Source organism: Patagioenas fasciata, chromosome 2 (genome assembly GCF_037038585.1).
Source record: "Patagioenas fasciata isolate bPatFas1 chromosome 2, bPatFas1.hap1, whole genome shotgun sequence".
NCBI lineage: Eukaryota > Metazoa > Chordata > Aves > Columbiformes > Columbidae > Patagioenas > Patagioenas fasciata.
In genome coordinates this window covers 28,491,888-28,780,245 of record NC_092521.1, presented here as the reverse complement: position 1 = coordinate 28,780,245, position 288,358 = coordinate 28,491,888, and the positions used below count along the sequence as shown (strand labels likewise).

The 288,358-nt window shown below is 36.6% G+C and overlaps 1 protein-coding gene across 2 annotated transcripts; it reads right to left on the bottom strand.

Annotated features, from left to right (window-relative positions):
* Nucleotides 1–87,853: 87,853 nt before the first annotated feature.
* On the bottom strand, nucleotides 87,854–265,304 carry MMP16 (matrix metallopeptidase 16). Of its 2 annotated transcripts, XM_065830111.2 has the most exons (10): nucleotides 265,015–265,304; nucleotides 181,982–182,130; nucleotides 174,092–174,214; nucleotides 162,479–162,783; nucleotides 140,643–140,804; nucleotides 137,500–137,717; nucleotides 112,509–112,647; nucleotides 103,787–103,937; nucleotides 100,067–100,182; nucleotides 87,854–95,690 (listed from the first exon to the last, which is right to left on the bottom strand). In XM_065830111.2, exons 1-10 carry the CDS (start codon nucleotides 265,144–265,146, stop codon nucleotides 95,356–95,358), a joined length of 1,830 nt encoding a protein of 609 aa, XP_065686183.1. In that variant the 5' UTR covers nucleotides 265,147–265,304; the 3' UTR covers nucleotides 87,854–95,355. The 2 variants fall into 2 exon arrangements, with proteins under 2 accessions (XP_065686183.1, XP_065686186.1); XM_065830114.2 differs by lacking the exon at nucleotides 181,982–182,130 and having other exon boundaries at nucleotides 265,015–265,106.
* Nucleotides 265,305–288,358: the final 23,054 nt, after the last annotated feature.

Below are 288,358 nucleotides of genomic sequence, written 5' to 3'. Positions count from 1 at the left end.
ATGGTCATTAAGGCCAGCACAAAGGGCAGATGTTATTGGAGAGAAGGATACTTGCTTGCAGTGTTAAAATATGAAAAATATGAAGGTGAAGCAAGAAAATGGATGTGTGGTTTTTTTTTTTTTTGTTTTTTTTTTTTTTTTAGCAGAGAATACCAGGTTAAGAATAAGCAATAGGAGAGACATAAGGGGTAATAGTTGGATAGTACTTAGGACCTATTTGAACAGGAAAGGTTGTTGATGTTTAAAAATGAGCTTGCTAACCCAAAGGTCTTGCAAGATTTCAGATGTCAAATAGATGAAAATGTGTCTAAAATGTGTCTAAAATCACACCATGATGTAACATGTCTGGGTTTTTTATGTCTTAAATTTCTCTAAGTACTGTACATGCTATATTATGCAAATTGTCTCTTATTTGAATCTGATTAAATCTATTAATAAATCCTGGTTTTAATTAGACTACTTGAATCATTGGATTTCTCAGAGAACATTACAGAGACTGTTCCAAAGAGATGAAATAACTTTTAAGATTTAGGATGATATCACGAAGGGAAGTCTACATGGCATACTTGGTAGAAGGGATTCAGAAGTTGTGTCCTGAAAGGCAAGAAGTTCAAGTCAAATGACAAATGCTGTAGCAAGAGTTTCCTAATTTTATCAGGTTAAAAGGAAAAGTAAGTGGCTGTCAGATACTAGGGCTTTTCTCCTCTTCCCTGCCCTCCCTGTCCCTCCCCCCCTTTATCTACTTCAATAAGTACGGGAGGAAGGTGGTAAATGAACAAATGTGTAAAGTACGACCAAAAATGAAAGAATGAGGAAAGGCAAAGGAACATCAAAACAAAACAACAATGAAGAAAAAAAAGATATGGAGAGGAGGACAGGAAGCAAAACTGAAGATGAGGTAACTGAAACATGGAATGATATTACAACTATTTGAATGATAATACAGTTAATTATTCTATTAAAGTGGTCTTCCTTGCCTGCTTTTCTACAAGATACTCTGTATTAAAAAGTTTCTTGTTGAGACAATAGAATGTTCTGTTCCCTGAAAAAAGAATCCCTGGAGTACACGCAATCCAGATTCACTGGCAGTCAAGTCTGTGACAGTTCTACACTGATAAAAGATGGTGTTCTTCCCTTTCAGTGTTCATCTTAATGGTTCCCCTGCCTGCAGAGTTCGTTATGTGTACAGGGTTCAATTTTGGGTCAGTTCTGGAACAATTAGGACCAATTTCTCCATAGAAAGGCTTGACAAGCATTGAAATAGGGAAGTTGAGTCACAACCCCTGGAGGTATTTAAAAGACATGTAGATGCAGCACTTACTTAGTGACATGGTTTAGTGATGGACTTGGTAGTGTTAGGTAATGGTTGGACTCCATGATCTTAAAGCTCTTTTCCAACCTAAACAATTCTATAATGTGAAGTTCCTACTATTATAGTCTGTGTATGGCAGAATAGTACCTTTTCCATTCATGTCAAGGCAAAAAAGAACAAATCTTGTCAGGTCTCATGCATGACAGAGGTCCCTATGGTTAGCTAGAAACCTTCATTTCGATCGGATGTTATCAGATAGCTGTCTAGTTCTGGTCATTTCCATTATTGTTACTGATTGTCACGTTGCCACCTGAGGAAATATACCAAAGTGAGAATGAATTGCATCTGTTTCAGAGCCCCTGTTTCTCTCCTGAAGTGAAGGTTAACAAAGAAACACCCATTCTGTGGAAAGGAAGACAATCTCTATCTCACCAGTGCACAAGAAATTCTGTACCAGTATACCTATTTGTAATAAACACACGTGTTGCAAGTGTCGAGGACCCTGTTCACATCTCTACCTGGCATTCTTCACTCTCTTGATTGTCACTCAAATTAACAGGGGTGCTTTTCCAAGCTGCTGGAATAATTGATCAGAACCAACTACAATCTTCTCCAAAATTCTGGAATACTAAAAAAAATTAAATTCCCTGACCCCTCCACGGACTATTTTTAGACAGTTCAAGGGGGTTAGTATTTGCCTCTCTACAAGTGCTTTACGATTTAACTTATATGATCTTCACAGATATTCTAGTTACCTGTTTCTAAAATAGTTTTCCTTGTTGTTTTCCAGTTGCATTTCTGTTTCCTTTCTCTGTCCTTACTGTACTTCTAATACTCTTCCAGAACTTGAATGTCATCAACATGCCGTTTATTCCTGTTTTGCAGATCATTTAAAAAGACACTAAGAAAGGCTTAATCTAAGGTGAGGCATTGCTTCCTAAATCATAGAATAATAGAATGTCCTGAATTGGAAGGGACCCACAAGGATCATCGGGTCTAGTTCCTGTTCCTGCATAGAACAACCCCAAAATTCATATAACTATGTGTCTGAGGGTGTTGTCCCATTGCTTCTTGAATACCGTCACACTTGGGACTGTCACTACTTACCTAGGGAGCCTGTTTCAGTGCTCTGCCACCCTTTGGGTGTGCAACCTTTTCCTAATGTCCAACCTAAATCTCCCCTGGCATGTCTTCATGACATTCCCTCAACTTCTATCATTGGTCACCAGAGAAAAGAGATCAGCGCCTGCCCTTCCTCCTCCCACTGTGAGGAAGATATAGGCCACAATGAGGTCTCTCCTCAGTCTCCTGAGCAAACCAAGCAACGTTAACTGCTCCTCATACAGCTTCCCCTTCAAACCATTCACCGACTTCATGGCTCTCCTCCAGACACTCTCTAGTAGCTTTATATCCTTTTTATCTTGTGGCACCCAGAACTGCACACAGGGCTCCAGGTGAGGCTGCACCAGTGCAGAGCAGTGGGACAAGCAACCTCCCTGCCTGGCTGGCAATGCTGTGCTTGATACACCCAGGACACAGTTGGCCCTCTTGGCTGCCAGGGCACACCGTTGGTTCATGTTGAATCTGCTGTTGACCAGAACCCCCAGATTTCTCTCCACAGAACTGCTTTCCAGCATCTCTTCCCCCAGTCTGTATATACAGCCACGTTTGTCATGTCCCAGGTGCAAAATCCAGCACTTGCAGTGCACTTCGTTTATGATCTTCTATGCAGCTTTTAATCAATATAACAATGTTTTTATGCTTCAAAAGTGATTTGAATTAATTTTCCAGGCAAGATTTCATTATTCACTTCGTCAAGTGTTTTAGTAAAGTATTTCACATGTAGTGCTTTATTTCATATAGTGGTTTCATAATTGTATTTTAAAAAGCAATCAAGTTATAGGAGTAAAATATTATCTACTTCATTGGTAGATGTAAAATGCTTTTTAATATTGCAAAACCGCTTAACAGCAAGACTATCTGTGCTCATCTTCAGCAAGTTGTGAGGCTGGGTCATTGACAGAGAAAAAATAAAATTAAAAAACGGAAAGAAAAAAGAGACAGGGAAAAAGAAAACAGAAAAAAAAAAAAACAACACATACACACACACAAAAAAAACCAACACAAAACAAAACAAACAAACAAACAAAAACGTATATGCCAAAGCGAACTAGGAAAAAAAAAATACAAGGTCTATATTAATACCTACTTCTGACAGTAGCCAAAAATAGGAAAAACTTGAATCGTATTTACCAAAGTTATCCTCTTTCTTTTATCTTCTCTCTCTCTAACCTCATGCTTGAAGTAATATGTGGTTCAGTGAGTTCCCATATCAGAGACTGACAGATAATACATTTATGAATTTAACACACTTCTGCAGCATTACATTTCACAGTAAATCAGTTTGGTATTGTGCAAGTAACAGTACTAGATATTGTTTGTGACAGTACTTCTTCCAGAACTTGACCACTTCGTTTATGTTTCCACATTTTATATTCTAAGGGGCAGTGAACAGACTTTCACTGATGGCCTTCTCTATGCAATTAATTATTTATACCCATGCACCATATCTACCCTCAGTTGTTGTTTTTCTAGGACATAGTACTCATACTTTTTATCTCTTCTTGTAAGAAAGATATATCATACCTCTGATCACCTCCACCTCATCCAGTTCTTCTTTAGCTGGAATTTACAGCTACACATACAATTCAAGGCACAGGAGCACTAGGGGTTTAAATAGTTCCTGTAGATATTTTTCCTATTTAATTCTCTGTGTACTTCTTAACATTCATTTTGATTCTTTGACAGCTGTGAGCATTCAGCTCCTGTTTTTGTGGTCCGTGGACTAATAAATTTATCCACAAAATAATCCAAGACATCTTAGAATATCTCTTGAGTGATGATAGCTCACCTGAAAGTCCTAATTTTGTCACTCTATGGAAGGTTACTTTTCCACTTGTGGATCATTTACATATGTAGACAGTGAACTTCATCTTTCATTTTGGTTTGAGACGGATCTGTTACTTTCTTTACCATAAGAAAAAGACACTCCTTCAGCTCCTCAGCAGTGATGACTAGTTCAAAAAATTCATTTAAAAATTCATTTAATTTTTCTTCTACGACATTGACTTCTTTGGTCAGTGTAGAAGTATGGAATGTATACATGACCAACACAGAAAGAAAGTACAAAGGGAAAATAGTAAGGAAATAGGAAAGGGAAAGAGACAGGAAAAAAGAACTGAAGAAGACAGTAAATTGAGAAAGGAATTAAAAAATGAGGAAAAGGGAAATGTAAAATCTGAAATTACCCAGACTGCTTGAATGCAAAACACAAGCATTTCTATATCAAGTTGCAAAATCCATATATTCTGCAGTTAACTCAGGTCGTTTGCCCTAGATAACCATAGTGAAACTCTTGTATGCACATTTATTTGGATTTATGTTGAATGAATAAGGTATTTTGTTAGCAAATATCAGTTGTAAATATGTGTGGTTTATACCTTCTGATGATAGGAGCATCCTTATTTTCTATATAAAAATCCACTTTCTGAGGTGTGACCTTTTTTACCTGTTTCTATGGCAAGAGAATGCCTAGAGGTGGAGAGTTTCTCATGCAGATGGAGCTGAGTTCGCTGAGTCACTGTCCTTTTGTGTGTGACAGGCTTTCAGCAAAATGTTAGAGAAAGCTTTAGTCTCTCTTCTGCACCCAAAGTAAAGAATTAAAACATCTCTCCATCTTATTAAAGTGGTTCTGATATGATTTATGAATTTGAAATAAGTCTTTTAAATGAGCAGAATTTAGTTGGTTTTAAATACATCGTACATGTAATCAATTATGGTGCTAGGCCACTTTTTCCTTGTTTCACTAATGGCTAAACTGCTAAAGTTCAGTCTAAATATAACATAATTTTGTTCTGAATATGTCTTTTTAGAATGTTTACTTGGCATTTACCAGATGAACCATCTAAATAATCTAATTCTAGGAAAATCTTCATCTAAAGGTCATTTTCTAATGCTGAAAAAGTCACTGTGATTTTCTTTTGAAATTATCTCTTTTTTCTTTCTCACACTGCTGGTATAATACCCCAAATCTGCTTTATAACCCATGGGTCCTCTTCTCCTAGGGGTATTTGAATGCTAGAGGGGATGCTTTTCAGCAAACACAAATTGTGGAATGGTAGCAGAGAGGTGTCTCTTGTGACAACTAAGTTCAAATGACTGAGACAACTCCAGTGAGGCACAAAGTCACTTGCTCCTGAGGCATTACTGATGCGCAGGAATGGTTGCAGCCAGACCAGGGACTGAAAAATGTGCAGTCAGCAACCTGCAGCCATACATCTATTTCCTACCTACACAACTCTGACTTCTCTGAGTAACTGTAGCAGCAAGACTGTTTCCCAGTAGACATACAGCTAATCCTCTATACCATAATCAGATTGATTCCTTGTACGATATTCCTGATTTACTACTGTACTCTGCCCTCTGTCTTCCTTTCAGTGCTTCTTCCAGGGATTTCTCCTGGAGTACTTTATGCAAGGTCCTACTTTTTTGGTTTTTTACTTCATGTAAGCATTATCTCATTAAGGGTTACTTAATCATTAGTGGAGAATTTCAGCTGAGCCCTGTCTTCTTTCTAGGACCAAAATAAAATGGCAAGGAAGACTGTACAATTGAAGAATTAATTACACAGTGAGGACTCATAGCCAGATTTGTTACAGTAGCAATTCTTGTTTTGTTGTAAGGTTGTTGGTAGTGGTGGTGGTTTTGTTTGGGGTTTTTGTTTGTTTTTATTATTAAAGTATGATTTTTATGTATGACACAGGAGATCTAATTTACCTGAAATGTGTAAAGTTTTTGGTGGTGGTGATGATAAATATTATACAAAACCCTCAGACTGATGAAGTTCACAGGACATTAGAACCATACAACAGGACAGATCCCTCTTTCAAAATGCCTTTTGAATAAACAGTCAACTGACAGGCAGAGGGAAACACAAAAGAATGGAATTTATATTGCTAGAATATAATGTTTCATGCTTTTTCTCCATATTAACTAAATTATCCTAAATCCAAGTTAACCAGTGTTATTACTCTTCTTGATCTTCTACTGTCTTTATACATTCTCATCCTTCCACTTAACTATTTCCCTTTTTCGAAATCACTTAATGAAGAGGTATTGAAGTTACCCTTTGAAATTTGTATTATGTCGGTGCAAAAGGAATTGAGGTTTTTGTATTGTTGAAATGTGCCATTTGACATTGGAATACATTCTTAAATAAAAGTGGTTATGTTATACATAATTTAAATGTGTTTTTCTTACTTTTTCTTATTTTATGTTTTTTTTTGTTGTTGTTTGGTTTGGGTTTTTTTGGGGGTGGTGTTTTTGGGGTTTGTTCGTTTGGTTTTTTACTACTGACTTACTACTTGCTGTTTATTTTAGACTATGGAAAAAATATTAGACAAAAAACAAATTCAAGCTATTTTCTTATTTGAGTTCAAAATGGTGCAGGAACTGCTAATGAACGTACAGTGCAGTGGTGGTTCAAGAAGTTTCACAAAGGAGATGAGAGCCTTGAAGATGAGGAGCGTAGAGGATGACCATCAGAAGATGCCAACAACCAATTGAGAGCAATCATCAAAGCTGATCCTCTTACAACTACATGAGAAGCTGTCGAAGAACTCAACGTTGACCATTCTATGGTTGTCCAGCATTTGAAGCAAATTGGAAAGGTGAAAAAGTTTGATAACTGGGCACCTCATGAGCTGACTGAAAATAAAAAAGTGTCTTCTTTCCTTATTCTATGCAGCATCAAAGAACCATTTCTTAGTCGGATTGTGACATGCGATGAAAAGTGGATTTTATACAATTGGTGATGACCAGCTCAGTGGTTGGACCAAGAAAAACCTCCAAAACACTTCCCAAAGCCAAACTTGCATCAAAAAAACATCACGGTCACTGTTTGGTGGTCTGCTGCTGTTCTGATCCGCTACAGCTTCCTGAATCCTGTGAAACGATTACATCTGAGAAGTATGCTCAAGAAAATCAATGAGGTGGATCAAAAAGTGCAAAAAACCTGCAGCCAGCATTGGTCAACAGAAAGGGCCCAATTCTTCTCCACAGCAACGCCCAACCGCATGTCACACATCTGACACTTCAAAAGTTGAACAAATTGGGTACGAAGTTTTACCTCATCTGTCATATTCATCTGACCTCTCACCCACTGACTGCCTCTTCTTCAAGAATGTTGACAACTTTTTTGCTTGCAAAATGCTTCTACAACCAGCAGCATGCAAAAAATGCTTTCCAAGAGTTTGTTGAATCCCGAGGGACAGATTTTTATGCTACAGGAATAAACAAATTTCTCATTGGCAAAAAATGTGTTGATTGTAATGGTTTCTATTTTGATTGATAAAGTTGTGTTTGTGCCTGGTTATAATGATTTAAAATTCACAGTCCAAAACCTCAATTACCTTTGCACCAAACAGAAATGAAAATGTCATTATAAAGTTAACCCAATTTTATTTTTAAAAAACAAAACAAAACCAAACCTTCAGCCCAACAAACCTTTTTTTTTTTTTTAATTGGGCCTTCTCATGCTATAGATAGCTTCTGCAATGGTAATTTGAAATAAGCTTTTATTAGCTTGCATGCTGTGGTTTTTAGTACATGTTGATTTTCAAAGCTCGTAGATAGAGAATAATAAAAGATGCAACTGTCGAACTGTAGACAGTCTCATCTGAACATGGATTGATAATTTAGTGTATTTATGATGAATCCCTTACTTGGTTAAGTGATTTCTATCTTTCCTAATAGATATATGTTTTGTAAAAAATCTACTGCAAAATATGGGCTCTTAAGTCTCTCAGAAGCATTTTGGGAGATATATTTTTAATGTCCTTAGAAATTAATTCTGTTTTTCCTGAAGAATAATAGGTAAAGTCATTTTGGTTTCTTATTTATCCCTCCAGAGTATAAACATTGTGTCCATCTCCTCTGTGTCAGATCATATCCTCTTCATTCAGAATACATAACCTGTTTTGTTTGGCCCTTATTTCTAAAGTGAAAAGAAGACCTAGCCTAGCTTAATCTTATTTGAATTAACATCAGCAGTTCTCAATGCCTCGTTATTTTTCACATGGCTATGAAGACTTGCAATAGCAATGATCTCAACTTGAAAATCTCAGCTTTTTTTTTTTTTTTTTTCCCAAGATTGCAGTAATACACACAGTGGAAGAACATGGAACCAACTAAGATGAAGTACACAACATCATCACAGTGGCTTTGAATCATATCTACAAAATGCAGCTCAACTGGACTGACACTTCCAGTATTATTGCTGCATGAAAATGTACATCTGGTATATTATCTTTCCATCCGGCCTGTATTAATGTAAATACATTACATGAGTCCAAATTTCTTAATTCATTACAGGACACACAGTTTTTGCAAAACTTTGTTTTGCCAATTTACTGAGGAAAAAGTTTTGTATTTGCCAAAAAGACTAGGACAAGGATGTTTATGAATTAACTCCATTTGCACTACTTCAGCTAGAAGTAAAAGTTCAATAGAACATTTATGAAGGGGAAAAGAAACCACAAAGAACAGCAACAACAACAACAAAACCAACATAATTTGAAGTATTATTAGTGAAGTTTTGGCTTTGATGAACTCTGTTTCCAGCATGGATTAGTATTTCATTAACAACTTGTCCTCAAGGCAACAGTTAAGGCTGGCCACGTTAGCAGGAGCTACCCACATGCATCCGAGCTACCCACATGCATCCGAGCAATCAAACAACATGGATTTGCCAGGAATAAATTGTTTCAAAACAATTAAACATCCTTCTCTGTCAGGTGACAGATGTCATGAACTGAAGAGAAGTGGTAGATGCCATGCAGCTTGATTTAAGGAAAGCTTCAACTATGATGTTTATTGAATGAAATAAAGACTGTATATTAAATTACTATTTCTGGCTGAAAAGCCATTCTCAGAGTAGCTAATGATGGCTAACTGAAAAAATGGCAAAATTTGTTTACTGGGATTCTGGGGGGATCTAGCCAAGGTCTGGTGCTGTTAAAATTTCTGTTAGCAATCTGATTGATTGAACAAAGTATATTCTTATTGAATTTCCAGATGACAGGAAGAACTGCAAGTGTACTGGAGGACAGGGATGAGTTCAAAATGATTTTGACAAGCAAAAGTGTTATCTGGAAAGAAGGATACTGTTCAATAAAAGTAACAGCAGTAAGGCAGGAATCATCAAGACAATACAATGTCAAGAACAAAAAAGGAATAACAGGTGATCACAGTCTGAGATTTCGTATTTTATCACAGTCTGAATTTGAGCCAACAATGGCTTGATGTGGAAAAAGTAAGTACAATAAAATACGTAGTGTTACATAATATACGTTATGTGTCCCTGGAAAACATAAGGAGGAGTTCATGCTGCCAAACACATGGAGTAATATTTTTTTTCCCTGCTCAGCATTTTCAAACCATCAGATAGACTACTTCTTGAGTTCGAGGCACAACGTTGCAAATAGAAGACATATCTATAAGAAAGCAGCAGTAATGTTCTATGTCTGGAAAACACGAGGAAAACTTTTTGAAGATGTAAATGTTTAGCTTAGAGAGATGCTGAGAAGGACCATGATTCCTCTTCTCAAGGGCATGAAAAGGCTGCTGCAAAGAAAAGGAAATCTATTCTCCTTGTCTGTAGTATGTGATGAGTGAATACAATGAGATCTATATCAAAGACGACTCAGTTTATATGTTGCACAAAGCTTCAGAGTAAGTGTGGTAAGGCACTGAAAAAGGCTGCTTAGGGGAAATTGCAAACATTAATGGTGTAATTAAGATCAAGCTAGATAAACAGTTTTTATTTTGCTGGTATGGGGGTGGTCTGGAAGACTTCCCAGAATTTCCTCCCTCCCCAAGAATTTAAACTTATTCTTGTAAAAATACCCATCTCTATAGCTTTTGAATAATAGCAAGAAGGTTGTTTTCCTGATGGCATTTAGAACCAGGAGTATTTTTTTTTTTTTAATGTGTAATTTGTCTCTCATTTTGTTTACTTTTTTTTTTTTTTATTTGCCTGGTTCTTGCTTTCACTTTTTCTCTGCTATTCCCATTCATCTCATAATCTTTATTTTTATAAGTCTGATTTCTTATGAGGGGAAAAAAACTCTTGAAATTGACTACCTATTCCCAAAACTCACCCCAGAAGTGTATTCATTTATTATATGAAAAATCCTTGGATGAATACTAGACCATTGACATTACTGTGGCATAAAAAGCACACAAACCTTAACATCAGGTGTTTTCTAATGTTTGTATGTTTCACATAGCAAAAGTTATTATTAATAAATAAATAAAATATTTTTGAACCTTCATAAAATGCATGTCATCATATAATTAACCTTAGGTGTTCAAAATCTGTAAACACATTATGCCAATGGCTTTGAAATCATATTATTTAAAATATAATTAGAAATGTCTTTTATTTGCCTTCTAATTTTTTAATACATTAGCTGCACAAGATTCATAACTGGGAAATTAAGATACTTAAATCATTTCAGGAATTGGAATTTTAGAAATGTAAACTATATAGAGATCAGTTCTATCACAGAAACGTACTATTCAAGCACAGAATCATTTTGTCTGCTCTCAGCCACAATGAGTAATTTAAAACACATGTGTAGGACATTTTAGCTCCCCAGCTCATGCACCGAAACTCAAAATTTTGGGTTAACTTACAGTCTGGTAATTGTCCTTGGAATAGGTGGTGGGTTCTTAATGTTGAGATCCAATGAGCCAGGTTACAATAAATATATGTCATCTGAAACCTTTTGGAAGGTTATTGTTTTCTTTTAACTGTCACCTTAATTAGAGTTAAGAAAATATTCAAATGTGATTTATCACGGTCATCTCAGGGAGAGAGATCCTGAGAAAACTCCTGATTATAGTTATTGAAAACTGCAGAAGCAGAAGGCAGGTTACTATTCTCGTTGAGAGAAACAAGAACAATGACTTCTGGATGGTATTTTTGAGGTGATTATTATGGCAATTATTATTATTTTATACAATTAAGAGTTGTTATTGTGCTCAAAAGTTAAAACAGAAGTTGCCTGAAGCAGCTTTTCAAGTCCAGAGTTCGGCAATGTCCATACAAAGTACCACTGTCTCATGAGACACTCAGCGTGACAGTCAGAAGTCACAGTTCATCACAGGAACATATCACACTGATGTCATCTACTGGGCAGCAGGAGCCTATCCCAGCGTTAGGACTTCCTCAGGGACAGGAAAGGAGCCAACTACAACACTTTTGCTGACAGCAATCCAAGCATTATTTTACTCCTCCATCTGTTTCTCTTTCTAGTCTACTATTTCTGTACCATACAGAGAAAGTTCTTCCATTGTCTGCTATTTCATTATTAGCCCTGCATAGAAAGGCTGTCAAAAATGGCACTCTTCTGTATATTTTTCTTTAAATGTACAAGAAAATGGTGATTTGGAATGGACAAAAAAATTACACTTTTTATTAAGAACAGAAGAAAGTGTTCTCTTCCATTTTAAATAAAAGCATACAAATAACAAAGGTGAGTCCACTGATAAAACTTTTCAATCTGAATTTTTCTGAAATTCTTGGGGTAGAAAGCAAAAAGAACATTCATTCTCATTTATCTTTGGCTTGTATTTTCCAGCTCTTTGGCCTGCTAAATATGAGCCCCTTAGGACAAATTTGGGGCAAATTTACATACAATTCTCATCAAATTTGCATAATATATCTCTAAAAATAAATCATAGTGTTTTCAGTATCACAGTGCAGGATCTAGCCCCCATGATCCTGTGAAGGTCAATGAAAGTCGTTGACTTAGCTGGTGTAGGAGCAAGTCTTCACTGATCTCTCTATAAGCTTCCTGCAATAGAACTGACATTTTGAATAGCACTTTGTTCCTTCAAACAGATTTTTAAATATGGAGGATGTTGTGGGCTGACCTTGGTCAACGGCCAGACACCTACCCAATCGCTCACTCACTCTCTCTCCTCAGCAATGCAGGGGGAGAATAGAGAATGAAACAGCTCATGGATGGAGATACAGACAGGGAGATCATCTACTTCCCAACTAATTTACTACTGTCATAGGCAAAACAGCCTCCACTTGGGGAAGAATAGTTTAATTTGTTGTCACTTAAGATAGATTTAGATAGTGAGAAACAAAGATAAAAATTTATAACAACTTTTTCCTGGGCTCAACTTCACTCCAGACTCCACTACCCCCTCCCCCTGACTTGTACAAGGGAATGGGTTATGGGGGTTGTAGTCACTCCATAACAGTTCCTCTCTCCTGCTTCCTCCTCACACTTTTCCCCTGCTCCAGTGTGGGATCCTTCCCATGGGATGCAGTCCTTCACTAACCTTTCCAAAGTGGGTCATTCCTATATGCTGCGGTTCCTTTCAGGAACTGTCTACGTGCTCCACTGTGTCCTGTCTACAGGCTGCAGGGACTGCCCTAGTACCTGGTGCACCTCCTTCCCCTCCTTCTTCTCTGACCCTGGTGCTCACAGGGGTGTTTCTCATGTTTTTTTCCTCATTCTTCTACTTGTGTGGTAGTTTTGCCCTCTTTTAAACTGGCTGTCCCAGAGATGTCACACACTTGGTTGAGGGGCTCAGATGTGCCCTGTGGTGGGTCTGTTGGAGCAGCAGGAACCAGATGTGCCCTGCACAGGGCAGCCCTGGCCTCTCCTCTCTGAGGGCACCCTACAGACTCCCATAGCCAGCATGTGGGCGCTGAGACACAATTCACCTTAAGTAGTGGGAAAAGGAAAGAAAAATACAACCCTAGTTTCTCTCCTGATGCAACCATTGTCAGGATGATAATGGATAATAGTATGTTGCCTCTTTTTTGGTCAATAATCTCCATTTCTCATTTTACAGGATTTGTAGTGATTCTGGGGCAACAAATTAGCTTTTTCACTACTCTTTTACAGCTTACAGAGACTACAGGTAGGGATGATATTTGCTGGTGGAAGAAGCAGGAGAGTCAATTCTGATCCTGCTAGATAACACAGCATGCCTTTCATGGGCTTATTAGATGTTTCTCGTTTTTGTAAAGCCTATATGAGATCTTCTTTCTTCATTTCCAGGCTCTCACACATTTTCAGTAGCACATCCATTTTCTCTACAACAGCTACTGAACTAACTGACTGTTCCGAAAAATATGTGCTTGCCTGCTATTAACTTCATTGGCACAGTCTAGATTTGCTAGAAACATCATAAAACATAACCTCTTTGATAGACCCATTTCAATATATGTGATCAAATGGTGGGTAAAACGTATCCCTTAAAATCTCTTTTAACTGCATCCGACTAGTCCAAACTGACTGTATGCGTTAGTAATAGCAGCTCCTTACAGTTAAGTATTCAGGTGCTAAGAAACATTTCCCTTTGTTTTATTTGGTTCAACTAGCTTTCTCACATTTTCTTAGAAAATAGTTTATAGAATGATTAACAGTGATTCTCCAGGTATGTTATGATTGTGCTGCCTCTATGATGGGTCTTTCCAATGCTCTGGCAAAACTGTTTATTGGGCTTATCCCCTGGTTATCCTTCGACAATGTGGTTTAAGCGTATTACCAATAAAAGTGCCCCACTGTAAGCTAGAACTCTCTAACATAGGAGGTGAACAAGGAGCCCATAGAGTACAGCTAAGACATTACTGCCTTATACTACAATCCAGCTCTGAGTAGCTGAAGGAATTCTCTAGCCACATATTTGTGTGATAAACTGAAATCTTTATGTAATTTTTCTTGGAGCTAAAATGTGAGCCTGGCAGTTATCAACAACTATTAAATGCATTCCATACTTCCTTTGATGTAAACTAGGAGTAATAGGGGTAAAACCAGGTATAGATGAGAAGAAAACCAGCCAGAAATATTTAAAGTATCATTTCTGTATAAATGATTGCAAAAGGGAAAAAAGAGAAAGAGAAAGAGAAAGAGAAAGAGAAAGAGAAAGAGAAAGAGAAAGAGAAAGAGAAAGAGAAAGAGAAAGAGAAAGAGAAAGAGAAAGAGAAAGAGAAAGAGAAAGAGAAAGAGAAAAAGAAAGAGAAAGAGAAAGAAAGAGAAAGAGGAGGAGAAGAGAAAGAAGAGAGAGAAGAGAAGAGAAGAGAAGAGAAGAGAAGAGAAGAGAAGAGAAGAGAAGAGAAGAGAAGAGAAGAGAAGAGAAGAGAAGAGAAGAGAAGAGAAGAGAAGAGAGAGAAGAGGGATTGGTTTTGCCCCAAAACATCTATTAAATAACACACTTTACTGAAGTGTAGGTAATACAGTCTTGAAAGATCACATGTCTAAATTCGTGAACAACAGATTAGAAACTCATCTTCTATATTCCTCCCAATGGAAGCTTAATAACCTGCTTCTGCAAGAACATTATACAAAAAAAAACCAACTAAAATGTATTTGGAAGCAAACACAATGGAGGAAATGTCTCTCTTGTTGTTATGAGAAGCTATGAAAACCATACTGAAAAGCTATATAATATTGTATTCAAATCACAGGAGAAAAGAAAATGTCAAAACAAAGTAAATTAGAAAAGAAACTAAAACCAGGAACTCAGAAGTACTTTATAGAGTCTTCCAGAACAAAGTAGCCAGAAAATGCTCTAATTCACAATTACCGTTCAACACACAGAGAAAGAAACCCTTGCATTTTTATATCTAAAACAAAACGCTATTTTTAAATCAATGGTGAAGAATAAACGTGGAGAAGTGCTTGACTCATCAGACATCTTGAGCCTGGTTACTGTTGTGTGCCTTAAAATACCAGCAGTTCAACCATAATTACTAAATTTCAGGAAATAATGAAAGAATGCTGCAATTTCTGGAGAAACCTGATGCAGAGAAGTTCATGATGTCTGGGCTAAGTGTTTTAAGTTGTTGATTCTTCCAAAACTCAAGTTGTTTAAAACATCAGTGTGACCAGATGAGTTTAACCCATCCATTAAAAACACCAGATGGTGAAGGACTTGGGATATTGATGGAGTTATGTATACATATAAAAAACTTTACTTAATCTTTTCTTCAGAGCAAATTCAAAGGTGACTATTTAGTTACATTATGAATTTCCAGCTGTTATATTTTCTTCGCTGCAAGAGCAAAACGTATTTTTTTCTCTTTGTGACTTTTAAGTGAAGTAAATCTACAAGGAAAAATACAAATTTCTGTTTGATAGAGGGTGGAAAAAGAGAGACAGGAAAATCACCAGCACTCTAATTGCTTTCTTTAAAGGATTCTCAAACTGCCTTTACAACAGACAGTAGTGGGAGCAGAACAGGTTTCTTTATGTGAAAAGTACAGTCTATTTATCCCCAGAAAAGGGACAGGGGGAGGATACAGAATCATCCAAAAACAACAGATGGGAGATGTACTAAATTGCCCATTTCCTGTGCTGTTTCTTATCCACCCATAAATGATCATGTACCTTTTATATCACATCACGTCATTCCAACAGACCTTCCCCCAAGACAGTCTGCAGACCTCTCCCTGCTGTTCTTTATCACTTAATGAGTGACCCTGGACCTCCCTAGCGACACACTGATCTGCCTTGCAAAAAATATCACCTAGGACTATTAATGCGAAACTTTTGCTTTCCCATATTTAGGGGTCACTCCCTGCCTTCTGTGAGTTGCCAACACATTTCACCATTCACCTTATGAAGATGATACTACCAAGTGAATTATTGAAAGCTTTGTTAGCAATGTAAGATAATCCATATCCATGTTTCTGAAAGCTTGTAACACTACAAACTAGCTGCTCTTGTCATCACACTACCCATTGAGCTCACTTTAGGTCATTACATAGGTTCTGCTGTTACACTGTGATTGAAGCTCTGTTATCCTGATATTCCTGAATAGTCTTAAGTGCATAAATATAACTTCTAGCAGAAGTAATGCATTCTATTTCCAATTGTTGGTAATATTCTTAAAGTAACAGAAATGTGGTACAGTGTTAGTACGAATGACTGCCTTCAGGTGTACCTTCAGTCTGTGGGTAAAGACAGATGCTGCAAAAGCTGACTGAGACAGTAGCCACATATTATTTTAAATGGAAAAGGCTATTTTATGAGATAGGTGCAGATACTGTGGAGAAGCAGCTGTGGGAAACAGGGAAGGGTTTGCCTAGTGGCAGCCTGAACTGAACTCAGTGCTGCCTGCCAGGGTCTCCCCCGCCTTCCATCAGCCCTTCCTGGGCCAGCTCCAGCTGAGCTGATGCAGAATACTGAATCAGCACAAAAATACTTGCTTTTACTGTAACGTTTGTTTTGTGCTGACTTACTGTGCTGAACACAGGGCCCAGCAGGCTCCAGAACCAGCAAAAGGGAGAGACTGGAACACATAGCCAGGGACAGAAAGATGAAATTATGCTAGAGCAACCAGTAATTAGATTGACTTGCAAGCCACTAAAATTACAGCCTATACTGCATCTAAAGACAGTCAACAACTAAACTGTGTGTCCTACATGTCCAGTATATCATTGCACTGGCTGGTGTGAAATGTGAATGTGTGAGAAACAAAATATTGACTTAAAACAACCAGAAGTGGAAGAAAACCAGGGAAATAACCTCACCTGAAACAAAGCTCTTGGAAAACTGGTCTGACCAGAAAGACATATAAGGATATTTTAAGATAAAACTGTTCTTGTTTTTTCTGATCATGCTCAGGTAAACAGAACTGTTGTATGTTCTTTAACAACATAAACCAAGCCAAAAACATACTTTTATCTGGCACCAGTCTCATCCTCTTTTAGAAACAGTTTGGGAATATGCCAAGTATCAGCTATATGAAAAGGCTAAGGCTAATAAACCGTAATAGTATTTGAACAGTATTAATCAAAATATCTACTCAGTATGGCCATTTAACTATGTTGTTTTAATTTAAATTTATATTTCCAAGTCACTTAAAACATCCTTGTGCTGAGGGCAGGCATGGCTTCCTTGCAGCACATACATGACGTTGGACAGGACAATCCTTCCTTTCCTACATGCTGGAGAGAATCTGTCCCTCACCTCTCACATCTTCATTTCTGACTAAACAGTTTCTTTCTTCGTGAACATGAGTGGCTCACACACCTCCTCTAACCCCTGCAATGATAGTGCCACGATTGAATGCTCCCATTTCACACTACGTAAGCACAGCTCATGTTTGATGTCTCCATGTTTGGACTGCCTGTGGATTGCTGGTTATAATAAGGTTCTCTTAAACCATCATTCCCTGGTGGCATAGACATGACACATCCTCTCTTCAAAGAACAAGTTCTCTTACTGTAGCAGAACAGCTTCTCAGTGTCAGGATCACAGCTTTGCAGGGACTCCCAGTGATAACAAGAGAGAGACAAATTGAGAGAAGCAGATTAACTGTCACCAGATTATATACTATTACTCTATAGATATAGGACAATACATTTGTCTGTTTAATACACCTGTATTAATTTGAGTAGAGATTATGATGTTGCTTTTTCTTTTCCAGGCTGTAGTATAATTTTCTATAAGATGGAAAACAAAGAAAAACAAAACCCAAAACCTTGAGAAGCCAAGCTGTAGCTTTAAACCCTACTGCTCTAATGACCAAATAACTCTGTCTGCCTCAGAAACAAAATCAATATGCTTTAACTGAATACCAATATTTTTATTAGCAATATTTTTAAACAAAGCAAAATGCTGTGCAGTGTTGATCTAAGAATGGTTGAAAAGGGCAAATCAAGCAAACACATCAGAACAACAAAAGGTATTTGCTTTTTTGGAATGAAAGTCAAGAAAACCTTTTCTAAGTGTGTTTCAGATAATGTACTTCGAAGAGCCAATCTTACCCTTTCAGACTTTATCATTAATTATTCAACAGGGCAGTAGAGAAAGCTCCAGGCTTCAAGCAATATGATGATTTGTTATTTATGCAAAATTTGGACTCAGGATTTGGTTGCAATCCCTTTTAAAGCAGTACCAGTCTAATTGCCGGGATTCATTTCTAGAATCACACAACATTTAACAGAAGCTAGATAGCTGCTAAAGTAGTGAAGCAGAACTGATCAGGAACGATACCTGAATCTTTTCACAGGGAAGTTTTCCTGATAAATTTGTCAGTCCCTTCTTTTTATGAAATCAGCAGTCCTACTTTTCCAGAGCTGTAGATATTTCTTATGAGAAAGGTTTTGTCCATTGTTGATTTAGACAAACTTGGTCTTTAGGAGTCCAGTTTGCATTCTAACCTGGACACAGGTATGAATGCTGCACCTTCTGTGTAGGCATCTCACACAGCTCCCTAGAAAGGCAACTGTACAAGACGCCCTCCAAGCTCGGTCCACAGACACGTCATATGAGAGAATATTGCCTACCAGGACTGAATGTTTTCTGTCCTGAAATTACATAATCTTCAGCTGTTCTTAACACCACAGGCCTAATTTCGTCTGCTAGTTACTAATTTTGTTAGTTGTTGGTAGTTAGATTACACAAGTTTTTTTTTTCAGTTTACCAGCTACCCTGAAAGATGGCTGAGAGTAAATATTAATGTTCCACATAATCAAGAGTATACCTTTCTTCAGGATTAGTTCCTAGAATTTAAAAATTATTTTTACAGTATAGATTCATTCAAATGTTAAAATCTGCTGGATTGAAAGAGAAGATATCATTTCTAAATTTTAAAAAATTCCCTTTGGCAAAAAATCAACTAACGTTGAAAAAAGTAATTTATAGATGCGGAAGTTTATGCCATTGAAGAACACCATCTATATTTTTAATGATAAAAAGCACACTAGAAACTACAAGAATATCAAGAGTCTGGTGCTGATGACTGAACCTATCTTCTTTATTCATTATCATTCAATGGTTTCCTCTTATAGCATCAAACAAAGCAACTATGATGTTCTTTTTACATGCAGACAATTGCTATAAAATTTCTTCACATTTAATTGCCTTACAAAGACTTCAAGATAAAATGATTTCTGAATTTCTCTTTATAAAGTATTTCAAGACAAAATAATTCCTGAAATTCTCCTGCAGTAACAGCAATTGCATCCAGCAGGCACACCAAGTGATCAAGGAACTGCAAAATCCTACAAATGCTTTTAAGACAGGAGGATACAGTTTGCTTTTGATTTGTGCCCACTGAAGTCTTACTTTACTGTTTTACATCAGTAGGCAAACATAATTCAATGTTTCCATTTATTAATAAAAACTCTTCATGATTTAATTAACTAGATCTTCAGAAAGAAAACAAATTATTAAGTGAAATGTTTTCTGCCAACTAAGGTCAATAAAAACTCTCAGAATCAAGTGGGATGACTTTTACCATGGCAACTAAAGCTTGGACTTATCAAACACATCAAAGCTTGATAAACTGGATTGAAACCAGTCCCTGTTTTCCTGGAGGCAAACAAGGGAAGGAGTAAGATGGGAAAGGAAGATAATTAAACAGGTATATCCTCACAAATATTTGTGCCTGGTACACACTCTATGCTACGTAATATTTTGTGCAACAGCTGTCATTCTATAAAATCTCAACATCCAGATCATAGCCCTGCTAAAGGTGATATGTAAAAATAGGCTTGTGCTTAAAATTGGTGGCATTAAATCCTGAGTGTTTGTTTGTTTCCTGTGAATGTACTGGATAGATTTCACCTGCCTTATCTCTAAGAATGGTGTAGTTCTTAAAGAAAAGTAACTAAGTAACTACAAAATATTTCTAGGTCGATATTTCTAGGTATTGTGTATGCAACAGATTTTAGGGAATTTATGTCTTCGTTTGATTTGTAAAAGTTATGGATTTTGATTCTTGAACCATCTAGGTGTCAGTCTTCCTTTCCCTCTCTAGGCATAAATAGTAGTTACATTTGGAAAGTCAAGCTTTTTTCTGCCTGAATAACACACTTTTTGTTGGAGACATGTGATAGCTCTAGTAGCTCTAGTGTCTGCCCGTAGATCCTCAAAGAGGCCCTGGCTGAAGTGGTTTGCCACGGCAGAAGAAACTTTAGGATTGCGAGCAGTGTGCTTCCCTTGTTTCAGGGAATATGAAGAAGTTCAATATCTTCAAAGAAAGTTGACATCACAACCTGCAGGTCTTCCTTGAAGTTGCAGTGGAGGACTGTAGTGGTCTCTGGAGCAGAGCAGAACAAGGAGGGTGCAGCCACTTCTGATCACCTCTGCTGTGCCCTGCTGTGTCCAGTCATAAAACCTCAACCCAAACGAAAAAACAAAATCATGGACCTGCAAAACCCCCACAGGTTCTCTGAGGCACTTAAAGCTTGAGACCAGCTTCTTGATATCACTTGCTAGTTCTCTGCAGACAACCTGGACACAGTTGTGTCACTGAGGGTGGGAATCCTGAAATAAGAGGCTATGGTTTGCCACAGCTTGAAAACTAGCCTTGGCAAAGGGTCCCCACTGGCACCTTAGGCCATCTGAAGTGACCACGGGTCTGAGATGTCTCAGTGCTGCTACCTTGCCTGAGCCTGATATTACATGAGAAGGGCTGCAGGGATCAGTCCTAAATCTTCCAGCATTTAATGCAGATCTCAATATGACTCATTTCCTGCACCAAAGAAAGCCTGACTGAAAAAGAGACTTAGGGATTTAGGACAACAGGGATAAAAGCTCTTTGTCACAGCCTGTTTACATAGGACTTGTCAGGATAGTAAAATTAAGAGCAAAGAAAGGAAAGAAAACAGAAGAACTAGAGAGCAGCAGTCTGTCTCTTTACTTCACAGAATGCCAAAGCGAACTGGATCAAATCTTTGCTGTTTGTTATTGTTTCATCCCTTCCTTTGCCTCTCCAACCCTGGGAAAACTTTCACTGAAATTAATGACAGTATAGCTCTAGGTATCCTAAACCAGCAAGATTGCAAGATTTGACTTCTGCTTCTCATTCTTTACTTACACATGTGTTTTTAGGTAAAAGCTGAGCAAATCACATGGGAAATATTAGTGTTGAAACTGAAATTGGGTCACTTGTTATTAAATTGCATCTTGCCCTGAGTCCATCAGTACAAAAAAGATTCTTCCACCTTTTTGGAAATTGATAGTTTTCCTTTTTTTTAGTTCAGTCCTTCTAACTTCAAAGACTTCCTGTGATCTGAGTGTATTTTTGCTATTGTTTTGCTGCATTATCATTGCCATTACTCTCTTAGTGTGTTTTTTATCTATAAAATATTTCCAAAGTATTTTTAAGATTTTCTTTCTCTCAGTTCAGTCCTGTCTCAGCACACTTAGGAATTCACTTGCCATTGCCATCACTTGACTCAAACTATTCCACAGTTCCCGCAGTTCTAAGAAGCCTCCTTTATATGCTCCTGGGACTGCCATGCTAATGGTCTAAACTTCCTTAATTCAGATCCACATTTTGCACCAATTATTAGGTATGGCAAAATATTGATAGAACAAGATCATTTTTTGAGCTTTCTCAGTTCAGTGTGAGAAATTAGATATAATCTGAAAGATGGGTCAAAAAACTTCTCTGAATATACAAGTAAGATTTATGATAAAGAATGAACAATCTAATCTGTCTCTACTTTCCTTGAAAAACAAATAATACAGCTGCGTATGTTTAATTCCTGTATTTTTCTTTTTTGCAATCCCCATATATTCTCAGGGACTCTCTATTCACTTTTAACATTCTGAGCCCTGAACGTAGGTGTTCAGTGTGTGTGCTGTAAGCAGATGCACATTTGCTCTAGACAGACTTGGAGGCAATATGAGTTTACCTTCCCTAAACTTTGAGTTGGTACTAATTCTTTCTGTCCATACTTTAAGTCATAGAGGGAGACTGACTTAGAGCTATTGAGCACTGATCGAAGTTTACTCAGTGCCTACTTACTGCAGAAACATGGGGGTTAAAAACAGAATTACGGTTACCTGTAATGCGTGACATGCAGGACTAGGTGATCCAGAGAAGTATATGTACTGTGGTTTTCCTGAAACAGTAGCAACAGCAGCTCCTAATTCTGAGTCCCAGATGTTCTACACTTAGTCTCCAGTTGCACAAAGTCATCTTATTATTCACAAATCTTAGAGATATTTTTAAGTCACAGTACAAAACAGTTCTGAATCACTTCTACAAAGAAATATTGGCTGAACTAAACTCTTCCTGTAGGATCTTTTTAACCTTTCTCTGTGGTCTGATATTCCTCCACAACTCTGTAAATCACATATGCATCCATCTTGTCATCATGTTTTACAGCTTTCTTCTTCCTGAGAGAACATGAAAAAGATTAAATGTTTCCTGAAAAGAAGTACTGTCAAAGTTTTGTCTTTTGTGCTAGTGGTTAAGTATCCACAGAATATAGACTTTGAAAACTACATACTTCATGTGTGTAAAGACAACACAATGCAATGACTTAACTAAATTAGTTCATCTGACACCAAAATACCACTTGCCACCTTCTGAAAAAACACATCTGGGAAAATTTTCAATGAGCCACGGTCTGCCATAACCTTGCAAAAAATAGAGAAGTCTTGATGCATATTGCAGGTAGAAAAATGTCGGTTTCAAACAGATTGCCATAATCTCTTATTGTGTGAAAAACAGCACCCTTACTAGAAATGGTTAAAGCTAAGCCGCCAGAATAACAGAGCCTGTTTTTATCCCTTTACAGATGACAGTTTTCAAGAATCTTTGATCAGACTTTCCCAGTCCAGATAAATAACTCAAACTAGCAGAGGAATATGGAACAAGAGTCCCATTTATGTTCTGTTTATCTATGGGTTCATCTGGGGGAGAAAGGCAGACAAAGTAAAAAACTGAAAAGAACAAAAAAGCATCTAACAGAAGACCAAAGAAAAGAACAAAGATAAAGGAAATAGCCCTGTTAAAATATCTGCATGAGTATAAGAAAGGGCAAGGCAAACAGAAAAATCCTTTGTCAAATGGATTAAGCCAAGATTGAAGCAATTAAACCAAGAAGATTAAAGAACTGAAAGTAACAAAAGGGCTTGAAAAGATAAGAGCAGAAGGTACAAAATGGGGGGAAGCAAATGCAGCAGCTGCCTGCAAGAACCAGCAATGTTTAAACTGATGCTAGCAAGGGTCTAAGGAACCAGTATAGCCAAATTGTGTGATTTCTGGAAGCATAAGCATATAAACTTTAACAGTGTGTGGTGTTTAGGAGAATAACGGTATTGGTTTCAACAACTTGGTTTGGTAAGTTGCTGTGTTACCCAGTTAGAAAGGCTGCTTGCTACTGACTGAGGTAGAATGTCCTCTGTCTCTAGGAATCTCAATGGTATCCAAACCTATACTCTTCCTTCGAAGACTGAAATGTATTTGATATTTGGCATTCTGCAATTCAGAACAGATTCCATAAACATTTATAGAAGTTTTGCTCAGAAAATTCCCTAGTGACAGAGAAATGTGGTATCTTAACAAATTCCTGCAGATAATGCAAGCTATTGATTTACGTAGCAATATTATTCCTAAGGAGGACAAACTCAACTCCTGACTTGTCTTAGCCTATTGAAAGTTCCCACAGGATGTCTGTCTTCTGTTACTGTGAAACCTGCTGCCAAAAGCTAAAGACAACTTTTTTCCTCTTCCTTCCCAGCACAGTTAGTGAAAAAAGAAGAGAAACCAGTGCCCATACAGGCCTCTAGTTTTCTCAAGCTGAATAATCTAAGCATTCTCTCTAACATCATTAAATGCAGGTGTGAAGCCACTTTCAACCCCAAATTTAGACTGACTCTCTCATGCTCTTGAAGTGCACTGGAATGGAAGTTTAGCTGATAAATGTCTCTGTGTAAATCCAAACTGTACTGGTTTATAGGATATGAACAAGGTTAAGTTTACTTCTAGTTGCCAACAGATATCCTACTTAGACTAAACAAAACAGAAATTATCACTGAGCTGTAGCCAAAAAGTAGATGGAACATGTGGATGCATGGATTTGCATATATTTTTGTTTATTCTCTCAAGTGTGTTCCTTATCTTATTGGCTATGGATACACTAGGTAATTAAAAAAACAAAAAAAAGTGAAGGTACAGGAACAGGCATTGCCATACAACTTTAAAATTGTTAGTGTGGTCCCTGGCATAGTTTTGTCTCATGTCAATAAGTACTTTTGTACACATTATCCAAATACAGTTTGGAGGTTAGTATGGGCTAGAAACTACTCCTGATGGGCCACGTGAATGAAGCCTTTCTGGTTTGAGCAGTAGGAGAGTTTAACTGTGGGGACGTGAACTGTGCTGAAGCAGAGATGAGTCCCTGCCTTGTATTATTAATATTTACTGTTCTATAGAGGTAACCATAGCAGCTGTAGTGGTTTCAGGGTTATGCAGACTTCTCATATTAAAGAAAGGCTCTAGCTAAAACATTTTATTTGTGGCTAGATCTATTTGCAGTTATTCATCCATGGAAAGGCTCTTGTAAGCAGATTTTGTTTTTTCAGATAAACCTGGGATGAACAGAAAATCACATAAAATAGAGACAAAAATATTTCCTTTCAGCTGCCGTTAAAAATCTGGAAGACCTGGCCTTGCCTCTGCACTCTGCTGCAGATATTTTGTTCCAGGACTTTGCAAGTGCTAACAAGATATTTAAGGTCACATCTCCTAGCTCTGTCTAATATGACTGCTTTTCTTTCCTTGATTGCTGCAAATGACTGCTTTTGCTAAAAAATAATCTCCCTCTCACTGACAGCCATATTACAGAGAATCTTTTAAGTAGTAAGAGGCAAATCTCAGTAGTGAGTCAGCCAATCAGTCAATCAAGAAAATAGTGAAGATTGGCCACGCAGCAGCCTTATACATACATATTCTCCCTTGCATTGCCCATCAGTGTCAAATTCAAAACGCAGGTGCATAAATGCTCTTTGATGGCTACACAGACAGTCATCATTACATACTTCAACCAGTTGACAGGTATACTCAGTAATGTGAGTCACTATTCATATTTCCTTCTCAACAGGGAAAGTATTTTGTTTTCAGACTCTTTTTTTTTTCTTTCAAGAACAATGTTTTTGAAATAAAATTAGAAAGATGGATGAACAGCATGGGGATTCTGGCCTACTGGAATGACAAATCAGTTTAAATATCCTCTTTCTCATTTCCACTTCCTTCTTAGTAATTTGTCTCTTATGTCTTCTTCATGGACAGAGGCCTCAAGTATAACCCACTTTTAGTCAATGACAGATGACATTCCATGTAATCACACAAATGCTTACTGTCTCAAATTCTAAGCTCCTCACCTAGGTAGTTACATCAGGAGTCTTGACATTTTTGACTTCATGAGGAGATGGGTTTTTCCAAAAGGCAACTCAAGGCCTATGTATCTGTCTGCTATTCTGAACAGTTGTGTGGAAGTGCCTGTTTCCATAACCTGAAGAGACTGTTTTCATAATTTAGGTGTTTAATTTAGGTGTCTGAAAATAAACGTGGGAGTCTATCTTTTTTAGTATTCCAAAACTGTTAAAATCAATTTAAGCTGCTGTTGTGACACCACCTTACACCCTGAACATAGTCACTTGTACACTCTTTCCTGGTCTTCCCTGATACTGGAGCATGGTTGAAACTGGCAAACCTTCTCAAGGTGCTGATATAATGTAAAATTAGCTTTGTGAAAAACTGTCTGTTGTTTCAGTTCCATCAGTTGTCTCACTTCAGTTGTGAAACAATTGTCAATGCAGAGAGAAAGAATGGAATTAGAAGGAGTGTGAGACTCCAGTCTAAATCAGAACTGATTTAAATCGGTTGATAAATTGTTTTGAAACAGCACCATGAAGTCAAAATCCAGAAGAATATTATAACAGTCAAGCTCAAAGATGCAGCATAAATCCGCAATGCACTTGGTTTCCTGAATAGATGCACAATGCTGACTGAGGCAGCTATGCTTCCTGGCTAAAGATGCCAGTCCCCTACATAAGAGGTTGCAATGTCCTGTGGCAAATAATTCTTGGGCCCAGACTAAAAGAAAGGGTCCAGCAAGGAACTATATTCCTGAACATAACTCTATGCACATGAAGAAATAGGCTCAAGTTTCTCTGTATTAGTTACATAATGCTATTCTGACCCATAAGCCGCATAGAAGATTTGCTGTGGCACTTTGCCTGACCTGGTAAGCCTACAGTTTGTTAGTTTTGGCACAGTACCAGCTCAGTGTGGCTAGGCAGTTTCTAGTTCTGACCAGCTCAGAGTATGAGCAGAATAATAGTAGGTCTGTTTGAACATGTCTGCGTATGTTAGGTGGCATGGCATTTGATTAAAGTGGTGAAAGTTCTTCAATGCTGCTTTTTAGACTGTATTTAAGTACGAACATCAGACAGTTACAGACAGACAGTAAGGAAGGTAGGATCAAAATCCAGGAACTCCTCTTTCAGTTTGAAAACTTGACTTTCCCTTCTACTTGTCTTTAACAGTCTTAACCTAACTAGGTAGCCTAAGATGGAAACCAGATAAAAGAAGAGAATGGGGAACTGCTTCAGTCCTGTAAATAAAGCCACTATATAGCAGAAATGCAAGAGTTTTTGAGATTGAAGACCAGCCAAGGGAAGTTTCAGGGTACCAAGTGTCAGAGACAAAGAAATGGCTTTGCTCCTTTCCACTGTTGCTTGTTATTTTCCTGTCCCCATGAGACTCTTGAATTCCCATCTCAACAGAAAATCATCTTCCTTTTGCCAGTGGAACATGTAGTTTCCCAGGCCATAAGACTCAAGTGAAAATCTACATCAGCAAAGGCATAGGGTTCTTAAGACTAGGTCTCCTATTTCCTAGCTAAACATGGGGACTGCCCTTATATCAATATTATGCTTCCATATTAACTGTAGACCTCACTAATTCTAAATATTCCATGTCTTTAGGATTTAGATGGTTGTGAATCTGGAGCACAGAAGTGCTATAAGTAGAGATCAGTTCCAATTTCTGCAGAAAAGGTACTTCTGAATCTGGTTATGTATCTAAAATTAGGTTCTTTCAGAAGCTACAGGTTAAACAGTAAGGTAACCATTCACTGTAGGCACTGGGAGGGTTAGACAAAGTTTGAAATCTAGTGGACTCCTGTTGGGGATTTTAGGGGCTCTGAGACACTTAAATATCCAAGACAAGCAATGCAAACTTTAGCCTCACCATTAACTATGGAGAGAGATTTCCTTCATCATTTTTCCTTCATGCATTTTGCATCCCATGGGGTACACAGGTGTCTCTCCTTCAGAAGTGGGGAAGGGTTACACTTCCTTTCCAGCACATAGAAAAGTGCTCAGCCTGGTACTTGCACACTTTCTCCTTGAATGTGAAGGTTATAAGTTCATAGCACTTCCTTCTGACTTGTGATAAGGAGGAAGCTTTCCATTCTCAGAGTAGGTACCTACTGAATCAGGCTGGTTTTACACAGCCTCTATGCTTTGAATTGGACAAAATGCAATTTTAGACAGTCTCAAGAGGATGTTCAGTGAACAGAGGCACAGAACTGCCAAGGTTCTGTATCAAAAGCAACCAGAGGTGAGAGACAGTGATGGGGTGCCAATCCAGCTGTAGCACTCTTTGTCATGTGCAGAAATACAACTGTAGGCATTTGAAAGAATTCTTGCCAGGAAACATAAGCAGCTAGGGCTTTTAAGCAGGTTAGAAGTGGGGAGAGGGGGAGGTTTTGGAGAGTTCTTCTGATTCCAGGTTCTTATATTCAATTTAAGGTGTTTATGAAGTATTTTCATAGTCACCTTCAGGCCTTGTGAAAAATTTACTTGAACTTTTGGCTCCCTTGCTGAAAGTAAAAATGACTTTTCTGTCATCTTGGCATACCCCGATATTTTGCTTTTTGATGAGACACATACTTTGTCCTGGTAATGTTTTGGCTCATTTTCTATTGTGTCTTTTATAAAATACCATTATTAAATGTATTATCTTTATTTTAGAACTTTCATAATTGTAAAATTGTTATATATTGGTCCAATTTAAATCTTTTCCACTTTGACTATTATTCTATACTGTTTGCTGGTCCAAATGGTTTAGTGTTACTTGGAGACATGGAAATTAAAACAATGGAATTTTATCTTCCTCTATGTCATTTAGGTGCTTAAGGCTCAGTTCTTTCCCACTTATTAATATATTCCACTACCTGTGGAAAGATATTTAAAAAAAAAAAAAAGTATTTAACATTACTACCACGTTGTCGCCAATTTTTTCATTATCTTACTTCTATTGCAATATATATTTCAGTTTACCCTTCTAAATTTTAGTTAATTTATCTTTAACAACTCTCATCTGATCACTCAGTATGTTAGAGGATTAGTTTTTCTATGTGTTCATAGAATACATAGTTATTTTCTCTTATTTTCTCTTATTTTAGCCAATGTCTTAGCTGGGATACAGGCTGGGAAATATTAATTACATGGCATGATGAATACAGGTATTTTTTTCACAGGTTATGAAAATTATGTGACATTGCTCTTACAAAAAAAAAACCAAAAACTCTGATTGCACAGTTAAAGGCTGTAGATGGAATGGGAGAGTTATATACTCATCTTTAGCATTTCTAGACTTCGCCATTTGAAGGTCTGATTTGAAGGAAAGTGCGACAAGAATATTTCAGTTAAGCATTTACTTTGCTAAGCTTTTAGTATTCCATTCTTAGGAAAAAAATTACCTTTTCTAAGGATATTTATCAGCTGAACCTCAGAGAGACTTTCTGTTTCCTAGATGGAAATGTAATTAGCTTTCACTGCAACCATAGGTGGAGATATATTAAGTGAATACTTCCTTTGAAATGAGCAGTTGTATGTATACTGTGAAAGGTAACTCAGTGTTACATGTCACCAAATGTTATGGCCTGTGGCCCCGTTCCAGCACACGTGGAGTCCCATTACCTCCCAGCCCTGTTCTTTAACTTTTCCCCTTAAAGTCAAACAGTGTTCAAAATGAATAAAAACATCATAAACCAGCCTACATAGTTTCTAGTCCACTTCTTATAATCCACAGTTATTAATTAAAGAAAATTCCACTCCTCTTTCATCTGAAGCTATTACAAATGCTGTAGGATACATCTAATCAGAACACAGTTGCAAAACATAATTATTGTATTTCGTAGTCATGAGCTACTTTAGCTACTAAGAAACTTTAAAAGAGATTGCATGTTGTGATAAGTTAAATGTAGCCCAGCAACACGATTTGTCTGATATCAGATCTTGAACAGGAAAAGAAAATAAAATAGCTGACCTTAAAAGAAAGAAAAACAAAAAAAGGGTGGTTTAATTTGCTTTGGGATTTTATGAATTTGTTTTAAGAGTCTATGGACTTAGTAAAGATGAAACAATTGGGGATGAAATTTTCTTTGTTTCAGTTGTTCTGAACTCTAGACAATTTTTCACATCTGAAGAACTGGTGAAATAAAGATATTAGAAAGATCTGTGGTATGACATTTAGGTGGCTAAGAGATAAATTTGAACCACATCCTATAGTCCTGTGTCTCATTGTTAATTTTCTTTCAGATCTATATTGATGTATCTGTATTTTGTCAAAATAATGTCCTTCCATTAAATCCCAGTCTGCTCTGACAACATTCCTTGGAGAAATTCGACGACCACAGGAAAAAAAAAAAAAAAAGAATGGTAAAATATCATAGTCTGCATACTTCTACATCCCAAAATGAAATACTCTTCTTGACTTTTTCTACATCTATAGAAGGGGGCTAGGGGAGAGGTTTTTGGATACCAACATATATGTATCCATATAGAACTACATACACATCTAAAATAAAGAAATATTCACTCAGACACACAAAGTGGAGTCCACAAAGGCACAGAGCCTGCAAGAAAAAAAAGATATTATAAATCAACCACTTGCATTTTTCTTCTAGCAACCTGCTATATTTATTTGGTTAGAGTCTTCATAAATCACTGAAGCAACAGAAGATACATTCAGTTTTCAGCAGGCTTGTGGACTTCACATTATCTCACAGATTCATCTGGCAAAAGTTTACTGGTTATTCCAGGTTCTTATGATTATACTCTGAAAACAAACACTTTCTAGGAAAGTTGTTCCTTCTACATATCAGCAGGAAGAACAGTGATAAAATTGTCAGGAGGCCTTTTTTTAAGGAACAGGACTGCAGTTGTGGAAAAGGCTATGAGTATTTTCTTTTTAGAAGTTTGGGATTGTTTACTGAAAAGACCATATAAATCAAATTTATGTAGCATGTCTTTTTGCATGCCAAGGCCCCTGAGCCTACTGAAACTGAAATCCTTAACAAGTTCTCTGGAACTTGCTATTTCACCCAGACAGTAAATGTTGTTTTGTTTGGTGCTTAATCTAGTTAAATAATGAGGGATTTCACGCACTTAGCTACCACATCCAAAACCAACTTTCTCATGCAGTTGGAACACAAATATTGGCTTTCTTAGCTGTCCTGAACTTGGTATGTGTCATATGGAATGCAATCACACTTTGTGAGGACTGGCTTGAGAAATTTATCTTTTCCCATGTTAATCTTGCCAGTGATCTGATTATATTGTATAAAAAGGATATTAAACTGACAGACCCTACCACAAATCCCTAACTTGCTTGGAGCAGAATGAATGTATACTTTCTCTCTGGAAAGTTTTCTTGTGAACACTTATATCAGTAGTAATACAAGCACATGTAACAGTAGTATTATAGTAGCTTTGATTGTCAAAGAATAAAATGGAGGAAGTTTGTTGAGAGATTTTATATCTTTCACTAAAACATCGGATGTAGCTGAAAAGGAGAGAAGTTATTACGCTTCCAAAGCTTTCTACAATGACAATAACATAGATATAAGAAATCAGTCAGTATTAATATCATGATTGAAGTCTACATAGAATAGAAAAAGTCATTATTACCCTTGTGAAAATTTCAGGCATCCTGCATAAACAAAGCTTAATTCTATTTCAGAATATATTAATGTGATTTATTGATTCCATTCCCAAATTTACAAGGCTGATTGTGTAAGATGACACACAGACAGTACTGCCTATCAGCCTTCTCTTTCACCTCACCTCCCCATCCAACCCTTCTACAATTTCCCAGTTCCCTCAGTTCGAAGTCCATGACCTCGCCAGGTACAAGTGATGACGGAAGGCGGCTCTTGAAGTTCTGGCTGAGTAGTGTCAGCCTGTATCTTCTCTCTCCTTGTCTTAAGGTTACAAAGTGGTCCCAATTTGGGTGGCAGCGGATTCATTAGTCCTTTTATTTAAATGCTTGAAGGCCACAGCCCATTTAGCACTGAAAGTTTTTTTAAGTGGATACATCTTCTGATAACAACAGGAAATTCATCATAATCTGTGGTGACTTCGCACTGAAACAAGCAGTTTTAGGAGAAATGTGGTCTGGTGGTATGTGAATAATGTCGGCGTAATTTGATTGTATCAGACTGCCATAATGAAAGAGACAGTTGTAAAATGGCAGGTATTAGAAACATCTGGTTTTTCATGTGTAGGATAAATCAAACAGCAGAATAATTAGGACTAAGCATTCAGACCCAGTATGCAGTTAAGGTGACTGGTATCAGCATTCTCCTTTAAGAAAAGACCTGATAAAGAGCATTTCTTGTATGTCTGCCCTCTGAAATTTATTCTAAGCCAACCTCCATCAACTTTTGCTATAATTTTCCCCATTTATTCATCTACTGAAAGTAGAATGAGTTCACAATGGTGCACTGTCAGGTAAGCATCTATATGAACAAGCAAAAGAAGAGGTAAAGAGGTCCAAGTCTACTGAACAGATAATGCCTTTAAATTATCAGGCCAAGGTTTTCAAAAGTTACTAGTTGATTACACATGCATTTTTGCTTGGGACCTAATATCAAACTTTTTCTAATATCATAAGGTATAGAGCAAACAAACTCAAAATTGTTAATCTCCTCATGTTTCGCCTAAAACATCTCCGGTCTCCTAGCCACTTTTGAAAATTTTGACCATGATGCACTCCACTAAAAAGACATTTAATGCCAGTTTCTACATACAAGCTTATTCAGTGGCTTCACTCTCTTCCAGAAAGGCCTCCTGTGGGCCTCCCTGTGACTATTTACATTCATTGCCTTTAGGACAGATTCACATGCTCCAGGGTTTGCCCCTGTTTTAGAAACAGTGCTTAGATATTATTATACAAGTATAGCTTAAGCTTATAAATAGCTTTCCACATACAGTTTTTCCATGGATGTAACAGTTGTGGAAGTTACAGAATTTTATGTTATTGTGCATTGTGATATGTTACACTAAATAAAATTACTAAAATTCCAGCATGACTTGAAGAAAGATATTTTTTGCAATAAGGAGGTCTTTAATGATGATCACTGAAAATCAAAATTCTGTTCTAGCTTTCATCTTGGGTCATCTCTAGGAAAGGATATAAAGGAATGTCTAAAATGGACATGTCATCACTGAGCATCTTTTCACTCTATCTAAATCCCGATGAAGAGAGTCCTACATGCTGAGATACGAATTGTATTTTATACCTTTGAAAAGTTCTACGATACTGGAAGGAGAGATAAATGAGGAGTCCATGCTCTAGTAAGTATCAACTCCACTTGCTTCAAACAAGCATTTAGGTTCATATAATTGACATCTAATTTATGCTGAATTAATTTACTGGGAATGGTCATTCTCCAAGATTGTACTGATTGCAAGCTGAGCAGGGAATTGAAAACCTAAATAAAAATGTTCAATTAGATGGAATGTTACTGTTTTGTATAGGAATTACTTGAGAAATAACTGTATAAGTTTACAGCTAAGGAGGTTAATACTTTTATCTGATAGCAAACATAGGAGATTCCAATATTATCTTCCTCATTTGACATCTTTCATAAGAAACTAATATTTGGATAAGGCACTAGCGAAATGACATAAGGAGTATCTAGGTGTACCTATCACTAGTAGTTAGAATATATACATTCTTCCATCATTTGAGACAGTCTTAACTGTGTGACCACAGCTTCCCATTTTTGTAAGGAACTGTTCCCTCTTTGTTATATGCTGCTCTGGTTTCAGCTGGGATAGAGTTAATTTCCTTCCTAGTAGCTGGCATAGTGCTGTGTTTTGGATATAGAATGAGAATAAAGTTGATAACACTCTGATGTTTTAACTGTTGCTACTTAGTCAAGGACTTTTCAGCTTCTCATACTGGCCTCTCAATGAGAAGGCTGGGAGTGCACAAAAGGTTGGGAGGTGACACAGCCAGGACAGCTGAGCCCAACTGACCCCAGGAATATTCCCCACCACATGATGCTATATTCAGTATAAAAGCTGAGGGAAGAAGAAGGAAAGGGGGGTTGTTAGGAGTGATGGTGTTTGTCTTCCCGAGTAACCCTTACGCATGATGCAGCCCAGTTTTCCTGGAGATGGTTGAGGACTTGCCCCCCCATGGGAAGTGATGAATGAATTCCTTGTTTTACTTTGCTTGTGTGTGTCACTTTTGCTTTACCTATTTAATTGTCTTTGTCTCAACCCATGAGTTTTCTCACTTCTACTCTTCTGAGTCTCTACCCATTGCAACAGGGGGAGTGAATGAGGAGCTGCGGGGTGCTTAGTTGCCAGCTGGAGTTATACTACAACATATGCTTTAGATGTGTTTTGTTTCTACATTAAAAGATAATTCTTAGACCTAGAAAGATAATACACTTTCTTCTCTTTTCAGTTGTTTAGGATTAATCACAAAATGAATACATTTTTGAGAATGAAATTAGAGGAATAGGAGTTTGGGCAAGGTACTCTATGGAATAAGAAGTTGGGATCTTGTAACCCAGAATTTACAAGCAAAAGAGAGCAGATAAACAAATACAGACAAGGGAAAATGCAGTCTCATTGAAGATTTTCCTCACACTGTTCCTAAGGCTAGAATTATTTGTGTTCCACTCTAATAAACTGAAAACTTAACCAATGTGTTAATCTGACAGAAGACATACTTGTATTATCTGTCTGAAAGAGGACTTTGAAAGCACTAAAGAGATTTCTAGTATGGTATTTCTGAAAGACATGCTCCACATTGTAGCAGTAGGAATGAGGAAAAATGATCTTGAGGGTGAGCCAACACTATAATGAATGTGTATCTTGCATATTATCAAGCCAGCTGTTAAAATTACCAAAAAAAAAAAAAAAAAAAAACTAAGCGAATATTTGTCAGTTATCAATTTTATCATCTGACACAGATTAGGTCTTCACTGTGTATTCACTGTGAGATACAGTCTCAGACTCATGAAATTTTCTCTGTAAAAACACAGAGGGTAGAGAATGAAAAAGGTAATTTGGCTTGCCTGCAAATAAGTCAGCAGCAGAGAAGAGGGCAGAACCGGAATTTAAGTTGATAGTGAGTGAAATACAATTCTTCTTGTGCTGGTTTGAAAGTATAACTCTTCTTTAATCCCAATTCTGGTTTTGTTCTTTATTGACTGAGGTGACTATTTCTTTCCTGGGTGTAGAGCCTGATAATGTGTCAGCCCAGTTTTGTGGCGCTGCTATACATGGTTGTCATGTATACCTGTCAGGATTGATTATGTAAATATAAATGACACTTGCACAGGACATGGTTATACTTATTTGTAGAATATTGTTGTGCAATGATGCAAACATCAATGTCTGAGAAAGGAAACAGCAATCCTTGACAAGGAGAGGAACAAAACTCTTTCAAGGATGCCATATCAACGGTCCTCAGTCTAATTCAGGAAACAGAATTTTTTTTCCATGTTTTTATCGAAATGCATTCTCAGGTGAGAAAGTCAAAACTAACAAAATCTTCCAAACTATTTTGAAATATATGTAGCCCAAGTGGTGAGTCAGCCTTGTCTTAAACAGTACTATCTGTTAGGTATCAGCAGAAGTATTTCATCCAGACCTGTTGACTATGCGTGAGATAGGTGGTCCAGCAATTGTTAGAGAGTTAGGTTGAAGTTTCGATTTCATAAAACCTATGCATTCAGTAGAAGGCTCTTCTTCTCAGTTTCAACCTGTGCAGCCTAGAGGCAGAGCATTTATTATTTACATTTGATTTATGTTAACAGCCCGAAGCCTGACTGGAACTTGTTAGGTACTGTGTGTTGTTTTTTTCATTTACTTTTTTTTTTTTTTTTCTCATACACAATAGCCAAGAGACAAAATCAAACCTCAGTTTAAGTGGATTAATACCTCAAAATAACTGTTCTGTACAGAAATTAATTATATATATGAAATATATATATACATAGCTTCACCTGCATTTTGGAGTATAATAGGATAAATTACTGCAGACATGTAAAGGGATTAAAGATCCCTATGCAAGAGCCTGGAGTTTGTGGGACTGAGTGTCAGGGTAGTGAGTTTTATGTGAGTGAAAGCAGTGCTATGTACTGGTGTAGTACAAGGAACCTCAAACTACAGTGAAAAGTTCTAAGCATTTATTCCCAGCACTCAGGTTGTGATTTAGGTCTGTTGTAATTAACTGTTTCTTTAACAAGGAGAATTTCAAGACATACTTCCAAAAATAATGCAGTGACCTACAAGTGCATTCTCAATCTAGCTATGCAGTGGTAAGTACATCTTTGTAAGACACAAACTGTACAGTGTAAAAAAGGTTTAGCCTTTGAATGTGGGGTAATCCCCTCTGCATACCAGAAATCATTCTTCAGTCAAGAAAGAACGAACATGTAGGACTTGACCAAATAAAACTAGAAATCTTATCGACTTTTTGGTAGTACTTTTGGACTCCTTTTATTATGAAATTTGAAAATAAAAAAGAGCTGAAAGCTTCAAACTCCACACATTTATATTACACAAACTTCAGTGTTCTAAAACCTAAAATACTTTGGACTTGTTTTTGTTTTCTCTTCTTACCTTGATATAAATTGCAAGAAAATTCAGTGAAAGCCATTACTTCATTTTCATGTTAACAGTCAGCCTGGCTAATATGTTTTTGTCTCCATTGAATATGGTCATGAGACTCCCGCAGCAGTATCACAACAATATATTGATATGGAGTTTCATGGGAGAGTTAAATTATTTCATTTTTTCCCTTATAAATCATCCAAGAAACTCTGTTATAGAACAAACTGTGTAAATGAAAGTTTCTAGAGAAGCAGTAGATAAATATATTATTTTTCTTTAAAAAAAATAGCCCAGAACATAGAAAAAATGTTGAAGAAAAAAACTATTATTAATGTTATTTAAAACAGAATTGTTTAGTTTGAAAACTCTTGGTCTGCACTATGCCATAGTACAGTCTGAAAATGACTCAAATTCACTGTTTAAAAATATAATTAACAACCTTAAAGATATAATTGCTCTCCTGTCTGATGTCCCAAGGAGTCTAGGTAATAGTAACATTGGGTTTTGATTTTTTTTGTTTGTAATCTACATACTGGCACGGATGCACTCTCCAGACTATGTGGCTGGAAGAGCTTTTGTTCTGAATGGCAGCTAGAATTTTTTTATTGTTATTATTCCTGTCCTCCCCTCCCCCTTTCTTACAGTGTTTGGAGGATGTCCAGACAAAATGAATTGGACAGTTTTTTGCATCCAGTTCCTGTGGTAGCATTTCCCCAAGAGATCTTTCATTCCGAATATTCTAACTCAGCTATAGACTGATATAAGTTATGTGAAATTTTCAGTATGGTCTATGTTTGCAAGTAAGTGTAGGGCCACTTTATTGCTATCCAGCTTAGCTCTAATTTCCAAGTAATTAATTTAAGATGGTTGTGTTTTTTCTTGTAATAACCCCTGTATCTTATAAACAACTTTAATATTTCAGTTCACTTAATACAGAACCTCCACAAAAAGGAAGAAGTGTTAGGAACTTTGAAGTATCGAGGCTACATTCATTTACACCTGAAAATCACCAGAAATTAATTTTTAACCTTGAACTTGGAATTAGTCTGAACTAGGATTAAAAGGTACCCTTTGCCTCAGCAACATACACAGTGCATGCTCCCACACAGACCAAACAAATAAAAATGTTTTCAAAGAAGGAAACACAAGCAACAGTCTCTAAAAGGGCTGCACAGTAAATTATGTGGTAGAATTTACTTTAGTTAATTCGTTGAAGTTTTCAATTTTTTTTTACTATTGGCTATGTCTCCTGTGGTTTCTAGTTCCTCTGTTTCTCAGACCTGGTGTGTAATCATTTGCCAGCTACACAGACTATTATTCAAATGTACGACTAGTTCAAGATAAATAGTACAATTAAGATGCTCATATTGAAAATCTTTTTTGGAAAATTACTAGATACTGGAGATGTATCGTACTACAAAAGGAACAAAGTTGTTTTTAAGTGATCAGAATGTCTGTTGTTCTAAAAGTGTCAAAATGTCAGATACAGTAAAATCTTCTCTAAAAGTCCTCACTCTTAAAGGACATCGATCTAAAAACTATTCTTCCCAGCACTTCAGAGAATAAAGGTTTAGCACTTCTTTTTTTCTTTGATAGATTTTGTGCTTCTGGAATTTCTATTTCTGTGTAAAATTTTCCATTGCAGCATTTCAAGCATTGTGGGAAATTTACTGCAGCAAACAGAACTATTGGTTATGCAGACTGCTCTAATGAATGGTTAAGTTTCTAAATATTATGTAAATCTTACCTTGTGAACCTAAATCCTGTTGTAGATGTGGCCTCAGTATGACATAGTATATTTGTAGTACAGCGGAGAGCTGAAATCAGATTCTGAAAAGTGCACACTATAATTCTTAAACCATTGATCACCTCTTGAGAAACTTTCTTCTGACAGCATCAGTGGCAATCACTGGTTACAGTGTGAGGAGACATGTCAGAAGAGTTGGGGCTGTATGCTGGGTTTAGTCTCTAACCTCCAAAACAACAGCGGAAAATACTTTAAAAGACTTTAAACCAGATTTCTAGATAACTAGTGGAGAGAGAGAGAAAACAAATTCAAAACTGATTGCTGTAGAATCTAGAAAACACTGGAAAGCTTAAAGGAAAAATAATCTTTTCTTTGCCTAAAAGGATGGAAAGAGATGATGTGGTCATATAGGACGCTGCATTCCAGTCATGTACAATTACATGGTCACTCTTGTATCTTATGAATGACATTGTTTTAATTGCTTTTCCTTAACAATTAAAACAAATAATCCTGCCCCCTTGTTCAATGTCTTTCCTTAGTTGTTGTTTTTTTTTTTGTTGTTTTCCATAACATACAGTGCTATACCTTTTTTCTTTTTTTTTTTTTTTCTTGTTTTTTTTTAATTTGACTTGTTTGGAAAAACTGCAATTTTTACATTGAGATAAGAATGGGAAAAAAATGTCAAAACTTCAGTATATGGTGGAAGATGCTAGGTATGAGCACCCACTCAGATTTTCATGAACAAAACCAAGGATATGAAGTTATTTGTGGACTCCTTGACTGAAGTGAATACCACCATTACTAATGAACACAGAAATCAAAGGTTCTCTTTCTCAAAGTGATTACTGTATAGTAAAAAAACCACAAAAGTGATATGTTGTGAGCAGCAGAAGCAACCAAACTCACTTTCTTACTGATTTATATCTTGAATGTGAGCTCCAGTGTAACATTTCCCTAATACAGTTTGTCAGCTTTATCCAAGAATCTGGTTTGCTTATTCATGGAAACAAGATCTTCAACTCTTCCATTTAATACGATTAAAATTGGACAGAGCTAATAAGGGACTTCACTAAGTTATGGCTGAACTCCTTGTAAGTTGTTTGTGGTAGAAATTGAAGAATATCTTCAAGAAAAAGAAAAGAAAATCCCTCAAAAATCTTCCCAGGAATATTTTAGTGAAACTTTACCAAACTTGGTCTTAAATATTACCCCTTTAGAGAAGCCTGTTAAAAAGGAGATTGAACCTGGTCTGATGGCTAAATTACAGCAGTAGGGGAAAGAATTCTAGATTTCAATCACAGCTCCAGCATTTCACAGAAATTACATCAGAACTAGCTCTGTATTTTTACTTATCCAACTGATCTTCCTTCAATATTAAATATGTTTCTGCATTTTGTTTCAGAAAAAGGAGGAGATACTTTCCTCTTACAAGTGGTATATAATCAAAACCAATATGTGTGAATGAGTTTTGCTGTTAAATCATAATCATCTCACATAAAAAACTGCAGTTCCAGAAAGTATTTTAAACTGTTATCGATGGAGAAAATAATATGTTTCAGAGAAGACTGGAGCACAACTGATATTAAGGAGAAATCTTGAACAAGAAACAAAGGTTTTAGGGTGCATTGTGATTGACTCATGCTCATCAATATTGAATGGTGAGGATGACAAGAAAATAATATATAGCAGAAGAAGTTTTTCAGTACTTCGACGTAACAGGCAGAACAAGGAACTGTTCATAACAGAAAAAAACTTAATTTGAGGCAAATGCAGCTTATAATTTCCATGGTTAGATGCAGACCTCCAATTATGCTTCCTGAGAAACAGCAGAAAATCCACTGTACAACTTGGTGTTCAGACTCTTAGAACTGTGGATGATTATTCAATTCTGCCCTGAATTCACACTATTATGGAATTTCATGTATTGCAGTTATTTTTGCTCGGCACAGTAGGATGTCTTCAGTTCAATTCTTTAATCAATAACATTGGCCATGCACAGAGGGTCTAACAAAAACCTTCTGCACCATTGTTTGCCAGTAACAGTGATTCCAGGTTGCAGAATATTTTGGGAAAACTTTTTTGTCTGCAGAAGAATTTTACAGACTGATCTTTTTGAGCAGCAGTCAGTCCAGTGAGAAAGAGGAAGAACAGAGTAGGAACTACACCAGAGTGGGTCACTTGTGTGAAATAGAGCTGTAAACCACTGAGGAAAACACCTCCTTTTAACTTCTTTTTCCCTTCCCCAGTTTATGTGCCTTCTGTTTTTTGATGTAATTTCTTTAGGGAACATTGTCCCTTTTGTTGCAGATCTTGAGTATCTATTCTGATCCTACTTTCTGTGATCATTCTGGATGCTGGTGTTAAAGAAGGAAGGAAGGCACTAAAGAAGTGCAAAATATATTATATTAATTTAGTTTAAAAGTATTAATACAAATGGAGCTCAGAGTCCAACCAGCTACCCTAACAGTCAGATTCAGTTTAATTCAAATGAAAGTTTTACCTCACTCTTGGATCTTTTTGTCTCTTCCTGTACATTTCTATTACATTTTTGTGGAGAAAAACACCTCAATTTTCAAATTAAGCTTGCTCTATTATAATGACTTGAAGGTGGCCTAATTTTTTTCCTTGTTTCTAGTACTCTATTATTAATGAGAAATCCAGCCTAATTATGCTTCCGTGTGCGTTAAAATTAAAAATGACAGACCTCTGCAGAACATGGACATATTTTCCAGGTCAGGTATTAGCACTAGCATGCACACTGTTTATTTTTCTGAGCAAATGGCCTTTTCTCTTTAAACTCCAAAGTGATGTAAATTTAATAATAGAGGATAAAGTTCAGTGCTGCAAAAACCTTTCTCTCCCATCAGGGCTTATGCACATTTCTAAACCTGCTCATTCCTCTATCTTAAAACCCAGAAATCCCTTTGGTTACAACATTAAATTATTTCTGCATCCTCTGATAGTGGTATGTAAGGATTAACCTCTTGCATCATTTGTATTTGAAAGTGTTATAATTGGCATTCAGCAAAATCTGAGTTTAGAGTCCTTTTTTCTGTAGGATGACCTATGACAAGTTTCTGAATTTTGAAACTTTTTTATTAAAAAAATATTTGTTTCTAATTTTCTGCAACTCTTTTACATTATTAACTCGTATGTCTGTGTCTTATTTTCTAGAAAGAGAAAACTTGAAGAGCAGTAAACAAGTTAACCTTAAATCTAAACTAATTTGAAGAGCAGTAAACAAATCAAATCTTTAACCCAAAATTAATTAATTTAATGCATTAGGACTATCTTAAATACTTTACTTTCTTGGTGAATACTTTTGAATGTTTTGTAAATTCATATGCTCCAGACGAGCTTTAGTGAAAAAGTACCTTTGTTTCAGACCTCCTTACTCCAGTGAAGTACAAAGAAAATACTTTTATCACATATTCTGTCTTTCAGCAAAATGACATGAAACCAGATGTGATATTTCTAATGCTAACTTTTAAAATTGCTCATCTGAACATGCTTCCACTTTATCAAGAACCTCAACATAAGAAAGAAAAAAAAAAAAATAAAAAGGCTATCAGGCACATACCTATATAATGTGGAAATCACTTCAAAACATTTAGAGATTTCAATCAAACTGAATCATAAAAATACTAATTTGTATCACCCAGGAAAATGTCCACTGTATTGTTGCTTCTTTCTAGCTCAGACATTTTAAGCTGCTTGTTCTGATTCATGAATATGATGATTTGAGCAATGTTTGCTATTAAAGGACTTTGCTGTCAACACCATTCTTCCAAAGAAGTGAATCATTTCTGGCATATGACACTGGAAGTATGATCAGAAACAAAGATTTCTAAACTATTTTGCGAACAATTTTCCAAGTCTTCCTACATTATTCTGACACTTTGCATCTTTCTCTATGATGCAGACTCCATTCACCCAGCTCCTGAACTTAGCATAATTTTTCAGTTGGAAAGTGTTCTCACTTAATGAAATAAAACTTTTTTTTCTCTTTTTTTAACGTAAGAAGATTTACAGTCTTTATAGTTGATATAACAGCTGGTCAGTTTAGCTTCAAGCCAAGATTCTTACACATAACACAGTTTAGTTGTCTCATGGAATCTTTTGATTTGGACACAAAGATTAGCCAAAATATTTCCAAAGTAATATCAGACCAATAAATCTGAATCCTCCATCAACTGAATCAATGAAATAATTCCAATGAAATCTTGCTGGAATTCAGTGTGTCACAGCTTTGACCAGCTTGAGGTGCATCTGCTTTTTCAGTACACAATATAACCTTGTTATTACAATTTCTGAGGCTAAAGATGTTCTACCTGGAGTCAAGACATCTCAGAGAGCTGAAAACAAACTCTAAATAATATGAGAATAAGTCAACAGTTACTATGTCAAAAACATGTGTGGTAGGTAATACTGTATTTTCTACTTATTTAGTGCACAGTTTTTATGTCCTACTTATGTTCTGTTGAGTCATATATTCTCTAAAATTTCTTCTAGCAAAATGTAAAAGTGAAGTAATATAATTTAAAAATATTAAACTTTCAGGTTCATTAAGTTTGGATACTTTTAAGAAAAAGTAAGAAAGACATAATTAAAAATTCTAATATTTTTTTCATTTTCCCATTATTTCTGGAATGAGCAATAGACAGTTTCATTAAATAATCAGTTATTTTAAATTATATAATACAGTAAAAGAATTTATCTGTGCATATTCCTTCTTCCTTCTCCAGCAGGAAGACTGTTTGAAATATTTTATATATTCCAATCAACCATCTGTAGAATTACGTGTTCACTGAAAAGAAACATGAGCCAAATTTCAAAATTATGAACAGCCTGGAATGAACTTGTTTGTTTTCTGTCTCAAGTGTTTCCCTTATGTGACTTAAGGACATTAAATATATTGTTTATATATGTAGAATCTCCAACAGAAATAGCCAGATGCTAAGATCTTTCATGTTCTTTCAAAACATACTATATACACTTTCCGTGTACTTTGTGATTGGAATCTCAAAGCAGTTCAAAGAAAGCAACTGATCCTGGTAGTCTCCCTGCCAGCTTGGTAAGCATTAGCCTCATTTAATAGCTGGAACAACTGAAGTTGCAGTATCATTAAATGCTCACAATCCAGAAAATTAAAGTGTACTTCAGAAGCCCCTGTAAGAATCATGTGAAAGATTTTATATTTCAGTATGGATTCAAAAGTGAGTTCAGGTAACCAAAATATTTGCAACCCTTTAAAGAAAGTTTGGGAAACTGATATCTAGTTTTGACACAGAGTAAGTGAAATTCAGATATTAAAGTATATATTGTGCATGGAGGTTTTGGTTTAATCTGAATCCAGGACAAAACCTGGCTCATGGGATATAAATGCTATGTGAAGAACAGATTTAATGTTCTCTTGAAAATTAACATCTTCCCTCAAGTTTGAGTAGCCCTGATTCTGCCTCTCTCCCCCGGTGGACCCCACTTTGCTGTATTTTCCTTGCTGATTGCCTGTATGAAAAAAAGAACTAAAAGGAAGATTTAAAAACAAATACAATCCGTTCTCCAATTCTCTTGTAGTTATCACTTCTTCCCTGGAATATATAAGAATTCATGGTGAAGAGGATTGTGACAGTAGACTTTTTATATTAAATTCAAAGACAAATTATAAACCACATCTAAGAAAGGAAATTTACAGCTTTATAATGATACTGAAACACTGTTTACATGTCTGAGAGGTAAGACAGGAAGGCTACAAAAAAGTTGCAGTGGGAGTCATAAGTACAAAATAATTTGGGAAGGTCTTTTGTATGCAGTGCAACAGAAGACAGAGAGAATTGCAATAAATGACTTGGACACCTTTTCTCTGCTCTGAAGGAACAATTGACAGTGATGCTGTGATTACTGTTAAGAGCTCATCAGTGAGAGCTCAGCCAGCTGAATCAAACACCATATCCTCAAAGATTTGTGTTTCCAGAAGAACTTGTCTTGAAAGACAAAACTTTCCTCTGTGTTTCTTTGTGCACACAAGCTTTGGATTTCTACCTCTGAGATCGGTAACTTGGACACCAAGCTGTAGTATGGATTACTTTGAAACACCAAATGCATGGAGGTATTTTGTGGAAAACATGACAAGAAGATCCCCATGTCGAAGTACTTAGCTGCTTTTTCAAGCAAAACCTGTCCATCCATGTCACATAATTTTCCGAAGAGTCTTGTCATTTCAGTTTTCTAGGAAAAAAAAAAATGTAGATTCACAGAGTAGTTAAGGTTAACCCACAGAGATGTTATAGCGATGCAGAAATTATGTTGTCTTTTCTGAACAGATTTCTGTATTTAAATCTTAACTTCTAAATCTTAGACAAACATTTAACAGGTCAGATCTCCAGCTATTTTATAAATGGCTTCTTTTTTTTATGCAGATATCTGTTATTTTAGTGGGAAAATTTATATCTTGCATAATGTAATCACCTCCAATTTGTACAGAAGCTCCTAACATTTAGATCTTCCCCTTAGCAAGGCAACTCTGTTATATTAACTTGTTCTTAGTTTTAAAAGTTTTTGTTTCTAAGCCCTTGCTAATTTTGCATCCTGTTTGGCTTTAAGTTGCTCAGGGAAGGGTTTGGGGTTTTCTTAACTACCTACTTTAATTTCCAAGAATTACCTGATAAGTAATACACAATAAATGACCATAACACTGAATGGCCATCTGGGAATGGAAAGTGAGGTGAAAATTACATTTGGAAAAAAATGAGATCAAGTGAAAAGTCCAGAATAACTTAGGAAAATAGTTCAAAATCCTATGTATGATCTAAATATTCATCCAAATCTGAAGCCTGATGCTGAACACGATCTAGCCACAGGCTAGTAAATTCAGACCATGTTGATTGTGTGACTTATGTCATGACCTCTAGTGGAGCTGGGAAAATTAAAATACCCCTGGCAGAAGGCAGTGTCTTTCTACCAGGAAACAAGTACTGTTTAAGGGAATTTACCCTTCAGGGCAGGAAGTATCTAAGAGGACAGATGGAGTTTATGTGCTCTGGAGTTAAGCCAGTTAACCACACAAGAAGCAGCATGGATCAATCAATTTAACATGCCTACATCTGTGTTCAGAGCAGTTTGAGGCATTTGAAGCATATCACAAACCTGCTTGTGCAGTAAAAGGGATATAACAGTGCTGGCCTCAGGTAGGTTACCTGCTTTAGATTGTGGCAAAGAGGAGGAGGAGGATGTGTTATGCTGTTGGGGACTGACATCATGGCATAAGCTCTATAACACACTGTGGCATTTGAACCTGCATGTGGCTCGATTCTCCTTAAATACGGATACGTCCACATTGAATTCAGGACAAGTTTTACAAAGAAGACCCATGTCATGGTATTCTGAAATGTGAACCAAAGGAGCCAGAATCATAGCTGTTGTTTCAGCTATTGAGAGTCATTGACTTAAAGGCAGTAAGCCTAAAACAAAAGTAACTTATTATCCAAATTCATATGTATTACAGAAACAGAGGACAAAATTATAATTCATTCATCAACAGGAACAATAGAAGAACCCGTAGCTAAATGTCAAACTGTTGCTGTAACTCTTAGAAAAATCAACGTAGCAAACTATTTACCAGGTATTTTACCCATCACTGTGCAGAGCAAAGGGCAGCCACGTACAGACTGGAGTATCTACCTGATGTCAACATGACTACATAGATGTGACAAAAGGAAATTTACCTTGCAGAATCTGTAAGAGAATAAACAAAACAAAAAATACGGCACAGCTTTTCAGTCATTATCTGAATTTGCCTTGTGGGCAGTTAGGAAATACTGCATAACTGTTAGTATTGCAGCTCTTAAGCTTTTAAACTCAGCAAATGTGCTGTAGAATTTAGCAAGGGCATTTAGCACCCAGTATGTCCTACTAGTCAGATTTCAGCATGGCACCTACTTACCTTTTCTGATGTATTCTGATTCTAAAAGTTCTTTCTTTTAAGATATGGCTATTGTTTAGCAGCAAAACCCTTTAAATCAGTGTTTTAATTTAATATACCCCTCCATATTTTCTTGGAAGAAAAGCCAATGTGAATTCTCTTTCTGTATGTAACATTGCAATTGGGGCTTATGGCAAAAGTAGCAGTCATCTTGCTGGTGAACACCAATGCTGATAGAAAGATTTCTCTCAGTAGCTCAAAACTAGCCAGCTGTCTAGTCTGGGTTGTCACTGAATATTTCCCTCTCCAGAAATCGTAGACAGGCCAAAGTATAGGTGAGTCTCTAGTGTCTTTTTCTGCACTGTTCCCTTTTTAGAGTAAAAGAAGAATTATTATGGGGTCTTCTTCTGCATTGGAAAAGGAAAAAAAGGCCCTAACTTTACAAATCAGGCTGCTCTAGATTTATTTGGAGGAAAACCTCCTCACTCTAGTGATGGGCAGCAGATGAAGCAGCAGCCAGGTGGCTGCACAGATGCTGGTGGCAGGGGTCTGAAGAGGCTTTTGGTGGAGGTTGGGGGACAGCAGAATGGGAAGCAGTTGTGGGCTGTACCAACTGCTGGGCTGCAGGGCACAGGGGAAGGGAAGGAAGGAGATGCTGTCCTCAGCCACATCCTGGAGCCACGCTGCCCAGCCAACGTTGTGTTTACAAAAAGCTCAGTCCCTGGAAATGAGAAGCTGGTGTAAACAGAATGTGCCTTGAAGCCAAGGAGCACCTGAGGACTTTGGTTCTCAGCGTTACAAGAGCTTCACTTTATTCACTGCCATGATGAGAGGTTCCTCTTGTATTCCAAAAACTGAATCAGAGCAAGTCTGGACTGTCATTCCTAGAAACTCTTTTTCTCAGGGTGTTACTTTTGGGAATGGCTAGAAAAACATTTCAGCATCCACTGTAGATATTGACTCTGTCAACAGGGTCAGTAGCAAAATATTTATTCTTTCTCTACAGGCCTTCAAACACAGTTTCTAAACTCTTTTAAATGGTTTCTGTTTATTTCAAACTTTGTTGTATGATAGGTTAGAGATTTATTAATAATTTAGTATAGCAAAAAGAATGGATAGAGAAACCTACATGTTTTCTCTTCCAAAGCTCCTGTTAATTAACACACACAGCTCTCTTGGTAGAATATTAATCTAGATCTGAGCTAATCTCAAAATATTCTCTTCCAAGAAATAATAGATTTTCTTATCTACGTATTGTTCTTATGTAATATTGTACTCATTCTTATTAGAAAAATGAAAGATAGCAATCAGGGCACCTGCCAGAAGAAAAAATACAAACTGTAGCCTTCTTCAGCAGTATATTCACTTAACACATTTAAAAATCTCTTATTTGAAAAAAAAAATGTTCCTTATGTATTTGATGACTTCAAAATATAGAGTCATGTTCTGTTATTATAGCAAGTTTTGCTAATTTTCATACAGATTTTTTTTTCTTCAAACTACTGGAAATGATGAAGTAGTTACTGGTAGTTTAAATGGGTTTTCCAACACTGTTTAATTTGAAATTTTATGGTATTTTTACACAACTCTGCCCATAGCCAGTATTAAGTAGCAATTTTCCATCTGGGTAGGGTGACATGTCATCCAGATGGTACTAGTGTTTACTCTAAGGCTCTCTAAACATCTGTCTTGCAGAGAAATTAAAGTATTCTCTCCACTCTGAACAGGAATTACTTCTGAATTTTCTGTACTACAAAAACATCATTTTCAGATTAGCAGCAGGCAAGCCATCCATTACTTCTTCAGGAGAGGTTATGACATAAATCTTGTGGGACAATAAAGCCTAATTGTAAGGATAAAGCACTTAAACTCTAAGCCTGTCTGTGTTGGATTGGTCTGAAAAGAAATAACATGCATGAAAAGTCTTGTTTCAGATAATGTATTTGTTCCTGTGTCATTCCTATTAACCCACAGACAAATATCTTATTGTCCAATGTTCCGGGACACCTGAGGCATTGTGCCGTGGAGGTAAGCAGTGCCTGCAGCAGTGGCCGATGAGGGCTGCTCCCCTTCTTTTCACAGTCAGGGAGTCCATTTTAGTTCTGTATCCGTCTTGATGGTGCTCCAGACTTGACCTCCCTTCTGTAACTGATGGCTCCTGACCAGCACAGGGGCTGGAAGAGAGTTTGTTGGCTGTGTTGGAAGTCAAGTTTCACTACAGCAATGAGCCAGCGTGGAGTCCAGATGAGACTGTCTTCAAGAGGAGAATCTGTGATGAGCACAACAAGCTTAGTTTTATGTAAATCAGAACAATCAGAAGATGGCATTCAAAAAAGCTCATATTTCACTATATGTAAGCACATGAGAAGGAGAAAAAGCAGACTTCAGTTTCATTGTGGAAGGGGCTAGGCTGCTGCAAATAAAGACATTATTTTCATGTCTAAAATACTTTGCCATGAAAATCTATTATATAACAGCAGAAAACTGGATCTTCATTTGCTGTATTTTGCTTATCACTTGTGGAGCTGTTAGCATGGATAACACACATGTTCATAATCTAATACGTTCTCTATCCAGTTGGATAGTTACACTTACCTTTTGTATGGGATTGTTACAGTGTTCTTGACAGCTACAAATGGACTGATCTCCACACACTGAAAACCAGACCACATTTCTGATATAATGTTCTTGTTACGCCCATCAGATCAGAAGCAGGGGTATATTTCAGAGAAATTACCAGTGTAACTCCTAAATTCAGCAGTCTTGAATTAGGTTCTGAACTTCCACTGTGAGCTCAGTTATTCCCATGCTGCATGACCCTGGTGCAAGGTGTTTCCTCCTCCTCCTTTTTCCCACTGTAAGCTCTTTAGGCACTGTCTCCTGCTGGGTGTTTGTGTAGTAGCTATTAATAATATAACAGGGCTCACTAGACACAACTGCAACACAATTAATAAATAATAATACATCTAGTCCCACTCTCTGCCATTACAGGATTGTTTGCTAAGCAGCATTTTCTAGTGTTAGTGTAATTCCCTTAATCATTATTTAGCCAAGCTATGCATACATAAATCTTTTATTGTTCTCTAATAAATCAGTCTCTCTAGCCCCTTCATCGTTTTTATTGCATTTCTCTGAAGGAAAAAGTTAGAGAAGCACTAATAGTAATGTACAATTTCTACAGTTCTTATCAGAAGTAAAAGTTTTGTGTTATTCATAACCAATACATGATACTCATTTCTCAAAAATCAGCTAAACTGATCAAATGGGTTTTGCTTGGTGCTTTTCTAACTGTGCCTTGGTTTTCATTATAGATTGTGCTTATGCATTGTAATCACTTTTCAAGACCTGGAATAAATGTTTCCAGTCTTACCTGAGTTTTTCAGGTGCCTCACTGGTGTGAAAACTTCAGCCAGTTCTACCTTTGGATGCAGTGACTCTTGAGTGTATAGTTTATGGATTTGCATACCTGAACATGCAAATAGATTGAGAGAAATAAGATAAATATGTCCCCATGTTCATATAAACACATATGAACACATGGGGGATAGCTGCCGACATGCAGGCTGTGTAGAAAGGACCGTACACAAAAGTATATAAAACACTACAGATTTGAATAAGTAGAGGCAGACTTTTGCTTGTTAAAAACATATGCATTTTATCTTTTAAGGAATAAATGAAGAATGTTAGATATAATTTTATACATTGTTTTAGAAGATAAACTGGATAAATGTGGGACTTGACATGTGCCAAGGTCATTCACCTCTGCATAGTACTCATTTCTCATCTTTAATAGTATAAACTTGATAGTCATCCAAACTTTGAAAGATAATGCTGATAAAGAAGAGAAGTACAAAATCTTGCACAGCAACCAAAGCTATATCTAGATATTCTCAATCATACATATATTTTTGCTCAGAACTTGCCATATCACCATTAGTCTCTTAGAGATTCAGGGCTAATAAATATAATACAGCTAAACTGTACTTAAGAATTTTTCAGTATGTAAATTGTTTCTTTTGCAGTGGCAACAGTTGCACTGCTTTAGCTACAGGCAAATTTTGAAGATTCTGATGATCTTACACTGGTAGTTAGTTCCTCATATGAGTAAACCCACTGAAGTTGGTACTGCTATCTGAGTCAATGTCTGCTGATGGAAAACTCTGTAAACAGTCTGTGCTCTGTAAACAGTCTGTGAAGAAATACATTATTTTCAAGTTACTGGAAGTGGGAAAATATATTATTTTGTTGTGAAAAGGATCATTCTAAAGCCATCAACGAAGCACACAGACTGGTATTGTGTAACATATAGCAAGCATAGACAGAGATATCTAGAACACTGAGCAGCACGGAACAGATAAAATTACTCCAAACAGTTGGTATCAAGTGTTAATTGCCTGAACCTCTCTGAGGCCATAGGAATACACTGTGCTGCATGACCCAGCTCTCATGTAAAGTAGTTAAAGATAGGTTTAGGTTGAACTCTTGGACATACTTACCACAGTTCTTGAAGAAGTTTGTCTAAATAATTAAGCTTTCTGATTGGATTTTACTGTTGTGGCCAATCAAGCTTTAAAGCCATGGATGCAGTCCTCAAGGGCTTGATTTTTATAAAGCAAAATAATATTTTTAGATAAAAAATAATAACTTGTTCTGGATCTGAGCAGTTTGGCCTAGACCCAACATCAGTACGGTCAATATGCCTGTATATTTTAATTCCACAAATTTCATAGACCAGCCACTTAAACATGTCCTTATCTATGTATGTTTGAGATATCCCTTTGATTTTAGTATGATGTCTCATGCATGTAAGTACTCTGCAGAATGAGAGCAAAAGTATTTCGCATTTTTCAGAACAGAGCCCTTATAATATCGAGATAGTGTATTATGAAGTTAGGTAGACAACTTTCAGATGCAGATATTATACCTTTTCCCTGAGCCTGTAAATATGAAAAACGAAACTATAATTTTGCAAAAACAATCAGTAAGTCAAAATGTAATGACAATAATTATTTATTATTTCCATGTCTTCACACTGTATGAATTGCTGAGCTCTTACAGAAAATTGTTGTAAAAGACTCTGGGACAAGAATCAATAGATGAACTCCTCCCTAGCAAGACAAACATGCAAAAATAGTGCCTTAAGAATTATCTACAGAATTGAAGTGTCAGATATAATCTTACTTATGTAATCACCAAGTAGGATCATCATGAAATATTAATGTATTAGTCAATAAAATAAGTCTAGATAAGGTCAAACACCTTAGGTGTTATCTCTTCAGCTATAATTGCGGTTATGAGTTCATGAACAGCATGAAACATCCTGCATTTTAGCAGAGAATAGCATTTGGCAAGTAACAGGCTGTTTGAAGATAACTGTAAAATAAAGCAAAAGAGTAAGCAGTACCTAACTCTGACTGATGTGGTCACAGGGCTGCATCTGGAACTACAACCTCTTCCTGGGGCAGATTCTCCCATTCTGCTACTCTTGCACAAGTTAAATGTTGCAAAGAGACTGGAAACAGTTTACCCCTTGACAGCTTAGAATCCTCCATCCGTTATCGGCCCCTTAGTAAGTCATTATACTACTTTCCTGAGGCCATGACGTAGCAATGATTGTTTAAAAAGGAGACCCTGGCTAGGTCACATTGGCTATCATCAGCAACTACATGAGAGTGCTGTGCTGTTATTTCACATGTTCATCCAGTAAGTCATGCCCAATAGTTTCTCATGCTCTTTTTGGTTAGCCTAAACTCAGGTCAGGGCCTAGCCTTAACACAATTTGCAGTGCTTTTAAGTGTAATACGAATGCATATGAAAGCACAAAACTACTTGCAACTCTTTTACAGTCAGTTGCAAGGACTACAAATGCCAGCCACAAGAAGTTAGACTTGTTACGAAGTGCACAACATTGATTAAATTTTGTGCGAAAGCTGATAGATACTAGCGCTCAAAGAATAAATTTACTCCAGCATCAACAGCAAGTTTTCCTAATGCTGAAGGTGGTTAGACTTTAATCAGTTATGACATTTACAAAGAAAAGGAAAAGTCATATAGGGACTAGAAACGAGCAATGAATATTAAGAATTACTGATGCAAAATGTTCTACATTATTTTGCTACTTATTGACATACCTTACCAAAATATGACAAAAACATTCCACTGATTTCTTATTCTTATATCAATTTAACTATATTAGGATTTGATGAACTGTAATCAATCAGCAAGCCACTGAAAGGTGATTTTCAGTGCAAGCTTATTTGCAACTGTACATTCAAGGTTTTACACAGTCTTATGTACCAACCATTCAATGGGATTCACCTCAGAAAATCTGTATATTGATTTCAAAGTTTGTTGACTTAAAAAACTGGCATGATACAGGCTTAATCTTGCAAGGAGCAGCATTGGGATCTACTCAGGCACAGCAATCTGTGAACAGAGTTCACTGAACTTCCGAAGAAAATTGAGATAGGATTAGCATTGTCTGTCCTTTCTGGTTTATATTATGTACTACGTATCAAAGTTAGCAGTGCTGTAGTATGAAGAAACATAATTATCAGCTCCAGTGTCCTGGCAACCCTGAATATAATAGCTTCATCATTTTAACTGACTGTCACAGGAAAGAAAAAAACAGAGAAAAAAAAAAAGTAGCATGGAAAACTTCCTGAAACTGGTGAATTAATATAATTTCCTTTATAAAATGTAGTTTTGTAATGGGTTGAAGTCTGAAGACATAAAAGTAAGATTACCATTTCTAATCTATACAACCTAATTAGTCAGGAAGTTCACACTAAGCTTATCAGCTGGAAAGCCTCATGGCCTTTTGCAGAACAATGAAAGTGTCGTGTTTGCACTGTGTTTCCTAAATAGTTCATTAATGCTGAGTTGGGAACATACGTGTTTGGCAAAAGTTAACATCTAAATTCTTATCTTCTACTTGAGAAGAGCAAATGGAGAAGAATAGCTGACCTAAGCAATTTGGATTACTATTGTAGTTAATGACCTCCTTTGGACAAGAAATAAAGATCACCCTGGCTCTTCACAAGGATGGACCAACCTTCAGTACCACTGGTAACAAAACCTCTCTGACATCTGTGCAGATCCTGATGAGAATAGATGTAACCATGTTTGAATGGCTGAGCAATTTTCTTCCGTGTCTTCTATGTAACCCAATAGGTAATAATTTTTTCCTTGAGACTCAGTTCTATTCTGTCATCTCTTCAATATGCACAAGTGACTTCTAATAGAGACAGTAAAGCTTTTCATAAGATAAAGAAATTTCCTACTATAATTTGAGACTCTTGCTTCAAGTTCAGAAATTTTTTACTATAGCAACTGACATTAAACAGATAATTTAATTCTAGTGTAACACAACCCTGCAAGACTTAACAGCAGAAACACACAGGTTTCACCTTTAATAGTTAATTAGATAATGCCAGGGAAGACTTTTGGACACAGAAGCTTGATCAGGTGTTAAACTGTTAGTATAGTTCTAAAATTTCTAGCATGGTCCTTAACATGAGCTTTGCCAAAACACTCTCCCAAACAATATTTATATTTGAATCACAGATTTTCACAGGACAGAATCCATTCCTCATTGGTAATTTCATGTAGCTTGTTTTGAATGGTAAGAAAATTTAATGCTGTATGATAATAAACTATGGACTGTTTTCTGCCAGCTGACTTCAGTGCCAGAGAACAGACACAAGCCTTTCACCAATCTTTTTCCACACAGAGATCCCATTTGATTGTCTAGAGCTGCTTGTCCTCTTCCTCTGCTCCTGTGATACTTTTTTTTCCCCCCAAATTTGTTTCAATAAATCTATTCTTCTGTTCATCATTAAGACACTCCAGGAATTCCAAGGAAGTCTTCTTAGAATTAAAAAGAAGAGTCACAGGAAAAAGAAGTCCATCAAGAGACATTAAATAAAAAGTTATGATTTTGGCTCAAAAATTCCCCATGCTGCTGATTGCTAAGGGTTTGAAGGATTTACCAAAGAAATATTGTTATATGATTACCATCTTGTATTTTTTTTTAATCACATGCAATGGCTACAGGGACTATTCTGTACCCATACAGTTGTTCTTTTATTGTTATAAGAACAATCAGAAAAATACCCATGGGACAGATATTATTGTTCCTTTTCAATGAGTGGCCTAGGAACTTTTATTACCTGCTGGCATCATGAAAGATAACAAAGTTCATAGGCTAGTGTATGAAAATCTATCTTACTGATTAACATGACAATTGTGTCAGGTTTTTTTGTTTTCCTGCAGTAATTATCCATCATTAATGAAAAAGGAAAGCAGGAAATGTTCATATCCTGTTGTATAAAAGACTAATTTGAAAAATCTGTTAAGAAGGATTTATAATAATATAAGACATCACTCCCAAATATGATGAGATTAAATATTGATGTTTTCCTTTTGACAACAGATTTTTAAAGAACATCAAAAGATATGTCAATACACACACATGTATAAATACAAATAGCCATATACTGCCCAATTTTTAAAATGTAACAAAAGTTAAAACTAAATATATTTTCCTAGTGTCACATGTGATTTGCTAGAGAAAATATTTAAAATAGCAAAACCACATCTATTCCAGATTATATGACTGTGAACTAGTGTAGGATCAATCTTGTTTTTACTGAGATCTGTGGGATGTTCTATTTAGCATTTATTTTACAGGACTAAAATTTTACTCCTGATTATAAAAAAGTGTTTCTGTTTGAGGTTTTTGTTGGTGGTGGTGGTTTTGTTTTTAATAGTAGTCTTGCTATTACAATAAATTCCAGATATTATTCCTATGCCAGAAATAGAAATAGAATCCAAAACATGCTTTTTCATAACCTTGAACCATAATTTTCACTGTTTAGTTTTTCCATTATACCTGTTTCCAAGCCATTCACTGTTACGTGGTAAATTTATGCTTTAAACCCTAAGTTTAACTGAAATCCTTTGGATTCTCAAAAGTAATGTATATCTACTTTAAGTTTGTTTTTTAATACATTCTTACCAACCTGTACTCATAATAGCATATCTGCTCTTAGAATAGTATTTTTTGACGGGTCCAGTGAGCTTCATTTGCCTTTTATTTTCTTTTTACAAGACCCAGGATATGCCTTACAGAAATAAATATTTCTCTTCTACATGGTATGTAAAAGGCTACAATCGCTCTTTGATCATTTTGGGTGTTGTCCTATAAAGTACAGAAATTATTTCTCACAACATGCTGAATTGTGCATAGAGTTCAAAATTACATTTTATTCTAACCAAAGCAAATTGTGCAGGTCTGATTTAAAATGTTGGTTGACAGTGATTTTGTTCATTACCTGTAATTCTGAATAGTATCCATACAGACTATATATGTCAGATTTCAGTTGGAAGATAATGCATATGGTGAGAATTTGAAGGCTTTCTTTTTGCCATGTTAATATAGTTCTCATTAAGTATTCTCACATTTCTGTCTAGACTGTTTAAAAATAAGCTTTCTTAGCATATAGCATATTGTCATAGATCAGTTATGCATAGTCTTCAAACACTGATAAAGAACTGCATATGTTTCTGAGCTAGCTAAGTTTATGGTGTTTTTCTGACTTGTAAAACTTACGTTACAAAATATATACCATTCTTTCCCCAGTAAGTGTATTTCTCTTGACCACAAATTGCAGGAAGCTAGAGCAGAGTCATGAATTACTAACAAGTAAGGGTAGTTCATGTTAGGAAACTAACCATTTGTAGAGATTGAGTACTGTCAACATTTGGCTCCAATCTGGGTTTAGCAAAAAACTTCTTCCATTTTACTCACCAGTTTTGAATGCCTTTCTTATATCAGATCCCTCACTTTTTACTGTAGACACACATTTCAATTCAGGAGGGAGTTTTTCCAGGAAATGGAACCTACTGAATTAGCATTTCTCATCTTATAGAGCAATTTCTCTGTTCTGCTGTCTTTCTCTGTTCTACTGGTGGTAGTGAAGCGTATTTGCAGGAGAGGAAATATCTGAGCAAAGAATTGCAGATGACCTTAGCCAAGAAATGTATACTACTGCCATATATTTTCATCCTTTTAAAGGAACCTCAGAACAGAGGTCTCCAAATTGGGGTGTGCAATCTATTGGAGTTTGGAAAGAAAATTCTTTTTTTGTGTCATTAAGAAACAAAATAGAAAATTATAGCATGTTTATTTCATTTTACCTCAATCTTTTTATTATTTTTTTTTTAATTTCTAAGGGGTTTTTGTGTTTTAGAATGTGCATAATATAATATTACAGTAGCAAATTTATATAACTTATAACAAAATACTTATAAATACATTGGGAGTGTGTGGTCAGAAATTTTTTACTGATGGGGTGTACAATCAAAAATGTTTGGAGACCATTGTCCTAGAGGTCCCCTGTGTAAGTACAGAACTGCACGAAATCTACAACCTAGGCAGACAACAAGCTCTGCTTTCCTCTACAGGTGCCTCTGCTCTGGCAGCAATACAAACCGGAATGGGCTGCTGATATCCCACTCTGGCTTATCCTACCACCTTCCTAAGGGGTTTGTCCCAGAGACCTCCAAATACATACTGTATTGAAATTTCCAGTATCTTGGTCTTGGACGTGTAACAGATGGTTTGTCATTGTTCATCTAGAGTTACAGATACTCTGTAGCAAGCAGTCTGTGTTTCTTTACTTTACTTGTTTTTTCTCCTTCCTTTCCAACTTACTCTTCGGGATTATTTCTGCACTCACCCAGTTATTTTATTCTCTTTATCCTCCTCTTGTCCTGTGCTTCTCCCTATGTCTTTCTTTATCATATCTTCCTTTATCATATCTTCTCATTTCCACACACTTACTCTATGTGACTGCTTCACCACAGAACAAATTAAATTTGACACCAGTCAAGTAATTGTAAACTGCTCCCAAAGACAGGAACAAGTGTAAACAAGAAAGGGAGTAAATCACAAATGCAACTTTCCTATTATTGTAACTCGCATGGTCTCTTGTTTGTAATCACCTTGTCAGACCTACGTTTAGACTATAAACTCCTCAAAGCAGAAACCATTTTTCACTTTCCTAGAAACTGTTATGCCATCCTATTGCACTATACAAATATTGATGCAGATTTTTAAACACAATTAATCATTTTGTACGCCACAGTATTCATCTGTCTAGCCAAAGAATGCTTAAAGGGTTATGAAATTTATATGGCAGGTACTATGAACTTCCTAAAATGATGTTTCTTTAGCATGCCACATATATTGGGTAACTGAGGTAATTAATCATGCTAGAAAATTTGAGCTAATAACAACACCAATCTTATGCATTTTGCACATGGAAATCTCGCTGGAATCACTTCCAGGAAGGGCAGAGGAGAAAAGCAATGGAAGACGAATCGCTCTCTGTTAGGAGCTGCCCAATCCAGTAGCCTGATAGAGGTGTACTGGCTGCAGCACCACCCAGCTCATTACTTCAGCCGGTAATGAGGCTGAGCATGGAGTACCAACAGGTACACAAAGAAACACATGTATACAACATGCATATCCACACAACCAGTCATACCAGCTAGCACAGGCAGTAAACACAGCACTCAGGCAAATGCAGACAGCACCAGTGGCCTCCTCCAGTTCCCCTCTCCAGTCCACCAGGATAAAAACCTCTTAGTGGAAACATGCATATATGTGCAATATAGATCCCTCCAGCAGCCAGCCTAGACACTCGTTCTGCACGGGAACTGGCCCCTGTATCCCATTGTCCACTGTTGTAAGCAGCTTGACATAGGAACCTCAAGGCCTGCAGCCCCCCCCAGCTTCTGGTAAAGACCTACGCACAAACACACACACACTGTGAGTACAGCCTGTAACTGATCTTAGCCACTCAGTTTGCCCAATAACTTGTCTTATGATCTTCTCACCTACTGTTGCCTCATGCACTGACATGCATGTGCAAAAGCGTCCCTTGATTGAACTCTAGACCCTTGGTCAGCCCAGCAGCTGGCATGGTCCTCATGATCTCTCCAGTAATCAACTCGCAAATTCATTCATCTCTCCAGTCTCCAGCTTCCACTTCTGACCATTTCAAAATGCATTTCCCAGGCCACTTATCCTACTTATCATAGAATTGTAGAATCATTGAATCATCTTGGTTGGAAGAGACCCTCAAGATCATCAAGTCCAACCATAACCTAACTCAGGCACTAAACCATATCCCTTAAGAATCTCGTCTATATGTCCTTTAAACACCTCCAGGGATGGTGACTCAATCACTTCCCTGGGTAGCCTGTTCCAGTGCTTGACAACTCTTTCCATTAAGAAGTTTTTCCTAATATCCAATCTAAACTTCCCCTGAAGCAACTTGAGACCATGTCCTCTCGTTCTATCACTTGCTACTTGGGAGAGGAGACCAATAGTCTCCATGCTACAACCTCCTCTCAAGTAGTCGAAAAGAGCAATAAGGTCTCATCTCAGCCTCCTTTTCTCCAGGCTAACAATCTTATTTTCCTCAGCTGCTCCTCAGAAGACTTGTGCTCTAGACCAGTCCACCTTGACATTCATGAATAATCACACACTGACATATGTATCCACACGCTATGCACGCACTCCAGTCCCTCTGAACAGGATTGTATTAGGCTCTAGTAGGAATAAACAGTAGTCGGATAAATGGCCGCAAGAATGTCATATGCTGGTTTTCCCCAGATTAAAAGTGTTCCAGCATATTTACTTTCAACTCCTTAGGACAAGCAGACTAAAAGATGAAGGACTGTCAGTAAATTATCATTACTTATACTGATCTGAAAGAATGGAAGGACTGTCAGCTCCTAGAGGACAGAAAGCTGTCCAAAACCAGCACAAGACAATGCCAGGAGACATGAGGAGGACAGGATCCTTTGCTTTTTATGTCATCATAAGGAATCCTGTTCAGACCACCAGAATACAAATGCCTTGGATGCCAGATAGAATATTTGGATTTTAGTGGTTTTGATTATGTGGGCAAGATGGTATGAGTGTGAATGAATGAAACAGGTTTTGTTTTAAAATTAAAGCACATTTTCCTGTGATGCCTGAGGCTTAGCTTTGCTGCGTTCTGTTGCTACAGCATTGTAACTATATTTCCTACAGGCTGGTTGAAATGTCACCTTGCTTAGTCTATTGGCTGCTGTGAAACACCTTTACTAGAAATTATCTCAAGAACTTAAGTGCTTAGCTTCAATTTATGGATATCATTAAGTGTTTGACACGTAAATGTTTTGTGTGGTAACATGTCATACTATCACACCTAAATCTACTTGTGGATCTGGGTGTGTTTCTGTCATGATTCATTCATTAGGGAAGATTTTTTTCTGTAAAACTTCCCTGATGTTCAAAATAGAAATTGTTGGCACATTTAGTAGGCAATCATTACTAACATATTTGACTGCTAAAGGGCTAAATAATCTCACAAGAAATTCTAAATTTACACGACGATACTTATACTATGAGCCTCAAAAATTCCCCATCCAGCTAGTTACTGTCTTTTTCTGTGTTCACAGAAGTTGTGTTATTTCCATTGTACCAGGAAACGATAAATAAACAAGCACAGGTTCTGACAGACTGAGAAAAGTGGAGTTACTGTCAAATAAAGAGGAGTCTGGTCTGAGGAAGAACCCCAGGATTTAGTCAAGCAGTTGAAGCTGAATTTAATGAAATACAATTACTTACTGAGCAGCCAGAGTGTGTGGGTGAAGTGAGACTGTGTGAGGAGGAAGGTTTGAGTATGTGTATGTATTGCTATTTGCAACCACCCTTCATACACCAGGTGGTACATTCTGCTTCCCTAACAAAAAACATTTCTCTCCACTAGAAGCAAGTGCAATTTTCCTTTTCTCATTTAATTTGATATGTGAGATTTGGGTATAATGTACAGCTGCAATGACAACAGCTAAAAATATAGTAAGCAACTAGGCAAGAAATCCAGTATACAGGTGGCTGCTAAACTTTTAAGGATGAAGCACTGAAAGGGCCCAAGGGTCATATCTCCTTTAATATCAAACACATATTGAGACATAAATGGCAGAGCATACTAAAAGTAATACTTGAAATATACATTCCCTTGCAATGCAATGAAAAACTTTATATTTCCTTCTCCCTCTCCTATAGGAATATTTTTCCCATCATTAGAATAATATTTTATCTCTTGGACCCCCCCAGTAGCTCCATACAAAACTGGCATACTTTCTGTAGAGAAGGTGTAAAGTATGTGCAAAGGTCTAGTGCTTAGGGCACTCCTCTTGAAAGTGAAAAGCCTGGTTTAGATATATCCATGCTAATAAAAGCTTGAGTCTTAGGTCAGCCACTTCCACATCTACTACTCTAACACCAGGAAAGACAGATACTCAGATCTGGGGAAGGTGAGAGAGAGATATAGACTTTTTTTTTTTTTTTCCCCACATTTTCTACTGCATATATTTATCATCTTCCTCTGCAACATGCTTGGTGCTGCAAATCCCACTCTGTACAGTGTATACTGCTACAAACATGCAATTTGCCCTGATCTTTTTCAAAACAAGCTTGACTCTCCCTCAGTCTGATAAATGTTCCTTCCCCATCTCCGCTTTCAAGACAACTTACTGGAGAAACAGGCAATTCATTCCTACCTGCACATTTTCACAAACAGATCCCATAGCAGAGTAAGTTCCTCCTATAGATGCAGACTTAGTTTTTCATCAGTCACAGAGATTATGGTTTTTATGTGTTTATAGTTCAAGACACTTGAAGAAAAGTTTATGTGTGCCTCGTACCTCTGAGTCAAAGCAAAACAATATCTGTATTTCCAACTATGGGTCACAGCAACTCTCTCAAGTTTCAGGTTAATTGATTTTATTGTACATTTTATTACCGCTGTAACAGAAATCTCAGAGTTCTTTTCAGTATATATTATTATTACTTGTATTCAGCCTATACGTGTATATACTCCTTTTATGACATGACTTGTCTCACTCCACTCAAATCAAGTACAAGAGTCTACTGAGTTTAAGTCCAGAATTTCACCCACAGTTACAGAAAATAAAGCTCTTTCCAGTCTGCAGTTCCAGAAAAGGAACATCCTCTTTTAGCAACATACATGGTCAAAGTACTGTAATTTATTTGTGAGACAGAATTAAAGATATTTTTGCCATCTGGAGGAAACATTCTGTTACCATGGGTTTGTTTTGAGAATTCAAAAGGTGACATCCTGGATGTGTAAGGAGAACAAGATCTTTTTTTGCAGACACAATGGCTTTACTTGAGCATTTAACAAAGCCAAATGTAACAAAGATGCTCTATTTGCCTCTTAAGTATCTTGGTAGGTAGGTTTGTGTACGGAAATTGGGACTAATCCAGGTTGTTTTCTTTTTCAAAGTCCTTATTTTCTCATCACAAAACTGCTGAAGGAGGGATGTGGTCATTCTGTTTAGAACCTTTTCCTCTGACTCTCTCCTTAATTACAGATCTCTTTTCCAAATTTTACCAGCTGCTGCTCTAACAGAAGATAAATGAACCAACTTAAGAAGATGTTCAGGAAAATGAATTCAGAAAACATGCATGGGATCTGGAAAAAATAACACCTCCCTGTTAGGAAACAGTGAGACACTGTTTTAGAAAAAAATTATGGTAGATTCATTTTTCCTTATGTATCAAAGCTCTCCTACAACAGTTACAATAAAATCAATAAATGTACAAATAACTGGATTAAGTGCTGGGTTAAAAGTCAATAAAATAACAGTGACAAGTTAATATAAAATGTTGATCCAAGCTTAGTTAAGTCAGCAAGCAACTCTAATGTAAAGATGAAAAGTGAAAGGACTAGCATCATATACTCAATATAGGGTAACCAAACAGCTGCACATAGAGTTCCCAGTCTTCTTATACCTGAAACCTCACTTTGTATAACAGTGAAGCACATCCTCATCTTCTGTCTTGACTCAGTTAGATGTTTTTATCTCAAGTCCCTGGGTGTACTACAACGTACCGCCACAGGTGGTACTGAATTTCACATTATTATTCCATATTTTCTTGTTTGGCTTTTGATGCAGGGTTTTGATGGACTGAAAAGGTAGAAAAAGACAAAATCTGGCTGGTAAACTGTTAATCCTCTTAAATGGGAATTATCATTGTTATATATTTACAGTTGTAGTAGCCTCAACCTATTTTTCTCTTTTCAGAGATACGCTCTCAAGATAACAGATGAAACTCAGGCCAAAAGGAAAAATGTGTTGCAGTTCCTTTCTCAAGAATTTGCTACATTTTACCTGATGATGTGTTACTTCACATTTCATCCAGTGTTCTGATACTTGAATACCTGTGACGAATGTATTTGACAAGAAGTCAATATTTTTTTTAATCCATTAATTATTTGTAACATTATTTTGCAAGGGAAAGCTATTTTGGCTCACTCTTTTGAAAACACTAGGAAATTCAAAGTTTTCCAGAAAAAAATATCTGTGCTGATGATCCATGAGTAAAGCACGCTAGGCTAATTCAGTGCTTTGAAATCTGTCTTCTGATCTTTTAAGGCATAACTATCATAATTTTATATCTATTTTTCATACTAGATCAGAAGTTATAGTCTTTACCTTTAAATAAAAGACAGGTAAATATTAACATGTTGGCAAAATGTGCCCTCTGACTATGGTAGCCGACATGGAATTAAGGATTAGAACTGAAGTCTGGCTGCTGGGAAAGGGATTTTCTCACTTGGCCACCAGAAAGGCTTTGCTTGAATAATTAGTAATTTGGGAAAACAACCAGAGGCCTACTGAAATAAAGCTGGGTGAAAAAGGCTGTGAAGAGTCTAGATGTAAGAGAAAGATTTAAAGGAAGTTTCTGTAATTCAGAGAGTACTCTAAGAAGAAAGTTGCCTGAGGAAGAAATTACAAGAAACACTGACCTATGACCAGCCTCATCCTTGAATATCCTGTGCTTCAATATTCTTTTAACTTTTGTTTTAAAATGTTTTCTTACTTCTCTGGAACACATCCAGTTTACCAATATTCTTTTCACAAAAGGCATACATCAGAGTTGAGAACACATCCCACTGCAGCAGTAGCAGACACACCCACTATTAGTGCTATCAGATGCTTCCTACTACTATTCAGTGTTCAGCTGTCTGTAGGTAATCACTGTGAAACAGACTGTTACTCTGGAAGCTCACATTAATCTGACTCTCCACTATGATAATCTCAGATTTATTTTTCCTGAGTTTCTTATTGGAAGCCCAGTCTACAGTCTTTGCTATCAGATGTAAGACAGAAACATAGATTGTGCCCAATTTACAAGATGATCCAGCTTTCTACATTATCAACCTGTATTCTTCGTTATATTTGACACAACCAAGAATATAGCCCCATGGGGCTTCAGTAAAATAAGAGGAGTAGATGGTTCTCCATTGAGAATGACATTTGGAGACATGGAGTCTTAAATATGCCATGTTGGTTTTGTATCTGATTTCTGATTTAAAACCCAGTAAAGTCAAAGTACAAGACCAGAGTTTTCACCTTTATCAATAAAACTTGTGATTTTTGCCCTTTCATCATATTATTTTGATAAAATATTTAATCATAAACACCTGGTGACATTATTTAAATCACTCCCCTTTAATAGCAGTGCCTTAGTGAATAACTGATGCTACTACAATATGAGAACCTGATTAACTGGGAGCTAAATGCCAGTCATTGAGAGTGTCTATTTAGCTCTCTGTGTAGAGATTTAGATGACTTACCTAAGCATTTGGACCGAAAATATTTATTAACTTTCACACACAATCATTAAACATTATAACTAAGACAATTCACAAGGATCTAGCTCTCACAAGGGCTTGAAGATCCAGATGTAACCTCAAACACTTATATTTAAAATATAAACTCCCATAATGCATTTTATATGTTGACAGCTAACTCTGAAAGGACCTGAATTCCTTAGATGTATGAGCTTTCATCAGTAAAGATATCCTGCGTACCGGACATGTATTGCTGACAACACACAAAGACACCAATGGCATAACAGAAGTGAATCGTTCTTTGTGTATTTCAGGAATATTCAAACATTGTGTGTTTTCATCTTTAGCTCCTTGCTCAGGCTTGTTTTAGTAGAATTTCCAGACCTTGGTTGATAGGTCTGACCTCCCATATAGACAGGTATCTCTTTTACCCAACAGCCCAATGGTTGGAGCAAGAAGACTCATTTATTCGCTTAAGTGTAAGAGGGAATCCAAAGCTCCCCTTCACAGTCCTTCTTCTATCCAGGTCACACAAACACACAATCACACACACACACACACACAAAAGGCACCTTACATTTGTCCTTCAGTTAGATTCAAGGTTCCAGGTGATGTCTCTGACCACAGGGGTCTCAGAGGCTGAGACCTTTTTTGAAGACAGGTGCCCGTGTGCTTGCTTTTCAAAAAGAAGTCAGAAGGCAACAGACACAACACATGAACAAGATAGAATAAAACATTTTTGTTTAATCTTAAATTCAACATGAGATTTTCTTTTTTGCATAAATTGTTCCCTCCTCTCCCAAAAACATTTCGTTTCTGAAGTAAAATATGAACATGGGCATGTAATATCATGTCAAGTTATTTTTCTCAGCAGTGGAATAAATGGAAAGTGTAGGTTATTTTCAAGTCCAAATCACTCTATAATTTGGCTAAAAACTTCAAGTACAATACAGATTCGATATGTACATCTTCCGTCTTCCATCTTCCATCTTCCATCTTCAATCTTCCATCTTCCATCTTCCATCTAGCAAAAATGGAATATGGGGACAATATCATGTTAACTGACATTAATATCCATCTAGAATAAGCAATCCATCTACAACAAGCATCACACAATAAGCAACTAAAATAAATAGCCTTCTTCTTTGCTATAGGAGGTCTGTCCCTATAGGGGCTGCCTTTAGCTCTCTTCTGGATACGTCTACTTTACAACAGTAACTCTGTAAATAATTTGTATAGATAATTTAAACTTGACACCCAGAATACATTAAATGAATCCATCTCAAAAGAATAATCCAAATGAACAAATATAAAAATTGTTGCAATTCACTCCAATAAAAATAAGTCATAAGACAAGAGCATCACCGACTAAAGTAAGGATTCACAATGGAAAGGTACAGCTTATTTTGCTTCTACTTTGCCTCCTCCTAACACTATTAATATCACATCTAGTTCCAGCCAGAAACCCTATAAACAGTTCCTAAGCCTGAGGAAGAGTCTGAAGGTCTAGACTATAGGATGCAGGAAGCCTCTACTTCTCCCTTTTTAGTCATTTGAGTAGGTATGCTCTGATATCGCTTGCTGAAGGGAGCTCTACAGAAAGGGCAAGACTTAATTGATAGAAACATAATTATGGGCTGATGAAGGATTTATAATTAGTAGTTGAGTTGAGTTTTAAAATGCTTCTGTGATATCTAAATATGGGACCTAATGAAATGGAAGGATTCACCCAACCCAAGACACATAAATTGGACAGATATTCCTAGATCCCTTTACTGTTGTGCAGACAGAGACACTTCTACAGTGGGATTCAGCTCCTCTCATTCACCCTTCTAAGAATGATCTCTCTCTACCTGTTTTGGAATGGGATATCCCAGTTAGTTGCACACTAACAGGAGAGAGTGGGAGAATTTCAGGCTCTATAATGGATATCAGCCTTTCAGTCCTTTGAACATCTTCCCTTTCATGTACCATCCCTTGTTTGTTTGCTTGGTTTTGTGCATTTAATATGTTTTTCATTTTTTACTGGAGAGGACAGATGTACAGTCATTAAATAAAGCATCTGTTATGTGGCTGTCATTATCTGAAAGACAACTGGTTTAGAGGAAAGGCTGAGAAAGTTGGGGTTGTTCAGCCTGAAGAAAAGAAGGCTCCGAGAAGATCTTTTTGCTGTTTTTCAGTACTTAAAGGAGGCTTATAAGGAAGATGAGGGGGACAGACTTTTAGTAGTGCCTGTTACAATAGGACAAGGGGTAACAGTCTTAAACTAAAAGAGGGGAGATTCAAGCTAGACATGAGGAAGAAATTTTTTACAATGAGGGTGATGAAACACAGAAACAAGTTGCCCAGAGAGGTGGTAGGTGCCCCATCCCTGGAAACATGCAAGGCCAGGCTGGACAGGGCTCTGAGCAACCTGATCGAAGATGTCCCTGCTCATTGCAGGGGGGTTGGACTGGTTGACCTTTGAAGTTGTCTCTTCCAATCTAAACTATTCTATGACAGATGCTAACTAAAGCATTTTTCTCAGTACTGCCTGGTCATTGCTTGTTCCCTTTCACCCCTAGTAGCAGTGTCTTCTGCAAGGTTTCATTATTCCTAGTTGTCCTTCAAAACTCACATACTTCAATTACAAGTTATGCAATTATTTATGTATGATATAATTTATGAATTTGATTGGTGTGAATACTCAGCATATTGGTCAAGGAATTGATTGGACATTCAGTATTTGCATAATATTTAAAATAGATTGTATTTCCCTTTAACTTAGGTCTTTACATCATCACCTGTAATTTAACTATGCATGATAATGTGTTCATTCTCACAGGAGATTCTACCATATGTACATATACCGCTGAAAGTTAGCTTTAAAAAAACATGAGTTTTGAAGTGACTGATTTTTCAGAAACACAAAATAAACAGGAAAAAGAACAGATGCCCCAGGTACATCGCTTATAATTCTGGTAAATCAGCCTTCTTAGGTTGTGTAGGAGTCTGGTGATGCCCACCACAGTGATTCAGCTCCCTTTATTTTATACTATGTTTGGTTTGTCTGGTTTTCTCCAGTGAGAAGAAAGCAAACACCACTGATTTATATTATATATCCAGTCATTTCAGAATCAGGGGAGCTTTAGTTTTAACAGGAAGCTAAGAACCTCTTAAAATGAGTTGTCTTGTTCTTCTCAGACTCAAAGCAAATAGACATAGTTTTTTAATTTCCTGAAGCTGTTTAACAAACAGAACAAAGAAAAAATTAATCTGCAGGAAGACGACAACACGCAGTTCGAAGCTGATGGTAGATGTTCTTAGATCCCCATCATACCAAAAGTTCACTTGAGCTAAGAGAAAAAAAAAAATCAACAAACCTTAAATGAGATGCTGTTATGACAGTTTCATATTTAAGTAAAAATAAAACATGAAGTATGGAGTTATATTCTAGTTCTATACTTTTCTAGATGAAGTGGGTTTGTAAAATATGACTGGAAGTTGGATTGATAATGGGCTTATTATTATATGTCCTGCCTAATTTGGTGGTCTAGTTTAGCCAGTCGCCAAAACAGATCAGTATGTTGTAGGTAAATGAATAGGATGACATTTAGATTGCATTTGTTAGAATGACAAAACTATGTCTACCATTACCAGTAGCTGAGTAAGGTGAATTTTTCACCTGATATTATGAGGTGAAGTCATTTAAGCAATGAAGAACTTGCATTTATCTAATGTTTTGGATTATGTAAAATCATTATAATAAAATTGTTTACTTAAACCAGTGATGTATATGCTAAGCCTAAATTTCTACCAGCTGCTCTCATGTTCCCATCTTTCTGCCAAGGAGATTTTTTTCATTCTATAGACCAAGTTTAAAAATTAAAATGCAGTTACTAGGAGAGACAGAAAAGAACTGGAGGTAAAAGATGATTCATGAGTTATCTCAGATCGATATAAATTGCGAATAACTCTCTGTCCCCTAGAACTCTGACCCTATTATGTCAGGGCACAATACAAATCACTATTGGAACTTCTTTATACAAGTCAGGAAAATAGAGGTTGTTTAGACTTAACCTCAGATGCCATGTCAACATCTTAAGTATTTTCACTTAACTGTTGTACAATTGGGAGGAAAATAAAAAAAACACCAAAACCAAAAAACAACTCACACACACAAAAACAAGACAAAAAACCCAAACAAAAACCACAAGCAAACAACAACCACCAACAAGAAGACAGAACTGAAGAAACCACTCCATGGCTTTAGAGACCACCAACAAAAAACGCAACAAAAAAAACCACTCCATAGCTTTAGAGTTCCCATATATCCTGAGACTCACTTCCAAGGTCATTTTTCGTTGCATCTGCAGTGAAACAATAGTCACTGACAGACTTTTATAGATATATTTACTTTACAAGTAGAAGACACTTAAAAAGAAGTGGAAGACTGTTTTTCTTTGAATGACTTCTTAGTTGGCAGTATCTGAAGTATTATCTCTTCAGAAAACAAAACCTTCAGTGCTTTTTTTTCTTCACTGCAAGTAGAGTTCAGCAGTTGTATGGCTTTTTTTTTTCAAACTAAATGTATCAGCAACCTACCTGAGATATTTTTCACACCTATTAGTTCAATTAAATCTTTCAACATTGAGTTTACATAGCAGAAAAAAAAAGAAAAAAAAATCATATTACTGATTATTTTAAAAGAATGTATACCATCTCAGAAGTGAAACAACTGAGACTGTAGAAACCTTATATTTAAAAAGTCAAACTAGGGCAGATGATCTTAAGAGCTTTATTGTAATACTTCCCCAAACTGTTTTCAGGGTGTCTATATCTGCCTGCAGAAACCTCAAGTTATTTTAAGAGATTCAGAATTGCACAAATACATCTGTAGGATTATAATGAAGTCATACACCCTTGAGCTAAATTGTCCCTCTAGAAATTGGGAATCCAGAGGATTGGAAAAGGATTCCCAAGTAGGAACAAGGATATGTGAAAATTTTAATTTGCAGCCATTTAGGTGTGAATTGTGCTCCACATTTACCTCACGGAAGCATTTCTGCATAGGGTGGCCTTAAAATGAAAAACTACATAAAAATGTCATTTTAGTGCTTTTAGTTTTGCTCTGTCATAGAAGCTTCAGTTTATAAGCTAGGCTCTGAAATATAGACTGAGAACTGTCCCTTTTTTATGACAAAATTATGCTTTTCAGAGAAATAACAGTAGCAAATTCACATGTACAACTGATGTCTCACATAATAATCCACAACCTGAAAAATCTGAAAATAAAGACTATGTTTACTGATAATGGATGTTAGGATCCTTATCCTGCTGCCAACAGGCACAGGAAAAAGTTCTTTGGCTACATGTGCTGGCTACTCCTTGTGTTGATGGAAGAACTGAAATGCCTTTCAATAGCATGCAAGTGAAAGGAGATCTTTGTTCTGTGTTCTAGTGGGACTGAAAACTTGCATTTTGAAAGTCAAAGGTGTATGCCCTAGGAAGACTTAGTAGATGTTTGTTAATTGAGGAGGCTCCAACAGGGAAAGTTAGATTAAATGTGTCACTGCTAAATTTATGAAGAGTTCCAGAGGCCCAAACACTTTCAGGTTCCAAGAAATCTCAAAGTAATGCAAAATTTGAAGGAAAATTAGTTTTGCATTTACTTTCACAAAAGCAGATTCATTGACTGCATAATTTTGTTTGAATAAAATGTTCAAATTTGAAGTTTAAACTTGGCCTACTAGGAAGACAAATATTTCCATGGTATAGCTCACTAGAAATGAGAAAAAAAGTATATATGGAAAGTATTCAGTTATTCTACAAGATGCTAGGAATATATATTACTTGCATATTATTATTCTAAATATCAATATAAATAAAAGTTTTCTCCCAACTTTCTTCTTTTATATTTCATTTTTTAAAATCTTGATGGTGTGAGTGATTGAGAAAAAAAATGGGTTCAAATTTTTCATACAAGGTGTAAGATATTTTAGTTCTTGGGGTGTTCACAGGGATGCTCGCCTTGCCAAAATGTCAGGAACATGGGTATAACAGTGAGTGTGAATGGGACTCCCAAAACTGCCTGAGAGATCATTTCACCCTAGTTCAAACATGGTAACAAGGATGATGACAGACAGGTTAAACAATAACCAGGGCATTATCAAGGGACTTCTAAAGTGCAGGAAGTGTCAGCTCAAAAAGAAGTATAAGAATTACGAAAATTTTAATGGTGAGAAGAGATTTTGGAGAAGAAAGATCAGCAGCAATGCTGACATGGCTCTGACAGATGTGGCACTGGATCTCTGCATGGACCTGGCAGCACAGCTCCCATGGACACCCCCAGCAGCCAAAAAAGGCTCAACATTTTGAAAACTGGAACCATGGCTACCTTCATATTGCCGTTCTCTCACAGACAGTCACATCCTGCAGCCCTTCATAGCTTTCACTCCCAGGGTTATACAGGTCAACTTGTACAGAAAATAAGACTGAATTTTCTACATCAAGCTTTCCAGCCAACTAATAGTAGTAAGAAAATGTAAATGAAGGCAACTGTCCACTCTGACTTTAGTTAACAATTTATTTGTTCATCTAATGTAGTATGTAGCACACCCCTGAGATGCAGATGAGAGAGAACAAACAGACAAATAGAAGAGGAGAGGACAAATAGAAGAGTCCTTCTGTTCATAATTGTTCTATTTTGTTTATTTTCCAAGCCAGAGAAATCACTAACTTATTTGATGCTGCCATTTAATGATGCTCTAAACATATTTAGCAATTTCAAAATACTAATTTGTAGATACAGTGAGGAAAAATAAAACATTCTGAAAGAATTAGATTTGATAACAACTTGAAGAAACATCATGATAATAGCTTTTGATTGGTACTGAATAATCTCAGAAGATACGTTTCCTTACCTCAATTTTTTTGAATCATATTTTAATTCATTAAAAAATGTTTTGCTAAAAGATTCCAGGTGACTATGAGATGATCATTGCTTTCAGTACATCACACATCATGGCTTTTTATTGTTGATCAGTCCTTTTCTACTATAACCACAGACTTCAGGCAAGTGGGCCCAAACTCAGGAACCCATCTCACTCTAGGGAAATATTTGAACATATACAGACATGTAAGCTTATTTTCCCTGCTGAACAGGACTTAATCCTCCTGCTTAAATGCCTCACAGTTGGGGCTATAAGAGCTCAGTATAAGTATACAGGATTGGAATGTCTCTCTCTTCATGAGTACACATTTACAGTTCTGATTACCTGTTGAAAATCAACTGCTACTTGTGGCATAGTTATTAAACCATGTTGAACCATACACTTCTTCCAGTTAGATATTTTAACTGATGTGGACACTTACAACATTTAGATAAAACCCGTGTTTCTGGAACCTTTGCTGGAATCATTACAGGGACTTTGGTACATCAACAGATCTCTGAAATGCAAGAAGCTTTGCAAAGATAGTTGTTGCTAGTTGTTTGCTAAGTTCTCATGAAGTTATGTATATTTAGGAAATAGTCTCTAATTAAACTGATTAAATAAGTTATATATACGTGTGGTAGAATGCAAACTCCCCTCTCTCCCCCCCCTCCTTCAGTATGGAAGGAGTAGGCACATCTCCCTCTCTCTCTGCTACTTGAGTCTAACAGCTTCTTTTGTTTGGCCCCAGAGCACCCTGGCCAGGGCCATTAGGAGAAGGGAGAGCCGAGGCGCCAGTGAGCCGCTGGGCGCCTGCGGCCAGTGTGGGGGATGTTTGGAGGCTTCAGGGGCACCCCGCAGCCAGTGTGGGGGTGCAGAGAAGCTTCTAGAAAGCCTACAGTCAGGTCTGATCAGTCTATAAAAAACAGGACTCTCATCGAGACTCCACCCGTTGTCGCGGGTCTCTCGGAGCACGAGCGAGATGCTGCCGCCAAGAGCCGCCCTTCCTGGGATGGAGACTCCGCTTGCCTTGCCGCCACGTGTGTGAGTAAAACTTCTTGCAGGATTACGAGTATATTTATACTTTCCGTGCACATATGCATGCGTAACTTCCCGTGCTTAATATAAGCACGTGTAAAATTAATCCTCGCATAATCACGAGTGTATTTATCCTTTCTGTGCACATATGCACGTGTAACTTTCCGTGTTTAATACAAGCATGAGTAACTTTCCGTGTTTAATACAAGCACGAGTAACTTTCCGTGCACATTTGCACGCGTACTTTAAATTATTTCCTCGCACAATCATGAGTGTATTTTCCTCCCGTGCTTCCATATAAGCATGTGTAGTATTCCGTGCACATTTGCACATGTAAGTACATTAACCCTCACAGGATTGCGAGCGTATTATAAATTTACCCTCGCAGAATCGCGAGCGTACACTTTCCGTACTCACTACGAGTACCTGTATCACTTTAAGAATAATCCCGGACCGTGTTCAGGCAAGTGTGTACTCTTCCCGGACTCAGAGACGGTTCCGACATTGTTTTGGTGAAGCCACGTGCATGCATTCTGTGGACCGCCTGTTGTATTAGTTGCTCCCCCTTAATAATTTTCCTCGACTGATATCTGAACCTGTATTTAAGTCACTTTTGGAGTGCTAAAACCCTGTTTCTCACTGGTTTAATAAAAGTTGTTTTGGACCCTGTTGTCCCTTAAACTAACCTCGGGGTGCCTCCATGACAATGCAGTGCATGGATGTAGTGGAATATATGGAAGATGTATAGTTTGTGAGGTAATCAACACAAAAATCTAGGAAAAGAGACATAAGAAGTAAAAAAATTAAACACTCAGAGACACATACCCTAACAAGCCATAGATAACAGAGACAATATCGAAGACCAGAGCTCTCAAATGCCTGAGACAGGCCATGGAGGGAACCACTCAAAGCCTTGAGGAGGTTCATGCAAATGTTTTGTAACTAAGATGGCAGAAACAAGATTATCCTGAGTCTCACTAGAAAGAGGAAACTTACTATGGGATATTTGAAGGGTCTTGTGAGATTGTGAAGTTTATTATAGGATGTTTAAGAGAAGGGTCAAAAAAAAGTAGTGCATAAACAAGTTGCTGGTATGATGTGCTTGACTGCCAGAGACCTGCACATGATCATCACAGCCTATTGACTTTTCTTATTAAACCCTCTCCTAAGTGTTTTCCTATGTGAGTGAACTTTTTGTGTGTGTTTGTGTATACATGTCCATATGAGACCTGCTAGTGAGCATGAAGCTGGACTAGTTGGCAAGTAGGAAGAGTGGTCTAAGTGGTTGTTAGGGAAGACAGAAACTGTGGATCAAAGGGGTTTACAGGAGGCAGAGCTGGCAGCTAGAGAGACTGACTCCTGAACCAGCTACTGGATTGGCTGAGGGTCTAAGGCCAGCTCCTGGAGGCATCCCAGCGAGTCACACCATAGGGCTGGGAGGCAGTTGCTGGAGAGGACATAAGTCTGAGGTAGATACTGGGGACAGCCACTGGAGGGATCCTAGGACAGAGCCAGCCACCAGAAAGTCCCATTTGCTAGTGCGGGCTCTGTTCATAAACTTTGAAGCTAATTAGCCTGCAGGTGAGAAGAGGATCAAGCCGTTGGTGTGATTCATGTCTGTGGAGTGCTGGTTTTGAGTACACAGTTCCTACAAGGGCACTGCTCTCCTGTCTTTGTTACTTTCCTGTTGGTTGGTTGTGTGTTCATGGATGTGTCTGTGCATATGCAAGAGAGAAAGAGTGAGAAGGGGTTACCTGCTTGGCCTCACCAGGGCCCAAACCTGGGCTGGCTCTTGGGAACTGGGCCAGGAGGCCTCCCTTGACTCTTTGGCTCTGGTGGGCCGGGAACAATAATGCCCTTGTGTCCTCACTGGATTTGGCATCTCTTTAGCTGACAGTCCTAGCGACCCTTCTGAATCACACCTTGCCCGCAGAGTAGGGAGCTGCAGGCACCAGAATCATAAGCAGCCTTACCCTGACTGCTCCTTCCAGGAGCCCCCAGCCCACTGGAGCCTCCACATGCCTCCAGAAACCCAAATCCAAACACAAAACTTCTGTGGAGAATGCCAAAAGCCGTCAATATGACACAGAAAGAGAGAGGATAGCCACCAGAATGCAGAATCAGCGTGCCAGTGCCACATTTGGTACAATAATGGAAAATTAATTAGGTTAAAACTCTTCCAAAGGAACCTAGAGACATATCACATGCTACATAGTAGACTTTCAAAAAGCTGTTGGTTCCTGTGAATCTGATCTGGAAGCAGACACATTTCTTCCTTGACCTTCAACTTAACAGCTAGTTGGATCTGGGGCACATTAAACAGACACCCAACAGACTCGTTGACATTACTAAAAGCAAAAATGTTTTTTTTTCCATGTTCTCTACCTACCATGACTATCCTCTGCATCTCTTAAAGAAGGTGAAAAGCAGTTCTGATATACAATCGCCCAAGTATAAGTGCAAAAAAATCTTTCTTGTCCACAGAAGTACCCAGAAGAAAATCTAAAGCATGGAATCAATTTAGTACTGTACAAATACAGTGGAATATGTTGCCTGCTATGTATAAAAAATTTATGGCCAAGTGTTATTGATAAAGAACCCATTTCTTTTTATCTACTCAGGGTACTGAAAGAGGAAGAAATAGTGATGGAAGGTAAATAATGTTAGTGCTATTTCTTTTCCCATCTATTTTTTCTCATTCTGTGTTGATTTTTATTTTATTGTTGTTCTGGTTTTTATCTAAGTAAATAATACATAGGCTGTTGACAAAATCACTTTGCCTTGGCCTCATTCAAAACACTGGTAAATATATGAACCATCAGAACAAACTCCTTAGTTTTCACTGAGGGGAAGATTTTCAATTTCATTGACAAATTCTTGTAGGATTAAAAATGTTATTCACATCCCAGATTCATCTTGGCATTTCTTTGTTCATTTATTTATAAAAAAAATTAGGTAATCACAGAATGTTAGGGATGGGAAGGGACCTAAAAAGATCATCTAGTCCAATGCCCCTGCTGGAGCAGGAACACTTAGATGAGGCTACACAGAGAAGGAGACTCCACAACCTCCCTGGGCAGCCTGTTTCAGTGTTCTGTCACCCTCACTGAGAAGAAGTTTCTTCTCAAATTTAAGTGGAACCTCTTGTGTTCCAGTTTGAACCCATTACCCCTTGTCCTACCATCGGTTGTCACCAAGAAGAGCCTGGCTCCATCCTCGTGACACTCACCCTTTATATATTTGTAAACATTAATGAGGTCACCCCGCAGTCTCCTCTTCTCCAAGCTAAAGAGCCCCAGCTCCCTCAACCTTTCCTCATAAGGGAGATGTTCCACTCCCTTAATCATCTTTGTTGCCCTGCACTGGACTCTCTGTGGCAGTTCCCTGTCCTTCTTGAAATGACACAATATTCTAGGTGCAGTCCACTAAAACTAAGGCAAACTTGCTTTTAAATTTCCATATAAAGTGATGATCTCTGAGGAAGTCATCTGAGAAACTCTTCCTTAATTAGCCACTTTCTACGGTATATATCTTGAATTATTTTCTTACACATTAGAGAAAAAAATCTTTCCTTCTTTTCAGAAACTATGACAAATCACTCATTCATTGCAAACTGTACATCAGTTACATAGGTTTTACTTAACATTTCTCTTTGCAGATATGTATATATATACACATATATATATACACACATGCTGAATTTTTTACAGATAATGTGATGGGATAAGCACATAGAATTATACTAATCAACTTGCTGCTTGAGGGAGGCAAAATTTGTATGAAAACTATTCCAAGGATTAACATTTGGTTTTTAATATAGATGTACTCTTCTGACCTCAGTGTTAAGTCAGTCTTTTCATGAGTCACCCTGAGTACCACCACATGAAGGTATATTCGATAGAAAGCTTGATGATGTAAAGATCTGTACTAGGGAGATTGTCATAATATCATACAGAGGAAACCTTGTCTCTGATTAGGCCTTTATCTGTGTAAAGATTCAATTACTAATGGTGAGCATGACTGTTATGACAGCTCTCAAAGACATATTTTCAGGATCATTATCCCCAAATTCATCATCCCCCAAGTGGTTGATTATCTTTGTGTCTGGTCTCAGTGAAGAGGTCAAAAAGAATTACAGGCACTTATTTAAATATTAATGTTAACTATATCTATTAATGTATGAGTTGATAAGAAATACAGAGTTCAGTAAATGAAGATACATTTACATTTGAAGTCTGAGTTACCCAAAGCAGTGGGAAGTTTGGTAGTTTACTCCTCACTGAGTCAAGTCAATTTTAACAAATGCTGCTTGTTTACCAACTCAATATATAAACACATAAATGACAGTCTGAGATCTAGTCTGGTATTTTGAGCCACTTTCCCAGAGATACTACTTTAAATTTGCATTATTCTTACTCTTTTCCGTAGTCTGGCATCCTAGCAAGTCAAGTCCTACCTGGAGAACTCCCGGTGCCCATGGTGGGACTTTATATTAAACAGCTCTAAAGAGATTTTGCTTCTTTGTATTTGTCAATTCACTTTTTGAGTATGTGTCAGCTTTCAGTGTCTATGATAATTTGTAACAAGTAGATTGTTTTCATACCTGTGTGTTGTGTAATGTATCTACTTTGGCTAGCTTTAAGCTTGCCACCTGTTAATTACATTTGACTCAGTTATGGGATGAGACAGTGAAAAATAACTTTCTATACACTTACTCCTATAACTCAGGACAATTTTGGGTGTCCCCCCAGCTATCTTTTTAGAAGAGTTCTCCTATATGTAGTTATTTCTTATAAATGAGGAACAACTTTGATAACTTTGCTCATCATTGTAGCCTTTATCCAAACATGGGTACATTGCATTATACAATATTAGTGCTTTGCTACTGGAAGAATTTTAACATGAAAGTAAATAAAATGAGGCAGAACTTCAAATAGAATTCAAGATGCAGGTATGTAATGGATTTATACAGCATCATAATGATTATGATTATTATTTTGTTTTGTTCTGTATTCCATTCCTAACAACTTCTAACATCTCATTTGCTTTTCTTCACTGCTACTGTATATTGAACTGACACTTTCATAGATTTCTCATATTTCTAAGAGCTCCTTTGTTCAGAAAGCATCATTATAGATAAGAATTTTTTTTCCACGTTTCACTTGTACATAATTTCATTTATACGCAATTTCATTTCCAAGTCCATTAGTATTGTGCAGCTTTTCTTTTTACAATTATTAACACTCATTCCTTGTCTTTATTACTTTCAGTATCATCAGAAAACTTGGTCATATAACTCTTTCCGGATCATTTATTAATATAGAGAATAACAGTATCTGGCAGAGACTCTTATGAGTTTTGTTTATGGTGTCTCCTTACTGTGGAAATTAGGTAATAATGCTTTTTTTTTTTTTTTTTTTTTTTTTCTCCCTGCACTTTAATAACTTGCTCATCCATCTGAGGACCTTACCTCCTTTGCTATCACAGCAAAATTTCTCTGAGATTATTTGGAGAAGGATTTTGTTTTTTGGAAATCCAGAAAACTCTATCAACTTGATTAGTATTACTTACATATTTCAAGAACTCTCTTACTAAAGTAATTCTGATTCCATCCTCATATATCACATTTCTCCATATGTTTACAAGTCCCTCTCCTAAGGTCAGTTTGCTCTCCAGAGATGACAGTTCTCTTGTTTGCAGTTTTTCAGAGTTTGAAGATAGCTCTGTAGAAAATCATTGCCACTTAAACACCTTCCAGTCATGAGGCAGCTTTAGGTAGACATGACACAGCACAATCCATAAATCATTTCTTTCTTGCTTGCTTTCTTTCTTACTTTCTTTCTTGCTTTCTGCCTTCCTGCCTTTCTTTCTTTAGTTCCTTCAGAACACTTAATTCCAGCAGAAATTTGATACTTATAATCCTGTCAACTATTCTTTAACGTCTTGTCCTGACATTTCAGCTTGCAACAATGCTTTGATAATCACACTCAATATGATTTTACCTATTCATATTCTTCCATTCTTAAACAGATACAGAACTTTGCATCTCCACAGAAGTTTATTCCAGGAAAACAGTACCAGGTATACCATCAAATAAAGAATGGTTGGGGTTGGTTTCGCCTTGGCCAGCAGCCAGACACCCACCCAGGTGCTCACTCCCTCCTCCTCCTCCTCAACAGGATAGGGACAGAAAATAGGATGGAAAACCTCCTGGGTTGAGATAAAGACAGGGCCATCACTTACCAATCATCATCATAGGCCAGACAGACTCAGGTTGTGGGAAATGAATGTAAGTGCCAAGTAAAATAGGTTTGGATAACAAGAAACAAAGACAAAATAAAACACCACTTTCCCCTCACCCCTCCTGTTTTCCCAGGATCAGCTTCAGTCTTTCGTTCCTGACTCTTCTGCATGGCTCCTCCTGAACTGGTGGAGGGGGATGGGAAATGGGAGTTTTGGTCGGTCCGTAACAGCTCCTCTCCGCTGCTCCTTCCTCCTCACGTTTTTTCCTTGCCCCAGTGTGGGGCTTCTCCACAGGTTGCAGCCCTTCAGGATAAACCTGCTCCAGCGCAGGGTCCTCCACAGGCTGCTGTGTGCATGTCTGCCCCACTATGGTCTCTTCCACGGGCTGCTGGGGAATCTCTGCTCCAGCGTCTGGAGCACCTCTCTCTCCATCTCTGAAACTGATGCTCACAGGGATGTTTATCACCTTTTTTTCCTTCTTTTTTCTTTTTTTCTCACTCCTCACTGCTTGTTCAGCATTTTCACCCTTCCTTAAATATGTTTTCCCAGAGTCACCACTCCCTTGGTTGACAGGCTCAGCTGTGTCTTGCAATGGATCAATTGGAGTCAGCTGGAACTGGCTGTGTCCAGCATGGAGCAGCCCTGACCTCTCTTCACAGAGGCCACCCTACTCTCTCCACTTTCAGTGCGTGGGTACTGACAGCAGATACAATGACTCAGACCCTGTGAGCTACTATGTGGAGGAGATCAGCCAAATTGTTCCACTCAGAAGGAACTTGCGATGACAAACGCAACCTTAGAGTGTGAAGAAACACAGAATACTCACAGAATTTATCACTAACCCAGCTTAAAACATCCACTGCAAATAGTCTGCTCTCATATCTAAGCTAGTGCTTAAATTCCTTCTGTATTGATTAGAAAGACAGTTTAAAATCAGATTTATAGCAGTTGCCATAATATTTCCTAAATGAATAAGTTAAAAACAATACTGAGGAAACAAAGTATTTAAAATCCTTCTTTTCTCTCTGTGTTAACTACATGAATGACAACAGCTGTCTGGAGGTTAAATATCTAACTTTTCCCTTTGTAGATACAGAGGAAAGAAGACTGAACTGATGAAAGATGTTCAATTCCTAAGAACCAGATTCCCTTGAGCTCAGGAGACTTTGGAGTCTGGAAATCTCCACGCCCCGAGGACAGTGTTTGAACGAGTCACCCATCTCCAAACTTGCAATTTATCAAATTCATCAATTGATGATGACCCAGAGTTCCAGATATGCCCAGTTCTTCCACTGGCTGATGACTAAGACCGGAGGCCGAGTTGCACTGTCTTCCTCCTTCAATGCTTCTTAGTAGTAAGCTTGTCACCTTGCTGAACTGGTTGACTATTATGAATCATATTTTTGGTGCTCAGGGTATGGAGAGCTTACACATGCAACTCTGCATTGGCCATCCCACTCATTTCACAGCTGGCCACTGGTGATTATGTGATTCACCAAGGGTCAAAAAGTAATCTGACTGTGCTGGGAAGTTGAATCTTATTCCAATTCAGTTAGTGTTGCCGTCACCTAGGTATTTTTCTCACTCCAGCCACAAGACTACAAAAGCAGCTGCAAAACCACATTATGGTTTATGCAGATGGAAATAATGAGCCTTAGAGGAACTCCTGATGTGGCTGGGCTGCAGACTGGGACAAACTGCTATAACAATCCATGTAAAGAGTATGAAGGGAAAAAGAGACATGGGGGAATAAGATTACAAATACTAAAATAATTACTTTTATGTCTAAAGAAGAAAGCTCTGCGTGAACTGTACAGCTTCTGAGATAAACAGGCACATATGATTGTGCCAGTGCAATCTGGAGAAAGGTGGGAGAGGTGAAACAAGAGGTTTTGTCCCTCAAGGAACTCTTCCTGCAGCCCACATCAACAGAGGCATATGTACTATGCAATGCCATGTAGCCTGACTCATCAAAGGAATAATTTAATCTTCAGAACTTTCAATTCCTTGTCTCTCGAACCGCTTAAGTTCAATTCTTTTAATTAACATTTAAATGAGATTACAATTCCCTGTTTGCCTTTCCAAAGGTCGTTGGGACTTTATGGCATTAGGCAATGCCCCTTTCATATCAGAGTATTTGAGAAATCTCACATCCAGGCATTTTATACTTTCCCAGTACTGTTGATCTGGATTTATTCTACTGCTTTCTCTTTAACGATTGATTGTACCTGGCCTTGGTAAGCAACACAGCCAGAAAGATTGGCATGGTCCAGATTTCCCCAAAATTTAAGTAAATCAAAACTCCACTGTCAAAATTAATTTCCATATTCTGTGAAATATAATCTGAACAACTCTATCTAAACACTCTGGTCTTTACCGTTTTTCTCATTTCTCACAGAATGTTTATCTTTTCCCCTCTTTGCATATTTTTATTACATTAGTAATATGTTCTGTGTCTTCATTTGTCTGTTCCTTCATCCTCTCAAAGACCTGAGTATACACAGTATAGTAAAATTTCTTAGCAAGATGTAAGCTCATGCTATATAAGCCAGCACATAAGCAAAGCTCTATACAAAGAGCTGTGCATGCAAAAGGTGTAGGTGTCATTCACAATTAGTCAGAGGGCTTTCAGCACTGCTACCATTGCAAGGCGTCTTTTTGCTCTCACCTATGTCCTGTCCTGCTAACTGATGTCCCGATGCGATAGCTCAGTGATTGTGTCTTATGTGTGCTGTTTATCATGTGCAAAGGCTCTCCTACACACCTTCCTTACAAGTAACAAGAGCGACTTAAATGTACCTGAATTTTAGTTCACTCAACAAAATAAATCACTAGTGGTGCACCTGGAAACAGTGCATCTCTGCCTGACACTTTACAATAGGAGACTCAGGTTTGTTTGTCGCACGGGCAGTGTCCGGTAGTAGTACCCAACTGTATGACAGTCAGATGTGCAAACACATTTGATATTTGAAAACAAGCATGTGATGAGCTTCCTTTCCATTTTCTTTTTTCTTTTTTTTTTTTTTTTAATTGAGTGGGATCTCTGAGTGTTGCTGTTTCTAGCATCTTTTTTTTTGGCTACATCTCTGTTCTCCCAGCTGAGGAGTGAAAGGGATACAATTCATTTAACTTACATGTCTTATCTAAAGAAAAAGTCTTAAATTAACTCCCAAATTCAGCTGTCTGTTCAATGGAGAGAGGAACCAACTTCTGAAGGCCACCAGCTATTATAGTCTGGTAAAGCCCTAATGTGGTTACTTTAGGCATTGGTTAGGAGCTACAATTTGGCAATTGTGCCTTGTTCTAGATCTTTGAGGGACATTTAAGTTCCTGCATCCCAAATCAATTTTCTGATAGACTAGGCTGATCTTGGAGGTGGACTAACTTTTCTTTGTCTCTGAGTTTGCTACAGTTATGAGTCTAAGCAATACCCTCACTGGTTGTCGATTATACCCAAACAAGACTTACAAACTCATTGTTCTTCTAACTGAACTGAACTTCTGAAATATGAGGTTCTATTTCTTTTTTTAATTTAGGTATTTTCAGAACATGTCTTATGCCTGCAAGTGTTATACCTGCTGGGATCATAGAGAACAGAGGACGCTATCTTATCTGGTATGCCAGAGAGATTCCAGCCTCCCAAAATAAAACACAAGGTTTACCTCTAAAAGACCTAGCTAATGTACTTCAAAAGAAAATCTGTGATGCACACATAGTGCAGACTGCCACGGAAGCAGGACCTGGAAGAGATTTGGGAACAAAGCTATTTGACACTGTGACAGTACTCAGATCACAGGATTACAGAATGTTAGGGATTAGAAGGGACCTTAAAAGATCATCTAGTTCAACCCCCTTGCCGGAGCAGGAACACCTAGATGAGGTTACACAGGAAGGCATCCAGGAGGGTTTTGAATGTCTCCACAGTAGGAGACTCCACAACCCTCCTGGGCAGCCTGGTCCAGTGCTCTGTCACCCTCCACTGAGAAGAAGTTTCTTCTCATATTCAAGCAGAACCCCCTGTGTTCCAATTTGTATTCATTGCCCCTTGTCCTACCATTGGTTGTCACCAAGAAGAGCCTGGCTCCGTCCTCGTGACACTCACCCTTTACATATTTATAAACATTAATGAGATCACCCCTCAGTCTCGTCTTCTCCAAGCTAAAGAGACTCAGCTCCCTCAGCTTTTCCTCGTAAGGGAGATGTTCCACTCCCTCAATCATCTTTGTGGTTTTGCGTTGGACTCTCTCAAGGAGTTCCTTGTTCTTCTTGAACTGAGAGGCCCAGAACTGGACACAATATTACTCCATATCTTCTTTATAAAACTAGTCCTTCACAGATAATAGTGTATTTCCCTACAAAAGAACAGCATGAATAGAAAAACTCTTCAGGAACTTTTCAGCTTGAACCTATTACTTTAATCAAAGTATGAGCAAAGACATGCAGTGGGAACCTGGCCAGTGTCACTGTGTAACAACTTCCCAGTATAGAAACAAGGGGAGTGCAGCCACACTTGCTGTTTGTCATGATGAGAATGTTTGACTGATGTTGAAAATCAAAGCAAAAATTACCTATGAACCACTATACAAAACCACTGCACAATGAATCTTTTATCTATAAATTAGACAGCAAGTGAACAAGCATACCTCTACATGTCACTTCAGGGGAACATTTAAAAAAGAAGATTCCTGGAAAAGCAAAGAAAGATAATCAATATGGTGATTAATAACAGTGATTTCACACAAACATCTGGGAAATAAAGCATGTTCTTTAGGACTTGCTTCTTGCAGTGACTTGTGAAGGGATGAAGGAACTGCAAACCAAACTTGACATCAATCTATTGAACTGCAGGGTACCAATTATATTTATTTCAGCTTGGAAACTTCCCAGAAATTAAATACTAAGATAAAAATATCTTTGGAAAGTATTGATTCTTCAAAAACTTCTTTTGTTTGTTTGTTTTCTTGGATGCTGCTTTACTTTTCCAGCTTACCCACTCTTGTTCTCCTGAATTATAACTCAGATATTTCAGACTAAAAAAACAAGGCAAGCATAATTTCATGGGGAAAAGAAGCAGTTAAGTGGAAATATATACATGTTGCCTTTAATGTGTTTATTAATGTGTTTATTAAGATGTTTTTATTAAGCCTGGGAAAAGTTCCTTTGCATTCTGAATGTTTTGCAAAGGATCATAATACACCTCCTTTTGAGTTGACCATGGCTTGGATGAACATTGATTAGGCATTGATCAGAGTCTAGCTGCTTGTACTAGTGAAACACAGTTCAAATGTGCACCTAAACCTTGCATATCTTATAGCAAAAACCTCTTTATTAATACAGACTCATTTTCACCACAAGCAGCAGTGCATTGCCAGTACACTTGGAGAAAAAGCAGTTTGATTCATGTGTGTTGTAGGATTTAAGACTGAATAATGCTAATTAAAGTACAGCCCTCACAATTCATAATAAGCACCCAGAATTTTCCCCTTTGGCTTAGTAGGTGATCTACTTGTTACTTTCATCCTTAGCATCACCTGAGTGGAAAATAAGTCTGTGCCATGCAGTTGTACACCATGTAGAATCGAAGAAAGGCATATATAATATATGCCATTGACAATTACTGATTTCCAGATGTTTAGTTGATTTTGTTTGTAATAATTCAAACTACTTGCATGAAAGTGGTTGGTAAGCACTGATTAGGAATATTTGTTATTCATAATCAGTTTTCTCTAGGTAAACCTAATATTGACTTGTGTTTCTTGATCCTGGAAGCTAAATCCTGAATTTGGGCCCAAACATAAAACCAAAAAAAATAATTATGTGCCAAATAATTATATTAAAATAGATCTGCAATAGAAGAGTTATGATATCAAATTTCCCACATGTTAACTGTAGTTCCTAGAGGTTTACTAATAAGTTTTCTGCCTGTAGCTGCATCTTCACCTATAGGGTGAAGAAGACATAGATCAGCTTGGATGTTGTTTTAATTCCTGTCTTTCAGAAAAAGTATATTTCCATGTACTTAAGACGGTAAGATGCTTAAGACACTCCCCAAAGCCTTCCATTCAGAACCAGTATTTTTCCTGTTGGTCCAGACAAGGCCTAGCCAGGTGCCTTTTCCTCTCTCCTGTGTGAGAACTGCAATCAGTGATCTCTGCAATATCTGTTTTATTCAGTTGTCTTCCTTTCTTCCAAATAATGGAATTTCCTTGTTTTTAAATTATTTTTCTTTCTTTTTTTTTTTTTTTTCAATGATGAGTTAATTTTGAGTTTTACACAGTGTAAAAGACATACACTTCTGATTTATAATGGAAAAGAGTGAGGTTTGGGGTAGCTTAAGTATGTGATGAGTTTGGCCTCAAGTCTTGGATCAGCCTACAAGCATTGCCTGCTTTCTTGATAAGACTCTGAAACAATAAAAACTTCCAGTTTACCTTCAAAGTTCCAGAAAATCCTTCTTTGCGTCTTAGTCCTGTTGTCGTCTATTGTGATTTGATGTCAAGAAACCTACAATTTTTTGGGTTTATTCTTCAGCTATTTTCTATTTTGAATCATCTTTTCTTTACACTAGATTTTCATGGCTTCTCTTACACTCCAGAAAGGAAGAAATTCAGCCACTTGTTCATAATTTTTGTAGTGGCTGTGACAGCAATCTCTAATGACTGGCCCTTCAGACTGGCCTTTTCCCATACAAATTAGTTTTTCCTACTCAATTTTGATCAGGAAAATTAACTCATCTTTCTTTCACCTTGCTCATACTCAGATACATCAATAATATTTCTATATATTTTCATAATCTGTAAAGTATTCCTCTTCTGAGGATAGTTGGCTGTAATGGTACACATTACCTAAAGAGCAGCAGCTATAAATCTTACAGTAATATATACCAATTAAACAACAATGTCTTTATGAAACTTTTTTCTGTTCTGTTATTTATTGACAGATTAATTTTTTTTTAATTACAACACAATGAAATGATGGTAAGTACATAAGATGCAATAGTATAAAAAGCCATTTCAACCCTTCCCTTGGTTAAGACACTTACAGCAGACAAGAACTGCCCCACCCCAATTCCCCCTTCTCAAATGAAAACAAAAAATAAATATAAATTAATAAATATAAAACAAATCACTGCACAGCCCTTAACTCTTTGATTGCCATGGCAAGAACCATAATGACAATTCTAGTATGTGACTTTCTGTGGTTAAAGGTTGCCGCAGCAGTCAAAGGGTTATAGCATTGTAAACATAAGTACTTTGTTGAAAATGTTCAGTCATGTTAATGGTCTACAGCAATGAGATTATTATCATGACCCCTTGACCTTTAATGACACAACACTATAAGGAGTTAAAGAGATAATAGCTTGGTGAGCTGTTACATAGATTAATTAACCCATTTTGTTTAACAATGCACTATGAGGTCTTGATTTACTAATAAAAGACAACTTGTGTATAATAAAACACTGTTCAATGCATTGATCAATAAAATCAATGAAAAAATCAGTCTAAGCACCACAAAATTTTGCCTGATTATATCTGACAGTCATAATACACTTTAGCACCATTTAGTCAGCCTTGCATTTGCACACAAACAAGCTTTGTGTTTGTCAGCAGAAGCTACCTGAAGGAATAACATATGTCAGTTATAAAAAGGTTACTGTATAGAATGCTGTGTGAGCCAATAAAATAAAGTAAAATAAAATAATAATAATAAGATGAAATTTAATTGCAGAAAGCAAATAAATGCTTCAGCTATTTCATTACTAACACACATCCTAATGAGCCAAACATGGTCATGAAATGCATATGAGGCTATGCAGAGAAAAGGGAATAAAAATGAGAAATTTGCACCACAGAGAAATCATAACATCCATATTCTGACTTATTTGTTAAGCTTTGCAATTTGAAAAGAGTTGATGTTTAACAATGTGTGAGTTTTATGGTCATGTTACATAAAAAAACACTTTCAGAGGTATCCTAACAATTGCACCAAAATCCTTGTCTCTACATGAAAGGTTGTTTTCCTCTTTCTCAGAGGTGGAAGATAAACAAGCAAATCAAAGTTTGGGAAGAGTCACAATTGTAATAGCTTCTAGCTAACATATTGGACCTAGAACAACTTCTGCTGGAATTACAGCGAATTACAGGGAGGAAGGAATGCCCAGAAGATGGAAAATGGAATCAGTTGCTAAAATGAAACCCAACAAGCAGAACTAAGGAAGAAATCAGGTTCTGGTAGATACAGCACTTGGAAAGAAAGCAAGGTGCATGTTATTCAGAAAGTAAGAGAAACAAGAATGTGTATGAAGCATGGCAAACAATGTACCATTCCTGTACGTATTTATATCAAACTCTGATTGACTACACACTGACAAAACCAGCTGCACATGCTTTAACTGCTAGCAGTACTAACAACAGGACTGGCAAGGAGCAGATGTCACCTGCCTCAAACAACTTCTGATCATGTAGGAACACTTATCACATACAAAACCTACAGAAGACAAACACCTGCATCTTCCTCTGCAAGCTGTGACTGAACTGTGCAATGAATCTGATTCTCAGACTACAGTGGAAAAGTTCTTCATAAATATGTTATTTATGATGCCTAAAAATTAGGATCAGTCAGAGAACAATGCATAATAGCAAAGCATCCTGCCATGCAACAGTGCTAGCGTATTATGCTACAGCAGTAATGAAATGGTAGGTAATGTATGTGTATGAACTGACTTGTCGTAGAGGGAGGAGTTCAGCCAGGTAATTATTGTCTGAATATCCATGACACAGATTATAGGCATCAGAATGCAAAGGAAAAAGAGAAAAGGTTAAGACTGAGAACTGGAACCACTGGAAATAACAGAAACATTTTTGAAATGCAGCTTTCTAGACTGCTCATCTCTCACAGGTGGCATAAATTCTTAATGCTAATGGCATGCAGTGGCTGGCATAAAAAATGGTAGGTGTCTGATGTTACACCATTGTACACGTGACCCAGCAAGTAGCCACAAGATGCAAATAAGGAGTCCATGATGGTCAGTGCTGGCTGTACCATGTAATTTTCTTAAAAGACTTAAAGGATGTCAGTGTCAATGGATGGCAGAAACTTCAGTAATCTGGAATAACTTGGAGCTCAGTGTTGGGGGACTGGACAATGAACAGAATTTAGTGAAAGATATACATCAAGTTCCTCAAATGTTCACAGGAGTTGTTGAGAAGGTACTACCTCTTCACCATAGACACAAAAAGCTGCATTTACTAGTGACAGACTGTAAAAAAGTTGTGTGTGATAAAATCATGGAGGTAAAGATACATGGCTGTCATATAGACTAAAAGAGGTAAAGCCTTCTTTGTCCTTCAGTATCTCATCCAGGGGAGTTCTTCTAAGATAACTTTCTGGATCTAATTTCTGAAAACAAACGTAAGAACATTTAGCTGTGACGAATTTTCGTACATAGATTCAGGCTGAAGTTAGCTTGACTAAATCTGTCTCTAAAGACTTTTGACTGCATCAAATAAATAATGTGCTTTCTCTATATATTTGTAGCCAGCTTTAGAGTAACTATACTGAGGAACCTTTTGACTGACTACTCTCTGGTGGGTTATGACACCAAATATGTAATTCATTGTACTTTCTATGGCCTAACAGGTACCCTTGTTGGAGACCAATAATACTTTCAAAGCTGTCACCAACTTCCCAATGATATCTCTTCTATTGTTGATTATGAAGCACCTACATGAAATTTTAGTGGTGTCAGTCATTCTTGGCTCCTTCCCCTTCTGAAAAACTCATTTTGCACTTTTAATTATAAACCAAAATATTCTCATTCCTTTTCCTATATTCTTCTGGAAATGCAAAATGGAAATGTGCTTCTCCTGCTTCTTCTGTGTCTGTCTTTGATCAAAAGATATAGTTGGCTTTCCTGTGGATCCTAGAAGTTGTGGAAAGAAAGTTCATGACTAATTTAAGTTTCCTGTGAGAAAGATTTCAATAGGGTTTTCCTTTGTATCTGTATTTGTCATCACTGTGATCCAAGGACTACGACCTTCAAAGGAATGCATATTGATAGCAGATGATGATCTGTGTATCTTGGATGACAAGAAGGGAGGCTCATAATACTTGATCTATCCTATAAAATGGTTTTCAACCAGACACAATAAGACAGAACTGTGCATGAATTGACAAGAGATGTCTGCATGGTTTTGGAAACAGTAAAGATGGATGTTAAGCATATATTTAGTTGACAATGTTTTACCAAATGCGTTACACAGAGTAAGAGCTGGGAATAGATTATTTGCCTCATCACACATTCCTTCACTTCTGGATTCCTTTTCAAGATTAAATTTTCTGGGTATAACAATCTCAGGTATTTCTGTGAGCTGTGTGAGTATTGACAATGGCTATCCTGAAAGATTTTTTAAATAGTTTTCAACTACTTCGTGATGTATAGCCAGAGTTCATAGAGCTTTACTATATGAGGTAAAACACAACCATGTAAATACAAGCTGCAGCTATGCCTGGTAGGTATGAATTGTGGTTGTCCTGATTATTTCAAACAGTAATGCAGGTGCCTCATTATGTCGTCTGAATACACGCCAGCACACATACCATTTCCCAACTTATATCTCTACTTATATCCAGGTAGACACACTGCCTGGAGCTGACTTCAACATGGTGCTCCTGTAAGATATGAAGATGATCAGTATGTGAGCACTGACAATTTTGTGGCAATAGCTAAGTATAGCATACACAGTACGTGCATCTCTGTTTAGATTCATTGTATGCCTAAAGATGGGCTGTGTATTTCAACCAGAATATTTAAGTTGCATCACAGTATATTCTGAGGTTTTATATAATATTATGTAATTGTGAATGCTGACAAAGAGCATTATAAACCATCATTTTACATTATGGGGAAACCTACTTTTCTTTGAGGTTGTAAAATGATAGTAAGGGAACAAAAAATTTTTCACACCTTATAGATAAGTTAGCATTGATTGCCTGCTGACCCTAAGCCCTCTCAGCTTCCATAAGGCAGATGTTTTTATGTACAGCCATGGGAGTTATGAATATGTATGTTGACTGGGTGTTAAACTATACCAACACATCAGGATGGCAATATGGCTTAGAAAACAGCATTTTCTGACTGCTACTCACTACTTCACTATTCTTTGCAAGTGATGAACCCATCTGGGCATGCACTGATCGGCAGAGTTACACTGTTCTGTTGTCAGTGGGTAATGGAACACTGTGCTAAAAACTCTTCAAGCTCTGTTGTCATATTTTCAAGGGCTAGCCAGGTATGTCAGGAAGGTATTTTCTCCCAGCCCTCTGTTACCAATCCCACTTCTCAGAAAGCCAGTTTCCAGAACAATGTATGGGCAAATGGATGATCCAGGACACATGCATGGCACAGAATAAAAGTGATTATTCCATGTGTTAGTGCCAGATGGCAAGATGGAAAGAATGTTCAGTATATATTTTACTGCAACAGAAAAAAAGGAAAAAGAAAAGGCATGAAAGTCTATGAATTAAGATATGCCGATAGCTCACCAAGGAGATTAAGGTTGTAGTTGTAAAAAGGATGTGATGCAATTTCATAGGGTAGAAATTATTATTAACTAAAAAGAAAGCTTTAGTTTATGTGGTAGCTATTATAATATTGTCTGTGGACAATGTCAGTCTACAGAAGCAGAAGAAACTAAGCTGTGTGACTGGAAAGCTCTGTGCCATCATAAATGTCTGGCATGTGTAATGATTATAATTTACGTAGTTTTACTGTGACAGCAAGTAGCACTACTTTGCATGCACATCCAAGTGTAGAAAATTGTCTTTAGCATGCTAGTTTACATCAGCATTTCTTCATTTATGTCTTCTCTGCTTCTAAAATTTATTTCATCTATACTGTGGGCAAACCGGAGCGCTACTTGAGGCTATATTCACAGGGCAAACATGTACTTTATGTATACCTCTCGCAGAATGTCATATCTCAAAAAGATAATGCGTAGCTTCAACTGCAAATGTTAATAAACTGACTGTAAATTGTAGATGATATGCTAAACCTTATGTATACTGTGAAAAAAAGACCTGTTTATGATTCATGTGTTTAATGCTGTCCACACGTTTCTTTGAAATACATTTTGATTTTAGGAACAGATGCTTGCGGTAGTCACATACTGATGATCCTCCATAAGATGATCTCCTGATTATCACTGGGCTTTCCTAGTTGCATACATCAATCAAACAGTGCCACGTCATACAGAATCTATGCTGCCTAACATTAGAGGCTGCCTCAGATCAACACCAAATGGAGTTAGTCTGCAACAAGTGAGGGCATGCTTTTGACATGTGATAGACAATGTCTATCAGTCTCTGACATCTCAGATGGCAAGTCACAAGAATGGGTTAGGCAGATTCGACTCACACATTACATTTTTCCATGAGACAAGTGGCAGACAATTCATTGATTTACATGCATAAATCAAAGATTATGAGTATATGGTTCATTTACACCCGATTTTGTAACTGACATATGTTTAAATGGTCTTATCTTATGTGAACCACTCTGTCTGCAGTGTGTGCACTGTGAGCTAAGGAAGTACGCCTGACATTACAGTGCTGGTGTATCAGTCACAGCTAGACCATTGTATTCAATAACAGGTTATCTGTTCCTCAGCTCCCACACAATATTATTGATTTACAGCATAGCTGAACACCTAAGTGGCCAGTAACATTTGTTCCCTCCACTGATAATAATGATTTTCCTTATGGCTCATAGGGCTGCAGTCATCTATTTAGGCTTCTGGAAATAGAACTGTCCAAAGACAGTCTTGACAACAACAAAAGGCGACAGGGAGCTATTGTTCTGTAATGGCTGCTTCACATCTCCTACTGCCACAGTGCACGGCTTTCTCCACCTCTGCAATTGGTGATAAAACTTAGGGCATGTTGTGAGAACATACAGGAGCCAAGACAGAGCAAACCCCTGCAGTCATATCCTTGCTCCTCAGACCAGTCATCTTGTGCTATCTCAAATTTATGCTGCTAATGGTGTAGTAACTTGCATTTCTACTTTCTTAAAAATGCAGTGCCTGGAACATTCACTGTTCAGTTTGTTATATGTATTTATTAAGGTTTTCCTTAGTGACGGTTCAAATGTAAAAGAAAAGAGAGTAGGAATGTAATGCTTCCACTGCTTACAGGCAGACCTACTTTCTATTCTACACACTTTTTTTCTAACCAACAAGCTAGAGTTTGATTCTATATAATTTGGTACCAAAAGCTACAATTAACTGACATTAAGATTGTGAAGTAAGATCCCCCCCAAAAAAAGTTGAAAATTCAAAAATTAAGCCTTAAACTTTGTTCTTAACCCACAGTGCTAATAGCACAGGAGTCTTTACCAAACAACTGAGGAGGTGAAGTACACTTTCAAGAAAAAGTGTGTCTTCCCCTTATGTTTGCATCTATTAGCTTCTGGCTCTTTTTTTTTTTTTTCCACATGATTACCCTTAAAAAGATCATTTCTTTAATTATCCCTTCCCTTCACCCCACTTTGAAAGAAAAAAAAGAACAAAAGTTCATAGGAAGATATAAAATATGCATTACATTTATTCAGGAGACCTGAAAGGGCTCCTTTAGAGCCATTTGGGTCTCTCCATCCCAGCCTATCCAGTAAACGTACAGCGACATAGTTTTCTACACGTATTTTTTGATAAAAAATTATTTTGTGGCTACAGTCAATATCCTTTTCATAGTTTTATACATTAAAACACCAGAGGAAACACTGCCATAATCTGCTCTGGCTTCCTGCATTGTACAGACCCATAGAACTCTGAAGATACACAACCCTGTATAGTCAGCTTGGTAGACTGTAACTGATTAACATAATGCATATTCAGTTTTGTATTGTTCCACAGTACAGATCATGATGATAACAATATGGAAATGTTTATTAAAATCTTTATAAAAAAAGTTACGGCACATAAGCAGGAACCCAGATTGCAGAACTGAAAATATTTTCTATTTGGCTTTTTTTCTTAATTTTCATAATTATAGGCCCTGGTAGAAAAATAACTTTTCAAAAAACGACATTGTCTTAGAACATTTACGTGTTTGAATTCAAATCTAAATCAGGAAACAGCACTAATTTACTCTGAACTTCTGTAATTTGAAACTAGCCAGTATGTATTTGTCAATTACAGTGAACACAATTGTTCCTACATCTTTTACTTAAAGCAAACCTTTATGACTGTGTTATAACCTACTGAAAACAGAAGTATGTAATAAAAATGCTGATGCAGTCTTGCTCAGCATGACATAAACATGCCAATATAATATTTTTTCTCTCTTTCTGTATTTAATATATATGCACTTTTAAGTAAAAGAAAATAGATTAAACAATCAACTTATCATGTATTCGTGTATATATGATGTACCATATACCAAGCACTAAACTTATGACACTTACCTTCCTGCATAATTAAAGTTAAATTCTCCAAATACAAACATTTTTGTTACCTTATCAAAAAACAACAGTCAACATGCTAAGCACTTCATTACTGTCAGGGAATCAGTTGCACAAAAAGCTGCCATGAAAGGTATTTCAAAAATGAAGTGAAATTTTCAAGTAAATAAAAAAACAGATGAGATGCTGTTCTGACCTAAAGATAATATGTTTTCTTAGTCTAGAGAAAAAAACAAATGGAGAATAAGTAGTGCTGTTAGTATTTTCTATCAACTATCCAAGTGACAAAATTGGAACAGCTACATGAATCATTTTGTGCTGTCTGTAGCAGAACATAAATTATAGTAGTTTGTTGACAATAATAATCTCTCCATGGATTAAAATATGTGTATGTGTGAGTTTGTGTACATTTATAAATATACAAAGACACACACACATTTTAATATATATGACAAACAAACATAGAATTCCAAATTCATCAAATGAGCTCATGTGCAGTAAATAACTTATGTTACTTTACTGTCAACCTATATTTTCACCAACAACTGAACTGCATTTATGAAATAATGCTATGGGCTGATACTGGTGCACTTCTAACCTACAGTATGCATTACCTCTACAAAACATCTCCAAAATGCCATCTGCATTGCATATTTGTTGTAAAACTATATCTTTTTCTAATCTTCATTTTTGTTAGCCGTACATATGTATATCTGTTTATGCTCTAAGAAATAAGTTTGCAATGCTTTATAGCATGCCACATATGTTCATAAAATAAATCCTCAAATCAATATAAGAATCATGTAATTGAACAAAAAGGCATACTATTTTTCATGCTATGCTCAATATAAATATAAATTCAAGGCAGTCAATCTATCCATTACCAAAATAATAATAACCATAATATATATGTATATATACCTACACTCTCTAAAAAATGATCCAGTCTTGTGGATTAAGAAACCAGTAAGAAATTGGTTGAATGTAGTACAAAAGTCTCATTTTATGTAAAAGCCAATACTGGCCATTTCAAGTATTTTAGTACTTTCCTATAACCTTTTCATCAATAACTAGCTATTTGTAGAAATGATAATTTTATACTGAAAATTGTATTCAAGTTAAATAAAAATTAACTTCTACTGCAGTTCATTTTTAGAGTGTGCATGTATACATAGCAAAATACCCTTCTACAGATCTATCATAAATATTTTAGTTTATGTCAGTTCTTTTCTAAGAAAACACTTCAACTTTTTTTTCTCAATTTTTGGATAATGTATATCAGGCCTCTTAAGAAATAAAACTCCTCTTAGTTCATTTGCAACACCAGATTTCCTTCAGTTTGTGCCAGTTTGCAAGTTAAAGGTCAAAGATCAAAGACATAGGACAGTACACTTTAAGGAAATTCAGACAGTGAAGCTGTTCACAAAAGACAATGTTTAACTTGGTAATGACAGTCAACAGGTCAGTAATCAAGTTCAAGGCAAGCTGTTCATTGTTGCAAAAGCTACTCCCCTCAAATCCTGGCTTTCATAAAAAACCAGGTGTCTGACTTTTGGGGTGCATCATTCTGACCATCTTTTATTAAGTTCACAGCCCAGTGACTGTAAAGCCTATCACTGCAAGAAGCAGCTCCTTAAATCAATAAAGAGGTCTGTCAGTTGCTGACTTTTCTCTAGGAAAAAAATATTGATACAAACCTGCTCTGCAGGTCACATGAAAATGACAATACTGCTGTTAGCACAAATTACACAGAATGACAAAATGCTTTGGTGGTCTCTTGGCTCTGTCAGTGATATTGTATTTGGCTGAAGGCCAGAAATTTGACTAACCCTTTGAGAACTATGGTGAACATGCAAAGGGGTAACACACACCGGAGGATACTCATGCAATATCAGAGTCATCGTTTTAGCTTTCCTTTGAAACTGTAGCTCTACCTCTGCAGAGGCAAATTGAATTATCATGCAACATAGTTTAAAAGAGAAATTCAAGATGCTTAAGGTAAAAGGCTAAGCTATAAAACTGTCACCAGTTTAGAAAAGTTCTTGGTAAGTGGTAGAAGTTATTAAAATTGGTTCCTTTAACCAGAAAGTAGCTGGTAAATATATTTTGTTTTCTATTTATGTTACAAATGCTTTTCTATCAATAATGCAAATAATTAAAAACACTCACAGTCACAGGAAATCTGTTTTGAAAAACTGATTTTCTTTTAAAACCTGTATTACCCAAACACAATCCTATAATTTAATGACAACCAAGATTAACATCCACCAGACTCTGAAAATGGATGCAATAGTTCTCAAAGGGTTACACCACCAATGTAATATCAAGCATCAAGTTTCTCTATAGCGTGACTGTTGCTTTAGTTCACTGAAATCCACTTCAGAGACAAACTGCTTTTTACCATGCTTTGGAATGAGTGCTCCTGACAGACCTACAAAAGGCCTGGGGCAGTTGGCTTGGTACAGCTTGGGAAAGATGATGCAGGAAAACCAACCAAGAATCAAATAAACCAATAAAAAGGTTCTGCTTGAATATAGTAATGAATATAAATGAGTTTAAAACATCAAGGACGTAGCTCAGAGCAGCTGTAAAAAACACAAAATGAATGTATTATTAAGGCTGTTACTATATTGCAGATATTTTGGCCCCTTGTTTGTTGGAAAATGGCTGTCCGAACAGTCTGAAGTCCTGCGTGTCATCCGAGTCTCCCACCTGACATAACTGGGAGTAGGAGTATAGGACTTTTATCCATAGCAGACAGAAAGCAATCCTCTTTGGAGACAAAGCTGTTTTGGGTCTTCTCACTTTCCTGAAAGTTCCGTTGTAGGTTGTTGTGTTTTTCTAAAAAAATTTACTTTCAGCAAAAAATTTTTCAAAGGGGAACAGGCCTTAAGGGAAAAATGTAGAAACATCAGAATATTTTTTTTCCTCTTAATTTGTTAATCCTGATAGTTTATCGGGCATTGAGCGTGCCGAGGAAAGGCCTAGAATCGAATGACAAAGAAAGACAAGGGACTGAAGAAACAGCAGATACTGTGTATCATGGAAGCTTCCCAGCTGAGCAAATCGCCACTCCTGCAGGACAGGCAACCTGTTGGGTTTCAAAGATCAGCTTTGTTTCAAACTGACAGATGCCTGCTCCTAGCTAGGAAACTGCATAACACCTCTTGTGTTGAATCTCAAGTTACCACAAACTCCTGGGAGGGAAAGAAAATAACCAAAACCCTGCATCACACCCACTCTTGCATAGAGCGTTTGCAGTACAGTATGTGGCGGGGTGTTCCTTTCCTTTTGAACTGGAACACAGTGTAAACCAAGACAAGGAGGCACAAGGCCAGGATGCAGGGGATGACAATGGCTATGGCTTTCACAGTGCTGGCTGTGTTGTCCAGTTTGATGACAATATCAACGTCATCTTGAGGGCTGTGTCGGTCTTTGTCTCGATCTGTTGGTCCATCACAACCCATAAAATCCTTGAGAATGGATCTGGGATAGCCAGGTTCCACTCGGAGCATCTGGTTATTGAATTTCCAGTACTCTTTTCCTTTGTAGAAATATGTGAAGCCTGAGGAAGAAAATTGCAATTATTCATGGTCATGTCAGATCATGTCATCAATACACCATGACCAAAACTACTGATATCAAATTAGTTTGTACTAAAAAAAAAAAAAAACCACAACAAAAAACAAACAACAACAAAAAAAACCAACAACAACAACAACAAAAAAAAAAAACACAAAAACAAAAACAACCAAAAAAGAAAGGAACAGATTTCTATTATTTCTATTATAGGCCTTTCAAATGTTCTTTAGAAATTTTGTTTCTTTGCTGTTTCTAGAAAATCTAACATCAGGGCGGTTTGTTCTTTTTTTTTTATTAAATTCAGTAAAATGTATTCAGTATTTTATCTTTTTCCATTACTACAAAAACAAGACAATTCCAGATAATATGATCTTTGACAGACCAGAGTCCAGTTGATTTGTTCATTCAGTCAAAATCCAACCAGAGTTGGAATCTCCAAGGCCAGGATTTTGAAGCAACACAAACTCTTCAAGATGGGAAGTCTACTGAAACAAATTGCAATGCTATGCTAGCCAGAAATGAGAACTGACCCTTTTAAAACCACACAGCCTACTGCTGTACTTCAGAAGAAGGAAACTGGATTAAATAAAAGCAGCTTCACCAAGAGGAAACAGGTGTAACCAGATTTTTCTGCAAAGAGCTGGGTTTTGATCATTGAGGTGCAATTCAATGTTACAATTAAACATGCTTAAATGGAAAAAAAACCAACAACCTGACTCCCTGCCAAAAATCTACATTACTTTATTATCCTAGCTGAAAAATGGCATTGATCTGGCAAGAAACAAACCTTCAGGATGGGTGAACTTCCTTCTACTGTTTATGCACGGAATGCCAAAAGCTGGGTTTTTCCTTATCTTTACTTTGTAGACCTCAGCTAATTTCCTGCAGTACAAAAGGCCACTAAGAATACTAAGACAGATTGGGCACTATTTGTCATTTTAATAAGGCTTCCTGAAAAGATCGGTAACTGGCTATCTGGAGATAATATTAGTAATCACCTATTCAAACAGCAATTAGTTTCTTTCAGTTCTAAAAAAACCCAAAAAATAACTTGATAGTATATTTTCTAACTCAAACTATGTAAAAAATTCTTCATCATCTACTGCCCCTTTTCAGAATATTTAGAATATTTGAACATTCTTCTACATTAGCTATTTATGTAATTTTAATGGCCTTCCTAGACACTGAAAAGGTACTATTTTCCTTTCTTTAATCCCTTGCAGTGTTATTATCTGAGAATGTGTTAGTGTATCTATAGTTAGTGTATCTATAGAAAGGTTTCTAAAAGGAAAAGCACTGAGCTATATCAAAACAGTAGCTACGAGCCTTGTTCACAAAATGCCTTCAGTTCTGTTTGGAATAAAACAAAGGATTGTAAATCTTTAAATACAACTAAGTTTTAAAAGTTTAGCATATATAAAGTCCCTTATAACAATCTGCAATTTAAATGAAAAATATTATCAAATGCAAAATTTCAGTATTTTCAGCCATAGGTTACCCTACCTATGCATTTCATATAACATGTATGTAAGAAAGCACTGTACATAACGACCCTGGATAAATATTTCAGGTATATATGTTATATCTCTATCAATATTCCAATACATATATAGGGACCATATACAGATATGACACCTCTAAATCTGTATTCTTGCATATCTACAGAATACATATATGTATAAAACAGGGGCACATACGAGTCAGAATACTGACATTAGTATTAATTCCTATTATACATCGAAATATCAAATTAAAATTTAAAAAATCAAAGCAGCAGAGGAATAACCAGCTCCTATAGATGCAGTAAAAATTCTTGAGCCAGAGCATATTTTCCACTGCTTTGAGAGCTGCTTCTTAAAATTTCCCAGGTGTTGGTTGCTGAGAGTAGTGAGCACAATGCTTGACCCAAACAACATGGAAGAGTTTAGTAGCTAGTAACGTGTCAAATAGCAACTCAGGAGTGGTAGTAAGCACAAGGAAAAAAAACTCAATGGGCTATTAAAGTAGACTACCTTTTCTCTTTCTTCTCTCTAAAATTGCCCCACTATCCACTTTAGCAGAATTTCTAGTTGGGAGGTGAGATTTTCTGTGCTGCTCTCAAGGTAGAAAGAAAAATTTCTCCAATCTGTAGAAGTTTGTGTAATCTCAGATTTAATGGAGCAACAGAAAGGAAATTTCTTCTTCACATCCTCCTAAGAGTTTCTATCACAGCATTAGAAACCAAATCACATTATGGGAGGTAGCAGGGAGAATTTCAAAGATGTTACTTGTACCTTACCAAGCCTCTAGAACACTGAGTCAGGATGCTGACTAGAGTAGGAAATTGGTTTTTCTTATCTTTCCCAAGCCTCTTACTGCAAGATTACCCCAATTTTTTGTGGACAGTGAAGGAAACTCCTTTATGGTCAAACTGATTGCAGTTGTTAATTTCCATGATTTACACAATAGAAAGACAAGTGAAAGAAAAATTATTCTTTAAAATGAAATGGATTAACTGGAAGACATACTTTCAGATGTTCCCCTGAAAGCTACATTGTAAAACTTGTCAACTTTGCTTCTGCCAAAAGAAAGGAAAACAGTAATCAACTTCTTTCCAACTAAGCTGTGCTACTTCTTATTTCTATCTGCTTTTGTTTCTGTTATGAACTGTTTCTTAAGACATCTGTTTTCTTAATTTCAAGGAAAACATCTTAGTGGTCTTCTCGAGAACTTTATCGTGTCATTTTCAGTTCTGCTTTCTCCCCTGGGGCACTTTTAGGCTTTCTGAGAAGCCCAAACATGTCCTCTTTCCCTTCCCCTCCTCCATGGTCTCGTGTCATATTTTACCACCCTCTTCATTCAAGAGTCAGACAGACTATCAAAGCCACTACAATGAAAAAAAACAAAACCAAGAGAAGTGGCTTTGATGTAACCAAGAGTCTTTACTGCCCTAGGAATGAGTGCTCTGCCTTGGCAGCACTTTCGAACCCACTGGTCTGAGTGCTACAGTAAGATAATTTTCATTTGTATTGAGAAACACATATACCTGAGCTGGAAAATTATTGTGGGGAATGCACTCAAGGCAAGAAAAAAAAAACACAACAAAGCCATACATATTTACATACGTACAGATATATATATATGAAATGCCTTTTGGATGACAATCTTTAAAAATAAGCTTTAAAAGTAATGAAAGGAAGAAAGCAGAGGTTATATCCATTATGTTTATCTGTGTGTACATAATATTTGTGTACATTTCCACATATATGTGTATTTATAAACAGCTAGTTATTGTGATGTATGCAGAATATCATCTTGACTGACCTACTTTCCAGTTAAAAATAAAACAAAACAAATGAAAGCAACACTAAAAAATTCATTCTAAACAAAAGGCCAGAATCCAGAAGGGTTTCTGCTTCTGGAAAAAACAAGAGACAAAGCAAGGAAGCAATTAAACATATTTCTGAAAAAACACCCAAACATTTCCTTGGTAAATTACTTAATTAAGTTAGAGGTTGAAATAGGAGACTGAAATGGTTTATACAAGGAAAGAAATCTTTTTATCTGCTTAGTGAAAGGAAATTAAAATAATATGGCAATATATATGTGTGCTGTGAGGCAAACAGAATAAACTCAGAACCTACTAATAAATAAATCATAAATGCCATACAACAAGTCTCTAACAATGATAAGTGATGACAAATGTATATTTTTGTTCCCATCAAAGGGATCTAAACTTGGTGCAGTTGAGGGCTCTGTTGGCAACACACCAGCAGCCCCCCAAGTAGCACTGAATACTCATAAAATGGAGGAGATTTTGGCTACTCTCCTTCATTTGGAGGTGTGGCCAGCTGAGATTCTAGGCAGGTAATAGCACCTAGTACTGTAATCTGCATTTTTGCATCATGGGCTTATGACATCTCAGATTTACATATATTCCTGAGGATATTTCGGCTTAAATAAAGATTTTGCTTCCCTTTTCTAGTTGTTCAGCATGAAAGTAATACCTTCTAAGCTGTTTATTCAGCCAACATTTTGACAATTCAAATAGAGACATACTGTGTTTGGGAACCTTGTTTTAAAGGGTATTGTAATTCAGCAGAGAATAACTATGAGTAAATGAACTAAGACACAAGAAAAGAAAGATTGGAAATTAAGCTTTATGGTACTAAATTTGAAAGATTTTTTTCTCTGTTGTGTTAAATGGCACATGTAAACAAAACACCATTTTCACAACAGCAAGTATTATAACAGGAGATAACCTGTTCATAAATCAAGAATTCTTTCATTACTTCACCTGAATAGTGAATCACCTCTCTACTAGTCTATCTTACTTGAAAGGCGTTAGTAAATCTTTAAAACAAGAATCTGTTTGCATACCATTTTCTTTGTGGACAAAGGCTCCCTGGGGAGATTCCGGGATACCTTTCCAAATTGTAATTGGTTTGGGATAACCAGGGTCCATGGATCTCATTTCTTCACTGTACCTCCAGTATCTGATTTAAAAAAAAAAAAAAAAAAAATTATTAAATAGCAGATGAATAACTACATTTTTTTTTCATTATAATGTTTGCTACAGTCATTCTTTGAACATACCACCAGATTACAAAGAAATCTAATTGCAGACTGGATAACCATTTCATGTTAATAGAAAGAAGAGAAAAGATTTTTGCACTTTGACAACTAAATCAGAATGCATATCACTAATAATCGCAGCGACTCTGATGCCTAGGACTTTTGCACAGTCACAGAGAGATGCAACATATGTAAAAAAAGATACGTGAATATTTTAGATTACATTTTAATCATGAAAGTAACAGTAGATTAATATTAAAATGCTTCCAGCAATCTTAACTCCTTATATATATGCATTACAGTAACTTTTCATTTCATTATCATTAAGAGATAAAGTGTAACACAAAATTTAACCTGGTTTTGTGCCTTTTTGCCAGCCAGCCCTTCACCAATTTCAAAAGCTTCAGCACTGAAATTCTACACAACCCGAATATCACAGTATCACAGTATCACAGTATGTTTGGGATTGGAAGGGACCTCAAAAGATCATCTAGTCCAATCCCCCTGCCGGAGCAGGAACGCCTAGGTGAGGTCGCACAGGAATGTGTCCAGGCGGGCTTTGAATGTCTCCAGGGAAGGAGACTCCACAACCTCCCTGGGCAGCCTGTTCCAGTGCTCTGTTACCCTCACTGAGAAGAAGTTCCTTCTCAAATTTAAGTGGAACCTCCTGTGTTCCAGCTTGATCCCATTGCCCCTTGTCCTATCATTGTTTGCCACTGAGAAGAGCCTGACTCCATCCTCGTGGCACTCACCCTTTATATATTTATAAACATTAATAAGGTCACCCCTCAGTCTCCTCTTCTCCAAACTATGTAGGATGTATTTACAATTGTGATTTTATTTACACTTACAGATAATGTTGATAATTTCTTTGTCCTTATGCAGCTAGCTAAATTGCTGTGCAGATCTTACTATAAGCTGGTTCTAAGGCTTACTTAGTATTTCTGTTAGTAGAATATTTCTATTTCAATTAATACTATTATCTAGTATTTCTATTTCTAGTTAGCCACTCTACAGGTATGTCAATCAGAAAAGGAAGGTCAAAGGAAGTATACCCCCTCTGATTAGCAAGACTGGCAGACTGGTAACAACGGATGAGGAGAAGGCTGAGGTACTCAACAACTTCTTTGCCTCAGTCTTCACTGGCAAGCTCTCTTCCCACACTTCTTGAGTGGATGAACTACAAGATGGGGACTGGAGGAGCAAAGTCTCTCCCACTTTGAGGATCAGGTTCGTGACCATTTGAAGAACCTGAAAATACATATTTCTATGGGACCTGATGTGATGCTGATGTAGTTGCCAAGCCACTTTCCATGATATTTGAAAAGTCATGGCAGTCAGGTAAAGTCCCTGGTGACTGGAAAAAGAGAAACATCACGCCCATTTTCAGAAAAGGTAGAAAGGAGGACCCTGGAGCTACCGATCTGTCAGCCTCACTTCTGTGTCTGGGAAGATCATCAAACAGATCCTCTTAGAAGTTATGCTAAGGTACATGGAGGATAGGGAGGTGATCCAGACACCCAGCACGGCTTCACCAAGGGCAAGTCCTGCCTGACCAACATAGTGACCTTCTACAATGGAGTAACTACCTCAGTGGACACAGGAAGGGCAAATGTTTTCTGTAGTCATCTTTTATGCCACTTTAGCTTTCATACAACTATTTGGAAGAACTATCTTTAGTCTTTAAATGGATCATCTCAAATAGTAATAATAATGATCCTTACATGAGCTGTCTTAGACATATGGGTATTACAATACCATTTACTATTTGGACTTCTTCTTACTGGTTTTCGTTGGGTTTTCTCTTTTTTTTTTTTTTTTTCCTTTCATTTTACAGCCAACATTTGATGCCTCATATTCTATTGCTCTAAATTTTTATGTATAACACTGTTCTGGGACATTTAACTCTCTAGGTTCTGCCTTGGAGCTCCTTAACTACAGATTACAGTCAAAACAAAGCAAGTATACATGTCCTTCAGTTGCTGTAACTTTTTTGTTCCCTTTCATTCCTACCTCCTGCCACTGAGAGCTACATTTATAACTTCTTCAGGAAAAGATCGACCACTATAGTACACATACGTATTACTAAAACCAGCAGGAGAATTCAACTCTAACTTTACATTAAGAAAAAATTGTGATGTAAACATTGAGAAGCTTAGTGGTATATGGGATTATTCCCACCGGTGGTCAATATCCTGTAATAGCTCAATTATCTCTGCAAGGCTCATGTACTTCGATCTTGTTCTAATATACTGCATTGCATTTATAGCCTGCTGAGTTTCATTGTGCTTGTTAGTTCTAAGTAGCAACTTCTCCATCAACAGATGCTTTCTCTGATAGTTATTTTTGCCTTCTGTTATTATCACTAGTGTTTTAGGAAAGTCTTGCCTTTAAATAACTGCCTGGACATGGAAATATAAAAGCACACTGCTGAATAAAGCCTAAAGGAAGTATAGGTCATTTAAGATTCCTACTGTATGTACTTTCCCAGGAGCATGGAGATGGCAAATTACTACATGAAAATGAAGATACATTTAAAAAAAAATCAGCTGTAGTGTGCTAAACATATTCTATGATGTGCATGAAATTAATTTCTTAAGTGATTCATGAATACTATTACTGTCTCAGAATCCTAAGTACCACACAGTAACAAAAACAGTCATCATATTTTTAATAATACTAATATAAACATTAGAATTATTCATAAAGAATAACTTATCTTTGAGCACTCAGAAATTGCACAGTGATACACCAATCAAACATGGTAAAATCCCGAAAACCTGTAAAATCCATCATGCAGATATCTTGAAGGGTTTCAAAAATTAATGAGTTTTCTTGACATCTCTATTAAGCAGACAAATATTCTTTCCCTTATTTTTAAAGACAAGGAAATGAAAACACAGAGACACTAAGTGACTAGTGCAAGTCTCTTTCAGGACTGGAAAATAACTCTGATTTTACTTTTTTTTTTTGTTGTTCTGCATTAATCATAAAAATAACTATCCTTTCTGAAGGGAACTGTAAGATTTATTGAAAAATAATTCCTAGGGAACTGCTCAAATTGTTCTCTGTCTTCCTGGTTTAGTTGTCATTTCCCTTTGTTACTACATTTTTAAATAGTAGCATAGAACCCGTTTTCACTGACCTTAAAAACCTTTGGATCATGCCTTGCCTGTTTATGTGCTAGGGTTCAGAAATTTAGACAAAAAAGGAGCAGGTAAGAGTGGGCATAACTACATTACTTTCAATATTTAAGTTAAATTTGCCACAACTGTGACTTGCCTGTTGACATTTAAAACATAACTTTTCCACTGGATATACTCATTTCAGTATATTCACAGAAATATAATCTGGCTTATAAAAAATACGAAAACAGTATGCCCCTCTATGCAGGAGGAGTTAATTTCATCCACAGAAATTAATTGTTTAAGTGGCTTGACTTCTTCTTTTGAGAAATACAGGAAAAGAGTTACAGGCTTAGCTGATAACCATCAAATAGCTTCCTTACAGAATTCCTATACCTACCTATCTCCTTTGAAGAAGTAGGTTTTCCCAACGTCTTCCCACCAAATTGCTGAATCAATGCCGTGAGAAGGAATTCCGCTTCCAAGTGTTATCAAATCATGAGGATAACCTGGCTGGAGAGTAGTGTCCTTGAAAACCCAGAACTTGTTACCTGTACAAAAGCACATATATATACACATAAATACATATGGTTTAGTTTTCAATACTCTCAGTGTTAATACACTCCTAAGAAGCAAGAAAGACTCCCAAAGGGCTACAGTGGTTCTGCCAAACACAATGAAATGAAGAATGTTCTATCACTGCAGATAATGCAAAATTAAATATGCGTTACAGATATCTTGAATTTATAAGGCATCTTTCATTCAATAAACCCACAGAATAGTTTGATAGCAACTATATAGGGATCAAACCCAGAAAGAAAATTAAATAATCTCAAGAGGCTCTGTCGTTGATAATGTAATACATTTACAGCAATTCTACACAACAGATTTACTACACAACAGATTCACATTTCATGAGGAAAGGTAAATTTTAAGATAAAATGAGGTAAGAAAACATATAAATAAATAAGAAAGAGAAATGCCTATCCCAATATACTTTTAGTGCAGTTTCTGTAGTCTCTTTTTCAAGAAGTTAAATTACTTACGAAGAATGGACAGATTATTTCTGAAAGGACCATAGCATTTAAAATAATTTTTTATCATTTTTTTTAGTATGATCTAAAGACTGTAAACCAAGGTTCTGAAGTCCCACAGAAGAAACACTTATGTTTCTGAAATTAATGGGGGGCTGCTTTTAGTACCAGTGGCAGTAGGACTGGACTTCTGTTTGTGGGTGACAAATCATTCAAAACCAGCCAATGGACTTATTACATGCTGCTAATACGAGGTAGTTGTGCAACTCCAGTTGGTGTTAGCACAGTTTCCACACAGGCCTCAGGTGACCTAAACTATCTTAATATAAATAATAGGCTAGTGCCTCCTGGACAGTAGTGCTCAGTGCTTGAACCGCTACTGTTGCAGTTACCAGCTAAATATGTTGTCTCTATAGGGGTATGCATTTCTACAGAAGCAGCAGTTGCACCAGTGATTTTTAGTATAGGCCCCCTGTATCTGTTTTCAAAGAGGATGCTTCCTGTGCTCTCTCTTATAACTGGAGAGCTTATGTCACCACCCCACAGCTCCCGATTCCCGCCTTCAGTTTGTTCCAGCTTTCCAACCAAGCTTGTCTTCCTCAGCGAACACTTCCACAGTTACCTCACCTGGTTAGTCTTCTCATATAAACCTTTGGCCTAACACTTTCCCCAATAATTGCATTGTCCTCCAGTCTTTACTAGGGCCTTCTTAACATACTGTGCCTCCTGTCCTATTCTTAAAACTATCTATCTTATTGTTTTTAAATTTTGGTTTCTTCTAATTCTTCTTCAAAACATACTTGTGTCTTTTCAGCAGAGACTTCTCTTTCAAACACCAACAGCTTTGGCTGAAAAAAGGGAATAAATATTCTCATATGTTCCCTCGAAACAGGGAAAATGGAGCATAATTTGAATTTTAGCACTTATTTGAAGAGCCTGCTTTGAGACCTGAGTTCTCTGCATTATGTCATCTAGGCCACAGGGACACTCTTTCTAATCTAGACTGCAGGCTCCATTGCTTAGGAATCATCTTCAAAACACTATCTTTATCTGTGTTTCCAAAAAAGCAATACTATTTTTAGTAATAATAACACTGAAGGAGAAGATACTCTTTGACATCATGTAGACCCTTCTGAGTTACATCACAGAAAGGTCCAGAGAAGATCCATGAATTAATATATTGGATTGGCCTGTTGGATACTTCACTTTTGTCTCTCCATTGTTATTCATGACAATGATATTTAAAATATAAGGGGAAAAGTCTGAAAATATATTTTGCTCAAAAACATTTGGAAAGATACCCTAAGATATAAAATCATGGCTGTTCATATTAGCCATTGTACTTACCTCTAAGGCTAGGCAGGCTGTTGCAGAGATCTTAGGGAGTTAAGATACTGTGCTGTATAAATATTTTATAAGGAAATGTAATCCTACCCAAAAATCTAGGATGCCAGAATCAACGAGATGGAAAATCTAGAGAGCTGTTTTGCAAATGGTTTTATACCTCATCTATCCCTCAGTGGTATGAAATGTTTGTTTAAAGGGAGGGGCTTTTATATGTTTTTTGTGTGTTTTGTTTTGTTTTGTTTGTTTGGGTTTTGTTTGTTTGTTTGTTTTGTTTTAATCTCCCTGTTTGTACTGTAGTGATTTAAAGCATGCTTTCACTTTATCATGGTTTTAAGTAGAAGAGGGGATATAGTTTTAGTCCCTCCCATGCTGGGTTTCCAGCTTCTTTCCAGCTGCTTGTCACCAGCTTCCAAGCACAGACTGATCCATCTTCTCCCCCCTGCCAGCTGAAGGAAGAAAGGACTCAAAGAATGAGTATATACAGAGCCATTTGAAGTACTGACAATAAAAAAGCGACACAGATATCTATGAAGAACAGTAATGGAAATTTGAGGTCTCTGTTGACCTGGGATCAAGGTCTGTGCTAACCTGACATTTACCTTTACAGAGATTCCTTACAAAAATTCGCTTATATGGTTTGATCATGACACGGATGAGCATCTTCAGTCATTCACTGACTCTCCTCCCACGGTTATTCTTTTGCCAGTTCAGATGACTGGACACAGAAGGCTTCAGATGGTAATAGCAGTTTCAAATGCAACGATAAAAGAAGTCATGCGTTTTGGACCTTACTATTTGGTACTTATGGCGTGAACAACAGATGGCATCCAGTGAATGATACTGAGCCAGCTCTTTTCTCTTTCAGAAGATCATTCCAAATGACAGCTGTTGCACAGCATTGAGAGGCATATGCTGTGATGTAGGTAATGCCATTACCTTTCTCTGTGCCTCACAAGGAATAAAAGTAACAGCAATTGTTAGGGATAGGCCATTATCAGCCATACCCAAGAGTCAAATTTGGTTATTAACAATATCAGATCACATCAAAATAAACAGGGTTTGAACATGAACCATTATAAGTGACAGCACCACCGAGTCAGGTATTCATTGCATATTCAAATATACTGAAGTAGAAGAGAAGTGTAGATGTGGGAACACAAGACTCAAGTAAGAAATTAAATTCTTCTTCACATAATTTCTTACTAAGAAGCAAATTCTTCCTGGGTAAATACAGAAAAGGTAAATTAAACTATTTTACGGAGACAGTAAGGCATTGAGACCTCTAACATGTGGGCAAGGCTTCTATTGATTCTAACTAAAGTGAATAGTATTTACCATTGGCTTTGGAAGATATGTTTAGCCTGTTACAACTGTGTTGACTCTCAATGAGAAGGGCTATATATAAGAAATCAGAATGTTCCATCTGGCTGTTTTCACCTTGCTCTTTTGTTTGTTTGTTTATTCCATGAGTTTTTAGGTGCTCTGTTGTTGGTTTTGTTTGTTTGTTTGTTTGTTTGTTTTTCTGTTTGTTTTTCTATTTAGCTTCTATTCTTCAGCTGGAGGAAAGTGGGTGGCTGTTGATCATAGAATTTCCAAAAAGTCAGAAAAAAACTAGCAACTTTCAGATTCAGAACCAAGAACCAAGTATTAGGATGAGTAACAGCTGAAAATCAGTGCAAAAGATGCCTGTCAGGGATGAGTAGCTCCTTCTACTTATAACTTTTATTTATGCACCTTAAAATGTATTAAAAGTGAATAGTTATGTCAGTATGCTTTCATTTAGCTCATATTCCACTTCCACGAGTAAATAGTCAATAAACTCCATTAATTGTGATTATAATGGAAATAGAGTATACATGAAAAAAAACAGAATAGTTATTATTTGATCCTTCTCATAGATAACTAATGCTTGTTCAGAGTCCTAACCTATACCCTTGGCAGAAATCACAATTGTATTTATTTTACAAAGCGTTTTTTTAAGGTCTGGTTGGTGGGTTTGTTATTCTTACAGAGAAAAAGTACCACATGTTTCATGAAGTCTGGCCAGCTTTCAGAATGTTTCATCCCTCTGCTTTTATTCCCTAGTGTTAGATCTAATATAATAACAAGCAGAATGGTAAGGTCACAAGCTGAGAATGAAGCAAGTGATAAAAAAGTCAAAATGTCTTAGTTTTTGCAATAATGCTTTGTTAAATATCATCACTGTGGGGAAACAATTGAGAAGGATGAACTGTGACTGCAATTATTTGAAGGCTCTCAACATCTATCTTTGACATTCTAAAAATCTTACTGGAAAGGAAGAGTATCTGTATTGCTGTGCTTCACTTGAAATATTGAATATTTAACTCCAGATAGTCTTCAGACTATTTAAATACCTACTGACTACTGCAAACAATTATGCAGTTTTCAGGAACTGTAGTTCTTACTTTGTAGAATCAGAATGTTGAACAGTTCAGCTCCTGTGTTGTTAATGACCAAGTTTTTTGTTCGTGTTATATGCAATTATGATATGTGTACACTGAGACCTGTGTGGAGACAAATTCTCAAAACTCTTAGGAATTATATTCAATTGAAACCAGTTAGAATTTAAATATATTTTTTTTAAGTTTTTTTTTTTCCTCCAGTCATCCTTGCTCTTAATTCTGGTCTTGCAAGCCAGGATCAACTGTCTTCTTAGTAGTATCCACAAATTATTATTCATGCTTCCTTTTTTCTCATTCTCTTTTCCCACATCAAGTTTTTGTCATTTCTCTGCTGCATGATCTGACACTATAGTACATCTATTTTTCAAAATAAAACTGTCAAGCACTGGGATAAGTGCAGTTGAAAGTTATGATGGTGGCACCGGTCGTATGAGTTTTACAGGGGCCTTTCTGTTGCTACATTTAGTTTACCATAACATTCAACTGTGCAGATGGCTTGACAATTTCATTTTTAGCACTATATAAATTCCCACAGGTAGACAGAATAAATTTTACTATTCACATTTTCTCATTTAAGAAAAAAAAATCTCATTCTGGTGTCATCTTCTTATTATCATTCAGCATGGACACCAGTAGTGAATAATAATAAGAATGTACACATATTTTTATAAGTAGCCATGCACCAGATTGTAATGTACTTTATGAACATTATGAGGCACAAGGAGGCAGGCTAAGTATCTTAAGCCGCAGAAATGACCAAGCATCACTTTGCACTACCAGCATGCTACTGAATTTTTACAACTGATTTTCCTTGTGCAAGTAAATAAATAATACTGAAAAAATGAAACAGAAGTTAAAATGGTAATATTAAAAAAAAAGAACCAATGAAATTTCTAAAACAAATAAGACATTTGATCCAATAGTCTTGAACTTGATTCAACTTGATTTTCCATAGACATCTAACACAATATGAATAATCTTACAGGCTCCTCATACATTCTCAGAAGAGTAATGTCAAATAGGTATGAATATACTCATAGATTTTTATTACCAGAAATTAAGATAGCAAAAACACAAGCTAGAGACATTTCAAAGGTTCATAAATGGATGTTCCATATTGATCTAATATCATTTGCATATGGCTCATATTTTCCAACATAGCTCCCATTAAAAAAAAAAAATCTTAGTTTTTAAATACTTTTAGACCTTTACTAATCTATATTTCTACTACTATAAAGAGAAGTCCACTAATATCATAAATCCAACTGTATACATAAGGAAAGGCAAAATCTAATGATAATGAAGAAAAGTAATGTAGATCTACACTTATTTTATAATTTAAGTAAATCGTTTCAAATTTGATGTTTGACATTGTGAAAGACAAGGACTGAGACAAATCACATAGATTATAGATTATTGAAAATAAATGAGATTTGTGGATTTCTAAAGAGATAAACAGAATGTCTCAATCCAGGATGGTTCACAGGGTCTATCCTCAGTGCATCTCAAAAAATGTCACTGGCCTAACAGAATATTGTTTATCCTGAACTTATGAAAGTGTAGACATGTAAAAAGGAGCAAGGCGGCAATTACTAGCAATCACAGATGAGTAAATTGGCTTACTCCTTTCCTCATCTTCCTCAGAGAGTAGAGATACTGCTCCACAAACATGAAAACACAAGTGAAAAAACAGTCAGTCACAGGAGGTCCTGTTAAAAAGCCTCAAAAGTGAGTGAAAGAGATCACTGGAGATGGAAAGTGCGTCTGGAACTTTCCTTAGAGCACCTGCAGAAGCAGTGGCTGTTCTGAAGGGAGGATATTTACACACTGATCTGTTTCTCCAGCACACACCAGAGACTCAAGACTGTATACCTTACAGGACATTGGATGTTACTGATGACTTTATTCAAAAATCTGCAGGTAAACGCTATCTTCACTCAAACACCATACTTTTCTGCTGTGAAGAACTGACAATCCTTAAAATGAAGTGGTGTGGAAGATGTCTTCTGAAAGGAGTTTCCAGTCCTAGCACTGTGACGGCACTCACTCCATCTTTTTTATCTTTCCTCTGAATCACAGACATATATGTTGGCTTAGATATGTGGTTTGTGAACACATCTGCATGCCAGACTTCAGATTTAAAGCTCCTTCTAGAACTTACTTGGTTTAACCAGTTTTAGATTGGTAAAGCACACTACCTGGATAACATGTTCTATTTGCTCATCATTTCAGCAACCATCAACTGGTCTATTTCTGCACCTTGGGAGGAATACTTATACTCTTTTTTCTAGGAAGAAATTTTGTGAGGGAATGGAAGGAATGAGACGATGATTGTTACCTACAGTCTTTTATGTAGACTTCTGCAATCATGTTTCACAAGACAGCTGAGATCCTTGGTTAACAGGAATATTCAGGAACACACATACAAAAGACTTAGCCGAATGCATTGATTCTGTGGCAGTGGAAAAACATGTATTATGCTGATAAACAAACACAATCAGGAAGATATTGGAAATCATGAAGAGGAAGTTTGGTGAAGAAGCAAAGATTCAAAAATATCACACAAGGCACAGGGACAGTAGAAATGTCACTGGAAACATAAGAAAGGAACTTTGAAAAGGAAGGACATGGAAAAATACCTGCAACAGAAAATCCACTTATCATATGATGTCAGCTAGAAGGCACAAAACTAACCCATCTGAAATCAGAGGGCATAAGCTGGGGATGATGAGGAAGGAGAACTACACAATATTCTGACTTCTACGAGCACAAACCTGATGCTTCTCTTGTTTTAATTAATCTTGATTCTTCAATTACCCAAGTAGAAAATAAAAAAATTCTTCTCTTCCCTTTTTTTTTTGTTATCTGCTACCTACAGACTACTGAATCAACTTATTCCTCTAAGACCTAAAAAGAGTCAGCATCAAGTGAAGAGTTAAACAATTTTTATACATTTTGAGGTCACTGGGAAGGAAAAGAAAGTAGCTGTAAGACTAAGTTTGATCATTTCAGTCTGAAGCTCAGGTAGTGGATTCCAGCATTATCCAGGTCTGGTATGCACAGAGTGGTTCCTTTGCTCTAGGTAGCAGTGATAAGCAATGGAATACCTACAGAGTAATCTTTGTATCCCCTCATGTCCCATGGACCCAAAAATCAAGCAGATGGTTGGAGATTTGGAGGTACATTGATCATGATTCCCGATCTTATCAACTTTATGACCTGAAGTGTATTTTACGTCAATAGAAATTAAAGCATATGCTGTATTGAACTCATGTAAATAAAAATGTACTATATGGAATGTAATTTTCCTTATGTTTCATAAAAAAAAAATAAAATTTCCTTATTAGTAAAACATAAAATTCATATTCATTGTCCTGTTATGCAGTGTTTCTGCACATTATTAAACATTTCCATTTAGCACTCCCAAGATGAAAATGCTTCCACAGGGAACGAAACATTATTTCTATCTCCCTGTTCGTGATGCCACTTGTAAAAATGAACCTATTTTTCATATAACAACTTAAACAAGTTGTGAACAAGTGAATCACAATACTAAATAGCTCAATAATTTTTGAAGTACCTGTTCATTTTCTCCTTTTTTCTCCCAAATGATTATCATACTTTACATGGTTTTCACTCTTTTGTTGCCAACTGGGTATTTATTTGACATATAGGATAATTTTCTCATTAAATCTAAACCAGATGCATGTTCAAGAACTTTAATTTTGAATGGCTGATGCCTGGAGTTAAACTCTTGAAAAATTTGATTAGCAACAACCAATCCATACAACCTATTTCATGGAGTTTATCCTTCTTTAAAAAATCTAAATATGCATCTATGAAAAATATTTTTATTTTTCACACCTGAAACCCCTAACATCATAGTTCTCAGATGAAATAAATACATTGCAGTAAGGTGAGATATAAGTAGAGCAGATGCCATTTGGATACACACAAATTTCATTTGTAAAAAGGAAGAAGAACAAAGAGAAACACCAAAAACATATGGAACTGTGTTCATTCTTGACTCTCAATAGACATTTTTCAAAAAGGATTTCATAGTAGATATTGGCATTGTTAAGCCTCTTATTCATACTTCCAAATTTTTACTGAATATATGAGAGTATATGATCTGTTACTCTGAAATGCAATAGTAAATCAAAACTGTAGGTGCCAAAATGAGAAAACATAAGTCATTTACTCTTCATTTAGCTAACAATTTGCAATGTAATTTACAAATTATTAATAAAAATAAGCACGGTACGTTCCAAGAAAACATCACAGCTGAAAGAGTTACACAAAATCTTACTTTCCTTACCTTTAAAGAAGACAAAATTCCCGTCACTGTTTTCATAAACTGCATCAATGCTGGAAGGCAGACCCCTCCAGAAGTAGGTAATCTGCATGGGGTATCCATCCATCACCCTGTTGTTTCTGACTCGCCAGAACCACTGATCCTGGAAACCAAATATACATCTCTTACTATGCTATGAGGTACGTATCTGTTCAGTTGCTGTCTTGAAAATACTGCACAGCCTATCCTGGCATTTATAGAGCACAACCTTTTAGTGTTTGCATAACATATTTGTGTTTGCATTCATGTCACATCCACACATCACAAATGTGTCAGAACTAGTTTTTCCCTGAGGTGGGAATAAGCTACCCATGTGAACGGTGTGTTTGGTGTAGATAGCTTTCGGCAAAACATACAGTGTGCTGTATGAGATGTTGTAACTTTCTCAACATCATTCCTACAAGGGGCCCGATTTAAAATTTGTGGACTGACTACAAGTGCTTTTAGACTAAACTGTAAGTATATGTGTGAGCCTAATGTAATGGGACTACAGACAGGCTTTGAAGTTCAACTACTTCAACAAACCATTCGTTGCAGTGGCCGCTAACAGCGAAAGGTTGATAAGATATAGCTGTAACATTACTCCATCAGTCCAATAAGAACCACACTTTGATGACCTTACTGTAGTGAAGATTGGCAGTCTCTCTCTGTGTGATATGAAATGTTAATTTAAAGTCAGTTATACATGCTAAATCCAGTGTCCTGGTAGACCTCTATTAGCTCATTGCCATTTAAAATGGCTTCTTCCTCTGGGATATACTATTATTTTAAGTGAGAGTCATACGGAAGTTGCATTGTTCAGGAATGACAAATGTTCCAGTTGAGAAAGGAGGATGTGACACATTAGGTGGGTGTTGATACAAGCTATCGTTGCATCTCTTCAGCTCTTACAACAACAACAATGCCAGTTCATCCAATATTTAGAAATGAAGGCTGGGCTAAGCAAGTATTTAACTTTTTACACATATATGCACATTTTTAAAGCATTAATACTATATTAAAAAAAACCAAAACCTTAAATGAAAAACAAAGTGCTTTTCTGTCAGATATCTGTCACTGTTTCACATGGCAGTTCAGTCTTCTTTCTGTATAGGTTAATTCGCCAAGCAAAATAGATCTGTGCTCTTATGAGAACTGGCACAGCTGAGAGAGAAGATTAATACTTTGTAGGACCAGGCTTATGATGAACAGTAATCACCATCTTTCCAAACCTGAGATCACAGGTCTTTATAATTGATTATCTTTTCAATGACTCAACAGTTTATTAATCTCCGTTAAAAGTATTAGCCATACAAATACAAAACAGCGCTCTCTCTCTCTCTCTATATAAATACATCTTAATTGTATACATAAATGAGTCTAATATTGAAAGATTTGTCTTGAGTCCCAGATTTCTGAGACCTTTAGTGTTAAAAAAGTTCAAATGGCTTATAAAACCTGAAAAACATTATATTGAAAAGTTGCAATTGTTCGGAAAGAATTCTACTAAAATCTCTTACATTTTTACACATGTACCTATTTCACTGCTATTGTAACATAGTTGCGCTATTCTCGTCTGATTAGATTCTTATTTTCAGCTTTTTTTTTTTTTTTTTTTAATTGTAAGAAGTATTATTTAAGGAAGGTTAGCAAAGAATTTTTTTTAGGATTATTTGACTAAATTCCAGTAAAATAACTGGCCAAATTGAGGGAATACAACTTAGAGATACAAATATTTAGGAAGGACTAAGTGAAGCATGTGTTCTGAATGCTAGAACAGATAACGTCAATCTCTGTTATTTTTTTATTACAGCAAGGAGATAAGACAAAAGCACTTTAAATAAGAAAAAAATAGGGAGAATATTCTCAAAGTAAACATTTGGAAGCACTTTTTCATTGAAACAGTAATGAATGCTTGAAATGGATTTTCACTTCAGATTTTTTAGGCATCATCAATCTAGGAATGACTTAGGGAGGAATGATGTAATGATAAGTCTCAATATGGTAAACAATTATTTGTCCTCCCCAAATTTCTATAAAACCCTCAAAATCCAGGCAGTATATCAGAAATCAGTTCTTTAAGTTTAAAAAAAGGACAAACAAACAGCACGCTGCAGTGGTTTAAACTGCAGTGTCTGTGATATCTGTTACCATCTTCAGTACAATGGAATATTCCAGTCTTGTCTTTCTTCACTCCAAGATAGAGATAACCCCTTTTATTTGTGTGAATTTTGTTGCAAAAGCAAATCTTAGAAAACAATGTTTAGTTGCAGGAAGGAACACATCCAGCTCTCATAGAATGTCCACCAACTCAGAAGGACATTGATCAAGTTGTGGGTGCAAAATAATCAAGATATTTAAAAGCTGAACAAAGGCTGACTGCTTAGCTGAATACAAAGGATGTAAGCATACACATAATAACTTCATCAAACAAAGCTTATAAATGACATGTTCAGGATTTCAGGAGTTTCCCAATATAACACGTATACTCTGGCAAGTCTGGACAAATCACATTAATGTGTTACAAGAGAAGGATTTCTGTAGCTTCAATGTCAGGAATAATCTTCTTTTGATGAGACTTAAACAACATTCTTAAATATTCAAGCAATTCCATTAGCTTTTGTTTGTTTGTTTACAAACAACAACAAAACACAACCCTCCCAAACAAACAAGCAATTATCCCCCAAACTTTAAATAGTCATAGCTATATTCAATAGTTCAAACACTTCCAAGTGTTAAGATGGATGCGGCTAGAGTAGCAAGCCGTCATTTTGGTTAGGGCAGTACTGTCCTGCTGATTGGCCAGTACTACCCCATTGTGTGATTTCTGGTATAATATCAAAGTGTCAATGGAATGACCTCAGTAAAGAGACTAAACTTGCATTCCTAAAAGCAACTGACTCAGTAGTGAACACAGATTTCACAGCGCAACAAAACCTGTAAAATCAACAACTCAACACAGATCCTTCTCTTGTGAATGAGTTCAGTTTCAGCCTTACTGATTTGTAGAATATATTTGCATTAACTCATTTTGATAACAAGACCAATAAAATTAGATTCTGAAGATCCAGTATTGAGTTGTATGTCAAATTGTGTATTTAATATTTAATATTAGCAATTTGCAGTGTGAGACTATTCTTATTTATTTTTTGCTCACATTCTTTAGAAAACCAATAATTTTCTGTGCTATACCACAAATAAAATCTTTACAATTATACAATTATGGCAAAGCTGTAATGTTTGATAACTGCAGTACAGTCCCAGGAATTTGTTTTTATGTATTTATATAGTAATGTCAATACTATGTATCCATAAGCTTTCAACAATTAATAATTCAAGGTATCTGACAAGAAATTAATTCAGCAGGGTTTTACTGTATATACATATCCATGCTGCACTTGCACAAGCCTTTTCACCTGACACTGATTATAGTTGATCCCCACTCTATCCTATAGTAGTTTTAGAGATACTTCCAACAGAAATGTTCTCTAAAATGGTATCATGAAAAATCATAAATCTTGAAGATATTTTCTTTTTGTTTTTAATCTGTATCTTGTTACTTCCCAAATTCTATAAAGAAATGAGAGTACTACCTCTGTACTAATACTACTAGATTAGTGTTCACTGAGTTACATAAGTAGAATTGATTTGACCAGATTTCTATGTATACAATGTAAAAAACTGTTTAGAAATGAATCACTGAACCTGACACAACAAAGGTCCTTATGGGAACATTCTAAGGTAAGCGTCACTTGGTTGTTTACTTCTCTACACCGATTATAAAGGCGATCTAGAAACCTGCCTCCTGTTTAGATGTTTACATTGTACAAAGTAGGCATCTAATGGCAAGTGACATAAATCCCGACTATTCCCTACTTTTTGTGTCCTAGGTTCAACTCATCATAATGCAAAGAACATAAAATCATGAGGATGACCACAGAGGGCCAGATCAGGGTTCATCTAGGCCTGTAGCCTATCTCCAGTGGAGTCACTGGCAAATTAACAGATAAGACTTCAGCTCCGAAATGGTCAGCCAGTTGGACTAGATAATCATTGTATGTCTCTTCCAAATGCTATTCTATTCTATTCTATTCTATTCTATTCTATTCTATTCTATTCTATTCTATTCTATTCTATTCTATTCTATTCTATTCTATTCTATTCTATTCTATTCTATTCTCAATAAAAACAAAGGGAACACACAATGACACCTCTCTGATACACTCTCCCAGTCACCCATCACTTGTGATTCAGGGACCTCCTCAATCAAACATAATAATTTTGTGATTAATAGCACTTGGTGGTCTTTTACTCCTTTGACTCTTTCCTAAACATATGCAAACTTAGACCCCACAGCTATCTGCAGAAATGTGTATGACAATTTAACAACCCACAGTGTGAAAAGCCATAAGCAATCAGTAACAATCACAGCTGCTCACTGGTCTTCTGCATTCATTCACTTCATTTCCTTTTCTTTATCACCAAGAATAGTAGCACTTTGACTGTAAGATCTAATGCAAGATCTTTGTTGCTTCATATTAAAACTACCTTGTAGACTACATCCTTCTGATTGTTTTAATGACATCTTTCTATACTGTAACACGTCTGGAAAATATTAAGGATAGGATCCGTGGCTTGAAAGAAGGTCTTCCTGTGCCATTGCCTTTAATGTCTGAGTATTCCATTCTGAAGCATAACTGTGAACACAACATACCATGCTCTTTCTTCTGCTGATGGTATCCTGTAGAATCCTTATTTTCCTGCTCTATTTTCAATAGATTTACATGCCATTGCAATAATGATGAACAAAGTGGTATTGGTGATTAGTAAGGACCCTACAGGTTTCCACAGAACTAACATATTGGAAATGTATAATTTTAGCATTTTTATGGTCTTATTTAAACAGACAGAAGCAGGCACATTATTTGCCAATGGACGTATTTTTAGAGAGAACTGGATCAAAAAGAATCAGCAAATATCTGGAAATGTCTGAGAGCAGAACTGGAAGTCTGGATCATTTGTAAGACTGGGCAAGGTAAGTAAGTATCAGCAGACGCTGACAGAATAATTTGTTTACGTAAATTTAATTTTCCTGGTTGACTCTCCTACGAATATACTGGACAGAGCAGCTTCAGACTGCCACGGTTCAGACACTGGAACTCAAGAAACTCTAGCATAAGGCTGCAAAGCATGCCAAGGATCTTTCTGTTGTTTCTGATGTGACAGGCTCTGCTTGTTGAAAGAATGGTTCATTTCAGCACATACAACTAAATATATTTAATTTGTCTTAAACAAAGTTATATTTACCCGAAATTTTATCATCCAAATTTTGATAAACAGGTACAATTAGTGAAAATGGGTTCTCAACACAGCACAGCTATTACTGAAATTGCAAAGAGGTCTAATCCATGCAAAGTGTTTTCACTCTAAGAAAGCTCTTTCACACTTGAAGTAAATAGCTTGAAACAGTTTCTCTGACAAAACACATCTCAGAGTATTTGGTTATAATGAATAAACATAGTTTTGTCTCTTTTGAGAAATATTGTGTATTGAAAAACTGTTTTTTCCGCTATATTTACTAAATATATATATATTTTTTCTCCAAAACAAATTGACTCCTGCAGACAGGTTGGACACAACTTGTCACACTCACTCCAATTCCAAGCCTGACAAACACATACTTTAATGCATAGCTTTTAGTGCCTTTCCTTGATGGCTAGCAAATGCATTTCTGCAGGCATCTGTAGTTACCCAATAGCTTCAAATATATCCATCACTTCTGTGCAGCTGGGATCTTACATAATAATGCATTATTAAATATTATGACTGTAGAATTAAACTTGGACAATTATTCCCAGTTCAAAAAGCAGAACTGAAACAAAACAAAACAAAATCAAAATGCAACTGAAAAGCGAGCAATATATCTAAGAATCAGAAAATGGGTATTGAGTAAGGAGAGACTGTAAGCTGCTTCAGAATCACTGTACAGATAAAGAGTAATTGTAGGATGAAAAAGCAGGAGCAGTCACTCAAATTGATCATTATGAAACTTTTTTTATTTAGAAGATAGGATACTTCTGAGGAAAAAATTAAAAACAATATAGCCTTTAAGAGAAAAAAAAAACACAACCAAACAAAACCCAAACCTGAACAGAGGTTATACATACATCATTCTGCATTGCAGGTAGATGCTGTAGGTATTTTTTCCTGTGCATATGTAAATCAGAGTTAGATGATGGGACTAAACTGTAGTACATTGTGTACTTTGAATGAAGGAGGTATTAGAGTAAATAGATCTGGTTCATAATGCATAATTTTCAGAATTTGTTGCTAGATACAGTCTTCTCCTAATCTTGCAATAAACTGATATTAGCTTTTTAGTGATGATTGTGTTAACTTGTTCTTCATGTTTGATTGTATGAATCTTTTCAGAATAAGTTCTAAGCCCAAGATTTTGTACTTTTCATTTTATTTATTTCTATTTGATGCTGATAAGCATTTATGCCATCTCTTTTTTTTTTTTTTTAATGAATGCTTAAATCTGTATTACTATGTATAATTAATTTTAAATTTGGTATTTATTCTCACCTTAAACATCTTCCAGGTTCTTTAAGGGACACAAGTGATGGATAGGAGAATTAAAAGCAATCTCCAGATACATCAGTTCATTCCTAATACACAAACTAGTGGAGTTTTTAGTGCAAAATTAATTAATGGAGCTCTCTTCTCTCGGCACCTCATCTTCTCCTGCATCTCTAGACCAACAACTATTGCCAACAAAAAAACATCAACATGATGCAAAATTTCTAGAGCTCTGTCATTTATTTTATATCTAATGAACTGTACCTGCAACTCTGCAATGACATGTGACATTCTGACTCAGAGGTCCAAATGATACTTACTAAAACAGAAATGCCGCCCAATGTCGAAGACATTCAAAAAAATCTACAAAGAGCTAGAAAGAAGAAAAAATTGAAAACATTTCAAGTGGTAACTTTTATCCCTACTTGGAGGTGAAGATTAAGCTGACTTCAGGAAAATAAGGTTTTGTGCTGGTTTTACAGGGAATCTTAAAACTCACTGTGGGTATGCAAGGCAGGAAAAGACTTAAGGCAGACAGTGGGATAGGTGAATTACAAGGACAAGTCACAACTGTAAATTATAACATTTTGATCAAGATTATAAAAATGTGTGTGAAACTGCCAGTAATTTGCGAAATGCCCTCATCTTGTACAGAAACTATCTCTGTGTGAATCTCTCTCAGTCAATACTGAGACTCTGACTTGATGTTAAAGTATGCATATAGTGCCGTTAAGGGTATTTCACCACCAAAATATGTAATGAGATACAAAACTGGAAAACTTATTATCTACAGCTGCTAGAGAGAGATGTTTTATCATAGGTAGATTCCACTGGGATCACTGCTTGGCCTATTTAATTAAAAAAAAAAAAAAAAAAGGCAAGTAAATTTAATACTTCTACCCTAAATCAATGTTCATTAAATGTTGCATTCCAATTAATACTGTAGCTTAATGTTATTGACAAAGCACATCAAGGTTTCACACTGGATCATGTCTTCTCCCACAAGCCAGTTCTGACCATGTGCAAAAGCAAGCCTTTGTCAATAGAAGATTAAACTAATCCAGCAGCTATGCAAAGGAGGAGCAGCAAACTGAAACTTTCGGACAAATGAGTATCCTTCTAATTTTTTTCCATCTGAGTATTGCAAAAACAGCCAGTGGTAAATAATCTACTAAGCTGTTTAGTACAATAACTTTAAATTATTCTCTTGAAGATAGAGAGTTCCAGTTACGTGCAGAGAAACTTATCACAGGATAGAAGCTGAAGAGTACATTTCAAGACTGCAATCCAGGAGAGTTCCCGTATTACACACTTTTATGGAAATATTAAGAAATTTCCTGAATTTGGGGCATGTAAGGTATATAATTTCTTTTAAAAAATCTTGATCTAATCTCAAAAGACACTTTTCCACATCTACATCATGAGTTCATGTGAATTTCACCAGGGGATCTCAATGATGGTAACAATGGATCTGCAGCATGTGGGATTAAAGGCTTTGTTCCTACTCATTTGGGGAATTTCACTACTTATTTAATAACATCAATTTTCAACGTTCCAAATTCAGAATTTATAGCATTCAACTCAAAGGACACCGCTGCACAAAACCGGAAAGAAAAAGAGAATAAAATGCCTTTGAGCAACTTTATGTGATATACCTTTCATCGAGCAGAAAAAGAGAGTTACAGGAGCAGAAAAAGAAAGTTACAGTTCAGGACATTTAAACATAGAAAAAATATTAGCACAATTCAGTCATGAGAATGGCTGTTGAAATTACTTTTTTTTTTTCCCTGTTTTGCAATTTTTTTCCAATATAGGATTTTCAAGAAAACTTATAGAATAGCCATTTCAGTTCTTCCATAATTCCACAGCAGAAAACAATTGGTTGTAGTGAGACTAGAATCAGACATTAAATGGATGCTACCAATCTAGCTCATTTTAGGAAACAATTAACTAAATGAACTATTGTATACACACACAGAATACTTTAGCTCAGCTTGTTATTAAGCTGATTCACATTAACAACAAACAAAGCTCCTTTAAAACTACTAAAGATTGTTATCCATTCATCAGCAAATGAATGTGTAATGTCATTGAAGATGACTTATCTGAACTTCTAGAGACAATTCATCTTTTCTAATATGTTCGAGAAATCAGCATGGTTGTAATAGGGTAAAAATGTGGTCTGAGAACTACTCTGAGAAGTCAGAGCATTTAACACCACTCAGGAAAACCTCCACACCTCCTAAATTGGGATCCTGAAGCTCCCAATCCTGTCCCCACTGGAGATGAGACCAACTCACTAGATTCAAAATGAATGGATGTGAAAGCATCACCACCTCCTAGTGCTAGTTTTGTTGCTTCCTTATATCCTAAAGCAAGGAATACACTTCCTTGATTCATCTTATTAACCACTGCCAATTACCATTATTATTGTCATCTAATCAGACCAGACACATTAAAGTCATTGTTTGTTATGATCTTATTCTTTTTCTTAACAACATGTTAATGCTAACCAACACCATGAACAAAAGAACTAACTGCTGTGACTTAGCACAGGAGCAAGTAAAAAAAAATTGAAAACTTACCCATTTGTTGCTTATAGGAAGTTTGACACTGGGCCTGCTTTAAAGTAACTGTTTTCAGCTGAGCAACTGACATGTAAATTTCCGTAGTGTAAATGCATTTTCAAGCAGAAAAACTATCTAGTGATTTTACCTGGGAAACCTTTGCTAGAGAGTAGCACATATTTTTTTTTCCTAGTAACAATTCTTATCTGTTTTACTACGTAACTGACGAAGTGAAGTAATGTCAAGTAATTTATTCAAGGTCAGAAATGGCTCTGTTTATGTTGAAATCTACCTTCTTGGCTTCATATTCTGAGTCCTAACTGTTTACCTGAATAGCCACTTCTGCTCATTTGAGATATGTGCAAAACTGTTTTTCATTGCTCATGCTGAAATATCTTGCTATGTTTTTCTTAAAAAATAAAAACAACCAATCAACCACAGAAACAAAAAAGCTACAGTAATCCAGAAATCAGGCTTCAGAGATCAGGGAAAACATGAAAAATAACATTTTCCAAGGGCTATGGCACTCCATATACACTCTCTTCACAAAAGAGACCTCCTTTTTCTCCCCTAATTTTAAAACTGTTCCATAGATCTCCTTCATCGACACTAAATAAAAGGAAATTGTAACGTACACTCTTGTTCTGTTTCTGTTTTATGTACCACCAGGGTGCTAGATGTAACAAGAGGAATAATGACCGAGGTTGTAGCAAAAATTCCTCCTCCACATTCAACACAAAACTCTGAAGTACAGTCAATTAGACAAAACATTGGTAACCCCTCTGAAACCTCTCCTGACTTTTTGTCGTAATTTTAATAAAGTACTACCAGCTGCATCCCAGTTTTCACACTTCTAGTGCTGCACAGTGGTAGATCTGAGATGCAGATTTTCTCCTTTGTTTTATTTTTTAATTTCTTCTATTCTCTGTAAGCTTCCTTCTTTTACTCTTTCTCTAATTCATACTTTGATAATTTTTATTAGGTGTGGGTGCCCAGGTTCTGGCAGCGAGACCTGCAGGGTGGCTTCGGAGAGGAGAGGCTGGGGCTGCCCCATGCCAGACACAGCTGGTTCCACTTGGTTCCAGATGATTCCACTGGACTCACCTCAGGACACAGCTGAGTCCCTCAGTCAGAGAGGTATTCTTTTGTCTAAAATCATCAACATTAACGGAATACAAAACTATTAATGCAGTTTGGTCATTTGCTGTGCAGAAATGGTTTTGGACATCTATTTTGTTGACTGCTACTATATCCAAATACCCTGTGTGCTCCACTGAATATTGAATGTATAAGACATACACACACACACACAAAGAAAAGCAGCTCCTAAAATAGATACTAGGCTTAAAAAATGCCCAAAGAGGTTAAGGAAACAAGCTTGGTATAATTCATAGAGAACCGTCAGAGAAAGGACCTCTTAAAAAAAATGCGGTGAACGCAGCCTACTTGCAGAGGCAACCACAAGCTCAGCCCTTTTGGAAGACATGCCTTGGTTTAAATCCCAGCCCTTGCCTGTCTCTGCTCAGCTGAGTGCAGTAACTAACCACAGTAACTAACTAACTAACTTTCATCTGCTCAGCAACAGGCATATGATTGCTGTTGCCTTTTCCAGTGCAGGTCAAAACAAATAATAAAAAACAAAACACCAAAATTTCTCTACATTTCAAGCTAACAAATTTAAATCAGTGCATATGAACAAATACATTGTAAAATAAACATCTACTAAGACTGCTGTTAGTATTTGGTGTTCTATGAAAGCAAGCCATTTAAGAACATTTTGATGTACATTTGGTTAATATTTAATTCTGATATATCGTAACCTAATTTTGTTACAGCTCAGTTCTCATTAGTAAATGATTCTTTATATAATTTAATTCTGTCAGTCACATTCAAATATGTATTTTATAATTTCTCCATTATCAAAGTGTATGAGCTTTTTATAGAACTTTTGATGTACATCCATTTGTCTTCTCTGTTTTTCCTAGCAATGGCATTTATCCATCTATTTTCTTTGTATACATTAACCTTTCAAAACCACTCTGAAGCAATCAAAACCTGTAAGGGGATCTATAGAATACTTTCAGTTCAAGAAAAGAACATAATGCAGAATATTTTTTAAATGTGCTGCAGAGTCTTGTGTTACCATCAGTGACTGGGTGACACTAGATCTTACACGTGAAACTCAGCAATCTCAGAGACCCCTAACAATGAAATGGGTTGATCTGAGCCTTATGAGGAATATTACCATGTACTATATCACTATCATATGCTTCCATAAGCATTTGGCTCCTCCTGAAAAATCTTCCACATCAGAACTTGTCCAATATATCTGGATTACAATTCTGACAGCTAGAGCTCTTGCACTATGGTGCAGGTGCAGATGATATTACGTAGTACTATTGCTTTTCTGATGTGTTCCAGAACATATTAATGGTAACAGCTTGGGCATGAGAGTCCTGTCATCAAATGCTTTATCTTTGCCAACTGATTATTCAATTAAAAAAAAAAAAAGGTATTATAACTATCTCCCTTTAGATGAGTTTCTGCTGTATTCCTAAGTGAATTCAGATATTCAATTCATTCTGATTTTGTTCAAGTAACTAGAATGACTGAAACTCTATAAGATGTTCCCATTGTTACATGATGATGATCCTATATGAACGAACGAACAGTCAGCCATAAAAGAAGCACAATAAAGACCTCTAAAGACATCGAATCTAGGCTTGCAGCCCAGTATACCTGGAATGCTTGCATTCCCTCTAACACTCTGTAGGTAACAGGACATGCACGTGCACAAACTCCTTCATCTACAGGATGAACATCAGACCTTTACAAGCAGCTGACTGCTTATTTCCCCAGTAGTGACTGAACTTTAAGCCTACAAAGCCATCTGTAAATTTTCTTGAACTCAATTCCGTTGCCTATACCCATGTGGAGTTCACATAAAAGTCAATGAGTTCCATAAGTTCATGGAGCAATGGTGCAGTCTGCATCACAGAAAGATAAGAAAATTGGGATTTTAAAATTATAAAATAATTACTAATTTTCTTGATTAAAACTGAAAAAAATTCTCATCACATTGAAAAAAAATCTTCTGCTGAGATGTATGTTATATTTAGACTGCAAATATTCTAAGAATTATGACTCACATAGAAAAAGTATGAAATGTTTTCATTAGTAGATGTGCCTGTGTATGTAATATAATCCAAACAAGGGATTCTTGATAGATCTGTCTTTGAAACCAGGTAGGTATATATTAGGGGTAAATAATGAAAAAGTGCGAAAAGGTTTAATAACAGTTACATAAAAATATGAGATGAAGATGTCTGCTTTGCAGTAGATATCCTTGTTTCTTTACAAATCATAGTGTAAAACCGAGTTTGAATGAAGACTGTCTTTCTGAGCAGCCTGCATTTATAGAGGCTGTGTGAACCACATGATCATGGTTCTCAGAAATATCACAGGATATATGATGAATATAACCGTTACATTTGTTAAATCTCCTTTTCCATTTACCAAGAGCTACTTCTTGGCACTTACACTAACTCATTCCCCTCCTGATGCGCTCTGTGGGAAACTAAGTAACCAATACTTTTCAATGACAGTTTGCTAGCTTAAATCTGACAAATGTGACCTGCTATTCTATTTGAAAGCTCAGTAGTACTAATTTTATAACTGCCTTCATTCCCCAAGTCCTGACTGGTATTATATGCCATACTCTTCACTTTTCTTCCACACTTTCACAGCTTCTTTCACTCTCTCATTACAATAAAAAAAAAAAAAAAAAGAAAAAAATCAAGAACATTGAACTACCTTTTTTTGCCTCTAATAAAACTGTGCAATTCCCCAGAAATAGACAGGATATCAACATAAAAGTATTTTCAAGATTCTTTTCTCAGCTGCACATTCCCTAGTGGTCTGATACCTTGCCTTACCAACAATAGCACAGACCTTAGAAATGAAATCTCTTTCCTGGGGAAGACCAAGCGTACCACCCAGGATCCTATAGAAAAACTAGTGATTTTTTTTTTCACCCCAGTTGTTTGTAATTTATTTCTGCTATGCATCTTGGGCCATGAGAAGAGAATAAGGAATATTTGGGTTTGTGTGCCTGCATTTTTTTCTGTAACTTTTCCTGCCCTTCCCCGCCTGAATGACACTTGATCTGTGTGAAATTGTTGACTCCACATTTGTCTGAGCAAAATAGACCAACCATTCTTATGAAATCAGAATAACTGTGTTTTTTCTATCTACTATTATGTGATTCTATGACTAGTAATAGGAAAGCATTCATAAAAAAGAAGAAAAAAACATTTAAAGAATAAATGAAAATTGGGAAAAATGTTCCTAAAAGAACAGTAATGTTACAAGTTGTAAAGAAAGATGGATGTCAGTGGGTGAGAACGTAGCATGAGCTGATGGAAACCACAATGTACGTGTCATACACACATGCACAAGCACAACTCACCAAAGCAGCTGTGTTGGTAACTCTCACATTGACATTTGTTACCTCTCTGAAGACCTAAAATAACCATGTCCTTCCTTTGAAGCTTCATAATCACTGAAGCCAAATTTCATGATTTTGCGATACAGATGCAATTTGATATGATGTTGTGCAGATGCAGTATGTGTTCATGCTACCATCTACCATGTCCCCCTGCCTTTCCCACACTGTACATTGCGTGGATTCTCTGAGGAGACCAAAAGCAAGTGCAGTGCCCTGGTGAGTCATGGCAGAACCACAGGTGGAAGCGAGAAACTGAGTAATTTAAGTATTTCCTCCTGGTTGCACTAGTTTAGGACAGTCCATGCATAAACAAGAGACTGAAGCTGCTCTAACCAGGCTGGGGCTCCCAAGGGTGTATCTCACTCTGTGTAAGGGAAATAGAACAGCATTTACCCTATTCATTTCAGCGCCATACCACCCCTGTCCAAATATGCATATCTATAACAGGTATATATGAAAATATGTATATCAGCCTTCAAAACTGCATGGGTTGTTATATGTTCATGTAAGATTTCTGAAATCACCAAGTGGAAAACACGTAGTTATTCAGGTCAGAGCTGTGGTTTCTTTGCAAAAGGAACCAGATACTTGTAAACAATGAAAGAACGCATCTAATTTTATACATGCCAACCTTTCTAAATGCAAAGAATAAGTATATATTTCTGTTAAGCTTCCTTTTCTGTTCCTGTATTATCATCAGTGACCATGCAAGTCAACTAATGCAATACTCCAAAGGCCAAAATGTCCCAAGCTTTCATCCCAAAATCCAGCTATTGCAATTGGGCAACTGAAGAGACAAGTATTCTGAGACAACTCAAAACTAACAAACTTACTAACTAAACACTTGGCTAAGGGACTAACAAGAGGCTGTTTGTAAGTCATCAAATGGCTTACGCAAGTCCACACACTGGTAAATGTGCAGACCATGGCATAAGCAAGGTCAGATTTTTAAAATATACAACATCAGTTTAGATTTGTTGCTGATAACTCAGTCTTTCATGTTGTTAAGAATATTAATTAAACGATAAACTCTGATAAGCTGATAACATGAAAATAGGGGAAGACATGACATAAGAAACACTACAAAGCAGTGTATGGGGGTCATTCTGGATTCAAGCTGCTGCAAGCTAAGAAATTAATATACGCTGTTTGATCTCAGTTGAATGCCTACAATCCACAAACTTGTGCTGACAATGAAAATAAGTAAATTTTGGTGCCAAATCTAGCTATAAGCAGCATGTGGCAAGGCTATGTAAACCTTCTCTCCAATGGAAGTGGCAGGATTAGAAAAAGTCTGTACAAGTTCCCACTGTAATCAGTGGGTAAACGGTAATATTCTTGGAGTGACTCAGCTTTGAGGTTGACAGAAAGAGCAAAAAAGAAAAACAGGCCATTAAGAGTGGCATTTCCAGCAAAGAGCAGAGAAAAGTGACACCTGTCACGATAACACAAATATGAAACCGGTAAATATTCGATCGTCTTTGCTCACTTTCTGTCACACAGATACAGGGATTAGATGATGAAGAAAGTGAAGGAATTTCTAACAGTCAATATGCAATATTGTAAATTACATCTGATTACAAATAAGCTGGGAGTTTACAATTTGAAGCAGTAAATTACTATGGGTGTTATAAAGGGCAGGTCAGACATCACTCTAAAACATCAGCAAAGGCTCAATCATGATGACATTGAGGACAACCACCGGTGTATTGTTGGGGACAGTGGGAAACGGTTTTCACTCAGTAAACAAGGAAGGCAACATTTAAAAATATTCAAGCCATGACTTCTATAAAAAAAAGGAAATCTAGGATTTAAATAAATACCTATTATAACTTGATATTTTTCAACAGATTTTCAATACTGTGAATAGCATTTCACTGATTTGTTGAAAAACTGAACATGGATGTTGTTTTAAGTCATTTAAGACCTCACAACTGTTTAGCAGTCCATAGGAAATGACTAATTCAGAGGAACAAATGAAATTAGTTTCTTTTAATTTAAAAAATACCTCTGGAATATAAAGCTTTCTCTCTATATCAAGATGAAGCAAATATTTCCAAGACTGATCAATACCACTGCTTGAAGAAGCTTACATTAGAATGTATTCCAATTGTTTCCCAAAATGTTTACCTAAATTAGCTGAAAGGCCACAATTTTGTACAACAAGAAATTTTAATTAAGCCTTGTGCTTGAAGTGTTTCTGCAATTACTCCCTTTGGTTCCATGAGGATGTAGCTTCAATTAAAATGTATTGTTAATATTAACAAGATAACACTTGGTGGTGGTACAAAACTGAAGATATGCCTCCATGTAATTTCAGATTATTCCTTGCTGTGAGATTTTGAATTATTTTTTGTCAATAGTGTTTTTTTTCTATTCTCTTGCCAATGAATTTAATCAGTTCACTGAAACACTGGGCCTCTGAAAACAGGCAAGTTCTACAAAATTAAATACCTTTTGTTCCCTAGTATTCAGTTAATGCCTTTTGTTCATTTTTTTTTTGTTGTAGTAAATTAAAAAGTAAAAAATTAATAGGGTTACAGCATTCTCTGATTGTAACAAGCAAATACTGTAACTGTGAGAAAAAAAAAAATAGGATTTGATCTTTAATTCACATCATTAGCCCTTACTCAAGTGATTATGCCCACTGAGGGCTTATGTGCATACCTTTTCCCCTTTCTCTGCCCAGGCTTGAGTTATTCATAAGAAATAAAACTGCCAGATCAAAGTATTTCACGTGCATTTGTTTATCTGTATTTTTAATATCTTTCATTTATTAATTAGTGCTATGCTGAATTATAATTGTTGTATATTTCTTGTATTTGATAGTATGTAAAACTGGTGATTGAAAGGAGAATTAAGTTAATGGTCAGCTAGATTTCAAAACAACCTCTTCACATACTGTGAGAAAGAAGGAACAATTGTATTCAATGACTAAGAAATATAGCAATTCTAAATACATAAGTAGCACCACATAAGCATGCTATCATTTGTTGGAGGATCCTGTGGATTATTTTTTTGGGGATCAAGAAAAGTCAGAATTATATTTTTTATTCAGTATCATTACAAGTATTTTCCTAAGAACATACAAAGATTTGACCCACTCTATCCTTTTGCATTAAAAGAGTAACAAGAGATCTTCATATTCCACCAGTTTCACTCTAATTAAAAAAAAAAATAAAAAGGGGGAAAAAAAAGCTTCTAAAGAATGACTAATACTTACTCTCACATTTTGCAGTATTTATTAGATTAAAACTATATCAGAAATAAGATTTTGTTAAGATTCACATTTAACTGTCCAAACCTTTATGAACATTGTCACAAATCCTATTGCCATGTTTGTATATGGGTTCACAAAAGCACTTAAGTATTTCTGTTAACTCAGTCTGTCCATCCATTTTGAAAACTCTTGAAGTCTGAAGTAGCTTTCCTTGATCTACAAGGACTGTCTGGGGTAGGGAGTTCATTTTGTGGGTATTAATGACTCATGAGATGCTGAGAGTCTCAGAGAGACACAACTGGGTCAGTCATTGAATAAAGTGTTTTAGCCCAGTCCCTGACCCTAGAAAGGAGGGTAGCTGCCTGTGAAAGCTGAGAGAAGGGAAGGAGACAGCAGAGGATCTTTTGCACAGTGGGAAGGGGTGGACACTTCCTCCCCTGCAGTCCCCTTGGTAGTGTTTTGTGAGCAGCAGCCACACACCCCAGTCTTCTCTGCCTGGCCTCCTCTTATGAGCTGAATACAGAAGTCACAATACAGTCTCCTGACCAAATCTCACTAGCTATCGCCTGTGAAAGTCATGTTCCAAAAGAGATGATTGATCTGATGCTACTGGAAAATGAGTGGATTAAACAGTAAAATTTCAGTGGATCCACAGAATCACAGAATGGCTGAGGTTGGAAGGGATCTCTGGAGGTTTTGGGGGAGTACTAAGCAATACTCGATCCCTCCTTTGGAGGAAAGTGAAGAAAACAGGTAAATGTTTTGGAAGGCAATGCCCTTTCAGTGCTTATATTTCAATTGCTACACAAAATCACAGAAGTGCTGAGGTTGGAAGGCACTTCTGGAGATTCAGCCCCCTCCTTTACTCAAAGCAGAGTCAGCTACAGCCAGTTGTCCCACTCTGTGTCCAGTCAGCCATGAGTATCACCGAAGATGGAGACACCACAGCTTCTCTGGACAATCTGTTCCAGTGTTTAATCTGTAAGTGATTACACTGAAAGAGTTTTTCATTACATGAAAATTGAATTTAAACAAAGCATTCTCTCTTCTTATTCTTTCAGGGAAATGAAAATTCAGAAGGATATTAGTCTGTAAGGTCAAGGTGATACCTAAGCACAGCTGCCAAATCTACCTCTTCTCCCTAGACTGCATTGCAATGCACATAATCCAAACTTGCAGTATGGAGATAGTAAAGTAAAAAGTACCATCATGTCACGCAAAAAATGCTATGAGCAGAAAGAACAATATGTGTTTTGCATGTGAGGGTTTATTTGGGTCAAGATGGTGTGAGCAATTACAAGCTAACAAGATGGTAACACCACTTGCAGTAGATGAAACACTTGTTCGATACACTCTTGAGGGGTCCACAGTCAAAGATACCAGTGTCTAAGGGATAATAGCTGCCCTTCTGAAAAATCTGAACCACATGTATAGTGGAACAGTTTGGCCTCAGAGGACAGACTGTATCTAATTAAAAGCAAAGCACATATGATGGACATGAGAGGAGCTCAGTACCATCTGCTCTGCTACTGATCAAATCCTTCTACAACACATTGTTTGCCAATGAAACCATAGCCTTTTGGAAAAAATAATAGCACTCTTTCTTCTGACAAATCTAAAGTCCTGCTGAAGATACTGAGTCATGCATCCTGCTAAGGTTGTGGTTTTAATGGGCTAGTACATGAATAATAGGAATTTTATTACCCAGATAATACGGTACAAGTTGCTCACAAGTTTCTTACTCTTGTAAATAAAGCCCTAATAATATGATTTTTTAGAACTTTCTATACGTAATATTTATACGTGTACAAATATACCTGTAGGCTAGTAGGTGCTAGATAACAAGTATAGCTATGACTGGCTTGTCACCTTTCAAATGGACATAAAACTACGTAAAATAAAGTCCAAGACAATTTTTCAAAATATGAGAGAGTAGAAGGACTTTTTGACGGATCTATTCTGGTACAATTATAACCCCGGTGATTATATTCTTGTCTAAATTCCTCTGCAGCTGGATGGACTATGCAACCTACTTTTCATACAGTGATGAACAGACTGCTTTCCATTTTAAACCTATGGAATGTGTTAGCTAAAACCCTTCCTTAGCTTAGAAGCACACTAAAAAGTTTAGGTAAAATTTGGAAAATATTTTTACCTCGTCAGTAAAAGTATCCATTTATCAAAAATACACAAACTATGACTTCTTAGTATTTGATCATATTCCCGCTTTTTTCCTTCTTGACACCTTATATTTTTTTTTTTTTTTTTTGTGCCACAAAACATCCATTCTGTACATTTCTAATGGGCTTGGTCTACTGTGATACCCATTAATTTTTTCTGCTTTGGTCCTTCCTTTTCAACATATAACATTAGTTACCTGAATTAAAGCAGTCCTCCTCCCTGATGAGTTAAAAAATGGCAAATTCCATCAGATTGTTCTTCTTGACATAGTGATATAAAAGGCAGGGGGAAAGGAGTCCGCTCTCTGCAGACCTAGCTACTTCTGACCTCCTGTTCCCAGTCTTTTACAGTGAGATGTTAAGTGGCTTTCCCTCTCAGATCACAAAGTGTCTAATTCCACAGCATCCTCTGTAGAACTTTCCCAGGCTGCAGCTGTTACCCCAGACATCCACAGCATCACATGACAAAAAACAGTTACACAAACACACCAAGAGAGCTTTGAAAAAATGTCTGGTTTCAAATACGGTGGAGTCAAGTCTCATACTGTAGCTGTTTCTTTGTCTCTACTTGTTATTATTAGCATTTCTCCTCCGTCTCATGGATTTTTTATTAGACCTAGCAGTTATGATTAAATACTCAATGCTAAAATGCTTTAAAAATTCCTCATATGTTTACCACACATAAAGAAACAGTTTTTATTTTTTTTTCCTTGTGTTTAACAGCATGCTCGATATAAATATATAATTCTGAAAGGGATATTAAATGGCATCTATACAGTTATGTATGAAAGCAACTGCAGCCTAAACTAATGCCAAGGGGTAATGACAGCCTAATTGGCTTGGCTTCTTTGGCACATCATAAATGTTTTTACAATGGTTCTTAGCAGATGAAGAGTCAGAAAACAAATTTCTGCAAGTTGTAGAGAAATTACTATAAAATAGTAAAACACAGCCTGTTAAGGCCTTCCTAAAATTGGTTCCATATTCTACCATCTGTAATGTTAACATTTCAGAAGACATTTCTCTGAGCTGTAACTGCTATTTGTCTGACAAACAAGCTTATTCCTCTTATATTTATATTACATTTCAACAAACACCTTACTATATGACAGCAGATAAAAATGCTGTTCTTCAAGGACTGAGTTAAATTTTCAACATGAATACTAAAAACATTATTGATTATATAAGATCCATTCATTTATTTTTTAAGCATTTAGCATTAAACAAAGCAAAGACCAGTGCAACTTCTATCAGATGTTTTTCCATGAAGCAAAAACCTGGGTCACATAAACAAAGAGCAGTGACCTGTCCTTCTAACTTGCTGATCATGCAGGACAAGTTCCACACATTTAGCACTTTTCTAGATCAAGCCTGTTCAAAAAACTAAGTGTTTTGCTAAAATCTGTGAAACTTAAAAAGGACATTAAAAAAAAAAAAAAGGGATATTAACAGCAGTCACACAGATTGTTGAAGCAGAGCAAGAGGTAATTTTGTTGCCAAGGAACAATCAGCACACAGAGTCACATACAAGCTATACACGCCTCAAAAATAACAGAAGAAGCAACCATTGTTAATTATCTGCATCCTTTGAGGATGCATTTTGAGGATACATTCTGTGTAACCATTGGCTCCCTTCAACATTTTTTAACTGTGTGAAAGATTCAGAAGGTGTTAACATAAGTACCTTTATTGACAGGACATCATATATTACCTGTGAAATAGTTTTGCTACAGAAGACTGGAAAAGCAGTGTGAATTGCACAGAACACAGGAGGAAAGCAGAAATCTGTGCTGTAAACTTCTTCACTAATGGATCTTTTCTGATGATCTTAGACAATTGCGTTCCTTTTCATGACGCAGTAGCCCTGGAGGTACTCTCTGGAGACTTTAAGGAGAAGACAGTATTGTCTGATACCACATATTGCTATATACAATGGCTGAGAGGTTCTTCCATTCAAGGCAGACAGTGTCATGCCACTCTGTACAACTTTCCCAGAAAAGGAAGAACAATTTGTTTTTCTCCATTTTCAGCCATTTTCTGTGTCCCAGGGGAGTTCTAACTAAACAGAGGGAGAAAATAACTAGAGAAAAGATTGGCAAGAGTGACAGCTAAATACTAATTGCATGCAGCATAAATACAGAAGCTAATTGAAATCTCAAGATAAAAACTTGGCACTCACGAACTTTGGCATAGAAATTTTTCTGTCCTGATGGTTGCTTATATCAATTCAAGCATGTATTAAATAAAAGCAGTTACAACAAAATGCATTCGATTAAGAAAAACTTCATACACTTTTAAAATACCAGTTATTGACAACTGAAACCAATAGTTACATTGCATTGATTTTAACTAATATCTTTTTTCTATAGCATACCATATCCCTAAGCCTTACGGCTAGCAGCGCATTTTAAGGGCATCTAATTTATGGAAATCAGGAAAAAGTCCTTTTGGGACAGAGCATTTATATGTCAGTAATCCATGTATATTTGATGAATTTATTTTTTCCTTAAAATCCAATCATTTCTACTAAAACAACTGATCTACCAAGTCTAATTTATTTGGTCATCTTTGGGGAATCTTTAACAAATTGGTTGCTTTACTTCCATGTTTACGGTTCATGAGAGATCAAGAACATTTCCTCTTTATTTAATTTCTATAACCGTACAATTTTTTATCAAGTCTTACTAAAATTGTTACTTTATTAAGGTGATGGCAAAACAATAAAAAGGCATGGATAAGTGTAAATTCCATTTTCTCTTTAAGTTTATTGTTATTGTTTTATCCTGGATATATCCATTTGAGAATGTCAGCTAGTCTTAAAACCACAGACAAAACTCATCAATTTGACTGAACATAGAAATTGTTTCTAATATTCTGGTACTCTTTAATATACCTAATAGCTCAACAGCCAAGAGAAAACAATCTTCTTGAAATTAATATTGTTTGTAATCTACTACAAAAATCCACAGTGTATCTCAAACTGTTATCTTTCATGCTTCAGTTTAATGTTTAAATTAGAATTTAATTATTAAATGGGCTTACATTCTTCAGCTCTGTGGCTAAGTTCCCAAGCAATTTCAAGGACTATTTAAACAAATTGAGCTCCTGAGCTTGAAATTTGCCCATGAGATAAAGGAGTGCCTATTTTCAATTTGAAGTTGGTACATGGCATACATGCCATTCAGAAGGCAGTAAAATATGCCGCTATACAATCATTACAGACCTGTGGATAAAGACAAAGAAAGAAAAGGATATCATTTGATTAGCCTCCAACTTTATTAATTTAACTCATCTGGGAACTATCCAGCAATAATTCTTCCAATGAAGGTAGTAATTCCTCTTTAATTGTTTCCACCTGGTACAGTACTGCCATCAATCCCCACTTCTTCTCCATCTCTGTTCCTGGCTCTCAGCCCACCACTCATGCCCTCCCAGTCTATCCTTGTACTAGCATTAAGGGGCAAGGGCAAATAGGTTTGGTTTTTGGTGTGTCAGAACACAGAACCTCCAGCTTTGCTTTTTCCACTGCTGGATGCTTTGCCTGCATTCAGCCCCTATTCCTGTTTATACCATCTAAAAATGAATTCCTGTCCTGCTCTCTCTAGAGTATGACATGCTGAGCTTTTATATTATAACCTGGTCCCCTGAGATTCTGCAAAGTAAGCTGAAAATTACTAACAACTCCTGACTTTTCTAATTCCTTTTCCTCTTTCCCGCTCCTTTTGTACTCCTCCTCATACACCAAAAGTCACTCACCTCTGCCAAAAAAAACCCCACCTTGAACGAGTAATGAAACTCCTTTAGCAGACAAAAATCTTCAGTAGCAAATTAATGTACAAACCAGAAATTTAAGGCCTATTAATCGAGCATTCAAAGACACTCAGACAACAAACTCAAAATTTGTATACTTAAGGAAACTCTATTGCTCAATATGCTAACCCCAGTCCTGCCTTGTCAAGCTCCCTGAAGAGAAAAGGAGAACTGTGGGACCCTTATATAAATTAATGTGGGCAAAGGCCATATCTTTCTTCCCTTTCCAACATGTTGCTTTTATGATTGCAGTACCTTCATTTTGGAGAGGCAGACTCTAAACATTAAATCTGTAAACACTCTCTTACTGGTCATTTTCCCCAGCAAAGTTTTACTGTGTTTCCTCATTAGGGTGTGGATCATGAATGGAGTTTTAGTTTTGGAACACAAATGCAGTTTGCACACTAGTAAGTATAGTAACTGTATAGTAAATATGTAGTGTTAAGGCAGTAAGCAGTAAACACTTTTGGAGAAAACCTAATTTTTATTTTCAATTAGAATGGGTAAGAGTGGTTAGTAATGGTAGTGAACCTATTTATCCAGGAACACAGACTTGGCTAGACAGGAATTTTTGTATTAGTGAGATAGCATTTCACTATTTATCAATTTATGTCTAAAATAAATGAGAATATGTTCTATTGCTCTTGAGGTGGATAACATGAGATTGAAGTAGGCATTTTAATATCCTGTTTAATGTCAAGTTAGAAAATTAGATTCTTCCTTAACCTTTGAGTTTCAGTCATAAAAGACTGATGGTTCAGGACCTCACAGTGTTTGAAAATATACCATCTATTTAAATGGAAAGGGCTGCCAGCCCCAGGGCTGGCAAAATCCTTAGCTGCTTATGGGAGAAATATTTCCTGCTCATTGGGTTGTGAAGGTAGTTCAATAATTTTGAATGAATTCATGTAGAGCTATTTGTACTTTTTTTTTTTGGTATGCTAAAGAAAGTGAAAAGCTGGGTAGCATTACTACTAAGATTTATCTGGAGTGATAGATTACATAAAAAGAAAATATATAAAGGAGAAATGGGTCCTATCAGAAAGGACATTGAAAGCCATTGAATTGGGAGCTTCATCTTTTGGGACAAATTCATTGCACTTCCCTTGTACTTACACTATTGCTGTACTGAAAAGTGTTATCTGTTCATGTGAAAGGCCCTTCTCTACCTAAAATGTTGAAGTTTAAAAGAATATCACATATTTACAAAACAAAGATCCAACACTTCCTATTGCTTAAGCAGATTTGACACACCAGTAGTTCAAAATAATAGATTATCCTGTTGCTTTTTTTCTGGAACATTTGCACAGCACTACCTCTCAACAAATTTGTTTAAGATTTAAGAGAGTGAAAAGTAATTACTCTGTAATTATTCTTCAACATTCAATGCCTTCTGGAAACTATACTGCAGATCACCTCCTAACATAGCTTTGATGTCTATGAGACTTAGCGAAGTTCTTCTACCAAAAGATTGCATTTCAGTTTTATTTGTCTATTTTGATTTATTGTATACACCACACTTACCATCTCAGAGCAAGAAGATGAATGGAAATAAGCAATGACACATTTGCCACATTTTTGTGGCAAAGACCTTTACTTAGATATTGTGGTTTCAATGCAATCACAACACAATGAGAAACTTCCTTTGGAAATTACAGATCTACTTGTAAATGAGAAACTTCCTTTGGACATTACAGATCTACTTGTAAAGTTAAAATTATAGTTCTATGAGGGAAAAAAAAAAAGTGTTGAAGACACAAGATCTACTGTATGTCTGGATTTGGCCGTATTCCCAACAAAATCATTCCTATTATTCCTTTTTATGTCTCCATAGCATGTAGCATTTATTTACCCTTACATTTGGAGGTACTACAGTTTCTGCTGACATGGTCATTTTCTCGAAATAGAACATTACAGCAGTCCTCTGCTAGACGTTTAAGTCATGTGTATGTTTATTTTTTAATTTATTTCTTGAACTTTCTAACTGTGAGCAGACTGGGAAAGTGGAGTCATGATGAATGAGAGTTTGCTTTAAAAAAACAAAACAAAACAAAACAACAGTATAAATGTAGACATTTGATATAACATTGAAAAATTCACAGCCTCTTACCTTAAAAACAAACATTTCCCGGCGAAGAATAGCCAGAGTGTTGAAATTCCCATCACAGATGTTAGGCTTGGCTCCAGGATAGGTAGGTTTGTCACCGTTGGGTTGCCGGGGAGGTTTAGGTTGCCTGTCATTCTTCCGTGGGTCTACAGGAGGGACTGAGCGATGTGGGGGCACTGTTGGCAGAGGTCTTGTTGGTGGTGGGATTTTGTCAGGAGGACCTTTAAAAATAGCAGCAGGATGCAATTTACATGCCCACCAGTGCACTCAAAGAAGAAATACACGACAAACACCTGCTAATCAGTTCAAACCCATCAGTGGACAGGGAATAGAAAAAGTTACCTAATGTACATTTTCTATGCTATTAAAGAATATAATGAACGACTACCACAAAACCAATGCTCATTATCCAGAATTTTCCTTCTTTATTGGAGCAATGTTCCAATAAAACCTGCAAAGGATGCATACTCCACCATCATTTCAGATGAGAAATAATTCATAGCACCTATTTTCCCGAGTAAGAACCACTAAAACAGAATCATTGCCTATCGTAAAAAAAAAAATAAAAGAAAACAAAAAAAACTATTCCTAATAAGATCGTTATCAGTGAATAGGTTTTCAACCCATATTTGTAACTTCCACTCATCAATTCACATGTGCACATATGGGGCATTCTGGATATTTCCTAATGACCCAATTTGTAGGCCCAGTAATGTCATGTGCATTAGTGACAGGACATTCCCAGCTTTCTCCAGTGCTCCTTGCTATGTATAGGAGCTCTTGAAACTGCACTTAAAATCCTAGGCATCCACATAAACAAACCCCATAATTCACATGTTATCTTCAATATTCTGAAATTAATTATTTTTTTAATTTTTATTTTCCACTGAGTCTTATAAAGCTAGATACCCAGTAATTAAAATAATTGTTCTCAAGATAGATGGATTTAAAAGAACGAAAGTGTAAACTAAAACTCTGTACAGTGTTTTTATAACATTTTTCTTCATTCAAATATATTTTCTGTCATAATTTTATTTGATAATTTTCTGCCAGAGTTTGATGGCAGGTGAAATCACTATCACACTCATAATTTTTGTATCTGAAAGTCAAAAGGCCATCCTAGACAGATACTGTTTATAACCCTAATGGAACTGAATGACTTGCAATGGGTGATAATAACTTTCTCTTTTTACCCATATTACTAGGTTTACTTTTGTTTTCCACATTAAAAAAAAAAAAAAAAAAAGTAAAATAAAAAAAAAAAAAGAAGTTTCACTTGGATCAGTAAGATTTCTGGAAACAAGATGAACACTTTGATTTTGCTCATTCTATTTGGGCACCTCTCCAAGTCATTTAAATACACAATCAATTTTGACTTTTAAAAATAAATATCATTTACATGACCAGCTTCAAAAAAACTTTTGAGTAGTAAGACAACTCTAAAACTGCATAAATGGCATTTGACTTTCTGAAAGTTTTTCAAAAAATTTGTACATTTTAAAGAACAGGATGAACTATGTAAGGAAATATTAAACTTGCCAAACAGTTGTCATACAATGTAATAAGGCATTCATTTAATTCACAGTTTTAAGGTTTGTGACATTTATAATTTACGGCTACTAATGGTGTTTCAAGGAATACTACAGACCAAAGTAATTATTTTAATAGATGTGACATTTTTATTGAAGCATATGATTCCAAATCACCTCTTGATTTTAAAGGGAGCAAAGGAATCAGTTTGCAGTAGCTCATGTTGGAAAGTTTTTAACCCCAAACCAAAGTTTTCATATGCCATTTGGTGGTGATGTCATATACTACTTCCCAGGGGTAACACATTTCTCTTAATGTATAGTCCACAGCTGTTAGAGCTTAGTAGCTAGTTTTCAGCAAAGTATTCTTGTCTAGCCCATAAGTCTAGACTACCGACTTATGAGGTCGTGAGAAACAACCTTCCTTGCAGCTAATCACACAGAAAAAAAAAAAAACAACAAAAAAACAACCAAACAAAACTTGATCAGTCAATCATTTTGTAATTGCTATTTATGTTTTATGAAAATATATATCAGTGCTTGTTACTATAATATTTTAAAATGCTCTTTAATATAAAACACCATGGAGGCTGCAGAGTTCTAGTTTGCAGTACAATAATCCTACACAATCGTAATTGTCCTTTCTAGCAGTAAAGATAAACAAGGAATGGCCCTGATAATATTCATTATAAACCTGACTCTCAAACCTTTAAAATGAAAATAATACTGAATCAAATACAGAATTAATTGGGGAATATTAAACAAGTTATTTCCAGATGATATGTACTGGATAAATAGCATTAACATACAGATATCACAGATTTTTCACTGTAGGAGAAAAAAAATATATATATTTTTAAAGAAAAAGAAAACACACTATTTAACAGAATCAAAGTGTTTAAAAGCAAGAACAAAATCATGTCTTTGGAAATGTCAGGAACAGTCATATGGGAGCTAGTATTACATTCAACCCATAATCAGAACATTTTTTTATTTCACTTACCTTACCTTGTCAAATTGAATTAAATACATGCAAAATTTATTTACAACAAATGTGTCTTTTATATTAGGGCACAAAAACCTTCATCAAACTTAATTTACAGAAGTGTGCCTTTTTTCCTCTAGGTAGTTCAAAGTCTTGGGCTGGTAATAACATTCTTTTGATATCAATTTGCTACATTAATCACAAGAAAGGGTTTTCCTGGGACCACAAATTTTGTATACCCAGAGAATTGTTTAGAATTTTAACTGATAAATTGAGAAGAAATCAATTTGTCCAGTTACATGAGCTTGGACTATTGTGGAAATAAGCTCCTTATGTTTTTAACCTGCATTTCTTAATATTTTCATAGTTTGGAGTCCTTTTGCAGATATTTTCTGTATAACTTTTTAAAACATTTAAAATTACTATTCCAGATGAGTGCAAATTTGAATGCAAATTGTTAACAGTGAGAAAAAAAGTAAAAGAGTATCATCAAAATCTTTGGCCTACTCACAAGAAGGCCTTCAGCACAATAATACACTGACAAATTCTTTTGGAGAGGTGGTATGGACAGGAGGACTTCAAATGTATTCTAAAGTGAAAAAATTATGTTACTTAATCAAAGCATGACATACCGTATATCTTCTGGATGCCCTGTAAATCATCATTAGGTAGTTTGAAGTTGTCAGTTTCCATATACTGGTAAAATGGAGCCATGATTGCAGTGGGATCATTAGAGTGCTCCAAGCCCAGAGCATGTCCCAGTTCATGCACTGCAACTAGAAACAGATCATTTCCTATGAAGAGAGGAAAGGGAAAAAAGACCTTTGAAACCATACACACAGTAACAGAAATAACAGAAGTGGAGGACTCTGCATTTGAAAGATATTTTCACTGAATTTGAATTCTACAAGGTAATGCTCAATAATGAATCACAATCTGGCAGCAAAGGCACCTTTCCTTTTTATTTTTTTTTTTTTTACTAGGAAACCATTATTGTTACTTATGTGATCCTTTTGCAGATAACATAATCCTTATCTTTTTTAACTGATGTGCATGGTTAGTGTGGGGTTCAAGTGTCATTACTCAGGTCTAGGCTTGTGCACAATTTGTGACTTGAAGCTGATGCTGTAGTGAACCTGAATAAAAATGCTTGCATCAAGACAGAGTTCCAAAAGGAAAATATCCCTGCTGTGTGTGGTAAATTTCACAAATTGAAGACTAAGTACTTAGGATAAACCCTATGGGGAACAGTCTTCCAAGTGCTTGTAAACAGACCCCTGCTGGTTATTTGTAGATGTTGTCCACTTCTGAATAATCACAACTGAAATCCTAAGGAGGAAAATGTGGGTGTCACACTATCCTTCTCAAAATAGGATGCCCTTATTTATGTCATTGTGTAATTCCCTTATAAGTGTAGTTGCTTACTTAAGTATTAGAACTTCTCCATTTTTTAGGTCTAAAAAATAAACCAACACACTTATGTTATAGACTGGTATAAATTTTGTTATTCCCTTATGAAAATAATATTTTCATTTTTTATTACAGGGTAGTGAACACAACTAGAAATTTTCACAGCAGAAGTATGGCACAACAATCAAAGCACACACAAACACAAGTCATTTTTTTTATAATATAATAATATTTTTTATAAAATACCTCTATGGTGTTCATTTTGTCTATTTTTATTAATCTGAAGCTTAGTTCCGCTTACTTTCTATGAGCTTTTTGCACAGATTCTGTGTGTAGTCAACTTGTCATACAATAAGACTTTGGAAAAATGTTTTACATTAGGAGAAAGATTCTGATCACTTGGAGAGGGTCACATCCAGGATATTGCCCATTTTCACCACCTACGGATGGGAAAAATCATCCTCCAGAAGTGTGTTCCTGTCCCACTGACAAGAGAAGTATTCTAGATGAGCAGCTTATGCTGAACATCTAACTTTTAGACACCTGGACTCAAGTGAAACAGATGCCACCTACAGTAGGTAGCTTCTTGTTGAAATAATGGAAGGCCTATACTGCGGTCTAATAGTTGTATATTAGAATAAGAAAATGCTCGGTGGTAACTCATCCTATATTCTGTGAATTCTTTGGAAACAAACAATTATTTTCCACTGCTGGCACTTGATCTGGAACTCTAAGTACTATTACAATACTGAGTAATTATATTAAAAAGTTAAACTTAGCAAAAAAATTTACATATATATAGGCACATTACTTTACATACATACTTAATAGGATGTCAATTTTTCAAGTATTTCTTATTGTTTACACATAGAAATAAGCTTTCTCCCAAGTATATATGAAAGGGGAAACACTTGGCAGTAGATGTCTTCATGAAGTATGGAGCCATGCTGATGTTTGTAAAATAAATATTTGATTGAAAGTGTGGAAAAAATCACAACTAAAACTATGTGCTTAGTTGACAGAACCTTTTCATGTCTTTCTGATTCTTAATCCCAGAAATATGAAAGCTAAATGCTCTTGCTCTTTTATACAGTACAGTTGTAAAGAAAAATCCTGTCTCTCAAAAGTTAATATGACATAATGAGCTTTCAAAAATGAGAAGAGTTTATCCTATAATTTATAATTACGTTATTTCCAGATGAAATATTTTCATGACAATATTTTTTCTTGGATGTGGTTCTTTTTATAGTAAAGCAGATTCTCAATGGGCTGTCGTAACAGGTTTGATAAACTTGACTGCCCTGGTGACGAATGCTTTTGATATCTGAATCTGCCCTTCTAAACAGAGTCAAAGCTGATCTTGACATTATCTCATATGAATGAGCTACAGCTTCTGTAGCTAATCTCAGCATTGGAAGTGATGCACAGGAGCAACCCTATAAAGGTTTTCATTCTACACTCATAATGGAATAATTAATACCATTTTTTTAAATGATAGGCTTAAGACAGAAAGACATGAAGGTGGAAGATATTACTGTACTACCACTACTGTACTGTGACATGTCTCACTATTTTTCAATGCTTTTCTGTGTTTTATGAAAATTTGAGTTCTAAACCAGGTTTATTAGAATGAAGTATTTATTTGGCTGACATTAACTCATATTTAAGATGCAACTTTATTTTGCTTCTCAGACCTTGTGAATGGCAAATTTGCCTCCTAGACTTGAGCTTCCTACATCACAGCTAAAAACATTAACCAGTCTACGTCCTGTATTAATGATCATACTAATGAGTTGACTACAGTATTTACTGAAACATTTTCAAATGGTTATAAATCAATAATATCTGATTATATCACCATTATTAGGCTTGTCAGTATCAGTAGACCAAAAAGAGCTTCACATGTTGTATTCAGCTTCTACTGTTTGGGTAGAACAGAACGGAACGGAACAGGACAGGACAGAATAGAACGGAATGGAACAGAAAGAATAGAATAGAATAGAATAGAATAGAATAGAATAGAATAGAATAGAATAGAATAGAATAGAATAGAATAGAATAGAATAGAATAGAATAGAATAGAATAGAATAGAATAGAATAGGGCTATTTCAGTTAGAAGGGACCTACAATGATCATTTACTCCAACTGCCTGACCAGTTCAGGGCTGACCAAGTTAAAGCATGTTGTTAAGGGCATTGTCCAAATGCCTCCTAAATACTGACAGGCTTGGGGCATCAACCACTCCTCTGTAACAAGCCTGTTCCAGTGTTTGCCCACTCTCTCTGCAAATAAATGCTTCCTAATATCAAGTCTGAACCTTCCCTGATGCAGCTTTGAACCATTCCCACACGTCCTACCACTCCACACCAGGGAGAAGAGCTCAGAAACTCCCTCTCCACATCCCTTCCTCAGGAAGCTGTAGAGAGCAATGAGCTCTCCTCTCAGCCTCCTCTTCTCCAGACTAGACAAGCCCCAAGTCCTGAGCTGTTGCTCACAGGACATGCCTTCCATCCTCTTTGTCAGCTTTGTTGCCCTCCTCTGGATGTGTTCAAGGACCTTCACATCCTTCCTAAATTCTGTGGCCCAGAACTGCACACAGTACTCAAGGTGAGGCTGCTCCAATGATGAATACAGTGGGATAAGCACCTCTTTTGACCAGCTGGTCATACAGTGTTTGATGCACCCAAAGACGTGATTTGAACCTCTGGGCTGCTGACTTATGTTGAGCTGCTGTCAACCAGCACCCTCAGATCCTTTTCTGCTGGGCTGCTCTCCAGCCACTCCTCTCCCAATTTATATAAGATTCTGGCATTACTCCAACCTAGGTGCAGAATCAATCATTTCGACTTGTTAAATTTCATTCTATTAGTCATTGCCCAATTGCAATTGTAGGAAGTCTGGAAAATGAGCTCATTACAGTTTCTAAAATTTTAAGAAACTGAAGTTATTAAACAGTCTTGGAACAATCTACTGCTTCTTTCTACTTGTGCCAGTTATACAACGCATGAAGAATCAATACATCCTTTAGTTATCAGTCTTCACTGGGTCCTCATAAAGTTCTCCAGGAATTCCCATATTTTGTTCCATGTTGACCTTGAAGGGATATGTATTACATAGTGAAGGGGAAATAAATAAAACACAGTCATCTACTGGCATATCTTTCTTCTGAGATCACAGACAATGAGCATATGGTAGAGTGCTACCAAAGTAGTACTTCAAATTACAGCGGAACTATGTCAGACAACAGGTATTATGCAAGAGCTCACTGTTTCTTTCTATGTCATTCTCCCCATGCCTTTTGGGTAGGGGTGATTATGTGGGGGAAAAAAAAAAAATAAAAATAAAAATAAAAAAAAAATCAGCTGAAGTCCAAAAGGGAAAAAGGCAAAAGGACCATGAAAAGAAATTTCTAGTTCCTGCAATGCAACTTGTAGCCATCAGGGGAGCTACTAAATGTGGTAAAGATAGAGTAGTCCATGAAGTGAATTAATAAGTGGGGAAGAGAGAAGGTCACAGGCAAGAGCTGGAAGAATAATGTTCTTGCCTGAGGTGACAGTGATTAAACAGGGAACATATTTTCTACTTACAGTCAAATAGTCCCATTACTTATAACAATTTCCATCAAGAGTCATGATTGTCTCCAGGGCATCCTGAATTTAAACTGACCCAAATAACTTAGCGCAGTTGAAACTGAGGTGTAAACTAGTTCAAGATGTGTTGTGTGAGACCAATGCAGGTAGGACTTACTACTGTCTAAGTTTCCATCTTTTTTCATTTGCATACAATTAGATTTCTCCAGTTGAGCAACAATTACTCAGTCCCTTTTTGCTTTCAGGAGCAGACTTACCTTGAGCATCTCAATTTTATTGTAACTAACTACTGAGGATGCAGAAGGATAACCCTGAGTGCTCACTCTTTCTCTCCAGGTTGAACAGAAGTGTACTTGTGACTGCAAGGTTCCTAGTAGGCCAACTTCAGTTCCTTGGCCAGTGGTCAGGTGAAGGTGTGTAAAGGCAAGTGAACATTCATACCTGCTCAGGTTAACTGTGTTATAGTGCTGACATTGGATATAATTTTAAAAAATATTTTCAGTATCCACCACTGAAGGAGAGAGTACCAAATGATTCTGCATTTCAGTATACGTTACTTAAGCAGAAACATATATTTCAGTCCATTTGGCAAAATGATGCATCATTGCAAAACTTTCCAAGTCATGAGTAACAATGAGTAACAGAGTTAAACTATGTATGACTATGATAAATTTTAAACTAAAAGTTGCCACTGAAGGACATACGATGGTGAATATTTATTGTGATAGTCACAGTTACATCTTGTTATATTTATCGATAGGGTAGTAGAGAAATATTTCAAAATATTTCACAAGTCCAAAACTTGTGTATCTCTGTTCTCGTGTTCCCCATTTGCATGGAGATTTGGAATACAATGGATATAAGCTCAAAAAGATGGTGATTATTTTCCTTATTTTATCACAGGTTTGATTTCACAAGGAAAAAAAATAGATACTCTGTGTAGAGAACTAAGACAAAATGATTATTTTTATACTGACAGTTTCCTCTGAGGCTATAAACTATTTTAGGCACTAAATCTGCCTGACTTTACAATCATTGCCCAAACTCCAGAAAATAAATATGTATTAATATATCAAATATTCAACAGCCAGTTCTGTGGTGTATGGGGAAGTCTTTCTGTGTAGCTAATATATACACTATTTTTCATGCCTACAGATAAATAAAGCTAATATATTTGTCCACAACAAGCTATTAAGAAACCCTAGTTCTGAAGACATTTATTCCTGTTATAAATCGTTTGTAAGCTTAATTTGTAAAAGCAATACTCTAATGTCATAGCAAGCCTTAGATTCATCACTTGGACATCTTTTTGATGCAGCACTAAATGACACCACAGGGCATGTCACTTGGTTCTTCTCCTTGGCATGTGACAGTAACTTCTACAACACATTGTGAGCTCAAGAGTTGTACATCGTTTAAATGCCACATGACCTCAATTTTGAAATCTTTCCAATCCAGAGAAAACCAAAAAAATCTAGAAACTGAATTTCAAGTGACAAACAAAATGGAAAACTACAAAAATGCTGTATACACGGGCATACATTATTTCTTCCAAAGACTATGGTACCTCTTTTTTCACATGATGCAGATGAATGATTTCAGATTAAATCCCTATGAATCTGAAATGTAAACCTGTACAACAAAGACTTCTGTTACAGCCCTAATATCAACAACTACCTGAATGTTTACAGTTCATCAGAAAATATATGTTTCCCATGAACTTGTGTCTGATGCATTTAAAGTTTACATTTCCATTATTCTGTTCATTCCTTCCATTGACTCACCAAACCAATGCTGCTAATCCCAGCTGGCTGGAATGCTGCAAATTTTAGAGTAAGATTCTTAATCTACATAGCATACAGAAAGAAAAAGAAAACAAAAGATAATAAAAGTTTTCTCTCTCTGTTATTATTATTCTTTCCACACAGAATTTTGAACTTGCTATTTCAACAGTCAATGACAAAAGAAGATTCTTTCTCTCTCTGACCTTATTGCAATACAGTGGAATTGAGCATATACATTATGTATACACTTACATAAGCACCATGTATGCATATATATGCTATACAGAAAGAATATATAGACTTAAATAGAAATCATAGGCACATATATATGTATTTGTAAACAGGAATGGAGGTATAAGCAGATTGTTTACAAAGTATGTAGTAATATACTCCATGTATAATTTAGTATACCTACACCCCCATGTCTATATTTTTGAAAAACAATTCTATTTAAAACAGACCAACAGATTAGCGTGAAATTTAAACTTGCTTGCTTTAAATTTGACAAGGGGATATTCCCATAGTGCAAGACTGTCTTCAGGTGACTCAGATCTTTGCTGAGATTTGTTAGGGACATGTGAGTTTAGAGGGGTGTATTCTAATGGTTCTGCATATTGTGGACATAATTTAGATGAAATCAGGAGCCTGATAAATAACATATTTGAAAGGAGTCCGCATTCTTTTATAATATGGATCAGCCTTTACTTTAGAATGCAAGGACATGCAAAAGGTAAGAACTTCTGCCTTGCTACTTACTTTTATTACCAGGTATATTCTACAGCTTTCTAGTAAATTGCTTTATGTATTTTCCTTAATGCATTCTTAATATTTTTTTTTCTAAGAAAGTATGGGCATAAGGGTATTTCAACCTTGTTTCTCAGAATCTTAATCACTAGTACTGAAAAATTTCACAAACTATTCTAACTAAAGAATCAATACCAATTTGTCCAGAAGTGAGAACAGAAGCAACTGGATGTGATCCTACGTGAGGTAAAGAACACAAGAGAGCTTGCTGTTTCCCAAAAGGTTTAAATGTGATGGTGTGCATTTCTTCTGCAAATATAATGCTTATGGATCTCTTTCATGCTTTGAGGAAGCCCTGCTGTGACAATGAACCTAAGAAACTATGAAAAACTGCATTTGTGGTGAATGTCTATCTCCTGGTATTAACTTCTCTTTAGCTCCTGGAATTAACTTCTTCATTGCTCAGGTTAACTACTGAATTAATATACTCTTCTCAAATGGCATTTGAATTCTATTAGCAATAAAGACATATTGATTAACAGACTGAAAAGTTTTATTTTGGGTCTTTTCATGGTCATCTTTACATGACAATTATTTTAAATTAATCACATTAAAACTATAATGGAATTTAGCATTTTGTTAGAAAATATCTTGATAAATTAATCTCAGCAAGCTCACACCAGTAAAAATATTTGAAAATACAGTGGTCATTCTCGTAACATCACAAATTACTAGGTTGCCAAATAAATTTGATGCTATTTTTCCAGTAGTCTCAACGCAACCACAAATGCTGCAAATACTGTAGCAGCCTTATCTATTTATACTCTTTCCTGTATTCTCTTTGTTGTTGTTTTTAGTTGTTGCTGTGGGAACAATAAGCTGGAAAAGTATTTAAAACTCCATTCTGAAGGCTGTGAGAATGAACACGTACTGGGATCAAAGATTTGGATATGTGCATGAAAAGAGCATATGTCACACAATTCTCAGCTATCCTCCATGGTCCTGTCCTTGAGGGTCATTCATGTGAAGGAAATGGACATCTTTCTGCCACTCCTGAGTAAGTGCCAGGCTGGGTGAGAATAAAAGGACATTAATTGTGCATGAGTCCATATTAAAATCAAACCTTACCTTTGACAAAATAAACATATGTTTTGTCTCTAAGCCACTCAACTGAAACGCTGGCATGTTAACACTGTGACTGCTTTTGTTTCGAAGGGATGTTTTATTTTTTTTTCTTCATTTCCCCTAATGTTTTGTGTTTCCTACTATAAAGAGAAATATGTGTCATTACTAGAAGAAAGGTCAAAGTCACTCTGCCAATATTCACAATAGATGCAACTTGCCATGGGGCAGAAATCTGGAAGGGTCCTACAGATCACTGAAATCCCCACAATAGAATTACATTCAATTAAATTTATGTGTAAATCTTGTGTTGGCTCTCTGTAGAGATAAATTTTTACCCTGTGTCAGTTAAAATACTGAGAGTAATTATATTACACGCTAACTTAACTCACACTAAAGGATATTATTCTTACATTATAATTGTATCTGCTTAACATGTACATATGGCTTTAAGATTTTTTAAAGATAAAGTAACATATTGCTGTATATATATTTGGGAATTTTAGATGAACAGTTCTTCTTCCTTCACTGTTAATTTGCTTGTTTAATTCCTATTAAGAAAAAAATGTCAAGATAGAGTTGCCTACTCTTTTTTTTTTTTCTTAGACTGGTGATAAAAGAAGTGGGAATTTTGAATCCTAACTGGCAAAGTGATTGGGAGAAGAAAAAAGTCATTAAAAGTTCTCTAATCTGAAAAGAAGTTATGTTTTCTAAGAAGTCTGCAGACTTCAAAGAGAGATCCAAGTGTGTATCATATTCTAAGTAGAGGCAACTTCAAACTGGGGATCATATATATGGAGAAAGTGACAGAAAGACAAATCTGCTCTTTTGGTTTTACTTTGATATAATTTACTCAAGTGAAATGCTCTGATCTGTTGAATAAATCTGCTACTATTAATGACTATATCCATAGAGCTGTTTGTTTCACTCCAGCTATAAGAACACTGTGAGCCTCTCTAGCACTCACAGAGAATACCGTCTGTTGCGCACTAGTGACTCTTGGCACTTGTTGGCATGGAGATGTCTCAGCAGCCACGGTGGAGGGGCAGCCTCCAGGATGGAAGACTGCAGAGGGCAGGGCAAAGGGTGCTGGAGAGGTTGACATGTTTAGGCAGATAAGCCATCCTTCTGGGGCCCCAACTGAGGGAAGCCAAGGCAAGAGGATGCTGAGAGAGGAAGATGAAGGCAGGGGTGAGCTTGCCCTGCCAAAGTTCAGGAGAGCTTGGACATGGGAATGTTAGCCAGGGCAGAGGTCAGTCCTGTCACACTTTCCCTTCTGTGAGTTAGGAGCTTGAAAGGATCCCAGCCTGGAGGGACAATCACTGGCACAGAAAGGGAGAAGGAACAATGCCAGAGGTCCAATGTCTGCTGGCTTTCAAATCAGACCTTCTCACTGGAAAGCAGGAAGCTGAGTGCAGTTGCTGGGGGCACCCTGCTCCCACAGCTGCTCTGCCCCATCCCACCCTCAGGCAGGTCTGGGACCAGTATCTCTCCACCTCTGTCAGTCACCATGGCTGGCCCTGTCAGTAACACAAGAGATGACTAAAAGCACAGACCAATTGTTGGTATATGTTGTGCTTGCCAGATCTTCCTGAAAGTCAGGATCTAATATTTTTACTGCTTCTGCTAGCACTGCTGGCTGGAGTACAGCTAGCAACACAAATCCCACGTCACTACCATATCTTTGGTTTCCTGAATACTCAGTGATAATCCCATTTCCTCTTCCTTACAGTATGGCAGTTCCTAAACTGCATCATAAGAAAGGAGCTATGTATGATTCTTAGAAAATGAAAACTAAAAGTATCTTTACACAACACCACAACATCATGTTACCAGCTATGCATTCAAAATATAAGTGGTGCAATCCATTTATGAATTACTATATTTCGACCAATAAGAGAGTGTCTGTCCTGCCAAACATCCCTGTAGAGGATAGCCTACACCAGTAATTACCTTTTCTGAGTATGATAGTGAACTGTTCCCAAACCACCACCTTTGCTGCTGAGACAGATTTCTTTGGACCTCAGTTGATGCTGCTATTTGGAAGCACTTATCACTTCATTTCTCCTCTAATCTGAAACTGCACGATTCACAATCAGTGGTGGAAGTCATCTAGCTGCAGAAAACTGTAACGCAAATGCCTGTACCCACAACTTTCACAGCCAGGAATGAGAAACAGGTATTTCAGGATATGATTCAACTAGTTTATTTTGGATATCTACTTCAGGATGTCACAAATCTTACCCAGGAAGGCAATATATCTCTCCTCAAACTCTAAACGGAATCTATGAGATTAACTCAGATATAAACATCAACATTCAGTCAGATTAATTCCACCCTCTCAAGTCTTCTGGCTTCTGGTTTGGGTCTTTTTGTTTAAGTCAGTGGCAAAAAATCAATTATAAAAGTACAGGATATGGGCTTAAGTGGTACAAAACCACAAAGCACTCATCATTGACTTGAACTAGAGACCTGTTCACTGCAACAAGACATTTCACACAAAAAAATTTCTTATTTTGATTTGGCTGGTTCTTTTTGATCTTTCTGTTTTCATTTTTTTTTCCAACCTGATGTTTTCACTGTAGGTGTTTCCAGGTACTGGTATTAGCTCCTCAGCACTTTTTGAAATGCAAGCCACTTAGGAAGGAGTCTAAATATAGATTAAAAACATCTTGGCCTTGAGAACATATGGTTTGAGCATTTTGAAGTGAAGAATTGTCAGGATAAAACACAAATTATTCTCTAGGTTTAAAAACACAGATATTGTAGAAAATCTTTCATTAATTAGTCATATATCACTCTTTAAGAACTCAAATATATTATTACCTTATACTTTTGCAAAAAGAATCCAGTAAAATTTCTGCCTAATAGATAAATAAATATGTAACTACTGTAAAATTCTTATCTTATTCTCTCTAGGAAACCATGACAACATCCATAGTAATTAGAAACATGCTTTTTCAGATTCTCTTTGCCCCTGAAAAGGCAGGGGAAAGGAGGGGGCAACACAGTAATAATATTCTATAGAACATCTTTGGGAAAAGTCAGAATTCCTAAAGCTGCTGCCTTGGTGAAAAAGTCTCCATGAAGAAGTCCTACCACCAAACAGAGACTCAAAGATGTCTGGATCACATGAGAGTTGGAGTGCTAAGCCTGGGCCCTACTTTAAATGACAGAAATGCTACTTTCTGTTTAAAGAGACAATTTGAAGTTCACAGTTTCTCTTCCCTAAATTACTACTACTACTAGCAGATCAGACTGAAAAGAAAAAAAAGTTCATTTTCAAGCCATAATTCATTAGGTGATTTTTTAGTTGTGAACTGATTTCAACTTATTTGCAATAATAAATGTGATTTTACCTTTTTTTTGTTTTTTCAACCCAACATGTTAGAGAATATGGCTTTTCACAAGCTCCCCATAGCAAATAATCTTTCAAGAACCTGAAATTCAGCCTCTGGTGTGAAATCTCATAGGTCACAAGGCAGCTTCTTTATTATTAGCATTAGTTTTATTAGTATTATTTTTACATCATGCATTTTAAAGAAATATTGTCTTTTTGTAAGATGATGGAGAACACTTATAAAAAGATGCATGGGCGATAAGAAAAAGAAACCAGTGGAATACATTCTTTCCTTTATTTTCCCCTTCTCTATGACTTTCTGTCATGAACAAGAGTTATATGAAGGTCTCTCAGATTCAGGACTCAAAATCCGCTAAGCTTCTCTCTAAGAGGAGGAAAGGCTCAGGTAGGAGCTACGTTTATTTATTTGTTGTGTGTGAGGTGTCGCTTTTTTTTTTTCCTTGTCATTCCCACACAGTAACCATGTGTGAGGGGTTCTGGGGTCATAAAAACAATCATGAAAGGGCTGGTCCACATTTTATGTATACACTCATTCAAAATACATCTGTTTGCCTGAGGAGAATAACCTTCCCAATGCTCTCTCTATTCTAGCCTATTGTTGGCTGGGGGGAACACAAAAAAAAAAAAACACCAAAAAAAAACCCAAACTACAAAAAAAACTCTCACACTCTTAATTTCAACTTATTGATAATTTTAACAAAGATTTTTTAATTAAACTTCCCCATATTTAGTACTCTTCATACAAGTGCCTAGTGCCAGATCAAGTTAATCCAGTTTGGGAAGATAAACTTATCTTCATTGATAAGTTGTTTAAGATAAACACATATTTGTAGAAAAAAACAAAAAAGCAGTTATTTTTCTGCCAGTTTAGGTGCAATGGTTGCCAAAACTGTCTGCAAAGTTTCATTCTGTCTTTCAGCTAGATGTTTTCCTGGCAGTAAAGCTGATGTAACAGACAATGTGAACTTCCCTCATTTACTTCCATGCAAAGTCAGCCAACTTCATTTTAATGTTTTTCATTTGCAGTTTAAGATAGGCTGGCCAATAGCAAACTGAAGCAGATGGCAAATACAAGCAGTTTGTTCAACTGGTCCTGGTATGTAGGAAATAACCTCCAGTTAAAGTTTGAATGGATAACTGAGTTTGCATCTTCCCTAACTACTCCATACAGGCTTGCAATGATCTATGTTCACCCACACCATGACAGAAGCAATATGTGACTTAATGGCTCAGGTGACACAGCCTTTTTTGGTTTACAGCCTGCATCATGACCATCTCTGTTTGGCAATTAAGTCACAGCGTAAATACCACCTTCCTTCTGTAGACACAAAAAGCACAATGTAAGATATGCATAACAGCATACATTTCCACTACTTTAATAAAAAATATAATAAAGTCCATGTTCTTGATGTATTCCTCAGCCTCCTGTTCAGTTTGCATAATAGTACACTTGGCAATTTAAGGCCAAGAAGGAAGCTGAGAACACGATATTGCACACTGAGACCCCCTGGGATGGACTAGAAGCAGTCAGCTAAACACACACCTAGAACATGGGGCTGGATTCATCTAAAAGACTGCCTTCACTGACTGCCAGTGTTTAACAGACTTCCCTTTTAATGACATGTGAATGAAGTCCTTTTCTCGAAGCCAAAAGGCTGCTCGATGAAAGCAAAACAACTCCCACAAACAAACAAACAAACAAACAACAACAACAACAAAAAGAGCTCATTACCTTGCCAACAGTTAGTATTTTCCATCATCTGTCTTCCAGTCAGTAAATGGAATCTAGCAGACAGATCTTCTTCTCTGTATATATAGATCTGTATAGTCCTATGTCTAATGACAGAGTTCTCACAAGCCAGCCAGGGATATTTATTTATCTTTTAATAATTTTCCATTTCTTCAAGAACTGAAAGGGCCCTTTCTATTCTCAAGTGTGGCTTTGCAGCCTATATTAATACTTTCAAGGACACATTTTATGCAGCAGACACTGAATGTTTCAGATTTACCATTTTATGTAAGATCTTGGGGTGACTGGACATGGAACAGGTGGGCACATGCCCACCAAGCAAGTATAATCCATCAGCACAACTTACACTTACTGATGGGGAAAGACTGGTTTGTTTCTTAAATACTGGAAGCCTTGAAAGTATTATCTGTGTTAGCTGATTCCTGAATTAAACTGGATTTCAGGGGGAATGATGAAATGAAAAGAATCAATTGCTACTCTATTTGTCTGCAACTTGCAAAGTTCTTTTAAATATTATCCTGGCATCATCATAATTGTTAAATGTTTTAAATGTAATAGTTGTTTTTTACCATCTTTTATAATATTGCTAATTCTCTCTTTTTGCACTCAAATAAATTCAGTTTAAAATATAAGTTGTGCTTCCTTAACCTTATACTGATATATAAACAAAGCTGTAACTCAACAGGCTAGGTACCTTTATCCTGGAAATAAGATATGACAGAGGTCCATAAAATTATGAATGGCACAGATAAAATGATTAGGAAATTACTTCCTCACAATATAAACACCAGTTTACCTAAAATGAATTTATCAATGGTAGATTCAAAATTCAGAAAAAGATATTTTTTTCACATCTGTTTGAACTACAGAACACATTGCCACAGGATGTTGTGGATACCAAGTGCTTACATGAGTTCAAAAGAGATTACACCAGTTCATGAAAGGAAATCCCTCAAAGGCTATTAAACACAAAAATACGGCCTGTGGCTCAGAAATTCAATGAGCCACAGATTGCTTGAAGCTAAGAGGGAATACGCTGGGATTTTGTTGCCATATGTTTGTGTTGCTCTTATTCCTTCCCTAGGTATCTGTTAATAGCCGTAACTGAAGACAGAATGTTTTCTGGGATAAGCTCTGATCTGAACCCACATTGGCAATTCTGTGTTTAAAAGTATATACACAAGTATAATACAATACCAATTCAAATAAGGTATTAATCTTTTACATATTTAACCTAGTACAGAACTAGAAAACAAGCATGTCACAACTGCAAGGTCATACTGCTGTTTACAGATCAAAACTGATACTAATAAGATAGTATTAAAATAAATATAATCAATTAAGTAAAAGCACTATGCTTTATGAAATTAAAGTCATCGTAATATTGTAATACAGAGGTTCCTTTAATCTGAAATTCTTGGCTTTCTTTATGCATAACCATAGCACATGACATGAGCACGGTTTGAGACACAGAGCTCCCTCAGGAGACTTAGTTTTCACAGCTTCACTGGTTCATATTTCCAGCATCATATATCTCCTGCACCGTGTCAACCACACTGGCAGCCAAAAGAAATTTACAACAAGTTGATCTATGCAGTTCAGAGATCAGGTTTTTCATAATTTTTTCTTGGCTGCCAACACAGTGTCCACAGCAGAATCTATGCACTAACTAGAGTCCAAGTACATTACACTAGATACTGTATTTGCATCAGGTCCAAGAAGCTTTTAATTGGCAATCTACAAACAGCATGGTACAAAGTGACAGGTTTGTTTTTTTTTCTTTTTATTGCCTTCAAAACTTCAATAAGCTTTTGAATGCTGGACCATGAACAAAAAAAATACTTGAAATTTTGAGATTGTTTTCCTGAAAACACAGCTTAGTGTACACACAAGTTACTAACATTCCACATGAATGTAATCACTATGCAGCAATCATCTCCTTACATTTAAATGTAACTGTAGATTAAAAACATTTATTACTTCTGTAATAAACTTGCTATTATTCTTTGTATATGCTTTGTATATTCTATGTACATTCTTTGATGGAAGAACTGGTTTCCCCATAATTTCAGCATGGTACAGTAGCTGCCTTGGTAAATTTGCTACAGAAGTAAAAAATCATGCATTTCACTTTGATTACTACGTCTCTTGCAGATATGAATACAAAGGTAAGTGTATCAAACTGCCATTACTCATTTACTGTGTTTCGCTAAGGAGACCTTAAACTTACTCTTTTTCCAAATATTTTCTACCACTGGAAGACACAGCTCTACGGTCAGATTTAAGCCAGTAATTGGTATATTAAGCATCACGTCTGATGTGCTTGAAATCTAAGCTACCAAGAAATCCTTGTTTTCCCCAAGAGCTACTTCTAAATCTTGTTCCATTTTAAAAAGCTGCACTTGTGTAAGTAGGTCAATCTTAAATTAATCTAGTTACAAGTAGTGCATTCTCCATTCAAACTCATTTAGCACTCCCTTAAATAGGCTTAAATGCATTCAGTAGTTTCCCAGAAAAAATAACCACTTCAGACAAGGTTTAAACTAACTTAAATGAATGTAGCCAGACAAATGTTAAATCAATTTTGATAAACGAATATAATTTTTGAAATAGAGGCAAGAGTTTACGCTTTAAGTTAGAGATGCTTACCTTCTGACAAAGAGCAAAATTTATCACAAACCTATCTTCTTTTCTTCCTTCCTTCCTTCCTGCCTGCCTGCCTGCCTGCCTGCCTGCCTCCCTCCCTCCCTCCCCCCCTGCTGCTATCTGCCAAAACAAAACTTCCGAGCATAGTCACTGGTTAAGGACTGGCTTTGATGGGCTGGGGTTGCCAGGGAATATCAGAATGTTACACAAACTTGATTAATGAATTGCCCCCTGAAGTTTGCCAACAGAACTAGTCAAGATACACAGATTTCTGAAGATGAGACAGCTTTCTCTGATGTCACTGTTCAGAAGACTGTTTCCAGTCTCATCATCTCTCCCATTCTCAGGTCTTCAGAAATGGTGAAGGGTCTGAGATTCATTTAGCTTTTGAAACTGTCCAGTTTTAAATTACTGAGAAAATGACAAACTAAACTGAGAATAGTTCTTGTCCTTTCCAAGGCTTTATAAAGGATTCCTCAAAGAAACAGAAACCAAACACGCAAGTAACATTTCCCATCCAAAATACAGCAGCTACTGATTCTGTAATAGGGGACATGTATCTACTTCATTGCTTCAGAAACAGTTCTCTGTGTAGACTGCATTTAGCAGCTCTTAGATTGAATGTTACCTCCTCTCTTTCTCAAAGATCTATTATGGGTTCACAGACAACCTCAAGTCACAGGAATGAGGTAATGAAATAAAATCTAGTCAGCACTGTATACAACATATGTTTTGTCTTCTTTCTAATTTGTATTTTCTGAAGTACACATAGGAAAACTGTCCTACTGATCTTTTTTTTGTATGTGAGGTTTTATTACTATATGCTATTAAGAAGTCAGAATTGCAAGGTAGGTCCTATTCCTAATTGTGTTAGTGTAGAAATACACCTTCAATTTTTTCCAGTAGCAAATATCTACACTGAAAAGACATTATTATATAGAATCATAGAATCACTTTGATTGGAAAGGCTAGAAAATTTACCACAGAGACAGTCCCTGGTAGTGACTACGAATTTCATTGCAGTGATCTGAAATATTGCAATTGATAAAAAAAATACTTTGAAAAATATTCTTGTTGATAATTTTGACAAGATCTCAAAAATATTGCCACTATTAGCAAGAAGTAATTGTCCTTTTCAGAATTTAGATACATCATTCATTGTCAATAATTTTTTCACTCAAAAAATGAGATGATATATATCACCTAAATGGATTGGAGTCACGTGAATAATGAAATCTCTCCCTAGCCTCAAGACTACTATATTAAGATTTCTCCCTTTTCAATTTTTCTCTGCTTCTTTTTCTTTCCAGCACTTACGTTCAGAAGAAAATAAGGATTTAAAGTTTCTCTTAATAAGTGCTGATTTTTCAGATAGCTATTTATGTACCCTGACTTTCATCTCCTGTTTATTCTTTCCTGTTTTTTTCATCTTAAAGTGTACACATCGTTAAATATTTTCCTGTGATATTGCTATCCATTCTGATTTATTATTCTTGAACACTGTTCCACCTTCAATGTTTGTTTCCTCCATCCTCCTACCATAGTTGCCAAATATTACGAGAATAATCTAAGTTTTAACTGAGACTGCCTAGGAGAATGAGGTACTTTATAAGATGCATTAAGAAACCATCCTGTCCCAAATAATTTACAAACCTGAGGCTCTTATCTCGCACTGAAGCCTCGATAGGCAAACCATAAAGGGAATGAGTGTACTATAGGTGAAAAGGCCTGCTCCCAGAGAACAACTTGAGTAAATGTTCTGAAAGAACAAACGGAACATGAAAGCTGACTGGAGGAAGGCTACAGTCTAATGAATACAAACACTCAGTCCTCTAGTATATCCCTCCTTCCCTAGCAACAGAAATTCTGTCCTTGTTTCCACTGCTCCCCTGTAACGGCATGTCCTTCTGTCCTCCTTTCTGGCCCATACTTCTGGCATCACCTGCAGCATCATGGAATGAAATTCAGAGAAAAGATCTCTACTGCTCAGTTGGAGTTAAGATACCACCAGTACTCTGCTTAAAGGGTACTACGAAAGCAAAGAAATACATCATTTTAGAGAGCCTGCAAGTGTTAAACTGTATGACAGGAGGATTTTTTTTCCTGAGCGATGGGCCCATTAGTCTTTACTACTACAAAGGCCTCATTCATTCTTCAGGAAGCAGGAGAAGTCAAAGCACAGATCTCTTCCCCAGAACATAATTGATAAGATAGGTCTGTGATCCCCAAAAGAAAACCACTGAAATGAGAACAAAGGAAAGCAGCACTGCACTGTGGAGATGATATATTTCTATTGGAACTGTCATTTGAGTCCAGAACATCATTAAAACTGAGCAAAACACAAGAAAATCAAGTAAATATTATAAAGAAAAAAGAAAAAAAAAAAAAGAAACCCAAACTTAAAATATGAAGACACTGCAATTAACTAGTTAGGATAAGTTACTTTAAGAAGTAAATATACTCAGAATTATAACTTTGTATATGATTCCTTATTTGACATGAAACTTATTTTTAAAAAGGACAACAGTTTATGAAAACATTTCAAGAAGTTTCCTGTCTTTTCTGAGACAGACAGTGTGCAAATTGTTTTCCTTAAAAGAACAGTATGAGCTGCAGAATGAGGCTAGTACTTTTCAAGAGGATGTTATATTTGCATTTTTGCTGCTAAATAACCAAGTTGGTCTGTGTTTTCAAATCACTCTGGAATAACAGAATAGGAATCAGAGAAAATCAGCCCTTTGGGGTGAGAGTTAATTTAAAAATGCAAATAAAAATAAATCACAAAATCTTTTTCCTCTTCTATTGGATTTCTAATAACACTACATGAAGATGACTATTGGACTATTGGAGCGATGAACCTTAAAACAAATGGCACTCACCTGGGAAAAATTACTCATAGCTGACGTCATAAATATATTTTTCAACCTTCTGCTTTTCAGTGCCCTAGAGAGCCTAAGAGAACTGTAAGTCTTTTCTTCCTGTCAATCCTAAATGGCATGCTTGTCTTCTTTTTCCATTCAGAATTTTTTTCCAGTCACACAAAAAAGTCTGGACATTCCTTCAGGATTCCTAGACATAAGCTAATGCAGTAAGACCATCAGCAGAACTTGGCCTCCCTGATAACTGGAAGTCACCAATCAGACAAATAGGAATTCTGTGTATACAGATCAACTGCCTATATTATACTTTGTGATTTCTGGAGTTACAATGACATAAGGCTTTTCTCTGGACAAGACTTAAGATCCACGGTTCATAGCATTTCAAAAATTAAACTTGGAGTTGCTAAAATTCTTGGTAAGATATTTATTTTAATTGTCATGCATTTTGTACAATTTTTCCAGTCATAAAATATCCTGGGTTTTCTACCTTGACAATTCCATTCTAAGAGGAATATGTCTCTTGCAAAAAAAAACTATATGTGAGCACACCAAATTAAATAAGTTATTCAATTTGCAAAATAAATTTACAGTGATACCTATTAAGCCTTCATTATATAGATAGCAAAACTTCATTATAAAAGTTCTGTGCTCTAAGATACATAAAAATATAGTTTTAGTGATTCTATCATTTTACTTTCACTTGATTTTTTTTCCTTCAAAATGTCTTAAATTTAATTAATACATGAAATAGCTTTTGAAAACTACTCTACAAAACTCAACCACAAGAAAGGTACATAAAGACACGAGTTCCCTTTTGCACTCTGAGATTTTTTAAAGTTACAGGAGAAAGCCAGAAGTTCTAACAGTTCTAACAGTCCTAGAACAGTTCTAGAAGTTCTAACAGTTTGTCCTGGTTTTGTTAAAAACAAGTTTCTCTTTTAGTGAATTTTTGCCTGTCATCTAAAGCCTTCATATTAGCTGCATTTTTCTGGAGAACCCAACACATGTTTTGGTTAAACCTAGCAATGGAATGCAGACTTATTGATAAGCACGGATGGACATCTCACGAGAAGGGCAACGAGAAACTGATGATCGAGAGACTGACCAACGGAGTATAACATTCCATTCACGTGAATACTTTATATAAAAGTGGGAGATCACGAGGATCTCGGCCCTTTTGCCCTTTTTCCCTTTTTTCCTCATGGCTGACATTAGGAGAGGACCTTGCTGGTCGTCCCTGCGAACTGAGGCCTAGTGAGAGACTGAATCCAGCTCCGGCTGGCTACAGAGTCTAATCCAGGACTTTGGGTGCTGGCTCTGCAGTTGCTGAGACTTACAAGATTGGTTTTGTATATTTTGTATTATTTTCTCTATTCTTATTAGTAGCATTAGTAAAGCATCTTTAACTTTTCCAACTCTCTTCTCTCTGTCCTTCTTTCCCTCCCGATCGCCTGTCCTGAGTGGGAAGCAGGGAGGGGGAGGGGCAAAGAGGGGGAAGTGGGGGGGAGAGGAGGTTAACAATACATCTGCCAGGGTTTGATTGTCACCCCGCAATCTTAACCCTCGACACAGTTCTAACAGACTAGAGGCATCCATATGTGGAACTGCTCTAAAAGAGTTAACACATTTTAAATTGACACCTTGACTTTAACATACACATGCCTGTAGATTTTCCTGGGTGCTTGAAATAATAGCTCCAAAACCACCAAACATTATGTGCTGTGTTGATCTCCCACTGAGGCCCATAAAAACACCTGAATTCAGCCTCACAACGCTGTAGCTGACTAAGTACAGGAACTGCACAAACATAAGATGCCCACTGCTGTTTCTTTAAGGTAAACTTGTGAAGAGGGCAAAAATGAGCAATGCAATACCACAGGTTTTGCTCCAGTAAGAATCTAGAACTTGGTCCATAAGAAATAAGCCTCTTGGACTGCTCCTAAGGGTTTTCACAGTGTAGTACACTGCTCTTGCTTCACTGACCCTGGTACAGCAGAGGTATAGCACCATTAGAATAGTCACAATACCATACTAATACTCCTGAAATACTAAGTTATAGCTTTGTTGCAAACTCTGGGCTACCAATACCACTGCACAGAAAGCTCTGAATTTTACTTGGAAGATCTCAGGTGAGAAAGGGAAAGGAATTAGATAAAAGTGTCTCGTTGTTCACAAATTCAGTGTAACATTGAAATACAACAGGTCTGCACTTCTTATTTGACATCTTTATCATCTCTTGTATACCAGAAATATTGTCCTTGTGCATCTGTGCATTATTATTTGCTGAAGAGACTCAGAGAGATCTACTAGGACAACTCAGGCTGCTTGAAGCCAAAACCTGTCAAAGCATCCAACACAGAATATGTCTATACAAAAACTCTTCTCTGATACTGTTCTGCAGACATGCAAAGGCTATCTTTGAATTAGATTTCCTATATAATGGCAGTAATTTAGTCACATGAACTTGGATCTTTGCAAGGGCCAGATTATAGTTCTGTGAGGAGTAACTTTAAACAGTATTTTTAATCTTGATCTGGTAAATTTTAGGTATGTCAACTGCACTATGCAGTCACTTATTTGACTACAGGGAATGTACAACTTCAGTAAATCAGAATTATTGTTGGAACTAACAATTCCACAAGACATGCAAAGGTCATTGGGAAACACTAACTATGTTCTTGGAATGGCATCTTTAAGAGTTGACTTTAAATACTTCCACTGCATCGCTGAAAAGAAAAACTGGAAAACACTAGGTTTTATGTACACTAGTATCCATTGTATTGGTAGGTAGTCTCAGTTGTTCTTAACCTGTCTTATATCACTGCTAAATACCATTCCACTTCTTCCCTAAACCTAAATAAATTGATATGACAAACCATTTCAAAATCACAGTAGTTCATATAAACATTCAACAGTACAATGTTTGAATGAACACAAATGTTCCTAACAAGAATTCATTAATTTTCAAGATAAACACATTTTCACACCGTAACTTACATTGAGATAGAAACTTTTCTGCCTCAGATTCTGATAGACCAATCAGCTGAAGATATTTCTAAAGTAATGTGAATTTAGGAAAGGAAACGATGAGACTCTAGGGACAGGGAATGATGGAAATAGTTCCGTTAGCTGAAAATGAATGCCATTTACTTATTTGGTTTAAATTGAAATCTTCTCTTACCATCATGATTGGGATTTCCCAAAGTCCATGGCTCATCTGAGTCAAAATGAGTGTCTCCCCCAATTCCTGGCCCAGGAAAATATGCATGAGCCAAAAATCCTCCCTCCCCATCAAAGGGAGAACTGTCTCCATGAAAACCTGATGCAAAAATGATTGTAATATCCACGTCCCTCTTGCCATTTTCTAATTCAATATAAGGAACTTCTTCAAATGTTAGAGGAGTTACATTCTGCCACACATCGAAGGCACGGCGAATGGCTTTACGAGTTTCAGCATCACCTACTTTTGGAGTGACGTTCTTTATGCTGAAAGAAACAGAAAAACATTAGATAGATTAAATTTGACAGACTGGTAAGTGACACTGCTAACATCCATTTCCCCCAAATTATTAAAAGCACTGTGCTTTTAATAAGATGTGCTATTCTGGCATTATGTCCTTCACAAAGAATATTTTTAAACAACCTGGTGCGAAATTATTGTGTTAATCTGTGACAATCTGTGACAATCTTTTTATGCTAGAAGTCATTATACATTAGCTAGGTTACTCTCAGAAGTGCAAAAAACTTATTTTTAGAAGATTAAAAATATTTAAAAATGAAAAAATCTTAACAGTGGGATAACTAGATTAATCAACCACTGGCTGTTTACCTCCTGGACCACAATTAGAATCCATTGCAGCTAAAGAATGGCATGTCATCTCTGATCAAAAGAAAAACATTTCATGTTAAATGAAATCTTAACTTCTTAGTGAATCCATTAGCAATAGCAAAGCCCCATACTGTGACCACCAACCAGTATTCACAAAACCTTAAAACCAGTTCTTGTTGCACTTATATCTGGATAGATAATTCCTTATCAGAACCAAAGCCTTTTTATTTCAATACAGGCTATGATGTCCTTTTATGATCTGATTACTTCCATAAATCTTGCATAAAACTATAGAATTCATCAGAGAAATAATTTTATACATGACAATTACATGCTATTTCAGAACTATATATTCAAACAGTAATTTCAGTCTCCACTGCTTCTTCAAATGACACACATAAGAGAAAGGTAAAAAAACATTCAGAATTATAGCTGAGTTCAGAATCACAGTTACTAGAAAATTATAGTGGAAACATCTTTAAAAATATTTTTATTATTAATTCAATAAAAGAATGGCAATAATCAATTTCAGACCTATCCAATTTCCTCCATCATTTTTACTTGATTCATACGGCCAGCAAAAACTCTGTTAGGTTTGTGTCGGTTCTGAAACTGCTGCAATCAGATGCTCTTTGTTCATTTGACATATGCTTGACTGAACATCCAGCACAAAGCTCAGAAATTGCATAGCTCTAGAGTATACGTAAAATTTATGTAAGTTCACACAGCATGGCATGTTAATGGAGAACAAAAATATTTTCATGAATAAACTTGGAATGATTTATTTGTTTGGTGCATTAAATCTGCTTGATTATATGGTATTGTAAGTTTATATAAAAGGAAATAAATCCTTCGGGTCTAATTTTATAGATTTGACTTCACATGTATACTATTTTGTTCATAGGTTCATGTAGAAACCACAAAGTTACTTATTTTGACTTCGCTCAAAAATATTCTTGTACTGAGTCCAATAATGCTAGTCTAACCAAAGCATTGTTTCTTTTCAGCTAGTATGTATGTTCCAATGAGATATGAAGATGAGAAAATAGTATACTGTAGAGAATCCACTGCTTCCTTTGATCTTTTGTTCCAAAGGTGATTTATCAGTCATTACATACTTGTGTTTATTCTCTTATTTATCTGTCTCATAACACTGGTTCTTGTTCTCTTTCAAATATATAAGCTTTAAGAATATTTTTGCCCCTAAAAAAAGGACATTTAAAATACATTTCTGCACTGCAAAGTCAATACTTCTTTCTGTCTCTTTGAAATTAAAAGTTTGAACTCTTTTAAATCTGTTATTATAAGACATTTTCTCCAGTCTATTAAATATTTTCTGTGATTTTTAGTGAACTCACTCCAATTTTGCAGTGTTATTTTAAAACTGACTCTATCAGAACTACAAAGTACTGCTGTACTGATCTCCCTTCTGTTATGTAGGCATAGCCTTACCTTATGTGATGCAAATGTCATGTGGTTCAAATCGCTTTGTATGATATCCTTTCTTCATAGTTATTTACTCATGAGTAATTTTATGATTAGTTTAGTGCTGATTTTCAGGTGATTAAAAAATATTGGATGCACTGGACCAACTATCAGGCCCTGCAGAACCCTATTCTGAAAGCTCTGTCCTTTGTGAATTATTTTTTTTGAGATGTTTTAGTTAGCAAGTTCATGAACTACTCATCCTGTGCCCCTTGAGAATAGACAGTATTTTACAACCAGTCTGTCATCTGGCACTAAATCAAAACACATCACAAAGGCATGCTTACACTGCCACTACCAAAAACTTGACTATAGTTAACCTGTTGCTGTGCTAATAGCACTCACAATGTTGATGAATTTTCTCTTAGGAAGTGCAGTGTCCTCTCTAAACCACATAAATTGTCTCAAGCACAGCTCATTGAAGGATTAGAGCCTGTTACTTGCTATGTATAACGAATATAGCAAATGAATCCACAGGCCTCCACAGAAAACAGAATAAGTCTAGTAAAGCCGTTATTTTGATGTAGGGAAAGTTCAACTGAATGACACTTTGACGCTTTTTTTTTTTTTAATTGTTTTGTATTTAGGAATCTTAGTAATGGGTCATAGTCACACTTTGTGGTTATGTAAACAGAGAAAAAAGGTAGTCTTACACTGCCATATGGGATATGAGGAAATGGATATAAACAGATTGAAATTTTGTATGGTGGTAAATTGATTAATTACTTGATCTAGAAGTGTTTGACTCAAGTTTTAAGCTTTATCACTTTACATTTTCTTGCTTTTTCAGTGTGCAGAATTAAGTTTTAGTCATTGATTACAAATGAAAAATTGAGCCAGTTTCACACACATTAACTAGAGGTGATTACTTATGATAGAAACTCTTTTCCAGGGGATTCAGCTATTGAATTACTTTTGAAATAGCATCCTACATCTCAAGATTCATTGTCAAGACGAAAGATTTTTCAAAACATACATTCTGTATTAGAACAAGACAGATTTCTGGCTTCCAAAACAATCTTCTGGAAAGGGCAAGATTAAACTGAAAAAAATGTATCTGCTTAATTAAATTAAGTCAGTACCTATTCGAATAGAAGAGTATTTCCAGAAAATGATTGTCCGTTTTAACATGTTTAACACAAGCCATTCTAAAAAGATCACTTCCAGTATTACGTGTGACATGAATGTTGAAGTTGTCTAGCTGGGAACTTTGCTTAGAATAATTCACCAATGTAGACATAAAATGCAAGTTATTTTACATTTCTTTCACACTTCTTTCATGGTGTTGATCATATAATCTCCAAAGAGAAAGTACAGTGAGAAGATCAATGCACAGAGACAATATGTCAACTACCAGAGATTCTAGGAGTCATCTCTTGAAAGTCTTTGTTTTAGACATATCACTGCAATAGTAAGTAACATCTTATATGAGTCATTTTCTTATTACACTTGGCTCTGCATCTTAAAGCCAGCAGTTACGTGAAACACCAGTAACTGTCACCAGTGAAAAAAAAAGAAAGTGGGTATTTTACACTCAACATGTCCGGATAATGGAGCTCAAATAACAATAAGTGGATGACATGCCAGCTCAGAACCACTCCTATTGCCAGGGGGCATCACAGCAAGACAAAAGCCATTACAATAAGAAAACAGTATTTCCTAAGTACTACTTTCCTAACCTGCAAATCTTTCACAGAAAACATTTCACAGAAAAGATGTTTAGCAGAGAGAAAGATCCAGTGCTGACCTTGACCAGATCACCAGTGCAAGCTATTAAAGAAGCTGAAGAACATACAATTCCTTCCAAAGGGAAAGTGTTTCAGTAAGCAAAAGGTGATCCATAAGAAGAAACATTTACTTCAATGTCATTTTTTTACAAACTAGTAAACTGAGTGATCATGGAATGTTTTGGGTTGGAAGGGACATATGAAGTTCAGCTAGTTTAATTCCTCACAGTGTGCAGGGACATCTTCAACTAGATTAGGTTGCTCAGAGCCCCATTCACCATAGCCTTTATATTTTGTACAATTTTGAAAAGCTGTTATTCTTAGACAACCACAGCCATGTCTCCACAGAATACAGTATTTTTTGGTTATTACTGCTGTTTGATGTAAACATGGTTTTCAACCTGATAGTTGTTTTTGGCATTATATTTTTTAAATTCATGTATTGCACAGGAAGAAAAAGATTAAATATGTTACGCGCTTTTCACACTGATATATTATTTCTACAGATGCCTGAAGAGTCTTGTTTTGAGGACTATTATTATGAAATTCTGAGTCCTATCAATTTTAGGAAAGCTTCGGGTTTTCCTTCCCCTCCCTCTCCTCCTCTGAAAATATTTAAAAAAAAAATAAATTAAAATCCGTGTTTCAGTGACACATTTTTGTCTGCAAAAGCTTCAGGAGCCTCTCAAGACTGTGAGGATATACCTCACTTGGCTGTGTAAAATCAGTCACCTGAAATTTAAATGTAGTACGTTAAGTAGCACATATTTGCCATTTAATTTCACTATTTCCTTTTTTCTTCGCAAACTGTCATTACAACAGTTTGTTATATTTTTCATGTAAATTGCTACAATTCTGTATATTAAATCAACCCTTCTGATCCAAGCTGGACCCAAGAGGGAGTTCAGCAAAGGTTATGCTCGAAAAGCATAAAGCTTATTATTACTGTTTACCTTAGCAGTAATGACCTCCACAAGAGTTGTGATAACTCAGTGACAGACTTCTTCATGGCCTGTAGACTTTGATACTTCTACACTGTGTATAATAAATACTGGTTTTAAATTGTTCTATACTCATTTGTGCATTAAATCCAGAGGATAATATTAACAATAATTTACTACCCTGTTGTGCTGGATAGACTGGATATTAATGAGTGCTTTTAGAATTACAAGGTAATTATAATGATGTAAGATGATCTTGTTTAGGTTTTTTTCATTGTTTTGTTTGTTGGTGGTTTGTTTTTGGTTTTGTTTTTGTTTTCTAGAATGTATATCTACCAATTAAATATAAATGAGGCAAATATTTCTACAATGCCAATTTTTTCAGGCATTCCAAGATTTTCTAGGAGCAAAGTCACAAATTGGAAACCCCATTCTGATGAAAGAAAGGACATTGAAGAGAAAAGAACAGGAAATTCAAATGAGTAGGTAAAAAGATAAAGTCAGTAATCTGTTTGAAGTAAGTCAATTACAGATCTGTATTTGATATCAAAAAGTTGAGATAAAATGAATTGCAACATATCTTAAATTTTAATACCTTGTTGAAACTACCTTCTAATTGCCATTGCTTTCGATCAAACCTTAACTGAACAAAAGCTTTTTTTTTCTTTTTTTTTTTTTTTTAATGCCACTGTTACTTTTACTGAAATTAATAGATTACTTCTGGTCAAAGGTATATTTCATTTTGTGCCATCATTTCTCTAGAGATACTTTCTATCAAGTTGCTTCATTAATCTCTCACTAATGTAGGTTTTCTTAGCTTCAACTTCTTTGCAGTCTCACTTTGCTAACTCTTTGTAGCTATAACCTGAGAATGTTTCTCATGTAAAATATGATCTTGGTTCATATAACTCCTGTTCCAGCTGAATAAACCCGTCAGACATAATGCTTTTGATTTTCTTGTTCTGTGACCACATTAAAACTAGACTACTGCTGTCATGTTGTAAAGAATCTATAATTCCTTGCCTTTTCAGTTTTGTAGGTAATATTCTTCTTCTCATAACTCATTAAAATCATCTGAAAAGTTACAAAGATGAGATTTCCAAGATGCAAAACCAAGATTAGTGAAATACTTGACAGATAAATGTTTTGATGGGAAATATATTCTAAGTAATCACGTCATAATTTACTACCAATCAATTTAAAATTAATAAAATGCAACATAAACATTTACAATTATAGTATACTGATATACAAATATGTAACTACTTCAGGGTTGCTGAAGTAGGTATAAATGAAATGAGAGCTGATAATCTGTGATATATAAATTTTATATGAAAAAGACTGACACTAAAAATACATATAGCAAAGAATATTTTTTTGTTAATTACATTGTGGAAAAGCATAACTAATTGGCTTAATTGATCATTACATAGGAATCCTCTCTTATAAATTACAGAATCACCACAGTTTAATTTAATCTCCATTTATTAGGTATATTTTACATATCCTCCCCTCTTCAGTTCAAACGTTAGAAATGCTAAAGTACATAACACTGCTAACATAGTTTGTTAAGAAAAGGGAAAGCATTACCTTTATTAAATTGTTTTTTAGGAATGTACTGAGCTTTAACAGAGGGGTAAATATGCTTAAATCAACTGAAGTATGATATTTTATTCAGATTCCTAAACATTGTCTGTAATGGTACCAGTGGATATCAGGTAGATAGATACTGAAAACTTTCCTGTGTATCATCAGGTTGACTAGAATTGCATTTTTTATGGCATTTCTGATTGAAAGCTGGTAGACTATGCAGTTATAGTGACAAAATGATCTTTAATAGACCCTTAATTAGCATCTAATTCTGCATCTGTGCTTACTAGAAAAAGGTAATGCTTGGTGTCAGGAATTGTAGCATCCCTGTCCCATTAGTACTTAAGGGATGGAGCCCTATGGAAGGCACTCTAACAGTTTGTGAGAACTTTACTGTAGAAAACAAGTAGTCTTTCTAGTACAAATTACTGTTTTTCTAGATTTGCAGCTGTTAACCATCAGAATTGCAACAAAACATGTACATAGGAATGCTAAGTACTTGTAAGTGGGTCATTTTGAAAACATCTGTTTTCAGAGAACCCTGAAAACTTCTTCACCGTGCCACTCGGAATGCTTTCCACATCTGGAGGAATCACTTCTCAATACAAATCTTCACGTATTTTCTATGCTACTATGTGCTTTGTGATACAGAGGAGCTGAGAACTTCAAAATTTATTACCGATTTGTTACTGACTTAAAAGGGTAGGGTAGGATTATAGAGTATATAGTTAGGTATTTCTACTGCCTTTAGGTGATTTAGGCCTCATATGTACATAGGCCAAAAAAAAAAAAAAATCAAAGTGCAGTCCAATTCTGAAAATGCTTCTGGCATGTTTCAAAATATATTAGTCACGTACAACTGAATTAAAGCATAGAATATGGCTTGTATATTGAAGACCAGTTTTCAGACATTCTAGTAATTCACAATTTGTTACAGTTAGGACGTTTTTGGCATCTCTGGAAAATAACAGATAATCACTATTTCCCCTTATTTCTGCTTTTCATTTTTAATGGAAAGGTAATATGCTTGTGTCTTGATGTTGAAATAGTATAGCTGTATATTCAAAAAATAATGTAGGGTGAACATCATCATAATGCAATGCTTGTGTTATTTCAATTCCAAAAGAACTGGCCTTTTTTCATTCATGAGAAAACTAAAGTCAAGAAAATTAAGCATATAGTGACTTTTTAAAATGTACGATTAATAAGGTGTGCAATTCGTTGCTTTAGGAAATATTTTCTAAACAGTCCTCTGTAGTAGTACACTTAAAATAATATTTTATTAAAAATATCTCATTGCTTCTTTGAATCAACAGTATTTTCTAAGTTTTTTCTTAATTCAGGATTCTTACTTTCAGTGTGGCTTTTAAACGCCCAAGAAAAATTCTCTTTCCAAATTCCACACAATACAAATCATTCAGATCATAGAAAGAACATAGTTTATTGTTAACAAGCCAAATAGGACTTCTCATTGCATACTGAAGCTCCCTGCTGGCATTAATTCATTTAACTGAACAGCATGAAGTTAGACATGTCCAAATCTTTCATCTTCTCTTGGTTTTTGGAGAGTTGAAATCCAGGATGTCTCCAACTTGTTGAGAAAGAAAAAACATTAATCTAGGACTTGACCCAATGTCCACTGAAAAAGTAAAAAATTAAACTGTTCTGGTTGATCTGAGATGAAGCTATTGACCATCTACAGTTACCTCCAATAAATAATTTAATATTACATATTGCTGAGCAATCAAATTGTGATTTTTTTTTTCTTCCTCAAGACAGCAAGATAAAGCAGAATGGCTTTCAAATTATTATTTTATTTTAAATTGTTATGAGTTGTAAGTAATAGTTGTAATTCAAGGTAAAGCTTGGGTTTTTGGACAGTGTTCTCCAACTTTAATTGCAAAAGTGTTCTGCAGACTGAATAATTGGAACAACTGACTGCTGAAGTTAAAATTATGAATAGTATGCCCAGAATTCTGATGAGGAGGACTTTATAATCAATAATTCCCCATCAAAAATATTCATGTTCTATTTTGACAAAGCTGCTTGTTTTATTGATTCACATTGTTATTTCTTCTTTAAAGTATTAAATGATCTACTTCCCTAGCAAAAGAGAAGGTGATTGTTTTGTGAGATTCATAAATGTCTTCGTAAACATGTCATATAAAAAGAAGAAAAAAAAAAAAAATAAATCCTTCGTAGGTTTCATAGATTTCTTCTCTGGCTCTATGTAATGTGCAGAGATTGTTGTGTAATTTGATAGGGTGTAAAACACTAAGGTAGAAATCAAGACCACATCATTAAGATCTTTGTAGTTTGTTTTGTAATGGAGATGTAATTTTCGTATACTCCAGGTATTCTCCTTCACTCCTACACTCTTCTGGCTGGTAAACAGGTTTGAATGCTCACTGTCTGTTTCTCTTAGCGAAAGTCATGTTAGTGTGTAAGGTAAGTACTAATAATATTTACAAGGCATAGTGGCATGAACTATACCAGGTAGAAAACATACAGTAAGTAATGTTGCTGTGCAACTTCATTAGAAACAGAAATTCTAACAAATACATTATTCACCAGTTCAAACAGGTGGAAAACTGCATTCCCTGAGGGAGAGAAAGTGTAACTAATGCAGTATGATGCTCATTCCATGTTCATGTTCCCAATACTGGAAATCTGCATTTTGATACTGTCTGCATACACACTTTGTTCTAAGAGTAATTATCATTTAAGTAAAAAATGCAATATGTGGCCAAAAAGGACATAATTATATGCAAATTATCATAGAAATTTTACTTTTTTGAAGTTCCATCTTGAAATTTTAAGGAACTGTTTCAGCTTGAACAATTACAAATTGAAAATATGGAAATGTAGAAAAATATTATAAAAGTTGCACATATATCTGTTTTGATTCTCTTACCCATGGTTACAGGGACAATCTAAGAGGAAGTATATTCTGAAAAACATAATTTATATTTAACTGGTGCCAGCAGTAGTTCTTGGGGAAGAAAAATAACTGAGAGACAGAAAACGCTAAAGTAAAAATAATAGTACACACAGTTTAAAAAGCATTTATATGCAATCTCAATTCTATTTTACAATTACTAATGACTTTGTGTTTTTCCTGAAGTGATAATTATTTCATTAAATAGAACATCTGAAGAAATACTCTAAGACCAAGTAGCCAGAAAGGTAGTAAGTGGTAAACGTAGATTATGTTCTCTTTCAAAGAGTGCCCCTCAGCACAGTAATTGCACCTTTTTGATGGTTATGCATACAAAAAACTCCACATCCATGGTTTTTACAAAAGCAACAGTTTCTACGTTTACAGTATTGTATTAAATATTTTATCAAAATAAGCAATAAAGAAACAAATTTGAACAGTTTGCCTCACTCTACTCCAATCAAAATCCTTGGCAAAAAAAAATAATCACCAAATATTTAGGAAAACCCACTCTTAAGGTCTACGTTCTGCTCATCTGTTGGTCTCTTTCTGATGTAATGGGTTGTTCACAAAACACCTTTTTTTGCTGTTACCTCTCCTGTTCAGAAAGGCAGGTGAGCGCAGTCCTACAATAACTGGGATGGGTGATATTTTTTTATTGTTCATTCTGGGAACAGGGAAGTCGTGTGGTTTTAGGGGTGTTTTTTGTACAGTTTTGGTTTTAGTTTTGTTTTCCAGAAAAGTGGAAGAGGTAGTAGACACTGAAATGACAGAGAAATCACTGTCTTTGGAGCAATTACTAAGCCTGCTTAGCAGACACACTGCAGACTTCAACTGGCCAGGAGTACAAGGAATGCAGCTGGAAACCTGCAGGTTATAAAGCGACTGAGAACTGGCACTGAGAAAAATGGAGAAGACGAGTGATGCTGGAGATATGATCAAAAGTTTAGGGATCAAAGCAACTTAAAATGTCATTCAGTTAACCGATTTTAAGCTTGTAAGCAAGGAATTGTTGGGAAGAACAAAGCAGGTGAGGAGAAGCGTGTGAAGAATCTTTTTGTTGTTGTTGTCTTAATTTGCTTTGAGTTATTGTTTGATTCAGAAAGATTCATATTGTATTTTTAATCTAATAACATTTGAGTTTTCTACTTTACATGCATTTTGGTTCACAGCTCACTACAAAAATATTATAGGCTTTTTCACTTCAAATCTCTGGCTGTCTGGAGGTCTTGTCAAATTGAGAGAGTGAATATTTTACAAGAGGGAAGGCAGAAGGTAAATAATTGCTATAAATTCTTCAAAGTGAGAAAGATTAGTAGATAGTTGCCATATAGTTTAATACCAGGCACCCTTGTTTGTTATGATGATTAATGCCTTGGGACACAGCACAGAAGTTACACAAGTGGTAGGATTTAGACTGTTGTAAAAAAAATCTTATCATGAAATAGAGAATCAGACTCTGCACACATCAGAGCAATAGAAAAACACACATTTATAGGTGACCATGCATGTTGTGTGATATATGCATACACACACACACACTACTTTTAAATTTTAAAATGCAGAGAGTGAAGTGTTGTAGGTGGGCATTCGTATACTGACCAACTATGCAATACATTTACATGAAAAATAAAGGATTTCAGCCAACGCAACATGCTAATCTCAAGGCAGTCAATTCTCTATCGCTTGAAGTTCTATCAGTGTGTAATGTCTTAAAATAGAATTCTCCAATTCAGACATAAGCCACAGTATTGACACAGAGTTACTAATAAAATTATCTCTTCATTGTGGTATAAAGAACAGTCTATATGACCAACAGAGCTTATGAACTTAAAATTTAATGGGTTTATGAATAATGGCACCAGTTAATGAATTTGAAAACAATTTTATCCCTCAGAATTTACCCTTGTTAAATATTACAGGAATCTCAATGAAGTTGTGTAAATTTTCAAACAGGCTCTCTTGGAATCCTTGGTTTGCTGACAAATTATGGATTTTATATTATACGCATGACACTTTCCTTGGTTGACAGAGCTCTAGCAAGTACAAAATGTGCATCTAACTTTCACTGCAAAGATCAGTTTTGACAGTAGGGAACACACTGTGTAAACTACATGCCAGACTCAAGAGTTATACAGTTGTACACTCCCATGCATACCCCATGCATATCACATATTAATAATAAACTTCTAATAATATTGAAAAATATTTCAGAAATTTGTATGTACTTTAAAAATTAGCACTACTAGTAACATTTATGTATCTATATTAATATCTTTGATACCTGTAAGTGATATGTTTGTGTTGCCATTTCTGTCCTGTTAACGCATAGCGTTTCCGACGAATGTTAAATTTGGAGCTACCTCTAGTTTGGTCAGGCACACCACAGCGAGGCTTCTTCATCCAGCTGCAAGAAACAGCATCACACAGTTAAAGCAACATGGCAGAAAAATCATGACTACTGCACGTATCTAATAAAAACCTGTATAGTTTGTATAGCTTTACTTTCTCCCATAGAATTCAGAAACGAATTAATTTGCTGTTATTTTTCCTAGTTTTGCTAAGACATCTGAACAAAGACTTCACAACTGGACAAGTCTTTCCTAATCAATAATTTATTCTCATCCATTCTAGGTAATTATTATCTGTATTGCTAACTTGCTTGTTGAAGGTGAAGTTTAAGTATATACACAAAGATTCAGTCAAATCCCTAGTTCCTAAATAATTTTTATTATTCTGTGATCCCTCTTTTCTGTTTCATTGTCACGATATTTAAAAAAGCCTCAAGTTATTTTAATCAGAGTCCAGTCAACTGCCAGGGGTTTTTTTTGTTTGTTTGTTTGTTTTTTAATTCAAATACTGAAACTGCTAATTGTATGGTAATATATTCTTCTATCTTACTCTCTTTCCACACAATGAGGAGTTTCTCTTTCAAACTGTAAGTTCCTAGTGGAGATATTTAACTCAAGAATTCTGCCTAAGAATATTTAATGCTCAGTACAAAGTCAAGCTGAAAGGTCTAAATCACAAAAACCAAAAATGATCATTGTAGCACCAGACTTTCCACAGAAGTGTTTGACTTTTATAGTGGCCTTCAATATTTCTATATTTTCCAGTATTGCAAAAAATTCCAATTCCAAATATGTCAAAATTAGGATGATGTCTAAACTAAAAGTATTAATTCAACAGCAGTATCATTGAACTGCTTCTCACTTGTAGTGTAAGGGGATTTTTAGTTTGAGTAAAAGTGAAGAAAACTCAGTTGAAGTTATCACTTTATATGAGCTGAATAGCTGCAGAACAATTTAGCACCAGGAAGATAGAAAGATTAAAGACATTCACTGCAGAAGTAAAAGATAAATGTCCTCTATTACTTTTCCAGTTCATTTGACTTTATTTGTACCACACCAAATAATTACTGATGTAAAAGCTATAGTTTCCCAATGATATTTACCACAAGAGTAGTCATACCCTGTTTTCAGGCTTGCATGAATGAATTTCTGACCATTAAACAGGCATTTAAGCATTGTTTCATAAATAAATACACATGCAGCAGCTGTATGTATGTATGACTGGATGACAGAAAAGTCATTTGAAATGTCATCTCAGATAGTAGAGGCCTTTCAAAACATGTGCAGGTAATAAAAACTCAAAAAACCCCAAAAAACAACCAGCCAACCATCTTTCATTTTTTTCCAGTAGTTATTCTTAGTTCAAGATATGTAAAATTAAGAAAACCATCTTGCTTTATCCAAAAGGAGACATGAAATATTTACAGTACAAAGGAGTAGTTTGTGAGAGTATAAAGAAATACACAATCTAATGAAATAATTGAATTTTTAGTTCTATACTCAAGGAATGAGCTGTGCATTGTAAGTTTTACACCTGTTAATACAAGACAATCCATAGCTCACACAGAATGATTTTTTAGAGGTGGGCTAATACAGTCAAAATCAGCCACCCTAATTTTCATACAGCCATACTTCTAATATTTCATATAATTTGTAGTTATGGATATAAAGCAAGTTATTGTTTAAATGCCTAAGTAGGAGTAAAGCTCACCAGCCTGTGTGAAAGTATAAACTTTTAGTGATAGTTCCAAGATGGCACTGCACCCCACTTGTACTGATAAAGAATACATAAGGTCAATGCCTGCAAATATTTGGTGAGTGACATATCCACCAAGTAGCACAAGTGGGGAAGCAAAAAAATCATGGCATTGACCAGCTGAACTGAAGCCACTGAATTCATAGACACCTTTTTCAAGTAAGAAACACAGAATTATTTGCTCTAATTTCTGGTCAGAGTAATTACAACTGGCACATAAACCAGTTGACTATTATTTGTATTTGCAAGGAAGACAATGTTCTTTCCCTAGTGTCTGTAAAGACAATACTGCAAAATACATAAAATTTGACCCCACCAGTATTTGTTGAAACACTCTGCAACTTCAGGTTCCTCTATGTTTTTGAAAAGAAGTGCCAATTCAAAAAGTAAATGTTAGTGATCTCTGGGATGAAATATTAATTAAAAGTTTAATTTGCTCTAATAATGAAATAAAGTGACAGAAACAAGCAGATCTTAGTTACAGACCAGAGGGGAGTCTAGTCTTCTTAGTAAAATTACATCATATTTACACTTCAGCAAATGAGATTAAAATTGGCTCAGACCTTGGAGAACTTTTAGACACATTGTCAGTAACACTTTTTCACAGTGCACGTTAGATCATCATGTAGTTACTATGAATTTTAATGCCAGGGTATATTTAAATTATGCTGTTGATACTGCACACGCACATCGCAGAAAAAGATATATACGTAACAAGATATCAGTTTTCTCACCTTAAGGTGATATCGCCACATCAAAAAAAAAGAAGCAAAGAATAAATAAAAAACAAATAACTACTACATTTTGTTACAGGCACTGTACAAAAATGTCATGGTCTTGTATAAAATGTGTATCATATCACTTATAGTTGTATTGTTTCAAGGGCGATGACTTTAACTAAATGGAATTAGGCTTACTCCCCAAAAAGGGTTTAAATTAGTTAGCTTAACTGATGGAGACCTATTTTAATAACAGAGTTTTATCACTGGCAAGCCAGGGGCAGGGAAGTGTAAACATTCCAAGCTGTGAATTTAAAAATTAATCTTCAAAGCTGTTATTGAAATAATCTCTCAAGTTATGTCAAAGGTTCAATACTCTTACAGAAAATAATGTTAGCATAAAATGTTTTCCACTTAAGATTTAACACAAAAAGTCAAGAACAATAGGTAGTATGGATTCAAAATTCAACATTGCGTTATCTTAACAGGACTACTGACAATCCATTTTTAGCAAAAAGAAACACAGCTCAAAATAACATGTTATGAAATTCAAGCAGTCACAATTTATTCTTGCATTGATTTTGAAGTAGTATGTACCTATCAAGAACATTACGCTCGTATCCTTATTGGTTTGGATGGGCAGGGGATGTTCCATGTGGGTGTGCTGTCTAGCCCACTGATGTTCTTACTGTTCTTACAAGAGGACTGGGCTGTGGTTCACATACAATATAAATCCTAACTTAAAACAAACAGAAGCCTTTGCACAAGTGGTTCACTAGATTTCAGGAAATTATCTTCACATAAAATTTAAGGAAAGATGCAATTTGCAGCTGAAGAGTTGGACTATCCCCAAATCTGGCACCTAGATCTTAGCTGAGCTATGTTTAGCTGTCAGAATTTTAAACAGATTAGTAGATGGTTAGTATTAGAGTCCAGTTATTTCTAGCACAGAAATGAGGCAAGACGTTAATAACTTCTTGCACGTAAATTTTCCTTTTTTTTTTTTAATATGTTATTTATTTTTCTTTAAACAGTAGTGGTTCTCACACTGACTGAAAGACTTCCATCAGTAATAACCATTAATGTCCATGACATTTTGGGCTACTTAGTGTGTAATACGATCTTCCATCTGGGGAGAACTGACAAATAAAACATTAATTTCTATTTTCTTCCAAATATACCTTAATTTACATAACGTGATCAGTATCCTCAATGTTCTTGATGGCTTGTTGGACTTTAATTATTATTTTTTTTTAATAATTGGTTTAGTTTAGTAAAGGTGCATACTGGTAATGACCATGCTGCTCTTTAATCTGTTTGCTTCTGAACTTGTAGAAATCTTTTATGGAGTAGCCCCTCAAAATTAATACTTTATCAGCAGTCAATAAAGAGGCTTAATTGTGACTAATGTATTCTATCTCTAGACTATGTCACATCAAATTCCTCTCTTAGCTGCATTAGTTTGAATCTCGAAGAGCTATATATGTCAAAAGAATTAAAACAGCTTAGGCTCACAGAAAATCAGAAAAGATTACAATAAAAATATGCAGCAAAACTGTAATGCTCTTCCAGGGGAGAAGGAGCTGAAACTGAACTTCTTATATTAATAACTCAAGCCAGTTGACGAACTGTATCTTGTTCTTTGGGGGTCAGAAGGAAGAATCTCTTTCTGTCTCCTCACCTCCTTAAGCTTTCAGGAAAAAGTTTCATTCTAATGCAGGATCAAAAAATTGAAAAAAAACCAACAACCTGCCTTTGTTTAAATACCCTACTTTCATTTATCCCTAATAAAAACTGATGTTTAGACAGTTCAATGTATTTGGTGGTGGCTTTTTGTTGGGGATTTTTTTTCAGAGCTAAATGAAAAAAAAAGGAAAATAAAAAAGAGAGTCCAACTTGACTTAACGCAACTGAATTTATTGGCTGGAAAACCTATATACATTTATTTAAGGAAATTACTGAATGGCACTCTGAAACTTCTTGTGGGGAGAGACAGATACATTTTCTAAACATCTTTACTCTTCCCTACTGTAGTCCACTATTACAAGACTTTACTGGCACTCCTCTAAGTAATAGCAAGCAGTCAAAAGTGATGTAGGATACTGTATTTCAACCCTTTTACTGATGATGATTTGTCTGCAGGGCTTTTCATTGAATGTTTGCTTAGGGGACAAGGCCTTATGTACAGCTTTTGTACAAAGACCTTTACTAATAAAAAAGGCAACTAAGTCAATTTCAACAGCTCAAAAATTACTGTTCACTCTCACACTTTAACCGATAATTAATATATAAACAACAGAGATCACACATACATATGATTATATCTTAATTATGAACCTTGCAGTAAACTCAGAAGTTCATCTGAGCATTAAAATAGGCATATTTGCCATTAATTTATAAAATATTACATTAAAATAAAATTACTGCTTTGTTACTATTACACAAACTTAGCATCCTATACATAACCTTTCTATCTTTATACCAAGAAGTTTGTAATGTACCCCTTTAAACTGCAAAACACATTTTGGGAAAAAAAAAATTAAAACAAAACAAAACACCAAGCATGTATAGCAGTTTTAAGAAAAGACAACTAGCCTTTTTCTGCTTAGTATGTTTGGTTTAAAAGTCCAGGATGCCAACAGTGGCTCCATTTCCAGAAGTCTCCTTTTTAATGAAACATTGATAGTGTTTGATAATACATAAATTAATCACAAAAAATATTGTGGCACGTCATGGAAATGTCAGACACTGTTTTCACTGGGTTTGACATTGTAATCATACTTGTATTCAGAATGTCCCTCATATTATCATGCCATTATAATGTCTGTTCCTAACACTCACTCTTCTTTATCCCCAGCAACAAACACGGACCATGCTTTTCAAGCAACTTGGGAAACAAGTTAAAAAACACAGCAAAAACATGTGAATGGTGAGGGGGAAAATTAACACTGTTCACATTAATGCATACCAAAATACTCATGGAGGGATTATCTTTTTTTTCAGAACAACAAAATCCCACTAGAAGACTTTGGTGATGATGCTGGAGGACACTGTTTCTCTGTTAATATCCCCAAAGCTGGTTCCTATCAAGCTACTATTATAATGTCTTTCAATTTTTTGTCCTTCTGAAGATGAAGAGGCACATCATAATCTCTTCTCAAGACATGCTAGAGAAGCAGGTAAATCCTCACACACAAGATGAGAACATATTGTTTTCACATGGTTCCTGCTGTACTCTCTATTTTGTAATCTCAGTATTGTATGTGATTATAGCATATTAATTACAGGGAAACAAATGGTGAACTGTCATGTGCTCCTGGCCAAAAAAGTGTATATGTACTTGCTATGTAGATGAAAGGGAAGATTATTTCAAACATTTATAAAATACTGACATAAACAAACAATGAAAAAAACAGTTTATCCTTTGTTACATAATCACATCTCCCAAGAATATTCAGTGGTGATAACTGATGGTAACTTGAGGCCACAGTCTAGTTTAATGAGTTTGGGTTTTTTCTCAAGTCTTTATGAATCAGTGATGTTCCCAACTTGACTCCAGTTAATATAGTAACAAAAGTGTAAGTATATGTAAAATTCACCCAGCATGAGCTACATGCTGCTATGAATTTCCATGCTTTAATACATATTTCTATGTAAAAAAAAATATCGTGCATTAAAATGTTTGGAAGACTCAATACCCACTAGACTGCAAAATTAATGTTTTTGACTGCTGCACAGATGTATTCCTTTGTCTCTTACATAGCAGAAGTGAAGACAACCTTGCTGACATGCTGGCCAGCAAGCCCAATTTAGCAAACGTAAACCACTTCCCTTTGCAATTAAAATTTGTTTTGGTTTGGTTTTCAACTTGCTAGCTGATACTCTAAACCAAGAGATAGCCTCCACTTTGCCTTAGGTTACCACTTTCTATCCTCTCTGTACTCTAACTGTGAACAGATTCTTTTCCTGTTAGTGAAATATATTGCCTTTTACAAAGCTGCCACCACGGTGCCTTTAAAAGGCTACTTGTGCCTGGTGTAACAGCACTCTCCTCTCAAGGATCAATCACTGAAGCTGTATAAAGAGCCAAGTCTCTCCACTCTGCAGGTTGAATCATAAACATACTTTTGAGCATCGCTTTCTCACAAGGCGTTTGCTGCCACTGCACTGCATGTTCTAAGGTCCTTTAAATTCCTAAACTAAGGGATGTGAGATCAACTCACCTCCCCTTAGGGCAAGCCTAAAATCTGCTTTGCTTTATTGCTTTTCAATGCAATAATGCATGTGTCAGTGGAATAAAATGATTTTTCCAATCCTGTCAGTATTTCGGGTAGGCTCATCCCTAAACTCTAAATAGTAGAAAAATCATTCATGTCAGCTACTTTACTAAAAATGAATAATGAAAGATGACACATTGGGTTAGGTTTAGTAAATGGGAAATGAAGGATGATTTTTTCCCCTCCCCCAAAAAGCATTTTAGAGATGGTGTAGAAATATATTTCAATAAAGTAAATGCTGTATATGTAGTAACAGTACTACTTCATTATTGTTTGCTTTTCAAGCCAAGCAACTTTTTCTAAAACCACAAGACAATCTTTATTACATTTTAACTGGAACAAGTCCAACAAGCATTTTGAATCTTAATACCAGATCCATTTTCTTAGTTGTGTACTAATACTATTTCTTTTTTTTTTTTTTTTTCTTTTTCCTGGCACATTTTTAAATTTTAGTATAGTATAGAGTTGTTTGGAAGTGTCTTTTAATTGCTCTGTTTCTCAAAGTTTGTCTGTGTTTAGTAAAATCAGATGCTGCCTGCCTTAAACAACTTCAGAATTGCAAAGGGCATGCAAAACTAATCCAATTTTACTGCATGTAAAAATGACCACACCTGGTCTTTTGTTACTGGAAACCATTAAATAAATGAGGCGGTGGAGTGTGCTAAAATACTTTGCAATGAGCATAAGGAATATTACGCTTAAGATTTTCCAGTAAGAAAAGACGCTTTTCACTGTGAAACCTTACGTGAATTCTTGCCAATCTTGAATCAGTTTCTCCACTTCCACATTGACAACCTTTTGGCCCTTTCTTTAATTAACCCTGACACAATTTCTTTGCAACCACATGCCTAATAACAGGCAGGCAAGTGACTGCCTGCTACCATGAAACACAGAACATGAGAAAAAAAATAGGCAAGGAGAGAGAGAGAAACATTTCAACTCCCCATCTGAAGCTGCAACACTATTCGGATATCCCAGTCACCCTGTTTCATGTGATATAAAGTTTTTCCAGTTCTATTTTATCTTGCTTGAAACAGAAAAGTCAAGAGCAGTTCAGTACTGGTTACTTACTCAATTGTGTTCCTGTCCACTTTTCCTGTCATATTAATGCCATAGAACTGCTGCATGGCAGCTATAGCTGATTGCATGGTTTCTGCAGAGCGCAACACCGACATTCGGGGGTCAGTTGGTGGAAGGTAGCCATACTTTTGTAACCATACCTGCAATGACAAGTGCAGTGGCTATTAAATAGAAATTAGAGGTAAATAAATGCTCCCTAGTAATTAGGTTTTGTACCATATATAATGAAGCCTCTAATTCACCAAGCATAAATCTTGTTAGTTTGGGGTTTTTTGTTTGTTGTTTTTTGTTTTGTTTTGTTTTGTTGTTTTCTGGTTTTGTTTGTTTGTTTGTTTTTTGGGTTTTTTTCCCCAGAGAATAAATTCTTGGGGGCTTTTATTTCATCTCCTTTATTAAAGATTTTGCTGTTTTAAGACTTACAGTGTTTTCTATCCAGGAGCCAGCTGTCTATATTATCTGAAACTTGTCCTTCAACTATTTATTTAATATATTGATTTATTCAAAGTCACAACTTAAGCACATAACCCTGGCCTTAGGCACTTCAAGAAATTTTTAAAGCAGATAAAATATAACATCTACAATATATGCCACATATAATCGATCAGCCACAGAGTACATAAGAATATTCACCAACTACAGTAATAAATCCACAACAGCTCTCACACAGTTACACTATATTGTTATCATCTCTCAAAGAATATGAAAGAGAGGGTGGGGAGATACTCAGCTTTCCGAGAAGAATATTAGAATCACACACTTAAGACAAAGCAGGTGGCCAGGAGATAGTGAAGCAGCTGAGTCTGTGCCCACTTACAGGAAACTCCCTGATAAGAGGATCTTCCTTTTTACATTGAGATGGATTTAATGCCAACCCTTACACCCTTAATTGTGTAGAAGTGAGAGGGAGAAAGTATGGTACAAATAACTGAAAGCTTTATGGATTAAATCCAATATCTTAAGAACACCTGGAAAAAGCCCCTGAAACATGCTGTCCTCTTGAGGCAATATTTCACAAACAAGCAGCTGCAGTTAGCTTAATGTTTCTAAGCTTTCTCAAAATCTAGCCTATACAAAGCAGTGTAAGACTTTTGAGGCAATGAGAGCACTGATACATCTTTAAAAAGGTCTTAGTTTCTCATCTAAGGACTAACTACTCACTAGAATGAAAGGTACACTCAACACCTCTCTGCAAGACACAGTTAAATTGTCTTGGTGCAGCTTCACTCTCCCCAGTAACAAAGTACTTGTGGCCTCAGGAATGTGATCTTCTGTTAAAAAAAAATAACTATAGATAGACAGATAGATAGATAAACAAATAAAAAATTGGTTCAGCCACCTCTTTCAAACATATCACATCCCAGTTCAAGGATTCTGAATCATTATATTAATTAATGCTATCCACCCACTCTCCCCTTACAGTGTTTTGGGCTCTGACTGCCTCATGCAACACTTGTGCGTTTTTTATCTGTTTATACTCACTGTTTACATACAGCCTAACACCAAACCGTGTAGCTGCAATTTTCAGCCTTCAGTTTAGCTTGCAGAGTCCACTCAATTCAACTCTGTAGCAGGTTAACCATGTTAATGGCACACTCCCATTTTACAGACCCAGTGAAAAAGCTCAAGATGGATCAATTACTTGCTATGGTTCACTTCACTGATGCTGAACATGTGTTATAGGTAAACATTGGCTCAGTGTAAATAAAATATGAAACTAGCACTGAAGATATGTTATGAGCTCAGATATTTCTAATTTAAACAGGTTTACCTTCTCGTAGTGCAGTTCAGACATAATCTCACCAATGTCTGTGAGCTCCACACAACAGGCAGATACAGAGCAGATAGGATTAAGACCCAGCCTAACCTCTTTTACCTTCACACCTTCTTTATATACAGGAGCTATTCAGAATAAGAACAAAATCATGCTTAATAGATAGGAAGATGCTCTCATTTCCAGTATAAATGAATCCTCACAATCAGTACCTACATCCAACTTTATATACTCCTGACGTCTTGCACTTTTCAGCTTCAAGGGTGAACTTGTGAGCACTAAGTTTCTGCTAGGTTTGGGTCACCACACAAATAATTTTGCACAGAAAGTCTGTTTTGCCTCCCACTGTTGAAAGGTTTCTCTGAAAAGCCAGCTAGCAGCGGAATGATAGCAAGAGCAACGCAGTATGTGGAAACATGAGCATGGAAATAAGAGATCAGTTTGACACAGAGTGGGTTGATTTCCGTGTAGCGAGTTCTTTTGAGTTACTATCTACAATAGTGTATTTAAGAATGGGGTTATTTTGAGATTCATCTTCTCAAGTCATTGCATAAAAGGCAAAGGAAACGATGTCATAGACAGTGATATTAAAACAAATGATCAGTCAGGGAAAAACATAATTCTGAGCAGCATGTCACTGTTGTCTAAAATGATGCCACCTTCTTGTCACCTGCTCAGCATGCATTTGGAATACAGACACATAGCAGGGCTTTTCATGAAGTTCTCTTTAGGGTACTAAGGGCACACAAGATTGCTTGATAGGCTTGTGAGGCCACCTATCACGTCTCAAAACCATCCTCACTGTGGGATAACTGAAAGAGACAAACGTGGGGTTACAAGTAACCAAATTTACAAGAAGCTAAACCTTCACATGTCTGAATTAGAAAAGCTATAAAGAGAGAGAAAAAAATATCTTGGGGTGTACTGCTCATGGGAGAAGGGGAGAGGACAAACTGGCATCTAGCAGAGTGCCACTGCAGACACAGGAAAATGAAAAGAGAGGTGGCTCAGAAACAGCAGGAGAGAACACTGTAGCCTTTCCCTTTCTAAAAAGACATAAATACAAGCTAAATACAGGATGCCTTATAGTCACTCGCTATCATTGAGCAAAGGAAGTAGACCACCTGGGTCTTCCTTCAGCCTTCAAAATAGCAACCAGAACACACAGCCAACATACCAGAAAGTCAGATGACACCCTGAAAACAAGTTTCTTTTTTTTGAAAATTCAGGCAAATCGACGTCCAAGGCTAATAACCGGTGAATGCTTGAGAACCAGTAGCATTAAAAGCTATTGGTATTATCTCCTTGTGAGAAAGGATCATTAAATAAGAAAAGAGACAACAGATCTGGTTCCTGTTGCATTCCTCAGATTCCTCAGCTTTCTATTAAAAATTTTGAAGGAGCTTGGCCCAGTCTGCCAGACACCTGAAATACGCCCCTCAGATACTATTGTGCATAGTCCAAATGCTGGGAACTATGGAGGAGAAGTTTAACTTTAAAGTGAAGTCCAAAATACATAGGTGGGTAAAACAACAAAGAGGAAAAGAGTCAGAGTGAGGCAGTCACAGCAGGAGAACAAAGGAGAACAAATTTCTCACTGCCTTGTATTTTTGAGGCAATCTATTATGACCACAAAAATCTCACCCCCCCACACCCAATTAAATTTATCCCTGCCTTAATGCACTTCAGCAATGACAGTATAGTGTTGGTGAACCACCTATAATTCCGAGGACCTCATCTGTCTTGGAACAAGGAAATGGTGAAGTAGATCTATCTAACATGTAATGTCTGAGATGCCAACAGAGACCCTTTACATAGACTCCAAGATCAGTGATATGTCCCATTCCTTTAAACAGTTTAGGCAGAAAAAATACTGCTATTTCAAGTGAAGTTTTTGGATGGGAGTTTCTTGTCCTGTAGGAAATGAAAGCCGTTGTAACCTCTCACAGTAACCACAGAAAAACACAGCTGGAAGACAACAGGCTCCATCACTTCCCTCCCTATTACAGTACTTTACTACCCCACTGCTCTGAAGTTTGCCTCTGTGTTGAATCTCCTTATTATAAATTAAGCCTGTAACTTCTCATTTTACCTGCTACAGGTGAGGGGAACCAATTATTCCTCTCCCCTCTGAAGCAGCCTTTTATGTATTTGAACTCTCTTATGTGAGTCACACTTTTTAACATCTTTATACAAACTAAAGAAACCCCTCTTGTTTAACCTTATTTCATTGTCCACATCAACCTCCAGCAAAACAGAAGCTAAAATCTATCTTTATTAAGCATCTGCTTGCACTACATTTTTATGTTAGTTCCCATTGTCAGCTTATTATCAAACACTGGAGAATAGCTGAAGAGTGCTATTAGTAGTTCAGAAGAACATGGACACACAAACATTTCATTTGGCAGGGAAAAAAAAATGCTTAAAAATATTATTTCTCACTAATTGAACTTTAAGGCTTATGTCCCATTTATCCATACATTTTAAAATAATAAAACTATGCCTTACACACACTTTTTCAACCAGAAAAATTCCTTCACTTTCTCTCCTCATAACTGTAAGGAAATTGTAAGAAAAAAGATAATCAGAACCCATTGGTGATGAAACCTGTAGAGATATTAGGAGTTTGCTGGAGACCTGCCATTTCTGCAGGAGCCTATGGAACCTGTAAGTGCTCAGTACATGAGTTGTATCACTCTCCAGATTTTAGATGTCATCAATGGCTTTTTTCTGCGATGATTAAGAGATCTTTTCATTTTGTTTTTTAAATGTTACTTATACTACGCTCTACAGATCACCTGGCTATGGATTAGATAGCATTTTGTCACATGGCTGTATGTTCATCTCTTCTAAAGGATAAAGCATGAGCTATCTTAAAGTATATTAAATACACCAACAGACTTGAATCATTCAAATCTTTGCTAATGTGGGAAGAAAGAGTGCTCTCAAAAACAGTATGTTGACACCAAACTGTTACTAAGAACAAAGAAAACCCATATATCATCATTAAACATTAAGCAAGAACATTACAAAGATAATCAGAGTTCTAGAGATCTTACTAATTTCTAAGATAAAACTTATCAACAAATTGTTAATGTTCCCAAATGACAGTGTACAGTATAAGCTGCAGTACAATTATGTTCTATGAACCTGAAAGCTTAGTAAATCAAACAGTCTAATAAAGCACGGATCAAAACAATTTCATTAACACCATCAGTAGTGCAGCTACCTATCATTATTATTCATGTATTCTTGTTCCTTTTTTAGATTTTATGATGAAAAAAACCCTCTTATTTGTGCTGAGTAAAACTGTGAGTTTTCATAATTTCAAATGATTTTGACTTTTGTTTTATTAATACACTTCCACTAAAGATCACAGAATCATAGACTGGGTTGGAAGGGACTTTCCGAGGTTATCTAGTCCAACACCCCTGCAATAACCAGGGACATCTTCAACTAGATCAGGTTGCTCAGAGCCCCATCCAGCCTGGCCTTGAATGTCTCCAGGGATGGGGCATCTACCACCTCTCTGGGCAACCTGTGCCAGTATCTCATCACCCTCATTGTAAAGAATTTCTTCCTCATGTCTAGCCTGAATCTCCCCTCTTTTAGTTTAAAACCGTTACCCCTTGTGCTGTTGTAAAATGCCCTTCTAAAAAGTCTGTCCCCATCCTTCTTAAAGGCTCCTTTTAAATACTGAAAGGCCGCAATAAGGTCTTCTTGGAACCTTCTCTTATCCAGGTTGAACAACCTCAATTCTCTCAGCCTGTCTTCATACGAGAGGTGTTCCAGCCCTCCTGTTCATGGACCTTCTCTGGCCCTTCTCCAACAGGTCCATGTCTTTCCTGTGCTGAGGGCTCCAGAGCTGGACACAGGACTCCAGGTGGAGTCTCACAAGAGCAGAGGGGCAGAATCACCTTCCTTGACTTGCTGGCCACGCTTATTTTGATGCAGCCCAAGCTATGACTGATCTTCTGGGCTGCAAGCACACATTGCTGGCAGTCTTTCATCCGCCATATCCCCAAGTCTTTTAGCGCAGAGGTGCTCTCAATCCCTTCATCCCCCATCCCGTAGTGATACCAGGGGCTGCCCCGACCCAGGTATAAGCCCTAAGATACTCTAAGTGAAATTATTTAAAATGTCTGAGTAATTCAGGAGACTTATATTTCAGAAAGCATACATTTAAGTATCTACTTGACACTGATCATCACAGGATTTAGCAGTTCGAGTGCTGATGTAATTTTGAAAAGACATTTCAATGGCTTTTACTATGGTATGGATAAATAAGCTAACTCCAAAATTAGAATCCATATGACTAGGTCATTTCTCCATTAAGGCCAATTAATCATGGCTAATGGCTTGTTTTAATTACAGACCTAACTACTACAGCTAACACTGAATTGCCAGAAACAACCTTACAGCCAGAGAGATAGAAGTGTTTACACAGAGCACTATAGGCAATCTTCTGTTTTTTTTCCTACTTCATATCTGTAATGGCACCAGTTCCTCATTGGTGATTTTGTTTGTTTTGTGGTTTTGTTGTTGTTGTTTTTTTTCTGTTTTGTTTTGTTTTTTTAACAGAAGACACTGATGTGAACTTACAGAATGGGTATACTGTGTAACTATTTGGTATCTATCTAGTGAGAAAAACACTTCCAAAAAAGGGTATATAGCAAGAACATATATTCCAGGAAAGTCTAACCTAGTCTATCAGAAAAGTCTACAGAATGAGAATAAGAATTATCATAGATAACATAATAGGTAAATAGCTATGATTGGCTTGTTACCTATCATTGCAATTTGAGATAACTAATCCTTAACAGGTAAAAAAGAGCTTGTATTTTCAGAATACATTAGTCTGGAATGCCTTGAATTTCACAAACAAATCCACTTACTAGAAATTGTGTATCAGGGTGGAAAGACTTGAAATAGAAGGAATCATGTTCAAGCCAAGGAACTATCTTGTTTGTCATTATGAACATGCCAAATAAAAAAAAAAAAAGTACCAACTTGCAAAATTTACTTCTCCAATGACCTGAACTAGAAAGTGATCAACTTTTTTACTTGTGAGTTGCTGTGACAACCCCCCCAAAAAACAGTTTAGATGTGGTATTGACATAGTCTTAGACACATTAATGACTGTAAACTTTATTGTGGATTACAGAATTTGTAATAAGAGCTTAATAATTCAAAAAAGTCTGTGGGATGTCTAAGTTGCAGATTGTACTATTGTAAATACTTAGATGTGGTACTATAATAGAAGTAGCAGAGTTGAGCTGGCATAAGTGTATGGTGACTGAGATACTTTTAGAAGTGAGCTTCTGGTCCCAGTGAGAGGTGTTTTCATTGCAAGAGTCAAGGCTGCAGCCCAATTCCAGAAGCTTTGCTCGGTTAGTGATTCAAACTAAAGTCAGATTCCAAGAAGTAGCAAAAGTAAAAAGGCAAAATATAGTCAAAACTGTTTGCTGATTTCCTTTCATTTATAATTCAAGTTTAGCTTAAATATACTAAATCCTCTGCTTTACTGCCACATTTGTCCATGGAAAATATAATGCATCTTGAAAGCAGCAGGAATGCAAGGTGTGAAAGAGCAGCCAGGAGCACCAGGACAGAGCCATTTGCAGATTGCAGACAGGTGAGGGCCAGTAAGTGTCAGACGTAGGATCTACATGCTAAGCTGCTTGAGAGACTCTGAAATACGCTTGGAACAGGGATCAAATACTACCCAGCTCCAAAGGCAGGAGATACATTGTTCATTTACTACTTTTACTGAGTGTCTGTACTGAGAGTGGGTTAGTGTTATAACAACTATGACACAATTCTTGCCCTGGAAAGAAACTCTTTGTACCTTGATCATTCCCTGTAACAGTATATGCACATTTATAACTGACTGCAGACTGTGGACCTTATTCATTAATGCTCAGGGAAATTTTCTCCAGTCACTGACAGAAATCTCTGGAGAAGTCTGGCATGGACCCAGACCAGTGGAGACACTTCCACAAATAAAACTACCAGTTCTAGCACATGTAAACACTCAATCATAGAACATATGTTAGGGGACGCTGTCCTTACATCTTATTAGAATTTCTACAGCTTCTAGGAAAATATGAAGAGCTCTGCAGGGCTAACGATGCTGTGTTGGATAATATGGCTGGATGAGGCATGACTGCTTCAGAAAAAAAACAAACAAACAAACAAAAAAAACCAACAACAATCTAGGGCCATTAAGACATTTAGGGATTGAAGCATGTCTCCTGTGAGGAAAGACTGAAAGAGCTGGGACTGTTCAGCCTGGATGAAAAAGGCTCAGGGGGGATCTTATCTATATGTACAAATACCTGAAGGGACGGAATAGAGAAGATGGAGTCAGGGTTTTTTCAGCAGTGCCCAGTGACAGGACCAGAGGCTATGGGCACAAACTGAAACACAGGAGTTTCCTTCTCAGCATAAGGAAACGTTTTTTCACTGTGAGGGTGACTTAGCACTGGTACAGGTTGCCCTGAGATGTCATGGAGTCTCCATCCTCAGAGATACTGTAAAGCCATCTGGACATGGCCTTGGGCAGCCCTGATTGAGAAGGAAGTTGGACCAGATGACCTCCAAAGGTCCCTTCCAACTTCAACCATTCTGTGTGATCCTGTGATTCTAGACTGAAGCTCCCAAAACTGTAATGTCTTTAAGACTTGTAGAATCCCACTCATACTGGCTCAAACATAGAAAAGTCCCTGAGGAATTAGAAATCCAGGTAAGTCATTACTGATATTTTTATAGGTTGTTTTTTTTTTTTATTTTTTCCCCAAGGTCTGCTGTAATAATTGCTCTAAAATTACTCCAGACTAATTCTCACATGGTCAAACAAAACAATAGATTCTTTTACTGTGTACACTACTCTCAAACTGAAGTGAATGTATATTTTAGCTCGCAGAGAGAAAGGTGCATAGGTGCATACAGGAACGTGTCCCGAGGCTGCCTGATTTCAATTAGCAATTCAAACAGACTGTTCAGCTGGCTTCATTGCAAAACCTTGGCTTGAAAAAGAAGACTTCTAACTTTGGCTAAGCATGTACTCCTTGTGAATTATGTTTATTGTGACTGATTTTCTTAGACAGACACTCTCCTCATGGATAAGGGAAGGCTTCACTTGGTATTAGAAATCACATGCTTGTAACCAGTGTCATTCCAAGACTTCCAAGACATGAAAAACAGTATTCATCAAGGAGGAAAAACATGCCTACATGTTTATTTTCTTGAATAGCCAGCATGTTTCATGGGCCCTCTTACCTTCAGTCAATAAGGCATTGTCAGTGCTCCTAACATGAGGACAAAAAAGTGGACTGGCAGAGAATCAGAAAATATCAAGATGGGAACAACAGTAATTATTAGTATTTATACAGTAGAAGACAGATAGTTTGCTATAAGAAGCAACAGAGCTCAATTGTGCTACGTTGAAAAAAGAATGGGAGTCAATTCCTTCATCAAAAATAGATACTATGTATTTCGATGTGAAATGAAGAAACAGTTTATAGGAAGGAGAGACTAAAAACCATTATGTACAAGTGGTATTGAGTAATTTGATCTTTTAAACAAGATAAAGTAGAAAAAATAAAGAGTAATTCTTCATGGTCATCCATAGTCATTGAAAAAAAAAAAAAAAAATTGAGGGAACAGTCTTGAAAATAACAACCTATCTAGCAGAGTGTTGCAAGATTAGGGAAAAATGTCCTCTTGTTCAAAAATGAAAATAAGTGCCAGGAAGTTAATTCTCCACAAAACTCTATTTCTACAATACCTGTTCAATAACATATTTTATTTATTCATCTGAAACTAAAGAAGAATACGGGTGCAATATCAGAACTTTTTGCCTGATAGCTAAGCAGTCTGATTTCTGGAACACATTTTGCAAGGACTGTGGTCTGCTCATTTGACAACCATCATATTGTGGGGTATGGAGGTTGCCCACAAGATTCCATAATACTCAGTCCTTATAAGGCTCACTTTATTTCTCCAACCTTTTACTTTTTTTTTTTTTTTTTTTTTTTTTTGACTCTTTCCCTCTCTGTGTATCTTCTGAGAGGTTACTCATGAATTCATAAGGACTGTCTCACTACTTCCATCGCCATCCTACAAGCAGCAAAGTCTCAAAGTGCTTGGCACTAGCTGGGAATGGCCACAGACTATTTTAGGCTCTGAGCATATCATTGCAGTCAATCAAGTACTTCAAGAGGGAGGCATTCATGTCAGCAAAACTTAACAGTAACACAGGATTTTTCCTTATACACTGTAAAATCATTCACAGCAGCAGCTACACCACACAAATAGAAACTATATACTACTATAAAACTAATGTAAAAAAATCGTTTATTTGGTATATCTTCTATGGCACAATTGTAAACTACAAGTTGCCACATTAAAAAAAAAAAAAAAAAAAAAAGAAAAATATACCAACAGTTAATAAACCAAAAAACGCATTAATCAGCACTGTATTTCTTTATATGTTCCAATAGGTTGCTTCAAATTATCTCATTAAAAATATTAAAACTTTGTTCTAAGACATTTACATAGGAAAAACAAATACATAGTGTACCAACAGATGGTGTTGCACTACTTTAAAAAGGATGGTGGGAAGGTATTCCATAATAACAAAAACGAAAGGTCAAGCTACAAAGTTCCTTTAGGGAAATGATTATTCAAACTATATCGGACACTTAGTATTTGAAACCATTAAACAAAAAATCTTTACTATTATAGTTTATGCGCGTTTAGGTTTACATCAGTGAAGTAAATGAATTTCAAGTTAAACATCTATAGGAAATGTGACATGGCCAAACTTTTTTTTCCTCCATACCATGTCTATTTAATTTGCTTCATTATAACATTTTTTCCTCATTTTATAGACATAATAAACATAATATTTTGAATCATAAACACATCCATTAAATATCTATGCAAATATTTCCCATATAGATAACAATATATTGAATATTATTTTATTTTGGATTAAACTAAAACTGCATTAAAGCAAAAGAATAGAAATGCAACAACATATTGCATATTTTTTTCAGGATTTATACTTCATAGTTTTTTTACTACACCTTTACAGGTAAGATTGCATGTAAATTCATACTGTACCGCACATAAACAATGTTTGGAAGTCTTTGTCTTTAAAAAAGAAGTGACTATGCCAAAGTTAACAGCAAAGTTGCCTTCAGTGGAAAAAGAAGTTATTTAATTGAATGAGATACTTCCTTTATTTTGTTGAATGTTAATTTTATTTTTTTTCCTTTCTGTGCTTTTTCAGCAACTAGTGACACTACTACTTGCAATAAGTTTTTATGGCACAGTATGTTTTTAAATATAAATTGATAATCAGCTCATTTTAAAATTGAAAACATCTTATTTTCTGCCTTGTGTTTTTCGAAGTCAGATATATAAGATGCAAAATTTAAGATGCTGTGCTTCCTTGCTGAATATCATTCCATATTTTAGAAATGCTTCTTTTTTTTACAATTAAGCTGATATAAAATTTGTGATATTTTCAGTACTACAACAGCTCTTTGAAAAATCTGATTCATGTTTTCCTGTAGAAACATATAGATAGAAGATGAAGACAGATTTTATAAGTCACATAAATTGTATAGAATTTGTCACTTCCCGGTGAGAGACAGGAAAAGACTGCAATGATCATAAAAAGTAATACTGTCATTTCCCAAATTACTTTATTTGGTCCACACAGCAGAATGAAAACAACAAAACAACCACAAAACACCACAACATAATTTGAAAGGAAAACCTTGTAACTGCTGCAAAGAGGCCAGGGACCTGAAAGAGCAGAAAGGAAGTAAAATCCCTGAAAGGTATGATTTGTTCTTTGGAGCAATTAATCCAGCTGGGAGGAAAGAGGGCAACATTTTAATTCAGCCACTCTCTTCGTGTTTTGCAATGAAGACAATCCACACAGCTATCTAATCAGAAGCTGTAAGAAGGAAAAGAAACAGGCAGTACAGAAACCACCTTGTTCTCTGTTCTGTCCTCTTTTAGTTTCTGACTTAGTCCACGGTTTTGAAAATGTTAGTCCAATAGAAGAGTTTCCATGGGATATTGATCTGTAATTAATGTTTCCCACTTTCATTTCCAACCCTTCTTCAGAAAATGCCTGTGGGAGATGACTGTGCCACAGGGAGCGCAGGGATCAATAGGAATCTAGCACTTCCATTTTTACATAATTGCTTCTCATGATTCTTTCTGATAATTTATGCAATTTACAACTGTCTTATTTTCCTCTTGTACATGTGGTTCAAATGGAGACAGGCAGTGCTCTACAACTGAAGAGGTAACAACAATACTGGTTAAACGTCTTTAACAGCGATCACACATCTGTCATAAATTCTGTTTAGCATGGATCAAAATCAGTGAATAGAGTAGCTTTTCTGTATAGAGTTCAAGTAGCAAGAAAAGGTGAATTTACTCTGGGTAAGTAACTATCCTTGCTTCAAATCACGACTAAATCTGTCACAACTGACTGCTGCAATGGACGTTATGGTGAAGACAAGACTGAAAGAGTAGAGAAAGCTGTCTTGCTTGCTATAATAAAGACATATCAATTCTGAAGTAAAACATTATCTTTTCTTGAAACCACCTCTGTGTAGATTTTTGGCAGAATAAGACCAAATCAGGCTAGCTGTATTAGCCTGTTACTTTCATAAAGATAAAAATGTCCTCATATTACTTTTGATAAGTCTATTTTGCTTGCAGTACACTAACTTACCAGCTGTCTGCAATCCTTCTGCAAGTAGCAGAAAGACTGCACATATTTTAGTGCATCTGCAAGTCTCCTTTTTATGTCGTCCTCTAAACTCTATTTTTGTTAAAGGGCAGGATTACAAAAATAGAAGTGGGGAAAGGGAAGTGGTGAATTGATGCAAGTGAGGGATGTGACAAGGTGATTCCTGCAGGCAGAAAGGGACGTACAGTAATTGCTTCAGAGCAAACCACAGGATTATCTTTTATTAGTTCCCCTATGGGCTATCGTCATGTGTATTGCAATTTAAAAACGTAATAGAACAATTTTAGCTTTGCTTAATTAGGACCTGATGCTGTGAATCCCTGAGTACTCTCAAAAGCCGTAGGTTCAGATGGATGTGTAGAGCACTCAGTACCCGGCAGAACTCAGTCAAGTGCCTCTATCAACCAACAAGATCAGGATTTATCTATACTTTTATATATATATTAAAAAAAAAAGCAAGCAGGGTCAAAAATCAAATGAAGTCCTGCAAACATTAGCTCCCCACCAGACTGAAGTACCTCAGAACTGCAACTAAGGAACCAACACCCAAAAACCCTCCAGTCTATGACCCACATATAATGAACAAACAAATACAGATTATGTTCAACATGGCATGAACTGGTTAGGGTATATGGCTCTCGTCAATCCTATCCCAAAACAGAACAGACATACAAAACATTTCCAACTGAGATCTTCCAATAGGTGGTGGACATCATGGAAGAAGTGCTCTTGTTTTGCTGTATGACAGCTAAACTAGAACTTATTTTAAACACTTGGCAATGTTTTTTGACTTCCTATGGGTTAGAGCTGACAGTATGTTTTTGCATTGTTTGAAGATGGTATCTGTATGATAAACATCTGCACTATAAATTTCATTTTTATCAAGCATCCTCTCCTTTAGCTTAAAATAGTGCAATTGACCTTCATCATATCTGTTCTAAGGTTCAATTTATTTATTCTAAGGGTTCAATTTATGTTTGCCACAGGCTTTTTGCTGTAAGAAATTTTTCACAAAATAATCTCTCTTCTTACTTCTAAGCTAAAGAATATTCAGTTTGAGAAAAGTGATAAAGTTACCCATCCTTTTTTTAACAATGAGAATTTCATATTACAAAAAAGTAGAAATTCCTCATGTTAGCTTCTAATTTTGGAAGGCTGTACAAGATCAGCTTTTAAAGCAAAACCAGCTTTCTAACTCAACAATCTAAGTTGGGTTATTGTTAAAGGCATTTAAAATACATCATTAGGATTCAAGTCTTTTTTAGTTTAACAGTGGATTTAATAATTCAGCCATTATTTGAACAAAAACTGGTGCAAAGATGACTTTCTGAATCTACAGAAGAGTACTTGAAGTGCTCATGCTGCTCTTTGATGATCTTATAAGGACGAGCAGGGATATGAACAAGACTTTAATGAGAAGTTCATAGGGAGCGCATGCAGGCTGTGAGGACTCACATTGCTGAGAAAACTACTTGTAGCAAGCACAGTGATATAAATAGGGGCTCAGAGAGTAGCAGCAACTGTTATTTTCTTTCTCTTCATAGCAGAAAGTCTGAAGAAGCAGTGATGGAGACCAAGTTTGCAACTTGATCCAAACTTGAATAACGTTTTTCTATTTTACAAGTATTGAAGGACAGAGCTTCAAAGCTACCAAGCACATGTTAGTCAGAAGTAGATCCAAAGACCCTAAGACATCATCTTAACAGAAATTATAACCAGCTTTCAATTGGTTGTTAAAGTACCTATAGTCATTGAAGCATCTCATGTGTCCTGTCCATGAAGTTCAGCATTGTAACTCTTAGGAACCTAAAGTTGCCAGACGGAAAACTGGATTTTTCTCCTCATTCAGTTTTACAGATAAAAAGTGAGATATGGTCACATAGGTGTACTGCCAAACAGTGAGGTATGCCTAATGGAATGAGAGTCTTTAGCAAGCAGCATTTTTAGATTAATCAAATTTAACTGATCTGTAGTTCCCCTTCCCTTAATTTCCTCCTTTCTAGAGCAGAAAAGCAGACTTACTTCAGCATCAGGTAAGTTTTGCAGATGACATGTAAACAAGGTAAAAGTGAAGGATCCGATAATGTCAAAAGCTATTAAACGATTGTATGTGCTGATGTCAGGGTCATTATCCCTACCACATAAACTGATAATCATGATAAATAATTGGAAACTAAGTACGGGACTAAACATGGTAAATGTCACAATGGATTGTCTCAATGGTACTTTGTCTCCTGCCTTAGTAAAATCTTCCTATTGGACAATTATGGAAAAATCTGGCTATTAGGGTAAATTCATCAGTAAAAAGTTTGGTTAAAAAGCAATTTCACTTCAAACTTTGCTGTCCACTTCTGCATTAATTTTTTAAAAAATAAAAGAGAACACAGCTTTTCTTAATCCTAAAGCTGATCCTATTTTAATACAATCCTTTGCAAAAAGGCATTCCATTACTCACATTTCTCCTCACCCTTTTCTAGAATTCTCTCTTTTCTTGATGAATCACTTCCTGCGATGAAGTTGTCAGAACCTAACAAACACTATGTAAGAAAACAGTAATGATATTAAAACATTTCAGAATTTTTAGAATTGTTTCTTAAATGTCCTAGCATTTTCCTTTTGCGGTACACTGAACAGATGTTTTCACTGGGCTGTCCAAAACATTGCCCAAGTCTCTTCCCTCAGTGACTACAATTAATTTAGAAATCTGCAATGTGTGAGAGAAATTCAAATTATCCCCTCTAGTATGCATTACCTTATCAGCACTGAATTTCAGCTGCCACCCTCAATAAACTGACAACCATTCACTTCAATCCACACATTCTGAGAACTGTATTGTAGCACTCAGGAAATAATAACCTCTCTCCCCCTTTCTCCAAATAAATGCAAAATCTCATCATAAACTGACTTCTCAACAAAACCTGGGGGAAAGACTTGCAATGGTAAGTAGCTAACGGAATAAGTTTTGAAGTTTTAAGAAATATTATTTTCACTGGTAATGTGAAAATCAGGATGGATTGTCTTTTCCCTAATGGATGTGCTTTATTTCAAAGCAGAATTAGTTCAGGGAAGTCCTATGACCTTTACTATGAAAGCAGATGATCAACAGACTTCTATGAGAACAGGTCTCATGTTATTTTCCTTCTAGAGGTAACACTCATCTTAGAGATAATAATTCTTTAAGAAGAGGAAGATGTGATGTGATACCTGTACAATCACCATGGCAGTAGCCATTAGACTTGCAGTTTTGCATATCAGGATCTAGAAATCATGTGTCTTTCTTTTGTGCCTGTTCAGTTTATGTCAGCCTCACAAAACACGTGGTTGTGACAGCAAAGAGGTAATGCTTATTGTAAGAGAAAGCTGTATATTCAAGCCACACTCATCATTTGAGTTTGGGAGGTCTGGCAGTTGATGCCTCCAGGGAACAGTGCACAAGCCTGAACGAAAAAAAAGCAGCAGGGACTGACAAATAACAGGACACAAGTCTGCAGAGGGATTAATATAGACTAGTCTGGGGCTGGAAGGAACTAGAAAAGATTCATGTGGTTTTACTGAGTACTGAACTGCTTTGTAGGAAAAAGAATCTGAGACAAATGGATCAGTCTGCTGCTGAGGTCTCGGGTGATGTATTGGCTCAACGGCTGTTTATATAAATGGCTTCATTTGTACACACAAGGTCTAGACAGGTGGAAAACACATATACATCCCTTCAGACTTAAGCAAGTTTTCTGTCATTTGATTAAAAAAAATGCTAAACCTTAAAATCTGCTTGCAGGCTCAGAACGAGCTATTTATTTTGTTTACTTCTGTAGGGCACATAGGGCAGCTGACATACCAAATTCTTCTTTGCATGTCACTTTTCATAATGGAACACTTGAACTAAGTCTTGTAAACCCCTTACAACTAATTAGTGTAAGAAAAATATATATCAAGTTCTGTTCTGAGTCTTGTGAAGGTCTTGAAATATTTCAGATAGTGCCAAGTAGTGCACAATTCAGCATTATAATAGAAATGCTTGGCAAGACTTCTTTTTCTTCTGACACTAATTTTTATGTTCTCCTTTCCTTCATCACTTTAAAATATTGAAAACTTCTAACACCAGGAAAGTATCTGAAATCTTTCGGAAATGCTGCTTTGATTCTCAGATTCTGTATTGAAAATTTTGCTTAAAACTTGATTGTCCCCTCATGTAGTATGGATCCAGTACTCTCAGGCACTAGTCTGCCATTCTGAAAGGCTTCTAGAGTAGCTGCTTTTTTCTAGAAAGGCACAGAACCTAATTTTGAAACGATCAGACATAAAACTTAATTTCCACACAAGACTGGAGAAGTTTTATTAGGGAGAGGTTAATTCAGTACAATGTGGGCATGAATCATTGAAAAAAATTGAAATAAATCTAAATGTATATATATGTAACTAAATCAACTAAATACATATATGAAAATGCTTTACTATTTGTTCATCTTTTAACTCACAAACCTCAATTACCTTCAGTTTTGTCCCAGTGAAATTCTCTTCTAACCTACGAAATACCAGCTAAGATCATCCGTGGAAGCTATTTTTAAAGAACATCCAAATAGACCTGTTAGTAGAAATGGATCTTTCCTTATTTTAATGTTAGAGATATGGGAATTCAGGTTATTTTTCCAGCATTTTTACATATATTTTAGGGAATAGACTGCCTCAGCTTATTGAATTACTTTGTATACTGCTTCTTATAAAACTTGTTTAGAAACTGCTTAGACAGGATTTGCTTAACATGAGTAAGTTTGTTTAGCATAACTTCTGCAAGCTGCAAACCTTTGAACTTTCTGCTTGGTTAAGTAAAATAGGCCTCAGAGTCTTCAAGCTAGCAGATAAGGGAAGCTGCATCCCTGGAGATAAGTAAAGGAACAGAGCTGCGTCTAACAGAAGACGAAACAGAAGAACGTTTTGATTTACCAAAAACTTATTTTTCTCTAGCTGCAGCTGTAAAATAACAACTGAAGGTCAGAACTTTGATTGATGGTCCACCTGATGAAAATGAAGAGACCCCATGAAGAACAGGAAGATCCCAGACTCTAATTTTGCAATTGGTCTAGAGTGATGCAGGGGAGGTGGGGGCTTGGATTGGGGGGGGGTATAATTCTCCAAGCTTTTTTCCACTAAAGGTCCCTCTTGAGGAGGCACCCAGCTTGAGCTGCTCTACCCTGTATCTTGCAAAGAAATTATTTATTTAAGAAGAATTTTTGAACCCATGCCTGAGTCTCTGCTACAGGAAACCTAGGGGAGAAAAAAAAAAAAAAAAAAGCAGAAAAACCCAAAACACAACAAAAAACAACAACAAAAAACCCCCACTTCCTAAACAGCATATTTCATTGAAAAAACAAAAACAACAATGACAAAACAAGCAAAAAAATGAAACAACAATTTATACTAGGGTATACAGAATTTTCCCATCAGAACTTCATGATTTTTTGAATTTTCTTCCAAGTCTGAGCATGGCTAACACTCACATTCATCATCTTACATCTTCCTGTTTTCCTGGGTCAAATTTTTTCACATGTAATTGCACGACACCATACACTCTGGTGAATATGAACTCAAACTGCTTGAAAAGCATAGACTCCAAAAATGGGGAAAAAGAACATGACAGATAAAACAAGATAGAGGCCTATATAGAAAAGCAGATAAAAATGGGAGGCATTAATCCTTGTGATCCAAACCAGAAAATCTTTTAACTGTCTTCTTTGCCCTTGCAGAGTGGCCGGCTCATATATGTCACAAAGAGAAGAATAACATGGAAAATTACAAAAAATCCTCAGAAGTCCTCAAGTAGTAGCTTAAGCTGTTTAAGTCCACAGCAGTATCTCAGTGTGAAAATATGGTTTTATCTGGAATAAAACTCTTCATGTTACAACCATTCTGGTCAGTTAGAAATACATAACGAAAAAATATTCACAATATGTAGCCTGTGTACAGTTCCACCTGACCTACTGTGCTATCTTCCTGATGAGAACCTAATTTAATTTTCCAGGCTTTTGATTTTAACAGAAGCATTTCAAGATTATCATTTGATGCTTGCAACTGACACTGAATATGTGTTCAACTCCACTATTAGATTCCTCAGTCTACTTCTGAGATACTGCTGTGGACTTAAACAGCTTAAGGTACTACTTGAGGACTTCTGAGAATTTCTTGTAATTTTCCATGTTATTCTTCTACTATTAATTACTACTCTGAAGAATTACAAAGTATATAAAAATATATAAAATGCTTATCTTCACAGCTAGTTGCGCATGACTGAACATCTCAGTTATTGTGAATATAAACTCTTTTAAAAATCTCAAATTAGGAACAAAAACAAGGAACAAAAAAACAAACCAAAAAAAGATCCAATACACATAAATAGCGCAATACATCTAAGGTACAAAAAATACAGTGAGCTACTAAAACCACGTTTCTCTTTTTTATATTAATAAAGTGAGAAATCCAAAAACATGGATTTTCCAATTGGAATTGCAGACAGACTCTACGCATACTGATTAAACTAAAATACTTTACACATATTCACTGTGCAGCCAGATAGAAATGAGTTATGAATTTCACAGTGTGTTTACATTTTACTTCTATTACTGTTACATTAACTGTCTCACAGTTTCCAAATATCTTAATGATTATCACTTGACTCTACTTACTGTCCTTTACAGGTACATTCCCCCCCTGTTCTACTGTTTAGAATGCCTTTCATTTAATAAAACATACTTGCATTTCAGTTTACTCTGGCATTCAGTTTTATTACGGTAGGGACTTGTTGTTTTTTACTACATAAAAAAGATACAAATTGGCAGCTAGGCAGAAGGTTTAAATTTGGGCAGGGAGTCTCCACAAGCACAGTTTTACTGAGGCATTTTTCATGTCCTGTTATCTCTGACAGTGCCCATAGATCTATATGACACCTTAATCGTTTTACTGTAAGTGATCCCGGTAACAATGGCTTGGCTTTCATTTCAATAACTTCCATCTTTACAACAAAATCTGTACATAATTAGAAAAAGAAGTCTGTGTTTCACTGTGTAATATGTATTAAAGTAATGTGTTTGATGTTGCTTGTAACACCCAAGCTCTTGTTGATAACTGTGCTTCAATTACCGAAGTGAACTGTGAACACATTGGTTTTCACAAAGTCTGAAGTTTATGCTGTTTTTTCAACACTTGGTTATGGAAACATGGCATTAAATCCAGACCCAGATGTTGTGCCTGTGTGTTACATATTCATGTAGACCTGCACATGAGGAAAAGTTTAGCTTAAAGCATATGGAAGTCAGAAGTTTATTATCTAAATAGTATATGATTACAATTGGGATTAAAGTGGACTCGCCAGACGTTTACTCTTGTGCAATGCATAAGAGCAGCATCAAGGTAGACTAGGTGTCAACTGCTTACTGTCATTCTGATCAAGAATTGATAAATCCTACTTTATTAATATTTTCAGAATTTCGGTAAACTATGACCACTATTTTGGAGATACAGTTCTCATTTCACTTGATTTTGCTGGCAAAACTTTTATCAACTTTCTGATACGTAATAGTATGATAGGTGATTTTGAGAGTTATGTTTTCAGATAATGACCAAATAAAGCCAAAGTTTTTTATGAGCCTACATTTTACTGACCCAAAATTCAAACACAATCTCAGTGACAAGGGATCTGACAAAGAATCTCTAAGCAAAGCCATCTGTGATAACAATCTGATGTGTTCAGCTTTAGAAAAGTCAGTTCAGAAGGACAACATTGCTTGACACATCCATCACAACAAGACTCAGCAGCCTGGATGAAGAATATGCTTTCTTTTAGTCTGATCAATCACACAATATCAGGGCAATGTCTCAAAATACTACAAACAAGCACTAACATGTTTGCAAATATTGATTTTTCTTTGATGCTGTCACCTTCAAATGTACATAATACTCCAGTTTGGCAGATTACTTCAAACTATTTGACATCTTAGAAAGAGTGAGTTAGAAAAGTTATCAGAAAAAATATTTCAGGAAATAGTGTTCTCTTTAGATCAGTTTTTATAATGCCTCAAAGTACTTGTAAAAAATGTCTATTTTTTAATAGAAAAATAGGTATATGTTTAAATTCTGGTTATCTCCTTACAATGCTGTTCAGTCCAACAAACTCCAGGCCATGAAACTATTTTGAATTGTTTTATTCCTTCATAAATTACTCAATCCCATCTATGGAGACAATGTCCTTCATCAACTTTTCAGTGCTTCTGGTCTGCAGGAACACTTTCACCTTCTGTATGCCTCTTCAAAATGTGAGAGCAAAGTACAATAACTTACATTGTGCTTTGCTCAGATTTTGTCTTTTTCCATGGACACGCAAGAAAAACAGATACAGCAGTCAGGCAACATTTGAGTCTTGAAGGAAGCTTGGTGCTACTTTTTGGTGGTGCCAGCTTTGTAGCTACACAAATAACTATGAAAAGTTCATGTAAAAACAGTACATGGAATTATGTCCAGATGAAATGAACCCTGTTCAGAATTAAGGCAAATTATGCAGAAAAAACAGTAGAAGCAACACTACAGAAAGCTACAGTGTGATAGTCCAGGCCATGCTGCATTTGAAATCAATAGCAAGCACTATTTGATCTCTACGGTACAATGCTCTAAGGCACACTAGCTCTAACCAATCAGTCAGAAGTCTATGAAAGAGTATAAGTGTGGCCCCAACTCTTCGGTTACTTCCCACTGTTGAGATAATATATAATAATAATTTATCTATTATGATAATTATTTATTTGCCAAAATGGAACACCCAAGTAACATTGAATTGAAGAATGTATTTATTTCTTTAAATAGTTCATGCTATCTATTTACTACGAATGGCATTTACCATAAACAGAATATATCTTCCAGAAATACTACTTGCTCTAATTCTTTCACCCATGTGTAGGTGTTTCTCCTTTTCATTTTATTAGCACTAAGAGAAAAATTCAGTACTAATCATATCTAACATCCTGACTAGATAGTCCTCTGGAGCTATCTAGTGTAGCAGTCTACATATAGAATCATAAACATTAAATAAAATTGGAGTGTGAAGAAGATGCTCAGATCTATGATAATTACTGCCACTAAAAATATAGTCGCAGTGGTTAGATGAGTCAAATATGATGAGAATTATTTAAGGGTTATCACATCTCTTAGCTGCTGTAGTGCTACCTAATGAGCACTATCTGCAAAAGTCACCTCAAATGCCACTATTCATTCTAATTTCATTTTGAGGAATGCTTCAGAATGAGTGCTCCAAACAAAATGTGGAGTGTGATGTGGACACAACACTGACGGTGTGATGACACTGTTCATGTACGTTGGTTTAATATCTCTAAGTCCCAGTGGAATGGTAAGGAGAAGTGAATCACCTAAGGCTGACCTTAGGTTAAACGGTAAAAATGTTTTGCTTCATCAGATGTGCCATGGGTTTCTTTAACAAAAACCAATCATGTAAAAGCAAGGCACTTCTTGGTAAAACACATGGCAACGCCTTATAGCTCTCTAGCTATCCCCCTTGGTTGTGACATTTCTAATATATCCTTCTTTCCACAGGGGTTCCCCTGTATAACGAGCAACCACTCCTGCAGAGTCACTGCTGGGTCAGATGCACACTCAGGAAGTCTCCAGTCCTATCTCTTCTATATGGTGGTGGTTGTAGCTGGCACATCTCTGTGCCAAACTCCACACAGGTGCAGCAGAGGGCGTTTACTGGCTACCCAACAGCTGTCATTCCTCTGTAAATAAGGGAGCAAGACATCTTGTTATTGTTCTACTACTAATATTTTGCATGCTGCTTTGAAATAGATAGTGTATGAATTGTGAAAAAAAATGCATGCCATAGTTTGGTAATCTTTGTCTTGGATTAGAACAACTATTATAGCAAAGTGTTTTGCTATATCCAAGAGGAATTCAGGCTCGATGGCAGCTCATTGCTGGAAGTGGTGCAGCTCCATGCCAGTTGTAACAAAGTCCAGTTAGGACATTTGCATTACAGTGCTGCCTCTGCATCTAGTGTGCAATGATAACTACTGCAAACAGTGCACCCCCCTATTTAAGCTCAGTGCTCTCCAGACAGTCATGATGAACAGTGACTCACACATTTTTAGAGCATGAAATGTATCCAACCTTCCAGTCCTGGAAGCTTGCACCAAGCTCTCCTCAGCCCCAGCTAAGAAACATGTATCAGGCAGGAAAGCCAGGCAAAAGAAAATAAAACTGCTGCTGTCCTAAAAGTTCTTTGGTATCACAGGCAACCAGTGCCAAGTCAAATCATACCACTTGGAGTCTTTTCACCCATGCCCAGAGACTGGCTTTATGAGAAACCAACCTGGCTTGTTTGCAGCATCCACCGCTTAAGATATGCCAAACATACTTGTTAACAGCTGTGACTCTAAATCAAAATATCTCTTAAAAAAAAAAAAAAATCACTTACAAAAGATAAGAGCTTCCAGATGGTACAACTGTCAAGGCAGATCTATTTCTGATTCAGTTCCAGTTACCTTGATAGTATTGTCTTTAGTATAGATGCAGACAAAAGAAATCCAGAAACGCAACAGGACAGATGAGATTTGAATTTCAATTGTAAGGTTTTCTCTTTTAATCTTGTGATAAAAGTCACTTTAAAATAATGTAACATCCTGCTATTGATTTTGAAACATAATATGCAGCTGTGAGTTGTGGATACAATTAAAAAGCCCAACTCTCAAAACAGCAAAATGACAGCAGACTGGTATTTTACAATACAGCCCAGCCAATACACACTTCAAGCAAAAGCAAAGCAGAACTGATACAACTAAATTTTCTAGGAAAACTGACAACTCTAAGATAGGACAATATGTGAAACAGAGAACCTGCACATCCCACAAGGGCAAATATTGCTGATATAATACTTGTGAAGGAATGCTACCAAAAAAAAAAAAAAGTTAACCTCAGTTAAGAACGACATGCAATTCTAACCAATTAGAATGATATCAGATTTCATAACGTATTTGACTTGAAGTTTTCTCTACTGTTTCATAAGCGTTAGACTGTTACTTCGTTCTTTCAAGAATCCTTCTCAGAACGTTTGATCATGTGACATTCCCAGTTCACCCAGATACTGCCATACAAACTCACAGAGCTCTGTGACAAACTGCCTCATGGCAGGTGACTTCCATGGTTGGAAAATAATGTATGAAAGATTTAAGCAAAAGGAGTCATCACACCTCATGGGGGACATCGCTAATTCCCAGAATACTCTGTTGTACATCATGAAATGCTGGATGTCTGAGAAAACTTCAGAAATGGGTGCACAGGAAAGAAAGGAGAAAGAGAAAAACGGGACATGAGTATGATGGAAAACACAAAAGACAAGAATAGTAAAATAGTATGTATTTAAATTTCTATAAGATCTTCATAAATAAAGGTATTTCTAAGTCAAAAATTTAAATTTGCTCTAAATAGCTTCCAGTATATGCCTATAGGAAACATTTTGCAGTATTCCTATGATGTGTGCAAACCATTTTGATGCTTATTCCCTTACCTACACTGTGCAGGACACATAGCCATGTATGGTTTAAGGTGCTTGCCTTACTGACAGTTGGGTTTTTTTTAAAATTAATCACATTTGAAAATAATTCCCAAATCACTTCGTCAAACATTTTTTGCCATTTAAGGGAGAAAAAAAACAAAAACAAACAAACAACTAAACAAAACCAACCAACCAAACTCCCACAACCTCACAAACAAGCCCAAAAGAAAAAAAGCCATCATAATTTCAAAAATCACAAGCACCTGGTGGATTGGCACCCAGAGGCTGATGACAGTGGAGTTTATGGAACATAGGTGCACTTGAATGTTTCCCCTCTAAGAACAAATACAAAACTGAGCCTCCTATTGCAGCACGGAAGTCACAACTGTATTTTATAGCCAGATGTGTCTCAGACCAGAAAAGGACACCTGTGCTACTGCTGCTGGTTACCACGTAACCTGGTACATTTACTCAAACATGTCCAAAGATCATCCATAGCACATCACAATCTCAAGTCCCTACCACCTTCAAATCATGTAACAGGTTTTAGACTTCCACTATGAAAGACCAAGAGCCTCACAAATGATAATGCTGCAGTATAACATCTTTTTTCAGGAGTGTTACAATAACTTATGTGGAAGCATAGGGTTTGTATCTTGCAGAAGAGAAACAGCGCTGTCAAGGGGAAATCTTGAGGGTATATTGGATGAGAGTTTCTTCTATTTGTTTTCTCATGTCTGCACCTGGTGGTGCCATTTATAGCTATCTGCCATCATAAGCATACTGACCTAAAATCAAAATAGGAACCATCACAGAATGATATGCGTAAGCTTTCTCAAATAAAATCATGCAGGCAGCCATCAGCAGAACTAAATTCATATGATCAACCTGAAGTATGCTTTGAAGCAGCTGTGTGGTGATTACACTGTAAAGGGAGAAACTGCAGCTGGAAAAATCTTCAACAACTTCATATATTTGCCCTTTGCAAAGAAGTAGGAATGGAGAGAGAGTTGACATCAACTGCACCTTGCTTCACCACAGCTTGTAAATTAAATAAATTGCAATACATTTTGAGTTGAGAAGAATCTGACATTCCTTCATGAATAAGCTAATTAAACAGTCTTCCTTCTTAAAAAGCATGTAATTGATATTCTTTTATGGGATCATATAGTTTACTATAATTTATTTGCACACTTGCCTCTGAAACCTGATTGATACTCTTACTAAGGCTTTCCCTTCTGTCATTCACCTGCCTTCTCTGCCTTCTTAGACTTACACTGAAAGATCTGCCTCTCCCTTGTTCAACTTATACATAACTCTGATTTATTCATATGTACACCCCATTTGATCTCTCTGCAAACTCTAAGAAAATTTTACCTTTTCTCCTCTTTCACTACCTGCCTTGAGATTTCAAAGCACAAAGTTTGAAGTCAGCACTTGTTCACTCACTTCACCCAGACCTTACCCCATCCTCCTTCCGTGCCTTTTCCGTGCCAACAGCTTCCATAGCAGACTATAGACTTTCTGGCAATGGCCCACATGAGCCTACACAGTGCATTACAGAAGACGTTTATTTTGCCTACCCTATGAGCTAGCAAAGATGTACCTGTTTTACATAGAGCTAAGCATGAATTAAAAAGCCCTCCTGAGATATAAAATACATCAGATCAGTCTCAGCATTATGTCAGTATAGGCATAGATCTTTTGGCCTCAGCTCAACTCCCGTTGCACTGTCTCAGAGCCCACATGAGAGACCTTATATAGATCTATAGAATATCTTGGAAACATTTCCTCATTATTCAAATTATTCCTACTCTCACAAACTCCACATGCATTCATATAAATGTATGCAAACCAGTCCTGGGTGAAGAAAAAAAGACAAGCCTATACTCTAGAGTAAAAAAAATCCCCTTCCAACAAAACTTCTGCTGAAGGTACAAAAAGTACTTGAGCCTGAGGAACATGTGGATACAGAGTATCACTAGCCTAGGCCATTTCTCACTCAGGTACAGTTGTACTGGTTCTGGTGCTGCCTCTTTTCTGGATATCCCTATTTCCACACCTTGAATACATTTCCTACCATGTAATGGATTACTGTGTTAGATTCTGGAGTCCTCAGTATAAAAGAGGTAGACGCCTGGGAGTAAGTCCACCAAAGGGCCATGAAGATGATAAAGGGACTGAAGCATTTGTCATACGAGAAGAGGCTGGGAAAGCTGGGACTGTTCAGCCTGGAGAAAAGAAGGCTCAGGGAGGATCTCTTCAATGTGTATAAATAACTGATGAGTAGGAGTAAGAAGATGAAAACAGAGTCTTGTTAGTGGTTCCCAGGGACAAGACAAGAGGCAACAGGGACAAATTGACAAAGACTGACATAAAGGAAGTTTCCTTTACACATAAGAAAAATATTTCTCCCTGAGAGTGGTCAAGCACTGGAACAGGTTGCCCAGAGGTCTTGGAGTCTCTATACTCTCTGGATGGACATAGCCTTGGGCAACCTGCTTTAGCTGATCCTTGTTTGAGCAAGGAAGTTACAAGAGATCATCTCCAAAGATACCTTCCAGCTTACAACCATTCTGTGACACAGATCAGTTTTGTGCCTTTGACACATTTTCTTGCTTTTGACACTGTTAACAAGTTCCTCTTCTTCCTCCTTCCCCCATTCGTGACACTTTGTGTCTCTCTTTTTTAGAACACTCACTAATGACGCCTAACTGCAGAGTCAGCTCAATACAGACAGCAGCACAACCATCTCCATGTGGCTTTTGGATTTTTGAGCAATGCTACACCAAAGAAGGCCAGGGCAGAGTTAATTGTGCTGACTGAACCCACAGCACGATACACATACAGGCCAGATAATTGGTCACAGAAAGGTGATTTCATTTCTGTTCTCTTAATTCTTGCTCATCCTTGTCACCTTTGTCTAAAATGTCTCTTTGTTTTTTTGGACCAGGTAAGACTCTGACTAAACCCAAACCACCTCTATGACTCTCTTTTATGTATCATAATAGGTACAATCTGGCTTCTACCCAGGAATATCAAAGTAAAGAAGGTCTTGAAATCCTTTTCCAGTTACTTTACTCTTGTAAAATCAGCATGTGCAGAATACAGGTCCCTTCTCACCACAGCCTCACTGACACTGGGCGAACAACAGACCTGATCATCATCTCATTAACCCTCATGGCTTTGGTGGAATTATTCCTTGCTTATGCTGGTGCAAGAGAGGGAAGAAGCTGGTCCTCCATGTTGTAAGGCTTTCAATCAAAGTACTGAAGATAGAATCACCAAGCTTTATACTGCTCTTTTTTTTTTTTTAAAAAAAAACATTGCATTTCATTATTGTCATAAGAATGGTCCATAATAAGTTTCAAACCTGGTTATATATTAACTGTATTTTTTCTTGTTGACACATACGCAAACTGGCTTAAAGGAAGAACATCAAAGAGCCCTGTTTATCCAGTTGAGAAGGGCTAGATTCAATTAAAGATAAAAAAGAAAGAGAAGTAGTAAATTACTTAATCAACTACATGTCTGCTTTACTAGAGGTTGCAGTATAATGAAGCTTTCTTTAATAAGATTTTACCTTATCACAAATCCAAACAAGTAAAATGAAACATCATCCTGCTCCATGAAAAAATATAAACTACCAATGCTATCAAAAATTGTTTTCTCTACATTCTGTTATATAAGCTGGTACTGCCAAAAGTTACACAGTGCTTAAAATACGTAATTATACTGAATAGTAGGGACAAAGCCCAGAGGAGTTTTAAAGTCACAGATAAAAGCCAACACAGTAGATCCAGCTCTGCAGCTGGGAGACCGCAGTTAGTGCTGCTTGATTTCTACTATTAGAATTAGACTGACAAGTGAAAATCTAGCCATGATAGATGCAGACACAGGTCAAAATGACTGAAGAGCTATCTGTAACAGAAAGCAGGAAAAGCCTGCTGGACAAGGTACTCCTGTTTTATCTCAGTGCTTGCAGGGCCTATGAATGCCATGATAGTGACCCTCCTCACCAACAGATGCTTTTCAGTCGTAGCTATGCTACTGAGGACAAGGAAACAAGCTCACATGGATTTTCCACTAGATATGTACTTCTTCTCTTATGCCTCTCCTAGAAGTCAACTTCCTAGGTGTTTCTGCCCATGCTCTTCTGGGAAAAGGAAAGAAAACAAAGCAGAGTAACTTATTATTGCTGAGGACTGAAGGAAAAGGTAAATATTAGATTGTCACTTCCCATGTAAAAGGAGAAAAACTGCAAATAAGACCCATGAAAATACATGTAAAGCTAAGAAGTCATGCAAGCAAACTGAATACCCAGCACAACTTGTTCCAAAATAGTGGTGAAATACCTGTTAGCCTGACTGAACTACATTTTCCATGAGGCATTGCAGCCTCATCTAAATGAAACCAATGTGACAGAGGAGATCTAATCCAGTAAGGGAGATAGAAAACAAATGTCAAAATACTGGAATTGCCTATGGGACAAAAATTGTGATTCCAGCTACCTCTAATGTGATGTGTTCAGATATGGTGGCTGCCATTTCCACCAAACAGCTCCAAAATAAACAAGATGAAAGCCTGGAGAGGTGATATTCTCAGTCCACAGCAGGGAGACTGCTGTGCTTCAGATGCACATCTGGAGCATCCACAAGATAGCGAAATGCTCATGCAAAACTGTTGAGAGAATATCCATGGAGTAACAAATAGCAGCAGTCTCGCAAGTGACTCACCCCGAGCTGATTCAGAAGTTCTATTCTCTGCCTCTATATGTGTAAACCTATTTGAAATAACTGATTAATTTGGAAAGCATCATATTTGAAGTAACCTGTCCAGTTCCCCAAATACAACGAACAACTTAGAAAGCCATATTAAATTACATAGAAGTTAAAAAATAAGAGAAATGAATGCAAATTCACGATTTTGACATAGCATTTTGCAAAGAATGATTAAAAAGGAAAGCTGGCTGAATGTACAGGAGTAAAGAAGTCACTTGGCTAATCCCAAAACTGAAGTTAAGTGCATCTAGACTATTCAGGACAGACTGTAATTTTAAGCTCTTTTCTAAAGTGTAGTGGCAAAGAATGGACACATTACTTCACAGCCAAGTCTTCACCAGGTCCTGAGTAAAATTATTAACTTACATACACTTCATGTGACATTCTGGTTAATATAACCAAAATAATATCTGATGTTTCTTCTTCAAAAACATAGACTTTTTAGCTGACAAAGTCTGTGGTCCACTATGGCATTCAGATACTGTTCTTTAGAATAAATACCTAGTTCTTTATCCTCATTTTATATTTGTCCATTTCACTCTTCCTCTTAAGTATTTTACACTTACTTATTACTGAATTTCAGTGGTGATACAAAGCATCTCCAATTTTCTAAGATAATGACCTTTCATTCCTATTGTTCAAAATGCTTTCAAATTCTCATATTTCATCCATAAATTATCTGAAGTATACTTGTTAGTCTAATACCAACTCTTTTATGAAAATGTTGAACAAAAACAGATCTGGTACTGTTCACTTTCCTTGACAGTCAAACACTGATAACTCAGCTCTAAGTACCATTTCCAACTAGTTATGCACCTTGTCTTAATTTTATCTAGATCACATTGTCCTAATTTATTTATGGACTCCTTTATGGGACAGTGTCAGAAACCTTGCCTGAAGTCAAAATTAATCCTCTCTGTTCCCACATCTGATTAACTCAGAAATCCCATCAAAGAAAGTAATTAAGAGTATGTTGACATGATTGTTTTTGACAAAATCATACTAGCTGCTTTTATTACTTTATTATGTTCTCTGTATCTACACACTGAATACCTAATAATCTGTTCCAGCAGTTTTCCAGATGTTTAAATTGCACTGGTTCATCTGTAATTCTACAACAGACTATTTTTGCTTTTTTAGTTAGGTAGTCTGTTTGCTAATGGTTCGGGGATTGAGCAGCTAGATTGCCTAAGTACTTAAGGGCAAATTTAATTGGATCCTGTCAACATGAATACATCATGTTACATTCATATTCTTTAAACTGTTCCTTCTCAATTCTGTTTGTACCTGCTTGGTAGTGTTGTTTTCTTAAATACATGCCTACAGAACCAAAGGGGATCTTTTCCCTGTTTCTTGTTATTCTTTCTTGCTAAGCAATGGATCAGCACTATCCTTCATAATTTTATTATTCTAATGTAATGTATCATTTTAAAACCTTCAGAAGGTTTTCCCCAAAGCCTTCATGTGCCTTATTGATATAGCCTGTTCCATCCACATTTCTGAGAGTACTTCCCATCTTTTCTCCCCATTGAGATTGTTTGTGAATCTGTTTTTAAAATACTCTCTTGCAGTAACTGCTCACTCTCTTTCACTCTTTTATCCTTTAGATTATCTTCCCAGGAGACACTCTCCTAGATCCCCAAGTTCATTAAAGTACGCTTTTTTGAATTCAGTTGTTCATGTTCTGCTGCTATGGTTGCTTCTTTGTAAAACAATAAACGTTGCCATTTTACAATCACTTCCACCTAAACTGGCTTCTCATCCAGTTTCAAAAATCTTAGTCATAGCCAAATCTAAGAAATGCTATTTGTAATAACTTTATCTTTTAAAATAAAGCTGTTCATCTGTCAGACCTTCTCTATCCTTACATAGCATTTTTGGAATTGGGTAATTGATGCTCTCCAATTCAACCACATCAAAGCCTTCAGGTGTTTCTAGTGACTCTCCTGACCAAGCTGTCTACAATAGATTCCAAGAACGACAATGTCCCTTTTCTTTTCCCTTCATAACTTCATCTAGGCTGGTGAATGTTTGCCTTCAAGATGTTTACTTCTCACTTTCTTGTTTGAACATTATTGCATTTCAAACTTCATTTAAAAAGGCTGGAATACCTCTCCTATGAAGAAAGGCTGGGAGAGTTGGGGTTGTTCAGCCTGGACAAGAGAAAGCTCTGGGGAGACCTTATTGCACTCTTTCAATACTTCAAGGGAGCTTAAAAGAGAGATGGAGACAGATTTTTTACCAAGGCCTGTAGGGGCAGGACAAGTAACAACTGTATTACACTGGAAGAGGGTAGATTTAGATTAGACATAATGAAGAATATTTTTTTATTATGAGGGAGATAAGACACTGGAACAGGTTGCCCAGAGAAGTAGCTGATGCCCCGTCATTGGAAGTGTTCAAGGTCAGGTTGGATGGGACTTCAAACAACCTGATCTACAGAAAGATGTCCCTGCCTACAGGTGGGTTGTCCTAGATGATCTTTAAAAGATCCCTTCCAACCCAAACCATTACATAATTCTATGATTCTATGAAATCTGATCCCCTGCCCACCATGGCTGAGCAAGCTGAAAATGGAGTGTATTCCCTTCCTAAATTCATGAGAATAGCTTCATTAATTGTGTGCCTATATATATACAAGTATGTTAATCACAGTGAAATCAAAAAGAAGGGAAAACAAGGGTGTTTACAAAACTTATAAACACCACAATAAATGCTATTAACCAAATTAATCAAGTCTTTCAATATTAATACTTAACACAAAACCCATTCTGTTACAGACATGATTTTCAGGATTTGAACATTTTTGGTTTTGCTTTAGGCAGAAGGAATACAATGCTAAGTGCCTTTATGCTTTCTTAGGTGCTAGGTATGATGTGAATACCTGTCAGTCATGTCCCTTTATCTCACTAAGACTGAAATTTTCCTTAAATTATCTTCAAAACTACAAGGAAATTCTGAATTACAAAGATTATAATGAAAAAAGTGTGACTTCACTAAAATCACTTAGTTTACACTAAAATAAGCACTGAAAGTATGTATTCAGAACACTGGACAATACTTGGGGCAACTAGTTGCTCTTACATTCACTGAAGTTACAGCATGGAGATAATTGTGCAGCAAGGCTACATGTGCAATACAAAGTTCCACCATTGACATTACAACATTCAGCTGCAACTTTGAGGTAACCTGTACCTTCATTGTGCAAAACAATTGATGGGAATATAGTTTCGGTTTTTTGTTGAGTTTTCCTTGCTTTGGTTTTGTTTTGGGTTTTGTCTTGTTTCATTTTTAATATTAGAAGTCTAGTGATGGAAGATCACTTCCTCAGTGAGTAGGCTTTGGAGAGAACAGGGATGCATACATAAATTCATCCATCCTCATAGTAAGGAATATCCAAAGGGCCACTGTATCAGTTCGATTCCTGTCATCACAAGCTTGTCTCTGAAGGTGAGCATTTTGCAACATACACTTCAGACCTCTTTTTAAGGATAAACATATCTATTGAAACACTGAACCTGAAAAAACTTTCTACATAAAAACTACAATAATCATATCTACAATTTTACAAGCATATATAGTGATGAAAATATACATCCATGCATGCAAATATTTTGACAGTGACATATACTGGGAAATAAAGACATAATCTGTATTATTGAAATTGATACAACGAAACTTATGAAATCTCTACATCTTTTGCATTTTATGTGAATTAGAAAAATGCAACAAAATTTTAAAAGAATCCATTTAAATTCTAAACCCATAGCTCATATAAAGTTCATTTATTATCTCAGATTAATATTAACTGGGCTTCTGAGTCAGAAATTTAGTACTCCATTGTCCTAAAATTGATGTAAATTAAAAAAGAATTCCAATAAATAGTAAATTCCAATAAGATATAATATTTTCATTATGTTTTCCTCATGTTTCACATATATTGCTGCAAAAGCAACAAACTAAAACAATGAATTTGTAACTATCAACTAGTACAGTGACATTATTTGTATTTTACTAATTGTTTAATTTATATTTACTTAAGCTATTGCTGCATTCACATGAGATTTTCTCAGTATGTAATTGTTTTATACACAAGTCTGATAAGTTAAAACTTTTTCAGCCATTAGCAGCATAGCTTAATATTTAAGAGATGGTTTCTTTTACACTGTCACAAGCAAATGCTTAGCAATTTAACAATCTCTCTACAGTATAAACATTTATTAAAACGCCAGTCATTGTGGCTTACACGTGCTTTAAAATATTTAAAATTTCCACAGAGAGTGGTAAGCTCAGTTACTTGTCCTGTTCTTGATATAGTAATAGGCTGTTATGGAAAGTGCTCACAAGGGTTTCTGTTTCTTTTAGCTAGACCTTAATATGGCGGGAAGGCAGCCTTCTCTTATGTCTTTTTAGAGGCCCCTCTAAAATGTCCTTATCTCCAGCTCATTTGAGTTTAGGAGACGGCTTCTGGGGACTTTAAGGTTATGTAAACCTAATCATTAAAACCTCTGTAGATGTTAAGTCTTTTCAACCACAAGATAGGTAGCATTATAAAAAAAACTATCAGAGATAGCAAAAAAGCCTTTCATATAATCCGTGATTTCCAAAGGTGCCTTAATCTGGCTCTATTTCGGAGAGTATGTAAACTGTCTTCCTCATTCTGTGCTGAATAGAGTGTAATGGAAAACCACTTTTTTCACAGCTTAGCTCATTTCAATAATTTAATGCTGAATCAGATAATGGCAGTTTATAACAGGCAGTGTGTTCTGGTTTGGAGAATAAACAGAAATTAAAAAGGAGGAAGAGAAGTTGCAACGGTCTAAGTATTGTCAGATAACATCTCTTCACTAGAAGACAACTTAAATAAGCTATTGCACAATAACCTTTGAAATTTCACAAATATGCCTGGTAAAGCCAAAAGTCCAAATTAAAACTTTACAGCTCTCTAAAAGTAACAAGAACATTAAAATCAACAAAAGATCCAGATTTCCTCAGAACACTGTAACACCATCACTTCACTGTCCCAATTACCAAAACTTTCAAAACTGAAAAAAAATTGTAGTAGTAAAATAATGAAGTTTTGAAAAGGGTAATGTAAGTCTATGAAAAAGTGAGAGGAAAAGTTTAAAAAGAAATTCAAAAATTGAAGAATTTCAAGATTAAAAAAAAAAAAAGAGGGGTCAAATGTTTGGTTGAATCCATCTTAGACTTTGTTACAAAGAAATTTATTCATCCTTCATGATAAAATAATAAGTTAGCTCTGATCTGTTTCTGCAGTAGCATATGCTTTCTGAGCCAACAAAGATGTTTTTACAGTTTCTGCTAGAAAGGAACAAAGCTTTTTCTCTTGTTAGCAGAAAACGCTATAGAAATTCAACATGTTCTTAAAATTCACCCTACAAATTGAAGAAAATCTTCACAGAATTACACCAGGATGCTAAAGAAACCTAAAAGGACACCATTAAAAAATGATTGAACCTGTTCCAATTTAGATGAACTTTGTCAAAAACTGTAAGAGACATTTTGGCTGATGAACAGGCTTGTGAGACAGAAAATCACTGAATCAAAAAGAGGTCAACAGGCTAGAGAGATCTGAAAACAAATTCTTACTGTGGTGAGTTGTAGGCACTCAGACAAGTTCTATTTTTTAAAATTTACTCTAATTTTCTGCTTGCTGCCAGATTCTCCATTCAACAACTGATTTATCAGTAAACTAAATATTATTGTGCTATGTGTAAATTTTTACTGAAATTGCATACTCTGCTATCCAGCAGTGGGTTCCAAGAATTACAGTCACAATGACAGACAAAACATTTGAACTGTACAGAGAACTTCTGAACAATGCAGAGTTCTAAAAAAAAGTCCTCTGAATTTTAGAGACCTATAAACCAAAGCAGAATGACTTATCCATTACAAGAATTTAATCACAGAATCACAGAAGTTTGGGGTTGGAAGGGACATCTGGAGATCATCTAGTCCAACTCACCTGCTAAAGCAGGTTCACCTAGAGTAGATTGCACAGGAATGTGTCCAGGTGGGTTTTGAATGTCTCAGAGAAGGAGACTCCACAGCCTCTCTGGGCAGCCTGTTCCAGTGCTCTGGCACCCTCAAAGGAAAGAAGTTTCTCCTCATATTCAGATGGAACCTCCTGTGCTTCAGTCTGTGCCCATTACCCCTCATCCTATCATTGGGTACCACTGAAAAGAGTCTGGTCCCATCTTCTTGACACCCACCCTTCAGATATTTATAAGCATGAACAAGGTCCCCTCTCCGCTTTCTCTTCTCCAGGCTGAACAAAGAAAAGGACTGTTTTGCAAATGAAAATGGTTAATGCCACAATTATTTTATGTGGAGTAGAGGATCCAAACTTTCTAGACCAACCAATCTTAACAACATCTTTCATCTCACACACATACCTTCACTACTTAAAGGTTTTAAGTAAACAATAACAAAATTATTAAAAAAAAAATTAAAAAAAATCTGCCTTTCTTCATTATAATAAAGTCCTGAACTCTTTTGGAGTCAGTTCCAGGACACATGCAAGAATCTGTAGGCTGTAGAACAGAAAGTGTGCAGAAAGGAAAGCACATAATGTTCCAAGCAACCTGTAATTTACTCCCTGCAACCTTTTTTTGTACTAGGAGACTTGATGCTCACACAAGAAGAAGGTGATCACAAATTCTGAAAGACTTCTTCCCTGCTAGATCCTTTCTAAAAAGTTCAGTTGAAACTGAATGTGTTAAGTTTTTTTTTTTAGATAAGTTTTAGATAAGTTTTTTTTTTAGATAAGTTTTTTTTTTTTTTAGATCAATATCTCCTAGCAAACATCTAGAAGTTAATTATACTAATTTCATACAGTAATGGCTTTGGACTGCACCTAGAAGAGCCTACAGCCACTTTGTGGAAGAAAAAAATAACTGCTCTAAGAGTGAATTTGAGGAACAATATACATCTCCTTTTTATAGCTCTTGCTATGGTGAATTTATATTTAAATTCTTACTCAATAAGTCAGCTAGTGCCACTTTTCTACTTTAGTTGTAAAGCCAGTTGTCCAATTTTGTATTTGTCCTGGTTTTAGATCAAAGAGATGAGCTCCGGATTAGCTGAAGAGACAATCAATTCTCATTCCCTGAATGGAAAACACTCCTCATGGACTCCTCCAACAAGGCCAGTTTAATTATAGATCCAGCCACAACCTATCAAAATAATGTTTAGAAAAACATGTATTTCTATCCTAATCTATATACTCACCTTAAAACTGACTTTACTTCCTGACAATGGACTCATAAGAGATTGCATAACAGATGTCTCCAACTGCTTTATAATGAGGGAAAAAAAAAAAAGAAAGAAATTTTATTTACTAGAATTTCACATAGACAGTATATCTATCACTTTTCAATGACGGACTAGGGGCAATCAAGTAAAGAATACGGATCTTCTGACTCCAGTGCTCTGCTGCGCTACCTTGGCATTAAATTTCCTCTCTTTCCTTCAAACTAATTTGTGAAATACAGTGCTTACCTAACTATATTAAGAACGTAACTTAAGCAAGAGAGTTTTATCTTTTTAATTGAAAAATACACTAGCAAGTCTGTCTTGCAGTTCTTATGTCTACTATAGTACTTTGCCTGTGGTTAGCATAAAACACTGATACATATGACCTACAGAAATTCAAAGTCCTAAAACAAACCTAATAAAACCTGTTCTCATCTTATTAGAAAGCACTTCAGTACACTCTGCTCATTGTCTTCAGTACTTGCAAGTTCATAAACTGTCATTTCTTGTTACAGAAGAAAAAAATAACTTACCCATATTAACCTGCACAACATTGATCTGTGCTTAGGAGGTTGAGTTAGAAATAATGTTAGTTTCCAAATACTGTGTTAAAAGCAGTTGCATGTACACTACAGGCCCACAATTCCCACACCAATTTGCATTTCTACAATCACAGTTTCTTAGTGTTAACACTGTTTTTCTCTCCTGTGTTGTAGTATAAAACACCTACCCTAAAAGTGAGAATTGATTTAATAGCACTCTTTTTAAGTAGATCTAATGCACGAAAATGCATCTGGAGCATCTCTCTACTCCTGTGAAAGGGCAAAGTAACTCTTCAGCCTGTTCATCTATTTCCAAACTTAAATAAGCCCATATGCATGACCAGTGATGTCAGAGACTCTGCTCCTATCTCCAACAGATGCTAGATCCAAGAAACAGCTACTGAATAGACAGACAACTCCAATTTGCTTCAAATATTACTGATTCATGGCAGAATGAGAAGCACTAGTTCACTCATGTAGCACAGCTATTATAGTTTCCTTACACGTAACTGGGTAGGAGCACTTGACAGTAGCAGGCATCTAACTGCAGGCACTGAAAAAGGATCTGCTTATGTGACAGGGGAAAGACAAAAGTAGGGCACAAAAAGAAATGAGGAAATTACATGTCTGGCTGAAGTCCACACCCCTGCTTTTGCCATTAGTGCAATGTTTCTTTCCATTACAGATTTGCTAAGGACATAATTCCACCAGAGACAAAATATGACAAATACATTTTTCTCGTTTGCTTGTGCTGAGAGGTCTACACTTCAGGTCCAAACTCTACTTGATTCATAGTTAACTGAACCACATGCTATATGCAAATTATATGCAAAACATTACTGCAGTAGCCAGCACTATATATTCTGCTGAGAAGAAATCTATCGCTTTATCCATGTATCCAGTTTTCCTTTGTGAAAATTCTAAATTATTCTTTAACCTCTACTCAGGCATTAAAGAAATGTAATAATCTGTTGTCACATAATGCATCCCTACAAATGATATCAGTATCCAAATATTACTAACTTTTCTAAGTGCAACCAAAACATTTAGACTCCTTGTGAGTTCAATGGACTGGCTAAGTAACATCTAATGTTTCACTATAGATTTAGGGACACTTCTTACAATCTGTTGTCTTCTGTTTCCTCAGCTATACAAAGAGTAAAAAGAAAAGCCTATAATCTATTCCCTCTTTAACCTACTGAAAATCCACAATATAGTTTTGATTTTTCAGCGTTTATACAATAAGCACATCTCTTAAATGGTTTCATTCTCGATAAAAATATCAAAATCAAGCCCTGTATCACAGCTTGGTTCAGCTCTGCTGTTTTCAGTGAAAGCTAGTCTGTTGTGACAAAATTATATACCTCAGTTGCTATAAAGCTCCCTCTGTTTAAGCAGTGAGTAAGGATCATGGTTAGTTTGGTGCTCTCAAATGCAAATTCTAATCTGACACTATTCCAGGTGAGCAGGATCCTCAGTTTCAGCTGCCCCAATGCTGGAACTATCTCTTAAGTGTCAGAGTTAATTGAATACTTTTCTCCTAGAAAACACACAGCTGTGAAAAAGTTGTCTTACCACTAATTTCTTAAAGGAGAACAAGTTGGTAACAGAAAGAACTCAGGTTCAGCAAAGGAATTTCTAAAAGACACAGAAGTGCTGCTCTGAAAATGAATGAAAAAAAAAGGAAAAAGAGGGAGCAGAGTAAGTTGCTCAGGGAAACAACAACCTCCTGAATGTAATTTTATATCTCAAACTTCTAACGAACATTATCCTCATCCAGAAGCTACATTCATTCCTCCCCCCTCATATTCCATTTCTGGGCAAAAATAGCTTTCTTTATCCTAAAGAGTATGCTCCTTTTAAAACTTTTCTTCTTCCGCTGTTTCAGTAGAAGTTCTCTTTGCTCTAATGCTCTTGTCATTTGCTACTGGATTTCTGGACAGAGAGCTGTTCAAAGTAAATGGCCCTGCCTAGAGAATATCTACGCTGTTCCCAAAGGGAATCGATGCCTATAGTTCTGCTTTTCTCTCTCACATCTTCCCACGCTGGGCTACAGTTTTCCTCTAGAAAAACTAAGGCTGAAATGCATGGTGACAACTATTCACATAAACAGAAAACATCACCCCGAAACACCAAGAACTTTGAACTCTGGTGGAGTCTCAGCCATAGGATACAGCACAATGAAACATGCGTCTTGAACTAGTGAGCACAGGCAATTTTAACGGGTGATTCAAGTCTAAAGAGTGTGTCTCTGAAAACAGCATCTCATAGCTCAATGTTCACTGGCTTTCAACTTGGGTTTTTTTTGTTTTTTTTTTTTTTTTTCAGTCTACATGCAACAAGATTATAAAGAAGTTCCTCACCCCACCCCCCACAGGCTTTCCAGCTCTCAGCATGGGACCCACAAAGCTGGTTTCTCTCTCACATTCTCCCCAGTAATCTGAATTCAACTTGCACATAGCAAACGGACAAGTATGGCAAAGATCACTTCTCTGGACTACTGCTCTAATCAGTAATTGTTGACATTAATAATTACCTTTATTGAAAATGATTATTTGTTTGATAATATTTACAAATCCCATACAAATATTAAAATATATCTGGAATCTACTCCAAATTCTCCAAATTCTGGGCAGATGCAAACTCCAGGTGCACATCTTGTTTGGAAAAAAACAAATGTCTTTACAGACTTTTTAAAGGCTAAAAACAGCAGGTAGACCACACAAGTTGTTGTGTTCCCAGGTTGCTGCAGGAGGTGACCGGGAGTATTTGAAAATGCTCTTCTATGTAATTTTACTGTGAGGTAGTAAGTTCTGAAAAGATTGTCTCTTTTCAGTTTCTAGAAAATCACTTTGGATAAAGGGGCAGTTGTATTTAAATTGAGGATGATGGGGGTCGAGCAACATTAAAAAACAGATGCACATTTCTGTGCCTAAAATTCAATAACAATTTGTCACCTGCTTTTGCTGCAGACTGATCATCCTCAGCAAGGGCTGGGATTACATCACCATGCAACTGGTAGCAGAGCATCCAGAACAGTGCTACCAGGACAGATGCTGCCACAGTCTGCGAGGGGCTGGCAGATGGGAGACAGGCAGAAGCCATGGAGAGGTGGTACAGCCCAGCAGCTGCATCATGCTTAGTTGTGTGCCTCTAACTGTGAGGAAGGCTACAGCCACCTTCACCTTCTGGGTAAAAACCAGGCTATGTGAGGATACAAATGATTGCACCCCAGTGCCTTTTTTTTAATGTCGGCTTGTTTTAGTGGTTTAATTACCTTTCCATATTTTTTAAAAGTATACAATAGGAAACCTCACCTCTTCACCATAAATCAATGTCTCGTTTGAAATATTTAAGGGTAAAGTGTCATCTGTGATAATAAAGAATCCAGTTTGGGCAGCTAATCATTTTGACTGCACAAAGAGAACCTCTACCTTTCATAATATTTTAGGCAGTCAAAGGTTAAATTCTTGATTACCTAATCAAACTTTTTGCAGCACTTGTCTGTGTAATTAAAGATGCAGCACTGAGCTGTAGTGGCCAAGGTCAACAACTAAAAAAGTAAATCATTTAAATAATAAGCCCTGGCTGATTTTCCTAAAACCATTCTTCAGCTGCAAAATATTTTTAAACAGATCAAGAAGATGGCTAGGTTGTAAAATAGTTGTATTTCTCACTGTCAGACCTTTTCAGAGGTTTTTATTAAAATATAAGCTTCAGACACCTCAGCATAGTATGCCTATTGAGACTCATATAGGTATAATGAGGACTAGTGTTCAGTTATGAGCATGTTATAAAATGATTTTACCTTGCTATTCCTTCCTAGCTAAACACTTCCCCTCATATTCTAAATATTATCATCATTAACTGTATCTTAATAATGCCCAGCACTGTGTATGGTAGATACAGCTTATCATGCTTCATTAGGTTGTAACTCAACCATATATTTAACTACTATGAATGTAATTTATGTTATCTAAGTCAATGGGTCTATTTAAAAGGCATAAAGCCGAGAATTTTGTGTGGAAATTTTGAAGATTAGTACCAGCATATAGACTGCAGAAGCTGTTGTGCTCCAAGGCTGGTCCAGGTCACTGGGAAGATTTATGGTTTGCTTGTGGAAGGGCCTTGTCGTATCTGGGGAGAAGAAAATAGTTCCATGCCTGTATCTTACTGAGGGGTGGATACAACCAGTCTTTCTTAAGCAAGACTCCAGTCCCACCCACGTAGCAGATATTCTACCTGAGTAACTGAGCTAGAATGACGCATTTGGTCCATACTGCTCTTCTGAGTTTTACAATGCAGCATGATAGAGAAAAGCAATGCAAAAGTCCTCTGTTTGACTACCCTCTTTCTCCATTCAAACATCTGATATGACCTCAGAGGAGTTAGGCATGTCTCATTTTAACTGTTTAAAATGAAGAATGTGCACTGATGATAGAATTATTGAAAATATAAATATCTCTTTTTCATATTGTAATTGGGTGCAAAAATGTTCACAATATTTTTACATCACACCACAAAGGAATAATTAAACTCATTTATGTTTTCAGAACATTTTGAGATCTTCGAATTCATTTTAGATTAGACTCCAGCATTCCAGGAAGCAAATACCTCCATCCTTTTTGTTCCATTTCTAAAAGGTTCTGTTTTTATTTGCTGATCCAAAATGTTAAAAAAAGATAGAGCATAATAAAAGCACAAATGATTGAAAAGCAGTTGCAATGACTCACTGTTTCTCATAGTGCTGAGTGGAAAGTAAATGGTGAAAAGAAGGAGAGAAGAGTGGATGAAATGTTCCAAACAGGGATACATTAATGTTTTGTACTATATGTGAATCTGTTCAGCAGTTGTGGTTCCCTGAAGAGGAGAAAAATCACATTTCTTTCTTAAGAGTTAAGAATAAATCTCATATATCTAGCATAAATACCTGCCCTCCCCAAGAGAGAGAGAAATATATATATATATATCCATATATATATATATATATGTACGTATATATTTCCAATACAGTGGCTTTTTCACATGGTATCATATGCATAGGTATAGACAGCTTACATATGCATAATATCATTAAAGGGAAATCCACTGACTGCACTCTCCTCCCACTAAAGTTTCCTGATGAAACTGTGTGAATGTTTCTGTTAAAAAACGTGCCAAATGTTTTGTGAAGTATCCTTATACCAACTGTAAAACTAAAGGGTTAAGCTTAGAATGAATCAGAACTTGTGATTATGTGAACTAACTCCCTGTCATCTCAAGATTTGATCATAATTCTTCAGAGGCCATATATATCTGCCTATAGATCTGTTTAATGAATCTCACACAAAAAGTACAAAGCCTTTTAATTTCAAATTAATGTGGAGAAGGTGCTATTTGCATTAAACCAGAGGCTAAGTCTTTATTCCTCATATAGCAGTACGTATGTCAGTTGTGTTCCAAGTGATATTTACCCTCCTCAACTTGCAAATTATGTCAGGTCTGAGGGCTTTATATCACACTTTTTAATCTGCAGCATTTATTTTAGGGTCTCATTCCTTCTCTGCAAATGGTGTTTCAAACAACTGCTCATAGTATAGTTAAACTTGTCAGAAAATGATACCTACTGCATTACATCAGTGTGGTTCTAGTATCTGGGCACACATCATACGGACATCTTTCAAAGACTACACTAGAGGCCATAGAATCACAGAATCATTTTGGTTGGAAGAGACCCTCAAGATCATCAGGTCCAACCGTAACCTCACTCTGGCATTAAATTATGTCCCAACGAACCTCATCTACATGTCTTTTAAACACCTCCATGGATCGTGACTCAATCAGCTCCCTCGGCAGTCTGTTCCAACGCTCCTCTCAGCCTCCTTTTCTCCAGGCTAAAAAGCCCCAGTTCCCTCAGCCTCATGAGACTTGTGTCCCAGATGCCTTACCAGCTTTGTTGCCATTCTCTGAACTCAGTCCAAATGTCCCTGTAGTGATGGGCAATTAAGACCAAACCCATCACCCATCAAAAATGGCTTCCTTCCCTTCATTGTTAAATTTCAGTCAAGTGCTGGTTCTTAACCATGCAAATTATTCTCATTTACATGCTTACACAGACTTATATCTGTCAATTTTTACATAAAATGGGCATTTCAATGTAAAAACTGTATAAACCATATGCATTTTGAACTCCACATTCTCAGAAACCTATACACTAAGGAACTGAGTAAAGAATTTCAAATATCAGCAAAGAATTAGAAGGAAAAAAAAAAAAAATATTTTCTCCTTGGCAGTACTTTTCCATTATTTTTAGGTACAAAAACAATCAATGCATGTTCATGCTTTCCAGTGCATTGACTGCAACAAACCATTAGAAACATTAGTAACATACAGCAAGAGAATACAGAGATACGCTTTCACACATTTATACTTATATATATTTCCACTGTTTGGGAAATATTAATATTTTTCTCCTTAGGCCCTGAACAGTAGTGAAACTTGCATGTCTGCATTTGTTTAACAAGAGCAACTTCAACTTGCAGCATCTTGACATCGCCATATATCTCTGTCTGTGTACTACCATCATTTGACTGATACTTGCACAGCTCTAGGAATAGTGATTGCTTTTTAACTGTATCAGCATAACAAGGGAAGTACCAGAAATAACTTCTGTGTACTCCACAGAAATACTGATTTTAAAAATCCTTACATCATAATACAATAAAAGAAGAGTAACCCAGCCTAGATAAGGGGGATCTGAAGACTATAACCCTGCAAAAGGTTAACACTCAACAACTGAGCCTGATTTCATGTCTGACATACAATTACACAATAAATATATCATGCCAGACTGATAACTGGCTGACTTCTGGCTACACTGCAGCCAGAGCCATTTGATCAAATTACATTTGTGGACCTGAATAAAAAGCTCATTTTGTTTCTTGTGCTTTTCATACACTAACAAACACTGCTCTGCTCACGCCCCGAAGAGTCTGACTTCTAGTAAGACAGAGATGAAAAAATGTAAGAAATAACTAGTAAATAAGAATTATTTATATCTCAAAGAAAAAATTAACTAGACAATACCATATGCATAGTATTTTGTAAATGGATCATACATGGAGCTAGCTACAAGTTTCCTTACAAATACACCGTTCTAGTTACTTGCAGATATAGATCTTCAAAGGTAATTGGAAAATAAAGACTGAGTGACCTTGAGGACAGTCCCTGAATTCTTCCTTTACTGCACTGAGGAAAAAAAAAAAAAACGTGTCCATACAGAGGTGTTATTTCCCACCAAAAATTCTTGTTTGCACGCGTCTGTCTGGAAATACTTATTTTTTAAAAAAGACTTTGGCTAAAGAGTTTAGCATATTAAAAACTGTAATAAAATCTTCCATGTAATTTATTTGTTTCAGTAGAAAACTGGAGCTGGTCCAAGGTATTTCACTTGGTAGCAAGGAAGCAGTTAGTTGCATTTATGGAACTGCAGTCCATTTTTGAATTACATGTATTTGACTCAGCAGTCACTTACAGATAGAAAAGTATAGTTTTTCCAATAGTAAATCTCAGAGTAATAGCTTTAGCTAGCTGGTACTGTGGGATTAAACTTCTTCAGTAACTCATCCGCCACAGTTTAGCCCAGTCAAGCAAAGTGAAGGTCAGAGGTTCAGATACAGCTGCCCTTAGCTGATGAGTTCTGGGATAAGCAGTGCAGGTTGTCTCTTGCTGTAATAGGCCAATAAAGGGTGCAGAACAGCATGTTTCTCTTCATTTTATAAGGATGAGCTTAACACAATGGTTTTCTCTCCATTCTTTCCTATAAACTAATCTCAGCAGAACTTTGCCTATTCTAAATTTTTAAGCATACATCAGTATTCTAACTTACAACTGAAATAGCTTTTGCTAGGCCTACCTTTGGGGGGCTTACTTTTCTTAACCATTTCTCTTCTAAGCTTTGCTATCTGCTTCACCTGCTGTGCCTGCAGTCAAGCAAGGCATGTTCTGCAAATGCTTCATTCCATATTCTTATTTGAGATGTCACCAAAACTTCATTCAGTTGGGACATGCTTTTGCAAATACTGAACAGAATAAGGTAGCAAGTGGAACAGTGTCCAGGGAGGGACAGGGACAATGAGAAATGGGAATACAATGGAAGGAGTAACAAATATTGAGACATAAAGTTGAAGAAGAAAAGCAAAAGAGAAAGCAGCAGGTTTGGGGACGCAGGACAGATACGAAAGCATTCCGGGAGCAGAATTTTTTGTAAAGTTCTGTGGAAAAATGAGTAAGGTAAACAGATAATGGCGGAAAGTGGAGAACAGAAAAAGGGAAGAAGGAAAACAAACGAAAAAAAACAGGAAGCCATAGTGAGCTTTTAAATATTTCAGAACATGTTGACCTGAGACAGTAATTTCAAAGTATAACAGTGAAAAAATAGCTATGCCTATTAAAATTTTTTTTTTAAAAAATCTCTAGCTGAGAAAGCACAATCACCTTTTCTTTAAACTTTTAACTCTGTCTTCATCTCCTTACATGAAAGTACATTAGCTGACTTCAGTTGATGCAGTCTGTTTGACCAAAGGCAGAGCCATGGGGATTCTCCCCCCAAAATATCTCATCTTCTTAGATCCAAAAATTTGTTCCATTCACACGAAATATCACCCAAGACAGTTCTCAAAACTCATCAGCCACACAGAACTATATAATACTAACTGGAAATTCAAACAATAGATAAAAATAAAACTAGTCGATGAAAACTGTAATGGAATTTGAGAATTGCTTGCATATCTTTTTTTTTCATCCTTGAAATTTCAGCATGTTTCTATTGAAAATAATAAAATCAAGCAAAACATCAAAAACTGGTTTCTAACAGTAAATTCCATTCGGTAGACATTTTCAACCACAGCCATGGGAAGCAGATCTCAAGTTGTTTAACACTCTGTAAAGTATTGGAACCAAACAACTGACTAGCAGACAACTCCTTGCAATATCTTCCTGGTAAGGTAAGCAAGATGGTGAACAAAACAAACAAACAAACAAAAAGGCTAATATAGTAAACCCAAGAATATGGCAAAGCAGCCTATTTTTGGCTCCCTACTTATTAAAAAAATGATGAGTAATCATATTCTGAACGATCTAAAATAAACACGGATAGATAATTCTGGAAGACTCAGTCAGAGAAGTGCTATCCAACAGGATTAAATAAAATTCTGCAGCTGCAGTCACTTACATTGAGCTAGTACAAGCATTTCAAGATACAGACAAAGAAATGAAATGTGCAGTAACACTGTGAACATAAAAGCTCAATACACAAACAGACTGTGGAATGAAAACACACCACTTGTAAAAAGACAATGCTATTTTCTCCTAATAGGGAGAAATTCACACAAATTTGTAATTTCAGTGAATGTACAAGAAAAATAACTGAATATCTTAGAGAGAGCGCTTACCAAAATCAGCACTCAATCCAGCCATCCAGAAGGTAATTTTTAAATAAATGATTACTCAAGTTTTACAAATCAGAATTTACATTCACTTACAGAAAAATGCAAAATAGAGTGGGCATCAGCATCAGCTAAGAGCTTAGCTTACCACGGACCATATGGGAGGATGTCCCCATAGACTGTGTATCTTGTACTACCATGGCATCTGCAGTACATAGCAACACTTTATCTGATGTCATAACGCCTTCTGCTTTTAGCCTTTCTAAGTTATAAAACAAGTGATTAAGTAATTTCACCAGAAGCAGCCTCATTGAACACTGACAAGATGGGAAGAATATAGGGAGTTATCATTCCACATGCCAGGCACCTTGTAAGTCAGTATATTAAGAGTTACAGCCTAAGTTTATCTTCTTTTTAGAAGACTACGTTGTTTTAAAAAAGAAACTAAAAATGTTAACTTGCATATTGAGTGAAGGCTCCTGGAGCTCCTTGGTTTCTTACACTGCTTATGTCAGTGGATCAATATAATCAATAAAATTATAATATAATTGATGTAAACCACAGTTATCAATAAATGGCTATCATGCTTTGAAATTTTTTTGTTAGCTATAATACAGTAATGTAACCAGCACCATCCACAAGACCTAGGCTATAAATCCAGAATGTGTTCCCAGCCAGGCATCTTCAGCAAATATTAAGAGAGTACAGACTTTAACAACTTGTGCTATGAGCTGCGGTCTTTAGGGCAGAGGACATTCCAGTGGAATAAGTGTTCCCTGTAGGCACCATCTCCCATTACATCATTGGAATAGTTGAGAGAGATGCTGCTGATACACACTGTGGAAGGAAAGGGGGAAAACATCAAGAGAATGATACTTTCCAATGAAGTCCCTGTCTCAACCATGCACCACAGAAGGATGGCATAATTAAAATTTATTGCAGTAAATCAAATACCAGCATTCCTTATCCCATAATGTTTTGCCATCAAATATAGCCTTCATTATTAGAATACATAGCTAAATACAGAAAGAAACAGAGAATATGAATGCCATAAAACTAAGGAAGAATGATGTGCATTTATCTCTTTAACCTTCCCCAGAAAAGGGATGAGGAAACTACCTATTACTGGTCTAGATTAACCCAAAGGAAGAGAGACACAAAAAATAGACTTCTCCACTATTTCATGGGAGTCTTCATCACAGGAGAAAATAAGCAGAGAAAGAAAACATACTCTTGAAATGTTTCTGGCTTAGCAAGTTAGTGTTTACCAACATGCACTCTTCCCTAAAAAAATTCCTATCCGGCTCTTACCTTGTCCTGTCCTATGCTAAAAACACTGAGTAGGAAATGCTCTCACTGAAATCATAAAACCAACAAAATAATAAAAATGTCTTGAGAGTGCTCTGTCTTCTAAAAGCTCCCTTACACTGACAGCATCCAAAATGACAGCTCTACTGACAGCTACTGACAGAGATAGCCCAAGACAGGACCACATTAGGGATTAGTTTTAGAGATTTCTGCAGTGATGTCATGTTCTCACACAACGGGGATTAATCAATGACATTAGTCTCTTGTTTTATAACAACCACAATTTTAGTATACTATGTCTGGTTTTAAATATTCTATACTGATGTATGAAGACCACTTGATCAAACTGTGCCTCATCAAATACGTGAAATTATTTTTCAAAATTCTAAGAGATGGATTATCCAAAAAAACCAGAAAGTCAAATTTCATACTGCTTTTCCGTAAATATTTTTGTCCTTAAAGGCTTTGGCTCTCTAATCATATCGAGATATAGAATGCATCTCCAGGTACAGTAATCTAATTTTGTTTAAGCAGGGGAAATTCTTTCAGTGTTTTCTCAACATCTGAAAAATGTGTGTCATCATTTGGGCTCAGATGGTCTTAAAATATGCTATAGTTTTTCAACCCCAGTATTGCCTTTGATTAAAATTCTGTAAAACATAATTATTTTCTCTGTAATAAATATCTACCTGGCAGACTATTTCCTATTGTCTGTTTCAGTGCAAAACCAGCACAACTATACTGGTTATAAGAGAGCCTCTAATTTCATACAGTTGAACATGCTAAAACCTGCCTATTAAATTTGACTGCTGAGGAGATTACAGAATTTAAGGATTCCTCATTTGTGAAGCTCCAATAGCCTCAACTGGGCTATAGGTCCTGAGCACTCTGCACAAAAATTATATAAATTCTAAATATTTGTAGGAAAGTGGTCAGCCCTCAGCAGGGCTTTTGAGGAATGTTCTTTCAATTCAAGTGCTGACATTCCACCCAAACTTCTGTTCAAATGCTAGAATGTTTTTTGAATATTAAAAGGGATTACATAGAAAGATGTTTTCATGTTTGAACATACTGTATGTTACATACATTAAAATGAAATATAACAAGGGCAAGTGTAGAGTCTTGCATCTGAGCAGGAACAACCCCAGGTTTCAGTATAAGTTGGGGAATGACCTATTAGAGAGCAGCATAGGGGAAAGGGATCTGGGGGACAGCAGGATGACCATGAGCCAGCACTGTGTCCTTGTGGCCAAGGCCAATGGCATCCTGGGGTGTATTAGAACGAGGGTGTTTAGCAGGTCAAGAGAGGTTTTCCTTCCCCTCTACTCTGCCCTGGTGAGACCACACCTGGAATATTGTGTCCAGTTCTGGGCCCCTCAGCTCAAGAAGGACAGGGAACTGCTGGAGAGAGTCCAGCGCAGAGCCACGAAGATGATTAAGGGAGTGAAGCACCTTTCATGTGAGGAAAGGCTGAGGAAGCCGGGTCTCTTTAGCTTGGAGGAGACTGAGGGGTGACCTCATTAATGTTTATAAATATATAAAGGGTGAGTGTCACGAGGATGGAGCCAGGCTCTTCTTGGTGACAACCAATGACAGGACAAGGGGCAATGGATACAAACTGGAACACAGGAGGTTCCACTCAAATATGAGAAGAAACTTCTTCACAATGAGGGTGACAGAACACTGGAACAGGCTGCCCAGGGAGGTTGTGGAGTCTCCTACTCTGGAGACATTCAAAACCCGCCTGGACACATTCCTGTGTAACCTCATCTAGGTGTTCCTGCTCTGGCAGGGGGATTGGACTAGATGATCTTTCAAGGTCCCTTCCAATCCCTAACAATCTGTGATTCTGTGATACACACTACAAATTGTATTAATATCACTGAAACATGTGGTGGATCACTAGCTACTTCCTGCTTGAAAATTGTCACTCAAGTCTCAATCCTCTTCATGCAGTAAAGTCATTCCACAACTAATCATCAGTAATGAAAAAGTAACACATCTTCCTCCAGTAGAACAACTGGATAACTCAATTGATAACTAAAGGGATCAAATAAAATCTTTTAATGAAGTGTCGTGGTTTAATTTTCTAACAAGCCATGCCAAATGAGACATACCCAGGCAACAAATGCGATTATCATGAACTAGGAGAGACACTCTTCCCATTCCAGCCACTGCTACAGAACTCTCATCTTCATTTTCAGTGTGAACATAGGTCTTCATGCTTTTTGGTCTAAACTCAGAAGTAATTACATTAAGAGAGGTCAATTTCAGACACTTAATTTTTGGCATTTCTTTTAACTTTGAACAGAATTATCTAGGTCTTTTTTCCTACTTGGACTTTTTAAATAAGCCCTATTCCCTGTAATTCCTAATTCCGTGCAAGACTGAGTCCTTCCAGTTTTGCTCTCAAGGGAGGCTAAAAAGATTCAGAGATGAGGCCTGGAAGGCAGAATATTAAGCTTTGCAGAGGTGCACTGATCATTTTACCATAACATTGTCTCCGCTGTATGTGAATGAGATCACACAGTAAGAACCAACAACACTGGTCTCTAGCTGGAGGTAGAACAGAAACTCTTGGCTGAAGAGTAGGAAGAACAGATACAGAAAGAATGAATAACAAAAGTGGAGAAAAAATGAACTGAGTCAACCTGTGCCTGAAGAAATTAATTATTCAGATTTTTCTAGCAATGGCAATGGATATCAAGCTTCTACTAACCTTTTCCAACAGGTGTCATTTCTTTGCAGGCAGGCAGGCAGGCAGGAAGGAGTCTCTTCTCATATTTATTATATTTCTTCTATTCAAACTGGTAGCCCAAGCTGGATTTTACAACTTCTGGGAAAGAAGTTTGGTATCAAGGTAATTAATGCTGATCCCAGGAGATGTTTCTCCCACAAGGGCTCATTTAGAACAGCTGTGTTCAAACCTCACTGACTCGGGGTGGGGAGGTGGGATTTTGTATGAACAGGTGCAGGCATTGACTACACAACCTCCAAACAACTCTCCATGATAATTCTAGACTAAGAGGAGGCGAGACACATCAACACAACACCATCAGTGGAAAAGCTGCCACACTTGCCTTGATACTGCTGGAGGCTGGGATTAACCAATCCATTCTGTTTCACTCATTAATAATCAAGTGCCCAGCTGTCCTGCTACAAAATGATGGGGAGGTACAACATGGTGGAAACAGGAAAGTGTGTCAGCAGAAAGCAGTTAGACATATCAACATAGGAAATGGTTTTAATCAAAATGGATCCCTACACTTCTGCTTGTATTTTTACCTGTTTGCCTGAATTTCCATGCAGACTCGCTCTGAGCTGTAATGATCTTGCTCTGCATAGGCAGCTGAATCCTGAGGTATGTCAGCACGATATAATGCTGCATGTGGAGTTGCACAAGCTAGCTCAGATACTAGAGGCAGTATAGTTGCATTATAGAAGTGTTCTGCCACAGCTAATTAGATCAATCACTGCATCGTTGTGGGAATAAATCCTAGGAGAGTTCTGAAATCTGACATCAGTTTTTTCTTAGTTTAATTTCCAAGACAGTATATCTTCTGTAGCACCTAGACTGCTTCATGCCCTTTGAAACAGTTTGGATGCTGAGCCTTCCCATCTGAACTGATTCAGAACCCCCAAACCAATTCATTCATTTGGAGGAACCCTGGCTGCTATCACAGCCTCTTGGTTTCCTACTGGGTAAGTTTCAGGCTATTTTGTTCATAGTTAGCAAACATGAGTGTCAACTTCTGTTCTAGGTAGATGCTCAAATCACAATATGCTCCAATAGTGAACCCTGAATGACATGAACTTTTGGAGCTGGCTCAGTCTTAAAAAAAACTTGTCTTTGTAATGCAAGCTTATTTCACTTGTACAAATTTCCCACATCTTCCTACTCTGTTTTACTAAGAAATTTCTTTGTTGTTTGAAATCCCCAGCAGTCCAATAGTTTTATAAACAGTTATAGAAAGAGAATACTTGCTTTTCCTGAACCAGAACAGGCACTTGTTACTCATATCCTTCACCTGGAGGCTTCCTCTACATCCTGCTCCAAATATTTCTCCTTCAAAAGCTATCCTTTCATACTTTGATTTAACAGTGACACTCTTGTACTCTGAGGAGCACTTTACGGTGCAAGGCGGATGAATTTACCAGTTCATATTCCACTAATGTCTATCCTGACATTAGGAACTTCTTTGGTAAGTTTTCAGTAGATCTGAAAACAGATTTCCTTCTTAAGTCTCCTGAATTATGGAAAGAGATAAGCCTCTCTCAGCATGCATATTTTCCATCTGTACATTCATTTTTTCTTCTTCATCTAGATACTGTCCTAAAATATCAAATGTCTGGTTAGGGCATCAGCATTATCATGTTTATGCTCATGCCTGCTTTGACTTTATAATCAACCATAACATTTCGGATTTTTTTCTAAGCACTTAGCTAGCTGCCCTCAAGATTCCTGACCCATGAAATCTATTGCAGGGATACACAATCTGTCTTGAATAGAAATGATGAAAAATAAGACTAAAATGTTCTAGAATGTTATCACAACTACAAGGCTGTGTAATTATTTCTCTCAGGAAAATCTGGACTTGTACTATCATGGCATACTACCTTCTTAAGATACTGGTGTGCTTATGTACTTTTCTTAAACCGTAAGGACCATCATGTATGTTCAACTTGTTCTGAAGTATGTTCAGAATTCTGGCATGCAAACAGCCTAAAACTAGAGAAATGACAAGAGGTGTCAATGCTTGAGAAGGAAAAAAAATCACATTGCATTAACTATTGTAAGCTTGCCTTTCTCACTTAACCTGTGCAGCGTCTGCAATATTAGTTTAGCAACATTACCAAGCAGAACAAGAAGAGGTTCCTGCAAAATTTTCCATATCCTAAAAGGAATGAAAAACTATCATTTTCCACACAACCTTAGTTGTTTCAGAAGAAATGCTGATCTCACTGACTTAGTGTCTGCTTTTTAAATAATTCTCTTTGGGTTCAGTTGCTGACAGCTTTCAGTTTATCACAGACTGCTTGCCAGACACTTCTTCAAAGATTTCAACATGCATAAGGATATAGATGAGCAGGGTAACAAACAGACCTGGAAAGCCTATGTCAATCAAGCTATGCTGAAACTTCCACACTTCTCTTTCTTTTGACGTTCTCTTGACTCTTCCATACACAGTCACCATCTTCTCCAGTAAAAATCAATACCCAGCATGGTGCTCTGCCAAAGCTTTTCCATACACAGCCTTTCAGTTTCTGAGCAGCTTGGCACTGTCCTTGCTTCAGACAGATAGCAATGCTTATCTGTCACATGCAACCATCAGAAATGAAAACCAGATACTAAACTATTTCCTTACTTCGAACTGTGAACGTGAACAAGAATTTTAAAGAATGAATGTTGAAGTTCAATCTACCATACAGCTGCTGAAGTAATAATTCTTTTAAAAATCAGAGAAGCAATGCATGCACTAGTATTTACAGAAATTGAAAAATGTTAGATAGCAATAAAGAAGCAAGTAGCTTGCAACTTCAGCACACAGATTTACATAGCTGTTACATCTCCTTTGACAGTATAAAATAGGACCACGATTCTAAGTTTTTAAACATATGCTGTACTTATTTCTATGGAAACGGAAAGTTTGCTTTCATTTAGAGTTGCACACCAAGCAAGCCTTACAAAATCCATATAACCTATTTCAGAAGGAAAAGTGCTCAATTCTGAAACAGTCACTTATCACATCACACCAGAAGGGTTTTCATATGTCCAAACTACACACCTCACCAGCTAAACTCCACAATGAATGGAAGGAAAAGAAATAACTCGCAGTACTTTCTTGGACACTAAATAGCCTATCCCCAAGGGGATGAATAAGGCCTCTGGATGCATAAGACTGATCCCTGAAAACTCTAGCATCTATGTACACAATCACCAACCCCATGAGCTGTGTGAGCACACATATGCGCAACCAGGGACAGACCACCACAAACAATAGCACAGTAATGACTGAATGAAACGTTCTCAGGTACCAGGATCACTGGTCTTAAGAACCTCTCTTTGAGAAAAAAGGCCTCAGAGCTGATGGAACGTTTTTGTTGTTTTTGTTGTGTTGTTTTTTTTTTTGTTTTTTTTTTTTTTTTCCCCATGGACCCCACAGGATGGTGCTGAGTCAGGAGGTCACTGGGTTTTCTGGAAACAAGGATCAACTCTGGGAAAGCATTTGTTTATAAATCTATCTTCTATTGCCTTTCCTAAGTTCTTTGAATTTTCTTAGGAAGTTAACTAATCTAGTTTCATGCTAATAAAACCTAAAGGTAATTTTCTTATTTACTTGTTTATTTAAAAGCCTTTTGGATTTCTTTGAAGAGTTTCTTGTAAGGGAAAAATCTACACACATCTGCCTTGCAGCTGTGGCTGACTTGGGGTCCCATGACACTAAAAAACAATTTCTCAAATCAGGAAAGCTTCAGATGTTTCTAGCAAAAACAAACAAACAAGACCACCAGCAAGAAAAACAACCAATAACAGAATCCAGCTGTACCCAGTATGTTGGTCTTGCAACTTCATGGATTTGTCCATCAGTTCAAGAATTCAAACCCCCTAACTTTTACCTCTGTCTGCTGTCAAACGATCACCTACCGGATGGAATAAGAAGTGTCTTATCACTAATGGAGTCAGATTAAACCCAGCTATTGAAACAAGGAAAGCTGAAACCACAGCACCAATCACCTCTCTGCAGCCCCATGAGCTTCTACACTGTCAAACTGTGTCATTGCTTTACAATACTCCTCAAGTATTTTTTATTCTTCTCTTCCTTAACTTAAATCAAACTTTTATAAATGTATTTTTGAAGTGTATGTCTTTCAAGTCAGCCTGAAGTTGTTCCTTCCTAAGTTTAACATCTGGTGGATTGATCTTGGCTGGACTCCAGGTGCCCACCACACCACCCCATCACTCCCCTCCTCGGCAGGACAGAGCGGGGACAAAATAAGATGGAAGAAACCTCATGGGTCAAGATAAAGAGAATTTAATAAAGCAAAAACAAAGGTCGCACATGGAAACAAAGGAAAACAGAAGATTTATTCTCTGATTCCCATCAGCAGGCCATGTACAGCCACTTCCTGGGAAGTTGGTTTTCAGTACACATAGTGGATGCTACAGAAGACAAAAATTGTAATAACAAATGCCCCTCTCTCTTCCTCCTTTCTCTTAGCTTTTTTGCTGAGCAGATGCCATATGGTATGGCATATCACATTGGTCAGTTTGGGTCAGCTGTTCTAGCTATGTCCCCTCCCAAGATCTTCCCAACTGGCCTTTGGAGGTGATAGGGATGTTGGAGACATGGCCTTGATGCTGTGGGAGCACTGCTCAGCAGTAGCTAGAACATTGGCATCATCAACAGTCTTCTAGCTGCCAATACAAAGCACAGCACTATGAGGGCTGCTGTGGAGAAAATTATCTTAATCTCAGTCAGACCCCATACACAACAGCACACTGAATGATGCAGGCGAATACCAAGGTAATGTTCATGCTCATTGTCAGGCTAAAAGTATACCCCTACCAGGAGCAACTTCTGGACCAACACGAACAAGAAGGTGCCCACCTGCAGAGGGCCAAGGCATGTGGGGAACTGTCTGACAGTCCAGGGAATACGCCAAGGTTTGCTGTCCTTCTTACAACTTTTCTAGCTGTGCCAATCATCAAACCCATGCCAGGTAACGACGTTTCACCTGAGAGCTCATCCCTGTCTGCAGTCTCTACAGAAGTTTAGAAGCATCACGAGAATCGTCCCATGCTTCTTTTTGCCAGTTTTGTTCATGCAAATGTTCCACCTAATCTGATTGAAAATACAAGAGAATTAAAGTAATCAGTCACTAAAGGAGATTCAGTCCAATGTGCTAACAAACAAGAGTAATGTCATTTTTTTGAGTCATAATTTACAACAGAAACTTCTCCTTCCATATACCAATTGCGACACCTTTTTGAAAGGCAGGCCTAACTAATATGAAATGTATTTCTTAAATAATGTTGAGTTTAACTGCATAAAGAAAGTGCATTTCACACTCTTTAATTATGGATTACAGTCTTCTACTTCAGCAGAGCTATGAGATCATACAGTGCATTAAATGTTAATTAAGATATTTTATTTCAATTCCTCCTCAAATTTAGGGACATAGGAATGAATTCTGCAGAACTTGGGGCAAAACTCTCTTCCCTTTTATCTAGAACATAAATGACAGGTGTAGTAGCAGTGCACTTGAATGGAATTTTGCTCTGAGTAAAAACTGTATAAAATTGAAACTGACTTACAAAAATGTTCTCTGTTTCAGAAAACATGCCAGGAAAATAATATACTAAACTAGATAATGGGCTTTTAACTCTTTGGGGGAAATTTTTCAAAAAAGAAATATTTTATTTTCAAGAAGAACAAAATGCATTTTCTATGGCATAGGTAAAGTCACGTTACCTTAAAGGAACTCTTCGTTAAATACAACTGCAAATTAAAGATGTTCAAATTTCAAAATATTTATTTAAAATAATATTCCTCCTTGTTCCAGACACTTCTATTTTAAATAACAGAAGAAAACATAAGAAAAAAAACGTGGAGAATATTGTAATTTAGTACTACATTATACAGCTAGACTGTTGACAAATCAGTTTTAACTAATGGCATGATAATTTTTTAAGCTCACTGATTACATGTTCTATACCTGACTTCTAAAAATAGCTCAGGCATTCAGCAATAAACTCAACATAGTGAGGGAGTAATTTTGACCATGAGTTTCAAGTGTTTAAAAGAGAAGCAAAGATGCGGAGACTGAAATCCTTTCTTCACTAGGTTCAGTGGCAAATTCAGGTATTTCAACAGGGCAGAATGGCAAGCAGAGATGCTATTAAAATAGTCAGTTTTACAAAAGTAATGATGAAATATCACAGCCAAAACCACACAATACATTGCTGGTAGAATTTATTTTTACATGTCCACCAGATAACACCATGTTGTTTTGAAAGAGAGAGATGGAAAAATCAGGTCATATCTCATAAATGACTGTAACTATCAATTAGTAATCAAAGCTGGTGGGTTCTGAATCACTTTAGGTCATGGGACTAGCAAGACAGCCATCACCTTGGATGATTAATGTGAATGACCAGGATTGATAATTTGATACTATAAAAAAAACTAAGAATATGCATATCTGAAAATAGAATATATTACTTACAAGCTATTACTTTAAAAGCGAAAATAATCTATTCCTTTCTTTTAGTACCTTCTTTAGAATTAGAAATTATCTAAGCAATGAGATCAGTCTAATAAGATCTTACAGTGGATTTTATCTGCACTGTTGCAATGGTATTTCGAGGAAGTTATTTAATACAGAGACAATTGTTTTCACTGTTTTCTACAAAGATGCTTTAAATTTTGAAATAATGGTGTTTTGGTGAGATTTTAAAAGTGAAGCTAAGTATAAGCTTACATAATTGATTGCTTGGGAATAAACGTAATCCATGTAATAACAATACCCAGATGTTCCACCTGTCAAAAATAGTACAATCAAAAAGAAAGCACTGTATAAACTCCAGATTTCAGCTACAAGTAACCACTTAGTAGCCTTATGTAGAGCACCACTCACAGATTCTGAATCAGTTCCCCCAAAATAACTAATATTCCTATAAACAGAGAAAAATAAGGCTGATAAACTAAGCATTAATTTAAAAAGATAATACTACTTGTTTATTACTCACAGAAAATATGGACTATATAATTTACTATAGCCAGAAACCTGTATTTTCTTTCTGCTGAAGCCATCAATGCTGCTTCTTTGTAGTGTTCTACCACTGTGGCACATTTACTCAATTAAAAAAATTACAATTTTTTTTTCTTCCTTTTTTTCATCATTAGCTGTCTGCCTTTGATTCTTACTGTATATCTTTACAGTGACATAGTAAGGTCTTAAGATTCTTGTGTTCTCTAGACTATAACTGAGCTCTGTACTTACTAATTCATCTTTATTTGCAGCTGACATGCAAAGATGTTAGCTACACTCGGAAGACTTTGACATGTGACTTCTTGAAATACAGAGGAGTTACAATTTTCCCTTTAGCAAACTGTTCCCTGTTTTATTATCAGGAAAAGTGAGTCCCAAGGCAAAATGAGATTATTAGATTGACTTATTATCTTTCAAAATAAGGATTTAATAACCAGCATGCAGCTTTATATTTCTAATAACCTTAGCTAGCTAAGGCTTTGGTTTAGTTAATGTTACTTCCAGTTAAAACAGAAGCAGAGTGCAAGTAATCTCAGCCACTTTATTCTGAGTCCTGCCTTGGACTCACAAGCTGACAGAGCTGTGAAGAAGGTCCTTCTGGTTGAAACTGAAGCTGCAAAGATGAATGGAGTGCAGGTTGGACACCCCACTGCTTTGCAAACCACTAATGATGCAAGGAAGCACGTTTCACTGGGTTAGTTCAAGACTCACATATACGAATTATACAGTGTGCCAAAGAGGTAACGTTCCTTCTGCATGTTCAGATTTCATGCAGGTCAATGCTGTGCTGTCATGTCAAAACTGAAAGGAGGTAAGTCAGCCAACAAAATATACCTGAACTTCAGATGCCTGACAGACATGCACCCCACTGAATCCATCAAACAGCTCATTTGTAATCCTTACTTAGTGCTGTTGTACAAGGAGAGGCCAAAAGACAAGTTTTTGTATGTCTCAAAACTATGCAAAAATACACCATGGCCAGGGACAACAAAAAAAAAAAATTGAAAAAATTCATGTTTTTGACATGAACAGAGATTTGGTTGGTGGTAGTGTGAAATAATTTTTTCCTCTTTAGAAAGAAAATCATGAGTTCTTCCAAAATTGAGTCTTATACATGCATATAATGGTACTCTGCCCTGAAATATATGAGCATGAATAATTCTTTACAGACTGGACTTTTAAAAATCTTGCTCACTGGTAAAATGTCTCCAAAGTCTGAGGTGACAAACCAGTGTATACTTAATACCTTACCTTTTGCCCCAGTATTCCACATTTTCTTCATACTTGCCACAGATAACATTGCTAGAAACAACAATAACTATCTATTCTACATTCTACTTAAATTCCCTACCTGCAAGTATGCCTCAAAACCCAAAACTTCATATATGCATTTTGGATTGAATACATACAATGCAAGCACAATAACAACGCATACACAGAATACAGGTCAGTTAATTTTATCAGAAACAACTGACAGCTCCCAAATGCTCTTTAACAAACTGATACAATCATCTAAATACACAGAAACACATGGCAATTTGGGGCATAATTATTTCTGGCCTTAATAATTCGGTGCATGATCTTGTCAAACTCTAGTCATAATTTCCCTCTATGAAAGTATGTTGTTAAAAATGGAAGAACACAATTGTTCGAACATAAATAAAAAAATCACCAAAGGAAAAAAATTACTATCTGTTGTTTTCTGTTCATAACCATTGACAAAATAGGGGTACACAACATGGACAGAGATAAATAGTAGAGCCTTAAGAAAAGCAAGAGCAAACTGATCCCTCTGCTTGCTGGAGCAAACCCTCAAGCACATCAGTATAAACTGACTGATGTCACCTCACTGCTCTCCTCAGTTACTCACTAGGAGCCTGTTGCTGTATTTTTTTTTCTTCAGGAGAGCTAAATAATTCATTAGGGCATGGCGTTTTGTGAGCAGGCCAGACGGCAGGCAGCAGGCCAAGACCAAGGTCGCCATGGAGACCTACATGCAGCTTCATCCCTGCTCCCTCCCTTGCCGAGAGCGCCTATGAAAAACGGCATCAACTGAGCAGCCGTGCCCATTTCAGCAGTGAACAATAGGTATAATAAAAACAAAACAAAAAAATCAGCAAAATAAGGATATAAAAGCATCTGCTGTAATTGCGTTGAAAAATTTAAATGACAAATGACTCATTAGGCAGTTCCTATTTGCACTGATACAACTATTACTTTACATGAGAGAAGTACTAACCCCCTGCTATTAGTATGAGCTATTGCTGTTCTTCAAACAAATAGATTATCCTATACATTGCAGATGGCAAATTATTAAAGATACATGCTCTTTAGAATTCATTTTTGTTACTAAAATGCCATTGTAGGGGGTGAAATGAAATCCTAACAGAGAAAAAAGATTTATTGCTTAGATTGCTTTTACCTTCCTATATTATATGTAGCTGCTGTAGAATACTGATTTTCAGAGTTCTTTCATCATTCTTTAAAAAGACAGGCATATTTTTTATCTAAACAAAAAACCAGTAGTCAGAAATGTAAAAAAAAGTATCAAAGAGGACAAATGCTTTTGAACTGTGTTTGTTAAAGGGCTTTTTTAAATCTCAATTAAACCAGCATTTTTGTAAGTTTTATCAACAAAAAAATTAAAATCTACGCTGAAATATTTATATTAGATCAGCTTAACTTTCTAATCTGCATTCTTTTTTTTCCCTGCTACATATTGCCATTCCTGGACTATCATGCTCTCGTCAACTGTTATTAAACATCACCATATTTTATTGCTCAAAACCACCTCTAAAGTGAGGGCCTAGTCAAGTTTTTAATAGACGTATAAAGTAAAATCTTTAAACTACATTCTGCAACCTCCTAGAATGAAGTTCTTGATTTTTTTCTCACTACTAAGCCTGTTTATGCCAGAAGCCATATAAAACCACTCCCTTTAGCCCATTCCCACATCCTCGAGCTTACGCATTTATTGGAAAAAGTGATTCTGCGGAATGCTGACATCACACTAATACAACATAGTACTTTATATATAACCTTTGCAAGCCACAGTGTAGGTAATAATGGGGAAATCTATGGTACGAGACCACAAGCCCATAAGTCAGAGGACCACATGACTTTTGTGTGGTAACCCTGAAACCAGAAGAGGAGCATCTCCAACTGCTTGCCCTGGAAGGTCCTTATAGAGCCTCCCATTGCCTGCGGCACACACTCCTGTGAGGGCTGCAGAACCCTGACTCAATATGGACTCATCCCTTTGAGGTTTTTTCTACGATTGCCAACCTCATTCTCTGCTTTGGCTCAATGCTGTTTAGCAATACTCTTGTCTCTCACTTCCCCTTCCAGATTTCTGGTTTACTAAAATCTTTAGTCAAAAGTATAGCAGGGCTGAGTGAACATAATAGACATGTTCTGATTTCCGATACTCCCACAGTGACTCTCCCGTGTTCAAATAAAACTTCACAAACAGAAGCTGCACAACATTTTGCAGCAGTGTCCCCAGTAGCAATTGCATTTATGTGAGTCATACACATTTTGAGACCAATTTCTCCTGAAGTAAAGCTGATAGATGGGAACTGGAGATCAGTGTTTTTCTTGAAAAAATCTGAGGAGATAAAAGTCAGGCAACCCCTGGTCTCAGAACCACCAGGCCTAATTTAAATTCCAGTCTACCAACCAAAAAACATAATATCGATGTATTTCTTTTGTCTTTGCTGTATATTTATGAAGAAGGTAAAAGACTTAAAAAACATACCTTTTCAGGGTTTAGAGAAGATTTTTTTTTCAGAATAATATTTTGGCATGAAACGATCCAGAAATACAGGTACTAACAAGTGACTGACTTTTACCATCACATAGTTTCTGGACAGAAGGCACATGGGACTATTTCATTATTTTATCATACAGAGAACATAAGTTTCCTTATCTAGAAAGAGACTACAAAATCCCACACACAGCAAAAAAAAAAAAAAATCTGCTGATGCTCTGAGGCACTCTAGACAGAAAACTAGAACAAGTAAAGTCCCTTTGTTCAATTATGAAATGATATAATACTGAAGGTTAAAGCCTTGCAGCTCAGGTAGGGATAGCACAATCTATTGCAGGAGGCCCAAACTCCACCACAGGAGAAGGACAGACCTCCAGGTGGACTTTTCATTCTCGATGATCTAACTGCAGCCTGCTAAGCCAGCTGGCCATTACGTTTATTTTCCATTGGATTTGACAGGTCTGGTCTGCCTCCAAGGCTGCATACAGAACAGGCTGAGTATCATGGATCTGAAGACTTCATTATGAACGTGTAAAAAAAATCCAGATACAGTAACACGAATACCAGCAAGTGTTGGACAGCAGAGGAAACGTGCTGAATGATTCTGATGCCCACGCTGATTTTACCTGGACTAGAAGAGAGTTTATTCTGACTCAGACTTTGTGTAATGTCAGAGCCAGGTCTTTTATCCATTCCTGAACACGCATAGCTTGGGAAAAGTTGTTATTCGTCTGCCTTAAATTGATCTATTGTTTCATGAATATTGCACTTAAAGTCCTGTAAATCCTTGCAGTTACTCAAGTTAATAATTTCTTTGATTTTTACATACTGTTACACATAAAAAAAAGGAAAAAGAAAAAGAAAATAATATACCTTAAGTTGCTTTGTTTCTAAAATGTGCAAGGAAAAGGCATAAACGAGAGTTTGCTGATGCATTTTTCCTTTAGAACACAGTATAAGTGGACATGGGGAAAATATAAAAAGACTGATTATCACAAAAACTTGCTAGTAACATTGTTACAGATGGATGCAGTAGCTTATGAGGGTATACATTCTAGAAATAAGGGAAATAAAGAAAAATCACATTTCCTGATATACAGTTGCTCCTTTTGTTATCATGATCATATGGGAGACAGAGAATATCAGGAATGAGTTCTTTTAGACTTGGTTTTCAGCTACTGGCCTTCTTTTTCATTCTTCTATGTATAGGAGTCCTATGGCAGACATAAATGCCATTTACAGAGCCTTCGATCCTTTTAATACAGAAGAAGGTAGACAAATAGTTGTTCATATGGGTTGCACTAAATTTTACATTGTTCCAAACTGTACATTGTTCCAAAGCAATTTCCTCTTTCTCTGTATGCTCTTAGGGGGGGAGAAAAATGGAATAGAATGTACAAGCCCTCTTTCTCTGCCATGGTTTCTATAGCATCCTTTATACACTCTGCTGTTAGTTACTTGATCTGCATTTCTTCTTCTCCTATGCAACCCTTGTAGAGAGTGTGGCTTACGTGCTGGTGTGCAAAGGATTTTTAAGCTCATTATTAGGCAAATGTGTGACAAAGTGATCTGACACCGCACTTCCAAAAATATTAATCAGGATGTCTGATTCTGGCTCTTGCAGTGATGTTTGGGTGGATTAACTGATGTCAGTTTCCTCATCTGTATATGTATGACAAGCTAACAAAAGCATCCTAGAAAAATCTCATTTGACAAAGTAAGAATGCATACTTTTGTCAAAGGTCTGTTGAAGTTGCACAAGGCCAGCATGGTACAAACATACTAACATCAACAAGCATGAAGTATTGCAGCTCATCTTTAATTGCAGAGATCAAATGATCAAAGATCCCACTTATAACTAAACTGGTCTATATAGCAAAGCCTTCTGGAGCAAGAACTTGGATCCATACCATGATGTCTTAATGACTCTACCACCAAACCACAGATAGTTCTCATGGCATGTAATAGATACACAGGAATTACCAGAGATGGTGGGCTTTCACCAAATGGGATGTTCAGCAAAGAGTGAGTATGTCTAGAACTTGAAAGTGGTTCAGACTGGAAACTCAACAGGAAAATAGGACTGCGGCAGAGAGATCAAAAAGTCTGTCTGGAGTGATGACTAATATTTTCCAGCATACATACACAAGGTTTCAACACATGTTCTATAAAATGCTACAGAAAGTGCAGAGATAATGCTTTTACACTGCATTATTCTAGTTATGAAAATTTGTCTGCCAGTGTTTGTCAAGCATTCTGTACAAGGGCACATTTATATGCAGAAATACTATGCAGTCATATTTAGCTGCTAGGCATCTATGAAAAAAAACTATGGCTTTTCCTTCAGGCTACCACCACAACTTCACTTCATCTTGACAGCCCACATTTCTTCCTGTGCACTTGGGAATCATGGACACCTGTGTTTTGGTTCCACTGGTTTTGGCTGGGGTAGTGTTAATTTTCTGCATAGGAGCTTGTATCACGCTATGTTTTTGATTTGTGATTAAAACAGTGTTGATAACACAGGGAAGTTTTAATTATTGCTGAACAGAGCTTACACAGCATCAAGGTCTTTTCTGCTTTTCACACCACCCCACCAATGAGTGGGCTGGGGATGCACCAAAGGCTGGCAAGGGACATAGATGTGACAGCTGACCCCAACTGACCAAAGGGACATCCCATGCCATATGTCATCATGTTCAGCAATAAAAGCGAAGGGAAGAAGGAGGAGAGGTAACATTCAGAGTTATGGCCTTTTTCTTCCCAAGTAACTGTTAATGTGATGGAGCTTGGCTTTCCTGGAGATGGCTGAACATCTTTCTGCCCACGGAAAGTAGCTTTTGCTTTACCTATTAAACTGTCTTTCTCTCAACCCACAAGTTTTCTCACTTTTACCCTTCCAATTATTTCCTCCATCCCACTGGGGGGAAGGTGAGTCAGCAGTTAGTAAGGGACCTTTCCAGGGTCTCTAACCAAAAGGAGTAAAGTGACGTAGGTCTGGATCTACTCCTACTGATTTTCTGTATTTGGATATGGGGATTTTTCAGTCAGGTGTAGCACTTTATGACCGCTGCTGGGAGCCCAGTCAAGTATCTTTACCTAGCAGGCAAAGCAGGTAGAATCACTGGTAGTTTCAGGATACCTGTGTTTCACTCTGTACTGTAGTACAGATATGCCTTGCATATCACAAACAGTATCACGATCTACATCCCACTATATTTGTCTCAGGATGTAGTTCAAGCAAAGAGGCTAGGTCAAAGTAGTAACATTTACACCTTGTTCTGGTGCGCATCGTTCAGACTAATTTTGAGAGAGGACAATTTCAAGTTGATGCAGAAATTATGATGAAACATAAGAAAAATATTTCTAGTGGTCTGGTATTTATCTACCAGCTATATACAGGTAGTTAAACATATGGATAATAATCTGCCACTTTTTTCTATAAGTGGCTTAAACTGAAGCACTACCTTGAAAATTGTCAGATATCTTATTCAAAGCATCCTCAGCTAAGTTTTACCCAGTTCAAATATCTGTATTGCCTTATTTGATATTTTGTTGTATTTAGACATTCTCTAAATTAAAAAAAAAAAAAATCTTAATGACTTACAACTACTTTGCTAAACACACAAGAAACACTTCTGGAAAATTATCAGCAACATTATCATCCTGCAAGCAACATTCCCCTGAATTACCATTACCCATAGTCTACAGCATTCAACCAGTAACAGTGATGTTCGCAAGAGCTAATCTCATGAGTGAAGAGTGCAGAGCAAAAGCAACAAGAAATATTCTAGCAGGTGACAGGGGACTCCATGGTTTCAGACACAGTCCCCTTGCACTTGAACTCGAAGCTGTATAAGAGAAGTGCTCCAGGTGAAACCACAGCCACACACACGCCAGAGTAAAACTCCTTTTCAGTAAAGGCACAATTTCACTGTAGGAATTTCATTGTTGCTAGGCTTGCTGTATTTTCAATATCCTTTCTTCTACTTAGCATAAAGAACTGAAGTTAAATAGGGGAGAGGAAGCACCATATGTTACACGGTAATAAGTGTATTTACATGAAGAACAAGGGATGATCTGAAAAACTGCTATCCAGTAACTTGTGACTTCACTTTTAGGACAGAAATTGGAAATGCTTGCTATGGCCTCATAAAAATCTTTAAAACTGTATGCTGCATAGACCAGCCAGAGAAAATCAAACTCATAAAAAATCTATACATCTCAAATTTACTGTATGTATTGCTAGTGTGACAGATGATGTGACAAAATGAACTTTTTATTTATCTTGATTTCAAATCAGTTAATGCTGCATCACACATCAGTCTCACCTACAAGGTCAGACATTAGAAAAGTTGCTCATACAGATTAAGAACTGGTTTACAAAATGAGAATGGAAGGTGCTGAATGAAAACATTTGACTTGTGTAGGAATAATAAGCACAATAGGTATCAATAGCTTTATTTAACTTACACAGTTTATACTGAAGACAGTATTTCACAGGGTATCAGAAACTAATAATATCAATGTTAAAAAGCCACTTCAGGCTTTTTCCTGTCTAGCTTCCCTAAACACAGCTCTCAACAGTATGCTTTCCCAGGTCAAGGCTAAAGTCCTCTGCTATGTACCAGGCTGAGCTTTATAAAGAGAAATGCAAAGGGAAAAAGTAGAGGAAGGCTCATTTTCTCCACCTAAGTACTACTCTGAATGTGGTCTTAAAGGCTAGTAATGCTAGATCATTGCTACTACAGTTCAGAGGGCTGCTGGTACATACCACAAACTGATAATCTCAGCTCAGTTCACAAAATTACAGTTCAAATCAATTCCCAGTGACATACATTCTTGACAGTCCCAGGAAATACCAAAGAGTGAAGAAGCCTTGGAAAGGTCCCTTGACTTACCTTCAGCACAGGAGACTCCAAGCACTGGTTGTTTCTTTTGCCTGAATCATATCACAGTTAAACACCTGCATACAATTGTCCACATCCTACAACGGGGCCTTTGGTTTTCTCACTAAAGGGGGCATGTTTCCAGCAAAATTTCATTCACTGTGAGACTTTACCTAGAGATACAGACCTGACTGTGGGGCAACACCATAACATTTGCACGATCCACAACCTGCAGCCTTAATGGAAATTCGTAATACAGAACTGCCAACGTATAAGCTGCAGGGAAGCATTTCACAAGAGCCAAATGCATAGGTCATGATGAGAGGTTACAATTAATGTTTCTGCTTCAGCTGACTCTGTTCTCTCACCTGGAGACTTGGGGTGTGTTTTTCTCCAGCTCAAGTTTGATCAGCTTTGGTACAGTATCAGGTAACTTGGCCTGCCACTAACGATTCTAAAGACAATGATGGGAAAAAGCAGGTCTCCCTCCTCAGTAGTCAGCTGATGTAAGCCAAACTTACACCAAGAAAAACATGACCATAAGAAAGCAGAGATCCCAAAGAAATACAATGCAGGACAGACAAACAAGGTGTTGACTCTCAATCTAACAAATGCAACAAATGGCACTAAAATTATTGCAGGCTTTTGAAGCCATATCTTCTAGATCATACATAAAACCTGACTGAGCACTGGCCCAATACAACAGTATGACCCTACTGCAGACAGATACTAAATAAAGCCCTGATCTTTTAAATCTAGTTAAATTCACTTTCTACCATAGAAGTGACTGGAGCTAACCTTTCTCTATGGTGCCTGGATGAGGCAAGTCCAAAGAAAATATTGACATGTAAAAACAAACAACAAAACACTCAGTTTTCCCATATAGTGTCTGTCATTGACTTTTTTCAGAGAAACTGCAACAAATGGTAAAAAGGATACGGAGGTTCTGAACCTTTCCCCTCCACATCTCATTCGAACAGAATGAATCACCAAGAGAGACAAATCAGGATCAGTTCATTAAAGAACACTCACAAAAAAAGACTATTCATATCTAAATTAAATGTGCCTGAGACTATTCTTCAGCACAAAATAATTATGGGCACAACAGCTCCCCTCTTTACTGTTAAACATACAGGTGCCTGAATTCAAACCCTTCAGGAGGCAGGTCCCTGGTTAGTAAAAGTGCTAGCTGGTCCATCCTGAAATCACACCTGAAAAAATTTAACTGCTTAGACAGGTGAGTTCAGTGCCTTAAGACTTCCCTGGCATTGCTTAGCTTACCCATATAGACAGAGTTTCTCTAACACTGAATTTTATACTCCTGGAAACATGCTGTGTTATCTTGAGACGTAACTCCTGCAAGTTATCTCGTCATGAGTTTTGTATCTTCTGTCAAGCAAATCAACAGGTGTAACAGACAGAAGTTCCACGTGATATGAAAGTTTATCCAAAGCTTTTCCATTTACCATCTGTGCTGGAAATTTCTCAACATAACTAAAGATACTGAAGACTTCTATCAGTTTCTATTAGGTCTGTAATTCAGCACTTTAAAGTATATTGGCACTTTTACATAGAACTCTCCAGAAAACCTGCAAAACCTGTTTTATTTTAATGCATTATATCAGATCTCTTTCAAAAATCTTCCAATATTGTGTTCATTCAGCATAAAGCCATGCAGTGTAACTTGAAACTCACAATGAACTCAAGGGATAACTTCTTGTACAGACTCTGCTTCATCTTACATAAGACAGGCATTTTACGGTCATCTGGGACTGCATTTCAAGTGCTTTTTTGTCTTCAACATTAATGTGATTAGGGCTTTACACGTGAGCTGGACATAATGAGTTATATTCATTCCACTATTTTTATATAGTGACCCTTTGTGGGACTACACCTCAAAAGCTGAATCTAACCCTATTAACACAAGTAAAGAGCAATGCCTGAAGGGATTACCTCCTCTGTTCTTTCAAAATCAAGAGCCACACCATCCACTGACATGTAAGAGTGTGTTTCTGTTTAGCTCTTATTTTGCAATTCAAGACTTGCTGTCTCCTTTTTACCCAAGAAACGTTTTCTGAATCATAGGAAATAAATGTGGTAGCTGATTTAAAATACCCCCCATAATAGACATACATAGTTAAATAAATGTTGAAGTCCCTATTTGTATTCTTGAACAAGCAGAATCCTTACTGCCAAGTCTTCCAAAGGCCATCCCCTGATTTTCAACTCCTGACTCATGTATCAAGCCAATCACTGTGGGAATTCTGAAGTTTAAAATTATATTGTTAGGCAGACAACTGTCTGACATCCTGTGTCATCCCCCCTCCAATCAATATCCATTGAATACGTACCAATGACTGCCATTTTTCTCAAGAAAATATTATCTAAGCAGTCAGTTACTAAGCACTCCTGTCTTCTTAAATTTCATGTATCTCAATCAAACAGAATAAAACAACAAAATAACATAAAAAGAGAGAGAAAAAGCAGCAGATTACATGGGAGGAGGGATGATTTATATTATCTAAATACTGATATAAGAAATCATTTTTATTATTTCAATACTATTATCTAAATTAACCTCCTTAGTTCACAAATTACTGATAGCCTAGGACTAAAAGTATCTGTTACTAATGATAATGGTATTTTAACATACTGCTTTTGGAGGTCTAATCTTAAAATTCTGGGACACAGGTCCTACCTCACTACAACTCTATTTGTCTCTCAGATGCTACAAAATACCAAGTTAAGAATATAAAATCACAAACTTAGTCTAAAAGCAGTAAAGTCCGTGCTTTTCTTCTCCTATTAGACAAATTGCAGCACCTCTAAAAATAAAAGCTAAATTTCTGGAGAACTACCCAGTCCCTGCTGCTGCAATCAGTGGCCAAGGTGTAGAATAAATACGGAGGCTTCTCCCATGGTCAAGCAAACAGTGATACACAAGGCCACCCAGCCAGCCACGCTTACACAGTTTAACGGTGTTATGCAAATTGTGTAAGGTTAGTAGTCATCACGGAGTGAAAAACAGTGTTCATCAACAGAAGTACTTCGACGTTTCGAAGTGGTAACTTCTAACAGCAGCAAAAATAGCAACAAATGCAACTTTGAAGACAATCAAAACTGAAAAGAGGTATGAAGTGAGCACTGTGCCTACTGCTAGAGAGGTTTTATCTTAAACATTCGGTATGTTTCCTGAAGACTTGGCTTACTAGATATAATGAAAATACTCAGTTTCTTTTTAATTGTGATTTTCTCAGCCTTATTTCAGAAAAAAAAAAAAAAAGTGAACCCAGATGAACTCAAAAGCCCAAATGCAGAAGACAATAAAAAATATTGCAAAAGCCTTGTTATGATTTTCAAACCAGTCTGGTTGATTTTGCTGGCCTTATTCACAACTGTCAGCATTAAGTGCTATTAGAGAAACAGACTTTCACACATGGTGTGACAAAAAGCAATGAAGCAGAGAACTCAACTGATGCAATATAGACCACATTTTTGGTCTAATAAAATAGCTATAGAGTTCTTAAGGTAGACAGTCTAATGCAGAAGAATAAACATTACAGTCAACGGCTGTCAGCAGAGCCATCAGTGTTAGTGAATCAGGAAAATTACTGTTAAGACTGAGGGTATAGGACAAGGAAGGAATCTAGTCCATTACTGCTGATGTGAGAAGTTACACTATCTAAGCACACTCATTAAATAGTTAGATCCTATCTCAAAACAAGTTAAATTTTTCTCCCTTATATCACACCCCTACTATTATTTAGGAAAAGTGGTTCAAGAATACCACTTCTCTAATGTTTTTAAACTTCTTCTAACTATGAGATTCAGTTTACGCACAGATAGTGTATCTCCACTTAATTTTGTATCAATTTTGTATCAATGAATTTGGCAATTCAGTGCTTTTCAAACAGCTTGGAGAAAAATCTTAATGAACTTAATGGCACAATCTGACCAATTCCATGCAGTTAAAAGGTCAGTAAAGTTTTCCAATCAAGACCACTAGACACAGACTTCTTATTAGGATAATAAGTCCATAAGTACAAATAACAGTTATGTAAAATAAAATAGATCAAATATGGGTGGATTCCCTTCTTCTACCTGTGTATAAATAGTTTCTTCTTACCACTGAAACATGAGTAGCATATGAGCTCCAAAACAGAAAGCACGGAGCAAAAGTGTATTTGTACTCTCCATTTATACATAAATCTGAAGGTTGTGACTTCTTTCAACAACTCTATGAATTCTTTGTTCCAAAGAAAAAAAATAGCACTTTTTTATTTATTAGAGACTTCGCCAAACACCATTACACAATTTTCAACTACACGTGTAGCTATTTTATTTCTAAAAACAAGTTAACATCTACAAAGCGCTTGCATAGTAGGGCATGAAAGTTAGAAGTCCCACTCTGTCCATTTCTAGCTATCATGCTAAAGCAAATGGACATGATGTATTTCTCTGTCATATTAGAGCTGGACCATGAGAAAAGCTATAGTTGCTTTAGGCTCTCCTGTCCTTAGTCACACATAACTTTTACAAAACATCACAGAATGTATTGTTCTAATGTTTTTAAAGCTTTGTTTCACCTTATGAATAATTTCCTCTGCTGCTGAAAATTTAGAGAAGGAAATATGCATAAAGACATTTAAAAACTCTTTTAATGAAATGGAAACTTTATTTTGAGCAAAGCTAAAGAAATAATATATTTCTATAGAATCCAAATCTTTTGGTCCAAATTAAATTGGCATCACCTCCTTAGAAAGATCTTGCATGTAGAGAAAAATTCTCTAATATCTCAGTGGAAAAGGCATCTAAGCAATTAATCTACGAAGAACAATGCCACTATCTTTATCTGACTGCTAGGACAAAAAGTAAATTCTCTTGGCAGCCAGGAAAAATGATGGGATTACTCACAAAAGAACTAGAATACTGTTTTTTCTCTAAATGAGCCTGTCAGTGCAAAACAATAGACTTCAGCTAAATATTACAAAGGAAGCTCTCTGGAATAAAAGATTGCAGATATATCACTTTTCCTTCCTAAATGCACACCTAAAAATCAACAGCAGATCTAGTCTCCTTATAATTATATGATAGCAGAAAAGTAATTTAAATAGTACATTAGGTAGCATACTCAAGTATTTTGAATTTTGGACTTAGAAATAATAAGCAAACATATAAGGTGGCCAATAACACTCTTATTCTGACCCAGTTTATTTCACAGTTCTGAAGACCCAAAGCAAGTAGTGTAAATAAATCAATTAAATTGCATACCTACCTATGACGAGATCCGAATTCTGGTATTAACATAGAATGTAAATTTCTGTTGAATTAATCCACATTTTACTTCACATGACAAAAGTACTTGAAAACATAGCTAATTATTCCTGAGGGCCTAGGGGTCTTATCCAAAGAAATTATTAAAATGTCATTTTCATTTTTATCTTCTTGGGGATTGGATTGTCTATCAAACAATAGACATTTAGTGAGCTTATTCTTCTAAAATATATTTTCTAATTACTTACTTCTTATAAAAATGCTTAACATTCTGTTCTCTTCCCTCAACGGCAACAAATAGCTGTTTAGAGGTTTGTATGTTTAGGAAGGAAAGACAGCCTTTAAAATCATTTATGGTAGGCATCAAATAACAGTCAGAAGTACTTTGTTTATAAAATGTACCAGAAGTATTTGCTGTGAATTAAGTAATATTTTTTACACAGATTTAAACTGGCCCAAGCCTGGTCTCGTTAAGGTTGAAGGCAAAACTGCCTTGTTGCCAGTGGAAAAATGTTATGTTCTTTATACCTCTAACTAAATATTTAAAATGCATGAGATCTAAAGATGTAACAAAGTGTTAGCCTCTTGTGCTAAGGGATAAATGTACTTAATAATGTGCAGAGCAACAGGGTAGTACTATAAAAATGGAGTTCTGCTCTTGGTTCTGTCAGAAGTCCAGGTGTCTGGTGTGATCTGAGATGATCTATATTATCCAAAAGACAGCAAATATATATCATCGGACCTTTAGGAGGCCCATGCTTTTCTGGAACATCATCTAGAGGCCAAGTAAAGATGGACCACAGGACCAAAAACAGCACCAGGTACCTAGACAAGTGTAATGAATGCCACTGTTGCAGAGGGAAAAGATTCAGTCCCAAATCACAACATCTGAATGCCAGTGTCCACCTGTGGAATATAGGTGTAGATATAGGTGTCTTGACACCTTCCACCATCACTTAAAAACAGAAACAGGATTCAGTTACCTAAACAGAAGTATCTAATGTTATCTGAGATTACTCAGGACATACAGCCTGGCTTTCTGTTGCTAGCCCAAAAAGATGAAGCTTTCATAGATCCCATGTTATTTCTGCCAGCCTTGTGCACACCTTGGCCAAGGGCACCTTAAATGGTGCTGGATGCCTACACGTAAGCAATTCCATCACACTACTAGTCAATACTAACAGTATAATTCAGAAAAAAAAAGACTTATCTCACTGTGATGCAGACATTAACTGTGTGGCTGGCTGAATTAGTCTCTCTGCTTCATTGACTTCAGGGAGCAGACTGTTAGTAATACATAGGAAACATGTACAGCACATTTGTACACATAAATTTAAGTTCTGTTCTCTGAAACTGAATCCCTTTCCCAGTCTAACCCTGCAGTTTGCACACTTGCTGGAAAACATACCTCATGCAAATCACCATGCATAAATCTCATCATCAGGATATATATCAGTAAACAGACTCAACCTTCCCATATATATCTTGAGATCCTTGTTTTCGAAGTGTTACAGCATTTGCAAAGCATGAACACTATGATATAGTATTCACATGTGCCAGTGTCACTAACATCTTTAAGTCTGTGTTTGTGACCACACTAATGATATAAGGTATGAAATTAAAAAATTAGATTTATTGGTGGAGGGTAATACCTAGACATCCATAAAACTCCTATTTATATCCAATTTTATTCACTAGGCAGTAATACTTAACTACAACAAGGCATAGTACTTGGAGAAAATAATCATAAACTCAAGCCTTCCTGAGACGTCAGCAATCCATACACATCTAAAGTATCTTTTAAAACCAGGCAGTGATCAGGCATTTCAGCTACACTAAAGATTTCAAATGGAATGAAAATTTAAATGAATCCTTCATTTCTCTCTGCTCCTCTTGTATTTTTCATTCTGTAAAGTCAAAGAAAGACACCGAATTACCAATTAGTGCATGCTCATCAACAGCTGCTATCATCTTGGGTGATAGAACAGTCATCACTTCCTATCAAAAATTGTCTAACCTGAGCCAACCTCAAAATGTTGCCAGTAGCCAAAAGAAAACTCTATTGAAAAGAATTATTCCACTGTAGTTTTCCCTACTGCACTTTCACCAGCTTTTTTCAATTCCAATTTTGGAAGTCCCACCACTGTGGATTTTAAAACTTGACTTGCCAAACTCTGGCAAATACACAATAGTAAGCAATCCTACATTGACAGGGAAATAGGTTCTCCATAGTCTTTCCCATCTCTAGTATTTCTGATTCGATGATTCAATAACGACCAATGATTTTCCTTGGCTGTGGGTGGTGGTCTGTAGGTCTGAGGGGAAAGAAAAGATTTAAAAAAAAAAAAAAAAGAAAACAAGAAATATGAAAGAAAGAAGCAAGGTAAGGGAAGAAGGAAGGGGAGAAGGGAGGGGAGGGGAGGAGGGAGGGAGGGAGAAAGGAAGGGAGGGAGGGAGAAAGGAAGGGAGGGAGGGAGGGAGGGAGGGAGGGAGGGAGGGAGGGAGGAAGGAAGGAAGGAAGGAAGGAAGGAAGGAAGGAAGGAAGGAAGGAAGGAAGGAAGGAAGGAAGGAAGGAAGGAAGGAAGGAAGGAAGGAAGGAAGGAAGGAAGGAAGGAAGGAAGGAAGGACAAGATTCAGTTTTGACTTCTACCATACTTAACATGTCACCATAGCAAATATCTTATTTCCCCTGTGCCTCATCCTCCCATGATTAAGTTTTTAAGGTCTAGGGGTACATTAGCAGCATGTTCACCTGTTGGTGGTGTCTAATAAAAAACATTAATACCTGGAGCAGTGAAAGGCTAATCTTTTATTGTATTTCATAAAAATCCACAAACACTCAAACAAAAGAGAAGAAACTTAGGTACTGCAATGGCAAAGTAACATGAATAGTTTTTAATTTTGTATGGTGTAACACAGTCTGATCCAAAATCCATTTTATTTCTTAAGGCTTTTAAATTTATTTAAATACATTTTGAAGCAGACTATTTGTTTTATATTTGGGTAAGAATAATGTGATACTCTATCTTCAGTCATTTAATTATATCCTTCATGTAATCCTCCTGACTATGTTCTCTAATTAGTTTTGGTACTTACATTAACGGAAAAAAAAAAAAAAAAAAGCACACTAAACTAAAAGACCATCAATGTTTGAAGTGTTGTGGACATGTTTTTCACATTTTCTGCTCTGGTACTTTTCTCTTGATCATATTCACTGCTTATATTATTACACAGATGACAAAGTTGAAATGCTGTATTCATATATAATGATATACCTTTATGAAAAAAAAGAAACTGTCCCGAGATGAATGAGGAAGACACATTCCTGGCTCTTTCACACCAGTTCTCTTCTATTGTTCTTGACATATATTGGAAAAGTCAGCAAATACTCTTCACTTAGGCCAATTCACACTTTTGGAAGCCAGGTTACAAAGATTGTTAAGGTATGTCATCAACAGGAAGACTCATGATGGAACAGGACACACAACCCAGGTCTCTAGACCCCCAGCACAATGTCTCAGTCACTTACTCACATCGCCTCCTTTTTCTTATATATTTAAAAATACAGGCAACAGAGGAAGACATAAAAACCCTTCCAAAGCTGACATCCCATGTATGAGTAATGAAGGACAGAAGTATTAGAATCCAGCATTTCATAATCAATAAGGAAAACTGAAAAACGGAACACAGTCTCGGGTTGTTGTATTTTGGTTTTTGAATTTTTTTAATACATAGAAGTAGTAAGGGGGGAAAAAAAGCCTCACTTGCCAAGATCAAAGTCAAGCTGTATAGTTAGCAATAAAATACTATTACTTCTAACAATAACAATAGATATTATTGTGTGGAAGAGAGATAATTTATTTTATTTGCAATTAAATGCGTTTTTACTATTCTATACAGCATGTAGAACATGACATGTAGACAAATATAATCTGTCATTTTCAATGGGTCAAAACAATTTCCTAGAAGAGCATCACACAACCAGCCTTTGAGGTAAGAAAGAATATGACAGGATCATCACCTTCAGATCCAGATGCAGTACATAAAGGAAACAATTTCCTCTTCAGTACACTTCGTAAATATCCACTGATACATTTAAAACAAACTCCTTCCTTTCCATTGAAAAGGATACTTGTTTTTCTGTTTTGCTATCTGTGTTTGAAAGAAACTGATAATTGTCCACCTGCCTTTCAGCTGGTAATTTTCTGAAAAGGTGTCTCCCCTTGCCAACCTGTTTTTCATCCTTGTAAGTGGAGAGATGATTACATGTCAGCAAAAATGAACACAACCAATGAAATAAACCTATTTCTCTATAAGACCATGAGGAAAAGAATACTGAAGACTAGATTTTCCTTTCAAATTATTTAAACAACTGTGAAATCAATTGTTTCATAAAAGGGAAAAACACATAAAGGTGTATTCATTTATTACAGACACGTCACGTGAGTGGAAAAACTGATGAAAATTGATATAGATTTGTCTTACAGCAGTTACTTTGTCCCCCTGTGTGCCTGGTCTGAAGAGTCAATGCGAGTTAATGTAAGCAGAAGCTCAAAGCGGAGGGTATCAGTCCTAGGGGGATGTTCTTTCCCCAATCTCTGAGCCATCCGATACAGAAGCAAAGCCACTGTTACCAACAGGTAGAATCAGGGAAACAAATCTACTTCCACCCTGGACCTACAGTGATGGATGTTCTTTTAAGATGCAGCCATAAGGAATTCATTCTAATATTCCTCTCAATGTACAGAGACATCTACGAATACTCCATAGCACAACTGTTTCGTTTTACACTGCTATTCCACACAAGGGTTAATCATTGTAAGATCCATTAAGAAGTAATACATAAGGCAAAATATTTTTCATCCACAGTCACAAAACAATTGTCAAATAATATGTTTTATGAATGTTTTCTCACAGTGTAATAAAAACTGCTATTGTTCTACAGAGAGAAATCATTAAGTGACTTTAATGTTCTACAGAGCTATTGTGGCTCATTGCTTCAGCTGCACATCCCCTGTTGCAGCAGTTTCAATCCCAGAATTTCAAACCCATTTCCCAAGATTAGGTTCAAGCCTCAGCACTTGAGATTGGATTGCCTAATGCTAAGCACTGAAATCAACAGGGGAACAGTTTCCTCACACCCTGAAGCCTTCATCTTGAAATTAACAGGAGATTTTAAGCATGACAAAAACACCTGAACAAGCCTCTAAGTCAATTATGTGCTGTAATACCTCAAAAGGTATGCTAGGAACATTATGATCATAGCTGAAATGCAGATAACTCCTCAGCTGGTATAAACCAGCTGTTAATAAGCAGAGAAACATTGCACCAACAGTTTAAGTTAATAAGTAAAATTACAGAAATATTTTTTTCTATTTCTGTAATTTATGTCAATTTTAATTCATCACAGAAATAAGTTGTTACCACTTAATTGCTCTTACTGTACAGCAAAGATGCTTATAATGAATGATGATAAGCAGGAACATGAATGAACAGTTGCCAGGCAACCAATAAATAAAGGTTCCAAATAGCATGACCTCTCTTTAAAGGATAAAGCTCTAATCATAATTATTTTTCAAATCTATTTCAGTGCCAACTGAAATAATGTTTGCCGCACTGATCCTGGTCTTCCTCATAGAAAATGAAATCAAATCTGTCATTTGACATATCACAGATAACAAATTAAACAGACTCAACCTGATCCTTCAGATTATGGTCAATAGTGTAGTTTGAGGATAGCAAACAGACTAGACAAGAAACTGGAATCCGAAACAGACAGGTAAGAAGAATTAAGCAATTTAACTAGGGCAATTAAAATACAATTTTTAAAAGTTATATTGTTACTTTAAGGATCTTCAAAAAGCCTCAGCACAAAACCTTCAATGTTTAACTCCACAAAATTATCATTCAGAAAAGGAGAAGGATGAGACAGACTTCAAAAGACTGAAAACAGATGCAGTTTGAAATGGTTTTAGATCTATATAATACCACACTGTATCTTTATAAACTCTTACAACTCAGTTTTGTCGAGTGCATAAGCAGAGCTGAGGTACCTAGAGCAAGTACTGACCTTTTAGATGGACTAAAATAAAACTAACAAAGAGCGGCATAAATCTTAAACCAGTTAAAGAACACAGTATACGCACTCTGAAAAAAACAAAGAATGGTTATGCAGGAGTTTTACAATATGCCTTCTGAATAATGAAAGCAGGAAGCCTTGGGCTTGTTCAGGGTTTTTCGGCATGTTAATGAATTGTGTACTTATTTTAGTAAGATCTCATTTCAGAAAATATTAGGAAGACATGTTTTGGTAAGTTTATCTTGCACTACATAGGGAGATTACATAAATCTCTTTATTTAACCATTTTATTTCTTTCCTTTAGTAGAATTAAGAATCCCTAATAGCTGCAATGCTTAAACACTAAACAGTCAAAAATTTGCAATAGGAAAATAAGATGAACTACAATTATAAACAAATATGTCTTTCACTTAAGGTCTAACATACTCATAAAAACTGGGACCATCTTTTCAACCTGTCTTTGAACAAAATACAGTCAACAGAATCCATAAACCTTCCTGCAACATCAGTAGCACAAAATAACCTCATACTTTACAGCAGAAAATTGATCTACTGGAATTTTTATAAAGAGAAATTATTGTTTAAATTACAGCAGAGAATGTACTTCGACAACTGGTAGCCTCCACAGGTACTCATATTAAATGAGATAGATCATTATACAGTAAGTATTTGCCTTGTGGGACATAAAAGTGTTCTGTTCCCTACCACGCACATAACTTTCCAATTATTTTCCTTATCTAGATATATGTGCTCATCAGAAGCCATACGGGAGGTTTTCCATGTATCTGTATTTCCTCAAGAATCAAATAGGAAATACACCACATTATATGTAAATTTTTATTGACTAATATTTCACCCACTAACCACCTCCACCACCTCATTCAATAACTCCTCTCCACCCTGATAATTTCAGTTTGAACTTCTTGTTCTAACAAAAATCCAATTCATTTAGGTGATACCTTATGCAAGAGTGAGATTCAGAGTTCAACTGAGAGTCATGCATACTGACTGCAACGAGAAATAATGCAGAAGACCCTGTGAACCCCTTCAAGGGGACACAGCACTATTTATAGCAAAACAACCTTAACTGGTTCTCCATAGTTTTGAGCTTGCATTGTAATAAATCATAGAAATACTGTGTTGTGCTTGCTAATCTAACAACCAAACCCACTAGTTGCAATGTGTGTAAAGCTGATACTGGAGATTTTTTTTCCCCTCCTACATCTTTATTCCTTTTCAATCACGAGCTGAAGAATTTAACTGCTCTGGTTTTAAGCTTAAAAGACCCAAACCATACGGAAGAAAAGGTCATGCATTACCATTCAGCAGGAGCTGGAGGCTAATTGTAAAGTTTATTAACAATGAAAACAATGGGGTTCTCAGCCACTTATTAACATGGAGGAAACTGATGGCATTTTTCTGAAGTTTGAATTCCACTGTATTTTGTTCCACAATACACAATTTAACAGTCCCACCTCTGAAAATGGGAGGAGAAAAACAGACTATTGTTTTAAAGAGTGGCTCACACTAAGAGTAATTTTAAGATCTCCTCTGAGGATTAAAGTCTATATATTTAGCATTAGAAGAAGGAAAATACAGCATAACTGGAACTGGAGGAGAGAGATGATGAAGCATGCTTTGTCTCTAGTGTCTACCATATCACAGATACAGTCAATGAAACTAGATGCTATTCTAACACATATTTGCTCAACAGGCTTTACGCAGATACCCAGCAGAGTAAGAGTAGGCAATATTAGGATCCGCAGGTTAATCTTATTCTAGATTTGTGCTGATCCTGTCTTCTGACCAATGTATTCTAGTTTCAATAACCATTTTTCCCATAACAAAATAGTGACATTGTTTATCGATTTTTATATTAAATATTAAATTAAATATACTTATTATTTAAATATATACATATACTAACAGATAACAATAAAAGATAAACTCACAGTATAATACCAGCTGAAACAGTACAACATTATTGGTTTTCAGAAAGCATATAAATATATATATATATATAGTCTGTATTGATTATATTTATGAAATACCATCTACAGACACTCCCAGTAATATGCAAAGGAGTTATCTTTTGAACAACACAAGAGATTATTACCACAGTGAGGAATCTGGGCAGGAGGGAAGTTGGCTGCTCTGTCATTGTTTAGTAACAAACTATCTCGTATGTGCTTATTTCAATGCTGCATTTATAATATTCTTTTTTAAACTACCACTCCGTTCACTATCTCACCAATGGACACTTTGCTAGTGTACAGAAACAGCTGAAAATACTAGAAAAATTCCACATCGATGGACATATTCTTCCATTAATGTTATCATTTTGGACCAACAGTTCAGCACTAAGGGAACTAAAGGTGTAGTGTGTATTTTTTCTCATGATGTCAGAAAAAAATGTCTCACAAATATGCCACTGGTAATCAATGAACTTCGAAAATTAATGCTGAAGTCTTCCTACCCATAAGCCTATGTACATGCTAAACTTCCTCATGATTACTTACATGATCAGTTTACAATCATCCTTCATGCGGCTTTATCACAAAGCTTTCACTGACTCAGAGTGCAAGTGTGCCCCTCCAGAGTCCCGTACTCCATGATCCAAATCTTACTTAGCTATGTCTATTACATGAAATACTACATACATTAATACATTTCAGGACTGACAACTCAGCTATCATAAGAAGCGTAAGAACTTCATCCACGTAGATGTTTGGTTAAAGGAAATTTTACCAGCAGACAACAAAATTATAAAGAACAGTAATGTACATATAAGCTTGTAAACTTCAGTTTTGTGGTTTTATTTAAAAAGACAACATTCTTATCTAGTATCTTGGAGCTACAGTAGTATCTCCTAAGAATTACCCTGGTTCACACCCTAACAAACCTGCATTGAAACAAACAAATCAGAAAAATCCAATGCTACTACACAGATTTCGCTTATCAATCGGTGATGTGGATTAAATGAGACAAAATAACAACAGGAAATTAATGATCTCTACATCTCATAATGTTCAACAGGTATCATCTGTACTTTATTTACACACAAGAAAGAATTAAAAAAAACTGCTTTCCAACCATCCTAAGCATATGTTCAGTAACATTTAATTCAAATATATGTACACCACTTCTTTCTTTAACCCTATTTTGCGTATTTATTCTTATTGTCATAAGAACTACTTGTCATATTTTCACAATTTACTATCAAATACAACTGTTTTATGCACTTGTGCTGACACAGAGTATTGTACAGCACAATACATACATTCTGTTGCCAAGTCCTTTGCCTCAGATTCCTCATGCTTTTAGGTTTTGCTATTCCCAACCAAAAGAAAGTAGAATTTTCAGTGCTATCCAAACAATGTGAACAAGACAATGACTGTTCTGGGGAAAATCTTAGGTCCATTTAGCCCAGGACAGTGTCACTGACAGTCATCAAAGGCAGTGGCCTAAAGTAAAGTCCCACGTTAGGACAGCTCTGGAATACTAGTCATTCCCTGGAACACTCTTCTGGCTCCCAGCAATCTGTGGCTCAAAGACTTGAATATAAAAAGAGACTGGGAGCGCTGGCATATGACAGCACACTTCATTTCAAAAGGGCTGGGAGGAAGAGCAGGAGATGGCATATTTCAAAAGGGAGAAATATGTGCTCTCATCACATGCACACATGACTTCATTCTTCCCAACAGCATTTCTTGCTCCCGATATTGGCTTTGCCCTCAGAATGTGCTGTTTTCCATATGGAAGAGGTGGCAAAAATGAAAGTGTTTCCCTTCTTTCCTCATAAAACCTCCTTCTGACTGGAGTTGGCCTCCTGTTCATATTCCACTTGACTACACCAATCTTTTTCTCCTCCCACACTAGCTCCATCTGCCGCCCGTCTCTCCAGCAGAGCCAGATGCCAGCAAAGCAGACTACTGTGGGAGGAGAAAGTTCTGTCACTGGAATTTCTTCCCTACACGCTGCAGGGGGGCAGCCTGTGAAGCCTGGGGAGGATCGAGAGAGCAACTTCCTCTCTTCCACACTGCTTTCCGCAGCTCATCAGTAAAGAAGGCAGTTGAGGACACAAGCAAAACAAGGCTGAAACTTCAACATGAGACTTGAATATTTATATAGCAAAAGTCTCATAACTGTACTCCAGACTCGAGCATGGTACACACCACATAAGAGGAGTCCTGTGCAGAGATGCACATTAGTGATAAGGAATGAACAAGAGTAACTAGACCGCAGATGATGGAGAAAAAAAAATACAAGGATTTATAATCAGGAGAGATCTTAATGGTGGAGTAAAAAACCAATACTTTCTGAAGAGATACAAGTCAGAGAAAGAAGCTACAGAGGCGTGTTTCAGTTGAGTGGAGGACTGCATGTGGCAAGAGAAACAGCCTGTAGAGAGGGAAAGACTAGAATGAAAGCAGACATGGGAATAGAATATGTGATTTTTTTATACATTTGAGGTGATCTTGCATAAGGCAGAAGGAGAAGAAGTACAAGAACGAACTTTGGACAAAAAGGGAGACAGTGTAGGGATGGAGAAGCATCTGCAGAAGCAGTCTTGCCAGAGACAGTAGCAAGAGTGAGTGTCACTGAGTGAGAACAAGAGCTCATATTAAACAAGAAAGAGTGCATATGTGTGAGACAGGAAGAGACAGACTTCAGTCCTCTGGGAGAAAGAGTTGTGGGAACCCAGGAGATGAAATAGACAAGGAACAAAAATGAGTGAGCGTCATGTATGGGTGCAGCAGAAAGTTTGGAGTGGGGCTGGCAAGCCAGAAGAAAGTGAAGAAACACAGGAACCCAAGAGAAAACCGGTTGAAAGAGCACATATAAATTAAATAGATACATAACAAGATGAAGAAGATGAACAGGCAGGGAAAGGAAGTGGGAAACACATATCCCATTTAAAGAGATTAAGAAAAAGGGCTCACAGCAGAACAAATGGAGTGACAAGAGGGGAAAAAAGGAGAAAAGTATATATGCAAAGATGATAAAGTCAGTAATAGAACATTAGTTAATAAAAAGTATTATGTAAAAACCCTGAACTGGAAAACTGTGAGTATATAAAAGAGTGACTCGAAATGGATGTCCACTGAATTCTGCCACTGCAAGTTCTGAGGGTTTGCCCCATCTAGGTATCCCCACGCTAATCTTCCTCACTTGGAAAAATTGTTTCCTGGTCCTCCACACCCTCTAACTTTTGTGCTGTGGTTGCACCTTTATGCCGTTTGTTTCACTGTTTCTACTGGCAACTCATTTTGTTACGTTTAATTGGGAAAAAGATCTTATTTTGTCAAATACTGTACCACAAAGAAATGTGCCAAAATCTCAAGTTCCTTTCCCCCTGTCCTCATAACACTCATTCATTCATTCATTCATTCGTCTTTCAAAAACAAACAAACAAATGGCTGGGGAAACTCCGCGATACAGCGGCATCTTAAGTCCAAGATATTCACGGAGCCTTCCTTCCCTGAGCTGCGTGTCCACCCCACGCCTCAGGTTTCCTCCGTGCCGGCCGGAGGGTACCGGGCCCCCCGGCGAGGGCAGCGGGCGGCGCCGGCAGCGGGATCTCCGGCCGAAACGCATCCATCAGGCGGGGGAACTCGGGGAGGGGAGCTCGCTACCGGCTGCTGGGAAGAAAGCCGACACAGACGTATGCCCTGGCTGCTGGAAGACATGGCTGGCTGGCTATTTCATTTGGTGGATATATTAAAAAAAAAAAAAAAAAAAACCGAAGAGGGGAAAGGGAGAGGGGGCAGCACACACGCTCGCACACGCATACGGCTGATCTTACCTCCACATTGAAATACTGCTCCGCTTTGCACACTGTAGCACATAAAATCCAAAGGAAGGTTTGCAAGAAAAACACCCTGGATTGAGACACGAAATCCAACCGGCTTCCAGTGCTGAATGCGAGTACGATCATAGTGAACTGTGCTTCAGTGGATGGAAGATCTCTCTCTTTCTCTCTCTCCCTCTTTGCCTTAAACAAATACACAAACAAACCAACCTCCCCCCCGTGTCGGTGAAGAGCCCGTAGCGCAGGTTCACCCACAGCAGGGGAGGAGGAAGAGGAGCAGACACTTCACAGCACAGGCGGCGGCACCGGCAGGGTCAGCTCTCGCTCATCCTCACCACCAGTCCCGTAAGGAGGGAATGTGGCGTCCGACTGCAGCCGCAGCTCCTGCACGACTCCTCTCTGCCCAGCAGCAGCAGCAAGCGTCTCCCCGTGTCCTCCCTCCTCCGCCTCCTCCTCCTTTCCTCTCCTCCCCTCCCCTGTCCTGCCTCCTCCCCCTCCTCCCGGGGAAGGCCGGCCTGGCCGCCCGGCGGCTCGGCTCGGCTTGGTTCGGCTTGGCTCGGCTTGGCTCGGCTTGGCTCGGGTTGGGTTGGGTTGGGTTGGGTTGGCTCGGCTCGGCGCCCCCCCCCGCCCCGCCGCTCCCCTCCTCTCCAGAATGTTCAGCCGAAATCTACATAGCCCCGCCCTGTAGGCGTCCCAAAGGCGACGGGCCCGCCAGGCGCTGCCGCCGCGCCGCAGCCGGGCGGCTCCGCTCGCCCGGCAGCCGAGTCGCTGCCGCTGAGGGTGGCTGTCGGAGGACGGCGGCACAGCAGGAGCGCTCGGCCCTACCTCACGCCACCGTACCGAAGCAGCCGCACAAGCGCCAAGTCCGCCGTCAGGGCGGCTCTGCCCTCCTCAGGAGAGCCCAGAGCGACCTGAACGCGCCGAGACTTTCCCCGCTCCCTGGGGGCGCGGTGCGTTCGGGGTAGGGCGGATGCCCGGGGGTTACCGGCCGCACCGCCCGGGCCCAGCTTCCCTGCCCGCCCTGTGCGCTGGGAAGGGGGTGCACAAGACCGGTGGGGTGGGGGTCCGCTCGCCGCTCACGTTAAGCGGCCGTGAAGCGCCTGCCCAGCGCGGTTTGCGGGAGCGGCCGTCGTGCCGTGCCGGGCGGGTCGGTGCGATGCCTGGCGGGGCGGGTGTCTCGGCCTCGGCGGACCCCTGTCGCCACTGCGGGGCCGGGGGCGCACGGCTCGTCCCAGCCTCGATGCCGTCCGGCTCAGCGGAGCCAGCCCAACTGCTTGGCCGTGCTGCCGTGAAACCTCTGTTGGCGTCGCCGAGAGGGACCGCGGCGAGGGAGGAGCACGTCGTGTCAGCGGCGGAGTGAAGTGGTTGGACAGGGACTAAGGCGAAGAGATGGAGTTTGCCGAATCACAGCCTTTGATGAAGGAGGATCATCGCACAGTCATTAGGTGTTCCCGAGGGATTTGTTCATTCCGCGGCTCGGAAGAAAATCCAAACCCAGTGTTGGCAAAGTTCAGAGAGAGTGAGATCGTGATAGGGTAGTTAAGAGTAACAAGCCACACAAAAATCTGCGTCTTGGGTTGAATGGAAATATACTTTAATGTGTCGAAACATGTAGTCCTATCTTTAAGGGAAAACAATGTGTGTAATGCCTGTAGCACAGACAAACTTTGTGCTGGGTATTGTGGTATTCAAAATGCCTCGTGCTTTTAGCAGATAACTACTCTTGCAGTGACTTTGTGGTTAGTAGGACATTTTATGCATCCCTTTGATATGTTACCCAAAAGAAGGTGGAATGATCTGCAACGTTAGTGAGTCATGCTATTGCAATAGTACATCTTGGGGAAGAAAAAAGATATTTGAAAATTTATCTTAATTTTACTTGTTTGGTTATCAAAAAAGCTGCAAAGACACTTGACCATAATATGGAACAGCCTGAAAGTAAAAGACATACCTGACAGATGAAATCTCCTTTCTCAGATGATTGAGGTCAATGGGCACAATTAAAACACATGCAGATTAGATGTATAAAATTTTGACAACACCCAGTAGCAGGACATAGGGGTGTGGTAGGTTCTGTGTCATTTCATATCTTAAAAGTAAGGCAGTTATTTCTGCAGAAGTGATGTTCTGCCTAACAAAAAGTAATGGTATTGAGGCAGGATTCCTTATGTGATATACTTTTTCATGTTAAATGCTTGATTTTAAAGGCATTTTCTGTTCTTCAGATTGTTAGCAATGTGAATAATGAAATCGTGAACTGGCAGCAAGCTAGAAGAACCTACTGGCACTTTAGTGGACAGTATCGGAAGTCAAAATGATCTTAGCAAATTAAATAAATGCTTTGGAACCATCTGGAGGAAACTTAATACAAATGCAAATTACATTTGGGAAGAAAAATCAAAAAGTAAGATCAAAAGATGCTGGTAAAACAGCAGCATTTCAGAACATAATCTGGGGGCTGTAATGGACTATAAAGTAAATATGAGTCAGCAACAAGCTACTGTTAAAGAAAAAGACAAGATGGCCTCATTGTGGAGTGTACTAATAGGAGTGCAGTACATCTGACAGGACTAATTATGTTTCTGCTAGGGATTGATGAAGCCAGCTGTGTTAGATCTCAAACTATGGACAGTCCAGAGGAACATAACAAAATATTAAAACATTTAGAAAGTAAGACATGTAGAAGTTGAAAGAAAAGTATTTGTTTAGTCTGAGAAGACTGAGGGTAGATGGTCTCTTTATGTGGAAAGTGTTACTGTGAAAAAGACAAAGATCTTTCATTCTTTTGGGTTTGGGATGAGGGAAAAAATGAATCAACTAAATTATTCAGAAAGGTCACATTCAATGTTAGACAAAACTTTTGTAAATATGGTAGTAGCATTTGGAACAAAATATACCTAGAGGGAGTGTGGAATCTCTTCCATACAGAGGTTTGATAAGGAAGAATATTAGAGCTATCTTCTCTGCATTCCTAGGGCAGTGGACTATATTATGAGATCTAGTAAACTTTTTTTGCTTCTAATCTCCCAGTAAGTTCTTTCCTTTTATTACTCTCTGAATTAATCACTCTAACTGATTTAAAAGAAGCACTAACTCACTAACTTCATACTGTCTCTTTTGTTTTTCCTCTTTTCCTAAGGAACTGTCTGGTTTGCTCTCTTAGGGAGCACTGGCTCTGTTTTTGGTTGTGTATGCTACAGAGTCTGTGTAATACCCAGAAATGGAAATGGAAATAGATATGTTCCTGTAACTGGGGTTTCATTCATCTGCCCTGTCAGGACTTCTGTGGCTATTTGTTGTGAAAAGCATGGGGCCATGAATACAGCTACCTCCCTGCTTTACACTGTATCTATTAGAAGAAGAAAGGAGAAAATCAGTGGTATGAATAGGATGGTGGAGAATGAAAGCACCTGGGTATTTGTAAGTGTATTTGAGGAAGAGAAAGGGAGACCACACAGGTAAAGAAAGAGCTTGTTAAGGAAAGAGAGTAGCAATGTGTGCATATGAGTGCCAAGGGAAAAGATAAGGCATATGAAGGACGGAGAAAATCTTTGAAGTGAAAAATATCATTCAGAAGTGCTTGTGTGACAGAAGAAATGCCAGCAATGATGGAAAAGGGCTTTGAATATTTATGAGTGAGCTGTGGGCAGGAACATACAGGAGTAGGGTCAGAGACTCATGGGATGTGTAAGAAGCTAAAAAGAAACAGAAAAGAATTGAAAACTCCATACAGAGGGCTGTTTGTAGGTATGTGTGTATGTGATTATGAGAGCAATTAAAGACAAAAAAGCTACAAAGATGAAAGGATGAGTAAACAAGAAGGAAGAAAGCAGAAAAATGCAATTGGAAAGAAATGGGAGCAATTTGTTGAAGTACTTCAATTATTCAAGTCATATACTTTATAAGTGTCTTGCAATTTTTGTCTTTATCAAATGCCAATATGATTTTCCTGTTCTTGCCTATGGCAGTAATCAACAGTAATTAATAAGCTGTGAGCAGGTTTGTAGGGAAGCAAAATTGAAAAAATGAGATTTCCTTTTAGTTCTAAAACTTTTAGCCTTTTTGAAAGAAAGGAAGAGGTCTGTCTCCTGTGCTCCCAACCAGCCCATTTACCAAGTGAGTTTCTTAGACTCTATAGGATGTATCTTTTGTGGATTACTATAGTTACAGGTTTACAATGGATAATTACTACCAGCAGACATAAATGTCTTTAAGCATTCCCACGTCCAGCTTTGAACACAGGGTAAAAATCTTCCACGTTATATCAGTTCTGAATAGAAATTCATATGATTACTAAAAAAAATATTACATGTTGTACTTTCTGTGTTTGTGTTGCTTAGCTGCTGATAGTACCAGCTGGAACTTTGAAAGAGAAGAGAGCTCCATTACAAGATACAATAAACTGCAAAGACTGAGGGTAGATATCACATATCTCACACATCTATATATATCTTACATTAGCATATTTAATTCCTATCTGGAAAAGATGTTCCAAACACCTGGAGACTTTCATAGATGTGTCCATATGAATTCTCTTTGACTATTTGAAAGGTCCTGTAGGACATGAAGGCAACAAACAAGTTTACCAGTGTAGGAAGGAACATTATTGTGCTGAATATGTATTCCTGCCAGAATCACAATCATAACACCTGTGTTTGGCTATCTGTGGTTGTTTATGTACACAAAGTTCACTGCAGGCATAAGGTCAGCGAGTCAGGAATTAGAACTGACTTACACTGCCAGTGCACTTTACTGTGTTGTCTTACAGCTCCACCACTCACTTTGTAAAGAAACTCGGTAAAGATAAAGATAAATGACAGTGTAAAACCCCACACTTAATTGTTGTATGATTACAAGGAAAATTCTTAGAATCATAAAAGTCAGTAAAATTTCAGAATATTTTGGTTCATGTTTGGCTGCAATTTTTTACAAAGAGCCAGTGAAGTCAGAAAGGAAGAAAGTCTGAAACTGTAAAAAATGAAAAAAAAATAGGAAGTCATAAATTGAATTTCTAATTCATAACATCATAATAAAATAGAATAATTTAGGTTCAGTGAGACCTCTGCAAGTCATCAGGTCTAACTGCACAAAGCAGAGGCAACTCAGGTTAGGTTACTCTGGTGCTTGTTCAGCAAGATACGAATCAAGTTAATCTAACCCATGGTTTGCTTATGAGAACATATATATACAGTGGCTAACAGACATAGTGGAGATTAGATCAAGTAAAGAAAGTTTCTCATTAATTATTCGAGTGAGATCCATTTTACCAGCTGTAACTTTTCAGTCTGGAACAATAAATCTGTACATTTACTATTTTTTATTAACGAAGTAAGTAAACTTGTTTGTTCTTTAATTAACACTACAACTTTGAAACTGGAGTTCATAAAATAATTTAGTTGGTTAAATTTATTTATTTTTATTCTGCTTGTTCTTAATTTTCTCCTATAGTGGTGTTAAAATACATACAATGTAGTGTTTAAGTGTCCAACACTAAGCTTGGTAGTTGTTTTTCTTCCTTAGACAATGTAGTTCTGAGCAAAGGCTATTATAAGAACATTCAAAACCTAAAATGTAGGGGGTAAAAATCTAAATATACACAGAGAAAATTTACATTGAAACCATATAAGTGATCAATAGTCATAAGAAAATAGCTCATTTTACATTTAGATGAGGAATTCAAGCACATCTATAAGTATATGATCATACAGAAAATATTCAGGGGTCATAAATAATAATCAGATTACTTACAAAGCTATGCAAGCTCATACAAAACTCAGAAATTTCCAGTAAGTGTTCTGCAAATAACCTGTGAATGAAAAATCATATGCGTAAAAATTCAGCTGTAAAAAAGTGTAAAGCAGATAGATGCATTTCCAGCATTCAGGTGAGGATTCAGGTCAACATGCTGTAGACTGACACTTTCATTGTTTTCAATGGAACTAACTTATACTGCCAAAGAACCTGTCTCAGGAAGTTTATATTCGACCTAAATAATTTCCAGTAGCACAGTACAACCAAATATTTTTCATAAGAGAACAGATTAATGTATGTGTGACAAGAAAAACACTAATAACTTTGAAAATTAAATATTGTTTTAATTTTTATAATATGAATTTCAGGTAAATGCAAAGTCTATGGATCTTAGGTCTTCAGTCTAACAAGATTCAAAAGTGATTCTGATATGTATTAAGGGTCCTTTTTTGTTACAGCATTTGACAAATACTTAATAAAATGTAAGCCTTTTTCCTAATCATACTACACAGTTCCTCGGATTCTTATTAACTTTTTCCCTTTTAAATCATAACGATATAGGTAACATGTTTGCCAACACATGCCTCGTATTCTTATCTTTTTTCTTTAAAGTAGTATCACTGGATGTGTACTTTTCCAACCTTCAGGAATTCCAGGTTATTTGGCAGTACTTTGTCCAATGATGTTTGGCATTGTAGTATTGAACTGGCATCTGGGAATCTCTGTTTTCCTACCTTCCATAGAATCAAAACAGTTTATATTTTGCATTTTCAAGATTTGATGATTCAGTTCCCAAATTTATGTAACAGTTTGCTCTGTATGTTTTAGCTGAATGCTCTGATCTCCACCAAGGCACTTTGTTGCCATGACAAACAAATATTTCTTTTTTTACTTGGTACATTCACCAATTAGTCTAGTATATTTTTTTTTCGTGGAAGTCAGCAGGGATTTAAGTCTGAAAATGTGGGAAAATGTGTAACAACATGGTGAAAAAAGTTTCTTTCTTAATATAAGGTTTTTAGAAATCCAGCTCCTCAACAGCATACTATCATGTTAAGTTTACAGAGTCTACATGAAATTACCAGAAAAGGTTAAAAAAGTTCAGTTCTCAACAGTTTTGTGTCAACCTGAAAAGGTGGCGCATTTCTGTCCCAGTTGACCCATTCAAGGAAACAGCTTCTCTGAAGGTCTGTTTCATATTTTCATTAATGATTTAAATAATGAAGTGAAGGGCTTGGCTCTCCAATTTGAAAATGGCACAATATTTGTGGAGTTTGCAAGTATTCTGGATATCAGTGTATGTCAGAGAAAAGGTTCCAAATCTGATTAAATTTAATGATGACAAATACAAGTACCACGCTTTGGAAAGATTTTATATGGTCAAATACAAAATGAGGAAGAGCAACGCAAGAAAGACTACAGAAAAGTATGGATGTTCCTTAATCTAAAGGTTTACAAAATGTTGCCAAAAATAGGTAAATGTCATTCGGGGAGTGGTTAATGGAAAATTGACAGCTCTGAGTGATCATTTTTCTTTCTTCCTTCCTCAGCTGTGGTAAGGTTTCATCTAGAAGTCGAGAGCATCATTCTTCAAGAGAAAACAAACAGAATGGAGGAACAAAGTGATCAGAGATTTAAAAGTGTATGAGAAAAGGTTTCGGTTTGGACTGGACTTTGGTCTGTGTAGCCTAGAAAGGAAGACAGTGCTGAGGACATGGTAATCATATCTATGAAACTGTAGAGATATGAAAAGCATACATTCAACCCCCACCAATGTGGAATAAATATACCTTAATTTAAAACCAAGTCATTTAGGTCAGACATTTTCTTTTCCATGCTGTGACAATATATAAACACTGAAAGAGGCTACTTAAGTAGGCCATGAAAACCTTAAGAAAGTTTCAAGTGAGTCCTGCTTCAAAGCAGAGTAGATTGACTAAATGACCATTTAGTCAACTTGTCTTTTTAATGAATGATAGTTAGGCAATGCAATCAACTTTTAAAAGATAGCAAATTTATATTTGATCTGGATTTAAGAAAGAGTAGAGCAATTTTTTCTATACAAAGGATTTTTTACTTTTTCCACTCCGTCAGAATGAATATAGGACAGAGAAATATTTGCTTTTCTCCAGTTCATACATTAAACTTCTTTATTAAACTTAAGTTTCTACATTTTTGTTATTTTTTTTTGTCAGGAAAGATGCTCACATGATGGCAAGTTTTGTGGGCTTTTGTGGAACACATTAGCGTGCTGACTAATGGGACAACTCTTTGAAACACTAGTATTGTCTTCCTTTGCTTTTGCTGACATATGATATATTTTTCCTTAGCTCTTGGAAATAACAGCTTTTCATTTAATGATTAAAAATGTATTTTCTTGGAATGAGATGAGCTTGCTGTTTGGAGAACATGATGACAATAATGTTACTGTGATGTAATTACAGCTTTGGGAAGTGATCTCATTTTCAGAAACTCATAGCTCCTCATAATAGTTACCAGTACAATCTCTAAATGTGCCTTTACAGATGGGAAAAGGGTTAACTTTGTCTGGACCTTATGGAGATGCCAATAATCAGTCTGTAGCGATCTTTTAAAGCATCTTGTTACCTTTCTCAAAACATGAACTTGAGGATCCTGAATTGTTAAAAATATTGAACACCACAGCTTATTTTCTCAGTTATTTTCACTATATTGGTAGATGAATAAGATAAGTAGGTAACATAAAGTGTTTCTGGTATATGAACATATATTCTTCTAGCCATTTTCTTTTCCTTTTTATCCACAATAGATGCCATTTGCCATTTGGAGGGGGAAAAAAACAAGAATGGGATAACTTTTGAATCCTGGTCCACATTACTGAACACCACCCTGATGTCAATGTAGCTGTAAAGAGATCATTTCAAGATGAGCAGTAATACTGCTCACCACATCATTCTTCTGATTGCTGTTTGTTATAATAAGCTGTGTGTCTTATTCAGCTTAATGCCAACAGCCAGAAAGACTGTTGACTTAGTTTCAGTAATGAAGATGGAAGAAGAAGAAACAGCATCTTTGAGCATATAGTGCCTTTTAAACAACTTATGGTCTGTATGGCTAGAAACCTTTCACATGAGTAGAACAATAGTCAGTAAGACAACAAACAACATGTGACACAAGTACTGGTTAGAACAAAGTGAGACATGCAAGGGCATGACCTTGTATTGGGTAACCTACTCTTTATGCAAGTAATTTTCATTAAGGTAAGCTAGTGAAGACAAGGAATTATTTCTGTAAATATTAATTTTTTTTTTTTAATGCATTCACTTCAGCATTGTATTTCTTGGTTATGTTTGTCTATGAATATTCTAGTGAACTAAAATTAGAGTGCGGGATTGTACTTATTTGGTTGGTTAGCTTATTTAAGAACTAGTCATGGCAATTCAAATACATTTCAATTGGAAGCTTCATCAGCTGGAAGTAAATGGAAAACAAGCAAAAAAATGTCCTGGGAACAAGATATGCCCTTTTAAAATGACTGAGGATACTAATGTCATTCTTTAGTACCACCTCTCCTCTTTTGAGCTATTATTTGGAATTAAGCAGAAGCAGCTCCAGAGACTTTTATTTCTGTGGCCCCAGATGGAGTCTTATAATTTCCTTGGAGTGACAGGGAAGATAATATTTTTTCCCATGTTTCTGTTCTCTTACCATATTCATTCACTTTACACAATGAATTTGCAATTGTTACCACTTCATACTACTCAAAGTTGGAAACAACCTTCTAATGAGTGCATATGAAGGGCAAGAATCTTTGGGTCTCCTTTCCATTTACACACTCTTCTCAGGAAGTTCCATCCCAAAATAATGTATACTACTTTATGAAGTTGATGAAAATGAATTTGCTCTGTGATTTTTACGACAAAAATTAAAGAAGTGGAACTAACTCTGGTTATCCAACATCTCTTATATCTGGGCCACTGTTGTGTGTTGCTAAGGATCATGGCTGAAAACATTGTGGCGAAACTAGTTCATCCAGCCACAGGAGATGACGCATTCAGTATAGGGGGAACTGCAATTTACATATCAACGAGAAACTAACGAGCCACAGACCGGGCCACAGACCCGGTCGGCTGAACAATACGGGAGGTGGAGGATGAGCTGGAGGGCACATAGCCACATCTTCTGATATGCACAGCTTGGCAAAGGGGAAAAACTGAGATCCTTCGTGGCCCAGGACTTGTCCAGACTTGTTGATCTTTTGCAATCACTCCTTTCCCCCCCAGACTTTTCTCTACTCGGAGAACTATAAAAAGGCTCACCTAAAACAGCACTGGTAGGGAATCCACCACCCTGAGGACCTTCATCCCACCAGCCTCGCCGCGGGAACTAGACCAGAGATCCGAGGACACTGTGCTCCTGAACTACAAACCCCAGCATCCTCGCCGCGGGACACCAGAGGCCATACATCATCATACAAGCCCTGTCATCCACGCTGTGGAGCCGTAAGAGAGACTGGATCCCTCACCCTTTTCTTTCTTCCTTTCTCTCTGCTCTTTCCTTCTCTCCTTTTTTCTATATCCCTATTTCTTTGTCTCTCCTTTCGTGATATATTACTCTCTCCCTCATACCTTAAGTTTCCCTTCCTTCTCTACCACTCTTTTTCTCTCTTTTCCTTTTGAACATGTAAGAGTAACATCATCTTAAGCTCTGCTGTTGGATTCTTGTTAAATTTTATCTTATAGCAACTAATGGTTGCCAATACATTGCCCATAGTAGGACTTTTGCTGTTAATATGTTGATAAGTTCTGTTATACTTTTGCCAAGCCACTATTCGCTGTAACTAATATTCCAACACGTACTATGAGTAAAACTCATAATTGGATTGGACCCCTGGAGTGATTGTCTGTCATTCACTTCACATAACCGCGCAGAATTAACCCAGAGTTAACTCACACCTGGTATCATCTGTTGAGTCAGGGCGTGTGTTCTGTTCAGAGTTAACTCATCCCTCATCCCATCTGTTGGGACAGGACAGCCACCAACAGTTAAGATGAGGATATATCAGTTTTTAAAAAATGTAGTCATTATACTTTTTTTTTTTTTTTGGTGGTGGTGTTGGGGCTTTTTGGGGTTTTTGTTTATATGCTTTGGAATTTTTTGCCATTTGTATTTTTGTGGATCGGGTTTTTTTGTTTGATTGGTATTTTTTTAGCTTGTTGCTATCCTTTTTCACTGCTGTCTCAATATGGACTCTGATAATTATATAATTAGTTGTTTATTGGACTAATTTGAACCTTTGACTTTCTACACTTTTATGTACTTCTGATAATTTTACTTTATATCTAGTTGAGTGTGGGACTCCTACATACTATAATAGAATGCTCCAGGAAGAGTTTCACTAATAGTAGGTTGCAAATTTTAAAGTTTTTCCAGCTATACGAAGCCTGCATTGCATTCCTAGAAGTAAGTCATGGATAGAACTGAGTCTGCCCTTCATGTATACCCTCCTTTTGCTTGTAGACAATGTGATCAGTTAGCCACAGAACTCGAATTATATGTAAGATCGTAGAGAAAAGATGAAGGAGAGCAAAAGAATAATGTGGGGCAGAAAACCAAAAGAGGGAGAAGCAGCAGAGAGGTAGAACATGAGCTTACAATTTCTTATACATCACTGAAGAGTATCAGCCTTCTCAGAATCACTGTCTTTTACCTTTTCCTGTTAATGCCTCTGCCTGTTTCTTGTTCTTTGGGAGTGCTGGGTTTGTCTGGGATAGAGTTAATTTTCTTCATAGTAGCTAGTATGGGGCTGTGTTTTGGATTTGTTCTGGAAACAGTGTTGATAACACAGAGATGTTTTAATAATTGCTGAGCAGTGCGTACACAGCATCAAGGCCTTTTCTGTTCCTCACACCACCCCACCAGTAAGTAGGCTGGGGGCAGGCAAGAAGTGGGAGGGGACACAGCTGGGACAGCTGACCCCAAGTGACCACAGGGATATGCATACAGCATCATGCTCAGCATATAAAGGTGGAGGAAGAGGAAGGAATGAGGAGGATGTTCGGGGTGATGATGTTTGTCTTCTCAAGTAACCATTACATGTGGTGGAGCCTGGCTTTCCTGGAGATGGCTGAACACCTGCCTGTCCATAGGAAATAGTGAATGAATCCATTGTTTTGGTTTGCTTGCATGCACGCCTTTTGTTTTACCTACTGAACGGTGTTCATCTCAACCTACAAGTTTTCTCAGTTTTACCCTTCTGATTCTCTCCCCCATCCCACCCAAGAGGAAGTGAGCAGTCAGCTGTGTGGTGCTTAGTTGCTGGCTGGTGTTGAACCACAACAGGGAGATTCTCACTTTTATGGCGAACAGAAGAAGCAATCTTTTCTCTCTTCAGAGTGATAGGTTGTGTTTGTGACATCCATCTGGAGGCCACTTTCATATTGCTCCATAATAAGGAAAGAGCAGAGCAGAAAAATACAAAAATAACAGGAAAAGAGAAAATGAGTGATAAAAAAATGATGAGTCAAGCTGAATGGGGGAATATCCTTTTTAGATGTAGACAAGAGATTGTTTATATGTGGTAAGGATGAGATAACAGTGTATCTAAGAGAAAGCAGGAAAAATGATACCATCTGAGAACATCGTGATTGGAACAATGGAATGAAGAAATAATGAAGTAATAGGATGAGATCAGGAAGTGGAATTGTGAGCCTTCATTACTGCTTCACTGGATTGGGAAAAAAGACCTTAGTCCAGAAATTGCCAGGAATAGGTTGAAACAGCAAGGACAAGGTTACTAGGAAGATGTTAACACCAAAATAAAAGATCATATCCATGCACTTCTCTACCCTACTAACAAATGAATTGTTGTTACCCTCCAAATCTGATTTTCAAGTAGTACAGAAAACAATTTTTGACTCCTTATAAGAAAAACGATGAAAACCTGGTTCTACTGAAGTTCAAAGGGATGTCTGTCATATAATTTCAACCCAGGGATATGACTTCACCCAGTGTATTGAATGTTTGCCTTTATACTTTGCTGTATTTTTCAGTTTGTATCCTGTGCCTCTTCTATTAAGAGAAATGTATTGGACAATGACTTGAGCAGTACATATTTTTATTCTTCAAAGTATCCATTACATACAAGATATGGCCTTGAATTAATAAGAATGTGTTAAAAAGCGGGGGAAAGAGTAAGATTGTAAGTACAAAAAGATTTAAAAAGTATAACCCCAGGCAGAGGAGTGTGTTTCCTGTTTGTAAAAGAATACATACAATTTAATATAACATGGCAAACTTCATCTGCATTTTTGGGATGGAAAAAGAAGATAGGTCAACTAATGAAAAAAGTGTTTCTCTTTCAATTATGCTAATATACAAACTGCACAGAGGAACAAACAATATTAATGTAGTCCACTGCGATCAAGCAAACTCTACATTGGCATTACCTGTCATAGCCCCCAAAATTATTTTGTTTCTCATGCTGGAAATAAGTTAAAATCCATGAAGTACAAAAAATGTGGAATCTTGTTATGAAGTAGAAGTACATATTTCTTGCCAGAGAATTTAGGTAACAGCTTCATTAATATGAACCCACAGATCTAATAGGAAGTGATATAATAAATTTTCCATTGAAGTTGACTACCCCAAGATCTAATAAAACTAGTCCTAGATTTTCTTTGAGAAATATTGCCATAAATTTGGATTCTGTCAATCTTATTCATAGAGAAAATCATAGAATTTTATTAAATTCTTAACAAGATAAGCACAACTCAAACTCAGTAAGAATGGCAAATTGATTCCTTACTATGAGGAATCCACCTTAGTGACGTTTTTGATATAATGTAGTGCTGAATCACAGTTTATTATAACCACCTAAATGCTTGTTTAATTTCAATATCTGCATGTAGAGGGTATCACAGTTGGTCTGGCCCAAGGAATAGTGCAGGGATGGAACTATATGCGTGGCTGACACACATCTCGCCACTCACCTTGCTCACTCTTAGAAGCCACAGATGTGATGCTTTGTATCAACATAGTGATACCTGTGTTATGGAGCACTTGAACTGACAGTTTTTTTGTTATGGCAGAGGCAAAGCACCCTCCTGCCAGATTCCATTTCCTTGCATTCTTCTCCAATGATGCATAAGATATAGAGTATCTGCCCACACTTTCACCACTGGGTTAACGTGCACTCCCAGTCAAGCACCAAAGAGTCCAAGGATGATATGTCTTTGCCTAATTCCAGATTTCAGTGGAAGGCTCTTCTTTCACAGTCCTTTTGATTCCACTTGGACATCCCAATGTATTTTTTGCCTAAATCAACAATTGCTGTAAGAATATAGTTGGCAAATTATGAAATCTGAAAACAAACTTTAAATTGTAGATACAACATAGCATTTTTTTAAATTAAAAAGTGTTTAAAATAGTTTAAATGTGTTTATAAGTGAAAGGTAATTTTTATGAATGTATTAGGCTTGCATATGACATAGGCAGAATAGCACCAGATTAGAAAATATTCAGAATACTGCAAAAAATACATTGTAAAAAAATTTATCTCTAATTATTTATGAGTGATGTTTAGAAGTCCTGTCCACCCAGAAACATTAAACATGATTCATAAAATTCAAGCAAATATAGATTTGTGCCTAATTTACTGATAATAGGTGTAAAATTGTTAGGGAAGAATTCTTATTTTATTCACTAGTTTGCCAGGGAGCAGCAAGAGCCCAACTGATCCATCAAAGAGGACAAGCCAAGAGCTGAGAGCAGGTACAGCACAGGCAGAGCAGTGCCCTCGCTGACAAGGGCACGGCCCTACTGCATCAGGGTAGGGTGATGAGAGAGGTCGAGTCCATCAGCAGTCCCAGATAGGATGATATAGTGAGTCAAGTCTGGGGTGAGTCCAGGGATCCCCTCGGGAGCGACAGGAGACAGGGCTGGAAACAAGGCTACTACAGTGTAGGGTCAAGGTCTGTCCAGGAGCGCCCCAAGCCAGGAAAGCAGGAGGCAGGTCTGGGCTGAGGGACACCTACAATGCAGATCAGGGCAGGTCTGGGTGTCCAGGCATGAGCCTGAATGAAATCCCTGTGCCCAGGGGCAGAGTGGGTGGGTGAAGGTCCAAGTGAGGCCTCTTAGGGTAGGTAAAGCCTATTAATGCACTCAGGGCCCTGACAGTGTAAATCCAAAGTAATCCCATTCGCTTCAAAGCATAAGCAATGGAATTTACAGTAATCAGTCTCTCTCAGTCAAGCTGTCAGGCTCACTATGTGCTTAGAACTGGTTTAGAAAAATAATGAGTCATTTAATAAATATTTATGTTTCTCCTTATTGTGTGAAATAAGTCTTATTGATGGACTCCAAATATTAAAACAAGACCCAATGGATGTTTAAAACAGATTAAATGGCAAAATTAGGTTTATTTTAGAATTACTGCAACATGTAAATTTATTATATTTGTGAAGCCATGTTTTACTCCCATTAATCCATATTTCATAAAAATTCAGACAGATCTTATCTCAAAGAGACTTTCATTGATTCCTGCTCCAAATTAAAATATATAAAATATAGTTCATTTTAGATATAAAGGCCACATTTACACACATTTGAAAGAGCCTAACTATGCAGATGCATGCTCAGTGCAATTTGCAGTTGCAAGTGAGGTTCATTAAACAATGATTTTAGAAGTCAATGAGCTAAGTCTTTACTCTAGTGGGCTCTTTTTAAAATCTGTCTATATTTTACTCACCTCAACTCTCTTTATTAGACCAGCCCCTTCAAATCTAATCTTTATTATGTCATTCAAAAGCCTGTTATATTCTGTGCATGACCTGGTAATTCTCTAACATACTTCTGACAATATTGTCTTTTGTTGCCTTTCAGTGCCTACCCTTCCTTTTTCTTTGACAGAACATTCTCCAAGGCTTGCTCTCTGTCCACAGCAAAAGCCGTGCAATTTGGACATGCTGACTAATTCAGGAATTCAACCAAGCATTGAGGCTACAGTAAAATATGAATAATGACTGAGACTGATTAATGCACATACTGCACCCACTCAGTCTGATTGTATGGTTTGGGCCTTAGGCGGTCACATTAGACTTGCTTGGTTGGTGCCACTGCTAGGTAGATTTTGAACCTTTGTTGCAACAGACTTTACTCATTGTTTAATGTAATACAGGAAGTTTCCTGTCTTCCAATATAATTTACATTTTAAAATCTATAAAACATACCTTGCAAAAAATAACTTATGGGATATTTTTCATTTAAGGGTATTTTCTGGTTCAGACTTGCTGTTCTATGTTACAGAGTATATGTTTTTCAAAATGTTTTTGCGATTATTTATGCAATTGCAAAGAAATAAGTCCACTAGAGGGCAATAAAATTGCTAATCTAGCTGAAATAACAACATTCCAGTTAATTAAAATGTTTAACTGAATAAGGAAAGGCAGAGGAATCCATGTAAGTGACAAGGTAGAGTGTGTGTACTGACTCCAGACTGGAAACACTGCTTGTCCTACTTCTTCAGTTCTCCTGTTCCAGGCATACAAGCTAACACCCAGGGTAGACATCTTCAGATATGCTGACCCTGTATTCCATGAGGAGAAAAGGGAACTTCAAAAGGACAATTTTGTAAGTAAAGTACTTGAGGAATCTTGATTTCCCAATGTAATTTAACCTGAAATGTAGCCCTTCGGTCTTTAGCCTGAACAGTAACTACCCATTCTAATAGTTAAAGTGTCTGTTACTTGTATAAAGAAGTTGAGAAAGTAAAATAGTTGTCAAACCATCACCATTTTCAGCTTTATTTAGAAAATCCCTTCCTGACCTGCAAAGTGCCGATCAGAAAGACTTACTAGTCCCTTTAAAAAGCTATCCCTTAAGAGTATATACCAAACCTTATAGGATGAGTAGGAAAAAGTGAATAACAAGTGATAGAAGAGATACAAAAGTAGTTAGGCATCACTTTATAATTTCTACAGTAAGTGAAAGCATAATTTTAATTCATTTGCAAATGAAATATCTGAAATATGTTTTGCCTTACCCTTCTGATGCAAACTTGGGTAATACAGAAAGTATGTGGAAATGGTGAATACAGTGCAATTTCACATTTGTACTGGATAATTTATAATGAGGGATTCAGACATATTACAAGTATATTTATAACAGGCTGCTCATTTGTCTTGCTAGATAAGTCTACTGCAAAACTGTCTGTATTGATATTGTGAAAGTTTTGGTGGAATCACATATACACTTAAATCATCTGCAAAATACAGTAATACACATCGTTCCCTTCCTCAATCAATCTCATTTATAAAACAAATTAATATATTGATTATGTAAACACGACAGGATAAAAAGGTGGGAAAAAACATCTGTAAATTAACTTGACTATGTGTAAATTAAGTGTAGAAATGAATTATTAGTGATGTGTGAATAACTTGCATATAGGTTTATTTATAGGGTCAATATATCTTTTTTTTTTTTTTCCGGAATATCCATAAACATGGAATTTGAGCACATTTAAAACTGAGTATTGAAGCAATGTTATGCTCCTATATGCTCATTTGCACTGTCACTTAGCTGAGCTCCATGAAGGTGCAGTTCTGATAAAGCTCAGCATAACTGAAATTAAAACTGAATGAAAAATAGGTATTATTGGTTTCCAATGAACTTTTATTGAGAGAATACATTTTGAACAAAGCAAATACTGAATGAATTAAGAAAACCTACTATGTGATGATAGACAGTAGTCATTGGAGTCCAATGGCTAACAACATTTATTAAAATCTATTGGTGTTCTTCACCTAGAGCTTTCTACTTTACTGCTTATTACCACAAGACATGCTTCTGTGCTTTAACATGTGAATGTAGCGTATGGCCCTATATTTTCATGCCAAAATAAAATCATTATTTTCTTTATGTTTTGTCCCTGTAATAAGTGATACATTACTTGGTCTCTTCATGGCTAGGGAAGAGAAGCAGCCACTGAGGTCTTTGCAAACAATCACAATGCACTCATCAAGAGTTAGTGAGCCCCAGAGAACTATTTTATTCCATGCATGATTGTTGTCTATTGTTTACAAAAAATAAAACCTTAGAAAAGAAATCTTGAAAATAAATCATCTTCATGTCTTCCTGGGTACTTTGAAGACCCTCCAGACTCAGGATCTCTAACAGTTCTATACTGGATTTAATTCCAAACAGAGCCTTCCATAACAAAAAACTGTTAGCCTGTTTGAAAAGAGTTGAATGATATTTAACAGAGAAAACTGGAATTAAATCATTTTTTCTAAGTGCTATTCCATTTGGTATTATGACAAAATTATCCTCTCTTATAGTGTGCTTGGCTCCAAGCAAATATTGCCATGACCTGTGAATCCTGGAAACACCAGCTGAGGAAAGTTAAAGAAAAATTACTCAGTAGTTGTAGCATTAGGCAGGTCTCTTAGAGGTCTAGACCTTTCGGGCAGAGAAAATGTGGGTAGGAAATAAATATGAAGAAAATAAGAAAATATTAACAAAAAGGCACATGTTAGAATATTATTCTGAAAAAAAATAACATGCAGTTATTAGGAAACAACAATGAATTCAGCTAATTTATGTTCAGATTTCCAGATTTATTTGAACAATTAAAGTAGAAATAAAGGTCTCTCTTTAAATTTCATCTCAATATTAACGAAGTTTTAATGATATCTCTACTTGCTATATACACATACACTTACGTACAAGATCTGAAATGCATTAAGGAAATAATAAACATACATATGAAATTATAGATAAATCAGTTTAAATGGAAATATGTTCCAGATGCCAAAGAAGATGCTGGTAAAATGCCTGGGCTGTGACGTCAAATATGATGAGTAAACAGGGTTTAATAGTAGCATCAAATTAATCCTGAAGGTAAAGTAGCATTGATAAATGCTCCAGGAGGAGTTCACACAGGAAACTGTAAAGTAGAAGGTCATAACTGTTGCACTAGATGGATGGGGGAATATATTCTGTTTGAGCCTTCTCTCTGGCACAGCGTAAGTGTCCTGTCATACTAGGACTGCTGAATTCCTTGTGCCTTGTGATAGGTTCCTGGAAACAGGGGAAATGGAATATGAAACCATCTTTTCCTTTTGCCTGGGTAAATGCTAAGATAAATCCATATTTTTGCTCTCTCTCTCTCTTTTTTTTTTTTCCCAAATATAGAGATTGTGAATATCATTTTCCTAAAATAGACAGCCATGGTCCTCTAACACCATGGTATCTGGATCAATTCTGATTTATCCTAATCTCTTCTAAGTAGTATGTATGCAAGAAAAAAAAAAAAAAATCTGAATATTAAAATTCAGACTAGAAAGCCTAGAAGGTTTTATCTCCAGAATGTCCAAGTTTTGATGCACTAATCTCAAAGGAAAGCCATCCACTCCATCAGTGCACTGAATGTTGTTGTCAGGGTCCTGAGGGCACCACCAGCCCCAGCTGCCCCTGCCCAGGCCTCAGGGACTCCTCCACACTGCCCACAGCCCAGATCCCTTGTCAGCCCCCAGAGCTGTCAAGCTCCCTGCCCCAGCAGCACTGCAGCAAGGCTGGTCTGCAGCTCCCCACAGCCCTGCCCTGCCATGGAACCCACCAAGTCAGGCTCAACCACAGTCCTACACTCAACCGGTCCCCTTCCCCATCCCCAGGGAGGTGCCCGATACCCCGAACAGTGTTACCCTTGGTTACCCTCACCAGCCATGAGCCTAACCCATCCACCTGACTTGACCTCAGACCTACCTGATCAACATGATATTGCCTGGCCATCCGAACTCTTGAGTGAGCATATCTGCCATTTTCCCAGCCCTGGCCCTGAGGGAGCAGCTGGTCCTTGCTGCTCCTGGGCAATTGGCTTCTGAGCTAGCTTTCAGTAATAATGATTGTAAAGCATTCAGAAATAATAGATTTGAACTGATAATCTTGAAAGGATAAATTCTGCATTCAACTACAAACACATGTTGTTCTCTTAAGATGGTAGATGTGTGTTGAAACATATTTTGAAAGTGACCTTAAGTACTCTTTTAGTTGATGTGTCTAGCCAAGATCAGAATGCAAGTAGCACAAAAAATATATAATTGTAATAATTTTCTGTTAAAATATTGACTTATTTTTAGATATCGGCCAAATATCATATGCATAAAAAGGATAATCTCCCCAGTTTCATCTTAGTCAATGAGAGAGGTTCCTCCTAAATGAACAGGACTTAATGCTGAACCACGGCAGGAGGAAACTTTCTACTAAGATTATACAAGAAACCGTACATAGATGTAATTATAGGTATAGATATAATAAGATATACTTAGAATAAATTGATTTTTTTTTTTTTTCTGAGGATGAGTCCAAACATGTAAGCTTTCTCCACCTAATGTATGATTTTCTGGAAGTCTGAAATTGTACATTATGATGCCAGAGGTGGTTAGATCATTAAATAATGTATTTCTAAAAAATCAGAACTAAAATTTTGTGCTTAAATCATAGTCTCTGCTAGTTTTCTTTGTCTGAAAAGTAATACATAAGTTTTTGCTAAGTATCTAGCCTAGTCAGTAGAAATAACTTCTGCCAAAAATGTACAAGGAGATAGATTGATTTATAAGCCAAAGAATTCCCTCTAAGAATTTTTTGTTTTGTTTTTGTGTCTCCATTTTCTCTATATGATTTACCAATTAATTTATCTCAGCAAATAAAGGCAAGATGTGCCATTGGGATAGTTAGATAATTCTTCCTTTTGAATTAATCTTCAGGAAGCCATCTCTATGATGAGATGACTCAGAAAGACAAAAAGAAAAAAAGTTTATTCGAAGAATTCTTGGTGCCTAGTAGTTAATGCTCATCAAAGTACTGTGGTTTCTTGTTGCCATAATCGTTAAAGATTCCTTATGACTTTGCCATGCCCAGCCTTTTGGGTCTAAGGCGGAAAGTACCAGACAAATGAGAGAAGAAACACAGAGTGAAATCCTTAACCCAGGGAGATACAGAGGAGCTACAAAATGTTGTTTTCTTTGTGCAGCTGTCAGATAGTACTGCTTTTATGTATGCAGCTCTCTAAATTTTTGTAAAGTCAGTTACATAGACAAACTAGATTCACCAATGTGCCCTGCTCTGAAAATGTACAATAACTATCAATGTAGGTTCACTTGGGCCTGAATTGCTTGGCATGGTAACAAATCTGATCTCAACAATTAAAATATTTGTATTTTTTCCGAGGTTCCTGTTTCATGTCTTCATGTCATTAAAAGTTATGAAAGGAATATTCTCGGACCATTTCTTTTTTTCAGTTTCCTAGTATGAATTGTTTGATAATTCTTAAAATCTAAGAAAATATATAGAAAAATCCTATGCAAAGGTAAAAAAGCAAAGTTTGCCAACAGGAAAATGCTACTTACTCTTTATTTACTAACACGCACTACAAATTTGACTTATGTGTTAAAATATTTTTGTGTGTGTCTGGATTATATATTACATGTACAAATGTACATACAATGGTGACATTTGGTTCTTAACTGACAGACATTTACGCACACATATAGTTCATCATTTCAGTAGTCTAATCAGAGATTCAAGCTGATCTATGATGATTTAAATTAGTTTATTTCACTATAGTCTGTATCATGGAAGACTTCTATACTGTGCAGCTTTATGGAGGGATAGAGGAACATACTTATGCTAAAGACAAAAACAAGCAAGACCACTTTTCTCACCTTAATAGCAAGAAATTCGAAGTCTGAAAGAATTTTAAGTTCTTCTGCCTGCAAATGAGTCTCATTCTGTAATTACACTCTTAGGCATACAATTCCAGAAACCATAGAAAGCAAACAGATGAGTAAAAGAATGAAAACAATCACAACTTTTCTTTCTTGATGTGCCTCTATTATAATTTCCTGAAGGAAATGAAATAAATGGTAGCTTTTTTTAATAAACTTAAAGTCTTTTTCAATCAGATGTTGAATTATACAATGAATGTGCTTGGGCCATTATACAGACAACTACCTTGGGTCCACTATAAAATAACCTTATTATCTTAAATTGCTTGCAGAGCAATGTCAGAATGATACAAAAAAATTTCTGAGCAAGCTACTCTGATTTAGGATCACTGGCTGTGTTCCTTTTGGATGACAAGTGACTTTGGTGATTCTCCTTCAAAAAGATTTTTTGTTTGTATTAAAATAAATGGTCATTTCACTTTAAATACAGATTTCTTTAAAATGTGGAAAGGAGCTGTATCACACTAGTGAAATGGAACTCATTTTAATATTTCTTTTTTATTTTCAGTAAGTTATACAGATTATTATGAACAAAGTAGCAGGTAAAGCAGCTCTAGGATTTGTTTTTCTTCCTTCTCTGTTCAGAGGATTCAATTAAAATAATAATAATAATAGCCTCAGAGCAGCCATATCTGAATTTGCCTCTTAATGATTCAATTGTTTCTCCACAGACTGATACTTACAAGCTCAGATTAACAAGGAGACGACAGTGAAATCTTAAATGCTTTTGTATGTTATCCTATATTGATGACTTTGCTTTTCTTCTTGGCTTTTCTTGTCCATATTTCCTGAAATTCCTGCAAAGTATTTTAAGTTACCAGATTAAAAAAAGCCTTTAAACAGTGCAATGTGATCTAATAACTTTGGGCAGCACCAACAAAACTTTCAAACACATGACTCACACTTGTCATCCTACCATCTTCTGTCCTAGGAGTGGTTTCTCAATTAGGCTTCTAGATTACTTCTTCAAAGTAATCATGTTGTCATCCTTCCTGTTACTGCTGTATCATGGCCATGAGATGTTACTCAGCTTCCCTCTGCAAGCATCATTTAAATGAAAACACTTATTTCTGAGAATTGGCATTTAAAGAAAAGCACCTTAAAAACAGTAAGAATTGGCACAACCACACAGGAATAGAAAGTAAGTACTTGATTTTCTTACTGAAATACAACTCTGCTGTCTGCATCATAGTTAAGCATACTGATAACCATGTTAGTATGGAACCAGAGTAGCATTAGACTTAGAAGAGTAGCAGTTATGGCAGGATGTATATTGAAGGAAGAAAGGAAGACAGCAACCCATTACAGCTAGGATTCTTGCTGTGTTTAATGTAAATAAATTAATAACTAGTTTTCTTCATAATAAATCCATTTATCTTTAGAAAATTGGCATGGTTTCATCTATGTACTAAGATAATGTAACTAAAGTAACTAGTGTTATATTAGTCATGGTAGCAGGGAGTTGTCAGATATGGAGTTAAAAAGAGTATTTGATCAGGGCACAAAGAAGTACATTGGAAGACAGCAAAGTGGCACTGTGTAAGGAGTCAACTTCTAGCATATCCCAAATTGTCACAAGTTAAAATTTGCATAGGCAATAATTTGAAAGCAATATGTGAACCAGTATAGGAAAATGAAAAGGGAAGATAAAAAACTAACACAGTAAGAATAAAGCCTTTCTTGGAAAAGGACAAAGCCGTTGGCAAGAATAATAGCAGAAGAGTAGAGTATGTGATCACATCCGGAGTAAGACAAAAGCAAAATACTCTCTTTACTCAAAATCTAAATGCAAGATGGGTACTAGATACTACAAATTTGAGTGT

What these genes read in the sequence shown, in the direction of transcription:
- MMP16 (XM_065830111.2), bottom strand. Translation starts at nt 265,146, where the DNA reads ATGATCGTACTCGCATTCAGCACTGGAAGCCGGTTGGATTTCGTGTCT. An exon ending in AGCAGTATTTCAATGTGGAG is followed by an intron (nt 182,131 to 265,014) that starts GTAAGATCAGCC and finishes TTGTCATTGCAG; the next exon opens with GTATGGTTACAAAAGTATGG. An exon ending in GAATTTTGTCTTCTTTAAAG is followed by an intron (nt 103,938 to 112,508) that starts GTAAGGAAAGTA and finishes GCTTTTGTACAG; the next exon opens with GTAACAAGTTCTGGGTTTTC.